A 288,358-nucleotide genomic window follows, 5' to 3' on the forward strand; every position below is an offset into this window, starting at 1 on the left:
GGGATCATACTTAAGGAGTCCCTGTTCCCACCTGCATTGTGGGATATTGTTTTTGTGTTAGTGTGTTGAGCACTACGACTTCACGTTCGTTGCATGTTTGTTGTTTTCTTAGTTTCACTGTATATTAAAGATGTGGAACTCAACTCACGCTGCGCCTTGGTCCGTCCTTTCCGACGAGCGTGACAGAATATCCCACCACAAATGGGCCAAGCAGCGTGCATTGGAGGAAAAATTGAGTTGGACCTGGGAGGAGATCCTGGGAGGACACGAGACCCTCCCTTGGCGGGAGTCGCCAATGAGCATAGGGGGACAGCGACGACGCCGGGGACCGCGGCCACAGAAACCCCAAGATTTTTTTGTGGGAGGGAACATGGGGCGGACGGCTGTGCAGCGTAGAGTGCCAGAGCCCGAATGTGAGTCTCTGGAGGAGTTCAATGAGGGATACCGGAGAGAGGTTTCGGCTAGGAGTATGCTGCAGCGCAGGCGTTTGGAAGAGCATGATACCAGTCCGGTGTGATCTGCGCCGGCTCCACGCACCAGGCCTCCAGTGAGCCTTCTCAGCCCGATACGTCCTGTGCCGGTTCCTCGCACTCGCCCTGAAGAGCAGGTCACCAGTCCGCTACCACAGAAACCCCAAGATAATTTTTTTTTGGGGGGGGGGGGGGGGGCACATGGAGCTGGCGGCTGAGCAGAGGGAAGAGCCAGAGACCGTCAGGGAGGCTGGGGGAGAGAGAGAGGAGAGAGATGTTGGTCAAGTGTGTTCTGCTCAACATTCGACCTGTAGAGCCTGTCAGCAGTCTGGCGAAGTCTGTGCCGGATTCACGCATCTGGCCTCCAGTGCGCCTCCCCAGTCCGGTACGTCCTGTGTGCCAGCTCCCCGCACTCGCCCTGAAGTGTGTGTCACCAGTCCGGTGCCACCTGTGCCGGCTACACGCATCAGGCCTCCAGTGCGCCCAGTCCAGGCACGGCGGTCAACCCAGCTCCATGGCCGGAGCCTTCCTCTGCGACGGTGCCCAGTCCAGGCACGGCGTCAAACCCAGCTCCATGACCGGAGCCCTCCTCTGCACCGGTGCCCAGTCCAGGCAAGGCGGCAAGCCAGCTCCATGGCCGGAGCCTTCCTCTGCGCCGGTGTCCAGTCCAGGCACGGCGTCCAACCCAGCTACATGGCCGGAGCCCTCCTCTGCGCCGGTGTCCAGTCCAGGCACGGCGTCCAACCCAGCTCCATGGCCGGAGCCCTCCTCTGCGCCGGTGCCCAGTCCAGGCACGGCGTCCAGTCCCACTCCAAGACAGGAGCCTTCCTCTGCGCCGGTGCCCAGTCCAGGCACACAAGACACACTCCTGTGTTCCAATGGCACGTTGTGTTAGCTAATCCATGTTAATAATTTTAAAAGGCTAATTAATATTAGAAAACCCTTTTGCAATTATGTTAGCACAGCTGAAAACTGTTGTCCTGATTAAAGAAGCAATACAACTGGCCTTCTTTAGGCTAGTTGAGAATCTGGAGCATCAGTATTTGTGGGTTCGATTACAGACTCAAAATGGCCAGAAACAAAGTACTTTCTTCTGAAACTCGTCAGTCTATTCTTGTCATGAGAAATGAAGGCTATTCCATGCGAGAAATTGCCAAGAAACTGTAGATCTCGTACAACGCTGAGTACTACTCCATTCACAGAACAGCGCAAACCAGAGGAATAGAAAGAGGAGTGTGAGGCCCCGGTGCACAACTGAGCAAGAGGAAAAGTACATTAGAGTGTCTAGTTTGAGAAACAGATGCCTCACAAGTCCTCAACTGGCAGCTTCATTAAATAGTACACGCAAAACACAGTCTCAACATCAACAGTGAAGAGGCGACTCCAGGATGCTGGCCTTCTAGGCCAGCACATGTCTTTTTTTCATTATAAAATCCCACCTTTACAATAAATGATTGCATGCATCTATCATCGCATTTGCAGAGTAATGTAAGATAGGCTAATATTCCTCATGTGATGAGTAGATTGCATAGTTATAATTTAAGCTAATAATATAACTCAAATCACTGTTAGCAAAACAAACAGCTCATAACAATGCATGCCTGAACGTGTAGTGACATTTGCCTTTTATAACCCCATTTCATGCAATTCTACTAGACTTTATATGACTGGAGACATAAATAATATATTTATTATTAGCCTACTCTCCTGACAGATCAATAAAAATGATTACAACCATCTAATCTAGGCCTACGAAAAGGTGAGACGCAAATTGTACAATATGACGTCCATCTAGCCTGGAGGAGAGAATTATTGTCTCCAAAAAAAATGTGTCTTGAAAACTTTCCAATGATTATGCCAGTGAATATCGGGATATACTCTCTGCTGGTGCAAATAAGATACCAGTAAGCTACCGTGTGCTCAATTGGGAGTTGATAATTTTTATAACTAAAGACAGATTAGAGTCTTTTCTTGGTCTTCTCTTTTCAGCAGTAGCCATTTGCTTTCTAAAATATGTTTTTACGATCAAATTAGCTAATTTTGCAATAGTCCTAGGCCTATTTAACTGATTTTCACTGACATTTGCAAGTTAACAATCAGCTATTTGGAAAGCTATTTGCGGGGTCTCTGCCCAAATTTCCTGCTTAAAACAATCCACAGCTCATTTTAAAACAAGCTAATGATCCTCTGTAGCCAAATCATGCTCTCTGGTGTAGTATTTTGAAATATTTTATTTATTTATGTATAGCTATGAGTAATTATAAAAGCTAATTTTGGCTAATTTAATTCAATTAACTTTTCTTCCCCTAGCCTATTGGACACACTGCCTATGCCGACATCAATGTGAAAATAACCGGTGAATAAAACAGCTGGCCACTAGGCTTACAATGCCGAGTTCAAATGCCGACATTAAATTAAAAGAAATCAGCGCACTGCCTAAATGGCTGACCGGCAAAGCAAACTGATTGGCACTGTCTCTGCTCTCTTCTGAGAGAAAGGCACACAGGTTGTCAGCTTCTCTCCGAGCGTCACGCCGCATGGTGCTAAAATCAGCCAATCAATTTGATTTTGATTGGGATTGGAATTATTATTATTTTTATTTATTTTTTGAGCTAGCCTGCCATACCCAAATGACGCCCCTGCAGTAGTGCCATATTATTGTTATTTTATTTTTTGGGGACACTATTGAAAAGAGATTTCAGACTGCAAAATTTCAAGAACATAAATATATAAAATAATGCATTACTTTTAACCAAAGCCCTCGTCAACATTAGTGCACAATAAAAGGGTTCCATTTGTGATGCATCCCAGGGGTGTCATGAATCTAATATAATTAAAGGGGCATTCATGGAAAAATTCGATATCTACAAATTCTTATTTTCTAGGTTTCCATCCAATTGGGAACAGATTTTCATGCAAATATAAAAAATCCAACCGGAGATGTGTTTCCGTCAAATTGACTTGTTGTGGATAAAAGGCTGTACGTGATGACATAATGCACATAAAAATAACTTCTGTGATTAAATTCCCATGTAACAAAAAGATAAATGGGTTTCCATCGCATTTTCAACTCTACTGATGGTTTTGTCACAAAAACATTTGCATTATATAGCCGAATGTGCCCAGGTCTTGGCACCTGCGCTCCTTCTAATAGCTCGCAGATACAGTGCAGGTAGGCTAGCATACATGATGAGATGATAATGTACTAAAGAGTGTGATTATTTTTATTTGTCAAACGGTAGCCATACTTCAATCATCATGTCACCAGAATAAGACCCTCAATATTTCATCACCGTGCACATTCAGCACCCTGTGAAGTTCATCATAACTTATTTCATCTGTAGCCTATATGCATGCTTTCTTGAGTCGTAGTGGGAGGACCACACAACATATCATCGCGTGATATGTTTACTTTGATCTAATAGTTATTAGATCAAAATTTGCACATAAAGGAGTTTTCACCACCATTTCTCGCATAATACATTTTACAGACACAAAAAGATCCCACCTTGTCTAGCGTATTTTGTTTTGTCGGCATTTGGAAAGTTTACCGACAAATTTCCTTTTCCATCAGGCCTGTCGTGATTATATATATATTTTTTTACATGTACTTTACTCGCATACAAAGGTTGGATGGAAACCAGGTTCATTTAAAAGAAAAAAAACCATGATATTTTCATCTTACAAATAGATCAAATTCAAATATAATGGACATGATGTCTCTGGAGAGTGGGTTGATGAATGGTGACCTATCCACATCTGGCACGTTTGCCCAAACAAGGCCTCTCTCTCCTGGGGTAAAGCCATCCGCAAGCACCCTGCCATAGAGTATAGAGCATCTGTGTCCTGTTTGGACCATCTCACTTTGTTTGGTGATGTTTTATGGGGTCCACTTGAACACTCTGGGTGCAATCCATATGGCACCCTATTCCCTATATAGTGCACCACTTTTGACCTACACACACCTTTACATAAACACACACCAGACAAACAGACACACACCTTAGAAATGGGGGCCACAGACTGTCGCATGCACAGAAACAGCGCATCTGTTTTAGGAATGAATAGATGTTGTGTCTGTTTACCATAATAAAGGGCTCCCTGTCGGCTCACAGAACCATGCATTATTCATACATTATTATTCATCAGTCTAATCAAATCGACGAGGCACAGGCAGACACCTGCAACTCAGAGACAGTCGTGCAAACACACACTTTAGAAGTAGGTGCCACGTGCTGTCGCACACACACCTTAGAAGTGGGGGTCACAAGTGGGGGCTGTCACATACACACCTTAGAAGTGGGGGCCGGGCCTCCCGGGTGGCGCAGTGGTCTAGGGCACTGCATCGCAGCGCTAGCTGCGCCACCAGAGTCCCTGGGTTTGCGCCCAGGCTCTGTCGCAGCCGGCCGCGACCGGGAGGTCCGTGGGGCGACGCACAATTGGCCTAGCGTCGTCCGGGTTAGGGAGGGTTTGGCCGGTAGGGATATCCTTGTCTCATCGCGCTCCAGCGACTCCTGTGGCGGGCTGGGCGCAGTGCACGCTAACCAAGGGGGCCAGGTGCACGGTGTTTCCTCCGACACATTGGTGCGGCTGGCTTCCGGGTTGGAGGCGCACTGTGTTAAGAAGCAGTGCGGCTTGGTTGGGTTGTGCTTCGGAGGACGCATGGCTTTCGACCTTCGTCTCTCCCGAGCCCGTACAGGAGTTGTAGCGATGAGACAAGATAGTAATTACTAGCGATTGGATACCACAAAAATTGGGGAGAAAAGGGGGGGGGGGGGAAGAGTTGGGGCCACAAGTGGGGGCTGTCGCACACACACCTTAGAAGTGGGTGTAACAAGTGGGGGCTGTCGCACACACACCTTAGAAGCGGGGGCCACAAGTGGGGGCTGTCGCACACACACACCCGAAGGCCCGTTCAGGGGTATGTAATATTACTGTACTTTCAGATACAAATGTATTAAGTAGATTGAACAGTGTGGAAAACAGTGTGATGGTCTCCCTTTGTGAACCTGCTGCTTCATCAAAGACACACTCACAGAAGTGTGAAGAGAGCCTTACACTGTAGCAGGGACCTACAAATGCACAGATGAGAGGAATATACACAGTAGTGAAAAGAGATGGTAGAGGAGAAAGAGACAGTAGTATAGAGTGGACAGACACACACAATAGTATAAAGAGACAATAGTCTACAGAGACACAGATAAAAGGGATACACACACAGTAGTGTACATATATATACACTGTGGTTGAGAAACAAATAGTACTGTAAATACACACACCAACGGAGAGAGAAGCAGAATACATTTTATGAGAAAGAGACACAGTTGTCTACATTGGAACATAGTATAGAGACACACATAGTATAAAGACAGAATAGTGAAGAGAAACACACTAGCATGAACAGGGAGACAGTACTCGAGACACACTGTAGCGTAGACACTTAACTGTCTGAAGTACTCCTCACTGCTACTAGATGGGAGTGTTGCATCAAGAATGAAACCAATGGCAACAGTGCTGAAGTCAATGGATGCAATACTTTTTCAAAGAAAATCTAGAGGGTATTTAGGGGATATTTGGAGAGTCAGAGGGGGGAATACAGCTAAACTACCACTAGATATCGCAATTTCCAAACATAATTCAGGGTCATTTATATATGTTGGGACAACTCTTTCAACACCAATGAGATATCAAGTATTTAGTATGTCCCGCCTTGTGGATTACAACTGCAACCTGACTTCCGCTGGGAGCCCTCTGGTACGCTCACCCTGAGGGCATCTGAGGATTGCCAGGCCCATCCAGAAGTAGGAGGGTACCAGTGTCATCAGGTTGCAGAAGAAAAGACTTGTGAGGACAAAGGCTGAGAAGGATGCAACTGCAGCCTGCAATTCAGGGCGTTCCTGCGTGTGGGCATTCATGCATCTGCAGGAACCCCTATTTATACTTCTATTGGTCAAGTTTTAAGCTAGGACAGGCGGGAGGCGGGGTCGCTCCAGTACAGTATGTGGTGTTAATGCACAATAAAGTTGGATGCCAGCTGCCGAAAAACCCCACTGAAGAAGAGGAGGGGGCAACAATGGTAACTAGCTAGCCGTACACCAGTAGACAATGTCCTTCAACCCTGTTTGTCGGTCACCGTTTTCACGCACGTACACACACAGACAGAAATCAGTACCATGGGCAGCCACATGCGATTTAGCAACATTAATTGGGCTAAATTGTTTTTGGTATCTTTAAGTTTTCAGTGTATTAAACAGAGCATATATAGCCTTGTTGAGTTGTTGATGTTTAAATGTTTAAGTTAAACTGGTGCTGGAATAGAGGAGGCAGTGCTCCTGTTGTCTTTGTGCTGACTCCGTTGTTCTAAATAAGTTGCTGTTTTGTAAACTGTTGCTTACATTAACTTGCTTGACCATCCTGCAGGTGATATAACTGTTGCTTACATGTAATATTTGCTTTGTGGACTTCACGGGACAGATGTTGCTCTACGGTTTTGTGATGAAATACACGTACAGTATATGTAGTTGAATTTATTCCTCCACTGTGTGACTGTTGTCTTTTTGTTGTCACTGCCTTATTGTATAATCACAGTGGCGTATGAACTAATGGGTTATTGAGAAAACATAGATTGTAATATGGCTTTTTTACTGCCTTGGCTTGCTCAGTGATTTTAACCCACGCACCGCTACTGTGTGCGAATTGTTTAGACTAGGAAGCATGTGACAGGCTTAAGCCACAATGTCGGCTATGCTGTGAGTCTTGGCTACTCACCAGAAGAAATAATATTTAGAGGATGATACTGCATGGTTTTCACTGATAACGTTAACAACTTTACTACTTGTTAAAAAGCATGTATGAGCCCTTGTTTTGTACATGAACTTACAACATGTTATGTTTTGTTATGTGGTAGATCTTCTACCAGCTCAAAATGGCTAAGGGCTCTATTCAATCTGGATAACGGAAATACACCTCTAAAGCCCAAATTACATTTAAAGTCAATGTTCATGGTAAAACATTGCATGTCTATCTTTACATATCTATCGAAAAATCTATAACGCTTCAGAGATGCGTATTGAATAGAGCCCAAATAAATCCCTCTTTTCATTGTAAGATGATACTTAAAGCTTCATAGCTTCATATCCAAGAAGACTTGAGGCTGTAATCGCTGCAAAAGGTTCTTCAACAACATACTGAGTAAAGGGTCTGAATACTTATGTAAATGTGATATTTCAGTTTTTTATTCATAATACATTTACAAAAATGTCTAAAAATCTTTTTTTGCACTGTCATTATGGGGTTTTGGGTGTAGATTGAGTGTAGATTATTGTGTGTAGATTATTTTAGAATAAGGCTGTAACATAACAAAATGTGGAAAAAGTGAAGGGATCTGAATACTACGAGCATCAAGGCTAGACAGTTTCTCAGTCCAGAAGGTGCATTATTGTCACACTCTGATCTGTTTCACCTGTCTTTGTGATTGTCTCTACCCCCCTCCAGGTGTTGCCCATTTTCCCCATTATCCCCTGTGTATTTATACCTGTGTTCTCCGTTTGTCTGTTGCCAGTTCATTTTGTTTGTAGAACCTACCAGCGTTTTGTTTCCCTGCTCCTGCTTGTTCCTTGCTCCTGTTTTCTAGTTTCCCGGTTCTGACCGTTCTGCCTGCCCTGACCCTGAGCCTGCTTGTCGTCCTGTACCTTTTCCCCACTACTCTGGATTACTGACCTCTGCCTGACCTGACCCTGAGCCCGCCTGCTGTCCTATACCTTACACCCTCTCTGGATTATTGGCCCCTGCCTCCCTTGACCTGTCGTTTGTCTGCCCCTGTTTGAGGAATAAACTTTTGTTTCTTCAACACTGTCTGCATCTGGGTCATACCTGAAACGTGATATATATGTATATATATATACACTGCTCAAAAAAATAAAGGGAACACTAAAATAACACATCCTAGATCTGAATGAATGAACTATTCTTATTAAATACTTTTTTCTTTACATAGTTGAATGTGCTGACAACAAAATCACACAAAAATTATCAATGGAAATCAAATTTATCAACCCATGGAGGACTGGATTTGGAGTCACACTCAAAATTAAAGTGGAAAACCACACTACAGGCTGATCCAACTTTGATGTAATGTCCTTAAAACAAGTCAAAATGAGGCTCAGTAGTGTGTGTGGCCTCCACGTGCCTGTATGACCTCCCTACAATGCCTGGGCATGCTCCTGATAAGGTGGCGGATGGTCTCCTGAGGGATCTCCTCCCAGACCTGGACTAAAGCATCCGCCAACTCCTGGACAGTCTGTGGTGCAACGTGGCGTTGGTGGATGGAGCGAGACATGATGTCCCAGATGTGCTCAATTGGATTCAGGTCTGGGGAACGGGCGGTCCATAGCATCAAAGCCTTCCTCTTGCAGGAACTGCTGACACCCTCCAGCCACATGAGGTCTAGCATTGTCTTGCATTAGGAGGAACCCAGGGCCAACCGCACCAGCATATGGTCTCACAAGGGGTCTGAGGATCTCATCTCGGTACCTAATTTGCAGTCAGGCTACCTCTGGCGAGCCCATGGAGGGCTGTGCGGTCCCCCAAAGAAATGCCACCCCACACCATGACTGACCCACCGCCAAACCGGTCATGCTGGAGGATGTTGCAGGCAGCAGAACGTTCTCCACAGCGTCTCCAGACTGTCACGTCTGTCACATGTGCTCAGTGTGAACCTGCTTTCATCTGTGAAGAGCACAAGGCGCCAGTGGCGAATTTGCCAATCTTGGTGTTCTCTGGCAAATGCCAAACGTCCTGCACGGTGTTGGGCTGTAAGCACAACCCCCACCTGTGGACGTCGGGCCCTCATACCACCCTCATGGAGTCTGTTTCTGACCGTTTGAGCAGACACATCCACATTTGTGGCCTGCTGGAGGTCATTTTGCAGGGCTCTGGCAGTGCTCCCCCTTGCACAAAGGCGGAGGTAGCGGTCCTGCTGCTGGGTTGTTGCCCTCCTACGGCCCCCTCCACGTCTCCTGGCGTACTGGCCTGTCTCCTGGTAGCGCCTCCATGCTCTGGACACTACGCTGACAGACACAGCAAATCTTCTTGCCACAGCTCGCATTGATGTGCCATTCTGGATGAGCTGCACCACCTGAGCCACTTGTGTGGGTTGTAGACTCCGTCTCATGCTACCACTAGAGTGAAAGCACCGCCAGCATTCAAAAGTGACCAAAACATCAGCCAGGAAGCATAGGAACTGAGAAGTGGTCTGTGGTCACCACCTGCAGAATCACTCCTTTATTGGGGGTGTCTTGCTAATTGCCTATAATTTCCACCTTTTGTCTAATCCATTTGCACAACAGTATGTGAAATTTATTGTCAATCAGTGTTGCTTCCTAAGTGGACAGTTTGATTTCACAGAAATGTGATTGACTTGGAGTTACATTGTGATGTTTAAGTGTTCCCTTTATTTTTTTGAGCAGTGTATATCTATCGATGAGTTGAATTTGGGTGATGGTAACTCTATAAACAACTTCTTCCATGATGCCCACAATTCCTAATGAGTTAATTGTTACATGATTAATTTAATCTGGTAACAATTAAACATAGTGTTTCGATAAATAAGTCATAACATTAATGAAGGTCACGTCACAACATATTGGAGCCCCTGTGCGAGGAATGTAAGACAGAATTTGGCCTTACTGTTGAATTTTTTTATTTTTTATTATTATAATTTTTTTTACTGTTGAATTCAGTCTATATAATTTGTGTAGCAGATTACATTATACACCATTAGAGCCGTAGCAAGATTGGTGTTGTTTATCTGACGAAGTCGGCGTGTAAGATGAATTACTGAATGTCTACGAGCCATGACATGGGGGCCGGTCGATTTAGGTATTCTGAGAAATTGACTAGTTGGCCATAACGTAGGACTATTTCTGTCTCTCGCATTTCATGAGTAGACTCGGTCATTGTTAATTTTTAGAGTCAGGACATATGGGCCGGCCGATTTATAGAAATTTGAGTAGATATATTCGCTTGATCGAGGTGCAGTTATCTTTCGCGTTTCAGTAGCGTGAGTAGGTCACTGTGTATTTCTTTGTTACCGCGTTTTCCGGTAAAACATTGCTAGCGAAGGAAAGGCTGATGGGGTTTGAACGTGAGACGTCATTAGTAAACCCGTTCCCGTATTATAGGGGACCATGTTGTGCTTGGAAGTGAGATTCCTGTACAAGTAAGGCTAGCTGTACATTAGATGCTAAGCTAACAAAGGGAGAGCAGCCATTTTTTTCCTTTGTTTAAAGTGGAATCCTGTTTTGATTTTAGCTTTCTGGGATCAATGACTCCTGGTTGTGAAGAATGCCAGTGTAAAAATAAAAAAATATTGGGAAGAACGTGTTCTTACATCTGTTACAACGAGTTACACTTGATAATATCCAGCCACTCTCAACTGATTGGATATCATTGTCTCATTCAATTTAACAAGGAAGTTAAATTGCCAAACAAACCTTTTCAGGTTGATCATTTGGATAAGGTCCAAATTGATTTGTTCCAATCCATGAGACGTTTTAAACTTTTCCACTTTAACCTAGATACAGCAACACTTTCAGGTTAATTCAAGTTGAATTCCCTGATAGGCTATACAGAGATTAATCAATTAAATTGCTTTTGCAAATTCATTCACGTCCAACTCCCACATTACTGATCCAGTATTGACGGTTCATTAACGTCTGTAAATAGATTAAAATCATTTTTGCAGCTTCCAATGCCTCAAAACACAAGCTATCAGAGGGGGTGGTCCCCAGTCCCCTGCTAATTAGTGAACCCTCACCCATAAAAGGATTGATTGTTGACCCCAGCAGTGATACAAACCCTAACTTTGCCATTAGCGTAAAAAACTGAAATTGCGACAAACGCGCTCCAAAATCAAGCAACGGGCGCAGGCCTTAATGTTCTCTCCAGTTTAGCCCTGATGTATGGCCATCAGAGATTGGCATCGGTCCAGTACCGCAGTGCACAGTAGAAGCATGAGCAAGAAACGGTTGATATGAAGGGACAGGTAGAGAGAACCAGGAAACGAATGACAAAAGCAGAAGAGGAAAACATTCTGCTAGTCGAGGAACTGTGTTTTGAAAACTGAACAATTAAATGACGATGAACGAGCACAAACTCTTCAAAAAAATAGTTTTCTACGGGAACAACTCGATTTAGCCAAAACTAAATACGATGAAGTCCATGCCAAACTAGATAAATCTGACGAGTTATCTACAAACAGGAGCTCACAACTTGATAACATGCATGCAGTTTTGATGAATGTTACTCAAAGCAATAATGTTCTAGTCCAAATGCTGCAGACCAAAGACGATCAGTCAATTAACACAATGACCAAGTTAGATGACAAAATCAGCGGAACTCATTGAAGTCGCTGACCAAAGGAATGATGAGAACTCAGGTGACGAAGATGGAAATTTTGATTTCTAAGCAAGGGGAGGAAATCTTATCTCTGAATCTCTCGTGCCGCACTCAAGACCTCTACCTGCAAACCATGACCTGGCGGCAGGTAGCCTAGTGGTTAGAGTGTTGGACTAGTAACCGAAAAGTTGCAAGATCGAATCCCCGAGCTGACAAGGTAAAAATATGTTGTTCTGCCCCTGAACAAGGCAGTTAACCCACGGTTCCTAGGCTGTTAATGAAAATTAGAATTTGTTCTTAACTGACTTGCCTAGTTAAAAAAAGGTCAAATTAAATAAAAAATGACAACTATGAGGCTGATCATAGCAAGTGCGACACTCACGTGTCTAAAATAAGTGCTCTACGCACCCAAGTGGTCTCTGCTATGCAGCAGAATACCATCTGGAGGAATTACAGAACAGATGCATGACTACCCAACCAAGCAACCTAGCTCACAACCGGAGCCCGGTACACAAAGGAGTGAAGACGATAGAAGGTTTCAGACTTTGCCCCTCTCAAGTGTCCCTTAGTCTTCTCCTCTTAGCCATTCGGCATAGAATAATATTGCGCCGCCAACGCTTGGCTTCTCCTCTTGGCCTTTTCGGCCCACAATTCCCCACAGGATGAAGAGCCAACCCTCTTACTTGGCACGGAATGCCTTGACAAACTCATCAAAAACTTCTGCACCTTTGACCCCGTTCCAGGTAAGCCAAACGACACTGAGACGTTCTTAGCTGACATAGAGGATGCCTTGGACGGCTACCCGAACGCTATGTGCCCTTATAGGCTTTACCTGTTGAAGCGAACGTCGAATAGACTTGACAAGGTCCATTAGTCTACAATAGCAACTCGTAAACACGACAGCTCGCTGGCTAACACTGTCAAACAAGCTCGGAATGAACACACAAGCTTCATAGGCTTCGTTCCGCTTACTTTGGCCTACTCACTGAAACAGGAATGGAAGAGCTATTACCATGTTTCTGTTGAACATCTATCCCAACTCCGTTACCTACTTGGGCCCTACAGCCCACGTTGGAGGCAGCAAAAGTGTGCAACGCTAAGAACCCTGAAATCTTGGGTTTGAAGATTGAACAGGAGCAATAACTGGAGCATTCACTCCAGTTAGAGGGTGCGTTATCAGGTATTGGAGCATTGAGAGATGACACACAACAACGGTTTCTACCACGATACCAATCCCCATCGCTGTCGAAATGCCTGTAAAGTGCATAGCCAGCGAAACGACTACCGCTACAATCAACCTGATCGCTACGTTCCTGCACCCAACCCACACAAAGTGTCAAGGCACAAGGCTAACAAAAGGTTCAATGACAATCAAAACGTAGACAGATGTTCTCTAGAAGTTCTACTACGTGAAGTACTAATGCGAGAAAAAATTGAGAAAGGGGAAAAAGACAAGTCACTATGACTAGACGTTGAATTGCTGGACAGGTTCGCCAGAATTAACACACTTAACAAGGATGTAAACAATCAAATTACTCCCATTCTCACTCGAGACCCTATCCAGGGCCTGCTCGATCAAGAAACAAGCCCACAGGCGTTGTCTACAGACTCTGATACAAATGTTGCGTAGAAAAAGGTCAAAAACATCGTAATAGCCAATTCCACTCAAACCCTGATGAGTCGATCTGAGTCAATCTGCAAGCACTGAGGCTGTTTCAGGAAGAAAAGCATCGATAAGCCGAGTGGACTGTTGCTTCCGATGATACATTTTCCGCTTTGAGGAGGACTGAAACCCCTTACAATGACACTACCGGCGTCAGTCCCGCAGCTGACCCGATGACTCCCATTGGTGAAACACTGTGCGATATCACAGAAAGATATCCTTGTGTCGGTTCGCAGGTACTGGAACGGTTGCCACACGGACGCTGTAATGACTGGCAGGCCACGACAACCACTGAGTGTTTTGAAGCACAATCCCCGGGATATTTGGTTGAAAGGTTACAGCCTAATAACATCTAATAACAACGTGGCTGCTGACAACTCGTACAAAGGGTCAAGCGACATTTTTGTCCCCGAGACACAAAGGGGGGAATACTAGCCCAGACCCATGAGGTGCCCTTCGAGGCCGGTGTGGGGGGGAGGGGGTCGAGACTATGTGCAACACTGTATGAGGCTGCCCGATCAGGAAACAAATCTAGTTGAAAACTTCCCCACGAGAATAGAGAGGAGTGGACAAGCCCCTCGATGGGGATAACCTTAGAATACATCTGAAATATCACTGAGGTGTACCACACTGGTCGTAAAAGAAGTCCAGTGGAATTTCCACCTCCAAAAACAAATAGTAACAATAATCATTCCTTGCCATGTGTAGTCTCAACTACAATGCAACTAGTAAAATGCTCTAATCATGTGTTTCGGTAAGATAACATTTCAGAATGAATTGGTAGGATAGCTGGTCCCCTTGGGTACCACTACCAATGCCAGCAACAGCCAGTCCAGCCACAATCAGTAAGGTTAGAGACCTAACAATTTGAATTGCCATTGATAACAGCGACAGCGGCGATAGTAGTCACTAAGATTGCAACACGTGGAAGGGAATCTCCAAAACACTCCTCATGGTTAACACACAAGGCACTAATACATAGAACCCTCCATTCAGGAGGAAAGTTATTAGAAGTCATGAACCATGATCACACCGCGTACGACTGGTTCAGTGCTTATAGAGCACTTCCGTCGTGAGGTTAGCTCCTCCATGGATGACATAGCTACATTGACTTGTAGTAAAACCACTACAGGTCCCCTTGGCATATGGCTTGAGGTCGACACGGATTCTTACTGACCTCCAGTCATTGACATGGAAATTATCTGATGACGTCAGACTCATTCTGGACAGGTTGCAGCCTACCAGGATACTTGGCTTTCTTTCCCTTGGTGTGTGCTCTTGTTTACGCATAAATGCACATGTACAACGGAACATTTAATGAGGATTTACGCTAGGATCACTTAAGGGTCCGAGCAAAATACCAGCCTTGGTAAAGTTGAACATTTACCCTGAAGCCTTTGACTCTACAGCTACAGTACTCACCAGTTTCTCCCCAGAGGTCCATAGGTCATCCCTGTAGACTGTCCGAAGCTAGTGCCTTACAGCTGTTGATGTATCATGTAGTCATCAACTTAGGTTAGTGCCCTAAGCTACACACCACTAAGTAGGAATGCCTTAGATTTGACATAAGACACAATGCCATGATAGGATCATTTAGCCAAAACTGTGGACATATATAGAATACAGTCCAATTAGATGGTTACGGTGTGGTTACTATATTTTGTATATCTTTTGTTTGTGTTTTTATTCATTTTTGTTTCATTTTATTTGACACTTAGGTAGCCACAAACAAGTTCCCCATACAGTTACCAGTTAGTGCCACGTCGCTCCTTTGGGGAAGAAATGTAATGATACATTTTGTGAGTGTTGTGCGTTGTTAACGTCTGCCTAAGTTACTGCCTAGATCTACCAACCTGGACAACAGGTCCAGAACAGCGATCCACAACCAGGACATCCCATGGCCATTCTTATGGTGGTCTGCAGCTTGCAGAAATCCTACCAGGGTAATCCACCAGAGGGGGACCGCAATGATGATCCACAACCAGGACATCCCGTGGTAATTTTTATCGTGGGTTGCAACTTGCAGAATTCTTCTACAGTCGAACCCACGAGAGGGGGACTGTCATGACTCTCCTGGTCGAGTATCCAAGGCCTCAAGCCTTGGCAAATGGCTGACAGATAGCCAGACCCCCTCTCTCCCACAGGAGAGGAGAGGGGGGGCCGTGACGGTTTTATGACACCTCACGCCAATCGTAAATCGCTTGCAGCAGAGAACCCTCTCTTGCTTTTTAGTATCAAGATTGGAATGACTCTGTTACAGAGACATTTTGCAGCCCAAAAACTCTTAACGTCCAAAGAGTGAATTTTGGAAGAATATTTCTAAGATAGGAATATAAAGAATAGTTAGTGGGGGATCTAAAGAATAATCATGTCATATTGTTTTTCATTTTGTGATGTCATTAACCCCTTCCCTCATCCCTGACTATGAAAACAGTAGAATTTAATAATTCAAGTACAGGAAAGAACATGACAGGTATGTTGTAAAAATTCTACAAAAAATACAAACTATTGAAAGAGTGTGTGTGTGCGTGCATGTATGTGCGTGTAAAAATACAACAATTTATGTATAGCCTGTAATCTGTAAGAGAACAACAAGAGCATGTCTTTTTGGCACAACTGCAGTCAGACAGAGGGACTACTCATAAAGCCTACATGTAGTAGGGGAACGTCAGACATGGCCATAAAGAGAGAGAGGGCAGGGCACTGGAGATCTAAGGTACAGATAGGAGTGGAGGAGAGGTGTGTGTGTCTGAAACAACTAAAAGTGAATGTGTAGCCACAATACAGGTAAACACACATTTCACCTTTAGTCTTGTAAAAGAGCAACAAGAGCATCTGAATTCTCTGGTGTGTCAGTTTCATTTCAGTTCATTTTCATGCAATCTATGTAAAACTAATAATGAATGCTATCCTAAGTATTGAGAAACTATTTACTTTATGAATTGCATGAATTTTATACTAAAAATGCCTACTAACAAGGACATAGTAACCAGAATAAGGACAGTTGGAAAATCTTAATTGAGGACAGTTGGAAAATCTGTTGCATGTCCTTGATTCCTTGCATCCTCTCTCCTCACCTCCTGCTCAAAACCCATTGGAGGAGAAGATCAAAACAACAACCAGACAACTCTCCTCTTCCTGTCCTTCCTGTAATCTGGTCGGCTACATTGACTCCATTTCTGGAAGGGAAGAGAAAAACAACACATACAAGCAATAAATAATATAGCACCATAAAAGGTGAGATTTATGTTAACTTAATTCTGCTTGTATAGTGCAGTTAATGGCATAAATATTGGTGCAGTGTGGTAAAGTTGATAATTCTTGCTGTTTATTTATGGAATTTGTATTTCAGATCAAAAGATGAATATGACAGGCAAATATTTAGACAGCAAACTGTTGTTTAGCATATTTTCTAACCTAGAAACCACAGATATACATTTGCCTCATTAATCCTTTGATCTGAAATACAAATTAGTCTACATGAGTATACTGTAAAAATGACCTACTTTACTTTACTGTCGCAATACTTATGACACTACCTATGTTTTGGAGGGAAAAAAACGTACCATTGAACTCGGCATCGAAAATCAGCTGATGAATTTTACCTTGACTGCTGCTTTTCTTTGCTGAGGCAGCCTCTTCAGGGTTGGAACCCGACTCATGGCAAATAGGGTCTCTTCATCCTCCTTCCTGTGAGCATCAGGTTGGGCTGCATCCTTCTCGACGACTTGGAGGAGCCTCTACTGAAATGAGTTGAATGGATCTGGGGGCTGGTACCTCCGATGGCGCCTTGTGTGACATTGTTCCTCTTCGTTTCTCTCCGAGTTTGTCTCCACGGCCATCATCCTGTTTAACAAGGTCCTCAGTGGTCACTTCCATGAGGGTCATAATAATCTCAGGTGGTCCTAGATCCAGAGGTGCTTCCTCCATTTCATGATCTTCCATGGCTGCACCGGTGGTGGTCATACTTGTGGATGATGTTGACGTTGTAGAGGGTCTCGCTGCACCGTGATGGTAGCACTAGTAGATGACATAGAGGGTCTCGCTGCACCGGTGGAGGCAGTGGTCTCACTTGTAAATGACGTTGAGGGTCTTGATGCACCGGCGGCACCCACACTTGTGGATGACGTAAAGGGTCTAGCTGTAAAATTGCCACTCATTGCCCTAGGCACAATAAATGGATCCAAAATGTTATGCAGCATTGATGCAATGACGCAGTCGGTGTGTTCGAAGCATTAGACTGCTGTGCCACTCGGGAGCCCTATTAAGTTATCTGACCCCAATCTCAAATTGAAAGTTTTTTTGAAACGTTTTCAGATGTCTTTTTTAGACGTAAATGTGACCTATGAAGCCAGAATCTGACCTGAATAAGACGTCTTATTTCTGACGTCCTCATAACTCATATCCAACCGAACTAGTTTCTGACCTCCCAATATTACTATTGTAATGCTGTGCTCATGCATCTCACAGCAGCAATGTTCACTGAAAATCCATCTATATATATATATATCTTACACTATATGACACTATATGTATATATGCAATATATGACAATGGTAATATGATCTACAAAGATGAAATTGCCTATTTAAATTAGCTCAAATATCCTAGGGTCCCATTCACAATAACTGTTGAACATTTATTTTGTACCACCATAAAAAAAGATCAGTAAGGATATACAATTTCTAGGTCAAATAACAGTGAATTCGGAAGGTTTTCAGACCCCTTGACTTTTTCCACATTTTGTTACATTACAGCCTTCTAAAATTGATTATTTTCCCTCATCAATCTACACACAATACTCCATAAGCATAAAGCAAAAACAGGTTTTTAGAAATGTTTGCAAATGTATGAAAACATATGTACTTAGTACTTTGTTGAAGCACCTTTGGCAGCGATTACAGCCTTGAATCTTCTTGGGTATAACACTACAAGCTTGGCACACCTGTATTTGGGGAGTTTCTCCCATTCTTCTCTGCAGATCCTCTCAACCTCTCAAGCTCTGTCAGGTTGTATGGGGAGCGTCGCTGCACAGCTATTTTCAGGTTTCTCCAAAGATGTTCGATCGGGTTCAAGTCTGGGCTCTGGCTGGGCCACTCAAGGACATTCAGAGACTTGTCCCGAAGCCACTCCTGCATTGTCTTGGCTGTGTGCTTTGGGTCATTGTCCTGTTGGAAAGTGAACCTTCGCCCTAGTCTGAGGTCCTGAGTGCTCTGGAGCAGGTTTTCATCAAGGATCTCTTTGTACTTTGCTTCGTTAATCTTTCCCTCGATCCTGACTAGCCTCCCAGTCCCTGCCGCTGAAAAACATCCCCACAGCATGATGCTGTCACCACCATGATTCACCGTAGGGATGGTGCCAGGTTTCCTCCAGATGTAACGCTTGGCATTCAGTCCAAAGAGTTCAATCTTGGTTTCATCAGACCAGAGAATCTTGTTTCTCATAGTTTGAGAGTCCTTTATGTGCCTTTTGGCAAACTGCAAGCTGGCTGTCGTGCCTTTTACTGAGGAGTGGCTTCCGTCAGGCCACTCTACCATAAATGCCTGATTGGTGGAGTGCTGCAGAGATGGTTGTCCTTCTGGAAGGTTCTCCCATCTCCACAGAGGAACTCTGGAGCTCTGTCAGAGTGACGATCGAGTTCTTGGTCACCTCCCTGACCAAAGCCCTTCTCCCCCGATTGCTCAGTTTGGCAGAGCCGGCCAACTCTATAAAGAGTCTTGATGAATCCAAACTTTTTCCATTTAAGAATTATGGAGGCCATTGTGTTCTAGGGGACCTTCAATGCTGCAGACATTTTTTGGTACCCTTCCCCAGATCTGTGCCTCGTCACAATCCTGTCTCAGAGCTCTATGGACAGTTCCTTCGACCTCCTGGCTTGGTTTTTGCTCTGACATGCACTGTCAACTGTGGGACCTTATATAGACAGGTGTGTGCATTTCCAAATCATGTCCAATAAATTGAATTTATCAAAGGTGGACTACAATCAAGTTGTAGAAACAAGGATGATCAATGGAAACAGGATGCACCTGAGCTCAATTTTGAGTCTAATAACAAAGGGTCTGAATACTTATGTAAATAAGGTATCTGTTTTTTAAATTTTTAATACATTTCATAACCTGTTTTTGCTTTGTCATTATGGGGTATTGTGTGTAGATTGATGAGACAAAAAAATTATATAATCAATTTTAGAATAAGGCTCTAACGTAATAAAATGTGGAAAAAGGAAAGTGGTCTGAATACTTTCCGAATGGACTGTTTTAACTGGGGGGGAGAGAAGGGGAGGAGATTATATCATTACAAGATTAACAACCAAACAAGAACAGCAACTCATTTTCATGGCCGTCCTCCACTCCCTCATCTGTCTGGTGCATACTTCAGCACCAGTCCGAGGTCCCTTTACAACTGCACCTCCAGAGGGGTCGGGTCTTTTTGCTGCCCGGCACAGGTATTCAGCCATGTTGGTTCCGACCTGTCTATTAGAGAATATGCTTATGAAAATGTTGAACCAATAACCATAAGACACATGGCAAGCTCACCCATGTGTGCAAGCGCGCGCACACAAAATGTGACCTTTCCTATTGCTCAGAATATGCTATACTCATAAGTCTATCGCTGTGTACAGGATGTTAATCTGCATGGTGTTGAGTCTCTGCCACTTTGTCTGTGGTTTACAGTTTAAGACATACTTAATATTTCACATCTATACTTACCGGCTGCAAGTCAATGAATTACTTTCTGTCCTTGAGGATAGCTGAGCAAACATTCTTTTTCCCAACTCTGTACATTGGTACATTGGTGGTAGGAGCAGCATTGGCAGCACCATCGGGCCATGTCACTTTTTTTTTTATCTGAGGGAGAACTTCATAACAAGGTTTGGTGGACAGTCAAAATTGATAAAAGTTGATGAATATTTGAGGTACTTGTATTTATTTCAATAAATTCCTGCACTAATGCTAATCATGTCTGCCTCCAGCTCTGACAGCAGATTCTCGGCATTAATATCCTTGCAGCCCAGACGCAGTATCTTTCCGGTGAAAACTGTTTTTGGTCAGCGTTGATGAACATCCAAAGTTGAGTGAATCAAAATCTGGAGCAATCCGGAGAACAGGTAGACACAAAAAAATCTATGAATTTGTTTATCATTTAGATAAGAAGGGTAGATTGAAAGATAGCACTTTCAATGGCAAAATCTAAGCTGTAATGCATATCATTTTGTACATCAATGAAACTGGCACAAGAACATATAATTAATCATACATTGAATTCTGACAGCAGGTAACCTAGTGGTTAGAGCATTGGGCCAGTAACCAAAAGGTTGGTGGATCGAATCCTTGAGCTGACAAGGTAAAAACCTGTCGTTCTGCCCCTGAGCAAGGCAGTTAACCCACTGTTTCCCGGGCGCCGAAGACGTGGATGTCGATTATGGCAGCCCCCCACACCTCTCTGATTCCAATTCCAGACAATTTAGGAAGCACACCGAAATTCAAATTATCTTAAATTCTTTTCAATGACATCACTTTAGAATTGGGTTTACTTTCTGAATTGACTAGAGTCAAACGGAATTGACCCAAAACCTGATGAGTATACTTTAGTGTATGGAAACGGATTCGACTTTAACCCTGTTGCTGGGGTGCTTACTATGACCCACCACACCTGGAGTGTCCAGCAACTATAATTAGAGATTTCCTCCATGGTCTTGGACCCGTTTTCACGTATCCTCTTTGCCTCTGGACACATCTGACTGTTATGGGCAAAAAAGTATTTAATGTCAAGTACATTTCACTTGGGAAATCCATCTTTCCCTAAATATAGTTAGTTGTGTATATCAACAAAGTTGCAGCTAATATCATTATAGACCACATAATAAGATATCCTCGCAATCTCTAAAATACAACAGCCACGGGACAACTTTGTTTGGACGTCGTAAAGGACCATTTGCCGATCTGTTCACCGTCTGCCCTGGCCTGTCTCCCCGTACAGGTACAGTATATCACAAAAGTGAGTACACCCCTCACATTTTTGTAAATATTTGAGTATATCTTTTCATGTGACAACACTGAAGAAATGACACTCTGCTACAATGTAAAGTAGTGAGTGTACAGCTTGTATAACAGTGTAAATTTGCTGTCCCCTCAAAATAACTCAATACACAGCCATTAATGTCTAAACCGCAGGCAACAAAAGTGAGTACACCCCTAAGTGAAAATGTCCAAATTGGGCCCAAAGTGTCAATATTTTGTGTGGCCACCATCATTTTCCAGCACTGCCCTTAACCCTCTTGGGCATGGAGTTCACCAGAGCTTCACAGGTTGCCACTGGAGTCCTCTTCCACTCCTCCATGACGACATCATGGAGCTGGTGGATGTTAGAGACCTTGCACTCCTCCACCTTCCGTTTGAGGATGCCCCACAGATGCTCAATAGGGTTTAGGTCTGGAGACATGCTTGGCCAGTCCATCACCTTTACCCTCAGCTTCTTTAGCAAGGCAGTGGTCGTCTTGGAGGTGTGTTTGGGGTCATTATCATGTTGGAACACTGCCCTGCGGCCCAGTCTCCGAAGGGAGGGGATCATGCTCTGCTTCTGTATGTCACAGTACATGTTGGCATTCATGGTTCCCTCAATGAACTGTAGCTCCCCAGTGCCGGCAGCGCTCATGCAGCCCCAGACCATGACACTCCCACCACCATGCTTGACTGTAGGCAAGACACACTTGTCTTTGTACTCCTCACCTGGTTGCCGCCACACACGCTTGACACCATCTGAACCAAATAAGTTTATCTTGGTCTCATCAGACCACAGGACATGGTTCCAGTAATCCATGTCCTTAGTCTGCTTATCTTCAGCAAACTGTTTGCGGGCTTTCTTGTGCATCATCTTTAGAAGAGGCTTCCTTCTGGGACGACAGCCATGCAGATCAATTTGATGCAGTGTACGGCGTATGGTCTGAGCACTGACAGGCTGACCCCCCACCCCTTCAACCTCTGCAGCAATGCTGGCAGCACTCATACGTCTATTTCCCAAAGACAACCTCTGGATATGACGCTGAGCACGTGCACTCAACTTCTTTGGTCGACCATGGCAAGGCCTGTTCTGAGTGGAACCTGTCCAGTTAAACCACTCTATGGTCTTGGCCACCGTACTGCAGCTCAGTTTCAGGGTCTTGGCAATCTTCTTATAGCCCAGGCCATCTTTATGTAGAGCAACAAAAAACATTTTCAGATCCTCAGAGAGTTCTTTGCCATGAGGTGCCATGTTGAACTTCCAGTGACCAGTCAGTATGAGGGAGTGTGAGAGCGATGACGCCAAATTTAATACACCTGCTCCCCATTCACACCTGAGACCTTGTAACACTAACGAGTCACATGACACCGGGGAGGGAAAATGGCTAATTGGGCCCAATTTGGACATTTTCACTTAGGGGTGTACTCACTTTTGTTGCCAGCGGTTTAGACATTAATGGCTGTGTGTTGAGTTATTTTGAGGGGACAGCAAATTTACACTGTTATACAAGCTGTACACTCACTACTTTACATTGTAGCAAAGTGTCATTTCTTCAGTGTTGTCACATGAAAAGATATACTCAAATATTTACAAAAATGTGAGGGGTGTACTCACTTTTGTGATATACTGTACCTGGTACAGGTACGCCCGCCACACTCCCCCCTCTCTCCCAAGCTTTCGCTCGCCTCCACCACACACGTACTGTTGGGACGATTGACTCTGAACTTACAACGGCTAGCCCGAAGACATTGTATTTTTTTTATTGTGCTTTATGCTATTTGCTTCATGACTTCTGCATGCTTTATTGACTATGAACTTGCTTGTTTACCCAACCATGGAACAGACTGTTTGTTCCCACACTCAGGACTCTGACTCTCTATTGGTTACAGACTGTTGGCCTCCCATCCTATTCTAACCACCTCTCGCCGGCTTTGTATTCATGTTACCTGATGAAATTGCTGTACAATACAATCTTGTTGCCATCGAATGCACATTCAAATGTCATAAATCAACACTGCAGGCTCTCCCTATCTTCTGCTGTGCCCTGATTGTACTACTGCTGATGATATCTGGATATGTGAATGTACACATTGGCCCAACTGCTGTTGCTAGCCCCAATTCTGATATCTGCTTCACTGATTTCTGCTCTTGTAAACGCCTGGATTTTCTTCACATTAACCTAGAAGCTAATTACCTAAAATTGATTGATTGAAAATGTGGGATCACAGCTCCAATCAAGATGTGTTGGTCATTACTGAGACATGGTTAAGAAAGTGTGTTTTGAACACTGATATTAACCTTTCTAGTTATAACCTTTTTCGGCAAGACATTCTTGTGGGCCGGCTCAGGAGTATTGGTGTCTCTGAGGGTCTTTGGCCTGGTTTGCTAACTACCTCTATCAAAGAGTGCAGTGTATAAAGTCAGAACATCTGCTGTCTCAGCCACTACCTGCCATCAAGGGAGTACCCCAAGGCTCAATCCTAGGCCCCACGCTTTTCTCAATTTACATCAACAACAAAGCTCAGGCAGTAAGAAGTTCTCTCAACCATTTACAATACCAGTAAAAGGTTTGGACACACCTTCTCATTCCAGGGTTTTTCTTTATTTCTACTATTTTCTACATTGTAGAATAATAGTGAAGACAGCAAAACTATGAAATAACACATATGGAATCATGTAGTAACCAAAAAAGTGTTAAACAGATTCAGATTCTTCAAAGCAGCCACCCTTTGCCTTGACAGCTTTGCACACTCTTGGCATTCTCTCAACTAACTTAATGAGGGAGTCAACTGGAATGCATTTCAATTAACAGTTGTGCCTTGTTAAAAGTGAATTTGTGGAATGTATTTCCTCTTTAATGTGTTTGAGACAATCAGTGATGTTGTGACAAGGTAGGGGTGGTATACAGTTGATTGCCCTATTTGGTAAAAAATACTAAATATTCAGTCCATAAGTCCATATTATGGCAAGACTGTCATTTGTTTTTGAACAGGACAATGACCCAAAACACACCTCCAGGCCGTGTAAGGGCTATTTGACCAAGGAAAGTGATGGAGTGCTGCATCAGATGACCTGGCCTCCACAATCACCCAACCTCTACCCAATTGAGATGGTTTGGGATGAGTTGGACCGCAGAGTGAAGGAAAAGCAGCCAACAAGTGCTCAGCATATGTGGGAACTCAAGCTTTTAAAAGACTCAATCATGAACACTCTTACTGACAGTTGTGGCTGCGTCGCGTGATGTATTGTTGTCTCTGCCTTCTTGCCCTTTGTGCTGCTGTCTGTGCCCAATAATGTTTGTACCATGTATTTGTGCTGCTACCATCTTGTGCTGCTACCATGTTGTTGTCATGTTGTCTTGATACCATGCAGTGCTGTCATGTGTTGCTGTCATGCTATATTGTCTTAGGTCTTTCTTTATGTAGTGGTGTGGTGTCTCTCGTCGTGATGTGTATTTTGTCCTATATTTTATTATTTATTTATTCTAATTCCAGCCCCCGTCCCCACAGGAGGTCTTTTTCTTTTTGGTAGGCCGTCATTGTAAATGAGTATTTGTTCTTAAACCTCTTTGGGCTAGGGGGCAGTATTTTGACATCCGGATGAAAAGCGTGCCCAAAGTAAACTGCTTGTTACTCATTTACAATATGCATATAATTGGTAGATTCGGATAGAAGACACTCTAAAGTTTCTAAAACTGTTAAAATAACGTCTGTGAGTACAGGAGAACTGAAATGGCAGGTGAAACCCAGAGGACCAACTACCCCCCCCCCAAAAAAAACTAATCGGCCTACCACTATTTCAATGACTGTCACTTTTATTATAAGACGAAATCCTCCCAGATTGCAGTTCCTAGGACTTCCAATAGATGTCAACAGTCTTTAGAAAGAGTTTCAGGCTGGTTTTTGTAAAAAATTAGGTAGAAGTTGTAGTTTTTCTAAGTGGCTCCCATTTTGGCTGTAGTGTTTCCATGCGCATGGACGAGAGCGTGTTCTTTTTGTTTATCTCTGGTAAAGACAATAACGATTCTCTGTCTTCAATTTGATCGTTTATTTACGTATTAGGGTACCTAAGGTTTGATTAGAAACATTGTTTGACTTGTTTAGATACGTTTATTAGTAACGTTTGGGATTCATTTTGTATGCATTTTGATGGAGGGAAACCAGTGGATTATTGACTGAAGCGCCCAGCTAAACTGAGTTTTTATGGATATAAAGAAGGACTTTATCGAACAAAAGGACCATTTGTATGTAACTGGGACCTTTTGGAGTGCCAACAGAAGAAGATCTTCAAAGGTAAGGCATTTATTATACCGCTATTTCTGACTTTCCTGTCGCAACTGCCTGGTTGGAAAATGATTTAAGCATTTGTATGCTGTCCTCAGATAATCGCATGTGCTTTCTCTGTAAAGCCTTTTTGAAATCTGACACTGCGGCTGGATTAACAAGAAGTTAAGCTTTATTTTGATGTATTGCACGTATATTTTCATGAATAATAAATATTTATAATACTGTAGTTTGAATTTCGCGCTCTGCAATTTCACCGGATGTTGTCGAGGTGTCCCGCTAGCGGCACGTCTAGCCGTAACATTAACTGACTTGCCTAGTTAAATAAAGGTTAAATAAATAAAACATTTATTAAAGCTCTCAGTAACAACAGAATAAATACAGACGATCTGGTCTGTCTTAATATCTGCCCCTCCCAGGAGGGAGTGTGTGTGTGTGTGTGTGGGTGTGTATATACAGTATATATATACTGAAACATTTTCCAGGCAAGACAGGACTCCTGCTTGGTCTGTCATCTTCGGTGGGTGCAGCAGTAGAGTTGAGCCGTCCTGGTGTCCGACGCCGCTTTCTCAGGATCCTGAGGTGTTCCTCAAGGAAACCAGTAGAAAGACGGTGGCGTCATCCTTGGGTGTACCAAGCGTCCTTGAAGATAAAACGGGGGGACCAGGGTTCAATTCCCACGCGGGGACCAGGATGAATATGTATGAACTTTCCAATTTGTAAGTCGCTCTGGATAAGAGCGTCTGCTAAATGACTTAAATGTAAATGTAAAAGTCTGTGTTTTTTTTTAAAAGACCCTTTCTGTTCAATATGGCTAGGATTTGGTCAAACCTATCAAAAAATATTACACCTTCAAGGGCTCCATATCAGTGGAAATAGTTGAGCTCCTCCATGATAGATAATGCAGTGAGTTTCCAAATTAAAACCTAACTTACAGCCTAACTTACAACTTATTTACGTATTAGGGTACCTAAGGTTTGATTAGAAACTGAATACTTGAGGCAAACAAACTGTTCCACTAATGAAGTAGACAGTTTTGTCTCAGATGTTGGGCTGAAGGAAAAGAGGGATAAACAGAAAAGACAACAATAATAAAAGGTACAATGTTTACTAAAGAATCACAAACTCACAATTCCCTTCACCAGGACCATTATTAATGATGTAACTACTGTAGAACACTCATGTCTCTCCAATCCTCTTGATGAGGTGTGAAATCAACACCTGGACCATGGGCTGTGTCTTCTTGATTGAGGTTCATGAGGGGCAGATAGCCTAGTGATTAAGAGCCTTGGGCCAGTAGTTACTTTGCCATCGTTCTTTTAGAAGTATTTTGTTTTCTGCAGTTTTGTTTCATAGAGGTTGCTGTTTGAATACCCGAGCCGACTAGATGTGCCCTTGAGTAAGGCACTTAAATCTAATTGCTCATTTAAGTCACACTAGATAAGAGTGTCTCCTAAATGACAAAAATGTAAATGTGATGAATAGCCCTGGCCGCAATGGCTTTGTCCTCCAGTGTTGTCTGGGTTCAAAACAGTTCCATTTGAGTCTTACATATGATCTGCAGCTAATAAGAGAACTTACAAATAATGCCACAACAGTCTGGTGTTGGTCCAACAGGTTCTGCTGGTATATGATGCAGTGCCTTAAAGAAGAATATAAAAAAGTAATCAGTCACTGTTTCATATAGTCATACTACATGATAGATACAACCTACAACAGCCATCCTGACAGCATAAGGAAGTCACTGGAAGCCACATTTTATTTATTTTTATTTAACCTTTATTTAACTAGGCAAGTCAGTTAAAGAACAAATTCTTATTTACAATGACGGCCTACTTGTAAAACCTCCCCGGCCAAACCCTCCCCTAACCCAGACGACGCTGGGCCAATTGTGCGCCACCCTATGGGACTCCCGACCACGGCCAGTTGTGAAATGGTCACACTTAGACCGCTGCGCCACTCGGGAGTCCCTTCTTTATGTGAGAAGAGATCTTTACAGTTATCTGCACCTTTTTTATTCTTAAATAACATACCGTATCCTTATCTACCATGCATTGATTGAGGTAACAGATCTTTGTGATGCAGGGCTTTACAGTGTGACCATTTTACTCGCATATGGGCCTAAAAATAGATGTGTGAACTGAAAAAGTAAAGAATGAGCACGTGCAAGTTGTGATTTATAGCAAAAACCTTACTGCCATAGTTATTTTGAAAGTATGCAACTACTTAGAGGAAGGGTACCAAAACATTTTGAAACAAAGATAGGTAAGACAACCACATATTACAGTCGCATATTGCATTACTTAAATAATTTCTAAACAAAAACAAAAGCCTACATATTTCTGCGCACAAAAATTAGTACGGGATGGGAGTGATTTTTATGAGAAGGGACAGGAAAGTTCAGGGGTTATAGAAGTGTTGAGGGATCAGGACAGTACAGGAAAATAATTGACAGGACAAGACGGTGTAGGAATGAATTTTCACTCCTCTGTGGATCCTAAGGGGCTAAAAAATTATTTCTATAACTATTACTATTCTATTACTGCAGCCGAAGCATCACCGGAGTGGGTGCTTCACTGTCGGCAATGGAGGATCAGCTACCTACGGAGGAGAGGCTACTATGGAGGAACTGGGAACGTCGGACAAAGAGATGGGCCTTGATGAAGACTTTCTCCCTGGCTGTACTGTACCATCGATACGCCATCCAATCAAGCCATACTGCCTTTTTCAAACTGCCTTAATTAACTAAATTAGTTTTCCATCTTTAATTTGTTGTTCATTGATGAAGTATGTATTTTGTTAACAAGAAGACCACAATGGAAATACGTTTCAAAACGTTTTTTGGTTATCCTCGATAGTTTGCAAATGCATTGTATGGCCTATTGATTAACGGAACACATTATTTATATTATGAGTATTATTTTGTGTTAGAATTGGCCATTTACCTTGAAACATTATCATTATAATGGTATTACATTGTTGTGTCTCAATTGGCCACTAGGCTATAAACAGGAGTTAAGCACAATGGTCAGCTTGATGTCGAAATGTCAGTGACCTGCTTGCATCCTGTACAATGGATTAATGATACAGACTTGTCTTGTGTGACTTAGTCATAAATCTGAGCGTACAGATTTATGAGCTGCTTGGGTGCGACCACAGTATGTGACCTCCTGTGTTTACGATCGGCAGGAATTTAGCTATGTGGGAAGTGCAGGGAGGAACAGAGAGTGGTGACGATATCAGCTATCTTGATCTACACAGACAAGCTAAATTACTTTTGCTAACTGTCACAAAGATAAAAGGATGTACTTTCTATAAAAGGCGAAAGACAGCTCTGTTCATTGTACTTTTCAACTCTGACTATTCTTAGTGATTGTTGATTGCTTCATTGTTGCAAATCTTATAATGAAGTTGTTTTGAAGAATAGTCTCTCTCCTTTTGGTTAGAGATTCCACAAAAATTTGCGACGGGGATGAGATGGCTTACTCCGCTTGCTGATTGATCCCGGGGAGACAGAGGTTAACTGTGCGCAGGGGCTGGGTTAGATGTGGCAGGGAGCCCCACACTCCGACTGAGTGGAGCAGGATGGGACCCGCCTCGGACCGGCAGGGAGCGTCATTGAGTGGGATACGCCATTCCGAACATACAGAGTTAAGGGTGAGACTGATTTTCTTAAACGCAACCTCCAATTGGGGAAAGTTCTAGGAACTTTTAAAATCCTGTTCTAAGAACTTTTTGAAAATCCTGTTATAGGAATAGGTCACGGTTTGGCAATACCCGGACAGAGTCCTGATGAAAGAGATTCCAGAATAAGATCCTGAGGTAGTGTAGAGATACCAGGGCAAAGTCCTGAAGAAATATGCCACGGGTTACGATCGTAAGTGTCACGACTTCCGCCGAAGTCGGTCCCTCTCCTGGTTCGGGCGGCATCCGGCGGTCGACGTCACCGGTCCTCTAGCCATCGCTGCTCCACCTTTCATTTTCCATTTGTTTTGTCTTGTTTTCCTGCACACCTGGTTTACGTCTCCTCATAATTACTATGTATATTTAGCCCTCTGTTCCCTCCATGTCTGTGTGGGGTATTGTTTATTGTCGAGCTTGGCACGCTTCCGGCTGGTTAGCACCAGGTTTTATGTATACCTGTGTTTTGTGGCAGCCGGTACTTTGTACTTTGTGGTACTGTGTGCTGCCTCACTTGTTTTAGGCATTTGGTATTGGTGACGCTATTGCGTTCTGGTCTTACTACTTGCCTCAGTAAAGTACTTTGTGTTCACTCATCTCTGCTCTCCTGCGCCTGACTTCAATGCACCAGCTACACCCACCATTGACAGTAAGATGTAAATGCATGAGCTACTGTACATTTTGTTAGTATTCACTATGCTACATCTCAGCAACCCAAAAGTCTTAATTACAAACAAAACAGGATAATGATAAGTCCACTGTCCTCCCTCCAATCATGAATTGTTTGTTTTAATCCACCACAATGTTTATGTGTCCTTTATTTAGCATGTACTACCCTTAGACACGACAACATTTATCTTGCCACCGAGTCTAACGATTTACTCCCATATATGACTGGTCTCTATGGAAAGGAGAAGGGCCACAGTACAATTCAAAAGGACAGCCGTGAGTTGGGGAGGAGTGAGGAATTTGGGCTGAGGTCAGGTCAGATGAAGTGAGAAAGAACAGGCATCACTCAAGTCCTGTCTAGTAACAGAGATGTATTGGCTGTCCAGATGTGTAAGGAGGAGACTCCTTACATTGTGTAAATGTCTTTGTCTTATGCAGCTGTGTGACCCAGTGGGTGAATAAACTTGGTTTAAGCTTTACTAGTCATTTGTGAGTTTTTACTCTGTTTATTTCAAACTTAACAATAATACTTATTTTATAGTTGAAGTGTACCTATGATGAAAATTACAGGCCTCTCTCATCTTTTTAAGTGGGAGAACTTGCACAATTGGTGGCTGACTAAATACTTTTTTGCCCTACTGTATACTTTCTCTTCCAGGAGAGGAGGGGGTGTCATTATCTCTCGCTTTGAAATGTTTCCAGAGACTGTGTCTCGGGAGAGCAGTTAGTGGAATTCTGCAGTTTTATAAGTATTAAGTTACCTGGATCCGGCCGTAAAAGGAGCGCCCAGATAAGTAAGGTCTTGCCATTTCTTTGTTTTTTGCCCTACGTTTTAACACACACATTGCTGTTGTTTTTGGAGAGAAAAAAATTACGTTCACTACGACCTTCTTTCACCACTCCTACCTGTGATCTGAGTCCAAGCCAGCAACCTGTGTACGAGCGGCAGGAGTGCGGCATGAGTCCTGAGACCGTGCATGTGGTGTGAGCATGGAGAGAGATCACATCCAAACTTCGCTCATGCTGCTGGTGTGCTGGTGGGAAAAAGGACCAGACAGAATTGACTGTATAGAATGACAGCTCAGGTGAGAGATTTGTGTGCTTGGGAAAATGTGATTATCCCCCAGATATTGTAATTGGGACATTATCAAGGGCCATCAATGGTGACAGGCATGCGTTACATATGTGCCGTTGAGAAGATGAACTGTAACGCTATCTGAAGAAGAAAATTAAAATACGTACAGACACCAGTGTTTCAGGTCAGGCAGTTTGTGCCCTCAAAAACACCTTTTAAGCCCAAGTCCCCCTTTTGTCCCATTGTCCAGAATGCCACACTAAATACATTTGCCAAGAAGATGAAATTTGATGTGGAGAATCTGTTTAAGGGTCAAATTGACTCTAACCAAACACAACGTAACCTTTCTAAGACAGAGAGAGATGCAGTTGAATCATTGTCCAAAAATGGACGGATTATGGTTAAAAAAGCAGGAGTAAAGAGAAATATGTGACAGAAGCCTACCGTCAATTAGACAATGATGAATTCTACCAATCTTTTACCTTCAACCCTACAGAGGACCTAAACACTGAATTGAAAGGGATCCTCACAGAAGCTAAGGAGAATGGCTACATTTCAGACAATGAGTTCAAATTTATTTTCAATGACAGTCCGCATATGGCTCCTTTAATTTTTAATCTTCTTCCAAAAGTCCACAAGAATCTTGAAAACCCCCCAGGCAGTAAAAATGGCAAAGGTAGTTTGCATTCATCAATCTTTAGGAAGCCTACAGATGGTTCCTCTCTAGGTTTCTTCCTAGGTTCTGGCCTTTCTAGAGAGTTTTTCCTAGCCACCGTGCTTATCCACCTGCATTGCTTGCTGTTTGGGGTTTTAGGCTGGGTTTCTGTACAGCACTTTGTGACATCAACTGATTTAACTTCTCTGGGATATGTGGGACGGTAGCGTCCCACTTGGCCAAAAGCCAGAAAAAATGTAACACGCCAAATTTAAATATATTACTATAAAAATAAATCTTTCATGAAATCACACATGAAAGACACCAAATTAAAGCTACACATGTTGTGAATCCAGCCAACGTGTCTGATTTCAAAAAAGGATTTACGGGGAAAGCACAACAAACAATTATGTTAGCTCTGTACATAGCCACAGAAAAACACAGCCACTTTCCCAGCAAAAGATAGTAGTTACAAAAAGCAGAAATAGAGATAAAATGAATCACTAACCTTTGATGATCTTGATCAGATGACACTCATAGGACATCATGTTACACAATACATTTATGTTTTGTTCGATAATGTGCATATTTATATGCACAAATATGGGTTTACATTGGCGCCATTTTCAGAAATGCCTCCAAAATATCCAGAGAAATTGCAGAGAGCCACGTCAAATAACAGAAATACTCATCATAAACTTTGATGAAAGATACATGTTTTACATAGAATTAAAGATACACTTGTTCTTAATGCAACCGCTGTGTCAGATTTCAAAAAAACTTTACGGAAAAAGCACACCATGCAATAATCTGAGACGGCGCTCAGATTTAACAACATTTCTCCGCCATGTTGGAGTCAACAGAAATACGAAATTACATCATAAATATTCCCTTACCTTTGATCATCTTCATCAGAATGCACTCCAAGGAATCCTAGTTCCACAATAAATCGTTATTTTGTTCGATAATGTCCATTACTTATGTCCAAGTAGCTACTTTTGCTAGCATGTGTAGTACACGTGTCCAAACGCTCGCACAGATGCAGGCAAACGTCGGACGAAAACTTCAAAAGGTTATATTACAAGTCGAGAATCAATCTTCAGGATGATGTTATCATAGATTTCCAATAACGTTCCAATCGGAGCATTCCTTCATGTCTGTAGAAGTTATGGAACGCAAGGCGATATCATGAGGAAAGCGCATGACCAGGAACTGGAAATCTGCCAGACCACTGACTCATTCCCCTCTCATCCGGCCCCACAACACAGTATAAACTTCATTCAACGTTCTACCGACTGTTGACATCTAGTGGAAGGCATAGGAAGTACAAACAGATCCATATATTACAGGGAATTGGCAGAAGGAAGGGAACAGCTTTCTGGAGTGAAATGCAACCCTGATCAGTCAGGTCTTTAGTTTCAATGTTTGTCCTCTCGTCAAAACCGGAAAGACAAAAAACAGCTGTTCATCAGGACCTTGATTAGCTGAGTCAGGTGTGTTAGAGCAGGGTTGGCGCAATAGTGTGCACATCCAATAGCTCTCCAGGAGGAGGGTGGAGGGTTGGCCACACCTGGTTTACTTTAGACCATCAACTTGTGGGCTATATCCCCTACATGCAGTCAGCCTGTTCTGGGCTAGTGAGGCGCTTCCCTCTATTCCTGCTATGCTGGCTAAGACTGTCCCCATGTTCATCAGGACAACCACTCCTCAGTAGGCCTACATCTCACCTTAAAATGTTACTGTACAGAAAGCTGCTTTGCTATCTGACATGAGACATTGCCATAGAACCTTCATTGACAGTGGGGGTGATCTTCTACTGTCTGTAAAAGCACTAATTCAGCTCTGTTCTACTACAGTTCAAATCTTGTGTGAAATTTTGTCTATACAGTTTACAAGCATGGCTTAAGAAAGCAGAAAACAAAATTCCAATATCAAGTGACAGGTTTTACCCTTTGTATTTTTTATTTGCTGAGTAACTTAAACTGCAGTAGGGATTCTCTGGCTTTGACCTAGGTGAGATATACTATTTGCTAGGTGACAATGCATACTGGTCAGGTAGGCAGTAAAACTGATGACAGTCTTCAGAGGTTGGCTCTGTAGGTCTACTGTCTGACAGAGATGGGTATAAAGTCTGCAGACTGTCTGATATTATTTTCTATGTCCATCTTATTTTAAACTAGCTAATAATTTAAATGTTGATTTACAATCATTTAGAAGTGCCTTATACATTTAAAGTTTCCTAGTATACTTCACCTCTGAGCTGCAGAATACCACGGTGATTACTTTTTGAAGGTGCACTTTATTAAATCAATCTATTGGAGATGGAGGCAGGGAGTAGGCTAAAGAATTGCACATGTTGGTTTACACACATACCTTGGTTTACACTGGCTTGGTTACAACACACTTCCAAGTGTAGAGTTCTACACCATGTGTGCGATTTAAACCAGAGATCAACTCACTAGAGAAGCTTGGATAGAGGACAGGACACAATATGGGCGAGTATACCAAACCGAGGCAGGTAAATATCACACCCACTTCAGTGTGACAGTCAGTTGCAATGAAGCTTGAGTGTTTTATTTTTAAAATTTTAACTAGGCAAGTCCGTTAAGAACAAATTCTTATTTACAATGACGGTCTACCGGGGAACAGTGGGTTAACTGTCTTGTTCAGGGGGCAGAACGACAGATTTTTACCTTGTCAGCTCGGGGATTTGATCCAGCAAAACTTTCGGTTACAGGGCCAACGCTCTAACCACTACGCTACCTGAGTGTAGCCCATAAGGGGAATTAGCAAGTGGAATAATTTACCTGCAGCGCAACCTGGCTATAGAATGGTTTGTCCTATTCGAGTCCCATAGTGTTGTCCTTGCTTGCAATTGGTCATCTCCCAACTGTTACAAGACATGAACATGATTTGTGTATGCAGCATTTACCGCATTTGTGTTGAGCACATTTTGCATTACAGTTTATGCCAAAAGGTACTAGTGTAAATTAAACTGACCTCTACATTTACACGGTGTAAATAATGAGTGGTACATCCTACATGCATTAAATTAATTATGGAAAATGTAGTACGACAAAGTACATGAAGTCGTCCTCGCAGTGTATTGCAAGTATAGCCTACACTACATATCCTAGCTTGCACTGCGTCGACAGCAGTCGTGTGTTGGTTCTCCAAGATGGCGTCGTTGGGAAGGAGGCGCGGTGTCCAAGTCAACAGGGAGAGGTCAGTTATACTCAATCATTGCCATATCACGACTATTTGTGTCCAAGGTCTATGTTATGATACGCCACGCATTCACTATTCCATCATATGGCTTTTAAAAGCTGAATACAGCTGTCACTTTCCCGAATTCCTTCCTCCATAACTGCTCATGTGATGTTTTGATTAGCATGTTTGCTAGCCTGTTCATCAAAGCTTCAAAATCAAGTTCTGGATAGGTTAGCCACCCAACTAAAATAGTGTGAAAACATGTCGTAACGTTACAAAGTAGATATACTAGCTCATATCAAATATAACGTTGTTATACGACCGATAACTCACCGCTTGCAATTTACGTATTAGCTAACGTTAGTTTTCAGAGCAGCAAGCTTCCAAACAGCGGTGGAGTTAACCAATGTAACGTTATGACCTGACGTTATGCCAAGCTGCATCCAATACAGCACAACAACTAATATAGCTGTTACTTGAATTGTTTACACAGTTGTGAATGATCAACATGTTCGCTAACCCAGAGTTTTGTTTACGTTAGCCAGCTAACAGTAGTTAGCTACTTGACGGGTGCTTTCAGAATTCGCTCTGGCGTGTTAGACTGACTCAGTGTGCTCAGCCAGGGTGAATTTACGAACGCAGGCTTATTTAGCTAACCGTGTGAACCTTGTTAGGAGCTAGTTAGCACTCTTGCGCGGGGCATAATGTTTGCAAAGTGAAGGATTCGAGTTTTACACGTGTGTTATTTCCACTTGTTATAGCTGCATTTGTTTTCTCCCGCATATTGTTTATTGCCCATAGCTACGTTAGCATTAATACCATAGCTTATTACTAACAGGCAACTTGACAGTGACTGATGCCTAGTGAGTGAACTGAGAATTTTAAACGCGAGAAAATACCCTACTTTCCCTTTGATTCAACAACTCTTATTTATGTCAAACATGCACAAGTAACACACAAGTGTTTTGTTCTTACCATACATTGTGCTGAAAAAAGTTGTTGTGCAGTAATCTGATATCAAGGTCATGGACTGTCAATTTTAAAAAGTAGTTCCCCTTATTTCTTCACAAGTGGTATTCATCTTTTATATATTTTTTATTTCACCTTTATTTAACCAGGTAGGCTAGTTGAGAACAAGTTCTCATTTGCAACTGCAACCTGGCCAAGATAAAGCAAAGCAGTTCGAGACATACAACAACACAGACTTACACATGGAATAAACAAACATACAATCAATAATACAGTAGAAAAATCTATATACAGCATGTGCAAATGAGGTAGGATAAGGGAGCTAGGCAATATATAGATCTCTATATCGTTTAAAAAATGGTGCAACCACTTGCCTTGCCTAATGATCTTTTCCATCTACTTACTATTTATAATCTCCTCTCTCTGTGCACAGGGGAGTGATGGCGGCAACGGACTGCTACATCGTTCATGAGATCTACAACGGGGAAAACGCGCAGGACCAGTTTGAGTACGAGCTGGAGCAGGCACTGGAGGCACAGTACAAGTACATTGTGATCGAGCCCACGCGCATTGGCGATGAGACGGCCCGCTGGATCGCCGTGGGCAACTGCCTGCACAAGATGGCCGTGCTGTCAGGTACCGCCTGCCTCCTGACGCCGCTCTCGCTACCGCCCGAGTACTCGCGCTACGTAGCACTGCCCACTGGTGCCCTCAGCGTGGCATGCTCCACCCTCTATGGAATCTCCTGGCAGTTCGATCCCTGCTGCAAGTACCAGGTGGAGTACAACAGCCAAAAACTCTCGCGGCTGCCCCTGCACACACTCACCTCCTCCACGCCAGTGGTGCTGGTGCGCAGGGACGACATCCACAGAAAGAGACTCCACAACACGATAGCGCTGGCCGCCCTGGCCTACTGCGCCAAGAAGATCTACGAACTCTACGCGGTATGAGCACACTCGGAAGAGGTTTTAAGAATATATATAACGGGAAAAGAATCCACCAAGTGGAAGCCATGAGCACAGTTGAGGATTTGCCCCTAACCCCCCCCACCCCACTTGAGCGGGCGCTTAATTTTGGGCTGTTTGATGGATCAGAGGGATATAGTTAAATCTAGAAGGAATTATTTTTACCTTCTCATTTTCTTTACTTGTAAGTGACATCACCAGTGCACTTATCCATATGGAACCCTTGTGCCTCTTCCCTGTCCCTGTATCCCACAATACACTAAGTTAGTGCACAATGGTAGCTAAGTAAAAATAAATAGACTGAATCGTGTTGCAGTTGAAATGGACAGACTTAAGTATTACCAACATTTGTCTATTCCTTGTAGTTTTACTGTACCCCTTTCTTGCTGATCAGTACGTCACCCTTTCATTAAACATTAGGATATTTCAAACTCTCCTTTCTGTATTTTCTTTTTCATTAAACAAATTCTACACCATGTCTTGAATCACAAAGGCGACTATCTTTGTTTTCAGATTTTTGTCTTTCTAGGTTTAGTCACTCTTTGGAACAAAGACAAAGTCAAGACCTTTAAACATACTTGTTTGGTCATCCCTCACCAGTCAAAGTTGTCAAGAACAAGACAGACCAACACAAATGCAGCCATGCGCAGCAAGTCCTATTGACTTTATTCATTTCTCAACTATTCTACATGTTGAATCGCTACCATCGTGTTGTTCTGTCTTGTCCTTTACACACATCCAGTCATGGGTAAAAAGCCTGTCCAAATGGAGCTCTTTGTGGGATTGTTACACTTAATGGGGACTTGCTGTGAGTGTAGGAGTGGGTTGTGTATGTAAGGAACATATAAAATCAAAAGTTTGAGATCACTCAGAAATGTCCTTGTTTTGAAAGAAAAGCAAAGCAATTTTGTTCTTTAAAATAACATCAAATTGATCAGAAATACAGTGTAGCTGTAAACAGCAGATTTCTTTTCTGGAATATCTACATAGTTGTACAGAGGCCCATTATCAGCAACCATCACTCCTGTGTTTCCCGACGGCACGTGTTAAACTTGAATTAGCTATCATTTTAAAAGGCTAATTGATCATTAGGAAACCCTTTTGCAATTATGTTAGCACAGCTGAAAACTGTTCTGATTAAAGGAGCAATAAAACTGGCCTTTCGACTAGTTGGAGTATCGGCATTTGTGGGTTTGATAACAGGCTCAAAATGGCCAGAAACAAAGGACTGTCTTCTGAAACTCATCAGTCTATTCTTGTTTTGAAGGCTATTCCATGCGAGAAATTGCCAAGAAACTGAAGATCTCGTACAACGCTGTGTACCTTCACAGAACAGCGCAAACTGTCTCTCGCCTCTTCACTGTTGACGTTGAGAGTGGTGTTTTGCGGGTACTATTTAATGAAGCTGCCATTTGAGGATGCTCGGTGTATATGGATCTGATTCCCAAATGATGCCAGTAGTCTTGTGGTGTTTTTTAATCTTAAAATCAGGTCGTTTGCGATGTAAAATACATGTAACTCGACTTGGCCGGGTTACAAGAAAATGGTAATTCGTAGTTTAAATTATTATTTTTTTTTCTAAATGTCTCACTAGTAAATTAATAAGCTGTTGTAGGCCTTTGGAAATTTCAATGAGAGAGCAATATTCATTTGTGTTTCTAACCAATTGTATTTATTATTTGAAATGGTCAGGTTTTGCAGCTTGATGGGGGCCTGATTGTCATTCTTTGCAACGCTTGAAATGGTTTGCAAGTGTTGATTATGACTGCATTGTAAATGTAACCAGCCAACCAAGTATTTGGCTATCATCAGTACAGGGCAACATACCCCGTTTGCCTGTGTTTTCTTTCACATTTCTGCTTTGCAAAATATTATACAAACTAAACAATGCCCATCCATGAACAATGTCTTTGTTGGGCCTGCAGTTAAAATACTTACAAAATGTACAGTAATTGTGCTATATTATTACCTCCAGCTTTGGATCATCTTGATATGAATTTGAGAGTCGATATCAGTTGAGAATCGTGTGATACCAGAGAAAAGAGAGGCCCATGTCGGTGGAAAATCTGTCTCCCTCCAGCAGGTGGCATATTTTTGTTTCGCACACCAAGCAATGGGTTTTTGAATGGAGGTCAATGAGTGTCAAATTGGTCAACAGAAATATGAATGGCTTATTTGATCAAATAGAAGTTTCTTAATGCTTAAGTTGTTACTAGTGTACTGATATAAGTAGTAAACGTGACTTCCCGGCAACTTAGATATAAAGTGTTTTTTTTCTCAGAGTTGTCTTGATATGGCTACGCATATTCATGACATGAGCCTAGTAGTAGCATACAGGCGGTTGACGTCAATAACCCTCATTGAATATTCAAAACAGGATTACAATAATGAGATGTATAATGAGAAAGGACAGCCTGATGTTCCGCTTCGTGGATAACGACTACCATTGTTAAGGCGGAGAGATCTGTATCTTGTCAGTATATCCATCATCTTTGGTGATGCTTTGGTGTGACTGTGACAGATATAAAATGTGTAGAGTTTAAACTATTGTAAACTAAAGGAATACAACCTGTTTCCACCTGTTAAAAAATGGGATAACCCGGGTTAGAAATAATGCTCACCCACTGTTGGACAGCCTATACGTGATTGGCAGAAACCCTTTTAACGTCACAACTGATTGGCTGGAATTAAACTTTCTTAGCTGTTTCCGGGTTACTTTCTACAGTCGGTGTTTGGATCTCAAAGATTACTATCAAATATTATCATAATAAACCTTTGTATGTTGACGACGATTCAGATGGACAGGTGTCAGGTTCAGGTGTGTCAAGTCATTCGGCATAGCAACATATATTTGCGGCACTTTGGTTAGTCATGTTGAGCTTATTATTAGCCATCTGTCATTAGCTGCAGTACTAGCTAGGCTCATAATTTTAGTATGGTGGCTTGGTTGTGAAATATTAAAAATAATTTAGCAACTGATGTAGCTAGTGACTGATTCTTCTGTATTTAACGTGAGGGTTCTGCCTTGTTGCAAAGTAAACTAGCTAGAAGACCAAACTGTGTCATTGTATACGGTCGGGAGCATAACAGCAGCTGTCACTTGTTAATGTGTGCTTGTTTCTATTTAGCCAGCAGATCCGCTTGCTTACAGCTGCACTAGTGTCGATTCGCGCTATAAAGCATGTGTGAAACGCAAACGAACTCAGGCTGAAACGAATCCTGGACCTGCATGAGTAGCGGGTTCAAGATTCAGGACCAGAGTACCAGGTATTGTAACACGGCAGCGCGAGTCGCGTGGAACTTTTTTGCATGTGTTAACAAGCTAGCTCCCTAACATGATGTAGAATGTGTGTTTTGCTAATCGCAATCAAACTGTTTTCAGGTCTTGTGAAAGCAAAAGTTATCGTGTAGAATTCTCACAAATGCTCCAGGTAATCGAAACAGGGTACACATTTAATGTGAAAATGCCCTAAGACATTGAGGAGCCGGCGGAAAACGTACCTCAAACCTGGGATGAGAAATGCGTTGTACGCCGAATCAGTGGAGGACCATCCTCACTGAATTTCATAAAAATAGGGAAACATTAAAGTTATCCTTTTTAGATAAAACTATACTAAATATATTTCACCAAATAACTGATTAAAACGCACTGTTTTGCAATTAAGTTCTACAATAGCCTCAGCAGCACTTTGTAGGATATGGTGTAGCCGGAGGGCAGCTAGTTTCTGTTGACTTAAAACCTCTAACGAGTCACAAACCCGGATCCGGGATCCCCCCCATCAAAAAAGCTGACTAGCATAGCCTAGCCTAAAGCCACAGGGATATCATATAATAAAATGTTCCTGAAATCACAAGTCCAAGACACCAAATGAAAGATACACATCTTGTGAATCCAGCCATCATTTCTGATTTTTAAAATGTTTTACAGGGAAGACACAATATGTATTTCTATTAGTTAACCACCATAGCAAAAGACACAACTTTTTTTTCCCACCATTTTTTTCCTGCATAGGTAGCTATCACAAATTAGACCAAATAAAGATATAAATAGTCACTAACCAAGAAACAACTTCATCAGATGACTGTCTGATAACATATTTATTGTATAGCATATGTTTTGTTCGAAAAATGTGCATATTTCAGGTATAAATCATAGTTTTACATTGCAGCCACCATCACAACTCTCACCAAAGCAACTAGAATAACTACAGAGAGCAACGTGAATTACCTAAATACTCATCATAAAACATTTATGAAAAATACACAGCGTACAGCAAATGAAAGACAAAGATCTTGTGAATCCAGCCAATATTTCAGATTCTTTAAGTGTTTTACAGCAAAAACACAATTTAGCATTATATTAGCTTACTACAATAGCCAACCACACAGCAGCATTGATTCATGCACGTTAGCGATAGCGAATAAACCAGCAAAAGATATAAAAAATTTCACTAACCTTCTCAAAACTTCATCAGACGACAGTCCTATAACATCATATTACACAATATATACACTGCTCAAAAAAATAAAGGGAACACTTAAACAACACAATGTAACTCCAAGTCAATCACACTTCTGTGAAATCAAACTGTCCACTTAGGAAGCAACACTGATTGACAATACATTTCACATGCTGTTGTGCAAATGGAATAGACAAAAGGTGGAAATTATAGGCAATTAGCAAGACACCCCCAAAAAAGGAGTGATTCTGCAGGTGGTGACCACAGACCACTTCTCAGTTCCTATGCTTCCTGGCTGATGTTTTGGTCACTTTTGAATGCTGGCGGTGCTCTCACTCTAGTGGTAGCATGAGACGGAGTCTACAACCCACACAAGTGGCTCAGGTAGTGCAGTTCATCCAGGATGGCACATCAATGCGAGCTGTGGCAAAAAGGTTTGCTGTGTCTGTCAGCGTAGTGTCCAGAGCATGGAGGCGCTACCAGGAGACAGGCCAGTACATCAGGAGACGTGGAGGAGGCTGTAGGAGGGCAACAACCCAGCAGCAGGACCGCTACCTCCGCCTTTGTGCAAGGAGGTGCACTGCCAGAGCCCTGCAATATGACCTCCAGCAGGCCACTTACTTTTTGATGAGCTTCCATCAGAATCTTGTGCAAGTGGTCCTTTGTCCAGAATCATCGTTGCTCGGTTGTAGATTGACGTCTTCAACTTAGGAATTGGCAGCAAACATTAGCTATGTGGCCCAGACGTGCCCAACTCTTCATAACGCAGCACAAAGAAATATCCGAAAATCGCAATATACTGATATAAACGGATATAACTCGGTTTAAAATAACTACATTATGATGTCTTTAACACCTATATCGAAAAAAATCAGAGCCGGATATATCTAAGGCCTATAACGAGAGCTTTTCAGAATGCCATCCTGAGGTCTGTCTTGCGCCATGACGAACGTTGAAAAGAGCGCACCCCCGGTTCCAAGAGCCTTTAATATGGCCTCCGATCTGCCTAGCAACACCATTCCAATTCTCACTGCTTACTGACATCTAGGGGAAACCGTATGCAGTGCATGTCGACTCATAGATTACGTGCAATTGAATTAACTGACCCTGGAACAGAGCACCCATTTCAGATTTCTCACTTCCTGACAGGAAGTTAGCTGCAACTTGAGTTCTGTTTTACTCACAGATATAATTCAAACGGTTTTAGAAACTAGAGAGTGTTTTCTATCCAATAGTAATAATAATATGCATATTGTACGAGCAAGAATTGAGTACGAGGCAGTTTAATTTGGGAACGAATTTTTACAAAGTCGAAATGGCGCCCCCCTATTAAGTACAAAACCTAGGAGGCTAATTGGTTCTCACCCCCTTCCATGGACGTACACAGTCATCATGACAACTTCTGGACAACTACAGTGCATACAATGTGGTGAGTAGTTGACTCAAAGAGAGTGAAAGACAATATTTGAACAGTTTTGAACAAATACATTTCTTCAAAAATGAAGCGAGAGAGAGAGCTAGCTATTGTTGTATTTTTTGCACTTTCACCTAGTTTAGCTTACTCAGAGAGGGATGCTATGTTAGCTAGCTGCTATGGCTATCCAACACTGGAAGTCGTCAAGGTAATCTTTTGGTTTTATTAATCTATTGCCACCCGGGCCCACCGGTGTAACTGCTAAACTGCTTGCTGACAGTACACTGTACTGCATGATTTGTAGTGTTAGTTCTAGTAACTATGTTGACTATGACGTTTGCTAATATGGTGACAACGCTGTAGGCTGTGTGTAGCGCTTATGAAATGGTTTGGCTTGGCAAGTTTACTTTTGCCTGGTCACAGACAGCTGATATGTTGTGCACTGAAGTCCACAATCAAAGGGAAAAGGTGTTATGAGAGCGCGTAGATGTGATCATGCTGTTTGTACGTGGCTGCTATGAAAGTGAACTAACTGCTTTTGCATGTGATCACGGGGGTAATCATGACCCCAATTCTGTTGGAAAAATGTTTCTTAATAAACGGAAGCAAACAGAAGGAAACGGGGATAAACAAACTTTCATTTGCAACTGTTGGACTAATGATTGCACCCTAGATCATCTAGATGCAGGCAAGAGTGTGCAAGGCGGCATTGAATATGTCACTGTCTGTCACCTTGATTACTTACATTTCTCACAACCTATGTTATAAACTTTCATTCATAGGCTAGGTTTAGCAACTTAATGATGGCTATAGGGAAAATGCAAGTATTTATTTATTTTATTTAACTAGGCAAGTTAGTTAACAAATTGTTAGTTACATTGACGGCCTATGAACAGTGGGTTAAGTGCCTTGTTCAGGGGCAGAATGACAGATTTTTACCTCGTCAGCTCGGGGATTCGATCTAGCAACCTTTCGATTACTGGCCCCATGCTCTAACCATGTAGTAGACTAAACCTATCGATGTTACATTGAACTGGGTGAATGGAGTAAGAATGACAGTCATCCAATATGCTGTAATAATAGAAGTAAGACCATGCAACAACAACAACAAAAAAGTGTCCTCCCTCATCTTAAACTGCACCGACCGCCATTGCTCCAAATTGTCCCATTATCCCATCTGCACAGAATGGACCCCATTTTTACTGCAAAACCATTTACAGAAAATTGTGTATGTCCAAACTATTGGATTTAAGCTGATTGGCCCCTCTTGAATCCACTTTACAACCTGTGTAGAGCTTAATTGGCATACATAGGTGGCACGTGATAAGGGAATTTATATGTTTAAAGTAATGACTAAAGAATTCCACCCTGAAACGTAATTATTAGATTAGGTAACATGTATTAGAGTGATTAGTCTAAAATCCAATAAGGTTTGGTTGAGGCAAGTTAAAGGTGAGAAAACACAGGACAATTGAACTATACATGACCTGACCTGGTTGAAACTCTGAAAAACTTACGACAGGAAAGAGACCCTGTCAAGGTCCCTCTAATCTAGGGAGGGAGGGAACGGCATGGAACTGCCAGCTTGGTAGAGATAAACGAGGAATGTGGACTGTGGGGAAAGATACATCCCACCTACTGTTTGTGTGTCTGTGTGTGCGTGTAAGTAGGTGGGGGGGTGGGAGTTATAAAATGACATGTCTTTGCATTCTTGACTTTAGAACGTTCTCTGAATAAACCTTACGGTCCTTTTGCAGAAGCAGAGTCTTTGCCTTATTATTATTAAACCCAGGGTCTTACAAACCTCGGGGATTGGTCAAAGCTTAAATAATTGTTTAGTTATGATCATTGGGATTGAAAATTCTTGTGACACACGTGAGTTTAAAGTTTGGGGAAGATAAAAACACCTTTTATAATAAAGCATTACATGAATAATCAAATTTGCGGTCAGTGTTTTCCTGCTAATTGATTGCATTTTAGAACATTCGCTCCTAAAGCCTACTGCTGTGTGCGCATTTCTGCGCTTATAATGTAAAGAAATAGCCTAATAGTTTATCAACATTTTAAGCTAAACGTTCTTAACTGTTGCATCAGCCTCATTGCTTTAAAAATGTTTTTTTTTATGTGAGTGGTATTGATTTGGGATCTATCGCATCCCGTAAAGTATGTTTGGAATATTGGTCAACTATTGTACTATGGGGGATAGTAGATTGACATAGGATAGTGCTTTTGATGTTCGTTAGGCCTACTCATCATGTTGGCTGACAAGAATTTAATGTGGACAGTTCTTCTAACATCTTCAATATGCGCCTCGGAATTCGATAAGGGACGCATGCAGTTGCATCCCCATTGTGTGTGTATTCACTTGTAGCCTATTTCAGAGTTGAGATGCCTGTGAGAAGGACCCGATCACATGAAGTGCATTGGCTAATAAGAATTTAGATATCTGAGAGAGCCATGTGAGTGAGAGGTGCTTCGGCGCAAGGCTGCTGGGAAAAGGGAATTATAATTATTATATTTAGCCCATGGGCACAACGGCCACTTTTGCTGCAAAAGGCATTGATTTTTAATGGGGCATTACGGCCACACAAGGGGGATGCCGCCGGGAAATTCGAGGCCTGGTGAGAATATTAGCAAGTGCTTGTCAAATTGTGAATGAGAGACTGATGAAGTGTGTGCAGCCTGCACAAGAAACAATGCAGAGCTCATGCCTTTCATGCATCTTTTTTTCAAAATCATCAGTAGAGTTCCATCAAGCAGCCTTAAAATGTATAAAAAATCAAAGCATATAGCCAAACGTTTGTATTACAACTAAAGTTGCATAATTAACTTTAAATTAAGCATATAGAAGAACTTCTTAGGGATAGGCGTCCCGTCAGCAGGACACCTGTCAACAACTGCGGGTGAAATTGGAGGGCGCGCAATTCAAATAAATAATCATAAAAATTATGGATATTAAACATCTAGGTACATACAAGTGTCTTATATCGGTTAAAAGCTTAAATTCTTGTTAATCTAACTGCATTGCCCGATTTACAATAGGCTTTACAGCGAAAGCATGCCATGCGGTTGTTTGAGGACAGCGCCCCACATCAAAATATTTTTCAACCAGCACAGGCTTCGTAAAATCCCAAATAGCGATTACATTTTTTGAAAATTTCCCTCTGATTTGCAATCCCAAGGGTCCCAGCTACAACATGCATGGTTGTTTTGTTAGATAAAATCCTTCTTTCTATCCCAAAAAAGTCTGTTTAGTTGGCGCCATCGATTTGAGTAATCCACTCATTCAACATGCAGAGAAATGAATCCAAAAAACTACCGCTAAACTTTGTTAAAACAAGTCAAAATACGTTTCTATTTAATCGTCAGGTACCCTTATATGTAATTAAACTATAATATTTCAAAACGGAAAGAAGTATGTTCAATAGAAAAGCTAAATTAGCAAGTGCGCGTCCTCTTCATCGCGCACACAGACTGATTTCCAACTCGGACTCCCGGTACCAAAACTCAAAATTCTTCCTTGTTTGGGAAGAAACAAGCCTGACACCTTGAACAAAGACTCTTGACCTCTAGTGGAAACCATAGGACTTGCAATCTGGGAGCTGGAATTGCATAGGACCCATAGCTTTCCATTGAAAGAGCATGGGCTCTCAAAACATTTTTTTTCCTGTTGGTTCTTCTTTGGATTTTCTCCTACCATATCAATTGTTTTATAGTCTCATACATTATTTTAACATTTCTACGAACTTCAAAGTGTTTTCTATCCAATGGTACCAATTATATGCATATCCTGAGTAACAAGCAGTAACTGGGCCTGAGTTACAGGCAGTTTACTTTGTGGAGAAAAATAGACCCTACACAGAATAGCCACGTGTGCGCACTCCTTCGGAAATTATTTGGAGAAAATATACTTTCTATTTTATTCCGCCAGGTTCAATTGTATTCTTCATATTATAAAATAATGCCACGGAATTCTAAGCAAATCTTGTCTGTGCGGGATGTTCACCAATGCTGCAAGAGGGTCCACGAGTAAAAACATTTGGGAACCCCTGCTCTAAGGGTTAGAAATTAAATACTCACCAAGAGGAAGGCCTTGTCATCAACGTTTTCATCATCATTCATCTCCATTACAAAAGAGATATCGAAGAGGATATTTGTAACGTATACGCAGGGAGTCAGGAAGCAGGTGCAGAAGGTGAGTTTAATAATAAGAAAAATTAAGATAATCAAACTGGAGTAGTGTACTGAATGAAAACAAAACTAATACTGCCTGAAGACTGAGGCTACTGAGGGCTAAATAAAGGGAGACTGGGGCCTCCCGAGTGGCGCAGCGGTCTAAGGCACTGCATCGCAGTGCTAGTGGTGTCACTACAGACCTGGGCGCATGCATGCTAACATGGTCGCCCGTTCTATGGTGTTTCCTCCTACACAAACCAGGGGCTCAGCTTCCTAAAGGGCGGGCAGAGTGGGAGGTTCCTGGTGGAGAGCCAGATGCGATCACCAGGATGGAAAACCGGAACCTGACTGGGGTGGCGGTCCGCCTGCGCCTTCAGACTGCGGACGGTGCACTGGAGCCTCACATGGGCATCGTTCCAAACCTCCTCTGTGCACCTTAATATCCATCCTAGGACACACTGGAAGGGAGTCAGCCCAGTGGAGGAGTGACGCAGTGAATTCTGGTTGTACTACACCCAGGGAAGGAACCAGGCCACCTCCCCCTTCAGGTCCTGAAAGGGACTGCTAAGGAACCTCCCCGGCTCCTGGTTCATTCTCTCCACCTGCCCGTTGGACTGATGCCGGTACCCGGTAGTAAGGCTGACTGTGACCCCCAGCTTCTCTATGAAGGCTTTTCATACTCCTGATGTGAATTAAGGGCCACGGTCGGAGACAATGTTCTCCGGAAGGTCATAGTGCCTCAGCGACCTGGAGAGTGATAGGAAGACCAGAGAGAGAGATAAAACGCCATGATTTAGAGAATGTCCAAAACAACCATAATAGTAGTGAAACCATCAGAAGAGTGGAGATCAGTGACAAAGAATGGACAGATGAGACCAAGGCCACTGAGGCACGGAAAGGAGTTTCCCTGCTGGAGCATGCCAGGGAGATTTAGTTTGGGCTTTTTAGTTTGGGCACACGGAGCAGGAGTTGACATAGTGAGTGACGTCCTGCGCCAAGATGGGCCACCAGTAGTTTCTGGAGATAGATTGAACAGTGCAGGTGATACCTGGGTGTCCAGCGACGAGAGATGTGTGCGCCCAGGTCAACAGCCAATCCCGTCAGACAGTCTCCACTCCATTAATGCCAACTTCACCGCCAAGAGGTCCTGGTTGCCGATGTCGTAGTCCCTCTGCAGGGGACAGTTTTTCTGAGTAGTGTGATGGAAAATGTTATGTTGGTGCTTTTCTATTAATACATTTCTGTTACTGATTGCAGATACTGATAGTGAGGATCAATTTGGCAGTACACCCAGAACCTTGTTTAGAGAAAGGGATATCTCAGTTTAGAGAGCAGAAGCCTAGTGAGGTATTGGTCTGTCAAATGCATGACCCAGTATTGGTCATCACATGAATGAAGCAAACATTAATATTGAGTGATGAATAAGCTAAATCATGCAAATAGAACTTGTCAGTATATAAGGGAACTAATGGGACTGCCCCGTTAGAGCTCCTGATTGACATGTGGTGCATTGAGTTGGTTGGAACCTCTCTAGCGCACTGACAATAAACAATGATTCATACAAGATTGACTTCGAGGGTCCCTGTGTAAGAATTTCCACGATAGTAGTATGCACATGGATACAATTTCAGTGGGTTATGGGAATTTTTACCCACGTTCATTACACCTGTTCAGTCTGCATTTACAGGTGATTAGAACGCGTGTTATGGTCATTTTTACATGCGTTCATTACACCTGTTCAGTGAGTATTTACAGGTGATTTAGAACGTTTGTTATGGTCATTTTTACACGCGTTCATTACAACTGTCCAGTGTGCATTTACAGGTGATGTTAACGCTCTAACCCAGAGACTCTGTCTAGCGTCTCGCTCCAGAGACTGAGTGGGCTGACCCCTAGGCACGGGGGCCATTCCAGCCAGCAGGGATAGGGGGGAGGGGCCGGAGAGGGCTGTGGCTGACCTAGGAAGGGGGGCCCGACCCCCGGAGAGGGGTGCCTACCTCCGCCCATGGGCACCAGTACATCCAGCCAGCTCTCTGAGGTCGACCAAGTGAGAGGGGGTGTCCCCCAGAGAAGGGAGCCGACCCCTTCCCTCGGCAACCTGAGGGCGCTAATACATCCACCCAGCTCCCTTCCCCAGGGATATGGGGGTGCCACTAAATTCCCCCAGAGAGGACTGGGGCCGACCCAGGGACCCGGAGCCGACCCCCGACTGTAGCCACATCCAGCCTACTCCCTGCCCCAAGGAGAAGGGGGGAGAGGGCCCAGTGAGAGCCACCAGGGGGTGCCACTACATTCAGCCAGCTCCCTGCACAGGCTGGGGCAACCCAGGGGGTGCCACTTCATCCAGCCAGCTCCCTGTTCCAGCTATAGAGAGATAGTAATGGCGTATTTTTGTAGGCACTAACTTCGCCATGGGATAATGAATGGCATTGGGGTAATTCATGGCGTTTTTGTGAAAACAAACAACAGAAAATTACTTATTTGGTAAATACAGTCTTAAGAAATGTTATATGTTTTGTTCTTGTGACATTGTGATTTTTTAAAGCATTTTTGCACATAAAGGCTTCATAATTGATAAAGGTCATGTTAAGACTGATATTATCTCATAGAAGAAAACATAAAATCACTTAAGCCCTTTATTAGTCTTATTACGCCAATTATTTATTGATGCCCTGAAAAATCTATTCAGTTCCTCCACATTGAAATGAATGGCAGCCAACTTAGAATAGGCTGTTGTGACATTAAATCTAAGAAACTTTTCCAAAGGATCTCCTTGTTCTTAAAACCTGTTGAGGCTAGGGGGTGCTGTTGTCACTATTTCTGGAAATCGTGTAATTTTTAAACGGCTTCCTACTAAATTCTTGATCGTACAATATGCATATTATTATTATTATTGGATAGAAAACGGTCTCTAGTTTCTATAGCCGTTGAAATTTTGTCTCTGAGTGGAACAGAACTCATTCTACAGCAATTTCCCTGACATGGAGTCAGATTTCACACATTTTGGCCCCTGATCTGGAGTCAGTTTAAAGGCCACTGTGAACGCTATGAGGATACAGACACTGCTTACGTCTTCCCCTGGATGCCTTTACGTGATGACGCTTTGAATGGTGTCGATTGCGCAATCACAGCCACTATAAAACAAAAAAAAGTGTAGGTAGGAACTCTTTTCCAGATGCGCCGGACGCGCGGTGGACACCGACCTGCTCTTTTTCCAAGCATTAGTGTAGCCAGTGATATTTCTCCGGTCATGTTTGTACTCGTTATAGGAGTTAAAAACATCATAAGGTAGTTAATTTAAACCGTTTTATAGCAATTTATATCCGTTTAGTGCGATTTTGGGACATTTATTTCTGAGACACTGTGAATCTCTGGGCACGGTTCCAGTTCATGCCGAACGCAATGGGCATTTCCACATGGCAAGAGGACAGCTTTCGACCAAAAGACGATTAGACCCAAGAAAGGATTATTTGCCCAAGATTCTGATGGAAGAACAGCTCAAAGTAGGAACAATTTATTATGATAAATCGTGTTTCTGTCAAAAAATGTTAATCGCTTATGACGCCATTTTGTTAGACGTAGCTTCGCTTGGCGCAAACTGTATTGAAAAGTAAGGATAATTTAAAAAATGTAAATCAGCGATTGTATTAAGAATTAAATTGTCTATCAATCGCTGTCCACCCTATATTTTTTAGTCACGTTTATGAGTATTTATGTATACGACTAGATCACTGTCTAATATGGCGCACGACATTGTCTGACCAGCTGGGCAACTTTTGTCATTGTCTAACCATGATTTTGGTGGCTAAATATGCACATTTTCGAACAAACTGTATATGTATGTTGTAATATGATGTTACAGGAGTGTCATCTGAAGAATTCTGAGAAGGTTAGTGAAAAAATTAATATATTTTGGCGATGTTTACGTTATCGCTCTCTTTGGCTAGAATCAATGCTCTGGTAACGTTTGCATATATGGTATGCTAATATAACGATTTATTGTGTTTTCGCTGTAAGACACTTAGAAAATCTGAAAATATTGTCTGTATTCACAGGATCTGTGTCTTTCGATTAGTGTATGCTGTGTATTTTTACGAAATGTTTGATGATTAGTAATTAGGTAAACACGTTGCTCTATGTATTTATTCTAGTCCATTTGTGACGGTGGGTGCAATTGTAAACTATGATATCTACCTGAAATATGCACATTTTTCTAACAAAACCTATCCTATACCATAAATATGTTATCAGACTGTCATCTGATGAGGTTTTTTCTTGGTTAGTGGCTATCAATATCTTAGTTTAGCCGAATTGGTGATAGCTACTGGTGTTGGTGGACAAAGAAAAGATGGTGTCTTATGCTAATGTGTTTAGCTAATAGATTTACATATTTACATATTGTGTCTTCCCTGTAAAACATTTTAAAAATCGGACATGTTGGCTGGATTCACACGATCTGTGTCTTTCATTAGCTGTATTGGACTTGTTAATGTGTGAAAGTTAAATATTTAAAAAATATATTTTTTGGGAATTTCGTGCTCTGCCTTTTCAGTGGGATGTGGGAGGATTGCCGCTAGCGGTACCCCAGTCCTAGACAGGTTAAATATTGACTTTTATTTTACGAGGTAAGTTGACTGAGAACACATTCTCATTTACAGCAACGATCTGGGGAATAGTTACAGGGGGATGAATGAGCCAATTGTAAACTGGGGATGATTAAGTGACCGTGTGAGTGCCAGATTTAGAATTTAGCCAGGACACCAGGTTAACACCACTACTCTTTCGATAAGTGCCATGAGATCTTTAGTGACCACAGAGAGTCAGGACACCCGTTTAACATCCCATGAGAAAGATGGTACCCTACACAGGGCAATTTCCCCAATCACTGCCCTGGGGCATTGGGATATTTTTTTAGACCAGAGGAAATGGTGCCTCCTACTGGCCCTCCAACACCACTTCCATCAGCATCTGGTCTCCCAACTAGGGACTGTTGCCATGAAGGCTGGTCATGGCTCACATCAACACCATTATCTCAGAAACCCTAGACCCACTCCAATTTGCATACCGACCCAACAGATCTACAGATGATGCAATCTCTATTGCACTCCACACTGCCCTTTCACACCTAGACAAAAGGAACACCTATTGTGAGAATGCTATTCATAGACTACAGCTCAGCATTCAACACCATAGTGCCCTCAAAGTTCATCACTAAGCTAAGGAACCTGGGACTAAACACCTCCCTCTGCAACTGGATGCTGGACTTCCTGACGGACCCCCTCAGGTGGTAAGGGTAGGTAACAACACATCCGCCACACTGATCCTCAACATGGGAGGAACACCTCAGAGATGTGTGCTCAGTCCCCTCCTGTACTCCCTGTTCACTCATGACTACACTGCCAGGCATGACTCCAACATCATCAAGTTTGCCGATGACACAACAGTGGTAGGCCTGATCACCAACGACGACGAGACAGCGTATAGGGAGGAGGTCAGAGACCTGGCCGTGTGGTGCCAGGACAACAAACTCTCCCTCAACGTGCTCAAGACTAAGGAGATTGTGAACTACAGGAAAAGAAGGACCGAGCACTTCCCCATTCTCATCGACAGGGCTGTAGTGGAGCAGGTTGAGAGCTTCAAGTTCCTTGGTGTCCATATCGCCAACATACTAACATGGTTCAAGCACACCAAGACAGTCGTGAAGATTGCACGACAAAACCTATTCCCCCTCAGGAGACTGAAATATTTGCCATGGGTCCTCAGATCCTCAAAAGGTTCTACAGCTGCACCATCGAGAGCATCCTGACTGGTTGCAACTGGTATGGCAACTGCTCGGCCTCTGACCTCAAGGCACTACAGAGGGTAGTGCATGCCGGCCAGTAAGGTGTCAGAGGAAGGCCCTAAAAATTGTCAAAGACTCCAGCCACCCTAGTCATAGACTGTTCTCTCTGCCACCGCACGGCAGCGATACCGGAGCGCCAAGTCTAGGTCCAAGAGGCTTCTACCCCCAAGCCATAAGACTACTGAACATCTAATCAGACTATTTGCATTGCCCCCACCCCCCTCTTTTGATGTGCTAAACTGTGTACACAACCAATACACTTTTATTTGATTTCATCACTATTTGAAGTGTATTTTAATTTAGATCTGACATAAAACATATTTTTTAATTCAGCCAGCTTGCATACATCATTCACAAATGTAAAACAAAATCATAGCAATTTATAATTTCCCAATCCAAATAGTGTTGAACATATTAATATTGTTAGGTTCTTATTTTTCAGAGTAAATAACCCACGGACACTAGAGAAGCTTTAACCAAGTTTATTCTTCCCAAGGGTTCCGTACAGCTGAAATCAGACAGCAAAACATTTCAGACATCACAATTTATATACATCCCACTTAAGACACTCCTCTTTCTCTCCAATCCTTACATTTTATGGCTCTACAGGAAGCTAATAAAGGGGGTAACAGGATTCCAAACATTTATTACTCTCTTAAGAGAATCTGTCTTCACCTCCTGACCTCAACCCCTCTTTCATCTAATACACAGATGTCCATCTGTCTTCCCTATATCAACCCATCGCTCTCCTCTCCTCCATCAAACACATTCCAAAGCCTTCTGTCTTTCTTCAGAGAACCATTAACTTCTAACATAACACCCAGTCTCTTTCATATCCTATCATTAATTTAAAATCTCAATGTTCAAAGTTTAGCCAATTCCAACAATATCAAGAACACTAATGGCTAAGCAAAGGAAGCCAGGAAAGGTAGAGGAGCTAGAATAGAAAAGGAGGAAAGGAAAGAGAGATGGCAAAGGAAAGAAAGGGAGCTAGGATATGAGGAAAGTAAATTATGGAAGGAAACTGGGAAAGGAGAAAAGGAAAGGCAACAAGGGAAGGAAGCTAGGAAAATGAGAAGTAGAGGTAAGGGAGTTAAGAACAAAACGGAACTGAACAGCATTTGTGTACTGAATACACCCCTGATTGGAACCCTCTATTTCCTGGGGCACTTTCAGTAGGCAAACATTGTGGAACGTTGCATATAGAATTGTCATGAATAAAGCTGTCATGATTTGTGATTCTATAGTCAACGAGGCATGCTTGTTCCATTCAATACATTTCTATCTAAAGGTTCCACAACATTGTGCCCTGCTGAATACAGCCCTGGCCCCATGCACCCCGGTCTCTGATGCTACAACTGAACACTTTGGGTGGAGAATCAGGATGTGCATCCAGACAGCAAAGGATGTGCTCCCAGATGGCAAATGTACAGAGAGACGGGGGCAGGACAAAGTAGCATAAAAGACAAAACATCTGAAAAGCAAACAAAAAGTGTCAGGATAAGATAAGGAAAATGGATTTCAAGACAAATCTATTCATAATGACAGAATATTGCTGATTCTTATACAGAACATGACCGTGACTGGATACCGCATTATCACTCTAAAAATGTTGGTTTGTGTGAGGCTGCTTCCGAACTTCAGACAAACCCCAGGTCAGGACATACTGTATGATGAGTATTCGTGCGTCTCTCTGTAAAAAAGCAACACAGAAAACACAAGGTTTAGAATAATTCCTGTTTTTCAATAGTAGTAGTGTATGTTTATTATGTAATGTAAAATAGTAAGAGAAATCATTCTTCAAACTACATTCATACTTGAATGTCCCTGCAGATTATTCTAAACACTGTACCGTGGCCCGTATTCATCTTCATCTTATAATACTAAATGGCATGCTAGTGGGAAGACAAAAGCCATATTGAACAACAGTGTGTGTGGCAGCACTGGACAGGCCTGAGGCTGCAGGGGAAACTCACTGCTGGACTATGCTGACCACTGTCTCCTATCCCATTTACCAGAATTTTGCTATTGTCAAGGACATTCACACCTTTCTGGTAATGTGGGACCTCTAGTAAAAAACAACAACAATGTAGCACTATGGTGTACTGCAAACCATGACCCATTCTGTTTCTTACACACTGTCAAATGTAAGTGTGTTATGGAATGAGTAAAATGGTTGTTGTTCATACAAGGACATGTATATAGCTAGACATGACCGCCTTAATGACCAGATAGACATTGAGGTGAGAAATGTAGCCTCACCAACAGCCTCACCAATGTAGCCTTTCCACACCTCCATAAGCGGAAGCTGGATTGATGATGATGATGATGATGATGGGTTTCCTCTGTATGAAATACAACATATATTGTTATTGGGGGGATACCATAACCTTGTATCACGCTCGGACAGCCTTGGATATAAGTGCAAGTTGATGGCACTGATATTTTACCGTCTCGGCCACATACATAGGCTTACGGTATGTTTTTATCCAAGACCTTTGAAATGATTTAATCATTGTTAATGTCATTTGTGGATTCAAATACAGTACCTGTATGTAATGTAATCTGAAATTAAATGTTTGCATACACGTGTGGCTTAAGTGAGGGATCAACATCGTGGCCACTTTTGTTGGGTTGTACTATAATTGCAGAAATCTCATAATGAAGCAGTGTGTGTTCCCTCCGATACAGTATGTCAGAGGTTTGCAACCCTGGTCCTGGAGTGCTGCATGTTTTTGATTAACCGACCTGGAAGACCAGGTGTGTTGAATTAAGGCAATAAATGAACTGATCAATTAGCTCAGTAGCTCAGGGTTTGGGGTAGAAAAATAGGAATAGGGGAAAGAGAAACAAGGGTTAGGGGAAAGAGAAACAAGGGTTAGGGGAAAGACCCTGGGTCTCGACCCCGCCCTGTGCAACTGGGTCCTGGACTTTCTGACGGGCCGCGCCCAGGTGGTGAAGGTAGGAAACAACATCTCCACCCCGCTGATCCTCAACACTGGGGCCCCACAAGGGTGTGTTCTCAGCCCTCTCCTGTACACCCATAACTGCGTGGCAATGCACGCTTCCAACTCAATCAAGTTTGCAGACGACACTACAGTGGTAGTCCTGATTAACAACAACGACGAGACAGCCTACAGGGAGGAGGTGAGGGCCCTCGGAGTGTGGTGTCAGGAAAATAACCTCTCACTCAACGTCAACAAAACAAAGGACATGATCGTGGACTAAAGGAAACAGCAGAGGGAGCACCCCCCCATCCACATCGACGGGACAGTAGTGTAGAAGGTGGAAAGTTCCTCGGCATACACATCATGGACAAACTGAAATGGTCCACCCACACAGACAGCATGGTGAAGAAGGCGCAGTAGCTCCTCTTCAACCTCAGGAGGCTGAAGAAATTTGTCTTGTCATCTAAAACACTCACAAACTTTTACAGATGCACAATCGAGAGCATCCTGTCGGGCTGTATCACCGCCTGGTACGGCAATTGCACCACCCTCAACCGCAAGGCTCTCCAGAGGGTAGTGCAGTCTGCACAACGCATTACCAGGAGAAAATGACCTGCCCTCCAGGACACCTACAGCACCCGATGTCACAGGAAGGCCAAAAAGATCATCAAGGACAACAACCACCCGAGCCACTGCCTGTTCACCCTGCTATCATCCAGAAAGCGAGGTCAGTACATGTGCATCAAAGCTGGGACCGAGAGACTGAAAAACAGCTTCTATCTCAAGGCCATCAGACTGTTGAACAGCCATCACTAACATAGAGAGACTGCTGCCAACATCGACTCAAATCTCTGGCCACAGCCAAACAGACTTAATAAAAGTGTCACTTTAAATCATGTTTACATAGAGGTATCACTAGTCACTTTAAATAACGGCACTTTTAATAATGTTTACATATCCTACATTACTCATCTCATGCATATACTGTATTCTGCACCATCTACTGCATCTGCCTATGCCATCGCTAATCCATATATTTATATGTATATATTCTTATTCATCCCTTTACATTTGTGTGTATAAGGTAGTTGTTGTGAAATTGTGAGATTACTTGTTAGATTTTACTGCATAGTCGGAACTAGAAGCACAAGCATTTCGCTTTACTCGCATTATCTGCTACATGTGACCAATCAAATTTAATTTGACTGGTGAGCAGAGGAAAGTAGGCCAAACCTGTGATTCAAAGAGATGTGGCAAAATAATGAATGGCAAGCTGTGATGCCTTGAGGAAGCTGCTGTCTTCCTTTTACACTTAACAAAGTCTATGTGTTTATGCATATACATGAAAGGCTTGTATTCATATAATTACCTGGTACATGTCTGTCCACCAAAATCCCACACCTGGAACTTCAGGTGTACAAATGCTTAACTAGGGGGCAGAATTTTTATGTTTGGAAAAATAACGTTCCCATTGTAAGCTGCCTATTTCTCAGGTCCAGATGCTAGAATATGCATATAATTGACAGAGTAGGATAGAAAACACTCTAAAGTTTCCAAAACTGTCAAAATATTGTCTGTGAGTATAACAGAACTGATTTTGCAGGCGAAAATGTGAGGAAATCCAACCCGGAAGTGACTCTTATTTAGAAAAATCCCTGTTCCATTGCCTGTCTTTCCTCCATTTAAAGGGATATCAACCAGATTTATTTTCCTGTGGCTTCCTCAGGGTGTGAACAGTCTTTAGACATAGTTTCAAGCTTTTATTTTGAAAAATGAGCGAGATTTATCAAAACGCGTCAGTGGATACACGGATGTCCCTCCATTAGTTGATGCGCTCGACACTGGTTGCTCGACATTTTCTTTCTCTCCAGTAATGAATAGTTTACAGTCTGGTTGAAATATTATCGTTTATTGATAAAAACAACCTGAGGATTGATTATTTAAAACGTTTGACATGTTTCTACGAACTTTACGGATACTCTTTGGAATTTTCGTCAAGCCTTGATGACCTGTCTAAGGCTGTGGAATACTGAACATAACGCGTCAAACAAATGGAGATTTTTTTATATAAAAATAATCTTTATTGAACAAAAGGAACATTTATTGTGTAACTGGGAGTCTCGTGAGTGCAAACATCTGAAGATCATCAAAGGTAAGCGATTAATTTTATTGCTTTTCTGGCTTTCGTGACCAATCTACACTGCTACTAGGTGTTCTTAATGTTTTGTTTAGTGATCGATAAACTCACACAAACGCTTGGATTGCTTTCGCTGTAAAGCATATTTTCAAAATCTGACACGACGGGTGGATTAACAACAAGCTAAGCTGTGTTTTGCTATATTGCAGTTGTGATTTCATGAATATAAATATCTTTAGCAATTTTTTATTTTATTTGGCGCTCTGCAATTTATCGGTTGTTGATGAAAATGATCCCGCTAAAGGGATCCGTGTGTCAAGAAGTTAACTTGTGCTCACAATGTGTGAAATAAAGAAGACAGGCGCTAAAATTCACCTATTCGTATGGAACGCCGATAGGCTCTAAAAGCAAGTGGTCAAAACGCGATCTTTTTAATGGTACACGTGTAAAGTAAGCAGGTGCAGGCGCTAAATGAACGTGTTAACGCCTACACGCGTCAAATAAGCGAGTGCAGATGTGCTTGCAGGCGGTCCAACGTGCTAAAAGATTAACACCTACAGCTGCTAAATATACACATGCTAACTTAATGCATTCTTTAATATGCTAATTTTACCAGCCAATTTCCCTAGCTCCTCCTTTCAACCAGATTTCACAGTTTGAAGGAACTTCCTTTTCCACTGAAAGCAGAGAAAGCACTGAAACTTCCTTCACAAGGTAATGGTTTTGTCTTTGAAAATTGTTGTAACTGAATCATAAAGTTTATCAGCTAGTTTACAGTGGAAGGATCTGTTTCTCATCACTGGCTATAAAATTCAGCTAACATGAATCTAGCACCAGCATCAGCAGTGCTGAGCATAAGCTAAGTCAGATACTGGCTAGCTAATTTAGCTAACGTCAGTAGCCTTGAACCGCGGCCATATTATATCATACAGTTAGCCTCAAACTCTGCCCGGTCATACTGCTAGCCTCAGTGAATGGCGCCATCTAGTGTTTTATTAAAAGCCCTGCTGAAAAAACATGTCAACTATAACAGCCATGGAAACACATTGGACTATGTTAATACTATCAAGGTAAATTACATACTAGCAAGATTGTGGCTTGAATGCAGTGCCAGGCATACATAGATTAGACAACAGAGATACTCCAAAAACATGTTGTCTCTATTTTGCTTTATCATTGACTAAAGAAAGAAAAGCTACCTAAATGTGACTTATCGGCTAGTACTGAAGCAGGACATGTTTTTAGCCCAAAGCCTTGTATTTAAGCAAAACAACAGCTGAAGTTAGGCAACTTCTTCAGCCTGACTGGCTGTCATTTCAATGCTAGCTTGTGATTAGCATGAAGACACTGAAAAGCTCACATAAAGCAAATTTGGCCAGTGACAACCTTGTAAAACCTTTGCTAACATCTACAACATATCAGCTTTCGAACAGAGTAGACTTTAATGAGCAAGTTCACTTCATTTTAAGAATATTTACATTCCATCAAAGCCTATTAGGGTAAAATAACAACTTCAGGCATATACCCAGTACTATATACTACTGCTTCAAAAGAATAGGGTTCCCATTCCTTACGCTTTATTTTCAAGCAATTGTCTTGCAGAAGGGAACCATGAAGAGGAGCTTGGAGTGGGCAAGGGTGAGGCAGATAAAGCAGCAGATAAGTCCTGATTCATCAACTATCACAGTTAATTCTGATGATTCTTGAAAATGACTACAATTAGAAATTATTTTAAACCCACTGTGCCAGTAAAGATTTTCTTTTAAGTTATCTGCTCTTTTGGTTCTGTTAACAAATTTTCAGACACTTCAATTCGACACTTGTTAATGTTTGACGTCAGGCAATTTTTTTTCAGTCACAGTAGGATGGAGAGCCGCTGGTTGGCATTTTTGACTGCAGTGTCAGTGTGTGTGTACCAGGAATGGACGTTAGAAGTTAGGTCCCCATGATATCGAAACTTCTTACCATATCCACTGCAGCCCAGTCGATATCAATTTTAAAAACTGGAACAATAGATATCGTGTAGCACATGGTAGCAAAAATTCACTGGACCAACTCCAGTTTGCCTATTGTCCTAATGCATTTGTCAATTATGCATTTTACATACGTCGGAGTGCGTTTTCTTTCATAGCACTGCTTTCAACACCATCCTGACCCACAAACTGGTTTGCAGACTCAGGCCTCTGGGTGTAAACCCTGTAATAACAAATTCGATTTTTTACATTATCACAAGAATGTGTATCCCCAGAATGGACCCAACACCTAAACATGCTGACAACACTACCATGATACACCTGATCCCCAGTGATCATGAAGGAGCTGTGGGACCTGACACGATGGTGATAGGACAACAGCCTCAGCGTAAGCAAAACAAAGTAGATGGTGAGACTTAATGACCATTCTCCCATCTACTGTACATTGACATGGAGTTGATCAGCAGCTTCAAGTTCCTGGGCACCCTGACATCCTTTTCTGCCCTCAGTCACTTCACTCATAAAGTCCCACCAGTGCTTCTCCACTACCCTATCAACTTTCTGCACCATGACCTATGTGCCAACTAGTGTATGTTTTTATTGCCATAACACATGTAAATGAAATGTTGTCCATATTTCTGTAAGATGTATTTATGGTAACATTGCACATATTGTGACATAGATATAGTCCCTTGACATACATGACTTTACTTCTCTTTTTTTTTACAGTTTACCCACTCTACTAAGAAATCATACATTTATTAAAATATTAAAGCTGCATTATGTTTGATTCAATTGATTCTGGTCTGTTGTAATGTTTTGAAAACTTTCACTACACACCTTTTTTTTGCTGATGGCCGATCCTGTCGAAAACTTTCATAATATATCAATCCTTTTGGGACACATCACCAATTAACATTGGCTGCAGTATTCCAAACTTTAATGAATTTAGTCATGCAATAAACATTTTGGATAATTCCCCTTAAATGAATTCCCTTTAAATGATAGGCTGCGTAAGTTAGGTGTATTGGCAGCCTTAAAACAATGCTGGACGAAAAAGAGATTTGGCTCATTAATCTATATGGTCCAAATCAGGATGATCCATACTTCTTCGAAAACATTTATACCAATTTATTGAACTTACTTAACTTATTTACCAACTTACATAACTTACATAATGATCTAATCATTATGGTAGGAGACTATAACAGTGTTAAGTATCTCATTGGACCGTAAAGGAAATCACTCTACAAACTATCGTCACCGTGCCCTTAAGGAAATCACAAATATTATGGACACATTAGAAATAGTGGATATTTGGAGACTAAAAAACCCTGACCTAGTGAGTTAAACATGGAGGAGACTTAATCAAGCTAGGCGTCTTGACTACTTTCTTGTCTCTTTCTCTCTTGCATCAAAGGTTAAAGTTTTAATAGGAGACAGAATGCAATCGGATCATCATCTAATTGGCATTCACATAACTCTTATAGAATTTCCATGTGGACGGGGATATTGGAAATTTGATCAAAGTTTACTGGAGGACAACTTATTTTTAACTAAGACAAAATAATTGATATCTTCATTTTTCCAGTATAATATAGGTTCAGCAAATCTCCTTATTGTTTGGGATACCTTTAAATGTACCTTCAGGGGTCATTCAACTCAAAATTCATCAATAATAAAAATTTAAAAAAAGCAGTTTCTGGCAAAAGAGACAGGACTAAAAAGGGAAATCCATGAACTAATAGTACAGGTACATAGCAATAAAAACGATAGAAAATAAGTTAGAGGAAAAACAAAAATAAATTATTCAAGAACGATCTATTGTAATCTATTATAAAAATAATGCAAACTGGATGGAAAATGGAGAAAAATTCACAAAATTCTTCCTGAATCTCCAATACAGGAACGCTATCAAAAATAATTTGCAGAAACTCGTTACTGAAGACGGAGTCCTCTCTGATTCTCCGAATTATATTTTAAAAGATGAAGCTAATTATTTTAGGCAGATGTTCTCTTTTCCGTCTCATCCTCTCCCACTGAATGAAGATTATGGTAAGGAATTATTTCCAAATAAGATAACAAATGTACAGAAAGATCCGTACAAAGGCCAAATTACAGAGGAAGAACTTTTTGAGGCTATTCAATTCTTTCAGTCTGGAAAAACCCCAGGGCTTTATGGCATACCGGTAGAGGTATATCAAGTATTTTTTTATATACTAAAAGCTCCATTGTTAGATTATAAAGGGTATATAACAAAGTATTGAGATAAACTTTTGTTATTGACCAAATACTTATTTTCCACCATAATTTGCAAATAAATTCATTAAAAATCCTACAATGTGATTTTCTGGATTTTTTTTTCTCATTTTGTCTGTCATAGTTGAAGTGTACCTATGATGAAAATTACAGGCCTCTCTCATCTTTTTAAGTGGGAGAACTTGCACAATTGGTGGCTGGCTAAATTCTTTTTTTGCCCCACTGTATATACATTAATATTGTTCCACAGTACTTTTCTAGTATCTGTCTCATATAAGGAAACTGTCTGAGAAATGTGTGAGTTCAGGGTGTCTGTGATAAGAGCCTAAAAGATGAAAGAGATGCAGAGACACAGAACTCCCCAGGGAGTGTAAGAGATAAGAGACTAGTCAGACATTCCACTATAAATCAAATTGGGGAGTGGACATTTACTCACATACTTATGGCGCCCCCTACTCCTGATGATTCGTTTTTCAAATCATATGAGCAAAAAATATTTTGCTTTATCTGAGACGCTAAACCAGACAAAATAAAACGTGCCTATCTATATAATGAATATGAATTGGGTGGGTTGAGATTATTAAATATAAAAGCACTAAACCTCTCTCTAAAAGCTTCACTCATTCAAAAGTTTTATTTGAACCCTAAATGGTTCTCAAGTAGATTACTAAGAAAAGCTTTGTTTAGAAATGGCCTTTTTGCCTTTCTGCAGATTACCATGTCTCATTTTCAATTAATTGAAAATTATACTTTGTTCAAAGTATCTCTCTTTTTCAAACAAGCATTGCAGAGCTGACTACAATTTCAATTTCATCCCCCTGAAAAGATAGAACAAATATTATGGCTGAACTCAAATGTGCTGGTTGATAAAATACCTGTATTTATGGGAAAGATGTTTGAAAAGGGTATTTTGTTCTTAAATTATATTGTAAATTGGAAGGTAGAGTTACGTCCTTCATGGAGTTTTCGGAAATGTACGAGAAGGTCTGCTCAATCCAAGAGTACAACCAATTGACTACAGCATTACCCCAAAAATGGAGGAGGCCGGTGGCAGCGGGAGGAGGTAGGGAACTGGTCTGTCTGCCCAGTATAAAGGATCAAAACTGGAGGAGGAATAAACATAGCATATATAGGAAAGTATACCAGTTTCATTTGAGGACCAGGATGTTGACAACTGTGCCATACAGATAGCAAAATAGTTAGGAAGAGATTTTTGATGTACCGATTCAATGGTATGAGTTGATATATAAAACAACGCAAGATTCAAGACTTTGTGCTTTTCAGCTAAAAGTATTATATAGAATGCTTGCCACCAACAAAATGTTGAATATTTGGGGCATAAAGTTATCGAAGCTCGGCAGATTTTGTTGTGAGGATACAGAATCATTTATTTTGGTATTGCCTTCAGGTAGCCTGTTTCTGATCTCAGGTTCAGGAATGGCTGAAAATGCATAGCGTTGATCTAAAATTGGCCCTAGAAATAGTACTGTTAGGAGATCTGGAGAGACCGGGTCAGTCAATTACTAATACTCTTAGTAAAAGTATTTATCTACAACTCGCAATCTGTGGATTCTATTCGATTAGATAAATTGAAATTGTACGTTAAATATCACAGCATAGTTGAAAGATATGTGTTGCGTAGAAACCCGAAGTGGGTGGCCAGCAGAGATAGATGGGATGGGCTGAGGGAAGCTGAGGGTTGGGATGTGGAATTGGAGACAAGTGGGAGTGGAGTTGCTGTGTGGGAGATAGAATGATGGTCAAAGATAAAAGTTTTTAAAAAATAAGAAAAAAAGTCAAAAATAAAACTAAATAAAAAGTCAGTTTGAATGACACTGAGGGGCAATGTTTTTACAACTAATGCCAGTACGCCTGAGGCTGATTCCGTGCAGGTGTTTGTACACATGCATATACTCTCATTCAAATAAACACATACAAGAACATAACATACATGTAATAGTGCCAGACATGCATACAAACATATACAGTTGGCATTGCTGTTATGATTTTAGTTGTCCTTGATGTCCTTTGTTTTAAATGTATTATTTTCTTTTATATTTTCTTTTTGCATTGTTGTTTGCTGTTTTCTTCTGTCTTTTCCTTTTTTCTCTTTAGTTCATTCTCTTGGTTGTTGGTGCATTGGGGGGGTTCTTGGGGGTGGAGAATGGAATTAATTGTATTTTTTTTTATTCTTGGGGGGGACTGTGGGAAGGGTCTCGAATGGTTGAGGGACAGCTATTGGGGAACTGTGGGGGGATCTTGGAGGGTTCGGGTTCACGTTTTTTGGCCTGGTGGTAGATTTGTCAATGTGCCCTTGAGCAGGGCATTGACCCTGGATGCTTCTGTGTTGCTCTGAACGGGAATCTGTTGGATGACTGGTATGATATAGTTGTTGAGCGGCTTCACTGCAAGTACATTGTATGTTTCGGATATTCAATTTAAAATATATATATATATATTTTTTTTTTTAAATGCTGGATGTATTTGCCTCCGGGAAGATCCTGGCAGCCTCATTCTCTTGTGTGTGTAAGAACTGTAGCTGTGGCTCCACTGGGAATCCCAGCCTAGGAATGGCCAAAGACCCTGAAGTGAAAATGAGAACCTTCTCCAGGGTTAAAGGGTATGCGTTCCCCTCTGAAAAAAAGAAGGGACGTTAAAGTCCATAAGTAACACTTATTGGAGAACATGATACTCTAAGTGAAAGTAGTTTGAGATTTAATTTATCTATTACGTTCTTAGGGGGCCCATGAAAGAATAAGGCTATAAAATGCTGTTCCACAGATGTGAGAGTGATTAGCTGACATATTTTACTGACGTGGGCTTTGTTACTTCAATGATCATGGTTTTTCATCTAACCTTCCACATCCAGCAGCCAGTACTTCCAGAAACATATGACTCTGCTCTCTATTGCTCTTTGTTTGGTACCAGGTGGGGAGCGCTCTGCTTTGAAGAGAGAAGCCATATCTTTAGCCAAAAGAGGCTTCTCAGCGTAGATGAAAACCTCTCTGAAGAGGCTTGAGTGTCTATTCTTGTAAGTCAGGAGACCTAGACACTCCAGACCCTCTTTGGATCTATAAAGTTAAAAAAGTCACATAATGAATTTTCCCTGAAGAATTTAACTCAGCTTATGAGATTCCTGGGATACAGTTGAAGTCGGAAGTTTACATACACCTTAGCCAAATACATTTCAACTCAGTTTTTCACAATTCCTGACATTTAATCCTAGTAAAAATTCCATGTCTTAGGTCAGTTAGGATTACCACTTTATTTTAAAAATGTGAAATGTCAGAATAATAGTAGAGAGAATGATCTATTTCAGCTTTTATTTGTTTCATCACGTTCCCAGTGGGTCAGAAGTTTGCATACACTCAATTAATATTTGGTAGCATTGCCTTTAAATTCTTTAACTTGGGTCAAACGTTTTGGGTAGCCTTCCACAAGCTTTCCACAATAAGTTGGTATTTTGGACCATTCCTCCTGACAGAGTTGGTGTAACTGAGTCAGGTTTGTAGGCCTCCTTGCTCACACATGCTTTTTCAGTTCTGCCCACAAAAGCTTCTATAGGATTGAGGTCAGGGCTTTGTGATGGCCACTCCAATACCTTGACTTTGATGTCCTTAAGCCATTTTGCCACAACTTTGGAAGTATGCTTGGGGTCATTGTCCATTTGGAAGACCCATTTGCGACCAAGCTTTAACTTCCTGACTGATGTCTTAAGATTTTGCTTCAATATATCCACATCATTTTCCTCCCTCGTGATGCCATCTATTTTGTGAATTGCACCAGTCCCTCCTGCAGCAAAGCACCCCCACAACATGATGCTGCCACCCCCGTGCTTCACGGTTGGGATGGTGTTCTTCGGCTTGCAAGCCTCCCCCTTTTTCCTCCAAACATAACAATGGTCATTATGGCCAAACAGTTCTATTTCATCAGACCAGAGGACATTTCTCCAAAAAGTACGATATTTGTCCCCATGTGCATTTGTAAACTACAGTCTGGCTTTTTTAATGGCAGTTTTGGAGCAGTGGCTTCTTCCTTGCTGAGCAGCCTTTCAGGTTATATTGATTTGGACTCGTTTTACTGTGGATTTAGATACTTTTGTACCTGTTTCCTCCAGCATCTTCACAAGGTCCTTTGCTGTTGTTCTGGGATTGATTTGCATCTTTTGAACCAAAGTACGTTCATCTCTAGGTGACAGAACGCGTCTCCTTCCTGAGCGGTATAACGGCTGCGTGGTCCCATGGTGTTTATACTTGCGTACTATTGTTTGTACAAATGAACGTGGTACCTTCAGGCATTTGGAAATTGCTCCTAAGGATGAACCAGTCTTGTGGAGGTCTACAATTGTTTTTTGAGGTCTTGGCTGATTTCTTTTGACTTTCCCATGATGTCAAGGAAAGAGGCACTGAGTTTGAAAATAGGCCTTGAAATACATCCACAGGTACACCTCCAATTGACTCAAATGATGTCAATTAGCCTATAAGAAGCTTCTACAGCCATGACATAATTTTCTGGAATTTTCCAAGCTGTTTAAAGGCACAGTCAACATAGTGTATGTAAACTTCTGACCCACTGGAATGGTGATACAGTGAATTATAAGTGAAATAATCTGTCTGGAAACAATTATTGGACAAAATACTTGTGTCATTTACAAAGTAGATGTCCTAACCGACTTGCCAAAACTATAGTTTGTTAACACGAAATTTGTGGAGTGGTTGAAAAACAAGTTTTAATGACTCCAACCTAAGTCTAACTTCAACTGTATCTTGCTGCACAATTGGTATGGAATTAACCCAAAAGTGAGGCCTAGTTCTCTTAGACTACTCACACGGGGCATCACATATGTCGTGACGTATTGATTGTGACGACTGCTGTTCATCGAATAATTAATTAATTAATGATTAAATTAATCAGGTAATCATTAACTCAGTAATCTGGGGCACCTTGGGAAAGTTTGTTTTTATTAAGTTTCCATTTCCCAAATTAACTCAAAGAACATCAGAATATAAACAGTCGCTAATTAATTAATTTCCTCTACAGTCTCATCCTGAACGTCGCATAATCCTGGAATCTGCACAAACTCAAGTCCCACTAAATGAGTCCGTACCAAACCAATTGAGTTGATTATTTATTTACTAACAAGCTAAAATTATAAGATATACATACACAAACACACAGTCTAGGCTATTGATTAGAACTTAGTACAATGAAACAGGTCCCTAGCGGGCCAACACAATACACGTGTTACACAAAATGGGGATTTAAAAAGAGAGAAAGAGAGTGCACCATTGAAAAGTACACTTGGATACATTGGTAAACTATGCTTAGTTTAGCCCTAACAGCTTGTCCCGGACTGCCGCTCTTATGGGTCAGAATATGATGATGTAATTACTTGCCGAAGGACTCTGATGGGGTGTATCTTCGTGGACCGGGGTTCGCCTTCTCCTCTGATGATGGTACTTCTTTGGTTACCGGGTGTAACTCTCTGATTGTCCCCACGATGTCAGTGTCCTTTCTCTTAGTGGTCTGTTTCCTCGCCCTTGTTCTGATAGGGGGTCTGAGTGCGATCAGCCGTGTAGGTCAGGGCTCCAGCGTAATGAAAGCAATGTAGACACACGATTCCTTGGAGAGTGGTAACTGGGTGGTCTTGCTTGAATTCACCCTCTTAGACACAGCTACTCATCCGTAGCATAGATTGTTAAAAGGTTCCTTTGTCTTCTTCAACCTCGTGCTGCGTATTGGGGTTGCGACTAACTAGGACCTTGGCTGCAGCGCGGTCACCTGGTCTGATATGTAAATCCTTAACTCACATGTTTCATACCCTCGGGTCAGAAAGGGGCGTTTACGTCTTTATGGCAAGTTCTCTGGGCATCACTTGTTACAAGGCAAGCTCTGGATTTTACTCAGATTCAATTTAGACAACTAACTTCACATTTCATCATTACAAAAACATTCTCTTTGATCTGGACATTTTCCACACAACGTACAGTGTGCAAACATCAGTTACATATTATGAAAACTCTTCAAGTTACAATGTTTTTGTTATAACGTCATCATTTAACTTTTAATGACATAACAAAAATGGCGTTCATTTTCATATTCCATCTATCGTCATTACCACCATTTTGTCTGACAAAACATATCCATTTATTGCATGTTACTGTTAGTCCATTTATTGCATGTTACTGTTACTGAGGTAGGTTCTCCATAGGCCCATCATACATTCCATTCCTCCTCACAGGGAGGACAACTGGATTTTGTCTGCTGCCTTAATAGGGGGTGCTGTTGTCACTATTTATGGAAATCGTGTAATTTTTGAAACGGCTTCCTACAAAATTCTTGATCGTACAATATGCATATTATTATTATTATTGGATAGAAAACAGTCTATAGTTTCTATAGCCGTTGAAATTTTGTCTCTAAGTGGAACAGAACTCATTCTACAGCAATTTCCCTGACATGGAGTCAGATTTCACACATTTTGGCCCCTGTTCTGGAGTCAGTTTTAAGGCCACTGTTATTCCTATGAGTATACGGACACTGCTTACGTCTTCCCCTGGATGCCTTTACGTGATGACGCTTTGAATGGTATCGATTGCCCAATCACAGCCACTATAAATGAAAAAATCCTGTAGGTAGGAACTCTTTTCTAGGTGCGTCAGGCGCGTGGAGGACACCGACCTACTGTTTTTCCAAGCATTAGTGTAGCCAGTTATATTTCTCCGGTCATATTTTTACTCATTATAGGAGTTAAAAACATCATAAGGTAGTTAATTTAAAGCGTTTTATAGCAATTTATATCCGTTTAGTGCGATTTTGGGACATTTATTTCTGAGCCACTGTGAATCTCTGGGCACCGTTCCAGTTCATGCCGAACGCAATGTGCATTTCTGCATGGCAAGAGGACAGCTTTCGACCAAAAGACGATTAGACCCAAGAAAGGATTCTTTGACCAAGATTCTGATGGAAGAACAGCTCAAAGTAGGAACAATTTATTATGATAAATCGTGTTTCTGTCGAAAAATGTTAGTGGCTTAGGACGCCATCTTTTTTGACGTAGCTTCGCTTGGCACAAACTGTATTGAAAAGTAAGGATAATTTAAAAAATGTAATTCCGCGATTGTATTAAGAATTAAATTGTCTATCAATCGCTGTCCAACCTATATTTTTTAGTCACCTTTATGAGTATTTATGTATACGACTAGATCACTGTCTAATATGGCGCACGACATTTTCTGACCAGCTGGGCTACTTTTCTCATTGTCTAACCATGATTTTGGTGGCTAAATATGCACATTTTCGAACAAACTGTATATGTATGTTGTAATGTGATGTTACAGGAGTGTCATCTGAAGAATTCTGAGAAGGTTAGTGAAAAAATTAATATATTTTGGCGATGTTTACGTTATCGCTCTCTTTGGCTAGAATCAATGCTGGGGTAATGTTTGCACATGTGCTATGCTAATATAACGATTTATTGTGTTTTCGCTGTAAGACACTTAGAAAATCTGAAATATTGTCTGTATTCACAGGATCTGTGTCTTTCGATTAGTGTATGCTGTGTATTTTTACGAAATGTTTGATGATTAGTAGTTAGGTAAACACGTTGCTCATTGTAATTATTCTAGTCCATTTGTGACGTTGGGTGCAATTGTAAACTATGACATCTACCTGAAATATGCACATTTTTCTAACAAAACCTATCCTATACCATAAATATGTTATCAGACTGTCATCTGAGGAGGTTTTTTCTTGGTTGGTGGCTATCAATATCTTAGTTTAGCCGAATTGGTGATAGCTACTGGTGTTGGTGGACAAAGAAAAGATGGTGGATTATGCTAATGTGTTTAGCTAATAGATTTACATCTTTACATATTGTGTCTTCCCTGTAAAACATTTTAAAAATCGGACATGTTGGCTGGATTCACAAGATCTGTGTCTTTCATTAGCTGTATTAGATTTTAATGTGTGAAAGTTAAATATTTAAAAAAAACATTTTTTTTGAATTTCGCGGCTCTGCCTTTTCAGTGGGGGTGTGGGGGTGTGCCGCTAGCGGCACCCCGGGGCTAGACAGGTTAAGATTTACAATGGGCGTGAGGTGTCATAAAAGCCCCCACCTCCATACCTCTCAATCTCTCCCCCTCTGGTGGATGTGAGAGATGTCTCTGTAAGATTGTGGTCCACGGTAACCTGACCCAAACAGGCCAGCCATGACATGTGCATGTGCCTAAGAATATTTTATATTTTAATATTTGTTTTAAATAATTACTGCCATGAGACCTGTAATGACATCTGGTTTGAGTCAGTTGGGAAGACTTCAGGCGAAATAAGTATTTTCTGGTAATATTTTGGTCATTATTAAGACATCGTGACCAGAATATAACCACCATATGATGTCGTGACCAGAATATACCCCAGAATAAGACATCAAAATGACGTTGTGTGCCCGTTGGGAGATAACCACTGATAAATAGCCAAACAATTGTGCTCAGAGAAATGTTGCATTTCGAAATGCCCCTAATTAACCCTAATTAACCCTTTAACCCATGGGGAATATACAACGCCGTACCATGAAAAACAACGGAACAACCAGAAAAAGCTAAAAAATATATATATACATTTCAGAGACTGAAATAGAGGTGCTAGTATCAGAGATTGAGTACAACCAAAACATTTTATTTGGCTCGCTCAGTTGTGAAAATTAAAATAAACATCGCTACTAAGAGAGGACAATTAAGACACTTCAAGTTGCATTAGCAATGTAAAATATACTACAAATGAGTAGGCAACACTCACCAATAAGCCATTCATCCTCAACAGCTCCGTCCTGTATAGGCCAACATTGCTGTTCTGCAGAATGAAGTCGTGCGTTTCACCTGGCCACCTTGAAACCACATTCAGCGTCTTTTGCGCATCACATAACCTACCTGCACATTTTTTTATTTTATTTAACTAGGCAAGTCAGTTAAGAACAAATTCATATTTACAATGACAGCCTAACAAAAGGAAAAAGACCTCCCACTGGGATTAAAAATAAATTTTTATAAAATAAAATATAGGACAAAACACACGTCAAGAGAGACAACACAACACTACATAAAGAGAGACCAAAGACAACAACATAGCATGGCAGCAACACAACATGACAACAACATGGTAGCAGCAACATGGCAGCAGCACAAAACAGGGCACAAACATTATTGGGCACAGACAACAGTACAAAGGGCAAGAAAGGTAGAGACAACAATCCATCACGCAAAGCAGCCACAATTGTCAGTAAGAGTGTCCATGATTGAGTCTTTGTTTGTTGCAGCTCGTTCCAGTCGCAAGCTGCAGCGAACTGAAAAGACGAGCGACCCAAGTATGTGTGCGCTTTGGGGACCTTTAACAGAATGTGACTGGCAAAACGGGTGTAGTATGTGAAGGATGACGGCTGCAGTAGATATGTCAGATAGGGGGGAGTGAGGCCTAAGAGGGTTTTATAAATAAGCATCAAACAGTGGGTCTTGCGTCAGGTATACAGAGATGACCAGTTTACAGAAGCGTATAGAGTGCAGTGATGTGTCCTATAAAGAGCATTGGTGGCAAATCTGATGGCCGAATGGTAAAGAACATCTAGTCGCTCGAAAGCACCCTCACCTGCCGATCTATAAATGATGTCTCCGTAATCTAGCATGGGTAGGATGGTCATCTGAATCAGAGTTAGTTTGGCAACTGGGGTGAAAGAGGAGCGATTACAATAGAGGAAACCAAGTCTAGATGTAACTTTAGCCTGCAGCTTTGATATGTGCAGAGAGAAGGACAGTGAACCGTCTAGCTATACTCCCAGGTACTTGTATGAGGTGACTACCTCAAGCTCTAAACCCTCAGAAGTAGTAATCACACCTGGGGGAGAGGGGCATTCGTCTTACCAAACCACATGACCTTTGTTTTGGAGGGGTTTAGAACAAGGTTAAAGGCAGAGAAAGCTTGATGGACACTAAGAAAGCTTTGTTGTAGACCGTTTAACACAACATCCGGAGAGGGGCCAGGTGAGTATAAGACTATCATCTGCATATAAATGGATGAGGGAGCTTCCTACATCCAGAGCTATGTTGTTGATGTAAATTGAGAAGAGCGTGGGGCCTAGAATCGAGCCTTGGGGTACTTCCTTGGTGACAGGCAGTGGCTGAGACAGCAGATGTTCTGACATTAGACACTGCACTCTTTGAGAGAGGTAGTTAGCAAACTAGGCCAAAGACCCCTCAGAGACACCAATACTCCACAATAATGTAATGGTATACCGTATCAAAAGCTTTGTCCAAGTCAATAAAAATATCAGCACAACATTGCTTAGAATCAAGGGCAATGATATCATTGAGGAACTTTAAGGTTGCAGTGACACATCCTTAACCTTGGTAGAAACCAGATTGTATACCTGAGAGAATACTATAGACATCAAGAAAGCCAGTCATTTGATTATTGACAAGTTTTTCTAACACACTTGATAAACAGGGCAAAATAGAAATAGGCCTATAACAGTTAGGATCAGCTTGACCTCTCCCTTTAAATAAAGGACAAACCGTGGCTGCCTTCCAAGCAATGAGAACCTCCCCAGAGAGCAGAGACCGGTTAAAAAGGTCAGAGATAGGCTTGTAGATGATACGGGCAGCAATCTTATAGAAGAAAGGGTCTAAACTATCTGACCCAGATTGTTTTTGGGGGTCAAGTTTAAGCCAGCAGCATACCACCCTGCATACCACTGCTGGCTTGCTTCTGAAGCTAAGCAGGGTTGGTCCTGGTCAGTCCCTGGATGGGAGACCAGATGCTGCTGGAAGTGGTGTTGGAGGGCCAGTAGGAGGCACTCTTTCCTCTGGTCTAAAAAATATCCCAATGCCCCAGGGCAGTGATTAGGGACACTGCCCTGTGTAGGGTGCCGTCTTTCGGATGGGACGTTAAACGGGTGTCCTGACTCTCTGAGGTCATTAAAGATCCCATGGCACTTATCGTAAGAGTAGGGGTGTTAACCCCGGTGTCCTGGCTAAATTCCCAATCTGGCCCTCAAACCATCATGGTCACCTAATAATCCCCAGTTTACAATTGGCTCATTCATCCCCCTCCTCTCCCCTGTAACTATTCCCCAGGTTGTTGCTGCAAATGAGAACGTGTTCTCAGTCAACTTACCTGGTAAAATAACGGTAAAATAAAATAAAAAAATAAAAAATAAGGAGCTCCTTTAGGACCTCGGACTCAGTGACTGTCTGCAGTGAAAATCTTTGTAGCAGGGCAGTGGAAAAACAGGGAGGAGCATTTGGGCTAGTTGCATTAGAAGCAGTGGGAGATGAGGAAATGTTGAACGGCAAGGAGTCATAGCTGAGTTAAATAGGAATCCTGACTTAATGAAGTGGTGATTAAAGAGCTCAGCCATGTGCTTCTTGTCAATAACAACCACATCATCAACTTTAAGGGAGATGGGCAGCTGTGAGGAGAGTTTTTTGAGAGCTATTTGAAAGTTTAATGCTTAAAACCAGCAAATCAAATTGTTTGGGGACAGACTTGGTGGAGCCAACCAGGCACTGAAGGTGATTCTTGGTAAAGATTGCCACTCCCCACCATTGGAAGATCTGTCTTGCCGAAAAAGGTTATAACCAGAAAGGTTAACATCAGTATTCAAAAAACGTCTCAGTAATTACCAGCACATGAGCTGTGAACCCACACTTTCAATTGATCCATTTTAGATAATAAGCTTCTCGTGTTAACGTGCAGAAAACCCAGGCTTTAACGAGAGCAGAAATCAATGAAGCAGATAGAGCACAAGTCAGAATTCGGGCTAGCAGTAGATGGGCCAGGGTGTACATGCACATTTCCAGATATCATCAACAGTAATACAATCAAGGCACAGCATAGGACCGGGAGAGCTCTGCAGTGTTGATTTATGACATTTGAATGTGCATTAGATGGAAACAAGATCATATTGTAAAGCAATTTCATCAGGTAACATGAATATAAAGCCGGCGAGAGGTGGTTAGAATAGAATGGGAGGCCAAGATTCTGTAACCAATAGAGAGTCAGAGTCCCGAGTGTGGGAACAAACATAGTCTGTCCCACGGTTGGGTAAATAAGAAAGTTCATAGTCAACAAAGCATGCAGGAGTCATGAGGCAAATAGTAAAATATCAAAATGCACAAGAAAGAATATATAATGACTTGGGGCTAGCCATTGTAAGTTCAGAGTCACTGTGTGCTGAATGCGAGCGAAAGCTCGGGAGAGAGGGCGAGTGTGGTGGGGGTACCTGTACCATACAGGGGGAGACAAGCCAGGGCAGACGGTGAACAGATCGCCAGGTGGAATCCAAGTAGCAGTGCAGCAGGCAACGGGAGAAGGTGTCAACCAACTTGGGAGAAGGTTTCATTTCTAGAGGCAGAGTGGAAGCCTTTTCTGTTCACATAATTGAAATCGTTTTGGGATGGTGATTTTATAGCGATGTGGTGGGTGCTGTCTATTGCGCTATTCGTGTTCGGGAACCAATTGATGGTATCATGGCAAAGAAACCCCTAGAGTTCAACCTGTGTGATGGTGTATGGAAATTGTGTTACTGTTCGTTTTGCTGATGATTGCATCCAAAATATTGGCTCATCAAGTGCTGTGAGATGCCGATCGGCAAGCTCCCGCTGAAAAGTGCCCGTTGACAAAAAACGGAGGATGGATAGCACTAAGATATGCACTGGAATGGCATGCATTTGCCTTTTTTAAACTCGGTCTTAAATCCCCGCAAAAAAAATATGACTGAACCCCATCATCCAAATGCATTAGCTTCCTACTCCAGTGCTCCCTCTATTTTGTGCACCAGATGGGATTCTCCATCACCGAGAGGTACAGGGTTATTTCTCTGTTGACTGGGCGGGCGTTGGAGTGGGCTACGGCCGTCAGAGAGGAGGAGCTGGCTTTGTATGTGGGGTTCATGCCTCTGTTCAGAGGTATCTTTGATCATCCACCGGAGGGCAGAGAGGGTGGTAACCACCTACTCCAACTCCGGAAACGTGACCAGACCACTGCCGAGTATGCACTCACCTTCCGGACAGTAGCAGCATCCAGCGGATGGAATGAGCCGGCACTCCGTACGCTATTCAGAAGAAGACTGCACGAGGAGGTCCAGATGGAACTGGCATGTCGAGATGACAACCTCTCCCTGGACGCCACTCATCATGATGGCCATCCGTCTGGATAACCTACTTCGGGAGAGTCGGAACCCTTATCGCTTTTCTCCCTCCGTCAGTGAACACTGTATCAGAGCCTGAACCCATGGAGGTAGGGGTCACATGCCTCCCGCGTCGGAGTGACGGAAACAGCTGGATCTCTATTGTGGTCAAGGAGGTCACCCGCTTCAGCAGTGTCCAATATGTGCCAACTCGGGATCCATGAGAGCAGAGGGACGGTCACGTGATCTTCCATCTCCTTGGGCAGAAGTGAGTATCCCATCTTCATCACTTTCTGCCAAACCCTTTTCAGTGTCGATCACTCTGTCCCTCAAGTACCGTTTTTACAGCGCTAATGGATTTTGGTGCTCCGGGGAACTTTATTGACCAGACCCTTGCCTCCTCTTAACATCACCTCATCGCCCGGTTCCTCATCACCTCATAAAATGGCCACTAGGATCCATGACCGACCGACCGACCGACCGACCAACCGACCGACCGACAATCACACACACACACACACACACACACACACACACACACACACACACACACACACACACACACACACACACAGACACACACAACTCACTCTCACCGTGGAGTCCATCCATCGGGAGAACATTCTCTTCTTCATCATTAGTGCACCAGCTCACAAAATCAAACTCGGCCTCCCATGGATCCAACGCCATAACCCCACCATCTCATGGTTGAGGATGAAAATCACAGTCTGGCCACCGGAATGCTGGAGGACCTGCTTTCCCGTCCCCTGTGGTTCCACGTCAGTTCAGAGTCCTGTGGTTGCCCTTCAGCCCAACTTCCCGGAGGTATACCAGGACTCTCTGTCGGTGGCTTAAACCAAGGCCACGGGGAAGTGCATCCATGAGGCGCTCCAACAAGGTTTCATCCGCATGTCCACCTCTCCTGCGTCTGCAGGCTTCTTCTTTGTGGCGAAGAAGGATGGAGGATTATTTCCATGTATTGATTACAGAGGACTGAATGAGATCACCAAGTACCGTTACCCTCTCCCGTTGGTGCCGGCAGCCATCGAACAGCTCCGTGGGGCCCGGTTCTTTACCAAATTGGACCTGCGGAGTACATACAATCTCATACGCATCCGGGAGGGTGATGAGTTCCGGAGTTCCAAATTAAGCAGCAGCAGCTGAAAAGATGAGCTCCTTACAAATATTGAAATTTAAATGTTTTTTTTTAGAGTAAAGTACATCGAAAAAAATCAAAAGAAAACTGCAAACTGAATAGGAGACCAAACAAGCAGCAAACAAAGAAGAAAGGCTTTTGAAAAAGTAACAATTTTTTCATAAAATTATATCGTTTTCTTAGCTAGCTAAGTTGTTTACCTGTTGCTAGGCAGTTGCTAGGGACATTCCTGGAAGAAGCTAGCTAGCTAACAAGGAGTGTCTAGTTGGCAGAAGAGAAGAAGGGACAAAGAAGGGACAAAGTGGGACAAAATAAGGACAGAAGAAAAGGGAAAGGGGGGAAAAGGGACATTAAGGTGAAGCAGTCCTCTAAAGACACAAAAGACAATAATACAAGAAACAACACTTCTATTGCCTCTCCCTCTACGATACGCACTTCCGGGTTGGAGCGAGTAGTTGCATTCCGCTTTGCTCCACAGGTAGTATAACATTTCATTTCATTACAGTACAACAGTTTGATTTGTTTGATCTTAGCTGGCTACATAGCCGTCTTTGTATCCAAGATAATTGTGTAGTCTAGAGTAATTGTCGAGGTTACCTAGCCAGTTAGAGGTTACCTAGCCAGCTACACTTTCAAACAAAGTCAACAACGCAGCCACTGCTAGCTAGCCTATTTCACCAGCCAGCAGTACTATATCATTTTAGTCAATAAGATTTTTGCAACGTAAGCTTAACTTTCTGAACATTCGAGACGTGTAGTCCACTTGTCATTCCAATCTCCTTTGCATTAGCGTAGCCTCTTCTGTAGCCTGTCAACTATGTGTCTGTCTATCCCTGTTCTCTCCTCTCTGCACAGACCATACAAACGCTTCACACCGCGTGGCCACTGCTACTCTAACCTGGTGGTCCCAGCGCGCACGACCCACGTGGAGTTCCAGGTCTCAGGCAGCCTCTGGAACTGCCGATCTGCGGCCAACAAGGCAGAGTTCATCTCAGCCTATGCTTCCCTCCAGTCCCTCCACTTCTTGGCACTGACGGAAACATGGATTACCACTGATAACACTGCTACTCCTACTGCTTTCTCCTCGTCTGCCCACATGTTCTCGCACACCCCGAGAGCTTCTGGTCAGCGGGGTGGTGGCACTGGGATCCTCATCTCTCCCAAGTGGACATTCTCTCTTTCTCCCCTGACCCATCTGTCTATCGCCTCCTTTGAATTCCATGCTGTCACAGTTACCAGCCCTTTCAAGCTTAACATCCTTATCATTTATCGCCCTCCAGGTTCCCTTGGAGAGTTCATCAATGAGCTTGACGCCCTGATAAGTTCCTTTCCTGAGGATGGCTCACCTCTCACAGTTCTGGGTGACTTTAACCTCCCCATGTCTACCTTTGACTCATTCCTCTCTGCCTCCTTCTTTCCACTCCTCTCCTCTTTTGACCTCACCCTCTCACCTTCCCCCCCTACTCACAAGGCAGGCAATACGCTTGACCTCATCTTTACTAGATGCTGTTCTTCCACTAATCTCATTGCAACTCCCCTCCAAGTCTCCGACCACTACCTTGTATCCTTTTCCCTCTCGCTCTCATCCAACACTTCCCACACTGCCCCTACTCGGATGGTATCGCGCCGTCCCAACCTTCGCTCTCTCTCCCCCGCTACTCTCTCCTCTTCCATCCTATCATCTCTTCCCTCTGCTCAAACCTTCTCCAACCTATCTCCTGATTCTGCCTCCTCAACCCTCCTCTCCTCCCTTTCTGCATCCTTTGACTCTCTATGTCCCCTATCCTCCAGGCCGGCTCGGTCCTCCCCTCCTGCTCCGTGGCTCGACGACTCATTGCGAGCTCACAGAACAGGGCTCCGGGCGGCCGAGCGGAAATGGAGGAAAACTCGCCTCCCTGCGGACCTGGCATCTTTTCACTCCCTCCTCTCTACATTCTCCTCTTCTGTCTCTGCTGCTAAAGCCAATTTCTACCACTCTAAATTCCAAGCATCTGCCTCTAACCCTAGGAAGCTCTTTGCCACCTTCTCCTCCCTCCTGAATCCTCCTCCCCCTCCTCCCCCCTCCTCCCTCTCTGCTGATGACTTCGTCAACCATTTTGAAAAGAAGGTCGACGACATCCGATCCTCGTTTGCTAAGTCAAACGACACCGCTGGTTCTGCTCACACTGCCCTACCCTGTGCTTTGACCTCTTTCTCCCCTCTCTCTCCAGATGAAATCTCGCGTCTTGTGACGGCCGGCCGCCCAACAACCTGCCCGCTTGACCCTATCCCCTCCTCTCTTCTCCAGACCATTTCCGGAGACCTTCTCCCTTACCTCACCTCGCTCATCAACTCATCCTTGACCGCTGGCTACGTCCCTTCCGTCTTCAAGAGAGTGAGAGTTGCACCCCTTCTGAAAAAACCTACACTCGATCCCTCCGATGTCAACAACTACAGACCAGTATCCCTTCTTTCTTTTCTCTCCAAAACTCTTGAACGTGCCGTCCTTGGCCAGCTCTCCTGCTATCTCTCTCAGAATGACCTTCTTGATCCAAATCAGTCAGGTTTCAAGACTAGTCATTCAACTGAGACTGCTCTTCTCTGTGTCACGGAGGCGCTCCGCACTGCTAAAGCTAACTCTCTCTCCTCTGCTCTCATCCTTCTAGACCTATCGGCTGCCTTTGATACTGTGAACCATCAGATCCTCCTCTCCACCCTCTCCGAGCTGGGCATCTCCGGCGCGGCCCACGCTTGGATTGCGTCCTACCTGACAGGTCGCTCCTACCAGGTGGCGTGGCGAGAATCTGTCTCCGCACCACGTGCTCTCACCACTGGTGTCCCCCAGGGCTCTGTTCTAGGCCCTCTCCTATTCTCGCTATACACCAAGTCACTTGGCTCTGTCATATCCTCACATGGTCTCTCCTATCATTGCTATGCAGACGACACACAATTAATCTTCTCCTTTCCCCCCTCTGATAACCAGGTGGTGAATCGCATCTCTGCATGTCTGGCAGACATATCAGTGTGGATGACGGATCACCACTTCAAGCTGAACCTCGGCAAGACGGAGCTGCTCTTCCTCCCGGGGAAGGACTGCCCGTTCCATGATCTCGCCATCACGGTTGACAACTCCATTGTGTCCTCCTCCCAGAGTGCTAAGAACCTTGGCGTGATCCTGGACAACACCCTGTCGTTCTCAACTAACATCAAGGCGGTGACCCGTTTCTGTAGGTTCATGCTCTACAACATTCGCAGAGTACGACCCTGCCTCACGCAGGAAGCGGCGCAGGTCCTAATCCAGGCACTTGTCATCTCCCGTCTGGATTACTGCAACTCGCTGTTGGCTGGGCTCCCTGCCTGTGCCATTAAACCCCTACAACTCATCCAGAACGCCGCAGCCCGTCTGGTGTTCAACTTTCCCAAGTTCTCTCACGTCACCCCGCTCCTCCGCTCTCTCCACTGGCTTCCAGTTGAAGCTCGCATCCGCTACAAGACCATGGTGCTTGCCTACGGAGCTGTGAGGGGAACGGCACCTCCGTACCTTCAGGCTCTGATCAGGCCCTACACCCAAACAAGGGCACTGCGTTCATCCACCTCTGGCCTGCTCGCCTCCCTACCTCTGAGGAAGTACAGTTCCCGCTCAGCCCAGTCAAAACTGTTCGCTGCTCTGGCACCCCAATGGTGGAACAAACTCCCTCACGACGTCAGGTCAGCGGAGTCAATCACCACCTTCCGGAGACACCTGAAACCCCACCTCTTTAAGGAATACCTAGGATAGGATAAAGTAATCCTTCTAACCCCCCCCCCCCCCTTAAAAGAGTTAGATGCACTATTGTAAAGTGGTTGTTCCACTGGATATCATAAGGTGAATGCACCAATTTATAAGTCGCTCTGGATAAGAGCGTCTGCTAAATGACTTAAATGTAAATGTAAATGTAATGTCTGGTCACTACAAGTACTTGGTGATGCATTTTGGCCAGACAATGCTCCGTCAGTGTTCCAGACATTTGTCAACGGGATGACGAGGCCTTCCGCCTACTGAAGGGACGTTTCACCTCTGCCCCATTGCTCAAACACTACGTTACCCTTTGTGGTGGAGATCGACGCTTCAGAGGTGGGCGTGGGGCTGTCCTGTTTCAACGACAAGGTAATCCACAAAAATGTTATCCTTGTGCGTATTACTCTAAGAAACTGTCTCCTGCAGAGAGGAATTGTGACGTCGACGATCAAGAGCTCCTGGCGGTGAAGTTGGCATTAGAGGAGTGGAGACACTGGCTGGAGGGCGCCAAGAACCCATTCGTCATCCTCACCAACCATCAGAACCTGGAGTACATACGGACAGCTGAACCCACGCCAAGCAAGGTGGGCCCTTTTCTGTACTAGATTTGACTTCACGCTGACCTATCGCCTAGGTTCAACGAACACCAAAGCCGATGCCCTGTTCCGTTAATACGATTCGTGAGAGGGTCCGTAATGCACCCATAATTCCTCCCTCTCGAGTCATAGCCCCTGTGGTCTGGGACGTAGCTTTGGACTTACGCCAGGCTCTGGAGATGGAACCCGCACCCACTACCTGTCCTCCTGAGTGCATTTATGTTCCCACAGGGATAAGGGATTGGCTGCTGATCTGGGCGCACACAGCTGTCATCGCTGGACATCCAGGTATTACTCAAACTACTCAATCCATCTCAGAGAATAATTTGTGGTCCACCTTTGCGCAGGACGTTATTCGCTAAGTCAACTCCTGTTCCGTATGTGCTCAAACTAAACTCCCCCCCGGCATGCTCCAGCAGGGAAACTCCTTCGCCTTCCCGTGCCTCAGTGTCCCTGGTCTCATCTATCCATTGATTTTGTCACTGATCTCCCCTCTGACGGTTTCATCACCCTTTTGATGGTCGTGGATAGATTCTCCAAATCCTGTCGTTTTACCCCTATCTCTGGTCTCCAGGTCGCTGAGGCACTGTTCCAGCAGGTCTTCTGGCATTTTGGCCTTCCAGAGGACATTATCTCTGACCGTGGGCCCCAATTCACATCATGGGTATGGAGAGCCTTCATGGAGAAGTTCAGGGTCACGGTCAGCCTCACTTCCGGGTACAGGCCTCAGTCTAACAGGCAGGTGGAGAGGATGAACCAGGAGCTGGGGAGGTTCCTGAGGAGCCACTTCCAGGACCGGCAGGGAGAGTGGGCCCAACTCTTCCTATGGAAGGAATAAGCCCATAAATCGTTATGTCACTCCTCCACCGAGCTGACTCACTTCCAGTGTGTTGTGAGTTATCAGCCGGTCCTGGCTCCGTGGATCCCGAGCCACACCGAAGCTCCTGCGGTAGATGAGTGGTTCAGGTAAGCAGAAAAAGTGTGGAGCGATGCCCACATGAGAGTCCAGCACATCGTCCACTGTCAGAAGGAGCAGGTGAACCGCCACCGCAGTGAGACTCCCGTGTTCCATCATAGATGTCGAGGGCGGTCCAGCCTATGCTGTCAGACCCCTACTGGACTCCCAACATCATGGGGGTCGGCTCCAGTACCTGCTGCATTGGGAGGGGTATGGTCCAGAGGAGCGGTATTGGGTTCCGGTGGAGGACATTCTGGATCCCAACATCATCCGTGATTTCCACCTTCGCCCTCAGGGCTGAACTGGGAGGGGTACGGTCCAGAGGAGCGGTGTTGGGTTCCGGTGGAGGACATTCTGGATCCCAACATCATCTGTGATTTCCACCTTCGCCCTCAGGGCTGGCCTGCTCCTCGCCCTCTGGGCCGTCTCCCTGGCTAGCGTCGTCCTGCGGTCAGGGGGTGGAATGCCACGTCTACTCCCACTCCTTGGCACCTCGACGTTGCCGGTTTACTAATCACTGGCTCTGACAACCATCATTATGCACACCTGGCACCATTGTTACATTCAACTGCGCCTCATTGTGAGACTCGCCTGGACTCCATCAATTTACTGATTATCTCCCCTATATCTGTCACTCCCTTAGGTTCATTCCCCAGGCAGATTTGATTATGTGTTTCATGTCCAGACGCTACTCTTGTTTTGTATTGTTCCATGTTCATTGTATTATTATACTTACCACCTGCTTCTCGACTAACAGAAGCATGTTAATTCAGGGATTTCTAGTGGCGCACATATGAATTATGATAATGTGCAAGAGCAGAGGAAATTGTATCCTTAGTTTCCGCATTTGGCTTCCGTGTTTAAAAACGTTCGAAGATCAAGCAGGTTCACCAGCATGTAGTCCTAAAACCCTTTAAATAAGTTACTTTTGGTTCTTTCAGCCATTCCTGTGGCGAAAATGAATTTGAGAAAGAATAAGGTTTTTGGATAAACGCCAAAAATAAAGTCTGATGTTAACACGAGCTCAGGAGATCTTATACGTTTTGTTCTATGGGATAATATCAGTCAGTTAAGCATGACATTTATGAATTATGAAGCCTTTGTGAATTGTGAAGCATTTATGTAATTTCAAAAAAGCACAAAGTGACGTTAGCTAATGAAGATTATTTCATCGAACAAAACATATGATCTCATAAGCCTGTGTTTACCACAGACCTTATTTTCAGCGTTTATACAAAAATACCCTTCATTTCCACATAGGCTTTGTCCAACGAACCATGGCATTGTTAGTGCCTACAAAAAGACGCCATTACTATTTCTCTGAGGTGGATAGGGCACCAACGAGCAGTTCCAGGAAGTGAATTCTCAATGCAATCCCCCATTGTGATAATAAATATTAGCAATAGCGTTACTACTGTGCAACGTAGACATTCTATTTTCGACCGAGATTGCAAGACAACTCATATGTTGATGAAGTGCCCATTGGTTATAAACGTTTCAACCTCTGTGGTGAGAAAGCGTGTTTTTACCGTCAGTTTCTAGTGCAAAGAGCACCAAAAACAACACTAACCATTAGCCTTGCGGTCCTTAGGGTCCAATCACAGAGCAGATCCAAGTCACGTGATCTGCAAGCGAACACAATCACGTCAGTTGTATCTGCTCTGTGACTGGACGACACAGACCTCAATGCTGTATGGGATTAGTAGTTCATTTGCCTCATAACTCCGGTATGTACCTAGTCTTCTCCCCTTGATTATTTTTTCCTAGATCAGTTTTTTTTAAACAATTTCTAATCTTTGAATGAATGCTTCACCCCAGATATTTCTGTACCTATTTAACGTTTGGAACCACGATAACTAGAATGCTTTTGAAATGTGTATGCAAAAAATGTGTGCCCATGTCAATTCTGAGCCCTAATGCTTGCAGTAGCAGAGCTAGGGAGTTGCCCCCACTCTGGTTCTGAAAGTAGTGCTCAATGGTGCTCAAAAGTGCTCAAAGGCTCACAATAGCCTCCCTAGTTTCTTTGTTTAGTTCAGGCTATACTCAAACACTACACCCCAGCCCGAGCACTCCGTTCTGCCTTCTCTGGTCTCTTGGCCCTCGCACCCCTACCTGAGGACAGCTCCCACTCAGCCCAGTCCAAGCCAATCTTGAAACCCTACCTCTTCAAAGAGTATCTGAAATAATCCTACAGGAGCCCCCCTTCAAATTGCCATCGATAAAATGCCATTGTGTTTGTTGTCCGTAGCTTATGTCTGCCCATGCCATAACCCCACCGCCACAATGGGGCATCTGTTCACAACGTTGGCATCAGCAAACCACTCGCCCACACAGCGCCATACTTTATGCCCGGTACAGTTGAAACCGGGATTTATCCAAGAAGAGCACACTTCTCCAGCGTGCCAGTGGCCATCGAAGGTGAACATTTAACCACTGAAGTCGGCTACGACGCCGAACTGCAGTCAGGTAAAGACCCTGGTGAGGATGACGAGCACACAGATGAGCTTCCCTAAGGCGGTTTCCGTTTGTGCAGAAATTCCTGGGTTGTGTAAACCTAGTTTCATCAGAAGTCCAGGTGGCTGGTCTCAGACTATCCCACAGGTGAAGAACCTGGATGTGGAGGTCCTGGGCTGGTGTGGTTACACGTGGTCTGCGTTTGTGAGGACGGTTGAACATACTGCCAAATTCTCTAAAACGAGGTTGGAGGTGGGCTTATGGTAGAAAAATGCACATAAAATTCTCTGGCAACAGCTCTGGTGGACATTCCTGCAGTCAGCATGACAATTGCACGTTCTGGCTGCTCCCAATTCTCCAGGTCTGACGAAGTTGATGAGGTGGCCTTTGTTGGTGGAAGTCCTCTTTTCCTCCGATCCTTCTCGGGGATGTTGGCCAGTTCCCTAAAAACTTGAGACATCTGTGGCATTGTGTAGTGTGACAAGACTGCACATTTTTGAGTGGCCTTTTATTGTACCCAGCACAAGGTGCACCTGTGTAATGATTGTGCTGTTTAATCAGCTTCCTGATATGCCATACCTGTCAGGTGGATGGATTATCTTGGCAAAATATAAACATGTTGTGTTTATATTTTTGTTCAGTTTAAATAATACACCTAAGTCAGTGTGTCAAGTCAATGGGTGTGTCCGAAATATTTGCCTATTACTCAAACTGCATACTAGTCGTACTATATACACTATTTAGAACATTATGTTTAGTAAAAACAAAAGCAGTAAGCAACAAATATCAGCATACTAAGCTCATCTTTTTGGTACAGTGCATCCCCTCAGCTGATTATCAGCTGTTGTCAAACACACATGCGTCTCGAAAGACAGTTATCGTCCTCAATAGTGTGCAGCAATTCTACTAGATGAAAAGCTGACATTAGCGAGACATCCTGGCATTTAAAACAAACTGTTAGGTTCTAAATTAACCTAGTTAAACTCACGGATGATTAGTAAAGCTTAAACCAAGTCAATTCACCCATTGGGTCATTCAGCTGCATAAGACAAAGAACATATTCACACAAGCACTGGTATTTAACCCTTTCTCCTATGCTGAGCCCCTGCTTACACATCCGAACAGCCAATACACCTCTGCTGCTAACCAGAAGATTAGTGATATATGTTCTTCCTCACTTCATCTAACCTGACCTCTGCCCCAAAGTGGTCACTCCTCCCCAACTCACGGCTGTCATGTTGACTCGTACAAGACTGTGTCTCTCCTCCTCCCATATGATCCCTGATGGCTGACAATAACATATCCTGATAGAATGTAAACATCATATCTCCTTCGGTGACATGAATAAGGATATTTCCCAACAACCCGTTTTAGAAATTTCACATACTCAGTTGTCCTACTTAGTTGTCCTGAGTCTGCACAGAACTGCCAGGACCTTGGACCAATGAAGACACTCAAGTTTTTTAAATCCTGCATCTCTCAATAGTCACAAAAATAGTCCTGGCCTCTAAACCTTCCAGCTGTCTACTGGACACTATTTCAACTAAACTACTTCCTCTTGGCCCATAATTAACCTTTCCCTATCCTCCGGATGTGTACCAAATTCACTAAAAGTGGCAGTAATAAAGCATCTCCTGAAAAGCCAAATCTTGACCGAAAAAATTCCCAAAACTATCGGCCTATATCGAATCTCCTATTCCTCCCAAATTATTTTTGAAAAAGATGTTGCTCGGTAACTCACTACCTTCCTGAAGACAAATAATGTATACGAAATGCTCCAGTCTGGTTTTATATGCCATCATTGTACTGAGACCGCACTCGTGAAGGTGTTAAATTACATTTTAAAAACAACCTGAGGATTGATTATTAAAAACGTTTGACATGTTTCTACGAACTTTACGGATACTTTTTGGAATTTTTGTCAAGCCTTGATGACCTGCCTAAGGCTGTGGAATACTGAACATAACGCGCCAAACAAATGGAGGTTTTTTGATATAAAAATAATCTTTATCGAACAAAAGGAACATTTATTGTGTAACTGGGAGTCTCGTGAGTGCAAACATCCGAAGATCATCAAAGGTAAGCGATTAATTTTATTGCTTTTCTGGCTTTCGTGACCAATATACATTGCTGCTAGGTGTTCTTAATGTTTTGTCTAGTGATCGATAAACTCACACAAACGCTTGGATTGCTTTCGCTGTAAAGCATATTTTCAGAATCTGACACGACAGGTGGATTAACAACAAGCTAAGCTGTGTTTTGCACTTGTGATTTCACGAATATAATTTTGTAAAGATTTTTTTAGGGAATTTGGCACTCTGCAATTCAGCGGTTGTTTACGAAAATGATCCCGCTAAAGGGATCCGTGCGTCAAGAAGTTAATGACGTCAGACAAAGGCTCTGCGTCTGTCCTCGTGCTCCGCGTCTGTCCTCATGCTCCGAGACCTTAGTGCTGCTTGACACCATCAATCACCACATTCTTTTGGAGAGATTGCAAACCCTAAATTGGTCTATGCGGACAAGTTCTTGCTGGTTTAGATCTGTTGGAAGATATGTTAATCTCTGTGGATTCTATTTATTTTATTTAACCTTTTTTTAACAAGGAAAGTCAGTTATAAACAAAATTCATATTTACAATCACGGCCTACCAAAAGTACTCCTGCGGTGACGGGGGATTAAGAATAAAAATACATTTAATAAAAATATAGGACAAAACACACATCGCGACAAGAGAGACAAGACAACACTACATAAAAAGAGACCTAAGACAACAACATAGCATGGCAGCAACACACAACAACATGGTAGCAACACAACAATATATCACGCAAAGGAGCCACAACTGTCAGTAAGAGTGTCCATGATTGAGTCTTTGAATGAAGAGATTGAGATAAACCTCTCCAGTTTGAGTGTTGGTTGCAGCTCGTTCCAGTCGCAAGCTGGATGGTTGATCCTCTGACAAATCAATTGTAAGTTTTGATGTTTCGTTCTAGGACCACTATTGTTTTCAATATACAGTATATGCTTCCTCTTGGTTATGTCATTCGGAAACACAATGTCAACTTTCACTGCTATCCAGAAAACATACAGCTGTACATTTCTATGAAACCTGGTGAAGCCCCAAAATGTCCTATTCTGGAAGCCTATGTTTCAGACAAGGAAGGGGATGGCTGCAAAGGTTTTTCTTTCAAACTCGGACGAAACAGAGATGCTAGGTCCCAAGAAACAAAGAGATCTGCTGTTGGATCTGACAATTAATCTCGATGGTAATACAATTGTCTCAAATAAAACTGAAGGACCTCGGCGTTACTCTGGACCCTGGTCTCTCTTTTGATGAACATATCAAAAATATTTAAAGAGCAGCTTTTTTCCATCTTCGTAACATTGAAAAAAATCAGAAACTGTTTGTACAAAAACTGCACAGAAAAGCTTGTCACTTCAAGATTAGATTACTGCAATGCTCTACTCTTCGGTTACCCAGATAAGGCACAACAAAAACTTCAACTAGTGCTAAATACAGCTGCTAGAATCTTGACTAAAACCTATGAATTTGATCATATTACTCCAGTGCTAGGCTTCCTGTTGAGGGAAGGGCTGATTTCAAGGTTTTACTGCTAACCTACAAAGGGTTACATGGCCCCTACCTCCAGTATATCTCCGATTGGATCCTGCCATACATACCTACACCTACAGTCACAAGATGCAGGCCTCCTTATTGTTCCTAGAATGTCTAAGCAAACAGCTGGAGGCAAGACTTTCTCCTATAGAGCTCAATTTTTATGGAATGGTCTGCCAATCCATATGAGAGACGCAGACTTGGTCTCAACCTTTAAGTCATTACTGAAGACTCATCTCTTCAGTAGGTCCTATGGTTGAGTGTAGTCTGACCCAGGGGTGCGAAAGTGAACAGCAAGGCACTGGAGTGACGAACCACCCTTGCGGTCTCTGCCTGGCCGGTTCCCCTCTCTCCACTGGGATTCTCTGCCTCTGACCCTATTATGGAGGCTGAGTCACTGGCTTGCTCGTGCTTTCCCATGCCATCCTTAGAAGGGGTGCATCACATCAGTTATATCCTGCCTGGTTGGCCCGGTCCGGGGGAAACTTCAGACTGGGCCACAGTGTTCCCCGACCCCTTGTCTCAGTCTACAGTATCTATGCTGCAATATTCTATGTGACGGGGGGCTAGAGTCAGTCTGTCTTATCTGGTGTCCTGTGTGGTCTTAGGTATAATATTCGCTCTCTCTCCTCCCCCCCGAAGATCTGAGCCCTAGGACCATGCTTCTGGACTATCTGGCCTGATGACTCCTGGCTGTCCCCATCCCCAGTCCACCTGGTTGTGCTGCTGATCCAGTTTCTGCTGTTCTGTCTATGGAACCCTGACCTGTTCACCAGACGTGATACCTTGTCCCGGACCTGCTGTTTCGACTCTCTCATTCTCCCACGTTAACATTCTACACTGTCACCCTCTCCCAAGGTCGCTACAGATGGAGGCACGCCCTGGCTTGTTCGCTCTACCTCTGAATGCTCGGCTATGAAAGGCCAACTGACATTTACTCCTGAGGTGCTGGCCTGTTGCACCCTCTGTAACCACTGTGATTATTATTTGACCATGCTGGTCATCTATGAACATCTTGAAAAAAAATCTGGGCTTAATGGCCATGTACTCTTATAAACTCCAACCGGCGCAGCCAGAAGAGGACTGGCCACCCCTCAGAGCGTGGTTCCTCTCTAGGTTTCTTCCTAGATTTCATCTTTTCTAGGGAGTTTTTCCTAGGCACCGTGCTTCTACTTCTGCCTTGCTTGCTCTTTGGGTTTTAGGCTGGTTTTCTGTATAAGCACTTGGTAACAACTACTGATGTGAAAAGGGCTTTATAAATACATTTGATTTAGACTGAAAATATAAAAAGGGTTTAATAGTATTATTATTATTTTTTTACATACCCAAAATGCCTACTATTTAGAAAGCAAGTACGGGTATTCGGACACAGCAGCAGCCGACTTCAACTGGGTAAACCCAGACACTCCATCCCCTATCTTGCACCTCATTTGCCAGGAGTGCATAATTTTCCATCTTGCGCTGGTATACCTCTTTGCACCTCTCCTCACAGCTTTTTCGCCTTCTCTGCCGATATAACGATGTCTGGACGAAGAGTAGTGACAACAATGTCAGAGGGAAGCTTAGCTGTCTGTCCAGGTCAGCACGCATCTCCCACGCCCTGGCTTGTTCTAGGATTCCATCTTTCTTGGCTCTGGCTGCTCCCGCTTCTCCAAGCCTGACTAAGTTGATGTGGTGGCCTTTGTTGATGGGAGTCATCCTTTTCCTCCTCTCCTTCGAGAATATTGGCCAGTTCCCTCATAACTTGGTCATGCCTCCATCTGTAGCGGCCTTGGGAGAGGGTGACAGTGTAGGATGTTAATGTGCTATGGTGCCAGGTTTGTTACAGAGAGACCTCACTGAAAACCCTATGTATGTTAGTGGAGGATGGGAGCACTTCATAGACCTTAACAGGAACTGGATTCTGGCAGGCTCCATCCTTCACAGCTCACCCTAAGAAAGACTCCTCTCTGTTGTCTCCTACATTGTCCAAGCTCCCTGTGCACCCAACCCTACTGCTTTAGCCCTTCTCTGTTCCTCCCCCATTTTTCTGACTTCCTGCTGCACCAGGCCTTCTGCTCAGGATTCACAAACCTGTCACCTATTTTTTTTCTTAAAACCTGGACCAAGACTTCTTTGGGATAGGGGGCAGTATTTTGACGTCCGGATGAAAAGCGTGCCCAAAGTAAACTGCCTGCTACTCAGGCTCAGAAGCTAGAATATGCATATAATTGGTAGATTTGGATAGAAAACACTCTAAAGTTTTTAAAACTGTTAAAATAATGTCTGTGAGTATAACAGAACTTATTCGACAGGCGAAACCCCGAGGACAAACCATCCAGGATTTTTTGGTTGTTGAGTTCACTGTGTTTTCAATTTGTTTTCTATGGGAATCTAGATTTCTGAGGCATCTGGTTGCAGTTCCTATGGCTTCCACTAGATGTCAACAGTCTTTTGAAATTGGTTGATGTTTTTCTTTTGACTAATGAAGAAGTAGCCCTTTCCTTTCTGAGTGTCGAGTCTAGTGTACTGTTTTGTTTGGGGGGCGCGCGACCTGAAGCTCGCTCCACTTTCATTTTATCCGCTATTGAACGCAGTATATTCCGTCTTAAATTTTATTGATTATTTACGTTTTAAAATACCTAAAGTTGTATTAGGAAAGTTGTTTGAAATGTTTGGACCAAGCTTACAGGTAACTTATTAGATCATTTGTAGTCATGTTGGGCGAGTTGGAATCGGTGTTTTTCTGAATCAAACGTGCCAAATAAATTGACATTTTGGGGATATAACGACAGAATTTATCGAACAAAATGACCATTCGTGATGAATATGGGACATTTTGGAGTGCCAACAGAAGATCTTCGAAGGTAAGGCATGAATTATATCGTTATTTCTGAGTTTGGTGTCGCGCCTGGCAGGTTGAAATATGATTGTCATGTGTTTGTATGATGGGGTGCTGTCCTCAGATAATCGCATGTTTTGATTAACAAGAAGTTAAGCTGTATTTTGGTGTATTGCACTTGGGATTTTATGAAAGTAAAATATTTCTAATAATTTAATTTGAATTTGGCGCTCTGCCATTTCACCGGATGTTGTCAAATCGATGCCGCTAACGGGATTTGATCCATAAGAAGTTAGAACAAATTCTTATTTACAATGATGGCCTACCCCGGCCAAACCCTGACGAAGATGGGCCAATTGTGCGCTGGCCTATGGGACTCCCAATCATGGCCGGATGTGATGCAGCCTGGATTCGAACCAGGAACTGCAGTGACACCTCTTGCACTGAGAAGTAGTGCCTTAGACCGCTGCACCACTGGGGAGCCCTGCCTGGGTGTCGTTTGCAGCTCTCTCTAGTGCTGTTGATAAGGTGAACTCGTACAGGGTTAACGGACAGGTTATTCGGGGGAGAACAGAGTGCTGGTACATCGAGGCTTTGGATTTACCAGGGAGCGAGTCCTGTCTTGTGGAGGCTTTCTTTCAGCTGGCTCTGTAGGCACTTGATGTTATGGCTGTCCTTTGGGGTCTCGGGCGTACCACTTTTCCAGGAACTTGATAGGGTTATTGATATATGATGGAATTACCTTTTTCTGAATTGTCATGGTGAACCTGTCACCATGCCTTTTCTTAGTCAAACCTTGCAAAACAAGAAGCCTGGTAATGTCATCCTGGCCCATCCCTGCAGTTTCCTCCAGAGCTGACAGGACCCATCATGCCTGCACGTGGGTGGTGGTAGTGATGGTGTGGTCATCAATAAACCCTCTTCTGTGCTTGTCGGATTCTTCCCGGGCCTCGTGAATTTGTCAGCAGATTTGATGATCAGGTTAATTCCGATCACAAATAATATCACTGAGATGGTACATCCTGTGACTATTCCCCTTTCCAGGGCTTGCCATGATGTGGTGATGTTGTTGGTTGAGAACCTGAGCTTGATGTTGCTGTCGTAGCTGCTTTTGGGTGTTATCGGTAATGTGGTAAAGCTTCAGCTCTTCGAAGATCAGGGAGTGGGGTCACTGCCGTTGATCTTGGCCTCCCCTCTCAAATGGCTGATGGCGCTAGTGTGATCAATACACCCATGGAATCCTGGTATGTCTCCCTTCTGGACAGATGAGTCAGTGTAGTTGTTTCTCATTTAGGTGGTGAGTCTTCTTGCAAGGATGGAAAAGATTATCCTTCCACGCTGAGTAGGGATATGGTGTGGAACTGGTTGATGTTGGAAGAGTTATTTCCTTCTGCCCTCTGCCAGCATGTTGGTATCTCTCCCTTCCTCCAAATCGTTCTGATCAGCTTCCATAGCCTGCATAGGAGTTTAGAGCACATTTTGTAGAACTTGTATGGAAATCCATTTGGACCAGGTGCCGATCTTGCTCTGGCCTTTTTCACCACCTCCACGACTTCCCTCCATGTTGGCATTCAGGTTGGTCGATTGGTGAAATTCTCAGGCACTGCCCAAATGGCTCATTCCTTCCCTGGTCGGAGTACCTCTCCACCTTAGTTGCCTGAAGGTTGCCAGATCTCTCCACTTCCAGTGTAAATTAAATTAAGTGGAAGGGGTTGGCTCTCTGCTTTGCTGTCTTTGTCTCCTTGTTCTTGCACTTTCCGCATTCTGGAGTGACTTCAGGTTACTCTGTGTCCTGCAGTTCCTGTAGCGCTTTGTGTTGTGTGGCATCTGCCTCCCTGAAGCGCTTGATGAGTGACTGCAGTTCTTTGCGAAGACTTAAAGCATCCATTTTCTGTCTGTTAGGTTGATTGTTGCCTGTTTCTCTCTTCATTGTCAAATCTTTCACTGTTCACCGCGGGAACAAGCTTGGACAGAGAAGTGAGTGTCTTTTCCCCACCAGTGTTGTTTCTAGGTTGTTGTCCAGGTCGTCATCCAGCTGTTGCCAGGCTGCGTTGTTGTTGTGGCTACTTGACATTCCTTGCTCTGGGTTCCACATCCTCTGGAGTCTCTGATTTTCTCCTCCTTTGAAGGTGTGGCAGCCTCAAGTCGTTCAGCTGCTGAGAGGTCTTCAACACTATGGTGCTGGCTAGAAACCTCCTACGTCTCACCAGGAAGCAAATCTGTGCGCTGCTGCTTTGTTGGCTCAGGCAGGCACTTTGCCTTTGTTTGGTGGATTCGTAGTCTTAGTATGTACAGTTTTACACAGTGGCATCTTGTTCCACTTTCTACTCCTCCAGTCAGAATCCTTTATACAACCTTGTCGTTAGTGTTATCCATCCATGGAAACGTTTCATTCTTCCCCCCTCTCGGAAGGCTCTGGGGCTATGGTTCCTTCTTGTTCCCTGTAGTTGCTCACCCCGCACTAGACTTTCCAAGTAGTCATCGGTCTCTCCAGTGTCATCATTCTCCTCTTGGTTGTCGCTCAGTCTTTCCTGGGAGTCACGGGTTGCCTAGTTTGTAACAGTAACTGACACAGTATTTGATTGCTGATCCGCTGGTGTCATCAGCCAAGGTGACCTCTCACTGGATGTTTCATAACTTGGAACGTCCTAAAGATGGCGAGTTGACTGTCTCCAATTGAGATCAATGCATGACTAAGTGGTAGTTGGGATTCGCCCCTTCATGTTCACACACACACGGCAGTATTTTTTTTTAAACTATGTATGTTTATACAGGTGAGAGTAAAAATGCACCTTACAAACTGAAAAATCTCAATACAGCAGGATGTGTTTTTTAGATACCAACAACTTATATCAAGTTAAACGTGCTACAGTGCATTTGGAAAGTATTCAGACCCCTTGATTTTTCCCACATTTTGTTAGGTCACAGCCTAAAACTAAAATGGATTGAATTGTTTTTTCTCTCTTATCAATCTACACACAATACCTCATAAGGACAAGGCAAAAACAAATATCACATTTACATAAGTATTCAGACCCTTCACTCAGTACTTTGTTCATGCACCTTTGGCAGCCTCGAATCAAATCAAATCAAATTTTATTTGTCACATACACATGGTTAGCAGATGTTAATGCGAGTGTAGCGAAATGCTTGTGCTTCTAGTTCCGACAATGCAGTAATAACCAACAAGTAATCTAACCTAACAATTCCACAACTACTACCTTATACACACAAGTGTAAAGGGATAAAGAATATATAGGGGTTGTGGGTTCAATTCCCACGGGGGGACCAGGATGAATATGTATGAACTTTCCAATTTGTAAGTCTCTCTGGATAAGAGCGTCTGCTAAATGACTTAAATGTAAATGTAAAATGTACATAAAGATATATGAATGAGTGATGGTACAGAACGGCATAGGCAAGATGCAGTAGATGGTATAGAGTACAGTATATACATATGAGATGAGTAATGTAGGGTATGTAAACATAAAGTGGCATAGTTTAAAGTGGCTAGTGATACATGTATTACGTAAAGATGGCAAGATGCAGTGGATGATATACAGTACAGTATATACATATACATATGAGATGAGTAATGTAGGGTATGTAAACATTATATTAAGTGGCATTGTTTAAAGTGGCTAGTGGTACATTTTTACATAATTTCCATCAATTCCCATTATTAAAGTGGCTGGAGTTGAGTCAGTATGTTGGCAGCGGCCGATAAATGTTAGTGGTGGCTGTTTAACAGTCTGATGGCCTTGAGATAGAAGCTGTTTTTCAGTCTCTCGGTCCCCGCTTTGATGCACCTGTACTGACCTCGCATTCTGGATGATAGCGGGGTGAACAGGCAGTGGCTTGGGTGGTTGTTGTCCTTGATGATCTTTATGGCCTTCCTGTGACATCGGGTGGTGTAGGTGTCCTGGAGGGCAGGTAGTTTGCCCCCGGTGATGCGTTGTGCAGACCTCACTACCCTCTGAAGAGCCTTACGGTTGTGGGCGGAGCAGTTGCTGTACCAGGCGGTGATAAAGCCCGACAGGATGCTCTCGATTGTGCATCTGTAGAAGTTTGTGAGTGCTTTTGGTGACAAGCCGAATTTCTTCAGCCTCCTGAGGTTGAAGAGGCGCTGCTGCGCCTTCTTCACAACGCTGTCTGTGTGGGTGGACCAATTCAGTTTGTCCGTGATGTGTACACCGAGGAACTTAAAACTTTCCACCTTCTCCACTACTGTCCCGTCGATGTGGATAGGGGGGTGCTCCCTCTGCTGTTTCCTGAAGTCCACAATCATCTCCTTTGTTTTGTTGACGTTGAGTGTGAGGTTATTTTCCTGACACCACACTCCGAGGGCCCTCACCTCCTCCCTGTAGGCCGTCTCGTCGTTGTTGGTAATCAAGCCTACCACTGTAGTGTCATCCGCAAACTTGATGATTGAGTTGGAGGCGTGCATGGCCACGCAGTCGTGGGTGAACAGGGAGTACAGGAGAGGGCTCAGAACGCACCCTTGTGGGGCCCCAGTGTTGAGGATCAGCGGGGTGGAGATGTTGTTACCTACCCTCACCACCTGGGGTCGGCCCGCCAGGAAGTCCAGGACCCAGTTGCACAGGGTGGGGTCGAGACCCAGGGTCTCGAGCTTGATGACGAGTTTGGAGGGTACTATGGTGTTAAATGCTGAGCTGTAGTCGATGAACAGCATTCTCACATAGGTATTCCTCTTGTCCAGGTGGGTTAGGGCAGTGTGCAGTGTGGTTGCGATTGCGTCGTCTGTGGACCTATTGGGTCGGTAAGCAAATTGGAGTGGGTCTAGGGTGTCCGGTAGGGTGGAGGTGATATGGTCCTTGACTAGTCTCTCAAAGCACTTCATGATGACGGAAGTGAGTGCTACGTGGCGGTAGTCGTTTAGCTCAGTTACCTTAGCTTTCTTGGGAACAGGAACAATGGTGGCCCTCTTGAAGCATGTGGGAACAGCAGACTGGGATAAGGATTGATTGAATATGTCCGTAAACACACCAGCCAGCTGGTCTGCGCATGCTCTGAGGACGCGGCTGGGAATGCCGTCTGGGCCTGCAGCCTTGCGAGGGTTAACACGTTTAAATCTTTTACTCACCTCGGCTGCAGTGAAGGAGAGCCCGCAGGTTTTGGTAGAGGGCCGTGTCAGTGGCACTGTATTGTCCTCAAAGCGAGCAAAAAAGTTATTTAGCCTGTCTGGGAGCAAGACATCCTGGTCCGCGACGGGGCTGGTTTTCTTTTTGTAATCCGTGATTGACTGTAGACCCTGCCACATACCTCTTGTGTCTGAGCTGTTGAATTGCGACTCTATTTTGTTCTCTGTACTGGGACTTAGCTTGTTTGATTGCCTTGCGGAGAGAATAGCTACACTGTTTGTATTCGGTCATGTTTCCGGTCACCTTGCCCTGGTTAAAAGCAGTGGTTCGCGCTTTCAGTTTCACGCGAATGCTGCCGTCAATCCACGGTTTCTGGTTTGGGAATGTTTTAATCGTTGCTGTGGGTACGACATCGTCAATGCACTTTCTAATGAACTCGCTCACCGAATCAGCGTATTCGTCAATATTGTTGTTGGACGCAATGCGGAACATATTACAATCCGCGTGATCAAAGCAGTCTTGAAGCGTGGAATCAGATTGGTCGGACCAGCGTTGAACAGACCTGAGCGAGGGAGCTTGTTGTTTTAGTTTCTGTTTGTAGGCTGGAAGCAACAAAATGGAGTCGTGGTCAGCTTTTCCGGAAGGAGGGCGGGGGAGGGCCTTATATGCGTTGCGGAAGTTAGTATAACAATGATCCAAGGTTTTACCAGCCCTGGTAGCTCAATCGATATGCTGATAGAATTTAGGGAGTTTTGTTTTCAGATTAGCCTTGTTAAAATCCCCAGCTACGATGAATGCAGCCTCAGGGTGTGTGGTTTCCAGTTTACAAAGAGTCAGATAAAGTTCGTTCAGGGCCATCGATGTGTCTGCTTGGGGGGGGAATATATACGGCTGTGATTATAATCGAAGAGAATTCCCTTGGTAGATAATGCGGTCGACATTTGATGTGAGGAATTCTAGATCAGGTGAACAGAATGACTTGAGTTCCTGTATGTTGTTATGATCACACCACGTCTCGTTAATCATAAGGCATACACTCCCGCCCCTCTTCTTACCAGAAAGATGTATGTTTCTGTCGGCGCGATGCGTGAAGAAACCAGCTGGCTGCACCGACTCCGTTAGAGTTTTCTTGGGTATGATGCTACAAGCTTGGCACACCTGTATTTGGGGGGTTTTCCCATTCTTCTCTGCAGATCCTCTCAAACTCTGTCAAGTTGGATGGGGAGCGTCGCTGCACAGCTATTTTAAGGTCTCTCCAGAGATGTTCGATCGGGTTCAAGTCCGGGCTCTGGCTGGGTCACTCAAGGACATTGACACTTGTCCTGTTGGAACGTGAACCTTCACACCAGTCTGAGCGCTCTGCAGCAGGTTTTCATCAAGCATCTTGCTCCGTTCATCTTTCCCTCAATCCTGACTAGTCTCCCAGTCCCTACTGCTGAAAAACATCCCCACAGCATAATGCTGCTGCTACCACCATGCTCCACCGTAGGGATGTTGCCAGGTTTCCTCCTGAATGTGACGCTTGGCATTCAGGCCAAAAAGTTCAATCTTAGTTTCATCAGACCAGAGCATTTTGTTTCTCATGGTCCGAGAGTCCTTTAGGTGCCTTTTGGCAAACTCAAAGTGGGCTGTCGTGCCTTTTGTCTGGACACTCTACCATAAAGGCCTGATTGGTTGAGTGCGGCAAAGATGGTTGTCTTTCTGGAAGGTTCTCCCATCTCCACAGAGGAACTCTGGAGCTGTGTCAGAGTGACCATCGGGTCCTTGGACACCTCTCTGTGCCTCGACACAATCCTGTCTCGGAGCTCTACCGACAATTCCTTCAACCTCATGGCTTGAATTTTGCTCTGACATGCACTGTCAACTGTGGGACCTTATATAGACAGGTGTGTGCCTTTCCAAATCACGTCTAATCAATTTAATTTATCACAGCTGGACTCCAATCAAGGATGATCAATTGAAACAGGATGCAACCGAGCTCAATTTCGAGTCTCATAGCAAAGGGTGTGAATACTTACATGAAGGTATGTTTTTTATTTGTAATACATAAGCAAAAATGTAAAAAAACATGATTTTGCTTTGTCATTATGGGGTATTGTGTGTAGATTGAGGAGGATAAAAAAACAATTGAATCAATTTTAGAATAAGACTAACGTAACAAAAAGTGGAAAAAAGGGTCAATACTTTCCTTATAGAATGCAGAATGTCTCACCCATGTGGAAGCTAGGTGAATTGCAATACTTAGGCTGAATATAAACTACTTTTAGCAACTAGGTAATGGCAGGACGAATTCTGCCATTGATGATTCTGCTTGTGAAATAACCACACCGCTGAGTGACACTGATGGAAGAAAAAAGAGCCGGTCCAGCTTTTGTTGACCAATAGGAGGGCTGAACAATTTTGTGGGTTGTCACAATAAATTGAAGATGGGACTGACGGACTTTAAACATAGTGTCCTGACTGTGGTCACCACAGATCCTATGGCACTTATTGCAAGAGTATGTCATGACATCAAACTGTATTCCTATCATGTAATACTGTGTATAAAAAATAAAAAAGTACCATTTACATGTTATTTAGCACACACTTATCTTGAGCGACTTACAGTAGTGAGTGTATACGTTTCATTGTATGCAGTACTGTGTGAACAAGTTATATGTCACCAAATATCTGTGAAACCTAAATGTATACAAATTAATTTTTGTCCTCTGAAGAGGTTGGATGGGCTAATAAAAATAAGAGTATGTAATGGCTCATTTCCATACAGCATTTACCCTAGTGTTTCACCCAAAAGGCTCAGATTTTTCTGTTTCCAACTATGCGGACCAGCATCTGTCTTACTTGGGGCCAAAGCCAAGCCACTTGTACTTTTCAGATTTACATAACAATAGCTAACTGAACTAACACCTTCTCACAAAGCAACTGTTTATGCAGAGGTTGTTGATTCTGCTTTTCTCAAGTCCCTACTGTGGGCCCTAGCTATGTAAACACAACTTCCCTAGTTTAACATAAGGTTGTACACACTAGTGAGGACTTGAGTTTCGCCTTACCCTGTAAAGAGCTTTGGGTGTCTACTCTAAATTTGACTCACATGGCACTTTTCTAACTGTTTTGCCATATTCCATGCCGTTGTACAGACGGAAACTGGTACAAGACACAAAAATAAGTGGACTGCAAGGCTACGTTACGTTAAATAAATGACTATAGTAAGTGCCTAAGTTCAAAATAAAAAGTAACAGGATTGAAGTTAATCTTAAAATCAGCCAATTAAAAAAATGTAAATGTCTGAACATTGGTGAAATTGTACATTTTACTTGTGGCTAAAATAAATCTAATATCAATGTGTCAATTCATTTGTCTACATGCCATTTAAAAAAAATAAATACAGATATTGGAATAAACCTATTTTGGGTTAAGACAAGTAACTATGAGTAAGGTAAAACATAAGCTTGCAAGCTGACTTTGAATAAGACATCCGATTATCCCTTTGCATTTAGAATGGTCGGATTTATTATTGCTAATAAAACATTTAAAAAAATGGATGGAACACTAGATAAATTAAATGCATGTCTCACGTCTCTCCTGCAAGCCGGTCTGCATACACACACCCCCTCATCTGGTTGGTCATTGCCAGCGAATCGTAAGCCGGCATAGGAGTCATATCACACACACTTATCCAAATTGGTCGAGTAGGCAGGCCTTATGACTTTGTGGCTAAAGTAACTAGTGACGACCAATTTTGTGTGGGCTCAATTTTTTTATTAAACATTGTTAAAACACTCTCCACTATTACAGCTGATAAGGTATTTTTCTGAAATTACAATGCAAAAATATTACATATAGCTCCTTTTAAAAACACTTTTTCTCAACCTGCTAACAATAAATAGTCCAAATAAGAATAATTTACAGGATTATGTTACAAAAGCACAGAGAATACTGGAATTGTTATAGATGAAAGTTACAAAGAGAACGGACTCCATGTCCCAATTTAAAGACAACCGCTATATAAAACTCTTTAGACATAATCCACATTTGTAGCTTGAAAATTTCTTTTAGTGTTTAAAAAAAATAAAAAAAAATCTGACATTTAGTATTTGAACATTGCGTCAATGTGATTTCTCATAACAAAATCCTTAGCTGACATCTAGGCATTGGGTGTGTCCGAATTGGCAACCTATTCCCTACATAGCGTACTCCTTTTGACCTGGGCCCTATAGGCCTCTGGTCAAAAGCAGTGCACTATATAGGAAATAGGGTGCCATTTTGGACACGGTTTGTCCTGGATACACGCTTCATTTGTGGCATTTGCTGCAATGTAGTCAGGCATTACTACTCAACCGTAGTAATCCGATGCCAGACTGGAGTCGATGATGTGGCACACAAACATTGGTTGATACAATGCAACATCTCCAACAAGGTCATCCTGGAACGTGACCATATTTCTGTGTCTAAAACCCCACATAATATGATTGGTTCTTTCGTCAGCTGAGGACCTCTAAAACGCACAGCTTGACTGACAACCAACCAGGCATCATAGGAGGGAGCGCCTGGTGTGGTGTTACACAAAGGCACACAAGGGGCTCAAAGTTACTAAACGTTTTGCTACAGAAAACTGAAATTAGCTTTCAGGTCGATTCAAAGCATTGGTTGAGAAGAAAAAAACAGACTAACACAGATGTAGCTGGGTTAGTTGGAGGAGTTGGAGTAGATGTTCCAGTGGAGTGTCAAACCTTTTTGCATTGATATGGAGGGAGGGACACAGACACACTCAGTCAGACACGTATGTTTGGCCTGGGACACAAATTCACATCAGTTCCACTCATTTGTCTTATTCAGTTTAAACAGATTAAATGATTAAGTGATGTGTTAGTTTAATTTGTACGAGTGAACTGACAAGATGAAGAAGGACACGCTACCAGGAGTTCATTAGTAGTTACTTTCAAGTTAGTCTGACATTTACATTTTGCATGCAAATGTCTTCAGGTTGATTTTTCTCAGAGGGAAGAAGAGGGAGACAAAAGGACAGAAATGGAGACCCAGTCTTTTGTTCATATATGGCATTGTGTTATACTTTACATGAGGTTGTGTTTTGTAAATGGGATTAATGTTAAGTGTTAAAAAAAAAAAAAAAAATTAAAGGCCTGCTCGCTAGGCAGAACAGACAGAATGGTCCAAACAAGCCAGCTGGAACCCATTAGAACAAGTTGACGCTGGTCAGAACCCATAAGAACCAGTTGAAACCAGTCAGAACTATCTTAAACCATTCCAAACACATCAAAACCAGTTGAAACTGGTCCACAGGCCATCAAACCAGTTGAAACTAGTCCACGTTCCTTCAGAAGCAGTTAAAACCAGACCACAGACCTTCAGAACCAGAGGTAACCATTTCAGAACCAGTTGAAACCATCAGAACGAGTTTAAACCTGTTCCAGTTGGACTGTGCCAAGGCTTTTTCTGTTCAGGCCATGACCATTGCACTTTCTTTCACAAACTATATAGGGGAAGGAGTGTTTCTCCACCCCCTTTGTCCTTGCAATTTTGAAGGTGTGGGAGGGGCAACTGACAGACATTTCTTAAACCCGCCTTCAGTCTATTCAAACTCAAGGTGGCAGGAGGTGCGGCTCTGTGACAGCCAGCTCCTGTGCCAAATCGTTGAAGCGGGCGATGTAATCCACGCTGCTCTCACTCATCATGCAGGCCAGCTGGGTGTCAACCTGCAAGTACGAAGATAACCACATATTAGATTGTCACGGAATGACTGAAGAACACGCTTCCAGAGTATTGACAAGGGGGTGACTAACATTTGAATCTTGTTTTTGCCACATTTGCCCCAAAATAATGAATTTGATGTTGCTTTAAAAAAAAAAACATGACATTATAATGGATTCAAACTATAAATTAGCTGCCCAGTGACACAAGCCTACCAGAGGAGCTACATTACTTCTATGTGTGCTTCCAGGCAAGCAACACTGAAGCATGCATGAGAGCACCAGCTGTTCCAGACAACTGTGCGATCACGCTCGCCGTAGCCGATGTGAGCAAGACCTTTAAACAGGTCAAAATTCACAAGATCGCAGGACAGAGGGCTTACCAGGCTGTGTACTCCGAGCATGCGCTGACCAACTGGCAAGTGTCAACGACATTTTCAACCTGTCCCTGGCTGAGTCTAATCAATGTGCCCTAGAACTAGAGGTCAACCGATTATGATTTTTCAACGCCGATAACGATTATTGGAGGACAAAAAAAGCCGATACCGATTAAAATCGGCCGATTAAAAAAATATATCATCCACACACACACATTTTTGTAATCAGCCAATCAGTTGTGCTGTGACATGGTACAGGTGGCATACAGAAGATAGCCCTATTTGGTAAAAGACCAAGTTCATTTTATGGCAAGAACAGCTAAAACAAGCAAAGAGAAACGACAGTCCATCATTACATTAAGGCATGAAGGTCAGGCAATCCGGAAAATGTCAAGAACTTTGGAAGTTTCTTCAAGTGCAGATGCAAAAACTATCAAGCGCTATGATGAAACTGGCTCTCATGAGGACCTCCACAAGAAAGGAAGAACCAGTTACCTCTGCTGCAGAGGATAAGTTAACCTGTCTAGGATGAGGGTGCCGCTAGCGGCACTCCCCCCCCCACCCCCACTGAAAAACCAGTGCCGCGAAATTCAAAAATTTTTTTTTTTTTTTAAATATTTAACTTTCACACATTAAAGTCCAATACAGCTAATGAAAGACACAGATCTTGTGAATCCAGCCAACATGTCCGATTTGTAAAATGTTTTACAGGGAAGACACAATATGTAAAGATGTACATCTATTACCTAAAAACACATTAGCATAATCCACCATCTTTTATTTGTCCACCAACACCAGTAGCTATCACCAATTCGGCTAAACTAAGATATTTATAGCCCCTAACCAAGAAAAAAACTCATCAGATGACAGTCTGATAACATATTTATGGTATGGGATAGGTTTTGTTAGAAAAAAGTGCATATTTCAGGTAGATGGCATAGGTTACAATTGCACCCACCGTCACAAATGGAATAGAAAAACTACATAGAGCAACGTGTTTACCTAACTACTAATCATCAAACATTTCGTAAAAATACACAGCATACACTAATCGAAAGACACAGATCCTGTGAATACAGACAATATTTCAGATTTTCTAAGTGTCTTACAGCGAAAATACAATAAATCGTTATATTAGCATAGCACATAGCACATAGCAGCCCAGCATTGATTCTAGCCAAAGTGAGCGATAATGTCAACATCGCCAAAATATATTAATTTTTTCACTAACCTTCTCAGAATTCTTCAGATGACACTCCTGTAACATCATATTACACAATCCATATAGAGTTTGATCGAAAATGTTTATATTTAGCCACCAAAATCATGGTTAGACAATGTGAAATGTAGCCCAGCTGGTGAGAAAATGTCCGTGCGCCATATTAGACAGTGATCTACTCTTATACATAAATACTCATAAACGTGACTAAAAAATATAGGGTGGACAGGGATTGATAGACAATTTAATTCTTAATACAATCGCGGAATTACATTTTTTAAATTATCCTTACTTTTCAATACAGTTTGCGCCAAGCGAAGCTACGTCAAAAAACATGGCGTCCTAAGCCACTAACATTTTTCGACAGAAACACGATTTATCATAATAAAAATGTCCTACTTTGAGCTGTTCTTCCATCAGTATCTTGGGCAAAGGATCCTTTCTTGGGTCTAATCGTCTTTTGGTGGAAAGCTGTCCTCTTGCCATGTGGAAATGCCAACTGCGTTCGGGATGAACTGGAAGCGTGCCCAGCAATTCACAGCGTTTCAGAAATAAATGTCCCAAAATCGCACTAAACGGATATAAATTGCTATAAAACGCTTTAAATTAACTACCTTATGATGTTTTTAACTCCCATAACGAGTAGAAACATGACCAGAGTAATATTACTCCCTCCACTAATGCTTGGAACAAGTGCGGGTCGATGTCCTCCACGCGCATTACGCAGCAAGAAAAGAGTTCCTAGCTACAGGGTTTTTTAATTTGTAGTGCCTGTGAACGCGCAATCGACCCCATTCAAATCGTCATCACGTAAAGGCATCCAGGGGAAGACGTAAGCAGTGTCCGTATACTCATAGCAATAACTGCGGCCTTTTAACTGACTCCAGATCAGGGGCCAAAATTTCTGAAATCTGACTCCATGTCAGGGAAATTGCTGTAGAATGACTTCTGTTCCACTTAGAGACAACATTTCAACTCCTATAGAAACTATAGACTGTTTTCTATCCAATAATAATAATAATAATAATATGCATATTGTACGATCAAGAATTTTGTGGGAAGCCGTTTAAAAAATTACACGATTAGCATAAATAGTGACAACAGCGCCCCCATCCTCAACAGGTTAAGAGTTAACAGCCTCAGAAATTGGAGCCCAAATAAATGCATCCGAGTTCAACAGATATCTCAACATCAACTGTTCAGAGGAGACTGTGTGAATCAGGCCTTCAGGGCCAAATTGCTGCAAAGAAACCACTACTGAAGGACAACAATAAGACGGGCACATCGCACACCGCTCCCGAGCATACTACTCGCCAATGTCCAGTCTCTTGACAACAAGGTTGATGAAATCAGAGCACGGGTAGCATTCCAGAGAGACAAAAGAGACTAACGTTCTTTGCTTCACGGAAACATGGCTCACTCGAGACACGCTATCGGAGTCGGTACAGCCACCTGGTTTCTTCACGCATCTCGCCGACAGAAACAGGCATCTTTCTGGTAAGAAGAGGGGCGATGGGGTATGCCTTATGATTAACGAGACGTGGTGTGATCATAACAACATACAGGAACTCAAGTCCTTCTGTTCACCCGACTAAGAATTCCTCAATCAAATGTCGACCGCATTATCTACGAAGATAATTATCTTCGATTATAATCACAGCCGCATATATTCCCCCCCAAGCAGACACATCGTTGGCCCTTAACGAACTTTATTTGACTCTATGTAAACTGGAAACCATATATCCCGAGGCTGCATTCATTGTAGCTGGGGATTTTAACAAGGCTAATCTGAAAACAAGACTCCCTAAATTCTATCAGCATATCGATTGTGCTACCAGGGCTGGTAAAACCCTAGATCAGTGTTAGTCTAACTTCCGCGACGCATATAAGGCCCTCCCCCGCCCTCCTTTCAGAAAAGCTGACCACGACTCCATTTTGTTTCTCCCTGCCTATAGACAGAGACTAAAACAGGAAGCTCTCGCGCTCAGGTCTGTTCAACGCTGGTCCGACCAATCTGATTCCACGCTTCAAGATTGCTTCGATCAAGTGAGTTGGGATATGTTCCGCATTGCGTCAAACAACAACATTGACGAATACGCTGATTCGGTGAGCGAGTTTATTAGCAATTGCATCAGCGATGTTGTATCCACAGCAACTATTAAAACATTCCCAAACCAGAAACCATGGATTGATGGCAGCATTCGCGCAAAACTGAAAGCGCGAACCACTGCTTTTAACCAGGGCAAGGTGACCGAAAACATGACCGAATACAAACAGTGTAGCTATTCCCTCCGCAAGGCAATCAAACAAGCTAAGTGTCAGTATAGAGACAAAGTAGAGTTGCAATTCAACGGCTCAGACACAAGAGGTATGTGGCAGGGTCTATAGTCAATCACGGATTACAAAAAGAAAACCAGCCCCGTCGCGGACCAGGATGTCTTGCTCCCAGACAGACTAAACAACTTCTTTGCTCGCTTTGAGGACAATACAGTGCCACTGACACGGCCCGCTACCAAAACCTGCAGACTCTCCTTCACTGTAAACGACGCGAGTAAAACATTTAAACGCGTTGACCCTCGCAAGGCTGCAGGCCCAGACGGCATCCCCAGCCGCGTCCTCAGACCAGCTGGCTGGTGTGTTTATGGAAATATTTAATCAATCCTTATCTCAGTCTGCTGTTCCCACATGCTTCAAGAGGGCCACCATTGTTCCTGTTCCCAAGAAAGCTAAGGTAACTGAGCTAAACGACTACCGCCCCGTAGCACTCACTTCCGTCATCATGAAGTGCTTTGAGAGACTAGTCAAGGACCATATCACCTCCATCCTACCTAACACCCTAGACCCACTCCAATTTGCTTACTGCCCCAATAGGTCCACAGACAACGCAATCGCAACCACACTGCACTAACCCATCTGGACAAAAGGAATACCTATGTGAGAATGCTGTTCATCGACTACAGCTCAGCATTTAACATCATAGTACCCTCCAAACTCGTCTTCTAGCTTGAGACCCTGGGTCTCGACCCCACCCTGTGCAACTGGGTATTGGACTTCCTGACGGGCCGCCCCCAAGTGGTGAGGGTAGGTAACAACATCTCCACCCCGCTGATCCTCAACACTGGGGCCCCACAAGGGTGCGTTCTGAGCCCTCTCCTGTACTCCCTGTTCACCCACGACTGCGTGGCCATGCACGCCAACTCAATCATCAAGTTTGCAGACGACACTACAGTGGTAGGCTTGATTACCAACAACGACGAGACAGCCTACAGGGAGGAGGGTGAGGGCCCTCGGAGTGTGGTGTCAGGAAAATAACCTCACACTCAACGTCAACAAAACAAAGGAGATGATCGTAGACTTCAGGAAACAGCAGAGGGAGCACCCCACCTATCCACATCGACAGGAGAGTAGTGGAGAGGGTAGTAAGTTTTAAAGTTCCTCAGCGTACACTTCACAGACAAACTGAATTGGTCCACCCACACAGACAGCGTGGTGAAGGCGGCGCAGTAGCGCCTCTTCAACCCAGGAGGCTGACGAAATTCGTCTTGTCACCTAAAGCACTCACAAACTTTTACAGATGCAATCGAGAGCATCCTGTCGGGCTTTATCACCGCCTGGTACGGCAACAGCTCCGCCCACAACCGTAAGGCTCTCCAGAGGGTAGTGAGGTCTGCACAACGTATCACCGGGGGCAAACTACCTGCCCTCCAGGACACCAACACAGGAAGGCCATAAAGATTATCAAGGACAACCACCACCCGAGACACTGCCTGTTCACCCCGCTATCATCCAGAAGGCGAGGTCAGTACAAGTGCATCAAAGCAAGGACCGAGAGACTGAAAAACAGCTTCTATCTCAAGGCCATCAGACTGTTAAACAGCCACCACTAACATTGAGTGGCTGATGCCAACATACTGACTCAACTCCAGCCACTTTAATAATGGAAAAATTGATGTAAAAAAATGTATCACTAGCCACTTTAAACAATTCCACTTAATATAATGTTTACATACCCTACATTACTCATCTCATATGTATATACTATACTCTATACCATCTACTGCATCTTTATGTAATACATGTCACTAGCCACTTTAAACAATGTGTCAGGATTCACCTAGCGGTCATGATTTGGGGCTGTACAAATGTTTTATGTATTAGAATAATTGATTATGCTTATGTTATATTAATAGAAGGGGAGGGGTTATAAGACCTAGACTATAGATTAACAATGTATATATATATTATATATTCATTATATAGTTTTAGAATGGTTCCACGGTTGTTTTCTTTCTGTCTCTGTCAGACAGAACTCTGCAGTGGAGTGTGGGAGAGGAGACAAATTAGACATTCCACAATAAATCTGCTTTGGGGAGTGGACGTTTACTGCTAAGTTTAAGATACCACTAAAAGTATGTTTCATTGTTTGTTTGGTTGTGGATTATGGCCGGAACTAAAATATTACCTGGATAAAACATGGGAGAAATACATAAACTGGTCTCAGGAGTAAAAAGGTAATGACGTAGTCAGTGACATCACTAAGGCAGAACTTCAGTTTAATAAAACAACCTGAGACCTTTTGTTTGATGCAGAACTTACTCAGAAACATGCGTGCTATGTTCCTGTTTGTCAACTTCTGTCTGTAATTGCATTAAAAAAGGTTTTTGAATGATTTAATTAAAGATAGTCATAATGCTAATTTCACCAATGATTGACAAAGGACGTAAGGAACGAACCCTAACATTTGGCGAACTTGCCAGGAGAGAGTGTCACCCGGTTGGCGGAGATGCCACACCACGTTGCCAGAGCTCAAAATTAAATAAGGTAAGCAGACACCCGTTTAATCTAAGTCTGTAATTAAATGGCATTTACTGCCTCTAACAAGTAGGTGGCACCTCACTCAAACTTATAGACATACACTTTGAATATGACAGTCGGATTTAGTTTGGAGAAAGTACGTAACAGGCTATTGGTGAAATGCATGATGTCCATATAGGATGAATGACATGAAAACTTGATGATTTTATTTGTTTGCATAATAAAAAAACTAGTAGAGGTGGTTTGACGAGGCTGAGGCATGCTCTATCTACGGAGGGGTGGCCGGTTGAGTTAAATACTAGTTCGTTTTGCAGAGGTGATTCAGCGGTATTCACCTAATTTTATTTGTTAAAAGGTAGTTACCAAAATACTAGTTATTTTTATTTTGTAGAGGTACCCAGCGAATGAGTTGTTGGTTATGAATGGTGCGTTGTATGTTTCATTGTTTGTTTGGTTGTGGATTATGGCAGGAGTTAGTGTAATTGCCCAATAGTGGAATACAAAGTTAGGAATAAGTTATTCTAATAAAAGGTTGAACGTATTTGTTAGTGACAATTTTCTACCATAGAACAGTATTTGAAAAGTACAACCCTTTAGTATATCAGTAAGAGAATTATACAGGCGTTCTGTAGGATAAATAAATATTAATAATTAATTGTGATCTTATCACCACCAGGGGGCACTGGTGTATAATATAATTATTAAATCAAATCAAATTTTATTTGTCACATACACATGGTTAGCAGATGTTAACCTGTTAAGGCTAGGGGGTGCTGTTGTCACTATTTATGGAAATCGTGTAATTTTTGAAACGGCTTCCTACAAAATTCTTGATCGTACAATATGCATATTATTATTATTATTGGATAGAAAACAGTCTATAGTTTCTATAGGAGTTGAAATTTTGTCTTTAAGTGGAACAGAACCCATTCTACAGCAATTTCCCTGACATGGAGTCAGATTTCAGAAATTTTGGCCACTGTTCTGGAGTCAGTTTTAAAGCCAATGTTATTCCTATGAGTATACGGACACTGCTTACGTCTTCCCCTGGATGCCTTTACGTGATGACGATTTGAATGGGGTCGATTGCGCAATCACAGGCACTATAAATTAAAAAACCCTGTAGCTAGTCACTCTTTTGCAGCTGCGTCATGCGCGTGGAGGACACCGACCCGCACCTGTTCCAAGCATTAGTGTTGGGAGTAATCTTTCTCCGGTCATGTTAAGACTCGTTATAGGAGTTAAAAACATCATAAGGTAGTTAATTTAAAGCGTTTTATAGCAATTTATATCCGTTTAGTGCGATTTTGGGACATTTATTTCTGAGACGCTGTGAATCTCTGGGCACGCTTCCAGTTCATCCCGAACGCAGTTGGCATTTCCACATGGCAAGAGGACAGCTTTCCAACAAAAGACGATTAGACCCAAGAAAGGATCCTTTGCCCAAGATACTGATGGAAGAACAGCTCAAAGTAGGAAATTTTTATTATGATAAATCGTGTTTCTGTCGAAAAATGTTAGTGGCTTAGGACGCCATGTTTTTTGACGTAGCTTCGCTTGGCGCAAACTGTATTGAAAAGTAAGGATAATTTAAAAAATGTAATTCCGCGATTGTATTAAGAATTAAATTGTCTATCAATCGCTGTCCACCCTATATTTTTTAGTCACGTTTATGAGTATTTATGTATACGAGTATTTATGTATACTGTCTAATATGGCGCACGGACATTTTCTCACCAGCTGGGCTACATTTCTCATTGTCTAACCATGATTTTGGTGGCTAAATATGCACATTTTCGAACAAACTGTATATGTATGTTGTAATGTGATGTTACAGGGGTGTCATCTGAAGAATTCTGAGAAGGTTAGTGAAAAAAATAATATATTTTGGCGATGTTTACGTTATCGCTCTCTTTGGCTAGAATCAATGCTGGGGTAATGTTTGCACATGTGCTATGCAAATATAACGATTTATTGTGTTTTCGCTGTAAGACACTTAGAAAATCTGAAATATTGTCTGTATTCACAGGATCTGTGTCTTTCGATTAGTGTATGCTGTGTATTTTTACGAAATGTTTGATGATTAGTAGTTAGGTAAACACGTTGCTCATTGTATTTATTCTAGTCCATTTGTGACGGTGGGTGCAATTGTAAACTATGACATCTACCTGAAATATGCACATTTTTCTAACAAAACCTATCCTATACCATAAATATGTTATCAGACTGTCATCTGAGGAGGTTTTTTCTTGGTTGGTGGCTATCAATATCTTAGTTTAGCCGAATTGGTGATAGCTACTGGTGTTGGTGGACAAAGAAAAGATGGTGGATTATGCTAATGTGTTTAGCTAATAGATTTACATCTTTACATATTGTGTCTTCCCTGTAAAACATTTTAAAAATCGGACATGTTGGCTGGATTCACAAGATCTGTGTCTTTCATTAGCTGTATTGGACTTTAATGTGTGAAAGTTAAATATTTAAAAAATATATATTTTTTGAATTTCGCGGCTCTGCCTTTTCAGTGGGGGTGGGGGGGGTGTGCCGCTAGCGGCACCCCGGGGCTAGACAGGTTAATGCAAGTGTAGCGAAATGCTTGTGCTTCTAGTTCCGACAATGCAGTAATAACCAACGAGTAATCTAACCTAACAATTCCACAACTACTGCCTTATACACACAAGTGTAAAGGGATAAAGATGTACATAAAGATATATGAATGAGTGATGGTACAGAACGGCATAGGCAAGATGTAGTAGATGGTATAAAGTACAGTATATACATATGAGATAAGTAATGTAGGGTATATAAACATAGTGTCATAGTTTAAAGTGGCTAACTTCTTGGCGCTAGGGGTCAGATTATTATTTATTTTTTTACTTTCCCAAGGTAAACGGACATTTTCTCTGGCCCAGATCGTAGAATATGCATATAATTTACAGATTAGAATAGGAAACACTCCAAAGTTTCCAAAACTGTCAAAATATTATCTGTGAGTATAACAAAACATATTCTGCAGACGAAAACCTGAGAAAATATAACCCGAAAGTGATATTTTAAAAAATGTAATGTTTCCTTGACCGTCTTTCTTCCATTTAAAAGGGGTATCAACCAGATTCCTTTTCCAATGGCTTCCTCAGGCTGTGACCAGGCTTTAGACATAGTTTCAGGCTTTTATTTTGAAAAATGAGCGAGATGTTTCATAAGTAGTCAGGTGTCCTCAATGTTTCCTGCGTGCGAGAGAGGGGCTCCCCATTTTCCTTTCGTCTGTGAATGAATAGGTTATGGTCCGGTTGTAATATTATCGATTATGTTTGTTAACCTGTTGAGGACAGAGGGCGCTGTTTTCACTTTGGGGGAAAATCGTGCCCAATTTAAACGGCCTCGTACTAAATTCTTGCTCGTACAATATGCATATTATTATTACTATTGGATAGAAAACACTCTAGTTTCTAAAACCGTTTGAATTATATCTGTGAAAAAAACAGAACTCCTTTTGCAGCAAACTTCCTGACAGGAAGTGGAAGATCTGAAATCGATCCACTGTTCTAGGGGCTGCCTATTAACCTGTCTGGCTCTGGCATTCCGCCAGCGGAACTCCTCCCACATTCCACTGAAAAGGCAGAGCGCGAAATTCAAAAGATATTTTTTAGAAATATTTAACTTTCACACATTAACAAGTCCAATACAGCAAATGAAAGATACACATCTTGTGAATCCAGTCAACATGTCCGATTTTTTAAATGTTTTACAGCGAAAACTACAATAGCCTACCACACTACCGCATTCATTCATCAAGGCACGTTAGCGATAGCAATAGGCACGTTAGCAATAGCGAATAAACCAGCAAGATATATAATTTTTGACTAACCTTGATAAGCTTAACCTGTTAAAGCTGGGGGCGCTGTTGTCACTATTTATGGTAATCGTGTAATTTTTGAAACGGCTTCCTACAAAATTCTTGATCGTACAATATGCATATTATTATTATTATTATTGGATAGAAAACAGTCTATAGTTTCTATAGGAGTTGAAATTTTGTCTTTAAGTGGAACAGAACCCATTCTACAGCAATTTCCCTGACATGGAGTCAGATTTCAGAAATTTTGGCCACTGTTCTGGAGTCAGTTTTAAAGCCAATGTTATTCCTATGAGTTTACGGACACTGCTTACGTCTTCCCCTGGATGCCTTTACGTGATGACGATTTGAATGGGGTCGATTGCGCAATCACAGGCACTATAAATTAAAAAACCCTGTAGCTAGTCACTCTTTTGCAGCTGCGTCATGCGCGTGGAGGACACCGACCCGCACCTGTTCCAAGCATTAGTGTTGGGAGTAATCTTTCTCCGGTCATGTTAAGACTCGTTATAGGAGTTAAAAACATCATAAGGTAGTTAATTTAAAGCGTTTTATAGCAATTTATATCCGTTTAGTGCGATTTTGGGACATTTATTTCTGAGACGCTGTGAATCTCTGGGCACGCTTCCAGTTCATCCCGAACGCAGTTGGCATTTCCACATGGCAAGAGGACAGCTTTCCAACAAAAGACGATTAGACCCAAGAAAGGATCCTTTGCCCAAGATACTGATGGAAGAACAGCTCAAAGTACGAAATTTTTATTATGATAAATCGTGTTTCTGTCGAAAAATGTTAGTGGCTTAGGACGCCATGTTTTTTGACGTAGCTTCGCTTGGCGCAAACTGTATTGAAAAGTAAGGATAATTTAAAAAATGTAATTCCGCGATTGTATTAAGAATTAAATTGTCTATCAATCGCTGTCCACCCTATATTTTTTAGTCACGTTTATGAGTATTTATGTATACGAGTAGATCACTGTGTAATATGGAGCACGGACATTTTCTCACCAGCTGGGCTACATTTCTCATTGTCTAACCATGATTTTGGTGGCTAAATATGCACATTTTCGAACAAACTGTATATGTATGTTGTAATGTGATGTTACAGGGGTCTCATCTGAAGAATTCTGAGAAGGTTAGTGAAAAAAATAATATATTTTGGCGATGTTTACGTTATCGCTCTCTTTGGCTAGAATCAATGCTGGGGTAATGTTTGCACATGTGCTATGCAAATATAATGATTTATTGTGTTTTCGCTGTAAGACACTTAGAAAATCTGAAATATTGTCTGTATTCACAGGATCTGTGTCTTTCGATTAGTGTATGCTGTGTATTTTTACGGAATGTTTGATGATTAGTAGTTAGGTAAACACGTTGCTCATTGTAATTATTCTAGTCCATTTGTGACGGTGGGTGCAATTGTAAACTATGCCAGCTACCTGAAATATGCACATTTTTTCTAACAAAACCTATCCCATACCATAAATATGTTATCAGACTGTCATCTGATGAGGTTTTTTCTTGGTTAGGGGCTATAAATATCTTAGTTTAGCCGAATTGGTGATAGCTACTGGTGTTGGTGGACAAATAAAAGATGGTGGATTATGCTAATGTGTTTTTAGGTAATAGATTTACATCTTTACATATTGTGTCTTCCCTGTAAAACATTTTACAAATCGGACATGTTGGCTGGATTCACAAGATCTGTGTCTTTCATTAGCTGTATTGGACTTTAATGTGTGAAAGTTAAATATTTAAAAAAAAAATCTTTTTGAATTTCGCGCTCTGCCTTTTCAGTGGAATGTGGGGGGGGTGTGCCGCTAGCGGCACCCTCATCCTAGACAGGTTAATCAGATGACAGTCCTATAACGTCAGGTTATACATACAGTTATGTTTTGTTCGAAAATGTGCATATTTAGAGCTGAAATCAGTGGTTATACATTGTGCTAACGTAGCATCTTTTTCCCACAACGTCCGGATATTTTTCTGACACTTTTTCTGACACACATATTCTGACCAAATAGCTATTCATAAACATAACTAAAAAATACATGTTGTATAGGAAATGATAGATCCACTAGTTCTTAATGCAATCGCCGTGTTAGAATTCTAAAAATAACTTCATTACGACATCCAGCTATGGTATAGCGAGAGAGTACCCAAAAGCTGGGCGCAAACGACTAGCACAACATGTTTGACAGATATATGAAATAGCATCATAAAATGGGTCCTACTTTTGCTGATCTTTCATCACAATGTTGTACAAGGAGTCCTTTGTCGGGAACAATCGTTGTTTGGATTGAGAACGGCCTTTTTCCCTCTCGATTTAGCAAGCACACTTGCCAAATGGCGCGAATCTCTCCATCGTCAACAAATTCAGAGAACGGAACACGGCAAAACTCCCGAAAAACTTTCAATAATCTGATTAAACTATATTGAAAAAACATACTTTACGATGATATTGTCACATGTATCAAATAAAATCAAAGCCGGAGATATTAGTCGTCCATAACGACAGCTTATCACAAGGCAAAACCAGGTCCCTGCTTGCGCTCTCCAGAAAACAGGAAACTGGTGACACGTCATGCCAAGAGCTATAATTCGAGCCCAGATCAAGTTACACACTCAATTTCTTCTCTCACTGCTTGTCGACATCTAGTGGAAGACGTATGAAGTGCATCTAAACTAATAAATATCAAGGACTTAAATATCAAGGACCTCCAGGTTGTGTAAGGGCTATTTGACCAATAAGGAGAGTGCTGGAGTGTTGCATTAGATGACCTGGCCTCCACAATCGACTGACCTCAACCCAATTGAGATGGTTTGGGATGAGTTCGACTGCAGAGTGAAGGAAAAGCAGCCAACAAGTGCTCAGCATATATGGGAACTCCTTCAAGAATGTTGGAAAAGCATTCCAGGGTGAAGTTGATTGAGAGAATGCCAAGAGTGTGCAAAGCTGTCAAGGCAAAGGGTGGCTACTTTGAAGACAATATATACTTTTTTGGTTACGAAATGATTCCATTTGTTTTATTTCATAGTTTTGATGTCACTATTATTCTACAATGTAGAAAATAGTAAAAATAAAGAAAAACCCTGGAATGAGTAGGTGTCCAAACTTTTGATTGGTACTGAACATATTACCTCGACTAATCGGTACCCCCTGTATATAGCCTAATGTTTTATTGCTGCCCTTTTATTTTTTTTTACTTTCGTTTATTTAGTAAGTATTTTTCTTAACTGCATTGTTGGTTAAGGGCTTGTAAGTAAGCATTTCAAAGTAAAGTCTACACCTGTTGTATTCAGCGCATGTGACAAATAAAATTTGATTTAAACTAAGGAAACAAAAGGCGAAAATTGTGCAAGGGAGGGGTGTAGCAATATGCTTCCTACTGGGGTGGTCTTACCTCTGCTACGTCTGGCAGGCCGCGGGACTGAAAGGAATCATGGGAGTTGCAGTCCAGAAACCTGGGTCCGAGGAGGGCTGTTCCACTGGAGGGGGTCAGGGAGCTTCGTCTACCCTTATCAGGGGACACCAGGCTCGCTGTGTGTGTGTGTGTTGGGGGGGGGGGGGGATGGGGGTTGAAATTGAGATGACACAAAATAAAAACTAAATCTCAGTTGAGCTTATGCTTCTGGGCTCAGAGTAATCATGCTTCAACTGGCTTCATCAGGTTCAGTTCAATTGAAAATCATTGCCAGAGACTGATGATAGTGGCTGCGTGTGCGTTTATACTGTGTGTGTGTGTGTGTGTCTTACATAGCAGGCAGCCAAATGAAGAGTCAGTAGAGTCGTTGGGGTACCACTGGGGGTCATGGCTGGGGGAAGGGATCCAGCCTCTGGAGGGGCTGACTGAGGTACAGGGTAGGAGCTTAGAGCACTCACTACCATTCAGCTTGGCAGGAGAGAGGGATGCCTCATCACCTGAGAGAGCAAAAGAGACAGCACATGAGATAGATGTAAACAGATACAGGCTACACTACAAAATCCTATTTTTAGAAGCACACGCACCTAATAACGCCCCCTTCACTTACCGTAGTGTGCCGAGTTGATGGCCAGCTCAATGATTGAGTCACTGATGTGCGTTTGTGGCCCTCCAGGAGCCATGGCTTCCTCCAGGGGTCCCGGGAGAGAGATGTCCAGCAGAGAGGCCACGCTGGGCGGGGAGAGGAGAGAGTCACCTGCCACTCCTGGAGACAGAGGGGTGAGGCCGTTCTGCAGCGAATCCTGGTGGAGGGTTAGTGAAAAAATGATACAGGGTTAGAATTAATGTATAGAAAATATTAAAATCTGTGCTCTTATTGGATAAGTTCCTGTGGCACCTCCCTCTTTCAAAACAGCTTGAACACAACCCAGGTTGATCTCTCTCCATCATCGTTTCTCTTTCCTTTCATAATAGTGATGGTCCTCCCTTCATAGTGTTCAACTCACCTCAGAGGCCTGCTGAAGGAGCTGTGTCTGGGGAGGACCATGACTAGCATGCGCCACTCCAGGGTGAAAGGTCGAGAGGGGCCTTCCGTCTGGACTGGGGGCCTCCAACTCCCGACAGGGGCTGCCTGGGATGATGCCTGCTGACTTGGCTGCCAGGTCAATGGCACCTGGATGGAAAAATACACTCATCACACATTGAATTGTCAAGAGTCTGATTACAGATGAATTGCACCATCATGTTTTAGCTTGCGCCAATTTCCAGCATCAGTGGGCCTGGCCTAGGTGGGCTTTAAAATAAGAAAATTGTTTAAAAATGTTAAAGAAGAGAAAAACATGACCAAGTCCAAAAACGAACACCCGCCACCTGCCAACAGAGTAGATTTTGGCATTGGTGGGTAAGAGGTCTACTTCACCAGCCACGTTGGTGGGTGGACAGGGCTCCACAGTGCGAGTATTTCACTTGCATTAGTGAATACAAATAACCAAGTATGATCACATTTATAGCAATATACACTACATGACCAAAGGTATGTGGACATCTGTTCGTCAAACATATCATTCCAAAATCATGGGCATAAATATGGAGTTGGTCCCCCCTTTGCTGCTATAATAGCCTCCACTCTTCTGGGAAGGCTTTTCACTAGATGTTGGAACATTGCTGGGGGGACTTGCTTCCATTCAGCCACAAGAGCAATAGCGAGGTTGGGAACTGATGTTGGAGGATTAGATTAGGCCTGGCTCGCAGTCTGCGTTTCAATTCATCCCAAAAGTGTTCGATGGAGGTCAGGGCTCTGTGCAGGCCAGTCAAGTTCTTCCACACCGATCGACAAACTATTTCTCTATGGACCTCGCTTTGTGCACGGGGCATTGTCATGCTGAAACAGGAAAGGGCCTTCCCCAAACTGTTGCTACAAAGTTGGAATCACAGAATTGTCTAGAATGTAATTTTATTATGTAGCGTTAATATTTCCCTTCACTGGAACTAAAGGAGCCTAGCCAGAACCATGAAAAACAGCCCCAGACCCTTATGCAGGTAGTGTTCTCCTGGCATCCGCCAAAACCATAAGTGTGATTCATCACTCCAGAGAACACGTCTCCACTGCTCCAGAGTTCAATGGCGGCAAGCTTTAAGCCACTCCAGCCGACGCTTGGCATTGCACATGGGGATCTTAGGCTCATTTTATGAAGCTCCCGACAAACAGTTCTTGTGCGGATGTTGCTTCCAGAGGTAGTTTGGAATTCGGTGCTGAGTGTTGCAGCCGAGGACAACACTCGGCAGTCCCGAGCACTACGAGCTTCAGCACCCGGCAGTCCCGTTCTGTATGCTTGTGTGGCCTACCACTTTGTGGCTGAGCCGCTGTTGCCATTAGACATTCCCACTTCACAGTAACAGCACTTACAGTTAACCGGGGCAGCTCTAGCAGGGCAGAAATTTGACGAACTGTCTAGTTGGAAAAGGTGGCATCCTATGATGGTGCCACGTTGAAAGTCACTGAGCTCTTCAGTAAGGCCATTCTACTGCCAATGTTTGTCTATGGAGATTGCATGGCGGTGTGCTTGATTTTATACACCTGGTCAGCAACGTGTGTGGCTGAAATAGCCAAATACACCCATTTTAAGTGTTATCCACATACTTTTGTATATATAGTGTAAATGCTGCAGTAGCTGTTTTCAAAAGTATTTCTGCCATTTTGTTTCTTAGCTGGTAAATTAAATCGCACAAAGTCAAGGAACCACAAATCCTGAAATGCGCAGCATCACTGTGCTGCGCACAGGCATAAAGGTTTTTCTTACGTCTACTCAAGTGAGACTTTGTCTTTGTGTTTCTTTGCTATTTACATTGTTTCGTTCACAAGCTAAGTTGTTTTTCAATGTTTGAGTTTTAACTGGTATGGAAGAGAAGACGACGTGGTAGAGAGCTGCGGGTACCGACAGATCATTGCGCAGCAGTTTACATTTTTCAAGGTCCCTTTTTAAAAAATGATTAATGAAAATTCACCACAAAGCTGTTTTCAGGGAGCAGGCAGTCAGAAGACTTTGGGATCTGGAAACAGTCGTCTTTCTGCTTTGTATGCGTTAGCCTACCATTTGTATTAAAAGCTCATCTCTGTCGCATTATTCACACGCTGCTTCAACTTCAGTAGCCTACCTCTCCGAGTTGGGTGTGCGAGATCAAGTGTGCCTAGTATGTGTGGTCTCATTGAAATAGAGTAGTTAATTTTCCAAGGAAATTAACTTAAATATGATTAGTTTACTACAGTATCAAAATAAATATTGATAATGGAAAGTGGAGGGTGCTCAACCCACAAATTGAGATGCAAAAAAAAAAAAAAGTAATCATTGAAAACAGAAAGGCGCAACACGTGTACAAGCTACCATAGTGAGCAAGCATTCATTTTCAATAAATATTGGTAACTCTTTTGTCTCTGCTTGCAAATCGTCCTCCTAAAAAAAGGTACGCTATAGCCAATATGCAAAACATAGCTCAAGAGAAAGTGTCTGCTGTCATCATTCTTGCTGCTTCAAGTTCAGTAGCCATGTGTGTGAGATCAGTTGTGAGTGTGGTCTCAATTAAATCGCATACTCTATAGCCTATGCATGGGCGGAGAAGCACGGGGCAGTTATCGTTCCAAGGAAATGTACTTCCTAAATATGATTAGGATATAGTTTACTGCATTGCCTAGAATTATGTATTGATCACCAATATTTGTATCAGTCTGAAAATTGCCCCACTCCTAAAACGTAGCTCAAGAGAAAATGGAAGTCTCGCCAACTCCGCGCTCTTCAAACGATGCTTAGCATATTGGCTGATATATTAGGGTATCTGTATTACTGGGCCACAAGAGAATCTCAGGTCATTTAACCTATTTCTTAGGTTGTTTTTGCACATTTTGATATTGCCTATAGGGCACAAAATTACTGGGACCATTGCTGGCAAATGAGCGTGTCACATATGCCTAAAATATCATTACAGGACTGCGGTTGGGTTTGGGACCAGTTCTTCTGGTAGCATGTGGGAGTCAGACAGAAAGCCAGGGGGTGCTGTATGAACTACAAGACTACTAGTCACAACTCTCTTAATCTCACAGGCACAAACATGAGTCACGTTCCCACGGTAACCTCCACCTCTTAAAGGGGCAGGTGACATTTTTTGGTCTCATCTGATATTTTGGTTAAGACTCCGGTAACAAACAATGAAACAAAATAAAGCAATATACCACATTACTTCTTACTAGTAATTCATGTTTTAGAAACATCAAAACACGCTCATCTGGTTTATTATTTTTGGTGTCCGATTTTTGTAGGACTGGCAAAAAAAATCTGAGTGGCTGGTGGACCAAAAAGTTAGTTTCAGGACCTGAACAGGTAGAGAGAAGAGGTACGTACTGGAGAGCTGACTGGCCATCCTAGGGCCAGAGGTGATGGGCGGAGTTCTGGGGAGGAGGGGGCGGGTGGAGGGAGAGAGACGGGGCTGGATTGGCCGGAAAGAGCCTGTTCCTGAAGGGGAGACGGTAAGAAGAAAAAGCCAGTCAAGTCCAAACTATGGAGGTGAGTGTGGTTGAGTATTTCTAGCCCTGTTCAGATAGTTGGATAAAAAAAAATTGGGCCCGAAAACAGAATATTACTATATTATATATACTATATAGAATATTACTGCTCTCCGGTGCTTTTTATTTCTGCAGCACAATTACAAAAAAAGATGTTACGATACTTCAAACATACCTACTTCCTTCATGTGATTAGATAAGTAAAAGCACACTTTCAAATTAATTTATATAGGTGTATGGGTTAGTTGACATACCAGTGGCAGATGAGTTGGAGAGGATGGAGAAGGAGCAGACGTGTTGAGGAGTGTCTCCAGTGGTGCGGGGGAGCAGGGTTCTCTGAGGAGGAACAAACAACAATTTCACATTAAAACAATCTGTTCAGATTTCAAGATGTACTAAGAACAACTCAGTAGGTACACCAAACAACGGAAGAAGATGAGACTTACCTGGACCACGAGGGGCTTTCGAAGTGGCCGGCTCCTGTTTTTCCTTTGTTTCGGCAGGAAAATGTCTGACTGCATCTGTAAGAGGCAGAGATGCAAACTGGTGAGGACCCAAAAAGGTGAAGAAAAAGATTTATCTGTGAACTGCGAGAAAATGTGCCTTTTTTAAGAATGAGGTTGTCACAACACCAACTTTTACTCAAGACATAATACCAGGCCAAGTATCACGATACCGAGTAGAATCCTGATACCACAAGGTTTTGCCAGGTACCCTGTTCACATTTTCTATACATTCTGCACGGTGCTGCACAAAAACCTGTCCCTTAAATTCACACCTCTACTCAAAACAACACAATGGATTAAACTTCATACTTTTGACTGTACAATAGAAAAGGCTACTGCAAAAAACATCTGATTTGCTCATATCCAAAGGCAAACCTGTGATTGGGCAAGACTCGAGGAATGTTGTAAGGAATACAAATGTATAATGAAATACATTTTCATTGTGGCAGTAAGGGTTACACTCAGATTAGGCCTATATGAAATCATCTTTATCCTACTGTTCAGACAACTTACCACACATAGCCTACACTCTCCCTCACACACAGCTCCCAAAAGTTTGGTACCTAACAGAATTTAAGGAACACCCTTAAATATATATTTTTGATTCAGAATTACATTGATTAGGCATATGTATCCTACCTTTGAAGCATCTCTTTCAGTAGGCTATCTATCCCTTTTCTGTTTTTCATGCACCATTCAAATGTGTGCAGAGCCAGGTAACATTACTAAACAAGGTAATTTGTTATCAAACCACAAGTAAACTCAGCAAAGAAAGATACATCCCTTTTTCAGGACCCTGGCTTTCAAAGATAATTAGTAAAAATCCAAATATCTACACAGATCTTCATTGTAAAGGGTTTAAACACCGTTTACCATGCTTGTTCAATGAACCAAAAACAATTCATGAACAGGCACCTGTGGAACAGTCATTAAGACACTAACAGCTTACAGACGGTAGGCAATTAAGGTCACAGTTATGAAAACTTACGACACTAAAGAGGCCTTTTTACTGACTCTGAAAAACACCAAAAGAAATATGCCCAGGGCCCCTGCTCATCTGCGTGAACGTGCAAGGAGGCATGAGTACTGCAGATGTGGCCAGGGCAATAAATTGCAATCTCCGTACTGTGTGATGCCTAAGACAGCGCTACAGGACGGACAGCTGATCGTCCTCGCAGTGGCAGACCACTTGTAACACCTGCACAGGATCAGTACATCCGAACATCACACCTGCGGGACAGGTACAGGATGGCAACAACTGCCCGAGTTACACCAGGAACGCACCATCCCTCCATCAGTGCTCAGACCGTCCGCAATAGGCTGAGAGGCTGGACTGAGGGCTTTGTAGGCCTGTTGTAAGGCAGGTACTCACCAGACGTCACCGGCAACGACGTCGCCTATGGGCACAAACCCACCGACGCTGGACCAGACAGGACTGGCAAAAAGTGCTCTTCACTGACGAGTCGCAGTTTGGTCTCACCAGGGGTGATGGTCGGATTCGCGTTTATCGTCAAAGGAATGAGCGTTACACCGAGGCCTGTACTCTGGAGCGGGATCGATTTGGAGGTGGAGGGATGGTCTGTGGCAGTGTGCATAGCATCATCGGACTGAGTTTGTTGTCATTGCAGGCAATCTCAACGCTGTGCGTTACAGGGAAGACATCCTCCTCCCTCATGTGGTACCCTTCCTGCAGGCTCATCCTGACATGACCCTCCAGCATGACAATGCCACCAGCCATACTGCTCGTTCTGTGCGTGATTTCCTGCAAGACAGGAATGTCAGTGTTCTGCCATGGCCAGCGAAGAGCCCGGAACTCAATCCAATTGAGCGCGTCTGAGACCTGTTGGATCAGAGGGTGAGGGCTAGGGCCATTCCCCCCAGAAATGTCCAGGAACTGGCAGGTGCCTTGGTGGAAGTGGGGTAACATCATAACACAGCAAGAACTGGCAAATCTGGTGCAGTCCATGAGGAGGAGATGCATTGCAGTACTTAATGCAGCTGGTGGTCACACCAGATACTGACTAACTTTTGACCCCCCCTTTGTTCAGGGACACATTATACCATTTCTGTTAGTCACATGTCTGTAGAACTTGTTCAGTTTATGTCTCAGTTGTTTAATCTTGTTATGTTCATACAACTATTTACACATGTTAAGTTTGCTGAAAATAAACGCAGTTGACAGTGAGAGGACGTTTCTTTTTTTGCTGAGTTTAGTTTAAAACGTCCCGCGACATAATTTTATTAACTATGTAACGTGCACCAATTCATGATAGAAAGGGGTTTGGGCTAGAAACTTGATGTTTTAACTGTTGTAAAGACAAGTGTGACTGTCACTGTACTCAGTTTTTCCTCTACGGCAGTGGCACTCAGAGGCTGCGTGACAGCAAAGTCAGACTGGCCTGCTTTTTCTTACAGGCAAAATAAAAAAGATGGTCAATGTCCAAATATTTATGGTCCTGACTAAGTTATTATTATTGTAGCTGTCTACCACAGCATATTGCAGTTGAAATAAAATAATGAATATGAGCTGAAAGTGCACACTTTGTTTTAATTTGAGGGTATTTACACCCAAATCGGGTGAACAGTATGAATTACAGCACTTTTAAATAAATATATATATATATATATATATATATATATATATATATATATATATATATATATATATATATATATATATATATATATATATATATATATATTATATATATATTTTATTTTATTTTTATAAATGTGGTCACCCCCTTTTTAAGGGACCAAAAGTAATTGGACAATTGGATGCTCAGCTGTTCCATGGCTAGGTGTGTGTTACTCCCTCACTAGTTCATTTACAAGTAAAGCAGATAAAAGGCATTTGCATTTAAAATCAGTTGCCGTTAACACTCAATATGAAGCCCAAAGAGTCCACTGCCAGTGAAGCAAGCCGTCATTAGGCTGAAAAAATCTGAAACCCATCAGAGAGATAGAAAAAAACATTAGGTGTGGCCAAATCAACTATTTGGTACATTCTTAAAAAGAAAGAACGCACTGGTGAGCTCAGGAACACCAAAAGGCACAGAAGACCAAGAAAAACAACTGTGGTGGATTACAGAAAAATTATTTCCTTGGTGAAGAAAAACCCCTTCACAACAGTTGGCAAGATCAAGAACACCCTCCAGGAGGTAGGCGTATCGGTGTCAAAGTCAACAATCAAGACTTCACCAGAGTACACAGAGGATTTACCACAGATGTAAGCCTCAAAAACAGGAAGACCAGAATAGAGTTAGCCAAAAAACATCTAAAAGAGCCTGTACAGTTCTGGAACAACAGATGGACAGATGAGACAAAGATCAACTTGTACCAGAATGATGGGAAGAGAAGGGACGGAACAGCTCATGATCCGAAGCATTCCACCTCATCTATGAAGCATGGTGGAGGTAGTGTTATGGCATGTCTGGCTGCCAATGGAACTAGTTCCCTTGTATTTATTTATATGACTGCTGACAAAAGCAGCCGGATGAATTCTTAAGTGTTAAGGGCTACATTATCAGCTCAGATTCAGCCAAATGCTTCAAAACTCATTGGACGGCGGTTCACAGTGCAGATGGACAATGACCCGAAGCACACTGCGAAAGCAAACTGATACTTTAAGGAAAAGAAATGTAATGTTCTGCAATGGCTAAGTCAACCACCTGACATGAATCCAATTGAGCATGCATTAAACATGCTGAAGGCAAAATTCCCCAAGAGCAAGCAGGAACTGAAGACCGCTGCAGTAAAAGGCCTGGCAGAGCATCACCAGGGAAGAAACCCACCAGCTGGTGATGTCTACGGGTTCCAGAATTCAGGCAGTCATTGACTGCAAAGGATTTGCAACCAAGTATTAAAACTCACAATTTAATTTATGATTGTTAGTTTGTCCAATTACTTTTGAACCCATAAAATTGGGGGACTATGTATGAAAATGGTTGTAATTCCTACACGGTCCATACAATAATTGACAAAACCCTTAAATTAAAGATGAAAGTCCACACTTAAAGCACATCTTGATTATTTCCTTTCAAATCCATTGTGTTGGTGTACAGAGCCAAAATGATGAAAAATCCCATCACTGTTTGCAAACCATAGCTCACCATCACAGTAAATAACATTTGAAAACTGAAAGAACCGGATAGAGACAAACAGCTGAGTAGGCTAATGGCTGGTTAGGGGATGCGGCTGGCTGCTCACAGGTGTCACACGTGATATTGGATGAACAAGTGGGAGAATCTCAGTTGCACACTCCATGCGTCCTCTCTCCTTCTCAAAACCCATTCAATGAGAAAGCCAGATGTCTCTCCTTGGACTGGGCGGTATTTTACTATATTCCGGTATTGACGCACGAACCAGTTTGGGTTTTTACTTTACCTTCTATAACTGTATTTGAATGTTTGGTTTGTTAAATGTGATATGCCGTGTGTAACATCCATTTTTACAGTTTACACCTCTACTTGAGTCATCCCTCTCCGCTCTCCATGCTGCTTTCCAAACAGACCTAGACCTGTCCCGTCACTTAACTTCTCTAGGGTAGGGGGCAGCATTTTCACATTTGGATGAAAAGCATACCCAAATTCAACTGCCAGTTACTCATCCCCAGGAGATAAGATATGCATATTATTAGCAGATTTGGATAGAAAACACTCTGAAGTTTCTAAAACTGTTTGAATCATGTCTGAGTATAACATAACTTATTTAGCAGGCAAAACCCAGAGGACAAACCATTCAGATTTTCTTTTTGAGGTCACTGTCTTTTCAATGAGTTTTCATTGGGAAACCAGATTTCTAAGCTAATTGCTTGCAGTTCCTACAGCTTCCACTAGATGTCAACAGTCCTGGGAAATAGGTTGAGGTTATTCCTTTGTGTAATGAAGAAATACAGCCATCTTGAAGTCCTGGACATGCGCTTCAATCAAACAGAAGGCATGCAACATTTCATTTTAATCCTGTATTGAAAACATATCATCCCGTCTTAAATTTTATCGATTATTAACGTAAAAAAAAATATCTAAAGTTGTATTACAAAAGTAGTTTGACATTTTTTGGTAACCTTTGAGATATTTTGTCATCGCGTTTGAGCAAGTTGGAACCTGTGTTTTTCTGGATCAAACGCGCCAAATAAATGGACATTTTGGATATATATCGACGGAATTAAATCGAAACAAAAGGACCATTTGTGATGTTTATGGGACATATTGGAGTGCCAACAACAGAAGCTCGTCAAAGGCTTGAATTATATTTTTATTTCTGCGTTTTGTGTCGTCCTGCAGGGTTGAAATGTTCTCTCTCTTTTGTTTACTATGGTGCTATGCTCAGATAATAGCATCGTATGCTTTCGCTGAAAAGCCTATTTGAATTCTGACATGTTGGCTGGATTCACAACCAGTGTAGCTTTAATTTGGTATATTTCATGTGTGATTTAATGAAAGTTTGATTTTTAAAGTAATTTGGCGCTCTGCATTTTCTCAGGCTTTTTGCCAAGTGATACAGTAGCGTCTTGCCTAAACTCAGATTTTTGGATATAAATATGAACTTTACCGAACAAAAAATACATGTATTGTGTAACATGAAGTCCTATGAGTGTCATCTGATGAAGATTATCAAAGGTTAGTGATTCATTTTATCTCCATTTCTGCTTTTTGTTACTGGTCTCTTTAGCTGGAAAAATGGCTGTCTTTCTGTGACTTGGCTCATACCTAACAACCGTTTGGTGTGCTTTCGTCGTAAAACCTTTTTGAAATCGGAGACTTTGACACTTTACAACAAGTGTAGCTTTAAAATGGTGTAAAATACTTGTATGCTTGAGGAATTTAAATTATGGGATTTCTGTTGTTTTGAATTTGGCGCCCTGCAGTTTCACTGGCTGTTGACGAGGTGGGACGCTATCGTCCCACATACCCTCTTTTTTTTTTTTCACCTTTATTTAACCAGGTAGGCAAATTGAGAACACGTTCTCATTTACAATTGCGACCTGGCCAAGATAAAGCAAAGCAGTTCGACACATACAACAACACATAGTTACACATGGAGTAAAACAAACATACAGTCAATAATACAGTGAAAATAAGTCTATATACAATATGAGCAAGTGAGGTGAGATAAGGGAGGTGAAGGCAAACAAAATATATATATATAAATAAATAAAAATAATATAAAAAGGCCATGGTGGCGAAGTAAATACAATATAGCAAGTAAAAAAAATAACACTGGAATGGTTGGTTTGCAGTGGAAGAAGGTGCAAAGTAGAGATAGAAATAATGGGGTGCAAAGGAGCAAAATAAATAAATACAGTAGGTAAAGAGGTAGTTGTTTGGGCTAAATTATAGATGGGCTATGTACAGGTGCAGTAATCTATGAGCTGCTCTGACAGAGAGGTTAACCTACCCTAGAGAGGTTAAGGAGCGCATTTGTTGTTGCTTGACCACGAGACACTTGCGTTTAGTCTGCATGGTTAATGCAGCACATGCAACAGATGTTGATAAATGTTGTTTCCACTTTGCTTTTTAATATAAATCCACAAGGATTCTATAATTACAGTGCATTCGGAAAGTATTCAGACCCCTTGACTTTCTCCACATTTTGGTACACACAATATCCTATAATGACAACGCAAAAAAAAGATTAAAAATAATCTGAAATATCACATTAACATAAATATTCAGACCGTTTATTCAGTACATTGTTGAAGCACTTTTGGCAGCGATTAGTCTCGAGTCTTCTTGGGTATGACACTACAAGCTTGGCACACCTGTATTGGGGGGTTTCTCCCATTCTTCTCTGCAGATGCTTTCAAGCTCTATCAGGTTGGATGGGGAGCGTCGCTGCACAGGTATTTTTAGGTCTCTCCAGAGAAGCTCGATCGTGTTCAAGTCCGGGCTCTGGCAGGGCCACTCAAGGACATTCAGAGACTTGTCCCGAAGCCACTCCTACATGGTCTTGGCTGTGAGCTTCGTGTCATTGTCCTGTTGGAAAGTAAACCTTCGCGCCAGTCTGTCCTGAGCGCTCTGGAGCAGGTTTTCATCAAGGACCTCTGTACTATGCTCCGTTCATCTCTGCCTCGATCCTGACTAGTTCCCCAGTCCCTGCTGCTGAAAAACATCCCACAGCATGATGCTGCCACAACCATGCTTCACCGTAGGGATGGTGCCATGTTTCCTCCAGACGTGACAAATGGAATTTAGGCCAAAGAGTTCAATCTTGGTTTCATCTGACCAGAGAATCTTGTTTCTCATGGTCTGAGTGTCCTTTAGGTCCCTTTTTGGCAAACTCCAAGCTGGCTGTCATGTGCCTTTTACTGAGGAGTGTCTTTCGTCTGGCCACAACTATAAAAAAGGCCTGATTGGTGGAGTGCTGCAGAGATGAGAAGCTTCCAGAAGGACAACCAGCTCCACAGAGGAACTCTGGAGCTCTGTTAGTGAGACCATCGGGTTCTTGGGGACCTCCCTGACCAAGGCCCTTTAACGATTGCTCAGTTTGGCTGGGCGGCCAGCTCTAGGAAGAGTCTTGGTGGTTCCAAACTTCTTCCATTTAATAATTATGAAGGCCACTGTGTTCTTGGGGACCTTCAATGCTGCAGACATTTTTGGTACCCTTCCCCAGATCTGTGCCTCTACACAATCCTGTCTCAGAGCTCTATGGATAATTCCTTCCACCTCATGGCTTGGTTTTTGCTCTGACATGCACTGTTCAATGTGGGACCGTATATAGACAGGCGTGTGCCTTTCCAAATCATGTCCAATCAATTTAATTTACCACAGACTACTCCAATCAAGTTGTAGAAACATCAAGGACGATCAATGGAAAAAGGATGCACCTGAGCTCAAATTCCAGTCTCATAGCAAAGGGTCTGAATAAGGAATTTGTTTTTTATACATTCGCAAAATTTTCCAAAAGCTTGTTTTTGCTTTGTCATTGTGGGGTATTGTGTGTCAATTGAGGGAGAAAAAATATATATAATTTAATCAATTTTAGAATAAGGCTGTAACGTAACAAAATGTGGAAAAAATCTAGGGGTCTGAATACTTTCCGAATGCACTGTATATTGGAAATCACTGATAAGAGATGAGTTTGCATCCCTGAAGTGGGAAAATAAAATTATAAGAAGGGATGAAGAGTCCAGCTAACTTATTTTTCTGAGAAAGACAATATGGAGAAAATACGCAAAATGTCCTTACGCTGATGGAGTCGAGCTGTTGTCGGAAGGCGAGCTCGGCCTCCTTGTTGGGGGAGAACATGCGGGAGTGTCGGGAGCTGTTGGGGGGCAGGGTGGTGGGAACGGCAAAAACCCCACCATCTGAGTCCCCCCCGGACACCAGCAGAGAGCGCGGGAGGTTACGACCTGAGGAGGGATTCAAAGCCAAGATTACAGTTAATTAGTATTGGTGTACATGAGATGTCTTACAAAGATACAAGTAAAAGACAAACACTACTTCAAGAATTGGTCCTCTGACCTAAAACTTTGGAGTTACTGGAGAAGTTTCGATAAGTGTAGGTTGTGTGTTTATGTGCATTTTCTCGTGAGAGGAGTTTGGTTAGCTACCGGACAATCCAGTGTTTGTTAACATCAGCTTTGCCGCTCGGACCCCCAGGGGCGGCAGTCGTCCACAGTTGGGGCTCCGTAACCCCACAGCCGGGGCCTTGCCTGGGGGGGTGAGGGACTGTTCCTCCTGGGATGGCTTTACCGGAGACGCGGCTGTGGAGCACAGCTCTGGAGCCTGGAGGAGAGGAAAGAAGATGGGAGAGAACATTCAAAGAAAAAAGGACTTAATGCTATATATCGCATAATCTGTTTACAAAGTCTCCAACAGTGTCTTCATCCCAATTCTCTACCCTTCTCCAGAAGTGTGCACTCATTCCCTCCCCTTCATGCATTTAAAATGTTTGGTGTAAGCATGGCTAGAGGGAGTTACCATACTCCTCACATCAGTCAATTACTTTTAAATCCATGAGGGAGAGTGCAGGAGTGACCACATCGGGTGAAGTGTAGAGAACTTGAAAGTGGCTATGAAGAATTTGCCCCACTAGGCGGTGTTGACTCACAGGTTTGGGGTTGACCTCTGATGACACCAGCCGGAGCAGACAGCGCAGGACACGGTGGGTGGAGGGTGGGGGCAGAGGGCGTGGTGACTGTAGCTGTGGGCATGTCTGCCCTGGTCCCTGTAGCCCCTCCTCCCCCAGCTCCGGGGCTGCAATAGCAGCCGGCTGCCACTCGTACAGAAGCTGCAGTTTCCCAGGTTTCCCCAGCATCAGGTACAGCTCTGCCAGAGTCACGTTGCTGTCTGACCCCCGCGAGCTCCAGCCCTCATCACAGATCCGCTGGGCCGACCGACCACCAGACACCGGGGTTGGGGTGCTGCCTCCATCACACTCCTCTTTTCCTGGGGCTGCTGTCCACCCATGCCCCTGGTCTGGAGGGACATCCTCCACCTGTTGCGGCACCGTTGCCAGTGGAGGTGTGGTGGGAACCAGGGGGTCCAACAGGGGGAGGGAGTTCCTCTCTGGAGAGGCACTGTCACTGCCGTTAAGCCCTGGGGTCCACTCATGCCTGCACGGCTCAGTAGCAGAGCAAGAACCTTCCCCCTGGCCCTGAGAATTGGAGTCCCCATCTCCTTCCTTGGCCCCCAAGGCCTTCCCTACCCCTGGTCCTCCCCCCAGCCCTTTCTCCCCTTCCACCTGCCCCGCGGCTGCACCACCCTCCTGTTTCTGAGCCATAGACAACAGCAGCAAAGACGAAGGAGAAGGAAGAGGACGTACAGGAGAAGGAGATGTTATCTGGTTCAGATTCTTGTGCTCTGGCCCTACTCCTCCTTCCGACGTTCCTCCTTCAGGCATGGATACAGGGGTCTCGCCCCCTACCCGTCGAGCATCCCCACCACCACCGCCCCACCCAGGTTTGGCCACACCCCCCCGAGGGAGGAGGAGGAGCGGGGCCCCCTGGATGCCCAGAATCTGGGCGGTGGGGATCAGCTCCTTGGGGCCGGGCCGGGGCTTGCCGCTCTCCTGCCAGTGGACGGTGCAGGAGGCCTTGGAGTGTACCACACGGGCTACGCTGGGCAGGGCGGTCAGGGTGCTGGTCTCAGCTGGGTACAGGAACAGGTCCTCGTCTGCTCTGCAGGGAAGAGCAGGGCTGCCGCTACAGCCACCACTGTGCTGTTGGGTTCCCTCTAACGCCTCGCGCTCCTGCAGGCTCTTCAGCTGAACACAGTATGGTCAAGGGAGGGTCAGCAGAGAAGCGGTAGATTCAAAGTAAAATAAACAAAAACAAGAATTGAGCATCAACTAGGCTAAATATATCTGTCGATCTCTTGAAGTACTATGGATCAGCTCAATTGAGACTTTTTAACCAGCTGGTTGTCTGGTGCTAATTTCATGCGATTCTATACTTGACCAGATAAAAAATAAAATAAAATGTACCAGTTAGGTTGTGGTCTAAGTGCTATAAGATGGGCATGACATGACTGCTATGATGTGAAAGGATACGATGAGCTGATCCTGGACATCCCACTTCTGTTTCAGGAACTCGATCAGGCTGGACACCTTCCTATGCAGCTCCACCACCATCCTACATCACCGCACAGAAGAACGGACAATGTTAGAAAATATTTACATTTCTCAGCAAAGCTCCTGTAGACAACAAAGCTCAAACACTGACAGGGGCATGTTCAGCAGGATACAACCTAGCAAAACCCATCTTTAAACCAAAATATGATAATGACAATACACTTCATGTAATGACCACCATGTATGGGGATACAAACAGGTTGGGTGTCCCAGAAGCATAAAGATTGCAAAGCCCATCTTATTTTCAAACACGCCTAATGTTCTATTATTGAAAAAATAAAATAATAATCTATTATTTATTAAAGGAAAACTCATTGAGACTAGGCTCATTCTCAGGGTGCCCTGATCACAGTAATACAGCAATCAATAATGTTATATTTTTATTTAACACAAAATTTGGAAAAACAGTTACAATTAGCGCTGTTACGGTGACCGTATTACCTCCACACCGGCGGTCACAAGTCACGACCGCAGTCAAATTCCACATGACCGTTTAGTTTAGTCACGGTAATTAGGCTTCTCCAAGCTCTGATGGGGCATTAGTAGCCTACCAAACTTGCTAACTGCCTGGTATTCAGCACTCTATTGTCCCTCTATATTTTGCAATGTCAGAGTGATTAATCAAAAAATTTAATCAAAACACTTCATGAGAGACCACACTCGTGTTATGCAATATTTCTATAGGCTATGCAATTGCATGAGATAGTTTTGATATCCTCTTTTTAATAGAGGCTACTATCAGCTTTCAATAGGCTTTCAATTCTTAATATTAAGCATATTGCTTCTCTTCACAACAGGAGTATAGCATACCTGGCTGGCATGAAAATGAACCACAGGAAAAGCGTCCTCCATTCACTATTTAAGTGCATAGAGTACATGTATTTTTTCAACCTGCCCCTGTTGAGACAGGTGCATAGTCCATTTTAAATAAAAATTGACACATGATTTAGCATATATGTAAAGACAATATTAAATTAAGAATAGTCTGAAGGGTGACAATATTAGCCTATCACTTGTGAATGATGCCCAGCTTGTGTGCAGTAAGGCAAGAAACAGCACATCTAAAAATAAAAAATAACCTACACTTTTTCAAAATCATAGTCGTACATAGACCTATATGTTTTGATAAGGTTTGTATCACAATTTAAGTGACCACATACCTTCTTAAAATGAAGCATACTAATCTGCTTTACAATGGTTGTCTATCCTAACTGGCATACATACGCAGCGCGTGAGTTTCACGTTTGGGGAAGATCATTGTCACCATAAAAATGCACATTTATAATAAAAGCATTACATGCAAAATCGCATTTGTCATCACTTTTGATAATGGTATTTTCCGGCAAATTGATTGCATTTTGGAACAGTCACTGCCGTGTGCATATTGCTGCGCTTATAATGTGAAGAAATAGCCATTTCTTCACATTATAAGCACAGCAATGTGCACACAACATTTTAAGCTAAATGGTTTGATCTGTTGCGTCAGCCTCATTGCTTTTAAAAGTTTTGAAGTTAGTGGTTGTATTAGTTTGGGATCTATCGCATCTCACAACTGTCCCAGACAATGTTTGAAATATTTATTTAAAACGTACAGAATAGGTAAACTTTTGTACTGTGGGGGATAGTAGATTGACATAGGCTAGTGCTTTTGCTGTTTGTTAGGCCTACTCATCTTGTTTGCTGACGAAAAGTAAATGTGGACCCGATCACGTGATGGGTATTGGCTACTAAGAATTTAGATATGAGAGGTACGGCGACATTAAGGGGATGCAGCCGGGAAAGTCAAGGCCTGGTGAGAATATTATCCATGTCAAATTGTGAATGAGAGACTGTGTAGTGTGCAGCCTGCGCAAAAAAACAAAGCAGAGCTCATGCCTTCCATGATATTTTTTTTCCAAATCATTAGAGTTGCATCATGCAGCCTTAGAATGTATTAAAAATCTAAACATATAGCTCAACGTTTGTATCACAACTAAAGTTCCAGAATTAACTCTAAATTAATCTTTGTTAACTTCTTATGAATAGGTGGCAGCATTTTCACATTTGGATGAAAAGCGTGCAAAGAGTAAACTGCCTCCTGCATATTATTATTATGTAGAAAACACTCTGAAGTTTCTAAAACTGTTTGAATGATGTCTGTGAGTATAACATAACTCATATGGCAGGCAAAAACCTGAGAAAAAAATCCAAACAGGAAGTGGGAAATCTGAGGTTTGTAGTTTTTAAACTCAGCCCCATTGAATATAGAGTGGGATATTGGTTATGTTGTACTTCCTAAGGCTTCCACTAGATGTCAACCGTTTTTAGAACGTTGTTTGATGCTTCTACTATGAAGGGGGGCTAAATGAGAGGGGAATGAGTCAGAGGTCTGCCAGCAGCCTCGAGTTCAGTCATGCGCGTTCACATGAGAGGTAGCTCTCGTTCCATTGCTTTTCGACAGACAATGGAATTCTCCGGTTGGGACATTATTCAACATTTATGATAAAAAAAAACATCCTAAAGATTGATTCTATATATCGTTTGATTTGTTTCTACGACCACTAATATAACTTTTTGGAATTTCCGCTAGACTTGCCCGCGCCTCGTGAGTTTTGATTTGTTTACTAAACTCCCTAACAAAAGGAGGAATTTGGACATAAATGGACTTCATGGAACAAATCAAACATTTGTGTTACTGTGATTCCTGGGAGTGCCTTCTGACGAAGATCAAAGGTAAATTAATATTTTGTAATGATATTTCTGACTTATGTTGACTCCAACATGGCGGATATTTATTTTGGCTGGTTTGGGCTCCGAGCGCTGTACTCAGATTATTGCAGTATGCTTTTTCCGTAAAGTTTAAAAAAAATCTGACGCAGCGGTTGCATTAAAGAGAAGTGGATCTAAAATTCCATGCATAACACTTGTATCATTTAGCAATGTTTATTATGAGTATTTCTGTAAATTGATGTGGTTCTGCAAAATCACCGGATGTTTTGGAACTACTGAACATAACTCAGATTTTGGGATATAAATATTAACTTTATCAAACAAAACATACATGTATTGTGTAACATGAAGTCCTATGAGTGTCATCTGATGAAGATCATCAAAGGTTAGTGATTAATTTGATCTCTATTTGTGCTTTTTGTGACTCCTCTCTTTGGCTGGAAAAATGGCTGTGTTTTTCTGTGACTAGGTACTGACCTAACAATCGTTTGGTGTGCTTTTGTCGTAAAGCCTTTTTGAAATCGGACACTGTGGCTGGATTTACAACAACTTAATTTTAAAAATGGTATAAATTACTTGTATGTTTGAGGAATTTTAATTACAGGATTTCTGTTTTGAATTTGGCGACCTGCAAATTCACTGGCTGTTGAGGTGGGTCGCTTGCGTCCCGAATATCCCAGAGAGGTAAACTAGCTCATCAGTACGTTTTTTAAACATTTGTCAAGACTGGAAAAACAGCTTCTATCTCAAGGCCATCAGACTGCTAAACAACGATCACTAACTGCAATCACTAAAGTGACCCAATCACTGGCCACTAATAAATGGATCACTAGTCACTTTAAACAATGCCACTTTAAATAATGTTTACATATCTTACATTACTCATGGCCATCGCTCATCCATATATTTATATGTACATATTCTCATTCACCCCTTTAGATGTGTGTATTAGGTAGTTGTTGGGAAATTGTTAGATTACTTGTTAGATATTACTGTATTGCCGGAACTAAAAGCACAAGCATTTCACTACACTCGCATTAACATCTGCTAACCATGTGTATGTGACCAAGAAACTTTTATTTGAATCCAAATGCCCAGACATTTATAGGCGGGAACCCGATCTATGGGACAAACACTCAATAAATATGTAGTCCATCAAAGATTTTTGCGCGAATTCAAGAACATGTATTTAGTCTTGCCCACATTACATAGAGGTTTTAAACCAACCAGTGCTTGTTGTAAGGCAACAAAGTCAGAATGCAGCGCAACACAACACCTCGTCTACAGTTGGGGCAATGTAATGCATAACAGTTTTGTCTGCATACAGATTAATATTACAAGATTTAACACAGATTTATTTATTTAAATAGTATAGAGAACAGGTCCCTAATACTGACCCTGCGGTACACCTTTCGTAATATCCAGGAAGCTAGACTAAACACCATCAGAAAACAGTGTTTTGTCTGACATAATGCTAAAACCCCTTGCAATTAGCCTGATCCAGGCCTACCTTTGAATGAGAATGTGATTGTCAACAGTGTCGAAGGCATTGGAAAGGACATTGTCTTTAGTCAGTTGACACTGACCTGAGGCGAGGATTATGGGCCAGACTCTGGACACGGGCCCAGGAGTGGTTGCTACGCGGCTGCAGCTCCACAGCAACTTTCAGAGGTAGACGCACAGGCTTCTGGTCCTCTTCATCACTCACTCCTAGAGAGGAAGTGAGCAAGCGAGATAGAAAGGGAGGTGTAAAAGGAAAGGAGGATAAGATTTGTTCTCTCCGGTCCTGAGATGATCAGCATCATAATCACCACTTACTCTCCCTTACTCACACCGCCCCTTTCCTGAGTACTACCATGGAAATCCATCCCCTCCTGCCCACTTGCATGACTCCGCAACATCCCCATTCATACCCTTCTTGCCGCTGTGCGAGTGTGTGTCTGTTTGTGTGTACACTCACCATCTGGGTCACACAGCCTCTTGAGCGCACGGCACATGGGAGCTTTGATGCGTAGATTCCTGCCTTTAGAACGCACTGTGGTCGCCCTGGGAGAATACAGCAGAACCATGAGAGAACCGCAAAACACACAAACTACATCCAAATAACAATTGCACAACTATCTACTCTGGACAAAAATATAAAAAGTCTACATGTAAAGTGTTGATTCCATGTTTCATGAGCTGAGATTTTAAAAAATCCCGAAATGTTCCATATGCACAAAGAGCTTACTTTTCAATTTTTTGGGAATACGGAATATCAAGAAGCTGATTAAACAAGTGCACCTTGTGCTGGGGACAATAAAAGTCTCAAGTTGAGAGGGAGCGTGCAATTGTCATGCTGACTGCAGGTATGTCCACCAGAGCGGTTGCCAGAAACGTTAATTTCTTTACCATAAGCTGCCCACCCACTGGGGAGCCAGGCCCAGCCAATCAGAATGAGTTTCTTTCCACAAAATGGCTTTATTACAGACAGATATACTACTCAGTTTCCTCAGCTGCCCGGTTGGCTGGTCTCAGACAATCACGCAAATGAAGGAGGATGTGGAGGCTCTGGTCTGTCCTGATTACAAGTAGTCTGCGGTTGTGAGGCCGGTTGGATGTACTGCCAAATTCTCTAAAACAAAGTTGGAGGCAGCTTGTGGTAGAGAAATTAAAATTAAATTCTCTGCTAACTGCTCTGTTGGACATTCCTGCTGTCAGCATGCCAATTGTAAGCTCCCTCAACTTGAGACATCTGTGGCATTGTGTTGTGTGACAAATCTGCACATTTTAGAGTGGCCTTTTATTGACCCCAGAACAAGGTGCACCTGTGCAATGATCATGCCATTTAATGAGCTTCTTGATATGCCACACCTGTAAGGTGGATGGATTATCATGGCAAAAGAAAAACGCTCACCAACAGGGATGTAAACAACTTTGTGCACACATTTGAGAGAAACTGGGTTTTTATTGTCTGGGATCTTATTTCAGCTCATGAAAGATGGGACCAACACATTACGCTTATATTTTTGATCAGTATATAACCACACACTCCAGCCAGTTTATTAGGTACACCCCCCTATTCACGAAAACGGCTCTCTCCTACAGACAGTGTGTCACGTGGCCGTAGCTTGCAATATAAAGCAGGCAGAAAGGCATCGAGGCATTCAGTTACTGTTTGATTGAACATTAGAAGAATGGGCAAAGCGAGTCACATAAGCGACTTGGAGCATGGTATTATCGTCTGTGCCAGGCTTGCCGGATCCAGTAACTCAGAAATTGCAGCCTTCATGGGATTTTCATGCACAACAGTTTAGGGTTTCCCCGAGAATGGTGCGACAAAAAAAACATTGGCAGTGGCAGTCCTGTGGGCGAAAACAGCTTGTTGATGAGAGAGGTCAAAAGGAGAATGGCAAGAATTGTGCAAGCTAACAGGTGGGCCACAGACAAAAAATGGCGCAATACAACAGTGGTGTGCAGAACGGCATCTCGGAACACACAACTCATCGATCCTTGTCCCGGATGGGCTATTGCAGCAGTTGACCACACCTGGGTTCCACTCAAATCAGCTAAAAACAAGGAGAAGCGGCTCCAGTGGGCACGTGATCACCAACACTGGACAATTGAAGAGTGGAAAAACATTGCCTGATCCGACGAATCCCGATTCTTGTCGCGTCATACTGATGGCACAGTAAGGAATAGGCGTAAGCAGGATGAGTCTATGGACACATCCTGCCTGGTGTCAACGATACAGGCTGGTGGCGGCAATGTACTGCCGTCCAATTGGCAGCAACTGTGTGATGCCATCGCGTCAGCATGGACCAACATCCCTGTGGAACGTTTCTGACTGTTCTAGAGGCAAAAGGGGGTACCGACCAGGTACTAAATTGGTGTACATAATAAACTGGTGAATATAACGTTTATTTCAAATGTATAAACTATTTTTATACAAATCAACCACTTATAACCCTAAAGTCTTGGAAAAAGAGGTATATTTCAAAAAGCTATGGTTACATTGGTATGATTTTTTTGTCTCAGTCTTACCCCTGTTGGATGAGCTCGTTAAGCTTGGCCACGTTCTTATCGTCCATCACTATGAACAACAACAGAGTTAGAAAAGCTGTGTGTGTACCTCTTTGCTCTTGCTTTGTGAAGACAGACATTAACATTACATCTGTAATGACCTCCAGAGGTAGAAAAGCTAGCCATCTTTGGACACAAGACTAACACAGACATAGGACATGAATAACATCCTTTAAAATCAGCTCCAATGCGGCCAACCAGCCCCAGCAGCAGAAACAGAGCCAGACTGAGGCATGTCAAACACACCGCGCCCCCCACACAGACCCTGCTTGACTTACATCCTCCAACCTTCTTCCTTAGCTCAGCGTAGCAGATGAGACCGTACAGCTCCTGAGAGGACTTCTTCAGCACACGGGAGTACACTGTGGGACAGGAGGAACTGGGCATGTTATGGGATAAAAACTAAAAGAAAATCTACAGCACACCAGTGATCTTGGGTGCCCCACAAACATAAAAATGGGTCACACACTGATGGTAAGATCGAAAGACAGTTTAACTCTTGCACATTTAATGAGTCGCTTACGAAAGTGTGTGTGTGTTAAACATAATAGGATTCAAAAGAAGAAATGAATGCAGATTGCAGGCAGTTTCACTTGCGAATGCCAACTGGTCTTCATAAAAAGCTGGTTGCTTGCAAAGTTTCACACTGATTTTGAAGGTCGATGTTTTAGTCAACAAACTGAATCACGACATAAAAAGAGAGACTAAACAAGCAAGAGGTGAGTGGAGATTTCTATTTGAGAAATAACGAGAGCGAAGAGAGCGAGACAGAGAGAGATAAGCTAGCTTACCGTTGGCGAAGTCGATGTGCTTGGAGATCTTGTGCCAGGTGCGGTAGTAGAAGTGTCGGACTTGCTCTTTGTTCTTCACCATGCTGGCTGGCTTCCCCTTCTTATGCTTCAACGCTATGTTTGTCTGGATCGCCTCAAAGTCCTTCCCATGCTACAGAGAGCGAGACACACCACTAGAGATATGGAAGTTGTTGGAGTAGGGGGCACACAATTGCTAATAAGCGTTATTGCCACGACTGGAAGTCTATGGGTATCCGAATTTGCTTGTGAAACTACCTCTAACTTCCTTAATACTGGACACAGACAAAAAGTATCCACGAGTTCATCTGACTCTGGGGAAGTAGATAAAGTGATACTAAGGGATTTTGGCCCTTTTAAGTAACCGCATCATACTCTAACATTTTGTAAACTAATTTTGACCACTTACCCAGCACTTTAGACAAAAACTTAAAAAGGGTATGACATCTTGGTCTACTACTCTGCTATTTAAATCTGGAATCAGAACAGAATTATCTACTACCAATCAAGAGGTACAGGTGTTTTAGTAACCGTATCACCTAAATTAGCTAACTTCCCACTGTTGAGTTAACTCTTCAGACCTCAATAGAATTCTAGAATGCTTACGTAGATTACTGAGAATTTTCTAGATAAGCTAATTGTCACATTTCAAAGAGTTTTAAAGAGCACAACCTCCTCTTTAATATGACACCACATTAAAGTAAATGGGAATAAGACTCACCTTACCTTCCATTGTATAAACACTCAACACATCAAAAAAGCCTAGAGTATTTAAATTGTAGTAAATTTGACTAAATTACACACAAAATGAACAAAGTATAATATATATTATACTTAAACATTTACATATAAATTATCCAAAAATGCGACTAGACGATAATATTCCGAAAGCATTTCAAAACCCACACGAAGTAGGCAATTTGATTGTTACAGAAGTAAGAACCATTGTCAATGTAAAAATGCAAACAACTATTCGGAGACCATTTCAAAATGTAGGTAACCCCCTCTCAATAAGACTTAGTACATACCAGGCCAGACACAAAATGTAGAAATAGCTTGCTTTGACAACAATTCAGTGAATGCTACGAGTACAAGAGACAGATGGAGAGAAGATGTCTGTTGTATGAGAAATTCTTATTTCACACCGTCACTTTAGTGTTCGCCTTTAGCCTACATGTCATGGAACTCCTGGAAGTGCAGCCTCATCCTGCAAAGTGGCACGAGCACGTAGAACACCGAAAGGTGGTTTCTACACATCTCCCACTCTTTTCCCTGCATCCACTCCGGATGCACACCCTCTCCTGTGGCCTTAACTTCACCCGCTTTCAAATGAGTTACAACTCAGTCCACACGCCCTGGTACAACACTCTTAGCTCCCCTCTTCCTGCCACTGAAGCCACAAAGTGATAGCAGAAGCTGCATTTCGAATGCCTTCAAGGACCAGCGCCTGCAGATTAGCATAGCAAATATTCCCTACAAAATTCTGTCAGTTTAAGGTAGACATCAGTTTTTTTTTTGCATTGATGTCTCAATCCTCCGCATCTGTCGATGTCACACTTCCGCATCTGTGGTGAAAGGTGAGAGCGATGTTTTTCAGACCATGAGGCATCCCAAAAACCAGTCTTCACAAAATCGTCTGTAGCGTCCAAAAGGTTATGACCCCTATATGGAAAGACAAGACTCTTACAAACACTTACATTCTGCTCTAGGAAGCCCACAGGCCTCACAAGTCAATCACCACCTTCCGGAGACACCTGAAACCCCACCTCTTTAAGGAATACCTAGGATAGGATAAAGTAATCCTTCTGACCCCCCCCCCCCCTAAAAGATTTAGATGCACTGTTGTAAAGTGGCTGTTCCACTGGATGTCATAAGGTGAATGCACCAATTTGTAAGTCGCTGCTAAATGACTTACATGTAATGTAAATGTAAGACTCGTCTGAAGGTCCCCCGGTATGAGTTGAAAAAAATTATTGGAAGTACAGTACCAGTCAAAAGTTCAGACACACCTACTCATTCAAAGGTTTAGCAATTTTTTAAATATATATAATATATATATTTTTAAACAATTTTCTACATTGTAGAATAATAGTGACAACATCAAAACTATGAAATAATACATATGGAATCATGTCGTAACCAAACACTAAAATCTAAATCTATTTTATATTTGACATTCTTCAAAGTAGTCACCCTTTGCCTCGATGACAGCCTTGCAAACCTGACATTCTCTCAACCAGTCACCTGGAAAGCATTTCAATTAACAGGTATGCCTTGTTAACCTCTCTTGGGTACGTGAGACGTTAGCGTCCCACCTCTTCAACAGCCAGGCAAACTGCTGGGCGCCAAATTGAAATACTCATAAAAATTCAGACAACAAAACATTTTACATAGGTTTAAAGATGAACTTCTTGTGAATCCAACCACGGTGTCAGATTTAAAAAATGCTTAGAAAACTCTGCAGTTTCTAAAACTGTTTGAATGATGTCTGTGAGTATAACAGAAATTATATGGCAGGCAAAAACCTGAGAAAAAATCCAAACAGGAAGTGGGAATTCTGAGAAGGGTCGATGATCAAGTCATCGCCTATTCAATTTCCTGTAATATGTGGATCTGTTTGCACTTCCTACACCTTCCACTAGATGTCAACAGTCTGTAGAACACTGAATGAAGCCTCTAGTGTGATGGGAGGCGTTTCAGTCACTGGTCTGGCAGATTGCCAGTTCTTGCTCACGCGCTTTCCTCATGATATCGCCTTGTGTTCCATTACTTATACAGACATGAAGAAATGCTCCGGTTGGAACGTTATTGGATATTTATGATAACAACATCCTGAAGATTGATTCTCTACTTAGTTTGACAAGTTTATTCGACCTGTAATAACTAAGTTTTCGTCCGACGTTTGCCTGGATCTGCGCGAGCGTTTGGACATGTGTACTAAACATACTAGCAAAAGTAGCTACTTGGACACAAGTAATGGACATTATCAAACAAAATAATGATTTATTGTGGAACTAGGATTCCTGGGAGTGCATTCTGATGAAGATCAAAGGTAAGGGAATATTTATGATGTAATATCGTATTTCTGTTGACTCCAACATGGCGGAGAAATGTTGTTATATCTGAGCACCGTTCAGATTATTGCATGGTGTGCTTTTTCCGTAAAGTTTTTTTGAAATCTGACACAGCGATTGCATTAAGAACAAGTGTATCTTTAATTCTATGTAAAACATGTATCTTTCATCAAAGTGTATGATGAGTGTTTCTGTTATTAGATGTGGCTCTGCAATTTCTCCGGATATTTGAGGCATTTCTGAACATGGCGCCAATGTAAAACTAAGAATTTTGGATATAAATAATCACATTATCAAACAAAACATACATGTATTGTGTAACATGATGTCCTATGAGTGTCATCTGATGAAGATCATCAACGGTTAGTGATTAATTTTATCTCTATTTCTACTTTTTGTGACTCCTATCTTTGGCTGGGAAAATGGCTGTGTTTTTCTGTGACTAGGTGCTGACCTAACATAATCGCATGGTGTGCTTTCGCAGTAAAGCCTTTTTGAAATCGGACACTGTGGAAAATCGGACACAAGGGACTTGTATGTTTCACGAGTTTTAATTATGGGATTTCTGTTGTTTTGAATTTGGCGCCCTGCAATTTCACTGGCTGTTGTCGAGGAGAGGTTACCTAGGCAAGTCAGTTAAGAACAAATTCTTATTTACAATGATGGCCTACCCTGGCCAATTGTGCGCCGCCCTATGGGACTCCCAATCACGGTCGGATGTGATTCATCCTGGATTCGAACCAGGGACTGTAGTTCTTGCAATGAGATGCAGTGCCTTAGACCGCTGCGCCACTCAGGAGCCAGTTAATACTATAGCGAATTGGTTAGGTTACTAACGTAAGCTAGCTAATGTTACAACATCCAATGAGCTAATGTTAGCTGTCTGACTATTGGCCAGCAAATTTCCACACACCAAAAATCTATTATTTGATCAGTTAAGTTCGCTAATGTTGTTCAACATTTCTCTGGCTAGCTAACAGAGAATTCGATCCAGCTTCCAAGATACTTAATGCTAACGTCACTTGTTCCACTACACTCCCCCCCCCCATCTCAAACTCTCCAAATGACCGTTGTTTTTCAGTTACAGCTCATGAAGTACGCTTCATCACCCGTCTCCATGGTCAGGCTTCTCATCTACCTCTTCGTTATCGTTCAGGGGACGCACTGCTGTAACTGCCTTTCCACCCCCCGCTCTTTCCAGAGCACGCGCTGATGCTGTAACAAGCAAATTAGTTGTCTCTTCAGTCACGTGCTGCATTCTGTTATGTGAACAATTGCCTGAGCCTTGGATACAGCCACTATTGGTCCAAAACACATAGCACTTGTTTGCATACAGTCCATAGTCATCCCAAAAAACGTTCAAATTTTTTTTTTTGAAAAGGAATATTATTTTATAACAAATGCGCTTTATCCCGAGTTGTGGTCGCTGTCCGCAGTTATGAAAACAATCTTCAGTGAGCCGTAGAATTGGTGCCTTTCCCTATGTTGTTATGTGCATAATAGCTAAATTAAACAGCATATTGGGATTTAGAACAATGGTGTCAGAGGCAGCAGCAACAAGGAAACAGCCCTTGCCTTAAGCCCAACAGTGGTTCTTCCTGTAAAAAGATTCTATGGCACGTTATTTAAATTGTCAGCCAGTTGCCATTTTTTTTTATTTTATTTTACCAGGTAAGTTGACTGAGAACACGTTCTCATTTGCAGCAACGACCTGGGGAATAGTTACAGGGGAGAGGAGGGGGATGAATGAGCCAATTGTAAACTGGGAATTATTAGGTGACCATGATGGTTTGAGGGCCAGATTTGGAATTTAGCCAGGACACCGGGGTTAACACCCCTACTCTTACGATAAGTGCCATGGGATCTTTAATGACCCCAGAGAGTCAGGACACCCGTTTAACGTCCCATACGAAAGACGGCACCCTACACAGGGCAGTGTCCCCAATCACTGCCCTGGGGCATTGGGATATTTTTTTTTTTTTTGACCAGAGGAAAGAGTGCCTCCTACTGGCCCTCCAACACCACTTCCAGCAGCATCTGGTCTCCCATCCAGGGACTGACCAGGACCAACCCTGCTTAGCTTCAGAAGCAAGCCAGCAGTGGTATGCAGGGTGGTATGCTGCTGGCAGATTAACGCTAGTTAGTGCTAGTTTGACCACCAGAGGCCATTTTCGACAAGCATTTGACTGTCTTCAATATTGACTGTACTAGAGAATAAAACCTTTTTGTAAGAACATAGTATATGGGATTGATTTTAAGAAAATGTAGCTAAATTAATATTAGTCTTTCTATTCAAAGAAAAACCTCTGGGTTTTCATTAGGAAAATTTGGCGCTGTACAACGTAACCGGTCGGGAGTAGGCTACAGTACTATGAGCATAACATTTCCACACCCTAATTGTAGTCTAACCAATACCCAAAAGGAGATTCTGTGAAAATAAAAATAAAATTGATTTATCAAAACCAGTCCACATGCTTGTCTCAGAGCAGCGAGAAACACACACCTTAAAACTCATGTTTTATTATTTAAATAATTTCCGTCCTCCGAATTCATATTCATTATATGAATAAGCCCATGTGCACCTTGATATTGGGGGTGTGCCATGCGGCCGTGCCTAAAGGCCTATAGTATATCTACAAATATTTTTTTCAATGACTTGACTCTCCACCAATAATTAAATTTGGAGTATTCTAAGGGGCATTATTCATTTGGGCAAATCTGATCTGTGAGAATATCTAAGGTGCTTTTATATAATTATAACAAATGGTTATTAATAAATCGCTTTGTGTAAAAAAAAAATATATATTTTGGAGATGATTTCGTTTTCAAATAACCGAAAGTGTGCGATTGTAATCTGAAAAGGCCAAAATAATTATTTTTGTTTTTAGAGGGAGAGAAACCAAAAGCCCACCGTACCCATTTCTTGGACAAGGACATCCCCTCACGCCGCTGGGCCAATTGTGCGTCGCCTCATGGGTCTACCGCTCACAGCCAGCACGGGTTTGCACTGCGATGTACCGTCTTAGACCGCTGCGCCACTCGGGAGACCCCATCCAAAGTTTTTAATGCTGCTCAATTGTCTTGCACAAGGTATCAAAATACAGAGAGGTGTTTTTGGGACCACATTGTGTCTATTGGCTGCTAACAGCCAATGTGAAAAACAAGTGTTTGAAAACATTAACAATATTTAAGATCATTTTGTTTTCAAATAACTAAACATTATTGGCTGTACTAGAGAATTAGAAAGAAAAAAAGTTATAACATAGCATTTAGGATTGATAAGAAATGTAGCTTAATTAATATTATGGTGTTTCTATTCCAAGAAAAACAAAAGCCTCATGTCACACCTGTTATTGAAATGCACTCCAGTTGACAAGCTCATGAAGCTGGTTGAGAGAATGCCAAGAGTGCGCAAAGCTATCATCAAGGCAAAGGATGACTACTTTGAAGAATCTCAAATAAAATACATTGATTTGTTTAACACTTTTTTGGTTACTACATGATTCCATGAGTTATGTCATAGTTGATGTCTTCACTAATTGTTCGACAATGTAGAAAATAGTAAAAAGAAAAACCATTCTCCCCCCATTACAACAGACTCTCTGGTACACATACAGTGGGGAGAACAAGTATTTGATACACTGACGATGTTGCAATTTTTCCTACTTACAAAGCATGTAGAGGTCTGTAATTATCATAGGTACACTTCAACTGTGAGAGACGGAATCTAAAACAAAAATCCAGAAAATCACATTGTATGATTTTTAAGTAATAAATGTGTATTTTATACATCAGAAAAGCAGAACTTAATATTTGGTACAGTAACCTTTGTTTGCAATTACAGAGATCATACGTTTCCTGTAGTTCTTGACCAGGTTTGCACACACTGGAGCAGGGAATTTGCAAATAAATGCATTACAAATCCTACAATGTGATTTTCTGGATTTTTCTTCTCATTTTGTCTGTCATTGTTGAAGTGTACCTATGATGAAATGTACAGGCCTCTCATCTTTTTAAGTGGGAGAACTTGCACAATTGGTGGCTGACTAAATACTTTTTTCCCCCACTGTACATCACCCGATGTCACAGGAAGGCCATAAAGATCATCAAGGACAACAACCACCCAAGCCACTGCCTGTTCACCCCGCTATCATCCAGAAGGCGAGGTCAGTACAGGTACATCAAAGCAGGGACCGAGAGACTGAAAAACAGCTTCTATCTCAAGGCCATCAGACTGTTAAACAGCCACCACTAACATTTATCGGCCGCTGCCAACATACTGGCTCAACTACAGCCACTTTAATAATGGGAATTGATGGAAATTATGTAAAAATGTACCACTAGCCACTTTAAACAATGCCACTTAATATAATGTTTACATACCCTACATCTCATATACTGTACTCTATACCATCTACTGCATCTTGCCTATGCCGTTCTGTACCATCACTCATTCATATATCTTTATGTACATATTCTTTATCCCTTTACACTTGTGTGTATAAGGTAGTAGTTGTGGAATTGTTAGGTTAGATTACTCGTTGGTTATTACTGCATTGTCGGAACTAGAAGCACAAGCATTTCGCTACACTCGCATTAACATCTGCTAACCATGTGTATGTGACAAATAAAATTTGATTTGAAATAAACAATAATATAACAAGGCTATATATAAGGGGTACCGGTACAGAGTCCATGTGTGGGGGTACAGGCTAGTCGAGGTAGGGGTGAAGTGAAAGGTGATGCTAACATGTATTGACTCAGGGACAAATACTTAAAAGATACAGTTGTATTTTTCATACATTTTCATAAAAAAATGGCACTCCAAATTTGCTCCATCCATTAAAAATCACAATTGAACCAAAACCCATCTATTTGTGACTACCTGGTTTTGAAGTATTGAAACTAAACCAGACAATTTAAATGACAAGTATTACATATAAAAATAACATTAAAAAGGTGACTAAGAAGCTCTCATCATTTCAAAATAGGCTACATGTATTAAAACAGCATATACACACTAAACAGGTCAGGAGCAAGACAAGTAGCCTAAGAAAATGATTTAGTCTTATTTCAAGGCTATAGCCAACAAATAATTAACTTGTGTAGAATTTGGGAGTGCGACACCAGTCTAGCAGGAACATTAAGCACTCAACTTTTAAACAACATTTTGTTGTATTAAATCATCAGTCTATAAATTGTGCATATACAGTCGTTGCCAAAAGTTGAGAATGACACAAATATTAATTATCAAAGTTTGCTGCTTCAGTGTCTTTAGATATTTTTGTCAGATGTTACTATGGAATACTGAAGTATAATTACAAGCATTTCATAAGTGTCAAAGGCTTTTATTGACAATGACATGATGTTGATGCAAAGAGTCAATATTTGCAGTGTTGACCCTTCTTTTTCAAGACCTCTGCAATCCGCCCTGGCATGCTGTCAATTAACTTCTGGGCCACATCCTGACTGATGGCAGCCCATTCTTGCATAATCAATGCTTGGAGTTTGTCAGAATTTGTGGGTTTTTGTTTGTCCACCCGCCTCTTGAGGATTGACCACAAGTTCTCAATGGGATTAAGGTCTGGGGAGTTTCCTGGTCATGGACCCAAAATATCAATGTTTTGTTTCCCGAGCCACTTAGTTATCACTTTTGCCTTATGGCAAGGTGCTCCATCATGCAGGAAACAGCATTGTTCATCACCAAACTATTCCTGGATGGTTGGGAGAAGTTGCTCTCGGAGGATGTGTTGGTACCATTCTTTATTCATGGCTGTGTTCTTAGGCAAAATTGTGAGTGAGCCCACTCCCTTGGCTGAGAAGCAACCCGACACATGGTCTCAGGATGCTTTACTGTTGGCATGACACAGGACTGATGGTAGCGCTCAACTTGTCTTCTCCGGAAAAGCTTTTTTCCGGATTCCTCAAACAATCGGAAAGGGGATTCAGAGAAAATGACTTTACCCCAGTCCTCAGCAGTCCAATCCCTGTACCTTTTGCAGAATATCAGTCTGTCCCTGATGTTTTTCCTGGAGAGAAGTGGCTTCTTTGCTGCCCTTCTTGACACCAGGCCATCCTCCAAAAGTCTTCGCCTCACTGTGTGTGCAGATGCACTCACACCTGCCTGCTGCCATTCCTGAGCAAGCTCTGTACTGGTGGTGCCCCGATCCCGCAGCTGAATCAACTTTAGGAGATGGTCCTGGAGCTTGCTGGACTTTCTTGGGCGCCCTGAAGCCTTCTTCACAACAATTGAACCGCTCTCCTTGAAGTTTTTGATGATCTGATAAATGGTTAATTTACAGTATATCACAAAAGTGAGTACACCCCTCACATTTTTGTAAATATTTGAGTATATCTTTTCATGTGACAACACTGAAGAAATGACACTTTGCTACAATGTAAAGTAGTGAGTGTACAGCTTGTATAACAGTGTACATTTGCTGTCCCCTCAAAAAACTCACACAGCCATTAATGTCTAAACCGCTGGCAACAAAAGTGAGTACACCCCTAAGTGAAAATGTCCAAATTGGGCCCAATTAGCCATTTTCCCTCCCCGGTGTCATGTGACTCGTTAGTGTTACAAGGTCTCAGGTGTGAATGGGGAGCAGGTGTGTTAAATTTGGTGTCATCGCTCTCACACTCCCTCATACTGACTTGTCACTGGAAGTTCAACATGGCACCTCATGGCAAAGAACTCTGAGGATCTGAAAAAAATTATTGTTGCTCTACATAAAGATGGCCTGGGCTATAAGAAGATTGCCAAGACCCTGAAACTGAGCTGCAGCACGGTGGCCAAGACCATACAGAGGTTTAACTGGACAGGTTCCACTCTGAACAGGCCTCGCCATGGTCGACCAAAGAAGTTGAGTGCACGTGTTCAGCGTCATAGCAAGAGGTTGTCTTTGGGAAATAGACGTATGAGTGCTGCCAGCATTGCTGCAGAGGTTGAAGGGGTCAGCCTGTCAGTGCTCAGACCATACGCCATACACTGCATCAAATTGGTCTGCATGGCTGTCGTCCCAGAAGGAAGCCTCTTCTAAAGATGATGCACAAGAAAGCCCGCAAACAGTTTGCTGAAGATAAGCAGACTAAGGACATGGATTACTGGAACCATGTCCTGTGGTCTGATGAGACCAAGATAAACGTATTTGGTTCAGATGGTGTCAAGCGTGTGTGGCGGCAACCAGGTGAGGAGTACAAAGACAAGTGTGTCTTGCCTACAGTCAAGCATGGTGGTGGGAGTGTCATGGTCTGGGGCTGCATGAGTGCTGCCGGCACTGGGGAGCTACAGTTCATTGAGGGAACCATGAATGCCAACATGTACTGTGACATACTAAAGCAGAGTATGATACCTTCCCTTCGGAGACTGGGCCGCAGGGCAGTATTCCAACATGATAACGACCCCAAACACACCTCCAAGACAACCACTGCCTTGCTAAAGAAGCTGAGGGTAAAGGTGATGGACTGGCCAAGCATGTCTCCAGACCTAAACCCTATTGAGCATCTGTGGGGCATCCTCAAACGGAAGGTGGAGGAGTGCAAGCTCTCTAACATCCACCAGCTCTGTGATGTCGTCATGGAGTGGAAGAGGACTCCAGTGGCAACCTGTGAAGCTCTGGTGAACTCCATGCCCAAGAGGGATAAGGCAGTGCTGGAAAATGATGGTGGCCACACAAAATCTTGACACTTTGGGCCCAATTTGGACATTTTCACTTAGGGGTGTACTCACTTTTGTTGCCAGCGGTTTAGACAATGGCTGTGTGTTGAGTTATTTTTAGGGGACAGCAAATTTACACTGTTATACAAGCTGTACACTCACTACTTTACATTGTAGCAAAGTGTCATTTCTTCAGTGTTGTCACATGAAAAGATATACCCAAATATTTACAAAAATGTGAGGGGTATACTCACTTTTGTGATATACTGTAGGTGCAATCTTACTGGCAGCAATATCCTTGCCTGTGAAGCCCTTTTTGTGCAAAGCAATGATGACGGCACGTGTTTCCTTGCAGGTAACCATGTTTGACAGAGGAAGAACAATGATTCCAAGCACCACCCTCCTTTTGAAGCTTCCAGTCTGTTATTCGAACTCAATCAGCATGACGGAGTGATCTCCAGCCTTGTCCTTCGTCAACACTCACACCTGTGTTAACGAAAGAATCACTAACATGTCAGCTGGTCCTTTTGTGGCAGGGCTGAAATGCAGTGGAAATGTTTTTGGGGAATTCAGTTTATTTGCAATGCAAAGAGGGACTTTGCAATTAATTGCAATTCATCTGGTCACTCTTCATAACATTCTGGAGTATATGCAAATTGCCATCATACAAACTAAGGCAGGAGACTTTGTGAAAATTAATATTTGTGTCATTCTCAACTTTTGGCCACGACTGTAGGCGGTGACTTTAAATTTAATGTAAAATGCCTTATTATGCTCAGTGCCTTTGAATTCACTTTTAGAAACACGAGTTTGGCCAGAGTCTGTAGCCTCTTAACTTGCAGAGCCACTGGGGATGCTAAACACCCTTCGGTCCACTGGGCAGGGATGAGGAGTTTTTTTCCCCTATAAGTAGACCTAAAGGCTTTTAGGCAAAATAACCCTATCAAAACAAAAAGCTTCTTGAAAAGAGGTGTTAAGCCTTGGGGACCAAAAACAATGATAGCCCATTGTACAGATAATAGAATAGATGTGTTGTTTATAAATACTTTACTTCAATGACACAGTTAGCTACCCACCTCGCTCAAGTCAAATTGGGCATGCTCCGCTCCTCGTGCCGCTCACATTGTCGGATGTCAGCAAACAGCTCTCATGTCTCATCCTTGAGCAGCCCAAACGGGCCAATTTCTATTTATACTCACACAGGCCGAGTAATGAAGATGAAGAATTGTAAACACCAAGAAAGCAGCCATGGCAACAGCAGGACGTCCTCAGGATCGTGCCCCGTGCTCTAATTAACGCAACTGGCTAGTTTGCCTGTCTGTGAAGATCCTGCTGCTAGTATTTGATAGAGTGAAGTGTTCTCTGTTCCCTCGCTTTATATTTTCCCCAATCACATCTCATGTTTCGGTCTAATAATTTAGATTGCTGCTGCCTCCTGTGGCCTGCTGCTAATATAATAAATCAATAGGTCGAGGACGTTTGCTAGCAAGCGATCAATGTGCATAATATAAGAAGCAAAGCAAGAGGAGGTTAAAAAAGACACACATTCTGACAGTGACAGCAAGCTTGTCTGCCCGCTGCAAGTTGAGGAAAGGACACAGACACTAATACACCTCCAGGGACTGCTCCTAATCGGCAACATTATATATATATATATATTTATTTTTTTACTATAACCCTGCAAGAATAGAGGCATTTTGCAAACATCTACTTAGGCATAATAAAACACTTCAGTTTTTCCCGATCACGAGTATCAACAGTCAATTTACGTATAGGATTTACGAGTATAGGCAGGTTGTCACACCCCTAATAACACAGTACATTAATCTGATACATAGGCTAAAACGGAAAAACATTCTTGTTCCGTGTGAAAACTTTTCAGTTCACACGCAACAACTTTAGTTTAAACATTTTAATTCAAATGAGTTGTGTAGCCTATTCAGTACAGTCAGCATCAGTGATACGTATTGTCCTGCAACTTTCTAAAACAGCACAGGAATACACGTCAGTGTGTGCACGTATGTCTACACGTTGTGTAGCTGTTAGCAATGATGATAATGATAACCTTCTGGAAGAGATGGAAAGACTTTCCCCAAAATTTTTCAATGAAGAAATCGCTCTTCCATTTCCTGGTTGCTAAAATCAAAATAGTTTGCCTAATTTCAGTTTGTGACAAAACAAGCACGCATAGTATATATAATCATTGGGCTCCCGAGTGGCGCAGCAGTCTAAGGCACTGCATCTCAGTGCAAGAGGCGTCACTACAGTCCCTTGGTACGAATCCAGGCTGTATCACATCCGGCCGTGATTGGGAGTCTCATAGGGCAGCACACAATTGGCCCAGCGTCGTGCGGGTTTGGCCAGGGTAGGTCGTCATTGTAAATAAGAATATGTTCTTAAATGACTTGCCTAGTTAAATAAACATTTTACAATCAAAAACTGTTATGAAATATAATTTTCCATTTCCAGAAATATTTCATTTTCAGCTGGTGTACACAACCGAAAGTAAAATTCGCACAAACTAAACTTAAGAACGGGAAGCATAGAAATAGCGCACAGAACAGATATCCTACTTAGACTTTCTTTCAATGAGAATTACAGCTCACATATCTGTGAATTTTGTGAAGTCGCTCAAAAAGTTACATATATTGCAGCATTAACTACAAAGTAGCCCATGTCTACCCAGAGGACATCATGAACATCCCACTGTCGTCCAAATACGTTGTGAAAAAAATAAGTTGTAATTTATTTAAAACCTCAATGCCTGTCTTCTGTACTCTATTATTAGTGTTTGTATTCAAGTGGGAGAGTGCATAAAAGTGAAGAAGTCCAAGTGTAGTTATTTCTGATGAAATGTGTTCTAACATTTCAAAGCCCCACATTCCAAAGTAAGGTTGATAAACGCAGCAACAACAAAAAAACATCCTCACTGTCTACTGCGTTTATTTTCAGCAAACTTAACATGTGTAAATATTTGTATGAACATAACAAGATTCATCAACTGAGACAAACTGAACAAGTTCCACAGACATGTGACTAACAGAAATTGAATAATGTGTCCCTGAACAGGGGGGGGGGGGGGGGGGGGGGGGTCGAAATCAAAAGTCAGTCAGTATCTGGTGTGGCCACCAGCTGCATTAAAGTACTGCAGTGCATCTCCTCCTCATGGACTGCACCAGATTTGCCAGTTCTTGCTGTGAGATGTTACCCCACTCTTCCCACCAAGGCACCTGCCAGTTCCCGGACATTTCTGGGGGGGATTTGGCCCTAGCCCTCACCCTCTGATCCAACAGGTCCCAGTTGTGCTCAATGGGATTGAGATCCGGGCTCTTCGCTGGCCATGGCAGAACACAGACATTCTCTGTCTTGCAGGAAATCAGCCATACTGCTCGTTCTGTGCGTGGTGGCATTGTCATACTGGAGGGTAATGTCAGGATGAGCCTGCAGGAAGGGTACCACATGAGGGAGGAGGATGTCTTCCATTTAATGCACAGCGTTGAGATTGCCTGCAATGCCAACAAACTCAGTTCGATGCTGTGACACACCGCCCCAGACCATGACGAACCCTCCACCTCGATCCCGCTCCAGAGTACAGGCCTCGGTGTAACGCTCATTCCTTTGACGATAAACGCGAATCCGAGCATCACCCCTGGTTAGACAAAACTTTGACTCGTCAGTGAAGAGCACGTTTTGCCAGTCCTGTCTGGTCCAGCGACGGTGGGTTTGTGCCCATAGGTGACGTTGGTGCCGGTGATGTCTGGTGAGGACCTGCCTTACAACAGGCCTACGAGCCCTCAGTCCTGCCTCTCAGCCTATTGAGGACAGTCTGAGCACTGATAGAGGGACTGTCCATTCCTGGTGTAACTCAGGCAGTTATTGCCATCCTGTACCTGTCCCGCAGGTGTGATGTTCAGATGTACCGACATCTGCAGTACTCATGCCTCCTTGCAGCATGCCTAAGGCACGTTCACGCAGATGAGCAGGGACCCTGGGCATCTTTCTTTTGGTGTTTTTCAGAGTCAGTAAAAAGGCCTCTTTAGTGTCGTAAGTTCTCATAACTGTGACCTTAATTGCCTACCGCCTGTAAGCTGTTAGTGTGTTAACGACCGTTCCACAGGTGAATGTTCATTAATTGTTTATGGTTCATTGAACAAGCATGGGAAACAGTGTTTAAACCCTTTACAATGAAGATCTGTGAAGTTATTTGGATTTTTATGAATTATCTGTGAAAGACAGGGTCCTGAAAAAGAGACCTATCTTTTTTTGCTGAGTTCACTTGTGGTTTGGTTTGATAACAATTACCTCGTTTAGTAATGTTACCTGGCTAGTTAGATAACATGGTACCTTGGTTATGCTCACATTTGGATGGTGCAGGAAAAACGGAAAAGGGATAGATAGCCTACTCAAAGAGATGCTTCAAAAGGTAGGATGCATATGCCTAATCAATGTAATTCTGAATCAGTTCAGTAGTATATCAAAGTAATCAGACCAAGTATTTTACTCAATGTAACGGCTGCAGTCCCGGTAACGGGACCGATATGACAACAGCCAGTCCAAGTGCAGGGCGCCAAATTCAAAACAGAAATCTCATAATTAAAATTCCTCAGACATTCATGTGTCTTATATAATTTTAAAGGTAATCTTGTTGTTAATCCCACCAAAGTGTCCGATTTCAAATAGGCTTTTCAGCGAAAGCACTACAAACGATTATGTTAGGTCACCACAAAACCACAATAATCACAGCCATTTTTTTCCATTTTTTAGAGATAAAATGAATCACTAACCTTCAATTATTTTCATCAGACACTCATAGGACTTCATGTTACACAATACATGCATTTTTGTTTGATTAAATTCATATTTATATAAAAAAATCTGAGTTTACATTGAGGCGACAAGATTCACTAAAAGCAAAAACATCAAGTGACTTTGCATAGCCCATCGTTTCAACAGAAATACTTGTATAGATGATAATACAAATTATACACATTGGATTATAGATATACCTCTCCTTAATGCAACCGCTATGTCAGATTTCAAAAAAACTTTACGGAAAAAGAAATGCACGCTATAATCTGAGACGGCGCTCAAAATTAGCACAGCTGCAAAGATGGCGTCACCATAAACATAAAAATACATGATAAATATTCCATTACCTTTGATGATCTACATCAGAAAGCACACCAGGAATCCCAGGTCCCCAATAAATGTTTGTTTTGTTAGAAAAAATCTGTTATTTATGTCCAAATACCTTCTTTTGTTAGCGCGTCTGATTTACATATCCAAACGCTAATTCTGGTCAGCGTTATATCGGACAAAAACGTCAAAATGTGATATTACCGGTCGAAGAAACATTTCAAACCAAGTACTGCATCAATCATTAGGATGTTTTTAACATATAGCTTCAATAAAATTCCAACTGGAGTATTTGTTCTTGTCTGCTTGAGCAATGGAACGTCAGTGTCTTGCATGAAGAAAAGGCATGATCAGGAAATGGCTTCTTGATGGACACCAGACTGATTCTGCACTCATTCTCTCCCACAACATCATAGAAGTCTCATTGGAATTTCTATTGATGGTTGACATCTAGTGGAACCCCTAGGCAGTGCAACATCATTCATAACTCAAGTGGATTTCTTAAGGGACTCTGGTGAATACAGACAAGCTCAGATTTCTGACTTCCTGTTTTGATTTCAACTCAGGATTTTGCCTGCCAATATGAGTTATGTTAATCTCACAGACATAATTCAAACAGTTTAAGAAACTTTAGAGTGTTTTCTATCCAATACTAATATGCAAATATTAGGAACTATGACTGAGGAGCAGGCCGTTTGATATGGGCACCTTTCATCCAAGCTACTCAATACTGCCCCTTCAGCCATAACAAGTTAAGACCATGTAGATGCTTTGCTTCAAATAGTAAAGTAAAACTGTTTTAACTTCTTACACAAAAAATATTAAAGCAAGCCCCACATTACTTAACTTCTCTAGGGTAGGGGGCAGCATTTTCACATTTGGATGAAAAGCATACCCAAATTCAACTGCCAGCTACTCATCCCCAGAAGATAAGATATGCATATTATTAGTAGATTTGGATAGAAAACACTCTGAAGTTTCTAAAATTGTTTGAATCATGTCTGAGTATAACAGAACTTATTTAGCAGGCAAAACCCAGAGGACAAACCATTCAGATTTTTTTTTTTTGAGGTCACTCTTTTCAATGACTTTTCATTGGGAAACCAGATTTCTAAGCGAATTGCTTGCAGTTCCTACAGCTTCCACTGGATGTCAACAGTCTAGATAAATTGGTTGAGGTTATTCCTTTGTGTAATGAATAAATACGGCCATCTTGAAGTCGAGTCACTCTTGGTGTCCTGTGAGATAGAAGTGCATGACCAGAAGGCATGCTACGGTTGGTTTTAATCCTGTATTGAACACAGATCATCCCGTCTTCAATTTTATCAATTATTAACGTTAAAAAATACCTAAAGTTGTATTACAAAAGTAGTTTGACCTTTTTTTGCAAAGTTTACAGGTAACCTTTGAGATATTTTGTCGTCACGTTTGAGCAAGTTGGAACCTGTGTTTTTCTGGATCAAACGCGCCAAATAAATGGACATTTTGGATATATATCGATGGAATTAATCGAACAAAAGGACAATTTGTGATGTTTATGGGACATATTGGAGTGCCAACAACAGAAGCTCGTCAAAGGTAAGGCTTGAATTATATTTTTATTTCTGCGTTTTGTGTCGTGCCTGCAGGGTTGGAATATGCTTATCTCTCTTGGTTTACAATGGTGCTATCCTCAGAAAATAGCATTGTATGCTTTCGCCGAAAAGCCTATTTGAATTCTGACATGTTGGCTGGATTCACAACCAGTGTAGCTTTAATTTGGTATCATTCGTGTGATTTAATGAAAGTTTGATTTTTAAAGTAATTTTCATAGTAATTAATTTGAATTATGGCGCTCTGCATTTTCTCAGGCTTTTTGCCAAGTGATACAGTAGCGTCTTGCCTAAACTCAGATTTTTGGATATAAATATGAACTTTCCCGAACAAAACATACATGTATTGTGTAACATGAAGTCCTATGAGTGTCATCTGATGATCATCAAAAGGTTAGTGATTAATTTTATCTCCATTTCTGCTTTTTGTTACTGCTCTCTTTGGCTGGAAAAATGGCTGTCTTTTTCTATGACTTGGCTCATACCTATCAATCGTTTGGTGTGCTTTCGTCGTAAAACCTTTTTGAAATCGGACACTTTGACACTTTACAAGTGTAGCTTTAAAATGGTGTAAAACACTTGTATATTTGAGGAATTTAAATGATGGTATGTTTGAGGAATTTAAATTATGGGATTTCTGTTGTTTTGAATTTAGCGCCCTGCAGTTTCACTGGCTGTTGACGAGGTGGGACGCTACCGTCCCACATACCCTAGAGAGTGTTAACGTAAAGTTACTATCTAACTATTATTATACACTATCTTCGAATGAGTCCATGAAAAGCGCTATATATAAAATAAGTGTATTCTTTTTATTATGAAGTAGCTCATAAAATGCTAATTGGAAAGAAAACATTAGCTGTATTTTTCAGACATTGTCTTCAGATGCACAGGCGCTTCCACTGCACCTATATTTATATTGCGTATTACTCAACAAGTTGACTTACCTCGTAGAGCCCTTCGAAGAAGCTGTTCTTGTCCTCTGCACTCCAGGACTCCCACTGTCTCCTGGGTCTCTTCTGGCTGCCCACTGGCTCCTCCTTGTCCCCGGGTCCTTGGCCTCTAGGGGCAGCCTTGCCTGACGGTCCTGTAGAGCCTGACGTGGAGCCGGACTGACCAGCCGACACCTGGTGAGAGGGACCATTCTCTGAACCTGTGTGAGAGAGAGAGGGTGAGGAAAAGTACACTGAACAAAAATATAAACCGCAACAAATCAAATTTGATTTGTCACAAGCACCAAATAAACTCAGCAAAAAAGATACGTCCCTTTTTCAGGACCCTGTCTTTCAAAGATAATTCGTAAAAATCCAAATAACTTCACAGATCTTCATTGTAAAGGGTTTAAACACTGTTTCCCATGCTTGTTCAATGAACCATAAAACGATTAATGAACATGCACCTGTGAAGCTGTTGTTAAGACACTAACAGCTTACAGACGGTAGGCAATTAAGGTCACAGTTATGAGAACTTAGGACACTAAATAGGCCTTTCTACTGACTCTGAAAAACACCAAAAGAAAGATGCCTAGGGTCCCTGCTCATCTGCGTGAACGTGCTTTAGGCATGCTGCAAGGAGGCATGAGGACTGCAGATGAGGCCAGGGCAATAAATTGCAATGTCCGTACTGTGAGACGCCTAAGACAGCGCTACAGAGAGACAGGACGGACAGCTGGTCGTCCTCGCAATGGCAGACCACGTGTAACAACACCTCCGTTCACATCAGCAAACCGCTCGCCCACATGGCGCCTTCTGCCCAGTACAGTTGAAACCGGGATTAATCCGTGAAGGGCACTTCTCCAGCATGCCAGTGGCCATCGAAGGGAGCATTTGCCCACTGAAGTCGGTTACGACGCTGAACTGCAGTCAGGTCAAGACCCTGGTGAGGACGACGTGCACGCAAGATAAGCTTCCCGGAGATGGTTTGTGACAGTTTGTGCAGAAAATATTCAGTTGTGCAAACCCATAGTTTCATCAGCTGTCCTGGTGGCCTTTGATTATCCCCAGCACAAGATGCACCTGTATAATCAGCTTCTTGATATGCCACACCTGTAAGGTGGATGGATTATCTTGGCAAAGGAGAAATGCTCAGTAACAGGGATGTAAACAACTTTATGCACAACATTTGAGAAATAAGATTTTTGTGCAAATGGAACATTTGTGGAATTTTATTTCAGCTCATGTAACCAACACATGTTGCTTTTATATTTTTGTTCAGTGTATGAGTGTTTTAGAGACAGTGAGTAAGTGATTGAATGTACATGCGAGTGTGAGTTGTGAGAGAAAATAGGAGAATGAACAAGAGAGAAAAGCAAGTGTCACAACCTAAATATCATACCAAATGCTCACGTTGAGTAGAAGGGCAGAAGAAGCAGATGGCGGGAGGGGGGGGTTTGTTTACTTTGCTTAAGTAACTTGTCCCTACTAGAGTTCGACGGATTATGATTTTTCAACGCCGATGACGATTTATTTACATATATATTTGTAATAATGACAATTACAACAATACTGAATTAACACTTTTATTTTAACTTAATATAATACATAAATAAAAATCTATTTAGTCTCAAATAAATAATGAAACGTGTTCAATTTAGTTTAAATGATGCAAAAACAGTGTTGGAGAAGACAGTAAAAGTGCAATATGTGCCATGTAAAAAAGCTAACGTTTAAGTTCCTTGCTTGAGAACATGAGAACATATGAAAGCTGCTTTTAGCATGAGTCTTCAATATTCCCAGTTAAGAAGTTTTAGGTTGTAGTTATTATAGGATTATTTCTCTCTATACCATTTGTGTTTCATATACCTTCGACTATTAGATGTTCTTATCGGCACTATAGTATTGCCAGCCTAATCTCAGGAGTTGATAGGCTTGAATTCATAAACAGCGCTGTGCTTCAAGCATTGCGAAGAGCTGCTGGCAAACGCAGGAAAGCGCCGTTTGAATGAATGCTTACGAGCCTGCTGCTGCCTAACACCGCTCAGTCAGACTGCTCTATCAAATAATAGACAATTAAAATATAAACACACAGAAATAGGGTCATTAATATGGTCAAATCCAGAAACTGTCATTTCAAAAACAAAACGTTCATTCTTTCAGCGAAATACGGAACCGTTCCGTATTTTATCGAATGGGTGGCAACCCTTTGTCTAAATATTGCTGTTATATTGCACAACCTTCAACATTATGTCATGATTATGTAAAATTCTGGCAAATTAATTACAGTCTTTGTTTGGAAGAAATGGTCTTCACACAGTTCGCAACAAGTTCGCAACAAGCCAGGCGGCCCAAACTGCTGCATATACCGACTCTGCTTGCACTGAACGCAAGAGAAGTGATGATTTCCCTCATTAATATTGCCCACTAACATGAATTTCTTTTAACTAAATATGCAGGGTTAAAAAAATATATACTTCTGTGTATTGATTTTAAGAAAGACATTGATCCTTATCGTTAGGTACATTTGTGCAACGACAGTGCTTTTTTCGCCAATGCGCTTTTGTTAAATCACCCGTTTTGGCGAAGTTGAAGTAGGCTATGATTCGATGATAAATTAACAGGCACCCCATTGATTATTTGCAATGCAGAACAAGCTAGTTAAACTAGTAATATCATCGGCAGTGTTCAAAACTACACAGTTTCTGGCAGGGGTTATGCGATACCATATCCTCAATTCATGGGGTTGCATTCCCTTTAGACCCGGAGGTCTGTCTACTGGGCAACTTTACTAACACCAATCTTAGGCAAAGCCATACTATAAAGCTAACAGAAATATTGCTAGCGATTGCCAAGAAATGTATCGCCTTGAAATGGAAATTTGATTCCCCCCTGCCAGTTGCAATGTGGCTATCAGAAGTTAATAGTTGTATCCCACTGGAGAAAATTACTTACCGCTTGAGGAATAAGTTAAATTCATTTTACAGAATTTGGCAACCTTTTATTGACTATATGGAGAATCTCCCCCCACATCACATTGAATGAACCTCTATATTATCCTTATATAATGTTTCACACGTAACGTATAATATGTAGCCTACGGCAGATGACCTTATGATCCAATGTCTCATTATTTAAAAAAAATTTTTTTATTGTATGTCTGTATATATAATTATAATTTTTTTCTTTTTTTTTCTTTGTTACGCTCATCTGTTATTGTCACTTGTCCTATTGTTGTCTAATATCTTGTCATGTTTGTCTTGAATGTTGTTAATTGGAAAATACAAAAATAAAAAAATAAAACATTTAAAAAAAACTAGTAATATCATCAACCATGTGTAGTTAACTAGTGATTATGTTAAGATAGATCGTTTTTTTAATAAGTTAAATGCTAGCTAGCAACTTGCTGCACTCACGTAACAGGTGGTCAGCCAGCCACGCAGTCTCCTCGTGGAGTGCAATGTAATCGTCATAATCGGCGTCCAAAAATGCCGATTACCGATTGTTATGAAAACTGCCATGCCGATTAAATCGTCCGACCTCTAGTCCCTACGCCTATAGCGACAGAGGAGATAGAGACCAATAGCTGTTAAAAAAGAACTGGTTAGAATGACCGTTTTTGCACAAACAGTCAGACTGAGGCCAGCGTGTCACTTACAACATCATTGTCCTCCAAAACACAACACAGACTACAGAGACCCTCCCCTCCTGTGGCTGACGTGCTGGCAAAGTGAGGCAGCAGGAAAGGAAGTCTGTTCCATTTGCCAGGCTTGCAATGAGGAGTGGAGCGAAGTTCCAAAAACAACATGTGAGACTGGCTTGGAGCAACACTGGCCGCCACCTCACAATGTGCAAGTCAGGAGAGACAGACACACAACCCAATCCTCAACAACAGAGTGAGCACTGCTTCAAAAAATATTATTTTAAGTACTATTCCAATACCCAAAATGGGCATTCAATAAAATATGAATTAAAATGCTGACAACTCATAAAGAGTTGTCCCACATCGGTCTCCCTCTCATAAGCAATCATATGGGACAGCCTCGCAACTTGAATGCAATTAATAGTGGTTTCCAGGCTCCTGCCTCTAAACAATTAAAGTGCCCATTTTGTATAGATAGGGGCAGCATAAACGCAATATCCTGCATTCAAAACACTGACCATATTCAACCATCATCAATAGATTGGCAAAAGTAGGTAGGTCCACTACCAACGGGGAGTAGAGGGACTGGGTACTCCTTTAACACATAAAACAGGTGGTCACCTGGCAGCACCATGCACAAACACTATCACAGCATACCTTTCAATTTCGCCCCGTTGTGACCATTGATAGTTGGGGCGATGGAATCCTTCCGGATTCGTTTGCTCGGGGGTCGAACGCTGGATCTCAGAAAATGATGCTGGTCGTGACTCGGTGCTGTCGAGGACCGGGGCTGTTGGCTCGAGCAAGGTCCAGACGGGTTCGATACGGAGGTGGTAATAACCGGTGCTGAACTGGTGCAGCCCGTAGTTGATAGAGTATGAATTTCCAATCCGTCTCTCTTTGTACTACGCTCCTCGCTCCCCTGATCTCCGCTCTCCTCCTCGTCACAACCGTCAAGCTTTCTGCCCGAATTATTCGGGTCATCGAAACCGATGCCGTCTCTCAGCCCAACTGTCATCCTGGCAAAACACAGTCAATACAAATGTTTAACATTTAAAAGACATCACAACGCAAATCAACTTAAAAAAGACGACGTTCTCTTTCTCTCAACATGGCCGCCGCTGCTTGTTTCAAATCCCCTCACAGTCCCATCGAAACACGAAGATTCTGTCTATGTTTTCATTTAGATTTTGAAAGCCAAAATATTACTATTACCTTGTTCGTGTGTTTTTGTTAGACATCTTAAACTTCTAACAGTTTACATGGTTTTATTTTTATCCGAAATTCAAATACGAGCGCCCCTGAGTTTAGCGCCCGCTGAAACGACAACGTAAAACCTTTCGATACATTCGACCTCTATTTAAAGTGCTTCTTTATCAGACAAGGTTACCCATTTTCATGCTCTTCGACAGCAGATGCTATCTTCTTTCTTTTCACCATCGACCCGACGGTTTTGGTATGTAACAGTATATAAAATTGGGCATTTTCAAAGCATGAACAGGGTCTAGCCGCGAATATCTTCACCTCGCTCAAGCTTTGACTGAATTGAACTCTGCGCAGCTCAACTGTTCACTATCCGAGTACCACACTCTTACTCTCAATTTATTGCCTTAGACAAGCTGAAATGTTTGGTCAAACATTTAACATGCTTCAAACGCTCAAAATAAATAATCTGAATAAACTAGCTGGTTTTAGTTTTTACTACAGCCACAAGAGCACAGAACGTTCGCAGTCTCAATTTTGCTTATCACCACGTCATCTCCAGAATTGTTGTTTTAAACATTAAGATGTTTGACGACATTATGTTAACTGCATAAAAAAAGTTGCTTCTGATATTAACTCTCAGCTTCAGAAAGCTGAGAGTTAAAACAGCGGATTTAACTCTCAAAAAAAACCAGCGGATACCACAAGCACTGAAACCAATAGAATATTATGAGTGTTCAACTACAACAATATCTAATCCATATATACATAGAGCAGACACTGCATTTAACTTAAGTTGCAAGATACATATTACTTCTAACATGCACTGATACAGGTGTTTCATCTCTTTAGACTGCTCCAAATATTTTGAGGAAAGAAACATTACTACTGTAGCTACAACTTTAAACAACTGTCACGTCTCAAACATACACCCTTAATTCTTTGAAATTAATTCCCATGCAGGGAAACAAGATACGACATTGTTTGTATTACTGTGTCAGATGTATGTGTTCTCTAAATCATGATTTCCAACCTAATGAGAGCAAACTCTTTTCAAACTCAAACAAATTTACAAAAATAAGATTTTTTTTCTTGCAGAAATATAAGACTAGCTAATTGAATGATCTATCGTTTGTTTGACTGATTGCTTTATTCTGTGGTTGCTATCCTCACCTCCTCAGCTGATAGATCAGTAGATAGTCAGCTGTTATCCATCTCGTAACCCCTGTCATTTCTATAGGTACATTTTAGGAGGAACGGGATACACACACTCCAAAAAGCAACTAACGTTACACGGGTGCTAGCTACTAGCTAACGTTACTAGCTAAATTCACTTTGGTAATGTTTGCTAGCGATGTGCGGCCAAAACCCAGTCAACTAATGATACTTGATAGCAAACGAATAGTCTCAAGCACAAATTCACACGAAATTATGCACAGTATTGCATTCAGTTGCAGTGAGACAAAGATTAAGCAATTCATAAAATTACCTTGTCTTGACTTTTGTGTTCACGACTTCATGAGAAAACGTGCAAACTAAACTAACTCCGATTGACAACTCTCTCGTGCACAAGTACGCCCACTCCAACTCAAAAACAAATCTCCTGATTAGTCAGTTGAGGAGAAAAACATATGATTGACATTCAAGAGCTCCAATTGTTGATGATTTAGAGGATGCAAATGAACCAATTGGATACCTCAATCAACATACGTTATTGAGTGCGCGGGGAGTCATTTTACATTGGCCGGGCCAAAACCTGTCACGTCATCGGGCGAAAGCGTGGAGGAGTGCCCTCACAAATCGAACATTTTGACAACAATGCAGCATGGTGCATCGTCGAAATACAAAAATTCCTAAAATAAACGTTTGAATTTTCTAGCTCGTTTTCATTGGGAAGGCAGATTAAATGTTTTTTTTTTTAAATCAATCACTTTCGCATTGGAAAACCTAGAATCCGTGGTTGCCTTGGAGGTCGCCCAGGCAGAAAGCTCCAAGTATTATACATATTTGAATAGTTTTAGGTGTTTTTTTAACAGACTCTTTTTAAATCAACTTTTATTTTGTTAGCTAATTAAATTTTAATTTTATATATATTGATCCACAGCAGTGCAACACTGTCAAGTCAGTTATTTTACTAACTGAACTGAGAAGCTAGCTGTTTAGCTAGTTAGCTAACTGTACTGTAGCTGTTTGTGTTTTTATTTGAAACAACGAGATGGCAGAGGCCTGTAGACTGTTGAATAGGGCAGAGGATCACTACATTTCCCCCCCACAATGGTTTATTTCAAGGCCTATTCCAGCTGACTAGTGAGCTTCAAGCGCCCTAAACTAGTGGCTGTATGGCTTCATCCAGGTGGGTTTTTCAGAAGATTTACCAAGGAGTCTCCGACTGGGGATGGCAAGAGATGTCCTGGCTTGTGACTTGTTTCCCCCCTGATCAACCCTTTATCTGGGCCTCAGTCAGAAGAGGTGGACCTAGTGGGTGAGGATGGTGCGCATGGAGAGTGGATTGGACACACGATGTGGACTTCCACCTGCGTCTGCTCTGTGGATGACCATGGAAGGTCTTCCAGACAGAAATGTCATGGGCTCACTGAAATGTTTTGTTTTAAAGAGCTACTTTGAGACGTGTGTTTAATTGTCATTTTTGTTTTGAGCCAACTCGCCGTCCAGAGCCCGGAACTTGCTGGCTCAAGCCCTGGAGGCAGCCCGGTTCCAAATCGAAATGCAATTAACTTTTAGCCAGTACCTATAGCACGCTGACACGGGCGCCCGGATGAGATTAAACGAACCCCTTCATCTGCAAATTTGGGTATAGCAATGGGACATATAATTATAGTTTAGATAGATTTCTACGGTATGTTCCCCGCCTAGAACCAACATCACACGCGCCACCAGTGTATTATCAATTCAAAACAAGGGGCGTTATTGGCATGGGAAACGCATGTTTACATTGCCTTAGCAAATGGAAGAGATAAAAACAAAAGTGAAATAAACAAAAAATGAACAGTAAACATTACATTCACAAAAGTTCCCACTATTTTAACTTTACTACCATGAAATACTGCTACATTACCTGGAACAGTTTCAAGTTAAAATGTTCATTTTCCAGTTATGGAAATGCCGCTCAAAGCTGGGCGAGTAAACCGCGTGCACCCAATATGACAGACAGGCGGAAAGCCAAATCACAATGGAAAGAGGGCGTTATCTTTAGTAATTTAACCAATGAAATTAGTTACATCTTTCGACTGATAACCCTTGTGACCATTGAGGCTCTTCCCATTGCTGGCTCGTCCTATCGAGTGGGCGGGACTTTGCCCGGTTTCGGAAGGGCAACACGCAACCAACAAAACTTTTTTTTTAATTGAGCTAGCTACGACATTAATTCCCCCCCACACGAAGACAGTCATCATAATGACTTCGACGAACATGTTTTCAGGACTCGATAATGGCGCAAAGCCAAGTTCAAGGTAACACGAAATTGCATCCACGAGTTTTATTTGCAGCAGGCAAAATTCAAGCAACTAGCTAGCTATGTTCCTGAAAGCTACCCCTTATGCTCATTGGCCGCGAGCCTGTAAGCAGTATAACGTTAGCTAGCTAGATGGCACTTTGGTGATACTAACGTTAACTAGTTATAAGACAATTTAGTGATAAAATGTTTATTCCGTTTTGTCAGTAGTAAACTTTTCGTTTGGTAACAACTAGGTAACTTCTATGGGCTTTGGGCCCGAAGTACCAGTGTGGGTTTTTTGGGGGGAGGGGGGCTGCGGAAATGGAAGCTCGTGGAATTCTATTTTTTTTACGGTGTAGCCAGCGATATGACGCTCATTGTTCTCTTGTTGCTTGCATTTTCAAAACAGGCACAGTTACCCACACCCGTTTACACAACCTATTTCTAAAAATTAAGGGTAATTGGTCATTGTATTTTTTTGCGCGGTCAACTTTTTTTGCGCGGTCTAACCCCCCTGCGAACATTCCAAGAACAGCCAGCTAACGTTAACTGTTTAAATATGTGTTCTGTGTTGATTTGTGATCAGCTAACGTTACACAACTAAATGTGACTTTTAAACAGTTTATTTAGGTCAGCAGGCCTATGTAGCCTGCAGTCATACTGTAGTACAATTAGCAGATAACTAGATTTTTTTATGTCTTTAGCCACAGCTAATGTGGCCACAGCCACCATTTGTGGCCTGTCTTATATTAGAAGTTGTGCATGCCGAATATTCTATTCCTAGATTTTGCTATATGCACGTTTTCATTATGGAACATTGTCTAATCATGTTATCCCAGGCACTGCCTGCCTTTGTGTATGATGAATGCTGACAGTAGAGTTTGGCCTACAGGCTATATACTTTACATCAGTGGTTCCCAACCAGGGGTACAAGGAAGCCACAGTGTGGTTTGCCTATCCACGGGGGATACTTGAGAAGACTCATGAGACCATAGGCCTGCTGGTTAAGCACATGAGGGGGTACTCCAGGAAAACTCCAGACAGAACAAAATTCATTTGGTGGTACAGTAACCAAAAAAGGTTGTGAACCAACATGATTCTGATGTTTCTTTTTCAGAGTTCTGCGTCCCCCCGGAGGTGTCTCCAGCGACCTGTTTGGTGGCTACGAGGGAGAAGCAGCTGCGTCGAGACGGCCCCACAAGATGGCCTCCAACCTTTTCGCCCCACCAGAGCCCCAGGGTGTCATCAGGCGAACCAACCCCCCAGGTGAGAGAGAGAAGGCCCCTTTACTCGGCATACATTCCCTTTTCACACTACTGGGCTGAATTGATCAAAGCGGTTTTGCTCTGGCCTGATTATGCATTCAAACATTGGGTGGCAGTCTGTTCTTTTAGTCCTTAATACAGGATAGTGGTTACGCATCCACCATAGATGCTGGAACCATGAAAGGATGTTGGTACTATGATAGAAAGGACTATGTGAAAGGAAAATATCAGAGCCAGGAAAGTTCAGGTCAGTGTGGAAAGGGAAGAAGCTTTCTATGTCTTCCTACAAGGTGAGATGGCCCCTGACTGTGCAATCAGACAGGCAGCGACTGCCCTCCCTGGTTCTGGAGCTGTCAGAGCCTTTTCAGGTTTATGTGGTGTGAAAACTGCCACTAAGGTGCTACGTTAGCTTTTTTAAGGTTAGAAAAGGAGCCATTGATGAGTGTGAACTTACTCACCATCTCTTCCCCAAATCATGTTTGGATTTTGTTGACATGCTGCAGTGTGTGTGTGTATTAAAATTATGATTTGACACACACATTTGATAAGGGCAACAGGTCACTTATTTTATCTGGTGACTTCAGTGTCACAAGACTCAACCAGCCAAATCAAATGTATTTTGTCACATACACATGTTTAGCAGATGTTATTGCTGGTGTAGCGAAATGCTTGTGTTTCTAGCTCCAACAGTGCAGTAATATCTAACAAAACACAATACACACAACCTAAAAGTAAATAATGAAGTTAAGGAATATATCAATATTAGGACGCGCAATGTCAGTAGCATAGACTAAAATACATTAGAATAGAATAGAGTATATACATATGATATGAGTAAAGCAAAAATATGTAAACATTATTAAAGTGCCTAGTGATTTCAAGTCTTTGTAGATAGGGCAGTAACCTCTAATGTGCTAGTGATGGCTTTTTAACAGTCTGGTAGCCTTGAGATGGAAGCTGTTTATCAGGTTCTCGGTCCCAGCGTTGCACCTAGACTGACCTCGCCTTCTGGATGATAGCGGGGTGAACAGACAGTGGCTCGGCTGGTTGTTGTCCTTGATGATCTTTTTGGCCTTCCTGTGACATCTGGTCCTGTAGGTGTCCTGAAGGGCGGGTAGTTTGCCACCTGCCCGACGGTAAAGCGTCGGGCAGACCGCACCACCCTCTGGAGAGCCTTACGGTTGTGGCGTTGCAGTTGCTGTACCAGGTGGTGATACAGCCCGACAGGATGCTCTCAATTGTGCATCTGTTAAAGTTTGTCAGGGTTTTGGGTGACAAGCCAAATTTCTTCGGCCTCCTGAGGTTGAAGAGGCGCTATTGTGCCTTTTTCACCACACTCTGTCTGGGTTGACCATTTCAGATCATCAGTGATGTGTATGTAGAGGAACTTGAAGCTTCTATTCTAGCCTAGTAACAATCAGTAGTAGGCCATTGTCATTCCATGCAGTGAAATAACTGAAGAGCCACAGACCAGCTCAAGAGCCACAGCCCAGCCTCTTCATTGTTGAGTCCAGTGTTGGATTACACCCAGGCCAGGGTTTCCGTTAGCCCGGTAAATGCCGTCTTTTGGCACACAAAAAAATACGTGAAAGCCGATAAATAAAATGGTTGCCGGCCAAATTGCATGAAATTTTTAAAAATCCTTTGGAAACCATGTTGATAATCCCTGTTTCCAGTGTTACCACCGAGAGGGGATTCTTTCTCCAAAACAGAGTATAGACGAATTCAAGATCACACCTTCTTGAGGACAAAGTAACGAGGCTGATGCACATCGCAAGCTCCTCCAAGGAGTTCAACAATTTTGACTTCCCACGGCAACGGCTAACTTTGAGCAGACCAAGGTCTGCCGAAACGCTAGTAAATTAGAGGCAAATTGTGTTTTTCAGGCCCAGCCTATCAGTTCTGCTGCCGCACTATACGACACACTGCCCCTGTGTCATATAGTGTAAAGATTTGAAATTGATTGACTAGAGTAATGATGTGTATCATGCGCAATTGGTGCAGTTCAATTTAGCAGCACTTGGAAATCAAACATCGTTTCCAACTAGTCACATCAGTTGCAATCACTAGGCAGTCAATTGCCTATAGTGGAAACAGACTTAGCCACGTACAGTGCTTTCAGAAAGTATTCAGACCCCTTGACTTTTTCCACATTTTGTTACGTTACATCTTTATTCTAAAATTGAGTCAATTCTATTTTTGCCCCTCAATCTACACACAATACCCCATAGTGACAAAGCAAAAAAAATCAGTTTAAGAAATGTTTGTTAAAAATAAGAGGAAATACCACATTTATATAAGTATTCAGAACCTTTACTCGGTACTTTGTTAAAGCGCCTCTGGCAGTGATTACAGCAACGAGTCTTCTTCGGGTATGACGCACGCACACCTGTATTTGGGGGGGGGTTTCTCCCATTCTCTGCCGATCCTCTCAAGCTCTGTTAGGTTGGATGGGGAGCGTTGCTGGACAGCTATTTTCAGCTCTCTCCAGAGATGTTCGATCAGGTTCAAGTCCAGGCTCTGGCTGGGCCACTCAAGGATATTCAGAAAATTGTCACAAAGCCACTCCTGCATTGCCTTTGCAATGTGCTTAGGGTTGTTGTCCTGTTGGAACGTGAATCTTGACACCAGTCTGAGGTCCTGAGCGATCTGGAGCAGGTTTTCATCAAGGATCTCTGTACTTTGCTCTGTTCATCTTTCCCTCGATCCTGACTAGTCTCCCAGTCACTGCTGCTGAAAAACATCCCCACAGCATGATGCTGCTACCGCCATGCTTCACAGAAGGGATGGTTCCAGGTTTCCTCCAGACGTGACGCTTGGCATTCAGGCCAAATAGTTCAATCTTGGTTTTAACAGACCAGAGAATATTGTTTCTCATGGTCTGAGAGATCTTTAGGTGCCTTTTGTCAAACTCCAAGTGGGTTGTTGTGCTTTTTTTCTTCTTCTGAGGAGTGGCTTCTGTTTGGCCACTACCATAAAGGCCTGATCAGGTTCTTTGTCACCTCCCTGACCAAGGCCCTTCTCCCCTGATTGCTCAGTTTGGCTGGGCTGCCAGCTCTAGGAAGAGTCAGCTCTCTACACACTGGCTTCCTGTTAAGGCTAGGGCTCATTTCAAGGTTTTACTGCTAACCTACAAAGCATTGCATGGGCTTGCTCCTATCTTTCCGATTTGGTTCTGCCGTACATACCCACACGTACGCTACGGTCACAAGATGCAGGCCTCATTACTGTCCCTAGAATTTCTAAGCAAACAGCTGGAGGCAGGGCTTTCTCCTACATTTTTATGGAATGGTCTGCCTATCTGCGTGAGACATGCACATTCGGTCTCTACCTATAAGTCCTTATTGAAGACTCATCTCTTCAGTTGGTCCCATGATTGAGTGTTGTCTGGCCCAGGGGTGTGAAGGTGAACAGAAAGTCACTGGAGTGACGAACCACCCTTGCTTGTCTCTGCCAGGCCGGTTCCCCTCTCTCCACAGACATTATCTGCCTCTAACCCTATTATGGGGGCTGAGTCACTGGCTTACTGGTGCTCTTCCATTCTGTCCCTAGGAAGGGTGCGTCACTTGAGTGGGTTGAGTCTCTGATGTGATCTTCCTGTCCGGGTTGGCGCCCCCTCGGGTTCGTGCCGTGGGGGAGATCTTTGTGGGCTATACTCGGCCTTGTCTCAAGGTAGTACGTTGGTGGTTGAAGATATCCCTCTAGTGGTGTGGGGGCTGTGCTTTGGCAAAGTGGGCGGGGTTATATCCTGCCTGGTTGGCCCTGTCCAGGGGTATAGTTGTACAGAGCCACAGTGTCTCCTGACCCCTCATGTCTCAGCCTCCAGTAATTATGCTGCAATAGTTTGTGTTGGGGGGCTAGGGTCAGTCTGTTATATCTGGAGTATTTATCCTGTCTTATCCGGTGTCCTGTGTGAATTTAAGTATGCTCCCTCTTCTCTCTCTCGTTCTCTTCTTTTGGAGGACCTGAGCCCTAGGACCATGCCTCAGTACTACCTGGCCTGATAACTCCTTGCTGTCCCCAGTCCACCTGGTCGTGCTGCTGCTCCAGTTTCAACTGTTCTGCCTGCGGCTATGAAACCCTGACCTGTTCACCGGATGTGCTAACCTGCTGTTTTCGACTCTCTCTTTCTACCTACCGCACCTGCTGTCTCTAACTCTGAATGATCTGCTTTGAAAGCCAACTGACATTTACTCCTGAGGTGCTGACCTGTTGCACCCTCTACAACCGCTGTGGTTATTATTATTTGACCCTGCTGGTCATCTGTGAACGTTTGAGCATCTTGGCCATGTACTGTTATAATCTCCACCCAGAAGAGGACTGGCCACCCCTCAGAGCCTGATTCCTCTACGTTTCTTCCTAGGTTCCTGCCTTGGGAGGTTTTCCTAGCCATCGTGCTTCTACATCTGCATTACTTGCTGTTTTGGGTTGAGTTTCTGTATAGCACTTTGTGACATCAGCTGATGTAAAAAAGGTATTTTATAAATAAATGTGAACCGATATCTGTATTTCCAGTCACGTGAAATCCATAGATTGGGCCTCCACCTCCAAATCGATCCCGCTCCAGAGTACAGGCCTCGGTGTAACGCTCATTCCTTCGACGATTAAAGCGAATCCGACCATCACCCCTGGTGAGACTTAAACGCAACTCGTCAGTGAAGAGCACTTTTTGCCAGTCCTGTCTGGTCCAGCGACGGTGGGTTTGTGCCCATAGGCGACGTTGTTGCCGGTGATGTCTGGTGAGGACCTGGCTTTACAACAGGCCTACTAGCCCTCAGTCCAGCCTCTCTCAGCCTATTGCGGACAGTCTGAGCACTGATGGAGGGATTGTGCGTTCCTGGTGTAACTCGGGCAGTTGTTGTTGCCATCCTGTACCTGTCCCGCAGGTGTGATGTTCAGATGTACCGATCCTGTGCAGGTGTTGTTACTGCAAGGACGATCAGCTGTCCGTCCTGTCTCCCTGTAGCGCTGTCTTAGGCGTCTCACAGTACAAACATGGCAATTTATTGCCCTGGCCTCATCTGCAATCCTCATGCCTAATGCAGCATGCCTAAAGCACGTTCACGCAGATGAGCAGGGACCCTAGGCACCTCTTTTTTTTTGTGTGTGTTTTTCAGAGTCAGTAGAAAGGCCTATTTAGTGTCCTAAGTTCTCATAACTGTGACCTTAATTGCCTACCGTCTCTAAGTTGTTAGTGTGTTAATGACCGTTCCACAGGTGCATGTTCATTAATTGTTTATGGTTCATTGAACAAGCAAGGAAACAGTGTTTAAACCCTTTACAATGAATATCTGTGAAGTTTTTGGGGATTTTTACGAGTTATCTTTGAAAGACAGGGTCCTGAAAAGGGGCCTTTCTTTTTTTGCTGAGTTAATGAACTTTAACTCAGTCAAAGCTTTAAACTTGTTGCGTTTTATATTTTTCTTCAGTGTATATTATATTTTGAAGTTTTATTACTATGGAGGTGACTTGTTCTTCTAGACTAAATGTTTTATTTTATCAACTGTTTCATTTATGGTTATAGCAGGGATGAAGACGCAACGGGCAATGTTTTGCTTTTCAGTAAAAGCTGTCATGTTGGTATAAGCATGTCATAATTTTTTTATTACAAATGTACAGGCTAATTTCTATTCTGTTAAGATTAATTAAAATAATCTAAATGTGATTTTGAGTACCGTAGGTGGACACCCTAATGCGGTACACACACGATGCATATGGATGTCCGGTAAATTAAAATCTCTGCCGCCAAATTTTCCTAGTTGTGACCGAGATTTTCATTAGTTAAATGAAGTTTGGGCCACATGTAATCTAGTGACATCACATGACTGGATCAATATGTCTATATTGAGGCCAAGGGTCAGAAATGGTTAAAATAAAATATGTTATCATGAGTTTCTATTGTCTCTCTGCACATTGAGCTGGTTTGTCTTCCAGTTTTCAGCCCTTCTGCTGGTAGAATGTTCTAGAAAGAATTATGACTGCACATGCCAGATATTGAAATGTTATCTTACTGTGAAATGTAATGCCTCATGTCAGTCCAGGCTGTGCAACAAGCTCTTCACCATAACTATAGCATAATGAGGGTAGGACTGGGCTTTGTGTGTGTGTGGGGACTGGTTCAATTTGGTTGGAGTGGGTACAGTCGTCATGTTGCCAGTAATTGGTCAGATAAGAAGTTTGAGTAGTGAACATTCTATAGAAATGTTAATCACAAAAAAAGTGGTTGGTGTGGAGATTTGACTTGTCTGTCTTTTCCTCAATGCCTTCAATAATGTTCACCTTTTAATGCCTTGTGTAAATTATTTTGTTCTTTCTGTATTCTATTCTAAGCCGTTGACAGTGCCATTTTACCAGGTCAAATTCCTGGTGCATGTAAAAAATATTTGACTCGCTGTCCTTCTTCGCTGCAGGGGGTAAAAGCAGTGGGATATTTGGTTCTCCAGATGCCCCAGCCGAGCAACGGAGACCCGTACCCCCAGGCGGCAACACCGGCAACATCATCTGGGGGCTAGAGAGCGCCCCTCCCTCCGACAAAGCCCATTCCAACAAGCCAAAGGTAATCCAGACCATCCTTGTCCCCCAGTCTCTCCCATTCCAAATCACTAATGGTTATGGATTTTTAATTTGCATGATGTATAGGCTATATTGACATGTTCTTCCTATTATTCCTAGGACAACATTTCTGTGGGTGAAAGTCCCATGCCCATACCCGAGCCCCCAGGTGAGTTTGACACGGATAATGGATTCTGGCTACCACTTTACAGCTGTCTGCCAGGCAGTTACTAGAAATGACTTGTTGACCAAGCTAATAATAATGACTTAATAATTGCATAATTATTAATTACTAATCGGTTTCTTTAAGATGTTGACACCGAGTCTTATGTACCATTTGGTACCAGGTAAATCTAACTCGGTTTCTCATCTTTTTCTCTCTTATCCCTCTCTCCCTTTCGCTCTCAGCTCCTCTGCCGAAGGGGAGCCCGGCCAAGGAGGTGAAGGAAGAGAACGTCGCCTCCCCTCCCCCCACTCCCACCAAAGCAGCGGTGGAGACTGCGCCTGCTCCCTCTATCAAGAAGCCAGAGACCTCCCTTAGTGAACTCTCACTGAAGGACCACGAGCCCCACCTCGGCCCCCGCCCCCGCTCCCACAACAAGGTCCTTAACCCCCCAGGAGGGAAGTCTAGTGTGGTGTTCTACTGATCCAGCTCCTCCATCCCATCTATTCATGTATGCATCCCAAATGGCACCTTATTCCCTATATAAGTAAGTAACCCTTGTCCGAGCCAGAACGGCACGTAGGGCAGGAGCCCATCTCTTGTTTCTGTAGCGTGAGGCTGCTTGATGTACAAGTACACCCCCTGGACAGGACAAGTTTATGGTCCCTGGTCAAAATTAGTGGACTGTATAGGAAACAGGGAGCCATTTGGGATACAACCCATGCACACCACTATTCTCTGTTCTGTTCATTTTCCCTTTTCACTCTGTCCTTCCATGTCTTGCACTTTTTAATCTAACCCATTCTTGACCTAACCTCCCCCTGTTCATTTTAGTTTCTTTAGATTATTATCTTCCTGCTTGATAGCAACATGATCTCAATCATTTTTACAGGCTAAATTCCTGTCCAATCATTCAAAATGGTTAAATTCCCGATTCATTGCAAGGGTTCTATTTCTTGCTGTAAATGTTATTTTTTGTATTACATGGTTTTAAATGTTGTGTTTATTACAAAGGTTAATTTAGTCAATCACTGGCATCTATTTGTAATTCCGATTATGACTCAGCAGTGTATCTGTGTCGGCATTGAGATCTGTTTGTTGCCCATGCAAACGGTTGTCATAGTAAGCCCTTAAGTGATCAAAATCCCTCTTTACTGTCAGTTTGTTAAGAGTAACAGGTATCCCTATATCATGCTCATTCAGTTTTCCATTTCATCACACTCCTTTTCTCTCTCCACTAATGATCAAACCTATCTTGTTTCTGTCTGCAGCCAGAAACAAACTCCTGTTCAGGGAAAAAAAAGCAAAAAATCGACTAACTAATGAATGCAAAGCAAAGAGCTATGGGCAGCACCCATGATGCATTGCCCACCCCCAAAGTTCTTGTTCTGTGGAAGAAATTCCACTATGGTTTTATATATCTCCCGTGCAAATGGCTGAATGTGTTGTGGTTGTTCCCTGCTCTGTTACCATTGCTTGCTGTTATCAGAGGATTGTATCCACTCGGGGAGGCCTCTGTTTTAAATTAAAACGTCTGCTGTACACAAGTGAACTCTGGAATAGTAAATGACTGGTCAAAATACGGATGGGGACTTGGGAGACGCTAAGGAACCCCTAGCCACCCATACACCGCACCACGTTCCAGGCTGCCTACGTAGCAGTCGTGCACCATTTCTTACAACGCCCGGATAAGCGTTTTAACATGTCAGTAGTTTCAAGTCAACGTATAAACCTTTTAAGACTTTGGTGGAAGTCTGAGTTCAGCATTATATTAAAGGCTGTGCGTGATGACTTAGTGCAAATCAACATTTATTTTGCCATTAAATTACCATATACTAAATAAAAAGTACAAGTTAAATGGGACCTTCTTTACTCAAAAAAATGTTGGATGGAAGCCTGGTTAATAACTGCATCAACTGACTAGATGGCGTGGTATTAAATCATTCAGTGATTTGTGCACTGTGGTCGGTTTGTAGGCAGTCTGGAACGCGCCCCTGTTCAAGGTCTCCTGGTGCCATCTTAACCCCTGCGTGTTGGAGTGCCTGGCAGGCAAAGTTCACAGCAGAGGAAAAGCAAAAATAACCTGTGTATTGCAATAAAACTTATTTTCAGACTATCATCTTTCTCTATTTTGCTGTGTTCAGGACTTCGGTATTGGTGGTGTCAATATATTGATTAAATAATGGAATCATCACAATTTGCAATTTCAGCCTAAGGGTTGTATATATTAGTGCATACTGTAGCAAAGGTTTTGTGGTGAAAAACAAGTTATTTTTAGTTCAGGTAGTCCCTCCATTTTGGCCCTTTTTTTTTTTTTTTTTAGTGAATACAAACCAGATGAATACATTGGGAGGGTTCATCCTCTGTTAGCGTTTTGAAATGGGATATCTGGCACACCCCTTATATTGTAGGTGTTGTCAATTCCCAATGCAATAAATGTCATGATGGAGATTCCATTCATTGATTCTTTAGTTTATGTTCAATCAACCTTGAACAACTATAAAATGGAAGTACTTTGAGTTTACATGTGATTGTTTTTATTGCTGTGTTTATGGCTGCTGTATGTTAATTTCCCCCTTTGGGGGTTGCTGAAGTCAAATTTACCCTTGTGTAATGTCAAGGCATGCTTGAATATTCTAAACACAAACTAGGCCTTTATCACTATAATATAATCACATGTATTTTTGCCCTACCCTTAGTGATGCCTTTGTGTGGCTCTGCTCATGGCCTTTAACTTCTGTTGGAGTAAGATGGTTCCTCTCACATGACACATGTCTCATGGAGTTACGCCGGCCACCCTCACATGTCTGCTTGGCCTTGGGAATTTGGGCTGCTTTTGAGATCAATTGAGAGAGTTTACAACTTATTTCCATTCACTGTCAGTACCATTGTACATGTTTGGCATTATGACATGACAAGGAGTTGCATGATGGCACAAACATACTGGTATCTAGACTAGCCACAAGGCGGATATAGTTCCAACTTGGACCACCAGAGGGTGCTGCTTTACAATACCAGGACCTGACAAATAATGCTGAACCAGTGGAGGAGGAAGGGAAGGACCATCCTCAGTGAATTTAATAAAAAATTGTGTCGTGATTTTGATTAATGTGATGACGTATTTATCGAATCTTCTATGTTTAATGGTTATCAAATGTATCATGTAACAGCTCATTAGGAATTTGGGGCACCATGGAAGAAGTTGTTTAATGAGTTACCATCTCCCAAATTAAACTCAAGATTACATATGTTATATATCAATAAGTCACATCAACCATTACCTTATCAGTCTCATTCTGAACATCGCAGACTTCTTGCAGGAATGCAAACTAGGACCTTTCGGCGAAATTCGCCTTTTTGAATCCAAAATAGGTGACCTACATGAGGGGGGGTTTTGGTTGACTACGGGCTGTATGTGAACGAGTGATGCATGTTTTGGACCAATACTGGCTGTATCCAAGGCTCAGCCAATCGTTCACATAACAGAATGCAGCACGCCACTGACGAGACAAATTTGCTAGTTACAGCATCAGCGTGCACTCTGGAAAGAGCGGAGTGGAAAGGCAGTTTGCCAGTTAACAGCAGCGTGTCCCTTGAATGATAACGAAGAGGTAGGTGAGAAGCCTGACCACGGAGACTGGGGTAATGAAGCGTACTTCATGAGCTGTAACTGGAAAAACAGCTGGCATTTGGACAGTTTGAGGTGAGGGAGAAACTGGTGGAACAAGTGTTAGCATTGTCAAGTATCTTGCTAGCTGGATCGAATTCTCCGTTAGCTAGCCAGAGAAATGTTGAGGAACATTAGCCAACTTAACTGATCAAATAATTGAGTTTGGTGTGTGAAGATTAGCAGGCTAATGAAGTCAGACCGCTAAAGTTAGAACATCAGATGAGCTAACATTAGTAACCTAACCAATTCGCTATAGTATTAACTGGTATACGACTCCTTGCCATTCTTCAAGTTATAACGCGTTAGTTGCTTACTGGACCCTGGCAATCTGAAATGTTAACTAGCTAACGAACTTACTGTTTCCCTCTACAGTGTGTGGTTAATTTTCAGAATGAGAGAATTAGGTGAAAATGAGGCGTTGCTTGTTAAGCAAGTGGATTTGGGGATCAAGTGGAGCTGGACCTGGCTTTGGCCTAAACCGGAAGCCACTATAGAGTTGAAAGGAACACTACACACTTTACCTTTTTCATACTTTTTCAATACAGTGGATAAAAGGGGGTATGCCAGGTATCATGCTGTGCTGGCACATTGTACACTTTCTGCCTGTGGACATCTGTTCTACAATGTAATAATGTGCAGTGTAGCCCAAATATATAGTTTTTGTTGTGTTGAACTTGACAGTAACACGTGTGTGTATGAGAGAGGGAGGATTATTTAAAAAAAATACTCAGTGAATGTTATTTATGCACACATGTAGCACTTGATCGATGTCGTCTACTATAGTGGCCACTATAATAGAGCAAAAATAGAATGCTTGCTTGTTTCATTCTATTTCTACTTTAAGCTGTTTTTCCCCAAGTGCAATATTTAGATTGTGTGTGGTCACAAGTGTTCTATTATAAAGGTTGTCATGGCTAACTGCAATATTAGTGTATTGTTTTTTGTCTCAAGACTTGTGTCATTTACAGTAAAGTCTAGGCAACAAATAACATGTGGATTGCTTTCTTTACATTTTTTTTAGCTGTGAGTTAGGTTCACATTAACCACTTTTTATTTTACACACACAGACCGATCATGTAGATCATATTATGTGTTTAATTAGTTAAAACCTGCATTTCCCCCTAGCAGGGATTTTTTTTGTATGTTTCAGTGCAAAAAAAAAAAAACTTTTTGGGCCCTCACCAGTTTGCATCCCTTTTCTTGAATCTACAAGAACCCCAGCCTTTTCTGATCATTCAGTTCTACACACATGTATTTAATGATTTATTTACTAACTAAATAACACAGAATACACATACTTACATGAGACAAAAGTCCCTAGTGGACTGACAAGATATGATGGCTTGTTACACAATGAAGAGGGGGTGGGGAAAGAGTGATAGAAAGGGACATTTATCGTGGATACATTCTATAACTATTCTCACATTAATCATATACCTTGCACATGAACCACCGCCTGTCTAGGTAAGAAATGTAATTACTACAATTACGTGTAGATGTCTTTTGTTTGGTTTCAACAGAGAGATGACCATCGATCCTTCTATGGGGAATGGCTCTGATTGTCCACCAGAGGTCACATGGTCCTTAGTTGTCCTGGCTTGGAGTGGTTTCTTCAGAACAGATCTTCAGATGTACCCATGATTGTCTGAGATGGGATCTTCCCCTTCCTTTCTCGGGTAGATAGTCAACGTTCTAATCCCTTTACATGCACAGCTGCAGACTGTCAATGTTTTGGTCTAGTGAGTTCATCTTCAACTCATTGAGTTTGAGTTTCCAACCATTTGTAACATTTAGCTCATGCTTCACGTTAGCGAGTTATTTTCAGCACTCTGGTTGAAAAGGGCGGTTCCATCACACTGACACACTCTTCTGACCTCATTCGGGGCGTGGCTTAGTTAATGTGCAAGGGACACAAACTATGATCTCATTAGGAATGTGCTTTTAGTTTTCTATCTTAACAAAAATAGTATTAACAATTGTATTAACATCATATTGGATGGAAACTTAACAGCTGGAGGGGGTTTCCTTCCTAACTTACAGCAGTTGGTTCATACAGCAGTTGTTATTAAAAACTGTATGAACCATCACAAAATGAAAAGCAATACGACATTATTATTCATTAGATCCCCACTGACCATTCCAAACATTCGGATGTTAGAAATAATGTTCCGATGTTCACTTTTTGGACAAAAGGTTTTGGCAGCAGAAGTCTTCTGGAGACAAAGCACTTTTCTTTCCCAATACTGAGGAGCAAAGGGAAAGATTCCCCTCCTGCCTAATTTACGACCGAGTGTTAAGGTATCAAAACCAGGTCTGGTTGATGTCAGCTATTTACCAAGGTGATTGATTTATCAAGGCCTTTGATCCTCACCCAGGAGAGGCATGACAAGTGAAACATTAAAAGTTATCCTTTTTAAATAAAACTATTCTAAATATATTCACGTCACCAAATAATTGATTAAAACACACTGTTTTGCAATAGTCTAGATTAGCAATCTGTAGGGGGTAGCACCATGGTGTAGCTGGAGGACAGCTAGCTTCTGTCTTCCTCTGGGTACATTGACTTCAATATTTCACCCCATTCCACAGACTTAGTAAGTATGACAACTTCCGGAGGACGTCCTCTAACCTATCAGAGCTCTTGCAGTATGAACTGACATGTTGTGGACCCAATCAAAACATCAGAGAATGAATCTAGTACTGAAAGCATAATCTACAGCTAGCCATCTCTGCAGTGCTTAACATGTGGTGAATAGTTGACTCAGAGAGAAAGACAATAGTTGAACGGTGTAATTTCTTCCAAACTGATATCTTTTTTTATTTCACCTTTATTTAACCAGGTAGGCCAGTTGAGAACAAGTTCTCATTTACAACTGCGACCTGGCCAAGATAAAGCAAAGCAGTGCAACACAAACAACAACACAGAGTTACACACGGAATAAACAAGCGTACAGTCAATAACACAATAGAAAAAAAGAAAGTCTGTATACAGTGTGTGCAAATGGCATGAGGAGGTAAGGCAATAAATAGGCCATAGTAGCGAAGTAATTACAATTTAGCAAATTAACAAGAGTGATAGATGTGCAGATGATGATGTGCAAGTAGAAATACTGGTATGCAAAAGAGCAGAAAAGTCAATAAAAACAATGTGGTGATGAGGTAGGTAGATTTGATGGGCTATATACAGATGGGCTATGTACAGATGCAGCAATCGGTTAGCTGCTCAGATAGCTGATGTTTAAAGTTAGTGAGGGAAATATAAGTCTCCAGCTTCAGCGATTTTTGCAATTCGTTCCAGTCATTGGCAGCAGAGAACTGGAAGGAAAGGCGGCCAAAGGAGGTGTTGGCTTTAAGAAATGCGAGCGAGAGAAATAGCTATATATATATATATATTATTTTTTACGTTTACTTTCCCTTAGCTAGCTGAATGCAGCTAGCTAGTGTAGCCTACTCAAACACCTGTCTCAAACAGAGAGGGATGTTATTTTAGCTAGCTGACTATGGCTATCAAATACTGGAACTCCAAGTCAAGGTAAGCTTTTGGTTTTATTAATTTGTTGCCACCGGGGTCCACCAGTGTAACTGCTAAACTGCTTGCTGACTGTACACTGTACTGCATGATTGTAGCATCTTTACTAACGTTAGTTCTAGTAGCTATGTTGACTATGAGGTGACAATGCACTGAAGTCCACAAGTGACGGGAAAAGGTGAGAGGAGGAGAGTGCATAGATAGTTGCAAGAAGGAATTGTGTGTGTGTGTATATATATATATATATCTCACACACACACACACACAAAAGGAGCAAAGTAATCATGATCATGCTGTTTTTATATGGCTGCTATGAAAGTGAACTGCTTGCGTGTGATCAGGGGTGTATTCACTCTGCCAATTCTGTTGGAAAAACATGTTGGATTGTAATTTGAAACACTTGCTACACCAGAAGTTCATGTTTATATATTGGAGGAATGTATATGGTGGGGTCAATTAAGGGTGGATATGAGCCTTGGGCTTGGAGAGTTACTAAGTTAGGGAAAAGGTGGTTGAGGTTGAGGTCACTGATAAGGGTGGATTAGTGAGCAGTGAGGGCCGAGGTTAGGTCACATGAAGGGAGAAGGAACAGTTTATTACCCACATCCCTTAACGTCCTGCCTAGCAACAAAGATGTAATGTTTAGAGAAAAGGAGGAGACTCCACCTAAACGGGGGTATAAATACTTGTGCTGGTGGGAACTATTCTTTGTCTTATGCAGCTCTGTGACCCAGTGGGTGGATAAACTTGGTTTGCAGGCTCATCTTGTCCAGGTGACTGACAAGTATGATGCAACTACTAGATGGGCGGGCTCATGAGTTACATGCTGACCAGACCGGACACGTCGCGTGTGCGTGCGTCGCAAAATATATTCCGAAATCCATGTTATTCAATTATTGCACCCACACTGCGCACGCCAAGGGCTAAAATAGAAGTCGTTCCTATTTCTGACGCAGATCGCGCTGAAAGTCATCCCCTCATTGGTTTATAGAAGCAGGTACCCATATGCCATCTCCTCATTGGTTATACCCACGGGGGTGATTGAAAGACGAACTTTGTTGCCGGTTGTCGTGGTAATACAATGAAAGTTTAGATGCGATCACCATATAAATTCAAAGATGAAAAAGCCTGGAAGGAGGAGAGATGACTAGAAACGATTCGGTTGGCCGTTTTATGTGTGGATTAATTGTCGGAGTAGAGGTCCTTGTGCATTTCAGGTAAAATAACTCAATGTTTATATCCCAGGACAAATTAGCTAACAACAGCACGCTAGCTAAATAGGACAAATTAACGTTAGCTAGCAAGTGCAAGCTAGCTAGCTAAATTGCCATACATGTTTAATGCTTTTCGACTTGTCCCCAAATTAATGTCATTGGTTCAGAGTTTGTTTTGATATTTTAACCTGCGTTTGGTGTGGGGGGGGGGGGAGGGGAATAAATGTATGCATGATAGCGCACGCGCGCAGCCGGTTTGAGTTCCGTAGATGAAAAGCACCAAGACCTCACGAGGGCTGTGGAATAATAATCTAAATAAACTCCAACAATTTACGGCTGTCCGTATCAGAACACCATTGAGGGGTATGTAGTCTCGCCACTTCCCCACCGTTCCCCCCGGGATATCATGTATCCCAGGCTAAACAGGTCATATCTCCGCTATATCCCTCTCATATAGAGGAAAAGGAGTGTTATGGGTTGAGAGAAGCAGCAGAGGGACGTATCACCAATCCAGACATAGTTGTCCCGGACTGGATCATAGATCCGAGTGATTCTGGAAACCATGTGTGCCCGGTTCGTACTCATGCAGTTGCGATAACTTATGATCCTGGGCAGAGACTCCCAGAGGGAGGGAACCCCATTCTGCCAGATGGCCAATTCATAACATGACTCCAAATTCAACACCACCACAAGCTGCTGAGTATTGGTGAAATGCGTAGCATAATAAAAGAAGCACCTGACCTGGATGAAGGGGGTCAGGAGTTTATCCGTGTCCTGAGGAAATGGGGCCGAATTTTGGGATTCTACGCTGGTGATTATGATAATTGTAGTAACTTGACAAGGAATGCCCACACGCAATTCAATATTACTTTCCTTTACTGTCAACCTAATAAAAGGTGTACGGCCATGTACAAACGGTATAAATACAGCAACCGATAAAGCCCACTCAACCTGTGGTAGAGTCGCATTGAACAGGTACAACTCTGGGTGATGACATCAACAAAGGGGAAAAGTCACGGTCAAGGCCAATGCCAATAATAACCATGAACACATGAATAGTAATCATACTATACTGCAGGTAAGTACAATAACATTTTCAATGTAATTATTTATATAGTGTCCACACTAACACTTCTCCCCCCTTAATTTCAATCTGTGAGGAAAGAACATAAGATCAACAAGTAAACCACATCATTGTTTTCTTTTCAACACTTTAGAACTTCTGCTAGTGTTACTGTAAATGTAAACAAACAAAAAATGGCAGTCCTTATTTATTTTCAACTAAGTCTGCTGTTCCAAACAAACACTAACAACACAAGTCTCTCGGTCTCAGAGTTAGTCTTTCAGGAGGCTTGACACTACACTGTGATCTGCGCAGTACTCGGTGTGCCACAAGACACAGACACAGATAAGGCGTCTCCCAGTGGAGCTGGGTGTGAGGGCACCGGAGCGGGTGTTTGTGAGAGAAAATCCATCACCCTCTGCAGGAACCACTGAATGCCCCTGTTCCTCAGATATTGTTTCCTGTGGGGTTTCAACTTGTATACTACCACCCGCCGCGGTTCCGTCTGCAAACATGGTATTTTATTTGTCATAGCGCAGGCGGATGTGGTCCTGGTGTCTGCGCATGACTCGACCATCAGTCAGTTTGACCACTCTGACTCAGAATGATACCGGGCAACCAACGTTGGCTTCTTGTGAAGTTGCGAATGTAGACATTGTCATTGGGTTTTAACTGTCTCTCCCTCGCGTGGGGGTCATGTGTCTCCTGCTTCCGTTCCACTCGTGGTTTGATATCCGGACACAGTAGATCCAGGTGAGGTTTTGGCTTTCTGCCCATCAACATCTCAGCTGGAGCCTGTCCTGTTGTTTGTGGCGTGATGCGGTAATGGAACAAGAACCGAGAGAGCTTAGTTGTGATGGTTCCCCCAGTCATCTTTTTGAGCCTCTCTTTTAGTGTCTGCACAGCCCGATCCGCCAAGTCACAGGTAAAGGTTGTTGCGTTGTCGAACATGAGAGTCAGGCAGACCATGTGTTGCAAACACCTGCCAAAGCATTTTGATGGTTGTTGCTTATGATGTAAGACTCCAGCCACTTGGAGTGAGCGTCCACCATGACAAGGGACATGTGGCCCACGAAAGGGCCTGCGAAGTCTATGTGCAGCCTGGACCATGGGTGGTTCCACAGATGTAGCGGCGTGGGCGGCGCCATCTTCTGGTTGATCTGGCACTCAGAACATGATTTCACTTTGTTTTCTACATCCTGATCCATGTTAGGCCACCAGATGTAAGATCTGGCTAAACTTTTCATCCGGGAGGCACCCAGGTAAGCCTCATGGACCTCATCCATGACTTGTGCACGGCCAGGGGGCGGAACAACCACTCTGGACCATCAGAGTATGCAGCCATCATGCACACTCAGCACAGTTTTGCGCTTTGCATAAGGTCTCAGTCCCTTATCCTCTATGACAGGAGGCCAACCCTGCATAAGGAATCTTTTCACTTGGGCCAGGATAGGATCCCGGTCTGTCCACTGTTTGATCTGTTTGGCATTCAAAGGTGAGTTTGACAATTGTCTCGGGAGGCACCACAGTTGTGGCGGGCATCTCTGGTAGCGGGAGACGGCTGAGCGCGTTTGCATTGTCCTTCCTCGCTCTGTACACTATAGTGTACTGGTAAGCTGACAGTGTGAGGGCCCAGAAAATCATATTTAAATGTATATCAAACCATTTTGAAATGTTGACCCTGATGTCACACATTGGCCCCCTTTTTTTAATAGAAACACCCATATGTTTACTTTTACTCAAGTATGACAATTGAGTACTTTTTCCACCACTCACCCAGCCTGAATTTAAAATGGATTCAATTTAGATATTCTGTCACTGGCCTAAACACTACCCCATAACACTACCCCATAATGTTTTTAGTAATTCAACCCCTTCGTTATGGCAAGCCTAAATAAGTTCAGGAGTAAAATGTGCTTAACAAGTCACATAAGTTGCATGGACTCACACTGTGCAATAATAGTGTTTAACATTATTATTTTTTATGACTACGTCATCTCTGTACCCCACACACAAATATCTGTAAGGTCCCTCAGTTGAGCAGTGAGTTTCAAACACAGAAATTCACAAAAAGCAGACATTAAATATCCTTTTGAGCATGGCGAAGTTATTAATTACACTTTGGATGGTATATCAATACAACCAGTCACTACAAAGTATTTCCTAACTCAGTTGCCAGAAAGGAAGGAAATCGCTCAGGGATTTCACCATGAGGCCAATGGTAACTTTAAATCAGTTGGTTTAATCGCTCTGATAGGAGAAAACTGAGGATGGATCAACAAAATTGTAGTTACTCCATAATACTAAGCTAAATGACAGAGTGAAAAGTAAGCCCTTACAGAATAAAAATATGCATCCTGTTTGCAATAGAGTACCACAGTATGAGTCATAATACTCATAAAACCTAGCGGTCAAACAGGGAAATGGTTCCAATCGTTATTCCACCATTTTTCCCATAGGGTATTTTAGAAACACAAATAAGGGCTGTGTTTCGTGTAGGCTTGCCCTGGTGTGACGTTTTGATAACCCTGTAAATCTCTAGGACAAGGTGACTTATATTTGCCTGTATTTACCCCCCCCCCCCCCCCCCCCCCCAAAAAAAAATAATCCCTGGATTAATTATCTATTGTTATGTAGTAAATAACATTAAATGTAGTAATGAATAAATTGGCTACATTTCTTTCAATGTGGTGGGGTGAAAGCAGCGCCTCTTCAACCTCAGGAGGCTGAAAAAATGTGGCTTATCACCGAAACTCTCACTAACTTTTACAGGTGCACAATTGAGAGCATCCTGTCAGGCTGTATCACCTCCTGGTATGGCAACTGCACCACCCACAACCGCAAGGCTCTCCAGAGGGTGGTGCGGTCTGCACAACGCATCACCTGGGGCAAACTACCTGCCCTCCAAGATACCTACAACAGCCGATGTCACAGGAAGGCAAAAAATATAGAAGCTGTTTTTCAATCTCAAGGCCATCAGATTGTTAAACAGCCACCACTAGCACAAAGAGGCGGCTGCCTACCTACAGACTTGATATCATTGGCCACTTTAATAAATGGAACACTAGCCACTTTAAGAGTGTGTACATATCTCGCATAACTCATCTCATATGTATACTGTATCCTTCACTATCTATTCTTTACTATCTATTGCATCTTAGCCGCTCTGTCACTGCTCATCCATATATTTTATACTTATATATTCTTATCCCATTCCTTTACTAGATTGTGTGTATTAGGTTTTGTTGTGGAATTTGTTAGATATTAGGTTTTGTTGTGGAATTGTTAGATATTACCTGTTAGATACTGCTGCACTGTCTGATCTAGAAGCGCAAGCACTTCGCTACACTCGCAATAACATCTGCTAACCATGTGTATGTGACCACAACATTTGATTTGATAAATTTGCAATTCTGTGAACTGTCTTGTGCAAGTTTAAAATTGTCACAATACATGTAAATAAAGGTGTCAGCTAGAGATGACATGCAGGAGCTTTCAGGGATTTGTAGTTTTGCATGATGTCTACTTTGATACTATTTAGCATTTTCAAAACTAAGAGTAAATAGAGCCGAGTATATTGATAAAAGTCTCCTTGTCCGAGAGATTTACATGGTTATCCAAACGTCACGCCAAGGTAAGCCGACACGAAACACAGCCCTTATTTGAAGTGTTTCTAAAATCCCGTATGGGAAAACGATTGGAACCATTTCCGCTAGATTTGACCGCTAGATTTTATGGGTATCATGACACCTCCACTGTGGGGCTCTATAAAAGGCACTAAAATAAAACTGCAAATAAATTAACTTTGCCCTGAATACAAAGCTTTATCACTGAGTACCACTCTTCATATTTTCAAGCATGGTGGTGGCTGCAACCTGTTATGGGTATGCTTGTCATCAGCAAGGACTAGGGAGTTTTTTTAGGATAAAAAGAAACGGAATTAAGCTAAGCACAGGCAAAATCCTAGAGAAAAACCTGGTTCAATCTGCTTTCCAACAGACACTGGTAGACAAATTAACCTTTAACCCTGGGATCACGGTGTGTGACTTTTTATAACCTATAGCACAAGGCCAAATATACAGTGGAGTTGCTTACCATAATGACATTGAATGCTTGTGAGTGGCCTAAATGGGCTTAAATCTATGGCAAGCCTTGAAAATGTCTGTCTATCAATGATCAACAACCACCTTGACGGAGCTTGAAGGATTTTACAAATAATAATGTGTAAATATTGTATAATCCAGGTGTGCAAAGCTCTTAGACTTACCCAGAAAGACCCACAGCTGTAATCGCTGCCAAAGGTGCTTCTAACATGTATTGACTCATCGGTGTGAATACTTACAGTACCAGTCAAAAGTATGGACACACCTACTCATTCAAGGGTTTTTCTTTATTTGTACTATTATCTACATTGTAGAATAGTGGTGAAGACATAAAAACTATGAAATAACACATATGGTATCATGTAGTAATCAAAAAAGTATTTTATATTTTACATTCTTCAAAGTAGCCACCCTTGATGACAGTTTTGCATTATCTCAACCAGCTTCATGAGGTAGTCACCTGGAATACATTTCAATTAACAGTGCCTTGTTAAAAGTTAATTTGTGGAATTTCTTTCCTTCTTAATGCATTTGAGCCAATCAGTTGTGTTGTATATTTTTTATATCCTTTGCTATGAAACTCGAAATTGAGCTCCGGTGAATTCCGTTTCCGTTGATCATCCTTGAGATGTTTCTACAATTTGATTGGAGTACATCTGTGGTACATTAAGTTGATTGGACATGATTTGGAAAGGCAGGTAAGCTAGTTCTTTACATGCATGATGGACAGACAAGTGTAACCTATGGTACAACATTTTACGGGTGGAGAGAGAGCTAGTGCGAGTTGAGGAGCAGGCTTGAAGAGCTACTGATCTTGTTATGACATGCATTATCTGAATTAGGTCCACAGAATTATACCTAGGACGATTGGTTTTATGAAGGAACTTTGAGCTATCTAGCAAGCTTGAGCTAGCAAGCTAACAAGCTTGTGTGTGCAGAGCGGCACCAGAATTAAAAATATGCCTTACCTTTGTAGTTAATAAATCCAATGTGAAACGTGATAACTAGGCCTTAACTATTATTGAAAAAGTTAATCCATTCTTCTCTAGCTAATAAAAAAATCTCGCTATACAGTTGAAGTCGGAAATTTATATACACCTAGGTTGGAGTCATTAAAACTTGTTTTTCAACCACTCCACAAATTTCTTGTTCACAAACTATAGTTTTGGCATGTCGGTTAGGACATCTACTTTGTGCATGACACAAGTCATTTTTCCAACAATTGTTTACAGACAGATTATTTCACTTATAATTCACTGTATCACAATTCCAGTGGGTCAGAAGTTTACATGCACTTCGTTGACTGTGCTTTATAATAGCTTGGAAAATTCCAGAAAATTATGTCATGGCTTTAGAAGCTTCTGATAGGCTAATTGACATAATTTGAGTCAATTGGAGGTGTACATGTGGATGTATTTCAAGGCCTACCTTCAAACTCAGTGCCTCTTTGCTTGACATCATGGGGAAATCAAAAGAAATAAGCCAAGAATTGTAGACCTCCACAAGTCTGGTTCATCCTTGGGAGCAATTTCCAAACGCCTGACGTTCATCTGTACAAACAATAGTACGCAAGTATAAACACCATGGGACCACGCAGCCGTCATACCGCTCAGGAAAGAGACACGTTCTATCTCCTAGAGATGAACGTACTTTGGTGCGAAAAGTGCAAATCAATCCCAGAACAACAACAAAGGACCTTGTGAAGATGCTGGAGGAAATAGGTATAAAAGTATCTATATCCACAGTAAAATGAGTCCTATATCGACATAACCTGAAAGGCCGCTTAGCATGGAAGAAGCCACTGCTCCAAAACCGCCATAAAAAAGCCAGACTACGGTTTGCAACTGCGCATGGGGATAAAGATCATAATTTTTTGAGAAATGTCCTCTGGTCTGATGAAAAAAAAATAGAACTGTTTAGCCATAATATCCATCGTTATGTTCGGAGGAAAAAGGGGGAGGCTTGCAAGCCGAAGAACACCATCTCAACCGTGAAGCACAGGGGTGGCAGCATCATGTTGTGGGTGTGATTTGCTGCAGGAGGGACTGGTGCACTTCACAAAATAGATGGCTTCGTGAGGAAGGAAAATTATGTGGATATATTGAAGCAACATCTCAAGACATCAGTCAGGAAGTTAAAGCTTGGTCGCAAATGGGTCTTCCAAATGGACAATGACCCCAAGCACACTTGCAAAGTTGTGGCAAAATGGCTTAAGAACAAGAAAGTCAAGTTATTGGAGTGGCCATCACAAAGCCCTGACTTCAACCCTATATAACATTTGTGGGCAGAACTGAAAAAGCGTTTGCGAGCAAGGAGGAGTACAAACCTGACTCAGTTACACCAGCTCTGTCAGGAGGAATGGGCCAAAATTCACCCAAGTTATTGTGGGAAGCTTGTGGAAGGCTACCCAAAACGTTTGACCCAAGTTAAACAATTTAAAGGCAATGCTACCAAATACTAATTGAGTGTATGTAAACTTCTGACCCACTGGCAATGTGATGAAAGAAATAAAAGTTGAAATAAATCACTCTACTATTATTCTGAAATTTCACATTCTTTAAATAAAGTGGTGATCCTAACTGACCTAAGACGGAATTTTTACTAGGATTAAATGTCAGGAATTGTGAAAAACTGAGTTTAAATGTATTTGGCTAAGGTGTATGTAAATGTCTGACTTCAACTGTATATCTTCTCACACTTCTAATATCAGTATAGTAGCCTATGCTTTCACCTTGCAGGCAGATGCTGGAAAAAGTTTCTGAGTGAAAAAGTGAGGGCTTTGCATAGGTGCTTTGTTTAGTTTTTTTGTGGTTCTAGAAAAAAATGCCTGGAGAGTAAAATAAAGTTATTAAAATAACGGTTCTATTCTAGAACAGTGTTGATCACTTTTGTTCCATGTTCAGCTTGTTTCTTGAAAAGTGTAATTTTCTGGTTTCGGTTCTGTTCACTGAACCGGTTCCAACCCCTGGTCCTCCTTGTTGGCTAGCAGGAGCGACACCAGTAGACAGTGGCCTGCCGAACACCTGCCCTCACGCCGTTGTTAACAAAACTGTGGGAAAACAGTGCCCGACAGGCGCTGGGCGAAGGACCGGTCACCCCCGCCACCCACTAGCACAGCAGGCAGAGGCTGCGGCGCCGTGTGCTACATTGCTAGTTAGCGACACTGCGTGCTAGCTTGCTAGTTAGCTACTTAGCACACAGTGTCCCCCCCGCCTCCCACCTGCTGTGTAAGGTGTGGGCGAAGGACACTGTCTACCGGTTGTCCCCACCTCCCGCTAGCACAGCAGTGCCAGTTCGCGAACACACGTTGTCGCCCCGCCTCCCGCCTGCTGTGTACCGGAGTCCTCCTTAGGACTAGCTGGCTAAGCTAGCACACAGTGTCCTTCGTTGTTAACAGAACTGCGGGAAAACAGTGTCCAACGGGTGGGGTCTAAGGACACCGTCTACCGGTGTATGGCTAGCTTGCTACCATTGTCACCCCCGGCCCTTCTTCTGTGGGGTTTATCGGTGGCTGGCATCCAACGTTATTGAGCATTGACACCACCTACTGTACTGGAGCGCCCCCGCCTCCTGCTTGTCTTAACTTAAAAATGTACCAATAGAACAGTGGCGATTTTAGCATGAAAATCTTGGTGGGGCAAAAAAAAACTATGTTTTAGATGCATGCCAGCAAATCACAACACAACACTAAACAATACATGAATTGCACTATAACAATGACAAACGGTGCCCACACACTGTTAGGGCCTACATAAAGCTGTCCCAACACCAGAGTCCCAACAGCAGTCCCAACACCAGAGTCCCAACAGCAGTCCCAACACCTTACCACTGCTACACCTGGCTATCAGTGGAGCCTTGCCTGGCAGCAAAACAGTTCATTCAGCCTCCATTTACTGCCTTTAAAAAAAACATAGCTGATATGGCTGACTTGCTTAAACAAATGTGGTTTCTGCTGACAATTGAGATGTACAAACTATGGCATAAGGGGATGACAATCGGATAAGAGGCAATCAGTAATTTTAATGAAGACATTAATGAGCGAGCTAAGACGAACATGGTCAATATAACTATTTGTTCAGCACTTTTGAAATGTACAGCGACAGAATTAATAAAATGGGCCGTTCTTACAGTATTCTCCCTGTACACCAAGTCAGACCGTGGGAAACATAAAGCAGACAATATTCGATGATTACATTTCTCTAAAACAGGCTATAGGCTACATGTGTACCACCAAGTCAGAACAGTAGGTGAAATTAGGAGGGGAAACGGGACCAAATTATTAGGGTGAGCCACATGTGCTACTAACAGTTTACTTAGCTTACACAACATATACTTAGTATTACTTTCTTAGCCACACTATACATATCTCCCTGGCATATTACATAATTTATGCAGCAGCATACAAGCCATTTTTGGACTCACCTTGTGGTGCTGTGCTCACTTGAACAGGAAGGTGGCGTGGCTTTCCTTCATGGGCAAATTTTGTCATCAAACATTGTCATCAAAGTGGTCATCACGCCCCTACCGAGTAGCGCAGCGGTCTATGGCACTACATCTCAGTGCTAGAGGCGTCACTACAGACCCCGTTTCAATTCCAGGCTGTATCGCAACCAGCTGTGATTGGGAGTCCCATAGGGCAGCGCACAATTGGCCCAGCGTCATCCTGGTTAGGGTTTAGCCGGGGTAGGCCGTCATTGTAAATAATAATTTGTTCTTAACTGACTTGCCTAGTTAAATAAATCAAATCAAAGTCTGGCATTCTCTGGATTTATGATGCTTTCAAGACAACTGGGAACAAGGTTGAAACATTATGACATCAGTGATCTTCAGGTTGGAGCTCTAGAAAGAGGCCAGAGTTCCAGACTTGCAATTCCGAGTTGGATGGCAGTTGAAAACGTATTTTTTCAGTCAGAGTTCCCAGTTTGCTTGAACTCACTGAAATCAAATTTCCCAGTTCTGAGATTCCAGTTGTTTTGAGCGCTGCAGAAGTCATGCTGGATTGACACCATGGTCAATGTTGAATGTTTATCCTTTTAAACTTGGAAAATAGCCCCTTAAATCCAGACTTTGGACCACACAGCCAATCCACTGAATAGCAGGCTAGTGATTGCTTTGCAATGCTTGTAGTTTGACACTGTTTCTTACAAACCACTCATTGTTGAATTTGCGATTTCCAACTTGTTGTGTAATGTTTATGTCCAATGGCAGATGAGCACTGAGACGTTTTATCAACATTATATTTTTTCATTTTTGGTCAAAATGTGTATGTTTTAACCATATTTTTTGTTTTTATAAATTACTTTTTGCATGTTCTTGTTGGCACAATACAAGTGTCCATTGATTAAAATTGAATATCATTTGAATGAGTTATCCACATTGAAATGTTTTATATTGCGGGCCTTTATTTAGAAGGTCTTAACATTACCATACAACATGACGTCATCGTTTGTGCTGCTGTCAGAATACTAGTCCAGAGCCGACAGCGCCACCGACACCGAACAGCATCGTCCAGAGCCGAGAACAACAACAGTAGCAAAAAACGGATCAAATATGATTTAAGGAGCGGCTTGGGTGTTGGCGGCAAAAGGGAACGCCGTTATCCTCTTTATTTTTACCGATTTCGAATCCTCCCAGTAATGGCTGGGGTCCATGGCTCCGGCTGCTGAGCGGCAGGTGTAATGTGGAGGACATATTTCTCAACCGTTATGTATTCAACTACGGTCGATACACTGGTAGGTAAGGACGGAACCGACTGCTACCGGAATTGGATGTTGCTGTCGCGAGGAAGGCTGTAGCTGGGTGCGTCGTTCCGTCCCCGAGGCTGCGGTGCAGCAGTGGTTGTCGGCTCGAGAAGGGCGGTGTCTCTAACCCCCTGTAAATAGCCTATATATATTTTTTTGTGAATTAAAATGTCTCAGTATAATTTAGTAGTTCAAGGTTAGAAATCCTAACTGCCAAACATGGATACCACCCAAATGATAACAATCTTTGAAATCTTTCGGGATATGCAATGACACAGGAGAAGTTTTATTGATGATTAATCCGAACAGATTATAATTTCAATGATTAGTATTTTCTCTCGTTTTGGTAAGCGTGTTTTATAACTGTAGGCCTATCTAAGCAACATCATCTCACATCTGGTATCGGACCCAGGCCTCATTTTGCCAAGATGATGGAAATCGATGAGGTTGTCTATCAGGACGACTATGGCTCGGTGTCTGTTATGTCGGAGCGGGTGTCGGCCCTGGCCAACAGCATCTACCGCGAGTTTGAGCGCCTCATCAGCAGCTACGACGAGGAAGTGGTCAAGGAGCTCATGCCGCTGGTGGTGAACGTTCTGGAGAATCTGGATTCGGTTTTAACGGAGAACCAGGAGCACGAGGTGGAGCTCGAGCTACTGAAAGAGGACAACGAGCAGCTCATCACCCAGTACGAGCGTGAGAAGGCGCTGCGCAAGCAGGCAGAGGAGGTGAGGGTGCATTTACTCCATCCATGGCTGTTCTGTTTATAAATACTCGACCAGTGTCTTTATCACTAGCCATATCAATTACTAATAATCATAATCATACATTCACCTTCAATAGCAGTTCAGTTTTCATTGCCACTGTATGCCAATTTTACCAAAAAATAAACCCCAAAACTAACCATTTATAAGCTATACCCACATCCCATTCACATTCCTTCTGTAGGCCATTTATTTTTAGGCCTAATTGAACAGGCCTATATAACAAGGGCTACGTCTCAAATGGCACCCTATACCCTATATAGTGCACTACTTTTGACCAGAGCTCATAGGGCCTAATGTAATATACACTGAGTATACCAAACATCAGGAACACCTTCCTAATATTGAGTTGCAGCCCCACTCCCCTTTTACCCTCAGAACAGCCTCAATTTGTCGGGGCTTCGACTCTACAAGGTGTCGGAAACGTTCCACAGGAATGCTGGCCCATGTTGACTTTAAATGCTTTCCACAGTTGTGTCAAGTTGACTGGGTGGTGGACCATTGGTGGACCATTCTTGATACACACGGGAAACTGAGTGTGAAAAACCCAGCAGCATTGCAGTTCATGACACAAACCGGTCTGCCTGGCACCTACTACCATACCCCGTTCAAAGGAACTTAAATATTTGGTCTTGCCCATGCTCTGAATGGCACATATACACATACACAATCCATGTCCACACAATCCATGCTTCTACACCTGCATTGCTTGCTGTTTGGGGTTTTAGGCTGGGTTTCTGTACAGCACTTTGAGGTATCAGTTGATGTAAGAAGGGCTTTATAAATAAATTTGATGTGATGTCTCAATTGTCTTAGGTTTAAATAAGGATTTTTTTTTAGCATTGTCTCCTCCCCTTCATCTATACTGATTGAAGTGGATTTAACAACTCACATCAGTAAGGGATTATAGCTTTCACCTGTATTCGCCTGGTCAGTCTGTCACCTTCGATTGCGTGCAGTGAGTACTCATATCTGGCCTAATGGCCCATCCATATCAACACAGCAGATCAGAGATAGTGGAAAGGCCTATCTATGAAGCATCATCAGTGGTGGTTCAATGAGGATAGGGGCCTGTGTATAGTGCCTGTCTGGATTGTGCCTGGGCCAGGTTGGTGATCAGTTCAGTGTGCTTGTGTGTTTGCAGAAGGATTCTGCCAAAGTTGTGATTCTGATGTGAATGTACTGTATTTCATTACATTTTATTCAATACAATAATTGTATTTGACACAGACTTTTATGTACAAAAATATGCCTACAATGAAACCAGCCTTTTCACAATTACAAGTTGTCTTGTAAACTATTACGGACTACAAAGGGAAATCCCGCGAGCTGCCCAGTGATGCGAGTCTGCCAGATGGGCTAAAAGCCTTTTTTGCTGGCTTTGAGGCAAGCAACACTGAAGCATGCATGAGAGCACCAGCTGTTCCAGACAACTGTGAGATCATACTCTCCGTAGCCGATATGAGCAAGACCTTTAAACAGGTCAACATTCACCAGGCCGCTGGGCCAGACAGATTACCAGGATTTGTACTCAGAGCATGCGCGGACCAACTGGCAAGAGTCTTAACTTACATTTTCAACTTCTCCCTGACCGAGTCTGTAATACCTACATGTTTCAAGCAGACCACCATAGTCCATGTGCCCAAGAAAGCGAAGGTAACCTGCCAAAATGACTTACGCCTCATAGCACTCATGTCGGTAGCCATGAAGTGCTTTGAAAGGCTGGTCATGTCTCACATCAACACCATCATCCTGAAAAAACTAGATCCACTCCAATTCTTATACAGCCCCAACAGATCCACAGATGACGCAATCTCACTTGCACTCCACACTGCCCTTTCCCACCTGGACCAGGGGAACACCTATGTGAGAATGCTGTTCATTAACTACAGCTCACCATAGTGCCCACAAAGCTCATCACTAAGTTAAGGACCCTGGGACTGAACACCTCCCTCTGCAACTGGATCTTGGACTTCCTGACGGGCCGTCTCCAGGTGGTAAGGGTAGGCAACAACACATCTGCCATGCTGATCCTCAACACATGGGCCCCTAAGGGGTGCTTGCTTAGCCCCCTGTTCACTCATGACTGTGTGGCCAAGCACGACTCCAACACCATCATTAAGTTTGCTGATGACACAACAGTGGTAGGCCTGATGACCGACAACGATGAGACAGCCTATAGGGAGGTGGTCAGAGACCTGGCAGTGTGGTGCCAGGACAACAACCTCTCCCTCAATGTGAGTAAGACAAAGGAGCTGATCGTGGACTACAGGAAAAGGAGGACCGAACACGTCCCCATTCACATCGACAGGGCTGTTATGGAGTGGGTCGAGAGTTTCAAGTTCCTTGGTGTCCACATCACCAACAAACTATCATGGTCCAAACACACCAAGCTAGTCATGAAGAGGGCACAACAACGCATTTTCTCCCTCAGGAGAATAAAAAGATTTGGCATGGGTCCCCATATCCTCAAAACGTTTTACAGCTGCACCATCGAGAGCATCCTGGCCGGTTGCATCACCGCCTGGTATGGCAACTGCTCGGCATCCGACTGTAAGGCGCTAGAGAGGGTAGTGCGTACAGCCCAGTACATCACTGGGGTCAAGCTTCCTGCTATCCAGGACCTACAGTTGAAGTCGGAAGTTTACATACACCTTAGCCAAATTCATTTAAACTCAGTTTTTCACAATTCCTGGCATTTAATCCAAGTAAAAAATCCCTGTTTTAGGTCAGTTAGGATCACCACTTTATTTTAAGAATGTGAAATGTCAGAATAATAGTAGAGAGAATGAGGACAACCTTGACCTTGTTGTCCTTAAGCCATTTTGCCACAACTTTGGAAGTATGCTTGGGGTCATTCTCCATTTGGAAGAGTCATTTGCGACCAAGCTTTTACTTCCTGACTGTTGTCTCGAGATGTAAAAAAACAGGTTTTTAGATACTTTTCAAATTCTTTATAAATAAAAAATTGAAACATCACATTTACTTAAGTATTCAGACCGTTTACTCAGCACTTTGTTGAAACACTTTTGACAGCGATTACAGCCTCGAGTCTTATTGGGTATAACGCTACAAGCTTGGCACATTTGTATTTGGGGAGTTTCTCCCATTCTTCTCTGCAGATCCTCTCAAGTTCTGTCAGGTTGGATGGGGAGCGTTGCTGCGCAGCTATTTCCAGGTCTCTCCAGAGATGCTCGATCGGGTTCAAGTCCGGGCTCTGGCTGGCCTACTCCAGGACATTCAGAGACTTGTCCTGAAGCCACTCCTGCATTGTCTTGGCTGTATGCTCAAATCAAATATCAAATAATTTTATTCGTCACATACACATAGCAGATGTTATTGCGAGTGTAGCGAAATGCTTATGCTTCTAGATCCGACAGTGGAGCAGCATCTAACAAGTAATATCTAACAATTCCTTAACAACCTAATACACACAATTTAGTAAAGGAATGTGATAAGAATGTATAAGTATAAAATATATGGATGAGCAGTGACAGAGTGGCTAAAATGCAATATAAAGAATAGATTGTGAAGGATACAGTATACATTATATACATATGAGATGAGTAATGCGAGATATGTAAACATTCTTAAAGTGGCATTATTAAAGTGACTAGTGTTCCATTTATTAAAGTGACCAATGATATCAAGTCTGTAGGTAGGCAGACGCCTCTCTGTGCTATTGGTAGCCGTTTAACAATATGACGGCCTTGAGATTGAAAACAGCTTCTATCTCTCTCTGTCCCAGCTTTGATGCACCTGTACTCACCTTCTGGATGGAAGCGGGGTGAACAGGCAGTGGCTTGGGTGGTTATTGTCCTTGATGATATTTTTTGCCTTCCTGTGACATCGGGTGTTGTTGGTGTCCGGGAGGGCAGGTAGTTTGCCCCCTGTGATGCGTTGTGCAGACCGCACCACCCTCTGGAGAGCCTTGTGGTTGTGGGTGGTGCAGTTACCGTACCAGGCGGTGATACAGCCTGACAGGATGCTCTCAATTGTGCACCTGTAAAAGTTAGTGAGGGTTTTCGGTGACAAGCCAAATTTCTTTCAGCCTCCTGAGGTTGAAAAGGCGTTGTGCCAGCTTCACCACACTGTCTGTGTGCGTGGACCATTTCAGTTTGTCAGTGATATGTACACCAAGGAACTTAAAACGTTCCAACTTCCTCTCTGCTGTCCTGTCGATATGGATAGGGGGGTGCTCCCTTTGCTGTTTCCTGAAGTCCACGATAGTTTCTTTTGTTTTGCTGATACCACACGCCAAGGGCCCTCACCTCATGTTGGTAATCAAGCCTACCACTTGTGTCGTCTGCAAATTGATGATTGAGTTGGAAGCGTGCATGTCCACGCAGTTTTGGGTGAACAAGGAGTACAGGAGGGGGCTTGAGTACATACCCTTGTGGGGACCCAGTGTTGAGGATCAGCGGAGTGGAGATGTTGTTTCCTACATTCACCACCTGGGTGCGGCCCATCAGGAAGTCCAGGACCCAGTTGCACAGGGTGGGGTCGAGACACAAGCTTAATGATGAGTTTGCAGGGTACTATGGTGTTAAATGTTGAGCTGTAGTCAATGAACAGCATTCTTACATGGGTATTAGAGGTCGACCGATTAATCGGAATGGCCGATTTAATTTGGGCCAAATTGTCATAACAATCGGTAATCGGCATTTTTGGACACCGATCATGGCCGATTACATTTCACTTCACGAGGAGACTGCGTGGCAGGCTGACTACCTGTTTTGCGAGTGCAGCAAGGAGCCAAGGTAAGGTGCTAGCTAGAATTAAACATATCTTATAAAATACAATCAATCTTAACATATTCACTAGTTAACTACACCCCGTTGTTGATATTACTAGTTTATCTAGCTTGTCCTGCGTTGCATATAATCGATGCGGTGCCTGTTAATTTATCATTGAATCATAGCCTACTTTGCCAAACGGATGATTTAACAAGCGCATTTGTGAAAAAAGCACTGTCGTTGCACCAATGTGTACCTAACCATAAACATCAACGCCTTTCTTAAAATCAATACACAAGTATATATTTTTAAACCTGCATATTTATTTAATATTGGTTGCTAACGTGAATTTCTTTTAACTAGGGAAATTGTGTCACTTCTTTGCATTCTCTGCAACAGAGTTAGGGGATATGCAGCAGTTTGGGCTGCCTGGCTCGTTGCGAACTGTGAAGACTATTTCTTCCTAACAAATACAGCCAACTTCGCCAAACGGGGGATGATTTAACAAAAGCGCATTTCTGAAAAAAACATAATCGTTGCACGAATGTACCTAACCATAAACATCAAGGCCTTTCTTAAAATCAATACACAGAAGTACATATTTTTAAACCTGCATATTTAGTTAAAAGAAATTCATGTTAGCAGGCAATATTAAACTAGGGAAATTGTGTCACTTCTCTTGCGTTCATTGCACGCAGAGTCAGGGTATATGCAACAGTTTGGGCCTCCTGGCTCATTGCGAACTAATTTGCCCAAATTTTACGTAATTATGACATAACATTGAAGGTTGTGCAATGTAACAGGAATTATTTAGACTTATGGACTTATGAGGCTAAATTGATTTTATTGATGTATTATATTAAGTTAAAATAAAAGTGTTCATTCAGTATTGTTGTAATTGTCATTATTATGAATAAATAACAAATTTGGTTGATTAATCGGTATCGGCTTTTTTTGGTCCTCCAATAATCGGTATTGGCGTTGAAAAATCATAATCGGTCGACCTGTAATAGGTATTCCTCTTGTCGAGTTGGGATAGGGCAGTGTGATGGCGATTGCATCGTCTGTGGACCTATTGGTGCAGTAAGCAAATTGAAGTGGGACTAGGGTGACAGGTAAGGTAGAGGTGATATGATCCTTGACTAGTCTCTCAAAGCACTTCATGATGAATGAAGTGAGTATTACTTCGTTTAGTCGTTCGATATTCGTTTAGTTCCGTTACCTTAGCTTTCTTGGGAACAGGAACAATGGTGGCCATCTTGAAGCATGTGGGGACAGCAAATTGGGACAGGGATTGATTGAATATGTCCGTAAACAAACCAGCCAGCTGGCCTGCGCATGCTCTGAGGATGCGGCTAGGGATGCCGTCTGGGCCGGCAGCCTTGCGAGGGTTAACACGTTTAAATGTTTTACTCACGTCGGCCACGAAGAAGGAGAGCCCACTGTCTTTGGTAGCCTAAAGAAGTTGTTTAATTTGTCTGGAAGCAAGACATCGATGTCCACGACGGGGCTGATTTTGTTTTTGTAATCTGTGATTGTCTGTAGACCCTGCCACATACGTCTCATGTTTGAGCCGTTGAATTGCGACTCCACTTTGTCTCTATACTGACACTTTGCTTGTTTGATTGCCTTACGGAGGGAATAACTACACTGTTTGTATTCAGACATATTTCCAGTCGCCTTGCCATGATTAAATGCGTTGGTACGTGCTTTCAGTTTTGCGCGAATGCTGCCATCAATCCACGTTTTCTTGTTAGGGAAGGTTTTAATAGTCACAGCGGGTACAACATTTCCTATACACTTCCTTATAAACTCGCTCACTGAGTCAGCGTATTTGTCAATGTTATTATCTGAGGCTACCCAGAACATATCCCAGTCCACGTGATCGAAACAATCTTGAAGCGTGGAATCAGATTGGTCAGACCAGCATTGGATAGACCTAAGCACGGGCGCTTCCTGATTTGGTTTCTGCCTATAGGAGACCAGCAACAAGATGGAGTCATGGTCAGATTTGCCAAAAGGAGGGCGGGGGAGGGCCTTGTATGCATCGCGGAAGTTGGAGTAGCAATGATCGAACGTGTTACTCGCTCGTGTACAGCAATTGATATGCTGATAGAATTTAGGTAGCCTTGTTCTCAAATTAGCTTTGTTAAAATCCCCAGCTACAATAAATGCAGCCTCAGGATATATGGTTTACAGTTTGCATAAAGTCCAGTGAAGTTCCTTGATGGCCGTCTTGGTATCCGCTTGCGGGGGGATATACACGGCTGTGACGATAACCGAGGGGAGTTCTCTTGGGAGATAATCCGGTTGGCATTTGATTGTGAGGTATTCTAGGTCAGGTGAACAAAAGGACTTGAGTTCCTGAATGTTGTTAAAATTACACTATGAGTTGTTAATCATGAAACATACAACCCCGCTCTTCTTCTTACCGGAGAGAGGTTTATTCCTGTCGGCGCGATGCAATGAAAATCTCGTTGGCTGTATGGACTCCGACAGCATATCCCCAGCTAGCCATGTTTCCGTGAAACAGAGAACGTTACAATCCCGGATATCTCTTTGGAAAGCAACTCTTGCCCTGATTTTGTCAACTTTGTTAACTAGGGACTGAACATTAGCGAGTAATATACTCGGAAGCGGTGGGTGGTGTGCGCACATCCGAAGCCTCACTTGAAGACCGCTCTGGCACTCTCTCCTCTGGCGGCGTCGTTTTGGGTCAGCCTTTGGAATCAATTCAAACACCCTGGGAGGTGCAGACAAAGGATCCACTTTGGGAAAGTCGTATTCCTGGTCGTGGTGCTGGTAAGTTGATGTCTCTCTGATATCCAATAGTTCTTCCCGGTTGTATGTAATAACGCATAAGGTTTTCTGGGCAACAATGAAAGAAATAATACATAAAAAAACAAACTACTGCACAGTTTCCTAAGGACTAGAAGCGATGCTGCCATCTCTATCAGTGTCATCTTGCTTAATGTCGTTGTCCTGTTGGAAGGTGAACCTTCGCCCCCAGTCTGAGGTCCTGAGCACTCTGGAGCAGGTTATCAAGGATCTCTCTGTACTTTTCTCCATTCATCTTTGCCTCGATCCTGACGAGTCTCCCAGTCCCTGAAAACCTCCCCACAGCATGATGCTGCCATCACCATGCTTCACTGTAGGTATGGTATTGGCCAGCTGATGAGCGGTGCCTGGTTTCCTCCAGATGTGACGCTTGGCATTCAGGCCAAAGAGTTCAATTTTGGCTTCATCAGACCAGAGAATCTTGTTTCTCGTGGTCTGAGAGTCTTTAGGTGCCTTTTGGCAAACTCCAAATGGGCTGTCATGTGCCTTTTACTGACGAGTGGCTTACGTCTGGTCATTCTACCATAAAGGCCTGATTGGTGGAGTGCTGCAGAGATGGTTGTCCTTCTGGAAGGTTCTCCCATCTCCACAGAGGAACTCTGGAGCTCTGTCAGAGTGACCGTCGGGTTCTCCAATCAAGTTGTAGAAACATCTCAAGGATTATCAATGGAAACAGGATGCACATGAGCTCAATTTCGAGTCTCATAGCAAAAGGTCTGAATACTTATGTAAATCAGGTATTTCTGTTTTTTATATTTAATACATTTGCAAACATTTATAAAAACCTGTTTACAATTTGTCATTATGGAGTATTGGGTATGGATTGCTGAGGATTTTGTTTTACAGTTTAGAATAAGGCTGTAACGTAACAAAATGTGGAAAAAGTCAAGCGGTCTGAATACTTTCCAAAGGCACTGTATGAAAATGAGGCACATAATTTTCTTTATTTTAACACAAAATAAAATAAATACCTGATACCATTAGAACATTTATATATAAGTGGATTCTAAGAAACAAAGTGACATTTGACAATAAATTGAAAATCTCAATTCCCACCAAAATCCCGGAACTCCATTATGTTTACATTCCAGTAAAATGTTTTATGTGCTATACATTCAAAACGTTTGGGGTATCTTCATCCATTGTCCAACTGTTTGAATTTATTAGAATTGTTTTTAAAACATTTTAACAATTTGAATGACTGTTGCTAATGTTATGCTAGACACATTCTAGTATAGTATAAGCAGACAGCTGTGCAGGGTTTTACCCCAAATAAAGGTCCAATGCCACATGATGCTTAGTCACATGTGTGTGTACAGTTATATACCACGTCACATATCTGCGTCCCAAATAGTACCCTATTCCTGGCCTAGTGCACTACTTTTTAATAGGGCCTGTGGGGCTATATAGGGAATATGGTGCCATTTAGGACACAATGGTTTTCTCTGTCTCATTGTTTGCTAAATTTGAGGGAAGAGAACATGATTAAATGCATACATTTGAAATAGATTATCATGAAAGTGTAAAGAGGATATGTTTATATGCTTTTTGAAGCAAGTGACAAAAAAAATGCATGTGCAAGAATTAGTTGTAATGTCTGCTTCCAACTCAATCTCTCAGGCACGAAGCTCCCCTGAACGCAGAACACTTTCCAGCACACTTTCTAGCTCACACTCTCAAACACAGATCCCCTGAACACAGCTCACTCTCCAGATCCCAATAAACTGAATTCTGATCACCTGTTCACACACCTGTATGTCATTTACACACACTATTTAGTTCAGTTCTTGGCACACAATCATTGTGAGGTATTGTTTGTTTTGGTACACTTCTATTTGGAACTCTGTTTTTTCCCGTATTAGTCCTCCTATGCACCGTAGTTTTGGCCATCCTCACTAACGATGCCTTTTTGCCTATTCCTTGCCTGTACTTTTGCCTATCGAATTTCCTGTTATCAACCTCTTGCCTGATCTCCCGGACTATGTCATTAGCCTTCTCCCCGCCTGTACTGTTGCCTTTCTGGACCCCTGTGTATGACCTTCTGCCTGCCCCTGGACCCAGCTGCGTGCCTCCTCCTGTGGTCCTTTACAAATAAACACCTGCTGCGCCCTGCGCTTGAAACCAGCTCTCTGTCTCCCATCGTATTCATTACATTAGTAAGTGTGCTGGTCAGAAAATGTGCTAAGTGTTTGGATGAAATAGTGCTTACTCCAACAAACATCAATAATGATAATGACAACCTGTAAAGATATAGTGAAAGTTCTTTGGAGTAACTCAGGTAGTACTGTTTTATAACTGTATTATATGAATTAGATACTTCATGATGAACTGCAGAATAGTGTACTATACATTAAAGTAACCGTAATTATCACATTATAACATTGTGCAGGTAATGTAAAGGTAAGAGTTGGGGTCACAGTTATAACCTTTACAACAGAGCTCAATTTTCAATGAGACCATAATGCACTATATTTGCTGTGGTAGTTTCGAACTTTGAATGCTGCAGTGAACATACAAGTGCACAGATGCTATTTCAAACATAAATGTTTTAGATGCGACCCAGGGATTGGTTTAAGGCACTGCCTGAGACAGTGACGTTGTGGGGGGATGGGGCAGGGTGCATTATGGGAAATCAATTGTACACCGAGGGAGGCTGGCGCTGTAACCTGATTTTGTGCTTATGACAGAAAGAGAGATGGAGAGGGAGCGGGCAATATAGAGGAGGGGGGAGAGCGGATGAGCGAGAGTTTAGAAAGGAGAGAGCGAGAGGGAATGGAGAGAGAGCGATACAGAGGAAAAGAGAGACAGATGGAACATGAGCAGGAATACACGCCATAAAACGGGGATATAGAGGAGAATTTATTTATTTAACTAGACAAGTCAGTTAACAACAAATTCTTATTTACAATGACGGCCTACCAAAAGACCTCCTGCGGGGACGGTGGCTGGGATTAAAAATACAAATAAATTAAATACAAATATAGGACAAAACAAACATCACGACAAGAGAGACAACACTACATAAAGAGAGACCTAAGACGACAACATGTCGTGTTGCTGCCATGCTAACACAGCATGGTAGCAACACAACATGACAACAACATGGTAGCAGCATAAAATGGTAGTAGCACAAAACAGGGTACGAACATTATTGGGCACAGACAACAGCACAAAGGGCAAGAAGGTAGAGACAACAATGCATCACGCAAAGCAGCCACAACTGTCAGTAAAAGTGTCCTTGATTGAGTCTTTGAATGAAGAGATGGAGATAAAACAGTCCAGTTTGAGTGTTTGTTGCAGGTCGTTCCAGTTGTTAGCTGCAGTGAACTGAAAAGGTGAGCGACCCAGGGATGTGTGTGCTTTGGGGACCTTTAACAGAATGTGACTGGCAGAACGGGTGATGTATGTGGAGGATGAGGGCTGCAGTACATATCTCAGATAGGGGGGAGTGGGGGTTAGTTAATCAGGGTTAGTTTGGCAGCTGGGGTGAAAGAGGAGTGATTGCGATAGAGTAAACCAAGTCTAGATGGAACTTTAGCCTGCAGCTTTTATATGTGCTGAGAGAATGACAGTGTACCATCTAGCTATACTCCCAAGTACTTGCATGTGGTTAAATACCTCAAGCTCTAAACCCTCAGAGGTAGTAATCACACCTGTGGGGAGTGGGGCATTCTTCTTACCAAACCACATGACCTTTGTTTTTGGAGGTGTTCAGAACAAGGTTAAGGGCAGAGAAAGCTTGTTGGACACTAAGACAGCTTTGTTGTAGAGCGTAACATTGCTTAGATAGCAGCACAACATTGCTTAGAATCAAGGGCAATGGTGACATCATTGAGGACCTTTAAGGTTGCAGTGACACATCCATAACCTGAGTGGAAACCAGATTGTATACCTGAGAGAATACTATAGACATCAAGAAAGCCAGTCAGTTGATTGTTGACAAGCTTTTCCAACACTTTTGATAAACAGGGCAAATAGAAATAGGCCTATCACAGTTAGGATCAGCTTGATCTCCCCCTTTAAATAAAGGACGAACCGTGGCTGCCTTTCAAGCAATGGGAACCTCCCCAGAGAGGAGAGACAGGTTAAAAAGGTCAGAGATAGGCTTGCGATTATAGGGGCAGCAACCTTATAGAAGAAAGGGTCTAAACCATCTGACCCAGATGGTTTTTGGGGGTCAAGTTTAAGGAGCTCCTTTAGTACCTCGGACTCAGTGACCGCCTGCAGGGAGAAACTTTGTAGCGGGGCAGGGGAACAAAGAGGGAGGAGCATTCTGGCTAATCACATTAGAAGCGGTGGGAGATGAGGAAATGTTGGACGGGCAAGGAGGCATGGCTGAGTCAAATAGGAATCCTGACTTAATGAAGTGGTGATTAAAAAGCTCAGCCATGTGCTTCTTGTCAGTAACAACCACATCATCATCTTTAAGGGACATGGGCAGCTGTGAGAAGGGTTTATTCTCCAGGTCTTTAACTGTTTTCCAGAACTTCTTGGGGTTCGACCCACAGAGAGAGAGCTGCTCCTTAAAGTAACTAACTTTGGTCTCCCAGATATTCTGAGTGCACTTTTTTCTCATTTGCCTGAGTGAGAGCCAGTCAGCCTAAGTATGAAACACAGAGGGAGTTAGAGAAAGGTAGACAAAGAACAAAAGAACAAGACCGAGATGGAGAGAGATACAGAGGGAACATCTTCCCAAGTCCAGAGAGAAGACCTCCCACACCCTGGCTGGAATCTCCTCCCTGTGCCATGTGCTTCTTTTGGGAGTAATTGTCAAGGCTCAGATTACAAGGCTTTTAGACAGACCCAATTGCGCCCTATTCCTTTTATAGTGCACTAGTTTTGACCAGGGCCCATAGGTAGTCAAAGGTAGTGCACTATATAGAAGATAGGGTACCATTTTGGACTCAGATTTAGATAGACCCACTGGTAAATAAATGCAACAACATGTTCTATGATTCCTCCCTGAGTCTCTATTGTATCCACAAAATAGTGTAATTGACAACCACAGTCACGCTAAGGCTGAAATGTAGATACATTTGTTCAAAGGACCATTAATGATTATTGTTTGATTTCTGAAGGTTTGAGACATCAACATGTTGATCCCTACATGCTGTAAAGCACTTTGTGACAAATTATGTTTTGAAATAGCAATATGCAATCTGATTTATTGATTGAAATACAGTATGTACTATCAGAATAGAAATGCAACATCCCACTGTGTGGTGCTTCAATTCATTTGCTTTGATTAAAAAGAGGGCCTGTTATTGTTTTGGCTGCATCCAGCGCTAGGCTATCTGCTCACCAGACCACCCCCTACTGTGGATGCTTCTGGGAGCTGGCTGGGTTCCTGGGTCTGGCTGGGGAGGAGGGTGGCACAGGGGCATGCAGTGTCCTGGGGAGGGGATTTGAAGGGCAGGGGGGTCAGAAGGACAGTTGCCCGGGGTGTAATAGTATATTGTGGCAGACAGAGGGGGGTTCCCTATAGTTCCCTATGGTTCCCTATAGTGCACCATGGGCCCCGGTCAAAAGTAGCGCAATGTGTAGGGAATAGGGAGATGGGGTGGGGTTGTCTATTCGTTGAGGTCAGGGTGCAACACCGGGCATTTGTAGGAAAATGGCAATTCACAGGCTCCATTAATAGGGGTGCCATGGACTTTTAACAGGAGCATTTTTAGGGGCGTACTGGGTGAGGAAATGGACATATGTCCCTGTCCCTAACTTTGGCAGGTTTGCCTCCCTATGTTCCCGGTTCCTGTTATTTGAGGTCAGCCAAGCGATGGTAGAGCATATCTCTAGCAGCAAGCAGGGCCTCGCTGCAGTCGGGGGATTACAGTCGTAAGACTGCAGCCCGGGCCGGCCCATTGTGCAAGGCTTTATAAAACTCTGCAGACTGCAGAGAGAGCCCTTGAAAGGAAGGCAGGCAGGCCAGACAGCTGTGTTCGTTTCTGTTCGTTTTCTGCTTCCTGTACAGAGAGAGAGGAGAGCAGGGTCTGGTTCAGTTAGCACGACATGGGACAAAACACTTTGAAATGGAGGAGATGTGCTGATACATGAACGTGTAACAAAAAGAATGCTCATTTTCATTTTCAGGTTTCTAAATCACATTTATTCACATTTAATTATCAAGCCCTTTTTACATCAGCAGATGTCACAAAGTGCTTATACAGAAACCCAGCCTAAAACCCCAAAGAGCAAGCAATGCGGATGTAGAAGCACAGTGGCTAGGAACACTATAGAAAGGCAGGAACCTAGGAAGAAACCTAGAGAGGAACTAGGCTCTGAGTGGTGGCCAGTCCTCTTCTGGCTGTGCCGGGTGGAGATTATAAGAGTGATGGCCATTAAGGCCAGATCGTTCTTCAAGATGTTCAAACATTCATAGATGACCAGCAGGGTCAAATAATAATCACAGTGGGTGAAACAGGTCAGCACCTCAGGAGTAAATGTCAGTTGTCTTTGAGAGAGAGAGAGAGCGAGAGGGAGAGAGAGAGGCACATCCGGTGTACAGATCAGGGTTCCATAGCCACAGGCAAAACAGCAGCACAAATGTTTTTACGTTTTGCGCCCTACTGAACATGACCCTGGTTTTTGTGATTGGAGATGACAGGGTAGATGTTCTTGACGCATCTTTCTCTGTGACTCACCCCGTCCCAAACAATACTGGCAGTTAATTTTACCTATTATCCTCTAGCTGTCCATGAAAGAAGCAGAAAGCATAATTGAAAATGAATATCTCTGAGTCCTTGTTGCTGGCATTGTTATTTTATGAGAGACATTTCATACTGTGCAATATGCTATATTATACACTCTTAAAAAGAAAGGTTTTTATCAAGATTATAATCTAAAAGGGTTATTCTACTGCTGTCCCCATGGGAGAACCCTTTTGGGTTCCATGTAGAGTTTTCATACAGGGTTCTATCTGGAACCCAAAACGTTTTTTCAAATGGTTCTCACATGGGGACAGCAGTAGAATAACCTTTTTAGATTCTAATCTAGATTTTAAAAAACTTTTGGAACCCCTGTTTCTTAGAGTGTATCAATATAATATATTTTACAATGTGAGCCGTTTACCACACACCATGCATTCATGTAATTGATAAATTGTTATGCTGCATACAATAGGGTTGAAAATAATTTACTTTTTCCTATGTACAGTGCATTCAGAAAGTATTCAGACCCCTTGACTTTTTCCACATTTTGTTACGTTACAGCCTTATTCTAAAATTGATTAAAAATAAAATAAATAAGTCATCAATATACACATAATACCCCATAATGACAAAGCAAAAACAGGTTTTTGGATATTTTTGCAAATTTATTGCAAATTAATTAGTATGTGAACCTTTTGGAATTACCTGGATTTCTGCATGTATTGGTCATACAATTTGATCTAATCTTCATCTAAGTAAAAACAATAGACAAACACAGTCTGCTTAAACTAATAACACACAAACAATTAGACTTTTCATGTCTTTATTGAACACACCGTGTAAACATTCACAGTGCAGGGTGGGAAAAGTATGTAAACCCTTGGATTTATAACTGGTTGACCCTCCTTTGGCAGCAATAACCTCAACCAAATGTTTTGTGTAGTTGCGGATCAGAGCTGCACAACAGTCAGAAGGAATTTGGGACAATTCCTCTTTACAAAACGGTTTCTATTCATCAATATTCTAGGGATGTCTGGTGTGAACCTCTCTCAAGGTCATGCCACAGCATCTCATATCGGGTTTAGGTCAGGACTCTGACTGGGCCATTCCAGAAGGCGTATTTTCTTCTGTTGAAGCCATTCTTTGGTTGATTTGCTTCTGTGTTTTGGGTCGTTGTCCTGTTGCATCACCTTCTGTTGAGCTTCAATTGGCGGACAGAGAGCCTTACATTCTCCTGCAAAATGTCTTGATGAACTTGGGAATTCATTTTTCCGTCGATGATAGCAAGCTGTCCAGGCCCTGAGGCAGCAAAGCAGCCCCAAACCATGATGCTCCCTCCACCATACTTTACAGTTAGGATGAGGTTTTGATGTTGGTGTTCTGTGCCATTTTTTCTCCACACATAGTGTTGTGTGTTCTTTCCAAACAACTCAGAATATTTTGCCAGTACCGCTGTGTTAACATCCAGGTGCTCTTTCGCGAACTTCAGACGTGCAGCAATGTTATTTTTGGACAGCACTGGCTTCTTACGTGATGTCCTCCCATGAACACCATTCTTGTTTAGTGTTTTATGTATCGTAGACTCGTCAACAGAGATGTTAGCGTGTTCCAGAGATTTCTGTAAGTCTTTAGCTGACACACTAGGATTCTTCGTAACCTCATTGAGCATTCTGCGCTGTGCTCTTGCAGTCATCTTTGCAGGACAGCCACTCCTAGGGAGAGTAGGAACAGTGCTGAACTCCATTTATAGGCAATTTGTCTTACCGTGGACTGATGAACATCAAGGCTTTTAGAAATACTTTTGTAACCCTTTCCAGCTTTATGCAAGTCAACAGTTCTTCTGAGATCTCTTTTGTTCGAGGCATGGTTCACATCAGGCAATGCTTCTTGTGAATAGCAAACTCTTTGTGAGTGTTTTTTTATGGGGCAAGGCAGCTCTAACCAACATCTCAGATCTCGTCTCATTGATTGGACTCCATAACTCCTGACCCCAATTAACTTTTGGAGTCATTAGCCTAGGGGTTCATGTACTTTTTCCAACCTACACTGTGAATGTTTAAATGATGTATTCAATATAGATAAGAAAAATACAATAATTTGTGTGTTATTAGTTTAAGCACACTAAGTTTGTCTATTGTTGTGATTTAGATGAAGATCAGATCAAATTTGATGACCCAATACTTTTTCTTGCCACTGTAGGTATTCAGACCCTTTACTCAGTACTTTGTTGAAGCACCTTTGGCAGCGATTACAGCCTCAAGTCTTCTTGGGTATGACGCTACAAGCTTGGCACACCTGTATTTGAAGAGTTTCTCCCATTCTTCTCTGCAGATCCTCTCAAGTTCTGTCAAATTGGATCGGGAGCTTCGCTGCACAGCTATTTTCAGGTCTCTCCAGAGATGTTCGATCGGGTCCAAGTCCGGGCTCTGGCTGGGCCATTCAATGACATTCAGAGACTTGTCTTGAAGTTGTCTTGACTATGTGTTTTGACTGTTGGAAGGTGAACCTTTGCCCCAGTCTAAGGTCCTGAGTGCTCTGGAGCAGGTTTTCATCAAGGATATCTCTGTACTTTGCTCCGTTCATCTTTCCCTCGATCCTGATTAGTCTCCCAGTCCCTGGCACTGAAAAACATCTCCACAGCATGATGCTGCCACCACCATGCTTCACCGTAGGGATGATGCTAGGTTTCCTCCAGATGTGACGCTTGGCATTCAGGCCAAAGAGTTCAATCTTGGTTTCATCAAACCAGAGAATCTGGTTTCTCATGGTCTGAGGGTCCTTTAGGTGCCTTTTGGCAAAGTCCAAGCGGGCTGTCATATGCCTTTTACTGAGGAGTGGCGTCCGTCTAATCACTCTACCATCTACCTGTGGACTGCTACAGAGATGGTTGTCCGTCTGGAAGGTTCTCAGATATCCACAGAGGAACTCCGGGGATCTGTCAGAGTGAACATCGGGTTCTTGGTCACCTCCCTGACCAAGGCCCTTTTCCCCCGATTGCTCAGTTTGGCCAGGCGGCCAACTCTAGGAAGAGTCTTGGTGGTTCCAAACTTCTTCCATTTAAGAATGATGGAGGCCACTGTGTTCTTGGGGACCTTCAATGCTGCAGAGATGTTTTGGTACCCTTCCCCAGATCTGTGCCGCGACACAATCCTGTCTCGGAGCTTTAAGAACAATTCCTTCGACCTCATGGGTTGGTTTTTGCTCTGACATGCACTGTCAACTGTGGGACCTTATATAGACAGGTGTGTGCCTTTCCAAATCATGTCTAATCAATTGAATTTATCACAGGTGGACTCCAATCAAGTTGTAGAAACATCTGAAGGATTATCATTGGAAACAGGATGCACTTGAGCTCAATTCGAGTCTCATAGCAAAGGGTCTGAATACTTATGTATTTAAGATATTTCTGTTTTTATTTTTAATACATTTGCTAACATTTCTAAAAACCTGTTTTCGCTTTGTCATTATTGTGTGTACATTGATGATGATTTAAAAAAAAAATGTAATCCATTTTTAGAACAATGCTGTAGCGTAACAAATTGTGGAAAAAGTCAAGGGGTCTGAATACTTTCCGAGTGCGCTGTATTTCCTATCTATTACATTTTTGATGAAGATTTTTCCATTCTTGATTTGCAATTTCAATTCACTTCCAAATTCCTAGAGTTTGAGGAGACATTAAACTGTGTGGATGTTCTCTCCCATAAAAATGTTTAGGGCCGGTTTCCCGGACATAGAGTAAATCTAGTCTTGGGCTAAAAAACACTTTCAATGGAGATTCTCCCTTGAGTCCGCGTTTTAGTCCAGGACTAGGCTTAATCTGTTTCCGGGAAACCAGCCCATAGCGTTTTGACTGACTGTGTATGGTTGTTCTCTCCCACAGAAATTCATAGAGTTTGAGGATGCATTGGAGGGGGAGAAGAAGGACTTGCAGACTCATGTGGAGAGCTTGGAACTGCAGGGGAAACAGCTGGAGCTCAAGACCAAGAACTACTCTGACCAGAGTGAGTATATACTACTGTTACTGCTCAGAACTAGAACTACTCTGACCAGAGTGAGTATATACTACTGTTACTGCTCAGAACTAGAACTACTCTGACCAGAGTGAGTATATACTACTGTTACTGCTCAGAACTAGAACTACTCTGACCAGAGTGAGTATATACTACTGTTACTGCTCAGAACTAGAACTACTCTGACCAGAGTGAGTATATACTACTGTTACTGCTCAGAACTAGAACTACTCTGACCAGAGTGAGTATATACTACTGTTACTGCTCAGAACTAGAACTACTCTGACCAGAGTGAGTATATACTACTGTTACTGCTCAGAACTAGAACTACTCTGACCAGAGTGAGTATTAGTTTGTTTTCACACTTGGTTCCTTTCTGACAATTTTTGTGAACTCAGTGTGGTTTGCTTAATTTTTTGTTCAGTGTGAACACTCCAAAGGAACTCAGACTCCTCAAAAGGGACCCCGAAGCGAACCGAACTCGAGAGGTGGTCAGTTCGGTTCGCTTGAATTCCTCGGTCCGGTTCACTTTTTTTAGGGCAATGTGAACACAAAGCTACCCAGGCCCGCTTGTTATTATTTCCGCACCACATAACATACTAGAATACTGCAACACTGTTTCCCCTGCCATAACCCCTCACATTGGTGCCACAAAAGAGAGAACGGTTTCTGCCGGTTCGCAGAAAAATATTATTTGTTTTCAATATGTGATCTATAAAGAGATATTTTAACCTGTTTATTTGCATGTGGGGTTTGAATAGTGTGTGATGACAACAATATCCTTGGTGAGAATCACGACATATGGTACAAAATCAATTTTAGCTCTTAAAGGGGCAATAGACTACATTGGGTGTAAACTTTTCAATTACAGCATTATTTATCTGCAGTTATTCTTCTGCTATTTATTCTGTTACCAACAATATTTACATGTTCATAGAAATTATAATTATTATGTCTCATCTTTTAACTAAATGCAATATATTATCTTCCAAAATATAAGTATAAGTATCTGTATGATAACAAGTTCTGATGGAATGGCTGATCCTGCACTTTGTAAAAACCCAGAGTGCATTGAGTAAATGTTGTAAAAAGACCTTGGTTCCTTTTAAAACATAGCAATGTGAAACCAAAGAAGACTCTGACCACAAAATAGGTGAAGTGAACTGGCAAAAGAGTTGAGTCCTCATTCGAAGTCAAGGGCAGTGTAAGGACCGACGCTGGGAGACGAGAAGCAAGTACAGGGAGTGTACATTTAATGGATAATATACAAGAAACAAACAAGGACAGCGTCTGGACAGGGGAAAACGTAACAACATCAATGATGACACAGGGAATCAACAAAGTAGCAGACAGATATAGAGGGGCAATCAACAAAGTAAAGGAGACCAGGTGAATCCAATGAGCGCTGATGCGTGTAATGATGGTGACAGGTGTGGGGTAATGCAGGACAGCCTAGCACCCTCGAGCGCCAGAGAAGGGAAGCGGGAGCAGGTGTGACAGGCAGTGTGAATACAAAGGGAACTGAGTTCTTTAGCTTTTTTTTTACCCCAGAGTTCACTAAAGAGGACTGAGATTGGTTATTTTAAGGAGGACTATTTGTGAAAACACCCTTAGACTTAATAACTAGAACTACTCCGAATAGAGTGAGTATAAAATTAGAACAACCGGAACTACTTTGATCAGAGTGAGTATAGAACTAGAATAACTAGAATGATGCCGACCAGAGTGAGTATAGAACTATAATAACTAGAACTTCTCTGACCAGAGGGAGTATAGACTATTAATAACTAGAATTACTTCATCAAGAGTGAGTATAAACTTAATAACTAGAAGTACTCTGACAATTTGATTTCGACAATGCCATTTGCACACTACATGGGATAAACAGCTGCAGGTGATTGCACTGTATCTCATGGCATTTACAGTGAGACAGATATGCCCAGCAGTGCGATGGATCAGACTTTGTTTACATAAGACAACACATCGATTCTGTATGTGTTTTTCTGTTGCTCATCAATGTTTAAAAACTATAACTACTCTGACCAGAGTGAGTATAGAACTATAATAATGTGAACTACTCCAACCAGAGTGAGTAGTACCTCAGTACTAAAACACTGTGTAATATTACTCAGAGCTAGAACTGCTTCGACCAGAGTGAGTGTGTACTTCTCAAAACTAGCACACTGCAAGTGTGCACTACTCAGAACTACCACACACACCGTGAGTCTGCATTACTCATAACTAGCACAATGTGACGGTGCACTATTGACAGCCAAGCACAAAGTGTATAGCCTAGCACATAGTGATTGTCTACCTACGATGTGGAGGACTACACATAGCCTACTAGCACACATTGGTTTTGCACCATGAAGAGCTTTGCATGTAGTATTCAAGGACACAATATAGCCTGTTTTACACTAACCCACCATGTCCGGATGAGCCAGTGCATGTTCTGTGGTTAATATGGCTTAATAGGGTTTTAGTGCCTCTGACAGCAAACAGACTCACATATTCAATCAATGAGAAAACGGGCCTGCTACCATTTAGTGTTTCAAAGCAGAACAGCTTTAAATGGAGAGCACCATCATGTTCAATATGGAGCCATGTCCAGAAAGCTGGACTAATAGGCACTTTCGATGGAGAATCTCACCAGCCCGAAGTGTATAACCCACAGTGCTGTTACAATGGGAGGCTGGTTGACTTTGATTCTGTTTATCTGAGTTTCAGTCACTCGTCTGGAGGAGCATGAGTCAGACATGAAGAAGGAGTACAATACTTTGTACCAGCGACACACAGAGGTAGGAACAGCCGTGTGTGTGTGCATGAGAGAGTTTAGTATCTGACTCCATACAAGCTGCTAGGTTTGTATCATGTTGTTTGCCTGGTGCACTAGAACCAAGTCAGTGGAATTACGTCCATCTTCCTCACTCTTCCTGTCAGATGATTCAAACATACATGGAGCATATTGAGAGGTCCAAGCTGCAACAGGCAGGGAACAACAGCCAGTCAGAAGGGCCAGGCAGTGGACGAACGTGAGTGGCTGACCTTTTTTACATTTTCATCATAAAATGTTATTATCCCCAAGTGAGGAAATCCGTTGAGCAGCATGCAGACAAAGCAATACAATTCATATAACAACATAGACATAAAATAATATACACTGCTCAAAAAAATAAAGGGAACACTTAAACAACACAATGTAACTCCAAGTCAATCACACTTCTGTGAAATCAAACTGTCCACTTAGGAAGCAACACTGATTGACAATAAATTTCACATGCTGTTGTGCAAATGGAATAGACAAAAGGTGGAAATTATAGGCAATTAGTAAGACACCCCCAAAAAAGGAATAGTTCTGCAGGTGGTGACCACACACCACTTCTCAGTTCCTATGCTTCCTGGCTGATGTTTTGGTCACTTTCGAATGCTGGCGGTGCTTTCACTCTAGTGGTAGCATGAGACGGCGTCTACAACCCACACAAGTGGCTCAGGTAGTGCAGTTCATCCAGGATGGCACATCAATGCGAGCTGTGGCAAAAAGGTTTGTTGTGTCTGTCAGCGTAGTGTCCAGAGCATGGAGGCGCTACCAGGAGACAGGCCAGTACATCAGGAGACGTGGAGGAGGCCGTAGGAGGGCAACAACCCAGCAGCAGGACCGCTACCTCCGCCTTTGTGCCAGGAGGTGCACTGCCAGAGCCCTGCAAAATGACCTCCAGCAGGCCACAAATGTGCATGTGTCGGCTCAAACGGTCAGAAACAGACTCCATGAGGGTGGTATGAGGGCCCGACGTCCACAGGTGGGGGTTGTGCTTACAGCCCAACACCGTGCAGGACGTTTGGCATTTGCCAGAGAACACCAAGATTGGCAAATTCGCCACTGGTGCCCTGTGCTCTTCACAGATGAAAGCAGGTTCACACTGAGCACATGAGCACATGTGACAGACGTGACAGAGTCTGGAGATGCCGTGGAGAACGTTCTGCTGCCTGCAACATCCTCCAGCATGACCGGTTTGGCGGTGGGTCTTTCATGGTGTGGGGTGGCATTTCTTTGTGGGGCCGCACAGCCCTCCATGTGCTCGCCAGAGGTAGCCTGACTGCCATTAGGTACCGAGATGAGATCCTCAGACCCCTTGTGAGACCATATGCTGACACATGCACATTTGTGGCCTGCTGGAGGTCATTTTGCAGGGCTCTGGCAGTGCACCTCCTTGCACAAAGGCGGAGGTAGCGGTCCTGCAGCTGGGTTGTTGCCCTCCTACGGCCTCCTCCACGTTTCCTGATGTACTGGCCTGTCTCCTGGTAGCGTCTCCATGCTCTGGACACTACGCTGACAGACACAACAAACCTTTTTGCCACAGCTCGCATTGATGTGCCATCCTGGATGAACTGCACTACCTGAGCCACTTGTGTGGGTTGTAGACTCCGTCTCATGCTACCACTAGAGTGAGAGCACCGCCAGCATTCAAAAGTGACCAAAACATCAGCCAGGAAGCATAGGAACTGAGAAGTGGTCTGTGGTCACCACCTGCAGAACCATTCCTTTTTTGGGGGTGTCTTACTAATTGCCTATAATTTCCACCTTTTGTCTATTCCATTTGCACAACAGCATGTGAAATTTATTGTCAATCAGTGTTGCTTCCTAAGTGGACAGTTTGATTTCACAGAAGTGTGATTGACTTGGAGTTACATTGTGTTGTTTAAGTGTTCCCTTTATTTTTTTGAGCAGTGTAGTTAGTTGTGACCTTTCTGGAAAGTGTGGGTAGGTGGGTATGTTGGTGTGTGTGCAGGGGGAAGAGTATAGAAATGGATCCTGGCATAGCTTAGTAGTAGCAACTATGCTGAGGTAATGGTCTGTGCTTTGTTGTGCTTGGAATAAGTGTGCTAGGGTTTAGTGTTCTGTGTTTAGTGTGCTGTAGTTGTGTTGTGTGTAATGCCTTCTGTTGTGCTGCTGTGTGTTAGCCTGTAGTAGCTTGTCTTGTGACCAGTGATGTAGTGGTTAAAATACATGTGGGTAAAAGCTGATCGCTGTTTGTGGTGAGTAAAGTAATGCTCCCTATACTTTCAATGCCTTTTTTCCACAAAAGATGGGTAAACGCTTGTGCAAAATAAAATATGTCAGTAAACAACATGTATGTGTGTTTACCCTCCACTACACCACTTGTGACCTGTTGTACCATGGTTTGGCTTCACTCTAATCACTATATGTCTGTCTCGTTGTCTCACTCTGTGCTCGTGCTGCTGTGTTGCACAGTCAACGCCACATGTGGAGGAAAAGGTAAATCACTACCCCTCTTCCCCTCCATCCCTGTCCCCTCAATCCACAATCTCATTCAGTGTTTGTCAGTCTTGGTCCTGAGTATAGGACCCGGGTTCAAATACTTGGAAAATAATTTTAAATACTCAGAGCTTTTGCTTGAGTCTTTTTGGGACTTTTCTATTGGTTTATTAAGCCAGGCAAGCTGAACCAGGCTCAGATACAGTATTTATTTCAGTATTGCTGAGAGATTAGTGATTTTTGAGGTCGTTTCAGTTCGATTATTTATTTTTTACATGAAATGCCTTGTGAAATAATGACATTAAAATGATTCGAGCTTTTTCAAAAATAGCGAACATTCAATTGCCAAAACTTTGGAAATATTCCATTGTCTCTGTCAGGTCCACATAGAAAAATAGAGAATTGCTATTAAATATTTCAGTTGTGCATATTACTTAGTTTTATTTGACGACTTCATAAGTATTAATTCCTTAAAATCTGCATCTCAACTCTGCTCAGGCAGTAGCAGCCAGCCAGACAACCATCTAACGTTATCTCTGTTCTCCCCATACTGTACTGTCTTTAGTCATCCTATTTAGCTAGGCTAGCATGCCTAAGTATGCTACAGAGCTGTCTGACGAAATCTTTTTACTAGTTCTTTAAAGTAGATAAGGCATACTTTCACGAACTCTATCCCTCTTTCTCGTTATTGTGTTGTCTACAATCTTCTCTCATGCTGTGGCGTATGCGGTCTGTGTGTATCTAACCTAGCATAGCAGGCGTAAAAATGGATCCAAACCAGAAAAGAACAGTCGCAATGGATTATGGCCATTGTAGTTAATTACCACGTTTCTGAGCTGAACTTGAATATTTGCTAAATGAAAACTACAACTCCCGTCAGCTCAGCATCCCATATAGCTCTGGACTTAATTTCTCTCGTGCATGATTTGATTTCTCTCTCGAGAAACGGCGTGTTGGGTTACCCCAAAAAAATTACAACTAAGTGGAATTCAAGTAATTGAAGCAGGTCAATTAGTTGTTTATAATAAAACAACAACAAAAAACTAAACTTTAGTTAATCGCTCAGCACAATTTTTCAGATATTTAAAAACCCAGGTCTGCTGAGTATACAGGCTTTTGCTCCAGCCCAGCACTAACACACCTGATTCAACTAACGGGGGGCTTGTTGACTAGTTGAATCAGGCCTGCAGACCCTGTGGTTCCCAGGACTAGGACTGACAATCACTGCCCTGGCTCCATTGACCAACCATCCTCTCCTTGGACTAGAAGTTCCCCTGCCCCCAGTATGGCCCATTCCATATTGGGACCAGAGTTTGCGCCTTTGTCCTTTACCTTCTCCTATATCACCCACTGTTTATGGTCTGTCTGTGTTTCTGTCGCACAGCTGAGTCGAGTGGAGACGAATGGATTCGGTTCAGTTAGTTGATGCAGTCGTCCTGATGAGCCCTTCCGAGCTAGCTAGTTTATGCTTGTGGCTAGAAACTCCAGCGAGGATTTGAAGTCTGCCGAAGTCAGGACTTGGTGGAGTATTCAGAATAATTACGTTTTTATCTGAGTATTTTATGTGAAATTTACTACAATAAATGTGCTTTCGCTGTCACCCAGGCTTGATATTGGCTATACTAGCTAGCTACTTCCCACTCCTTACTGCGGGACAGCAGTGCTCGGCAAGCGGAAGCAAAAGACACTGTGCCCCATGTTCAAGTCATTTATATTTAGTAGGTTTTGTTATCTGTTTTAACAAACATTTTTTTTATATACTTATGTATTGCATATTGTATTTTTTTGTGGTGTGGTTTTCATATAAGCCCTTAAGCTTCCAACTACACCTGCACACCGTTTTTGTTTTGTTTTTATCTGTATTGTTGTCTATCACTTTTTTAATTTTTAATTTTTAAAAACTTATTTCACCTTTATTTAACCAGGTAGGCTTGTTGAGAACAAGTTCTCATTCACAACTGCGACCTGGCCAATATAAAGCAAAGCAGTTCGATACATACAACATCACAGAGTTACACATGGATTAAACAAACATACAGTAGGAAAAAAAGTATATGTACAATGTGTGCAAATGAGGTAAGATAAGGGAGGTAAGGCAATAAATAGGCCATAGTGGCGAGGTAATTACGATATAGCAATTAAACACTGGATTGATAGATGTGCAAAAGATGAATGCGAATGGGGTGCGAAGGAGCAAAATAAATAAATAAATACAGTATGGGGATGAGGTAGTTGGATGGGCTATTTACAGGTATAATGATCTGTGAGCTGCTCTGACAGCTGGTGCTTGAAGTTAGTGAGGGAGATATGAGTCTCCAGCTTCAGTGATTTTTGCAGTTCGTTCCAGTCATTGGCAGCAGAGAACTGGAAGGAAAGGCGTCCAAAGGAGGAATTGGCTTTGGGGGTGACCAGTGAAATATACCTGCTGGAGCGGGTGGGTGCTGCTATGGAGACCAGTAAACTGAGATAAGGCGGTGCTTTACCTAGCAAAGACTTGTAGATGACCTGGAACCAGTGGGTTTGGCGACGAGTATGAAGCAAGGGCCAGCCAACGAGAGCGTACAGGTCGGAGTGGTGGGTAGTATATGGGGCATTGGTGACAAAATGGATGGCACTGTGATAGACTGCATCCAATTTGTTGAGTAGAGTGTTGGAGGCTATTTTGTAAATGACATCGCAGAAGTCGAGGATCGGTAGGATAGTCAGTTTTACGAGAGTATGTTTGGCAGCATGAGTGAAGGATGCTTTTTTGCCAAATAGGAAGCCAATTCTAGATTTAATTTTGGATTGGAGATGCATTATGTGGGTATGGAAGGAGAGTTTACAGTCTAACCAGACACCTAGGTATTTGTAGTTGTCCACATATTCTAGGGATGCTGGACGGGCGGGCAGGTGCGGGCAGTGATCGGTTGAAGAGCATGCATTTAGTTTTACTTGCATTTAAGAGCAGTTGGAGGCCACGGAAGGAGAGTTGTATAGCCATGAAGCTCGTCTGGAGGTTAGTTAGCACAGTGTCCAAAGAAAGTCCAGAAGTATACAGAATGGTGTCGTCTGCGTAGAGGTGGATCAGAGAATCACCAGCAGCAAGAGCGACATCATTGATGTATACACAGTTTTCTAATAAAATAAATTGGGATGGAAGAAATTGACCATGTAATACAGCTGCGCAGTGGGAAGCAGTTCCTGTCGGCAAGCCTCGATTACAACACAGTTGCACTGGTCATTCGCACCAGCTTGACTGAACCCAACCAATCCGCTCGTCTCCACTTTACTCTCATGCGCGACATACAGTACGTCATCAATTTGGGCAACAGGGGTGTCCTTATAGCCTCTCCCGTTTCTCCATAATATGGATATATCGTGCCATATTATGTCGGTCTGGTTTAGTGTCAGTCTGTCCAGTAGCTGGCTTTGTGTGTTGTACTTAAATCAGAGGATTTTCAGTTTTATGTTATGCAACCCCAAAGTTAGCTTTCACCTCTCTCCAGATACCTAATGTACAGTACATTATCTCCTGCTCTCCCCCTCTCTCTGCCCCTCCCTCTCTCTCTCTCCCCTCTCTCCCCCTCTCTCTGCCCCTCCCCTCTCCTTTCCCCCTCACCTCTCTCTCTGCCCCTCCCTCTATCTCTCCGTCTCTCTGCCCTATTCTCTTCCCCCTCACCTCTCTCTCTCTCTTTCATTCTCATTTCCTTTTTCTTCTCTCAAACCTTTACTCTTCCCTCCTTTGTTTTGTGCTCCCCCCTCCTGTCCTCCTCTCTCCTCCTGCCCCCTCTCTTTTCCCCCAGCAGCAAAGTGGAGCGTCCCCCGTCGTTGAGCCTGTACCCCAGTGGAGAGGGCATGGGGATGGTACGTGGGGGTCTTGGGGGGGGGGGGGGGGGGGGGCGGCTAGGATAATAATGCCTGGGTCTGGGACCGGCTTCTGGCAGGTCAACGAGCTCAGCCAATCCCGCTACACCTCTGGCTACCAGGTGTGATAGCGGTTCCATCCAAAATGGCACCCTATTCTTTTTATAGTGCACTACTTTTGACCAGAGCACTATGGGCACCGGTTAAAAGTAGTGCACTATAAGGGGGAATAGGATGTCATTTGGGACGCACCCATACACTCTCCCTGGACCTCACGTCTGCAGAACACGTCATGCCACACCCACCACTACCACCGTCATTCAGAATCATCCAGACACATTCCTCACGCCTGCTTGTGTCCCTTATCTTCCAAGGGCTTTCCTTTGTGGTGTTTGTCGATAGTTTTTAATGGCGGTGAGTGTAATGAAGACATGACAGTGTATGAACAGATATGATGAATACATTAATATTATTAAATTGGTGTAATTTCTTTTCACTTAAGTTCTTTTTTCTACAATAATAGAACATAACTTAGATTCTATCGTCTCGTTTGCACCTGTCTTTACATCCCGTTTCACATGTAAGTGTGATGCCTTGTTACTATGTGTGCGTGCAAGATTGTAAGTATAAGCAAGCTTGTGAAGATTCCAACGAGCCTTGCAAGAGAAGAACCCTGGCTTCCCTATTCGCCACCCTTCAGCTTAAATGTGCATTGCACACTCTCCGTCATTAATTTAAAAGCATTGGCTTGGTGCAAACATTGTCTGGAGAGAGTTTCCACCATTGTTAAATCCATGAAGGGAAGTGTACACTTTGGGAGAAGGATGGAGAATCGGGATGCAGCCCCTCTTTAACAATGCAGCCACTTAACCTCTTTAACCACTGACCTCTGATGCTCCAGGAGGATGGTTCCGAGTCGGACTCAGTGGCGGCCACGCCCAGTAGCACAGGAAGTAAGTCCAACACGCCCACTTCCTCCGTCCCTTCCGCCATCGTCACGCCCCTCAACGAGGGCTTCCTCCCACCTGGCGAGTTTGACCCAATGCATGCTGTAAACCGCGGCATGAAGAGTGCTAAACACCTCAGCAAAAACATGGAGGTGCATGTCTCCCAGAAAGCCAGGAATGTCAGCATCGGTGAGTGTAACGTGCTGTTACACACACACCCATGCACACACACACACACGTTAACATGAGTCGATCATTGTGTGATTAGGGCATGTATTCATAAAGTCCCTCAGAGAAGGAGTACTGATCTAGGATCAGGTCCCCCCCTGTCCATGTAATCTTATTCATTATGATCTAAAAGGCTAAACTGATCCTAGTTCATCACTCCTATTCTGAGATGCTTTGTGAATACGGTATTGAGTGTGTATGATATTCTATCTGTACTCAGGTATGGGTAGCAGTGACGAGTGGTCAGAATTCCAAGAGATCATCGATTCCACACCAGAGCTGGATATGTGTGTGGACCCCCGTCTCTATGGTGGAGGAAACAGGTAACACACACACACACACACACACACACACACACACACACACACACACACACACACACACACACACACACACACACACACACACACACACACAGCGATGATTAAATATCAGTGTGTGTGTGTCAGTCCTTCCCAGGGCATCGTGAACGAGGCATTCGGTATCAACACAGACTCTCTCTACCATGAGATCAAGGATGCCAAGTCTGACATCATCGGGGATGTTGACGCCGGGGCTGAGCTTTTAGGTAAGCCAATCAGAGGGGCATTGGGTGGGGTATATGCAATATTGGAAGGCAGCCTAGGCCAGTCTCTGGTCGTGTTCCAGGCTGTCTACATTGCAAACGTTGCATTGCATTATCCAATGGTTGTGTGTCATGTCATCGACTGCACAGTCGGGTGTCAGATTGCTATTTCAAATAATGTGTTTAGCTGATATGTTAAACACCTATCGAGCATTGTGAGGTCTGGCATGCGTCTGAAATGTAGTCACCCTGGAACCTGACCTCTGTCTGCACTAAGCAAAGAGTCATTGGGAATGTAAGCTGCGGTGCTTAGTGCACCAGCTGTGTCACCATTGCCATAGCACTGGCTAGCTCTGAACTTTGACCCTGCACACAGCGGAATGTTCATCACCACCACTTCACATTCCCGGCAGCTCCCCCATCCTCCACTGCACCGCAAAGCACCCTAGGATATCACTTGCGCCATGGCTGCAGTTCCCATTTATTTGATATATTTGAGTGGTTGATTTTACAGGGCAAGCTAAATTATTCTTGATTTAGTCTTGGTTTACTTTCTTTTACCAGGTTTAGTTGACAGAGCTTTATGAGTGGTTTATTTAATTGCGATCATATTAGTTTATTGACCCATGACCCTTCTCTGTGCTTCCTCTCTCCCTTCCTGTGTATGCTGGATACACCTCTAGGGGAGTTCTCAGGTGTGTATCTGAACCCTCTCTTTCTCACACACGCACACACGCACACACACACACCTTCCAAGACACAAATTACCACTGTGTGCCTGTATGCTTTACCCAATGGCATGATGCTGGCATTACATGCTACAACAGTTTTTTTAAATGTTGATATTGTCCAGATAATGCTCTCTTTGATTGGTTGGTCATAACGTTACAAAGCTCAACTGAACCCTGTGGTCAATGAAGGTGAATCACTGAGTCTAAACTGACAGTGTTCTCTGGTCTTGGACAGATCCAAGCTCTCTTTTTACTCTCTCAAGCTTTTGTATATAACAAGTGTTTATCAGCATTCTCTCTCTTTTTTGTCTCACCCCATCCCTATTTCTCTCTTTCTCTGGTCTGTGCCCCCCTCCCTCTTCCTTCTCTCTCCCCGTTTCTCTTCCTCTCTCCCAGTCCGTGATGATTTCTTCGGTAAGGCTTCCTCTAGCCTTATTCGGCATCTCTGGCTGTTGTTCATCCTCCCATGTTGTTGTGTCTGTCTGTGACGTCTTGTCTTTTCTGCGTTCCATGTTGTGATGCCATTTCCTACCTGTTCCTCTGCTGTGATGTCACTTCCACCCGTTTCCTGTTGGCTGTTATTTGAGTCTGGCAAGCCTTTTCTTTTTGTATTTGTTTTTCACCTTTTATTTTGATTTTTAATCCATTGCTTCATCCTCATATTTGACACTGCGAAAGCTCTAGCGGTTTTGACATGAGGTTATTGTTTGTAGGGTTGCCAGGTAGGTTGTGCCTACCGGAGAAAATAGTGATTTCTCCTTTTTGGTTGAGAGGGAATGAGTCCCGTCCTGTCCGTCAAGTCGACAAAGGACTCATGTAAAAGTCAGTGTGGACATACACTTTTCATAAACCCTTAAAACTTTGGAAATAACTTCAAAACAATGGTGTTCTTTTGTGTTGGTTGTATTACCAAAATAAATGATTACACACATAATAAACATAACAAACAATGAGCTCTGGTACCTCAAGAAAAGTCCTGTACTTCGGGCCTAAAGGAGTCCAGCCCGGTAAAGGAGTTCAGTGAACCCAAGTGACCTCAGTCATGCAATTTTCCTTTCATAAAGTGATTCTAAACCCTGTCTCATTAATACAATCAGATTGCAAGAAACAGTTTTACCACACAACTATAAAGTGTCACATCTCTGTAGTCTTCACTACAACTGAATCAGGGCCGGTCCTGGACGTTCTGCTGCCCTAGGCAAGACAAAAATCAGAGGAACAGAACATGATAGCAGCCCAATTAATAGGCCTATGCTGCAAATTAAACACAATTTTTAACACATCTGGTTAGTAGGCTATATAATCAGTTCAATGTCAATAGCATAGCCTAATATTTTCAATCTGATTACATTGATAAAATCACCAATGCCCTGGACATTCTGCTGTCCTAGGTGAGACAAAAATAATTACATCTTAGTCATGAATCTAAGCATGGCACTTTCAAAAGTTACCTTTCCACCCAGACAGAGGCTCTACTGACACAGAAAACTGTAAGCTTCAACTGCTGGCTAATAGTCCGTTGTATAACCCAACAACAGAAGTGCTTCCCTAAAAGCTGCCTGGGTTTAAACAAACATCTTCTCTTTTCAGAAAGAGAAAAGCTCAATTAATAGGGACAGAATAGCAAAGTCATTTTTTCATCTACTCGAATATTATAGGCTGCAGTTTAGCTTCAGATTGTCATAGACAGGAATTAATATATCCCCATATGCATCGGAGTCACGTCTTTCGCGGGTATTTTAGAGCTTGTTTCTACCATAAGGCGTCACGGAGTTAAGCATTGTTATAGAACTCTTGATATAATCTGGATACGTTTTATGTATTTATTTCAAAATATAAAGCAAACAATAGATATAATTTTTGCCCTTTTCTTTAACAAATGGTATGTGATACCATCACTCAATTCGAGCACTTGTTTTAGTCAAACACACCAAGCCCTTCTCAGACATGGAGGTATTTAATCAGTGCATGCGACAGTGTTGGAGTATTTGGCTATACCGTCATCAATGGATAGGATAATTGTGTCTGTCAAACAGGTAGGCTCACCACTTATTTTTTGGAAGATGAAGAAATAAGCTCCAATTATATTTAACCCCTGCATTGGAGAGTTACAATGTTGCTATCACTATGCAACCTACTACCTATAGTAGGAAAACAAGTTACTTATTAATAATATCCCACCTGTTATCACACATGGCACGGACCCCATAATTGTTACAATTACAAAAAAAAGAACACTAACATATTTAACATATATTTTAATATTTATGTAGAACTGTAAAACAGAGTAAGATCATTTGAGCTTTGGAAACAACTGCTGTCATAAATGCATGGTGGGCCTCGTTTCGCTGGCGCAGTGTAAAATAAGCTTTATGTCAATGACCCAGCCTAAACGAATTTCGTTTATTTACTTACCGAATTTGATTGTCTAACATCAGTTTAAACAATTTATTGATTTTGCCTCCACCTAGAGTGGCCTCTTTCCTCTGCTGTGGTGCTGCATTGCAGTCAGGGATGTCTTCTCTCGAAGCTGTCCATGGTCCTGAAATCAAATCATCTTGAGTTTGCTTGGACACCAGTCTGATCTCCAGCTCCTTCCACCTTTGGGAACTATCTAGGTGGTCATGTGACTTCTTATGCGAGCTAAGGAGGTGGCACAGATTCTTCCAGTCCCTAGTTCCATCCCTGACCAGCGCAGATTTGCACTCGTGTGAAAAAAAGTTTGCAGCAAAAACCTTGGGCTCTTCACTCTCTCCCCGTGGGCCACCGAAATGTTTCGTTGCCCCTCATCTCTTGGGAAATTCCCCTCCTTATCATGATGTGGCCCAGGCTGCACTAACATATCTCGTAAAGATCCATTCCTATATTTTGGCCACTCACCGGGATATTTTATGTTTTTTGTGTGGGAGTCGGATTTATCAGCAGCACCACTGTCATCCGGGACGGGGAGCGACGAATCTGAGTCTGGGTCCAAGATAGTAGGGTCTTCACTGGCATTGTATGGAGGTGTGGCTAGGCCTGGTGCGACCACATGTTCGTGACCAGCCAGAGAGCTTTCATCTTCGGTGGAATTGCATGGCTCGGACTCCTCCGGTTTGCTCTCTAAGCTCAGCGAACGGGGGCTCGTCGTTGTCGGCGAATGAGTGACCTGTCCAAGTAGGCTTGTCATTCTCCACACCAGCTGATGGACAGTGCTGCACGCTGATACATTTCACCAGAGAATTACTTTGGTTTAAAGATTGTGCCTCTTTTCTCATTGTTTAAAAAAAATATTCGCTTCCTGATAGTTGTTCACTAATCACTTTAATCATTAATCGTCTTCGTCACACACAAACATAAAAAAATAATAAAAAAAATACAATCATTTAATTGGCAGATACATTTTTATTAATGTTTCACAATTGGAAAATCGCATATAAACACACACATCACCATAGCTACCAATGATAGTTTTAGTGAACTTCGGGAGACGCGGGAATGGATTGCAGCAACGCTATGAGTTGGTGGCTGGGGTGCCGCGGGCGGTGTAGAAGCCGATCAGGGGTGCTGGAGGGCGGCAGCCAATTGTCAAAATGCTGCCATAGGCGGTGGCCTAATCTTGCCTAATGGGAGGGCCGACCCTGAACTGAACACATAAATCATCACCTTATACATCACACCAATACAAATGAAATACCGTATGCAAAAAGTTGTAGTCAATCGGTCAGTCAGACAATCCAATCCAATCCGCCAACAGATCTCCGGCGGGGAAAGGCCACGAAGAAACAGAGGAGACCAACGTAGATCGGTAGTCGAACAATAGACCTAAGTAGAGCCAATACTGATTGATCCTGCCACACGGTTACAGTACACACTTTTTACTACAAACAAAACAAACTGGGTCTCAACGAGCTTCCAAGCTGAGGGTAGAACAATTCGTCTCACTGTCACAACCTACTTTTGCGCAGCTAATCCTGGCTATTTAATAGGGAATTAAAGGGGAATCACCCTATTGGCAGGAGAATCACGGATACGGTTCAGACAATTTCAGGGCCGTCACAAAGCGGATGAAAAAACCTTCAGTTGAATGACTTAATTTCAGAGATCCATTCCCCTTTTATTTGAGCATGTCACAGCAAACACATCATTAGTGTATCTGTTTTTATTTTGGGAAATCTTTTGGTCTTTTCTTGGTTTCATTTCAGCTTGCGGGAGTTGGTTTAAACACCATGATGCTCCCAAAACCTCCAAACGTTCATGCATTACTGAAGTAGAATTAACCCATGAATAGCCCCAGAATTCACATTCAAAGACGATTCATCTGTTAATGAAAAAAAGTCAACTAAATGTATAGTTAATGAACAGTTGGAGAGTTCATGAAGTGTTTATAGAGCTATAGAATGAGTGTAGCCTGGTCCCAGGTCTGTTTGTGCTCTCAGACAGATCTGGGACCAGGCTAGAAAGAGTGTTGTTAGTGCTAATCAATGCTAACACTAATGTTAATATGTCACAGGGATGGGCAAGGAGGTGGAGAATCTGCTGACAGAGAACAAACATCTTCTGGAGACCAAGTAAGTAAGAGTGTGTGTGTGTGTGTGTGTGTGTGTGTGTGTGTGTGTGTGTGTGTGTGTGTGTGTGTGTGTGTGTGTGTGTGTGTGTGTGTGTGTGTGTGTGTGTGTGTGTGTGTGTGTGTGTGTTAAACTTACACTTGTTTGTTGTGCTGCTCCACATTAAAGATGGTTTGGTGCAAGATAGATTTACTAGCGGGGCTGTTCTTTTGTAAGGGTTGAGTAAAAATGTTTTTTTTTAATGAATAGAGAGAGCACGCAAACGCGTGTGTGTGTTGAGAGTGATAGTATGACACGGAGAGAAAGTGTTTTTTTTTATTGTGTTTTTATTTAGTTTTGTCAGTTTTCTTTTGAGGCCAGGTAACAGGTACAAAAAAACAATCAAAGAAATTAATCTAAGATAACCGCAACCCATTACCCCCATCAGTCCCCATTCACCTGCCCGTGTCCTCCCTCCTCACCCGGAAACAACAGGTTTTCCCCTCACCCCCACAACAGGTTTTCCTTTTCCAGTTGAAATGCCTTTCGGTTGGCACCCGAAGACTTTTGTTGAAGGATTATTGAGTAAAGCAGTACAATTATTGATTCCCATTTCTCCCCATGCAGAAATGCTCTGAACATTGTGAAGAATGACCTGATAGCCAAAGTGGACGAGCTCTCAGGGGACCATGAGGCGCTGAGAGAGGAACTGGAGGCCCTTAGGACCGCCAAGAACAAAGTAGACACAAAGGTTAAAGAACTGGAAGAAGAGCTGAAGAGGTGAGGGGTTGTGGGAGGGTGTGCGTGCGTGCGTGCGTGCGTGCGTGCGTGCGGACATAGTGTGTGTGACTTGTGACTCTTATGACTCTTTGCCTCCTCAGGTTGAGAGCAGAGGCTCTGACTCTGGGAGCATCTCAGGACTCCAAGGATGAAGGAGGAGAAGATGTGAGTCAAACAACCAAAATAATAAACATTTTACATTTACATTTAATCATATAGCAGACACGCTTATCCAGAGCGACTTACAGTTAGTGCATTAGTAACTAGACAACAACCATATATCACAGTCATAGAGTCATAAGCTAGGTTTCTATCCAATTGACAACAGATTTTCATGCAAATATTCTAAAATGTATTTCCATCGGAGATTTGTTTCCATCAAATTGACTTGTTGCTGATAAAAGGCTGTGCTTGGTGACTTAGTGCACATTAAAAAAAAAATGCGGTTAAATTTCTATTTCCCGAATAAAAATACAATATAAATGGGTTTCCATTGCATTTTCAACTCTACTGATAGTTTTGTCACAATTTTCTTTTTGTTATATAGCGAATGTGCCCACTCTGGTCTTGGCATATGCGCTCAAGCCAATACCTCACAGATACAGTTCGGGAATAGCCTACTATACTACATGATGAGATTATTATGGACAAAAGAGTGAGATTATTTTTACTTGTCAAACAGCAGCCAAGCATCGATCATCATGTCACCAGAATAAGACTCTAGATATTTATTGGAAAGGAGCATTAAGCTCATCACTGTGGACTTTCACCACTCTAAAGTTCATAACTTATTTCATTTGTATCCTAATAAACTGCATGCTTTCCCGAGTCGTGGTGGGAGGACCACACAACACATCCCCGCTTGACTCCAAGTTTACTTTGATATGATGGTTAATATACTGAACAAATATAAACGCAACATGCCACAATTTCAAAGATTTTACTGAGGTACAGTTCATATAAGGAAATCAGTCAATTTAAATAAATTCATTAGGCCCTAATCTATGGATTTCACATGACTGGGAATACAGATATGCATATGTTGGTCACAGATACCTTTAAAAAAAAAAGTCGGGGTGTGGATCAGAAAACCAGTCAGAGTCTGGTGTGACCATCATTTGCCTCATGCAGCGTGACACATCTTTTTCGCATAGAGTTGATCAGGCTGTTGATTGTGGCTTGTGGAATGTTCTTCCACTCCTCTTTAATGGCTGTGCGAAGTGGCTGGATATTGACAGGAATTGGAACACGCTGTCCCAAACATGCAAAATGAGTGACACGTCTGGTGAGTATGCAGGCCATGGAAGAACTGGGACATTTTCAGCTTCCAGAAATTGTGTACAGATCCTTGCGACATGCATTGTCATGCTGAAACATGAGGTGATGTCGGCGGATTAATGGCATGACAATGGGACTCAGGATCTCGGAACGGTATCTCTGCATTCAAATTGCCATCGATAAAATGCAATTGTGTTCATAGTCCGTAGCTTATGCCTGCCCATACCATAACCCCACCGCCACCATGGGGCACTCTGTTCACAACATTGACATCAGCAAACAACTTTGGAGGCAGTTTATGATAGAGAAATGAACATTCAATCCTCTGGCAACAGCTCTAGTGGACATTCCTGCAGTCAGCATGCCAATTGCACGCTCCCTCAAAACTTGAGACATCTGTGGCATTGTGTTGTGTGACAAAACTGCACATTTTAGATTGGCCTTTTATTGCCCCCAGTCCTCAGTACAAGGTGCACCTGTGTAATGATCATGCTGTTTAATCAGCTTCTTGATATGACACACCTGTCAGTTGGATGGATTCTTTTGGCAAAGGAGAAATGCTCACTAACAGGGATATAACCACATTTTTGAATAGAACTTGAGAGAAAAAAGCTTTACATGTTGCGTTTATATTTCTGTTCACTATATATCAATATTTTTGTTCTTAAAGGCACCTTTTATTGCATAACAAGAAAGGCAAGTACAAAAGTGTTTTTTAGTTTTTTTCAAATGTCGAATTACTGTAGTTGGTAGATTTGTTGTATATGGGTTAATCCTGGGAGAATGCCACCTGCCAAATTACTATTGAGATTCTTGTGCCAGCTTTCTCCGTAGAGCTGACCTTGCTAGTTTGACAGAAATGCCTTTGCAGGAGCCCTCAATCCTAATTGAGCTCGTATGCAATTCACAACCGCATTTCACATACCTACTCAACTAAAATTGGCTAAGGCAGGAGTTCCCAAACCTTTTTGGCCCACGACCTCATTTTGATATAAAAAATGTTTTGCAACCCCACCATGTAAACAAAGTGATGTAATTAACAGTCAGTTTACTTTTTTAATTGGGGTTATGACAGTCTATTACAAATCAGTCTGATTATACATTTGACAGTATTTTAATCTGAAGGAAGTATGGTTAGAAGTGACTGAAATGCATCAGAAAGGTATTGGGAAGTTCAGAAGATCATCAGGCTATAATTTTGTATGATCTTAATTGTTCTTTTTCCCCCAGTCTGATTTAGTGCCTGGTCTTATCCACTCTGTTCTGATGGGTCCTATGTGGCTTTCGAGCATTGTAGAGAGAAACAGAAGACACATACAGTGCATTCGGAAAGTATTCAGACCCCTTCACTTTTTCCACATTTTGTTACGTTTAGGGGTGTGGCGGTCATGACATTTTGTCAGCCAGTGATTGTCAGGCAAATAACTGCCGGTTTCACGTTAATTGATTGTTAATCAACATAAACACATTTAGCATCTCATTTTTCCACGCATAGCCTACTGACGCAGACCTTTGGAACATGTAATATACACCATCACAATAAATCCATTATTTATTTTAGACGGGTCTAAGGAAACATGATATTAAGAAAATGTAGTCAGTTTCAGAAGAACAGAGTAGCATACTCTGCATTTTCCTTATGTTAGGCCTTGATCTGGCTATGCCGTATGGCTGTGGGCTACACTAGTTCATTTTTAACAGACAAGATTTGCATAGAATTCCATAGCATTATTTACATTATTTTATAGTATGAAGAATACAATTGAACATAGCTGAATAAAATAGACAGAATATTTTCTCCAAGTGATTTGAGGGAGTGCGCACATGCTGCTATTCTGTGTGAGCGGTTAACAAAGAAAAAGGTACTCCTATATGCTTAATTTAGAGTTATTTATGTAACTTTAGTTGTGATAGAAATGTTGGGCTATAGGGTTTGATTTTTAATACATCCTAAGGCTGCATGATGCAACTCTGATGATGATTTGAAAAAAGTTGCAGGAAAGGTCTGAGCTCTGCTTAGTTTTTGCGCAGGCTGTACACACTTCATCAGTCTCTCATTCACAATTTCACAAACACTTGATAATGCCTCGAACTACCCGGCTGCATCCCCTTTGTCTGGCCATAATCCCCTTTAAAGAATCCATGCCTTTTGTGGCTGTTATGCCCTTGGGCTGAAAATTATAACTCCCTTCTCCACCCTGCATGCCGAAGCACCTCTCACTCACATGGCTCTCAGTCACATGATTGGGTCTTTCTCACAGGCTATAAGTGAGAACAGACACATCGGGGACGCAACTGCGTCCCCAATTCCGAGGCGCATATTGAAGATATTGGAAGAACTGTCCACATTTACTTTTCGTCAGCCAACATTATGAGTAGGCATAATGAACAGCAAAAACACTAGCCTATGTCAATTCACCTATTCTGTGTGAGAAATAAATATTCCAAACGTAGTCCGGGACAGTTGTGGGATGCAATAGATCCCAAATGAATACAACCACAGATGAGAACATTTAGCTTAAAATGTTGATAAACTATTAGGCTATTTCTTCACATTATAAGCGCAGCAATGTGCACACGGCAGTAGGCTATAAGCGCGAATGTTCCATTTGCAGGAAAACACCATTCTCAAAAGTGACCACAAATGCGATTATGCATGTAATGCTTTTATTATGAAGGTGCATTTTTATGGTGAAAATTATCCTTCGCAAACTTGAAACTCACGTGCTGCGTATGTATGCCAGTTATGCTCCACACCTATTGTAAAGCAGATTAATCTGCTTCATTTTAAGAAGTTATTTGGCCACTTTAGTTGTGATACAAACCTTATCAAAACAGATAGGCCTATGGGCTAGGCTACATGAGGTGTGCGAAAATTATTTGAAAAAGTCGCAAAAAAAAGCATGCGCTGTTTGCCTTCAGCTGGGCATCATTCAAAAGTGATAATATATCATTCACAAATGATAGGGTAATATTGTCACCCATCACACTATTCTTGATTTAATCTTGTCTTTATATATACCAAGTAATAAATGTGTGAAATTTGTTTTGATTTAGAATGAACCATTATCATGCACCTGTCTCGAAACGGGCAGCGGGAAAAAAAATACATGTCATCTATGCACTTAAATAGCAAATGGAGGACGCTTTTTCTGTGGTTCATTTTCATGCCAGCCAGGTAGACTATATTCCTGTTTTAAAGTGAAGCAATGTGCGTAATATTAGGAAGGTTGAGACATAAATATAGTAGGCCTAGCCTATAGAAAGCTGTTAGGAACCTCCTCTTTTTAATAGAAGCCATCACTCTGGTTTCTCACGCAATTGCATAGCCTATAGAAATGTTGTGAGCTCATGGGCTCTCATGAAGTGTTTTGATTCGATTTTCGAACACATTTGCGTTGATGTCAGCGTAATTAGAAAGACAATGAAGTGCAGAGTACCAGGCAGTTAGCAAGTTTGGTAGTGTACAAATGACCATCAGCAGCATTAGAGCTTGGAGAAGCCTAATTACCGTGACTAAACTGTCACATGGAATTTGACTGCCATCATAACTCGTGACCGCCAGTGTGGCGGAAATACGGTCATCGTAACAGCCCTACTTATGTTACAGGCTTATTCTAAAATTGATTCAACAGTTTTTTCCCCTCATCAATCTACACACAATACCCCATAATGACAAAGTAAAAACAGGTTTTTAGAATATTTTGCAAATACATAAAAAAATATAAATAATTATATCACATTTACATAAGTATTCAGATCCTTTACTCAGTACTTTGTTGAAGCATCTTTGGCAGCGATTAAAGCCTTCTTGGATATGATGCTATAAGCTTAGCAGACCTGTATTTGGGGAGTTTCTCCCATTCTTCTCTGCAGAACTTCTCAAGCTCTGTCATGATGGATGGGGAGCGTCACTGCACAGCTATTTTTAGGTCTCTCCAGAAATGTTCAATCGAGTTCAAGTCCGGGCTCTGGCTGGGCCACTCAAGGACATTCAGAGACTTGTCCCAATGCCACTCCTTCGTTGTCTTGACTGTGTGTTTAGGGTCATTGTCCTGTTGGAAAGTGAACCTTCGCCCCAGTCTGAGGTCCTTTTTATATATATTTTTTTTATTAGTCAGTTAAGAACAAATTCCTATTTACAAGACGGCCTAGGAACGATGGGTTAACTGCCTTGTTCAGGGGCAAAATTGCAGATTTTTACCTTGTCAGCTCGGGGATTCAATCTAGCAACCTTTCGGTTACTGGCCCAACGCTCTAACCACTAGGCTACCTACCTGAGCGCTCTGGAGCAGGTTTTCATCAAGGATCTCTCTGTACTTTTCTCTCCCAGTCCCTGCCGTTGAAAAATCTCCCCACAGCATGATGCTGCCACCACCATGCTTCACCGTAGGGAGGGTATTGGCCAGGTGATGGGCGGTGCATGGTTTCCTCGAGACTTGACTCTTGGCATTCAGGACAAATAGTTCAATCTTGGTTTCATCAGACCAGAGAATCTTGTTTGTCATGATCTGAGAGTCCTTTAGGTACATTTTTGGCAAACTCCAAGCTGGCTGTCATGTGCCTTTTACTGAGGATTGGCTTCCATCTGGCCACAATACCATTAAGGCCTGATTGGCGGAGTGCTGCAGAGATAGTTGTCCTTTTGGAAGGTTCTCTCATCACCACAGAGGAACTCTGGAGCTTTGTCAGAGTGACCACCGGGTTCTTGGTCATCCTCCCTGACCAAGGCCTTTCTCCTGCGATTTCTCAGTTTGGCCGGGCGGCGAGCTCTAGGTAGAGTCTTGGTGGTTCCAAACTGCTTCCATTTAAGAATGATGTAGGCCACTGTTTTCTTGGGGACCTTCAATACTGCAGAAATGTTTTGGTACCCTTCCCCAGATCTGTGCCTCAATCCTGTCTTGGAGCTCTATGGAAATTTCCTTCAACCTCATGGCTTAGTTTTTGCTCTGACATGCACTGTCAACTTTGGGACCTTATATAGACAGATGTGTGCCTTTCCAAATCATGTCCAATCAATTGAATGTACCACAGGTGGACTCCAATCGAGTTGAAGAAACATATCAAGGATTATCAATGGAAATAGGATGTACCTAAGCTCAATTTCGAGTTTCATAGCAAAAGGTCTGAATACTTATGTGAATAGTTATTTCTGTTTTTTATTTGTAATAAATTTGCAAAAAAAATGAAAAATCCTGTTTTCACTTTGTCATTATGGGGTATTGTGTGTTGGTCGATGAGCGGAAAAATAACTTCATGAAATTTAGAATAAGGCTATAACATAACAGCCTTTTGAGAAAGGGAAGAGGTCTGAATACTTTCCGAATGCACTGTATGTGTTCCTTAGAGTCTTATCTTTAAGTGATGGGGTCAAAATATTTTGTAGTTTAAATCGTTCAAAAGACATCTGTAGGAAGAAAACAGAAACCGCTCTGTTTATTACAACCACATCTAGCGGCTACCGGAAATTCTCTCGTTACCCCATTTTCAAATCAGGTGACCCCTATTTTGGGAAACGCTGATCTAGGGGCATGTTGAGCTAACTATGCCTCTCGTTTTGGCAGTGAATAGTTTGCTAGAAGCCTTCTGAAAATGTTGTGAAAAATAAAATATCTGATAGCCAGCAAAGAACAGTTTGGGGTCGGCAGGCACGACAGTGTAAAAGGGTATGAATGCAACTTGTGCCCTCTCTCTTCCCCCCCCTCTCTCTTCTTCTCTTATCATCCCTCCCTTTCTCTTCCTCTCTTCCTCTCTTCTCTCCTCCTCCCCTCTCTCCTCCCTTCTCGCCTCTTCCCTTCTCGCCTCCTCCTTTTCTTTCTCAGTACTCGTCTCCGATGGTGGATGGGGATGTGACCATGACGCAGCGTCGGCGTTTCACACGGGTGGAGATGGCCAGGGTCCTGATGGAGAGGAACCAGTACAAGGAGAGACTAATGGAACTACAGGAGGCCGTCCGGTGGACAGAGATGATCAGGTGAGGGGGGGGGGAGTGAGGGTGGAGGGGGGAAGGTGTGAGGGGTGAGGAGAGAGAAACCAGTACAAGGAGAGGCTGATGGAGATGCTGTAGGCCGTCTGGTGGACAGAGATGATCAGGAGAGGCAGGCCTTATCTCCTATGTTTAGCATGACAATGACCATAGAAGTTGGCAAGACAAACAGATCTGCGACCAGGCTAGGTATATGCTGCTCCCATGCTTTATTCCTGCACAAACATGCCTCTCTCTATTTAAGTACTTTTGGAAGATTAGTCCAAATGTGGACTAAAAGAGATCCAAATAAATTCAAATCAAATTCAAATCAAAATCTCTGTCTCCTCAGGGCATCCAGGGAGAGTCCTCAGATGCAGGAGAAGAAGAAATCCACCATCTGGCAGTTGTGAGTTGTTATCAGTGCCATATATTATAACGGTGTCATCATGCTTCAGTTCTGCTAGCACCTAGTTCGGCTGGAACCGAATGATTGTGCTCGCTTACTCCCTTAAAAGATTTGCGCTTGAAAAACGAGGAAAAAGCGGCAATAGTACTGTTTGTCAATTTTGAGACGACTCAAAATAGTCCGAATTAATCTAAGATAACTCAAGAAATCTGTCATTTATTTTGACGTTTTTGCAGAGGATATCTTTGAAAAACCCTTACCCGAAGTCCAAAACAAACAAAAACGTCACCAAATGTTGTCAAAATATATGCACAAACTCTTCCGAACTGTTTCGGCTGGGAAGCATTCGGACACCTTAAGGCTGTGTACTGTATGCTTTGTAATGTACAGTTAATGAAATTGTTACTAAACTTTCTGACTGTTCATCCCTCTCTCTTCTTTCCTTCCAGTTTCGCCCGTCTGTTCAGTTCCTCGGCCAGTCCTCCGCCAGTCAAGCGTCCGTACTACAGCGTCAACATCCACTACAAGTCCCCGTCCCCTGCAGGCTTCCCCCAGAGACGCAGCCACACCATGTGTCAGATCTCCACCTCAAACCGAACCCTGGAGTTTTTCCCAGAAGAGTGAGAGAAAAACACACACCAACCTTTTAATTTACATTCTTCCCTCACTCTGTCTCCATCCCTTCCCATCCCTCTCCCTCCGTCCATCCCTCTTATCTCTCCGTCCCTCTATCCCTTCCTCCCTCCATCCCTCCCTTGTCCACCCTCTAACATTGTAGTTAGTTAGTTGTTTATGCATGTGTAGGGGAGAGGTTGGGGTTGCACTGTCGTAAGTGTAATCCTACAGTATGTGTATGTGTGATGTCATTTTACCCCTCATATTTTTGAGTGAAATGATAATAAGCAGAAAAACGAACATATTTTGAGTCAGTTAGTAGTGTTCCTGCACGTGCCTTCATGTTAAAGTGCAAAAGGATGTCAGTATGGTTGCTAGTTAATATCACTGCTTTGTGCATTGTTCGTAATGATTAGTGTTAAGTGCAGATCACATATTGTGATTGCTTCTTATTTTGCGCTCTACTCCTGTTCTTCTGTTTTCCATTCATTTTCTCGTGGCTTTTGAGCTGGCTGTAGCTTAACTGCTTAAAAACACACAATGCTGCTGTAGCTTCTCTCTTTGCAGCAGCCTGGCTGCGCTTGCTAACGCTTCGCTTCTCTCTCTCTGCCTCTCTCTCTCTCTCTGCACATTTCTTTCTTTCTCTCCACCCTCTGGTCTAGACTGGCCAGTAATGGTGTTGCGTCTCTCCTTAGCGACTCTGCGCTGTCGGCTCGTCGTGAGCAGCGCCGTGAACAGTACCGGCAGGTCCGAGAGCACATGCGCCGCGATGACGGCATCATGCAGGCCTGCGGCTGGAGCGTACCGCCACGCTTCAAACAGGTACCGTCTCTCATCCACCTGTCCGGCCGCTTGCCCACCAATCTGAGTGTTTATCAAGCATTCAGCGTCCATAATGCCATCCTAGCTCTGCAGATCTGTAGAAACTATGAGAATAGAAAGGTTCAGAACTTTTGTGAAACATCACAGCACAGTTGAAAAAAATATGGAAAATAGAAATAAAAAAATGGATGGTGTTAAGAGATAGATGGGAGGGGTTGAGTGGAGCTGAATGGTGGGACTAAAACAACAAGATAACTAATGTAAAATATATTGTGTCCGTAAAATGTATAATACTGTAGGTTCAGAACTTTTGTGAAACAGCACAGTTAAAAATATATGGTGAATAGAAATCAAACTGGATGGTCTTCAGAGATAGATGGGAGGGGTTGAGAGTAGCTGAAGGATGGGATTGAAAACAAATAAATAACTATTGGTAAAATACATTTTGTCTGTAAAATGTATATAGTATGTATACAGTGCATTCAGAAAGTATTCAGACACCTTCACTTTTTCCACATTTTATGTTACAGCCTTGTTCTAAAATGGATAAAATAATTTTTCCCCCTCAATCTACAGTTGAAGACGAAAATTTACATACACCTTAGCTGTAACGGCAGCCTTCCTCCTCTTCACGAGAAGAGAGGGTGTAACAGGGATCGGACCAACACGCAGCGTAGCCAGTGCTCAACATGTTTAATAAAACGATAAACAGTGAACACTTACAACGAATACAAAATAACAAATGTGGCAAACCGATACAGCCCTATCTGGTGCAGAGAAAACACAAAGACAGGAAACATCCACCCACAAACCCCAACACAAAACAAGCCACCTATATATGATTCCCAATCAGAGACAACACAAAACACCTGCCTCTGATTGAGAACCATATTAGGCCAAACATAGAAACAGACAAACTAGACACACAACATAGAATGCCCACCCAGCTCACGTCCTGACCAACACTAAAACAAGCAAAACACACAAGAGCTATGGTCAGAACGTGACATTAGCCAAATACATTTAAACACAGTTTTTCACAATTCCTGACATTTAATCCTAGTAAAAAATCCCTGTCTTAGGTCAGTTAGGATCACCACTTTATTTTAAGAATGTGAAATGTCAGAATAATAGTAGAGAGAATGATTTATTTCAGCTTTTATTTCTTTCATCACATTCCCACTGGGTCAGAAGTTTACATACACTCAATTAGTATTTGGTAGCATTGCCTTTAAATTGTTTAACTTGGGTCAAACATTTTGTGTAGCCTTCCACAAGCTTCCCACAATAAGTTGGGTGAATTGTGGCCCATTCCCACTGACAGAGCTGGTGTAACTGAGTCAGGTTTGTAGGCCTCCTTGTCGCACACACTTTTTCAGTTCTGCCCACATATTTTCTATAGGATTGAGGTCAGGGTTTTGTGATTGCCACTCCAATACCTTGACTTTGTTGTCCTTAAGCCATTTTGCCACAACTTTGGAAGTATGCTTGAGGTCATTCTCCATTTGGAAGACCCATTTGCGACCAAGCTTTAACTTCCTGACTGATGTCTTGAGATGTTACTTCAATATATCCACATCATTTTCCTTCCTCAGGTAGCCATCTATTTTGTGAATGCACCAGTCCCTCCTGCTGCACAGCATCCCCACAACATGATGCTGCCACCCCCGTGCTTCACGGTTGGGATGGTGTTCTTCGGCTTGCAAGCATCCCCCTTTTTCCTCCAAACATAACGATGGTCATTATGGCCAAACAGTTCTATTTTTGTTTCATCAGACCAGAGGACATTTCTCCAAAAAGTACGATCTTTGTCCCCATGTGCAGTTGCAAAACGTAGTTTGGCTTTTTTATGGCGGTTTTGGAGCAATGGCTTCTTCCTTGCTGAGCGGCCTTTCAGTTTATGTCAATATAGAACTCGTTTTACTGTGGATATAGATACCTTTGTACCTGTTTCCTCCAGCATCTTCACAAGGTCCTTTGCTGTTGTTCTGGGATTGATTTGCACTTTTTGCTCCAAAGTACATTAATCTCTAGGAGACAGAACGTGTCTCCTTCCTGAGCGGTATGACGGCTGCGTGGTCTCATGGTGGTTATACTTGCGTACTATTGTTTGTACAGATAAACATTGTACCTTCAGGCATTTGGAAATTGCTCCCAAGGATGAACCAGACTTGTGGAGGTCTACAATTCTTTTTCCAAGGTCTTGGCTGATTTCGTTTGGTTTTCCCATGATGTCAAACAAAGATGCACTGAGTTTGTCACGCCCTGACCGTAGAGATCCTTTTATTCTCTATGTTTGTTTGGTCAGGGTGTGACTCAGGTGGGAAAGTCTATGCTTTCTGGTTCTTTGTTTTTGGCCGGGTATGATTCTCAATCAGGGACAGCTGTCTATCGTTGTCTCTGATTGGGAATCAGACTTAGGCAGCCTTTTTTCCTTTTCTCATTTGAGGGTTGTTGTCTTTGTTAGTGGCATGTATAGCCTTACAGAGCTTCATGTTCGTTTTGTTGTTTATTGTTTTTGTTGGCGACATTTAAAATAAAAGAATGTACGCTTACCACGCTGCACCTTTGTCCGGTCATTTCCTTGACGACGATCGTGACAGAGTTTCAAGGTAGGTCTTGAAATCAGAAGCTTTGCCTATCAGAAGCTTCTAAAGCCATGGCATAATTTTCTGGAATTTTCCAAGCTGGTTAAAAGCACAGTCAACGTAGTGTGTGTAAACTTCTGACCCACTGGAATTATGATACAGTGGAGTAAGTGAAATAATCTGTCTGTAAACAATTGTTGGAAAAATTACTTGTGTCATGCACAAAGTAGATGTCCTAAACGACTTGCCAAAACTATAGTTTGTTAAGAAGAAATTTGTGGAGTGGTTGAAAAACGAGTTTTAATAACTCCAACCTAAGTGTATGTAAACTTCTGACTTCAACTGTACATAAGGATGCAGGCCCTTTGCTATGATACTCTAAATTGAGCTCAGATGCATCCTGTTTCCATTGATCAGGATTGTGTTGAGGTACAGATCTGTGGAAGGGTGCCAAATCGTTTCTGTAGCATTGAAGGTCCCCAAGAACACAGTGGCCTCCATCATTCATAAATGGAAGATGTTTGGAACCACCAAGACTCTTCCTAGAGCTGGCCGCCCGGCCAAACTGAGCAATCGGGGAAGGAAGGGCCTTGGTCAGGGAGGTGACCAAGAACCTGATGGTCACTAACAGAGCTCCAGAGTTCCTCTGTGGAGATGGGAGAACCTTTCAGAAGGACAACCATCTCTGCAGCACTCCACCAATCAGGCCTTAATGGTAAAGTGGCCAGACGGAAGCCACTCCTCAGTAAAAGGCACATGACAGCCAGCTTGGAGTTTTCCAAAAGGCACCTAAAGGACTCTCAGAATATGAAAAACAAGATTCTCTGGTCTGATGAACTGATTGAACTGGAGGAAACCATGCACCGCTCATCACCTGGCCAATACCATCCCTACGGTGATGCATGGTGGTGGCAGCATCATGCTGTGGGGATGTTTTTCAGCAGCAGGAACTGAGAGATTAGTCAGGATCGAGGCAAAGATGAACGGAGCAAAGTACAGAGAGATCCTTGATGAGAACCTGCTCCAGAGCGCTCAGGACCTCAGACTGGGGTGAAGGTTCACCTTCCAAAAGGACAACAACTCTAAGCATACAGCCAAGAGAAGCAGGAGTGGCTTAAGAACAAGTCTCTGAATGTCCTTGAGTGGCCCAGCCAGAGCTTGGACTTGAACCCAATAAAACATCTCTGGAGAAACCTAAAAAATAGCTGTGCATCCAACCTGATCCGCATAGAAGAATGGGAAAAACTCCCCAAATACAGGTGTGCCTATCTTGTTGCGTCATAACCAAGAAGACTCGAGGCTGTAATTGCTGCCAAAGGTGCTTCAGCAAAGTACTGGGTAAGGTGTCTGAATTCGTATTTTTATACATTTGCCAAAAATGATAAAAACGTGTTTTTGCTTTGTCATTATGGGGTATTCTGTGTAGATCAGTGGTTCTTAACCTTGTTGGAGGTACTGAACCCCACCAGTTTCATATGCGCATTCACCGAACCCTTCTTAATTGGAAAAATAAAATATGATTTTTTCAAATTCAAAACATAGGTATATATTTTACTGGTGCACAAAATGAACCGTGCATCAACATCAACACCGTGTGTTCAAAGAACAAAATCATCAAAACATGATTTTCACACAAAAACAAAAACATAATAATGAATATTTACTGCAAATCAGTGTGACTTCTGCTGTTGCCTTTCAGAGACCAGTTCAGAAATGCGCGGCTTCACCTTGGCAAGTGCCACTCTCATGTCATTTTCGCAACAAAGTCTGTTCCTTTTCTTCGTTTTTATGTCCAGCATCCTCGAAAAGGATTGCTCGCAAAGATATGTTGTAACAAACGGTATGAAAATCTCCAGAGCTTTCTTAGCAATAACAGGATACGTTACCATTTGTTGACACCAAAACGTTGAAAGCGTTGTTGTTCTGAAGAGTTGCTGTTGATCCTGGCTCTGCTGAATTTCAATGATTTCATCGAGGTATTCATCATTGACATCTGTTGTCTCAACACTAAACGTGAACGGCTGTCTCACCCATGCTGGATATGACTCTCTTGTAGGGAAGTATCCGTCGAGAGACTTTGCAAGCTCATCTAAGTGCGTGGCAATTGCTTGCTTCAGTTCCGCGGGTACAGAAATGTCTCCGATTCCAGATACATCTTCGATCTTACTTACACAGTCATCCAGCAGGGGAAAGTTTGCGAAGTTATCGTTCTCTGTTTGTCGTTTCCATAACGGTAGCTTTTTTTGAAAAGCCTTCAGGTTTTCCTCCGCTTCGATGATGTTGACTCCACCACCCTGCATCTTTTGATTGAGATGATTGAGATCTGCGAAGATATCAGCCATGTATGCTAAAATGAGAATGAACTCAGGATTTTTGAAGCAACCTGCATGACAATGTTGGTGCTCTTGCAAAAACAGGGCTAATTCCACACGCACGGCAAAAACACGATTCAGCACCTGTCCCCGGGATAACCACCGAACGTTAGAATGGTACAGAAGTACCTCGAATTCAGAGCCCATTTATTTACACAGCTCACTGAAGATGCGGTGCCTCAGAGCACTAGTTCGCACATAGTTCACGCATTCCACTACAATTTTTAATACTTCTGCCAGTTTTGGAGGCAAGGTTTTTGTTGCCAACGCATGCCTGTGCAGAATACAATGCGTAACAATGATGTGTGGTGCATCGGCTTTCACTAGCGCACCAAAACCAGACTTTCTTCCCAGCATGACTGGAGCTCCGTCCGAACAAACTGCAGAAACCATGTCCCACGAAAGATTGTTGTCTTTGAAGAAGTCATCCACAAGTTTCTTCACATCGGCTGCCTTAGTTGTTGTTGTAAGAGGCTTACAAAATAAAAAATCTTCCTTTATCACGTCGTCTTTCACATAGCGCACAAATACAGCAAGCTGGCTTAGATTGGAAACGTCTGTGGTCTCGTTGAGTTGAAGGCTGAATTTTGCCGGGCTTGAAATCAGATCTGCAACTACTTGAGCCAAGACGTCTTTGCTCATGTCCTCTATTCTGTCGCTGATGGTGTCATTTGAAAGAGGAATTTGGGATAACTTAACTTCAGCCTCTTTTCCCAGCATGATATTTTCCATCTTCAACACAGCTGGTTTTATGAGTGTTACACCAATGGTGTGGGGTTTGCCCTGCTTTGCAATCAGGTAAGCAACTTCGTACGATGCTGTGAGGATCGGTTTGTTGATGGGTACAAAGCAGAGAACAGGCAGAGTAGCCTTTTCATCGAATCTGGCTCTCTTCACCTTGAATTCAGCGAGCGTTGTGTTCTTGTATTTTCCATCTCCATGCAGCTTAAGGAAGTGTTCTCTTAGTTTTGCCGGTGCTAGACTAGAATTGTTCAACTTGGCATTGCAAATCATGCAGTTAGGACGCTGACTCCCATCACGTTCCGCTATACATGTGAATCCATATTGTACATATTCGTCCGACCACTTTCTTTTTTTGCTCGACATAGTAAGTATGAAGGGATTAAAATATTAAGAAAGAAATCACAAGACGTACCATCACGACAGTCACAAATCGACTACTGAGCGCACCAAATTCCCTGCAGCATAGATAGGCCAAGCGATGTAGCGTGATCACCTGCAGCCAATGATGGCCAAGCGGGGCGTGTCATCACGAATCATATGAGTCGGATGTGTGTCTTGACCTCCGCCAAACCCCTGAGACTGACTCACCGAACCCCTGGGGTTCGATCGAACCCAGGTTAAGAACCACTGGTGTAGATTAATGAAAAAACAAACAATTGGATCCATTTTAGAATAAGGCTGTAACATAACAAAATGTATAGAAGTGAAGGGGTCTGAATACTTTCCCGAATACACTGTAAGCTGGAAGTAGAAGCCTATGTCTTGTTGTCTATTAGTTTTCTCCAATTAGGGGAGGGGTGGTAGGTTTAGGGGAAATAATAAAGGATTATTTATTTTTTAAATATTATATTTACAAAAAATATATGTGGTATTGTAACGTGTACGCGAATAGTCGGGAAGCATGTACAGGGAGTGAATTCAATAAATAAACGTACATGGAACATAACAAGAAACACGAGTAGCGCTCAGACATGAAATGTATAAACGAAACAATAACGCCTGGGGTAAGAACCAAAGGGAGTGACAGATATAGGGGAGATAATCAGGAAGGTGATGTAGTCCAGGTGAGTCTCTTGAGGTACAGGTGCGCGTAACGATGGTGGCACGTGTGCGTAATAATGAATAAAATGGCGACAATGAGTGCCAGAGAGGAGGAGCGGGAGTAGACGTGACAAGGATTGGAAATGATGCCGACAATTACATTGATGGAAGCTACAATCTATCTGCAATATTAAACCTGATCTACCCCCAAATAAATAAAAATAAATATAAATAAAAATGCCATCCATGTAGCAGTGAAAATACAGCATATAGGGCGGTGTCTCTCTAACTATTTCTCCCATAGACTGGTGCTCAGCTGGACAGTGCACTGGAAGGCCCGCTGAAGAAACAACAGGTAAGTGACACCCACAGAGTCCCTCCCTAACCTAGCATGAGCCGCTCTTAGTTACCCCAAAGACATGTCACAAGACACATCAACAGACACCACAGTCTGACACAACACCTACAGTGCATTCGGAAAGTATTCAGACCCCTTCACTTTTTCCACATTTTGTTACGTTACAGCCTTATTCTAAAATGGATTAAACAAATATTTTTCCCCATCAATCTACACACAATCCCCCATATTGACACATTTTAGCAAATTTATAAAAAAAATAAAAACTAAGCCATGAGGTCGAAGGAATTGTCCATAGAGCTCCCAAGACAGGATTGTGTCGAGGCACAGGGGGCTTTCCTCTTTTGTTCTCTATTTTTATTTTACCTTTATTTTGTAGCAGGAGTCCCATTGAGATTTAGATCTCTCTTACAAGGGAGCCTTGTGTCGTAGAATTACAACATTATGTTAATCACATTACTGTAACGGCTGTCCTCCTCTTCTTCATCCGAAGAGGAGCAGGGATTGAACCAAGGCGCAGTGGAGTTTGAATACATAATGAATTTAATGACAAGACGAAAAAACACGAACTTGACTATACACTAACAAAACAAATAAACGGTGTAGAACAGATCTGAACGACGGACTCACATAACACACGAGAACGCACGAACAGGGAAAAAAGCCTACACATAAATGACACTTAACAAACAAACCGAAACCAGTCCCGTGTGGCGCAACGACATACACAAACACAGGAGACAATCACCCACAACGAACACTGTGACAACGCCTACCTAAATATGACTCTTAATTAGAGGAACGCCAAACACCTGCCTCTAATTAAGAGCCATACCAGGCAACCCAAAACCAACACAGAAACAGAAAACATAGAATGCCCACCCAACCTCACGTCCTGACCAACTAACACACATAACAACTAACATAAATAGGTCAGGAACGTGACAATTACTCTTAAATTAGAATGCAATCCTATATTAGTACTCACATTGTATGTTTTTCTTAGAGGCAACAGAATAGGATTGTTAGAACTTTCATGTGTCTGTGTGTGGAGAGATGCCTGAGATTTAACGCTGACAAGTAGATTTACAATGGCCTGGTGATAACCTAAAGACTGCTTTGCATTCCAATCCATGATTAGTGTCTGTGTGCCTGTCTGTCGGTAACAGGGAGAACCAACCACCAGTTTAGTATTCTAGGTTGCATTAGTATTTTTGTATAAGCAAGCAGTAAATGAACTAGAGACAGATATTTGCGCCATGTAAATCTTGATGTCTGTTGCTTGAGAGCAAAATGTACCTTTTGTATAATTTCAACATATCTGTTCATCGTCACAAGAACTCAGGAAGACTATAAAGAGTTGTAACCAAATCCTGTTTATTTGGGCTTTTAACTCTACACCATTGGGTGATTGTTAAATGTTCCATTACTAATAAAGTTCCATTACTAATGCAGTAATTACTAATAAAGTTTGATTGTTTTGAGGAAATCTAAGTCTCTCCTTTGATTAGAATAATTCCACGACACTTGCATACACACAATTTATAAATACAACATAATACAAAATTACAAAACATACTCAAGAGGAAGGATCACATTCCTCAGCATAGAGGTCCCCAATCAACAATTTCAACTGCCTGAGAGGCACCATTACATTTAGTTGCAGGGAGCTCTTTAGATTTGTTCCATACATGGGGTGCAAAGAAACTAAAAGCAGATTTACCCAACTCTGTGGAGACCGAAGGGATCTCCAGAGTTAGCCATCCCTGAGACAGGGTTTGGTCATTCGTACATTAAAAGTTAAATAATGACGTTAGGTATGGTGGAATTTCATTGTTCCCGCAAGCAAGGGGGAAGCCTATGACATCCGAGGGCACCATCAGACCAACTTCTCAAATGGTCTACTCCATGAAGTTTGCATTTGTATCTAGAAAACACTATTTTGCTCAAAACATATTTTTTTACCTTAAGTGTGTGTACATTACTGTATTAAGACCTGGGATATTGTTTTCCAACAGAAAAGTAAAAAAATATTCAGCCCCTAGGCCTTGTCCCCAAGACACACATCAACAGACACCACACGGTCTGACACAGCTAACTGACTCAATGACCCTGTCAATGACGCCACTCAGCCTACTGATACAACATCTACCTAAAACCAAAACGCTCTGCCCCCACAATACACACAACACTTACCTCTAACCCAATACACATCAACAAATGCCACACAATCTGACATAGTTATTGACACAATGCCCCTGTCCCTCAGTCACGTTAACAGACACCCCACAACCTGCTGACACTGTCACTGCTATATCAACTTTCCTCCAATCTCAAAGCTCCCCTTGACACATCAGATGTGTCGAAAGTGTGGTTATGCGGCTATATGCCACACGGTCCCGTGTGGCTCAGTTGGTAGAGCATGGCGCTTGCAACGCCAGGGTTGTGGGTTCAATTCCCACGGGGGACCAGGGTTCAATTCCCACGGGGGGACCAGGATGAATATGTATGAACTTTCCAATTTGTAAGTCGCTCTGGATAAGAGCGTTTGCTAAATGACTTAAATGTAAATGTAAATATGAATATAGCAATGATGGTTTGATTGAATGTAGTAGTATCTTCTATTGGAAGTCTTGGAGCAGTTTTGTGATTGGAGGGTTTGTCTGTCTGTCTTCTCCCAGGCCAATGAGAAGGAGGACAACCGCATGAAGAATGTCCCTGTTCCTGTCTACTGTCGTCCCCTAGTAGAGAAGGACCCCAACAGGAAGGTAAAAAAATATATATATATGTACTTGGTTAAAGCCACAATCTGCAATTTTTACCACTGTTCAATCAATCGTCATGTTAATTAATTATATATACTCATTGATTATTGAAGAATATTACTATAACTGCTTCAAGAACTTATCCCATCATAACCAAAAAGTTGTTTTACTCCAATGTTTTTATTTTATTTTTACCTTTATTAACTTTATTTAACTAGGCAAGTCAGTTAGAACACATTTGTATTTACAATGACGGCCTACCAAAAGGCAAAAGGCCGCCTGTGGGGACGGGGGCTGGGATTAAAAAAGAAAAATATAGGACAAAACACACATCACAACAAGAGAGACACCACAACACTACATAAAGAGTGACCCAAGACAGCAACACAGCATGGTAGCAACACAACTTGGCAGCAGCACAACATGGTAACAGCACAAAACATGGTACAAACATTATTGGGCACAGACAACAGCACAAAGGGCAAGAAGGTAGAGACAACAATACATCACACGAAGCAGCCACAACTGTCAGTAAGTGTGTCCATGATTGAGTCTTTGAATGAAGAGATAGAGATAAAACAGTCCAGTTTGAGTGTTTTTTGGAGCTCGTTCCAGTCGCTAGCTGCAGCGAACTGAAAAGACGAGCAACCCAGGGATGTGTGTGCTTTGGGGACCTTTAACAGAATGGGACTGGCAGACCGTGTGTTGTATGTGGAGGATGAGGGCTGCAGTAGGTATCTCAGATAGGGGGGAGTGAGGCCTAAGAGGGTTTTATAAATAAGTATCAACCAGTGGGTTTTGCAGCGGGTATTCAGACCAGTTTACAGAGTAGTATAGAGTGCAGTGATGTGTCCTATAAGGAACATTGGTTTCAAATCTGATGGCCGAATGGGAAAGAACATCTAGCCGCTCGAGAGTGGTGTTAACGATGTGTGTAACGATGTGTGTAGTTGTGGTGTGCGGCGGGCGTGGACCTGACGGGATGGAAGAGGTGCACTCAGGAAGTGATGACAGTTAAGGCTGGCCCCGGCAACAGCGTTACGAATCCTCTAGCCATTGAGGAGGGAGAGGGAGGAGACGGCAAGAGCAACCACAGCTCACCAGAGAAGAGAAAGGTACTTGATCTAGTTGGTTTGTTAGTTAATTATGCTATTTGTTTTAGTTTGAAAACATACTTATTGTCCCTTCTTCCTTTTCTCACCCCCCCCTCTCCCTCCTTTTCCGTCCCCTAGTCTAAGGAGCTCCATGAAACAGACACTATGAGTAGCAGAGTCTGGATCCTGACCAGTACCCACTCGGCCAGCAAGGTGTTAAATAGTACTTTTTTGTATCTAATCATTTCATTGTAAGTTGTACTTGTAATTCAGTGTTGCTGCCATTTGTACAATTTGTCAAATAATGAACAACCATTATCGTTATCATCATCAAGGTGGTCATCATTGATGCCAACCAGCCCGGCTCGTTGGTCGACCAGTTCAACGTCTGCAATGCCCACGTGCTCTGCATCTCCAGCGTGCCAGGTTAGTGGTCAAACCATAACACGACCACATAAATTAGCATTCCTCACCTGGATCAAATCTACCGCAACATGACCATTGTACTCAACTACCATAACACAATTACTGACCACCTAGACCCCATGTTCTCTGCATCTCCAGTGTGCCAGGTTAGCGGTCAAACCATAACACAAACACATAGTACTCACCTGTTAGACCAACTCTACCGCAACTTGACGACTTAGCACCCTACTACTAAATTAACACAACCATATCTACTACCACAACATGACCACATACAGTAGTACTCACCATCTGGACCAAATCTACTGCAACTTGACCACTAAGGAATCTACTGCCATAATAACATGACTACCGATCACCTATCCTACACCCTATCTATTAACGCAACACGACCATATAGCAGTCTCCACCTGAACCAAATCTACTCCCGTGTAGCTCAGTTGGTAGAGCATGGCGCTTGCAACGCCAGGATTGTGGGTTCGATTCCCACGGGGGGCCAGTACAAAAAAAGTATGAATGTATGTACTTGTAAGTCGCTCTGGATAAGAGCGTCTGCTAAATGACTTAAATGTAAATGTAAATGTACTACCATAACATGACCATAGTATTCAGATCAAAGCAACATTCGGAAAGTACGTTACAGCCTTATTCTAAAATTGATTCAATTTTTTCCCCCTCATCAATCTACACACAATACCCCATAATGACAAGCAGAAACAGGTTTTTAGAAAATTTTGCAAATGTATAAACCCCCCCTGGAAATATCACATTTACATAAGTATTCAGACCCTTGGTACTTTGTTGAATCACCTTTGGCAGCAATTACAGCTTCGAGTCTTCTTTGGTATAAGCTTGGCACACCTGCATTTGGGGAGTTTCTCCCATTCTTCTCTGCAGATACTTTCAAGCTTTGTCAGGTTAGATGGGGAGTGTCGCTGCACAGCTATTTTCAAGTCTCTCCAGAGATGTTCGATCGGGTTCAAGTCCGGGCTCTGACTGGGCCACTCAAGGACATTCAGATACTTGTTCCCAAGCCACTCCTGCGTTGTCTTGGCTGTGTGCTTAGGGTGGTTGTCCTGTTGGAAGGTGAACCTTCGCTCCACTCTGAAGTCCTGAGCGCTCTGGAGCAGGTTTTCATCAAGGATCTCTTTGTACTTTGCTCCGTTCATCTTTCCCTCGATTCTGACTAGTCTCCCTGTCCCTAGTGCTGAAAGACATCCCCACAGCATGATGCTGCCACCACCGTGCTTCACGGTCGGGATGGTATTGGCCAGGTGATGAGCGGTGCCTGGTTTCCTCCAGACGTGACGCTTGGCAGTCAGGCCAAAGAGCTCAATCTTGGTTTCATCAGACCAGAGAATCTTGTTTATCATGGTTGAAGAGTTCTTTAAGTGCCTTTTGGCAAACTCCAGAGGCGCTGTCATGTGCCTTTTACTGAGGAGTATTTGTTACTGAGGAGTAAGGCAGCAGCTACTCTTCCTGGGGTTCAGCAAAATTAAGGCAGTTACACAATTTTTAAAACGTTACAATACATTTATTACAGAATTCACAACACAGTAAGTGTGTGCACTCAGGCCCATTCTCCACTACCACATATCTACAACACTAAATCCATGTGTATGTGTGTGTATAGTGCATATGTTATCATGTGTGTGTATGCATGTGTCTCGGTACCTTCAGCTTGTCAACACCTCTCTTCCAATTTTGAGACATGAGAGATTGACATGCATGTCATTAATGTTAGCTCCCCATGTATTTTTAAGGGCCAGCTGTGCTGATCTGTTCTGAGCCAACTGCATTTCCCCAAGTCCCTCTTTGTGGCACCTGACCACACTACTGTACATTAGTCCAGGTGCGACAAAACCAGGGCCTGTAGGACCTGCCTTGTTGATAGTGTTGTTAAGAATGCAGAGCAGTGCTTTATTATGGACAGACTTCTCCCCATCTTAGCTACTGTTGTATCAATATGTTTCGACCATGGCAGTTTACAATCCAGGATTACTCCAAGCAGTTTAGTCACCTCAACTTGCTCAATTTCCACATTAATAATTATGAGATGTAGTTGAGGTTTAGGGTTTAGTAAATGATTTGTCCCAAATACAATGCTTTTAGTTTTGGAAATATTTAGGACAAACTTATTCCTTGCTACCCATTCCAAAACCAGCTGCAGCTATTTGTTAAGTGTTGCAGTCATTTCAGTCGCTGTAGTAGCTGATGTGTATAGTGTTGAGGCATCCGCATGCATAGACACACTGGCGTTACTCAAAGCCAGTGGCATGTCGTTAGTAAAGATTGAAAAAAGCAAGGGGCCAAAACAGCTACCCTGGGGAATTCCTGCTTCTACCTGGATTATGTTTGAGAGGCTTCCATTAAAGTACAAGTAACTGTTAGTTCTGTGTTCTGTTAGACAAGTAACTCTTTATCCACATTATAGCAGGGGGTGTAAAGCCATAGCACATCAGTTTTTCCAGCAGCAGACTATGATCGATAATGTCAAAAGCTGCACTGAAGTCTAACAAGACAGCCCCCCAATCATTTTATCATACATTTCTCTCAGCCAATCATCAGTCATTTGTTTAAGTGCTGTGCTTGTTGAGTGTCCTTCTCTATGTGCGTGCTGAAAGTCTGTTGTCAATTTGTTTACTGTGAAATAGCATTGTATCTGGTCGAACACAACTTTTTCCAGAGGTTTACTAAGGGTTGGTAACAGGCTGATTGGTCGGCTATTTGATCCAGTAAATGGGACTTTACTATTCTTGGGACTTTAACTTCCCTCCAGGCTTGAGGGCACACACTTTCTATTAGGCTTAAATTGAAGATGTGGCAATATCGTCCGCTATTATCCTCAGTAATTTTCCATCCAGATTGTCAGACACCAGTGGCTTGTCATTGTTGATCGACAACAATATTTTTTTCACCTCTTCCAAACGGACTTTACACAATTCAAAAGTACAATTCTTGTCTTTCATAATTTGGTCCGATAAGCTTGGATGTGTAGTGTCAGCATTTGTTGCTGGCATGTCATCCCTAAGTGCAAATCTTGCCAATGAAAAAGTAATTAAAGTAGTTGGCAATAGGAGTGTCTTCCATCTGGAAGGTTCTCCCATCTCCACAGAGGAACTCTGGAGCTCTGTCAGAGTGACCATCCGGTTCTTGGGCACCTTCCTGACCAAGGCCCTTCTCCTTCGATTGCTCAGTTTGGCCAGGCGGCCAGCTCTAGGTAGAGTCTTTCTTGGTGGTTCCAAATTTCTTCCAGTTAAGACTGATGGAGTTCACTGTGCTCTTGGGACGTTCAATGCTGCAGAAATGTTTTAGTACCCTTCCCCAGATCTGTGCCTCTACACAATCCTGTCTCGGAGCTCTACGGACAATTCCTTCGTCCTCATGGCTTGGTTTTTGCTCTGACATGCACTGTCAACTGTGGGACCTTATATAGACAGGTGTGTGCCTTTCCAAATTATGTCCAATCAATTGAATTTTCCACAGGTGGACTCCAATCAAGTTGTAAAAATGTCTCAAGGATGATCAATGGAAAAGGGATGCATCTGAGCTCAATTTTGTATCTCATAGCAAAGGAATACTTACTTAATAAGGTATTTCTGTTGTTGTTTCTTAAATAGAAATTTGCAATAATTTCTAAAAACCTTTTTTTGCTTTGTCATTATGGAGAATTTTGTGTATAGATTAATGGGGGGGAATAATTCCATACATTTTAGAATAAGGCTGTATCGTAACAGAATGTGGGGAAAGGGTCTGAATACTTTCCGAATGCACTGTACTTCCACATCTACTGAACTAGAATCACCTCTGTTTGTGATTTTTCTGTGTGTGCGTGTACATGTACATGTGTACATGTGTGTATGGGTGTGTATTTCTGTGTGTGCTTGCTTGTTTCTGTGTTTACATATGTGCGTGTCTGTGTGTGCGTTTCTGTGTGTCTGTCTGCAGCGGCCAGTGAGAGTGACTACCCGGCGGGTGAGATCGTGCTGGACCCTGGGGAGGGTGGTGGTGAGGAGACAGGCGGGGTGGAGGGCATGCTAGCAGGCATCACCCTGGTGGGCTGTGCCACCAACTGTAGCGTGGTCCGCAGCAACTGCTCCTCGCGCACCGACACACCCGTACTGGACCGGGGACAAGGTGAGAATCCGAGAGATTTATCTACAGTGCCTTCAGAAAGTATTCATACCCCGTGACTTTGTTGTTACATTCTAATTTCAAAATGGATTAAATATGATTTTTTTCTCACCCATCTACACACAATAACCCAGAATTTGAAAATGAAAACGTTGTTTTTAGAAATGTTAGCAATTTTACAAAAATATCTCCTTTACATAAGTATTCACACCCCTGGGTCAATACTTTGTAGAAGATCCTTTGGCAGCTATAACAGCTGTGAGTCTTTCTGGGTAAGTCTCTAAGAGCTTTCCACATCTGGATTGTGCAACATTTGCCCATTATTCTTTTCAAAATTCTTAAAGCTCTGTCAAATTAGTTGTTGATTGTTGCTAGACAACTATTTTCAGGTCTTGCCATAGATTTTCATTAGGATTTAAGTCAAAACTGTAACTCGGCCACTCAGAAACATTCACTGTCTTCTTGGTAAGGAACCAGTGTAAATTGTCCTTGTGTTTTAGGTTATTTTCCTGCTGAGAGATGAATTCATCTCCCAGTGTCTGGCGGAAAGCAAACTGAACCAGGTTTTCAACTAGGATTTTGCCTGTGCTTAGCTCCATTCTGTTTCCTTTTAACCTGAAAAACTTCCCAGTCCTTAAATATTACAAGCATATCCATAACATGATACAGCCACCACTATGCTTATGGAGAGTGGTAATCAGAATGGGTTGTATTGGATTTACCCCAAACATGTAACACTGTTTTCTGGACAAAAAGTTAATAACTTTGCCACTTTTTTTGCAGTATTACTTTAGTGCCTTGTTGCAAACAGGATGCAAGTTTTGGCATATTTTTATTCTGTACAGCAGGTTTCCCCAACTGGCAGCCCATGGGCTGATTTAGACCCGCGGGTGATTTTATTTGGACCCCCAAGTTTTCTGAGCATTTAATTTTTTGTCTTTTTTTTGTTGGACGTAAGACTTTTAAAACGCCAGCAAATCAGCTCCAAGCTATATATTTTTTTTTAGCACCAAACCCGACACAATCAGATGGGGTTGGCTTAGATTGTTGATAACATGTAAACTATATTTCGTCTCCAATGTTTATTGAAAAAATAAATACATTTGTAGAATGAGCACTTCTTGTCTCTCAAATACATCGTTACAGTTGTTGGTTAGCTAGCTAGCAATTTTTTTGCCATATAAGCATTTACATGAAATCAGTTAAAACACCTCAAAACAAGACATGGTATCAAGAACAAGATGAAACGAGCCACTTATGATTTCCCCCATGGCAGTTTCTTGTTATTCTTGCTAGCAATCTGGCCATCCAGTATCACAACAACACGCTCCATGTAAGTGTTCACATTGTTTTCGTGACGTTGTCAAATCAATCAAATCAGCTAACCCATCTATGTGATCATATACAGTGGCAAGAAAAAGTATGTGAACCCTTTGGAAATACCTGGATTTCTGCATAAATTGGTCATAAAATTTGGTCTGATCTTCATCTAGGTCACAACAATAGACAAACACAGTCTGCTTAAACTAATAACACACAAACAATTATACAACCCTTGGATTTATAACTGGTTGACCCTCCTTTGACAGCATTAACCTCAACCAAATGTTTTCTGTAGTTGCGGATAAGAGCTGCACAACGGTCAGGAGGAATTTTGGACAATTCCTCTTTACAAAACGGTTTCTGTTCAGCAATATTCTAGGACTGTCTGGTGTGAACCGCTCTCAAGGTCATGCCACAGCATCTCAAATTGGGTTGAGGTCAGGACTCTGACTGGGCCACTCCAGAAGACGTATTTTCTTCTGTTGAAGCCATTCTGCTGTTGATTTACTTCTGTGTTTTGGTTCGTTGTCCTGTTGCATCACCCAACTTCTGTTGAGCTTCAATTGGCGGACAGAGAGCCTAACATTCTCCTGCTCAATGTTTTGATAAACTTGGGAATTCATTTTTCCGTCGATGATAGCAAGCTGTCCAGGCCCTGAGGTAGCAAATCAGCCCCAAACCATGATGCTCCCTCCACCATACTTTACAGTTGGGATGAGGTTTTGATGTCGGTGTGCTGTGCCTTTTTTTTTTCTCCACACATAGTGTTGTGTGTTCCTTCCAAACAACTCAACTGTAGTTTCATCTGTACACAGAATATTTTGCCAGTAGCGCTGTGGAACATCCAGGTACGCTTTTGCAAACTTCAGACGTGCAGCAATGTTTTTTTTGGACAGCAGTGGCTTCTTCCATGGTGTTCTCCCATGAAACCATTCTTGTTTAGTGTTTTACGTATTGTAGACTCGTCAAAAGAGATGTTAGCATGTTCCAGAGATTTCTGTAAGTCTTTAGCTGACACACTAGGATTCTTCTTAACCTCATTGAGCATTCTGCGCTGTGCTCTTGCAGTCATCTTTGCAGGACAGCCACTCCTAGGGAGAGTAGCAACAGTGCTGAACTTTCTTCATTTATAGACAATTTGTCTTACCGTGGACTGATGAACATCAAGGCTTTTAGAGATACTTTTGTAACCCTTTCCAGCTTTATGCAAGTCAACAGTTCTTAATCTTAGGTCTTCTGAGATATCTTTTGTTCAAGGCATGGTTCACATCAGGCAATGCTTCTTGTGAATAGCAAACTCAAATTTTGTCAGTGTTTTTTATAGGGCAAGGCAACTCTATCCAACATCTCCAATCTCGTCTCATTGATTGGACTCCAGGTTAGGTGACTCCTGACTCCAATTAGTGTTTGCAGAAGTCACTAGCCTAGGGGTTCACATGTTTTTCCATGTTTAAATGATGTATTCAGTATAGACAAGAAAAATTCTATAATTTGTGTGTTGTTAGTTGAAGCACGTTATGTTTGTCTATTGTTGTGACTTAGATGAAGAGCAGATGAAATTTGATGACCAATTTATGCAGAAGTTCAGGTAATTCCAAAAGGTTCACATACTTTTTCTTGTCAAATGTAAGCAAGAATCAAATATTATACCTGTTTGGTCTTTTTGCGGTCAATTTGCGGTCTACAAATTATTCATAATTATGTACTGGCCCCTTGACCATCCACTCAAGAAAAAATCGGCCCGCGGCTAAATCTAGTTGATGATCCCTGCTGTACAGGCTTACATATTTTTCCTCAATTAGGTTAGTATTGTGGAGTAACGACAATGTTGTTGATCCATCCTCAGTTTTCTCCTATCATAGCCATTAAACTCTTTAACAATCCCTGAGCGATTTCCTTCGTCTCCAGCAACTGAGTTAGGAAGGAGGCCTTTGTAGTGACTGGGTGTGTTGTAATTAATAACTTCACCATGCTCAAAGGGATATTCAATGTCTGTTTTTTAAAAATGTTTTGTCTACCAATACGTGCCCTTCTTTGTGAGGCATGGGAAAACCTCCCTGGTCTTTGTGGTTGAATCTGTGTTTGAAATGCAATGCTCACCTGAGGGACCTCACATATTGTTATTGTATGTGTGGGGTACATAGATGAGGTAGTCATTCAAAAATCATGTTAAACTATTATTGCACACAGAGTGAATACTTTTTGAAGGCACTGTACATTACACTGTATATGTATCATCAGACTTGCAAAAATAATAGGCTTTAACTGCGGCACAATTCTTCTTCTTGTCCCTCATCCCTGTGTCGCTGACGTGGCTCCCCCTCTCTGTGGGAGGCTGATTTCAGCTGAATCTAATTGGGGACCTCTGCTATATATTTTGGTGTATATATCCCAGCAAACATACTACCACCACTAAACGTTGTTTCGAAGTTGACACGAAGTGCTGATATGTCTCTTCCTGTGTCCCTGTCCCCCCCCAGCCCCGGTATCTCCCCCTCTCATTGGGAAGCTGCACCCAGCCCAGTCAGTTGAAGAGTTATAAGTATAGTTAATAGGCCTTCACATGTTTTTAAAATTCCGATATGATATCGATAGCAAATAAAATACATTTCAACTGATATTGATAGGGACTTTTCATATTAGTGCCCATCTCTAGTTAATAGGTATAGTTGGTATAGTTATAGTAGTATATAGTGTATAATGTCTCTCCTTGTGTCCCTGTCGCCTCAGCCCCCATGGCTCCACCACTCAGTGGGAAGCTGCATCCGGCCCAGTCAGCAGAGGAGGCCACAGAGGCTACAGAGGTGGCTGAGCCGGCCGCCAGCGAGACAGACGGCACCTTGGGACCTCCAGGGCCCTTCATGGAGCACGTCTTCACAGACCCCCAGCCTCCGGTGGTTGATGCTGGCAAATACGACCGGTAAGACACAGGATTTGACCAGATTTGAATTGACAGTAGTTGTAAAGAGAGGAAGTATTGCCAGGACATTTTGAAAAGTTGTCATTGAAACTTTAAAAAATGTTCAGTTTTCAAATTTTTACTGAAAGTGTATTTACATACACTTTAGTTTGATTTGATTTAGTTTTAGTCTAAACATTTCTGCAGAGACAATAATGCTAACATGCTACAGTAGTTGGATTTTCCACCTTGTGGACTGTGGTCGTCTATAGTGGACTTCAAGACAACTCTCTGTTTGTGTCCCCTGTCAGGTGTGCAGGTCAGTTAAAAGAGGAGTCTAACTCCCCACCCCAGGAGACGGAGGATGGAAACGACGACCCCAAAGCTGGCACCAGCGTCGTCCCCACCATGTGGCTGGGAGCACAAAATGGCTGGTGGGTAACTAATCACTAAATGGCTAGCTAGTGGCGGGAATGTATCATAGTGATGTTGTTTTCTGGTTTTCTAAAAAGGTGAAAAAAATGTCATTGACCACGATGTCACAAAAAACGTCATTATTTTTTTGCCAACCAGTTTTGCCTGCATATGTCTCCCAACCCATAACCCTAACCCATAAAACCCTATATCTGTCTATGTCCTAACTAAGCTTTACCTCCTTTCTTCAGGCTTTACGTCCATTCGGCAGTGGCCAACTGGAAGAAGTGTCTCCACTCCATCAAACTGAAGGACTCTGTGCTCAGTCTAGTGTAAGTCCCCCACTACTGACCACTGTCTGCTTTTAGAATGGCCATTTTTACCAGTCCTTGATTTATGTTGTAGTAAATGGGTGCATGTTGCTTTGTGTAACGTTGGCTTGACTGTTTCTGCTTCAGGCATGTGAAGGGTCGTGTGCTGGTGGCTCTGGCAGACGGGACACTGGCTATCTTCCACAGATCTGAGGGTAACTTTAACTTAACCCTAACCTACCTAATTATTCTGAGCTCTCACCAATGAACCTTAACCATTAACTGTCTGTTGTGCTCAAAAAATGACATTCCATGAGAGCAACATTACTTTTTCATGTGCGTGCGTGCGTGCGTGCGTGCGTGCGTGCGTGCGTGCATGCGTGTGTGTGTGTGTGTGTGTGTGTGTGTCTCTCTCTTTATCTCCAGACGGGCAGTGGGACCTGTCAAACTACCACCTGATGGACCTGGGTAGACCGCACCACTCTATCCGCTGCATGGCCATGGTCCATGACAAGGTGTGGTGTGGCTACAAGAACAAGATCCACGTCATCCAGCCCAAGAGCATGCAGATAGAGGTTGGTCACAGCAGGGAAGGGACTGTTTGTATAGTAGAGGAAGTTGCAAAGTAACCTTTTCTGAGACCTGGAGACTCACGTTAGCTCCCAGACATAATGTCAAGACATTAGCTCAGTGGACTAGCAGTCTTGTGTCTATCCCCAGTTATGTCGCAGATTGAGACGGGTTGGGGAGAGGTCATGTAATGTCGCTCCACATTGATTTACTTTGATTTATTTCAGAATATTATCAATCAACCAATCCTCCCTTCTCCACCCATCACCCCCCCCTACCCCCTCTCCCACATCAGAAGTCCTTTGACGCCCACCCTCGCAGGGAGAGCCAGGTGAGGCAGCTGGCGTGGATCGGGGATGGGGTGTGGGTGTCAATCCGTCTGGACTCCACGCTGCGTCTCTACCATGCCCTCACACACCAGCACCTACAGGATGTCGATATTGAACCTTACGTCAGCAAGATGTTGGGTAGGGAAAACCTAAGCTAAACAGCAGGAATGGAGTCTATTTCCATTTCAATTCAGTCAATTTAGAAATTATACTGTCTTAGCATTATCCTCTAAGAGAAAGATGTGGAAATGGAATTGCACTTTACTTCCTGAATTGACTGAATTTAAATGGAATTGACCCCAACCATGCTATCCAGCTCTGGCTAGGCTGGTTGTCCAAGATCTGTTTGTGTTGTATAGACACTTTTTATGTTTCTTGTCATATCAAGACCATGACTGTAGGAGTTGGCAAGACAGATCTGGGACCAGCATGCTAAGCTTCGGCCGACTCATTGATAGGACACCATATTATTTGACCCCACTTTAGTCTACTGAGATGCATCCAATGTATGGATTGACCTGTGTTCTCTCTCTCTCTCTCCTCTCTCTCTCGCTCTGATTGACAGGTACTGGCAAGCTGGGCTTCTCCTTTGTGCGAATAACAGCCCTTCTTATTGGTGGAAACCGCCTGTGGGTGGGGACTGGGAATGGTGTGGTCATCTCCATACCACTGACAGAGAGTGAGTTTGAGTGGTGCGCACGCGCTTTAACCCTACCTCTTTGATTTCACTATTCTGTGCTTCTGTCGTTTACTTTCCCTTTCTATACTGAACAAAAATATTTTGCAACATGCAACAATTTCAACGTTTTTACTGAGTTACACATATTAGGAAATCAGTCATATTAGGAAATCAGTCAATTTAAATAAATTCATTAGGCCCTAATCTATGGATTTCACATGACTGGGAATACAGAAATGCATCTGTTGGTCACAGATACCTTAAAAAAAAGTTGGGGCGTGGGTCAGAAAACCAGTCAATATCTGGTGTGGCCAACATTTGCCTCATGCAGCGCGACACATCTCCTTCTCATAGAGTTGATCAGGCTGTTGATTGTGGCATGCCAATTGCACGCTCCCTCAAAACTTGTGGCATTATGTTGTATGACAAAACTGCTCATTTTAGAGTGGGCTTTTATTGTCCCCAGCACAAGATGCACCTGTGTAATGATCATGCTGTTTAATTAGTTTCTTGTTATGACACACCTGTCAGGTGGATGAATTATCTTGGCAAAGGAGAAATGCTCACTAACAGGGATATAAACACATTTGTGCACAAAATTTGAGAGAAATAAACTTTTTGTGTATATGGACATTTCTGGGATCTTTTTTTCAGCTCATGAAACATGGGACCAACACTTTACATGTTGCGTTTATATTTTTATTCAGTGTATATCAGTCTGTCTATTTTTCTGTCTTCTCTTATTCCTTAATGGTTTCTCTTTGTTTTTTCTCTTTCTCTCTATTTTATGGCTGGTATCCCTGTACTTGTCCTCCCTGTCCTGATATCACTCTTGTCCACTCTCTCCTCTCCTCCCTCCCTCTCTCCTCACTCTCTCCACTCCTCCTTCTCCTCTCCTCCCTCCTTCCCTTCCTTAGCGGTAGTCCTTCATCGGGGACAGCTCCTAGGTCTGAGGGGTAAGTTAGGACTCCCTCTGTCCCACAGGGATGATGTCACATACCTCTCTCTGCCTGTCTTACCTCCGTCTCCCCTTTATCGGTCTCCAACATAAGCCTGGTTCAGTTTCAGTCCTAAGCACCCTTATTACCCTAATGTTCACATATCTGATAGACTGGATAGGTGTGAGCAGTATAGTGATTGGACCGGAGTAAGTTACAGTATATAGCACTTGTTGAGATCTGAGAGGATTAGATAGCCCACCAACAGGATAAGCAACAGCACAAGTTCATAAAGCTGCCTGCCACCTATCCAGTCATTTCAGATGTATCAACCACAAAGGGGACGAGGGGCTAGGGATCGAAATGGAACAGAGACAGAAACAGTGGTCTGGATCTGATTCAGGGAAATCACTTTTGTTCATGTGTAACTCTGCATGCTATCTTCAGGTGTTGTAAAGTACTGTATATAATGCATTGGCACACATATATGTAGAGTATGGTGTTAATGTATATGTATGAGTCATATTTGTATGCTATTTGTATGATGAATATTGATCATTTCAGTGACGTAGTCAATATATTAGGTTTGGGGTTTTGGGAATGCCTTGTCTCTTCATTATTGCATGTTGATGGCATGTTTTAGTATTGCTCCTATTTCAGTATTCAGATTTTTTTATTTTTCACTATCTGCAAATTCATAAGTGAATGACCACAGGCTTATTCAATTGGTTGCCACGTACAGAGAATTTCACGTAGAAATATTATGTATAGAGCCAGCCGACACAGTTTCCTATTCTGCATGACTGAGAGGGGTCTGTTCTATTTTGCACATTTCTATTTTAAATGCTCTGTAACGATGTAGCATACCCAATTGATGGGTCTTACTGGCAAGCCTGCTCTGTGTGTACTATTGTGATTGGATGGTCTCATGCATCAATGTCCTTGTCCTATTCGCTGGTCTGTCAGATGTCAGCTGTTCTGATTGGCTATTGACTCCACTCCCATCCCGATAGCCAATAAGGTGTCTCCGACGTCGTCCGGCGGCGTGTCCGGGGGTGTTATTCATGTGTATGCGGACGACAACCCAGAGAAAAGCAGCGGCAGCTTCATTCCATACTGCTCCATGGCCCAGGCTCAGCTCTGTTTCCATGGACACCGAGATGCCGTCAAGTTCTTTGTCTCTGTGCCAGGTCAGTTAGTAATCATAATTTGATAAAGTTAATTATCCCCTTAAATGCATTAAATCAAATGTGTAGTTCTTGACTAACTAAAAAAGTATTATACCTACTGTCAATACTCTCAACTTGATGTATTTGAGGACTGTGAGGATTGACTAGGCTGCAACTGGGCACTAAAATGCAAAAGTGGTTCACAGTGTTTAATTTGTGGGTATCTATTGGTAAGGTCCTTTAGTACTATGTGACAACAGCTGATGTAAAAAGGGCATTATAAATACAATTGATTGACTGATCTGTTTCTCGTTACCTGTTTAACAAATATATATATATATACAGTACCAGTCAAAGGTTTGGACACACCTACACATTCAAGGGTTTTTCTTTGTTTTTTAGTATTTTCTAAATTGTAGAATAATAGTGAAGACAGCAAAACTATGAAATAACACATATGGATTAATGTAGTAACCAAAAAAGTGTAAGAGGAATGCTTTTCCAACAGTCTTGAAGGAGTTCCCACATATGTTGAGCAATTGTTGGCTGCTTTTCCTTCACTCTGCGGTCCAACTCATCCCAAACCATCTCAATTGGTTTGAGGTTGAGGGATTGTGGAGGCCAGGTCATTTGATGCAGCACTCCTTCACTCTCCTTGGTCAAATAGCCCGTACACAGCCTGGAGGTGTGTTTTGGGTCATTGTCCTGTTGAAAAACAAATGATAGTTCCACTAAGCGCAAACCAGATAGGGATGGCGTATTGCTGCAGAATGCTGTGGTAGCCATGCTGGTTAAATGTGCCTTGAATTCTAAATAAATCACTGACAGTGTCACCAGCAAAGCACCATCACACACGGCGGTTGGAACCAAAAATATATAATTTGGACTCATCAAACCAAAGGACAGATTTCCACCGATCTAATGTCCATTGCTCGTGTTTCTTGGCCCAAGCAAGTCTCTTATTCTTATTGGTGTCCTTTAGTAGTGGTGTCTTTGCATCAATTCGACCATGAAGGCTTGATTCCCGCAGTTTCCTCTGAACAGTTGCTTTTGAGATGTGTCTGTTACTTTAAATCTGTGAATCATTTATTTGGGCTGCAATCTGAGGTGCAGTTAACTCTAATGAACTTATCCTCTGGGTCTTCCTTTCCTGTGGTGGTCCTCATGAGAGCCAGTTTCATCATAGCGCTTGATGGTTTTTTGCGACTGCACTTCTAGAAACTTTCAAAGTTCTTGAAATATTCCGGATTGACTGACCTTCATGTCTTAATGTAATGATGGACTGTCATTTCTCTTTGCTTATTTGAGCTGTTCTTGCCATAATATGGACTTGGTCTTTTATTCAATAGGGCTATCTTCTGTATATCACCCCTACCTTGTCACAACGCAACTGATTGTCAAAAAACACATTAAGAAGGAAAGGAAGGGGCCTCCCGGGTGGCGCAGTGGTCTAGGGCACTGCATCGCAGTGCTAGCTGCGCCACCAGAGTCTCTGGGTTCGCATAGCGTCGTCCGGGTTAGGGAGGGTTTGGTCGGTAGGGATAGCCTTGTCTCATCGCGCTCCAGCGACTCCTGTGGCGGGCCGGGCGCAGTGCGCGCTAGCCAAGGGGGCCAGGTACACGGTGTTTCCTCCAACACATTGGTGCGGCTGGCTTCCGGGTTGGAGGCACGCTGTGTTAAAGAAGCAGTGCGGCTTGGTTGGGTTGTGCTTCGGAGGACGCATGGCTTTCGACCTTCGTCTCTCCCGAGCCCGTACGGGAGTTGTAGCGATGAGACAAGATAGTAATTACTAGCGATTGGGTACCACGAAAATTGGGGAGAAAATAGGATAAAAATTTAGGAAAAAAAAGAAGGAAAGGAAAGAAATTCCACAAATTAACTTTTAACAAGGCACACCTATTAATTGAAATGCATTCCAAGTGACTAGCTCATGAAGCTGGTTGAGAGAATGCCAAGAGTGTGCAAAGCTGTCATCAAGGCAAAGGGTGGCTACTTTGAAGAATCTCAAATATAAAACATATTTTGATTTTGTTAGCAGTTGATGTTATTCTAAAATAACACAAACCCCAAAGCAAATCAGAGGGAAAAAATTTGATTTTGTTTGAGAAGGACAAATCATTGATTTTATGCTGGGAGGTAGATGTTCAGTCTCCCCTGTCCTCAGCTTTTCTCCACAGAATAAAGAAACAGGATGTAATTTATAACCCCCCACCCTAGCCTGGGGTTGACCAATCAGAAGTCCTTGCAGTACAACTGGGACAATGGCCAAATAACAAGTATCCTGCTCCAGACTCAATGTACAGAACGTAGCACACATAGCACATGCAGATCTGAGTTCAGGACTGACATTCCACAGATTCTAAACAGCCGTTGAACTAAAAATCAACTCCTATTTACATTGATAATTCCCTATTGACCATTAGTACTCTATTTAGTTTTTAGTACTCTCGTCCTCTCATCCTCTGCATTGTGTATTTATCTTCAAAATATTCTTATAATTTGTTGAACACTTTTTTGGTTACTGCATGATTCCATATGTGCTATTTCATATATTTGATGTCTTCATTATTATTCTACATTTAGAAAATAGTTTTAAAAAATCATTGAATGAGTAGGTGTGTCCAAATGTTTGACTGGTACTGTGTACAGTCGTGGCCAAAAGTTTTGAGAATGACACAAATATTAATTTTCACAAAGTTTGCTGCTTCAGTGTCTTTAGATATTTTTGTCAAATGTTACTATGGGATACTGAAGTATAATTATAAGCATTTCATAAGTGTCAAAAGCTTTTAAGTTGATGCAAGAGTCAATATTTGCAGTGTTGACCCTTCTTTTTCAAGACCTCTGCAATCTGCCCTGGCATGCTGTCAATTAACTTCTGGGCCACATCCTGACTGATGGCAGCCCATTCTTGCATAATCAATGCTTGGAGTTTGTCAGAATTTGTGGGTTTTTGTTTGTCCACCCGCCTCTTGAGGATTGACTACAAGTTCTCAATGGGATTAAGGTCTGGGGAGTTTCCTGGTCATGGACCCAAAATATCAATGTTTTGTTCCCCGAGCCACTTAGTTATCACTTTTGCCTTATGGCAAGGTGCTCCATCATGCAGGAAACGGCATTGTTCATCACCAAACTATTCCTGGATGGTTGGGAGAAGTTGCTCTCGGAGGATGTGTTGGTACCATTCTTTATTCATGGCTGTGTTCTTAGGCAAAATTGTGAGTGAGCCCACTCCCTTGGCTGAGAAGCAACCCCACACATGAATGGTCTCAGGATGCTTTACTGTTGGCATGACACAGGACTGATAGTAGCGCTCAACTTGTCTTCTCCGGAAAAGCTTTTTCTGGATTCCTCAAACAATCGGAAAGGGGATTCAGAGAAAATGACTTTACCCCAGTCCTCAACAGTCCAATCCCTGTACCTTTTGCAGAATATCAGTCTGTCCCTGATGTTTTTCCTGGAGAGAAGTGGCTTCTTTGCTGCCCTTGACACCAGGCCATCCTCCAAAAGTCTTCGCCTCACTGTGTGTGCAGATGCACTCACACCTGCCTGCTGCCATTCCTGAGCAAGCTCTGTACTGGTGGTGCCCCGATCCCGCAGCTGAATAAACTTTAGGAGATGGTCCTGGAGCTTGCTGGACTTTCTCGGGTGCCCTGAAGCCTTCTTCACAACGATTGAACTTCTCCTTGAAGTTCTTGATGATCCGATAAATGGTTGATTTAGGTGCAATCTTACTGACAGCAATATCCTTGCCTGTGAAGCCCTTTTTGTGCAAAGCAATGATGGTGGCATGTGTTTCCTTGCAGGTAACCATGATTGACAGAGGAAGAACAATGATTCCAAGCACCACCCTCTTTCTGAAGCTTCCCGTCTGTTATTCGAACTCAATCAGCATGACGGAGTGATCTCCAGCCTTGTCCTCGTCAACACTCACACCTGTGTTAACAAGAGAATCACTGACATAATGTCAGCTGGTCCTTTTGTGGCAGGGCTGAAATGCAGTGGAAAGGTTTTTGGGGGATTCAGTTAATTTGCATGGCAAAGAGGGACTTTGCAATTAATTGCAATTCATCTGATCATTCTTCATAACATTCTGGAGTATATGCAAATTACCATCAGGCAGCAGACTTTGTGAAAATTAATATTTGTGTCATTCTCAACTTTTGGCCACAACTGTGTGTGGTTGAATATATATTTATATACACACACAGTTGTATATAATAATATAATAATAATATATAATATTACATTTTTCTGTTTTTCTGTCAGGCAATGTGTTGGCCACCCTAAATGGTAGTGTGCTGGACAGCCCGTCAGAGGGTCAGGGGTCCTCGGCACAGCCGGAGGCTGAGGCTCAGAGCATACAGAACGTTCTGGTGCTGAGTGGAGGGGAGGGCTACATCGACTTCCGCATCGGTGAGGAAAACCACACACTCACTCATGCACACACACACTGCCATACACCCAAGTTCATGTGGTGCTCTTTTGAATTCCTAATCAAATTCGTCTCCAGATTCTCTACAATTCTGCCCTAGTTGTGCACTTGTTCATTTCACTTCATGGATTAAAAATACCAATCCAATGCTTTTATATGTGTGGATGTGCAGAAACACTTCAGTACAAAGGTGACAGACACCGGGCATGTCTGTTCATGCTGACTGGCTCTCTCACTTCATCTTTGTGTCAGGTGATGGCGAGGACGACGAGACAGAGGAAGGGGAGGTGCCGGGGGGCGCCCCGCAGATGAAGCCTGCCGTGTGCAAAGCCGAGCGGAGCCATATTATTGTGTGGCAGGTGTCCTACATCCCCGTTTGACACTCCTACCCTGAAGGGTTACCTTGCATCCCCCTGTCCCCCCTTCTTGCGCCCAGATTATCACCCCCTTCCCCCATCCTAAAACTAACCCACCCTACCCACCCTACCCACCCCTCCCTGCCCCTGTATCTACCCCTGGTCATGATGTAACTATCCCTAGGCTTGGGAATGACCCCTCAGCCCCTGTATGTACTATTACACCCCTTTAAACTATCGATATCCCCCAAAAACCTTGTAACTACCTATTGCCTTGTAAGTATCACTCCCCCAGTCCAGTAACTTTCCAAATACCTTGACTATGACTACCCCCTTCCCCGCCCTGTTTTTTGCCGCTTCTACCAATGTAATTATTTTCCCCCACCATGAGCCTTGTAACTACCCCTGCCTCCTAACTACCTCTGCTACCCTGTATCTACTCCCTAAAGCCTGGAGTGTGTCTTAAATGGCACCCTAGTCCATATGGTGCATTACTTTTGATCAGGGCCCATATGGTGCTGGACAAAACTAATGCACTATATTAGGAATAGAGTGCTGTTTCAGACAAACCTGTATTTATTTCCCCTGGAAGTACATCTGTATCTCTCCTGTATTGACCTTTGACTTGTAACGGCCTGCATCTGCCCCCAAGCTACTCCCTGATACCTACAATCACCCCTAACTCCTCCCTTTCTCACCTTGCCCACCTGCATCTTACCAACAACACAAGTACAGGAACATTAAAGACTACTGCGTAATATAACGCCTCTCCAGAAATTACCCAAGATTTGCAGCAACAGCCAACCAGTAATCCCAAAACTATTTATGGTATGACTTACTAAAATCAACCACCTCCAATCAGCTTTCAGCTCACTGAACCACGCTGGAAACAGAGACAGATGATTGGTCAAGAGGGATTCAGAGACAGGCAGCTATTGGTCGGAGTGAGTGACACAGTCAACTAGCCGCTCATTGGTGAGTTAAATGTAGAGAGCGAGAGACTGACAGTTGATTGGTTGGTTCAGGGTGATTTTACCTCAGCCAGCTGTTAAGTGAGGAGACGTTGTTGAATGTACGTGGAAAAAAACAAGATCAGTCTTGAATGCATTGGCCTGTAAATACAGTGAAGTTTGATCAGGAGGTGTGCAGACTCAGGATGCATCCCAAATGGCACCCTACGCCCTCCCTTTATAATGCACTACTTTTGACTAGAGCCCTATGGTTCTTTGTCAAAAGTAGTGTACTATATAGGGAATAGGGTGCCATTTGGGGTACAGATGTAGTCAAATTCATGGGGGATGGCCAGTAAATCAGGTGTAGTGGAGTAAAGAGAAACTCTTGATTTGGCATCAGAGGATGAACAGGGATTGTAATTGTTCCACGTTAGAAGCAAGTTTCCAGACAGCCTTATGGACATAGATTGGCTGTGTTTGAGCGCATCAAATATGTGATGCATTGTGGGTAAGTTGGAACTGACTGATTGATCTACAAATAATAATGAGTAGTTATTTATGATGCAAGGTGATTTGTAGATCAGTCAGTCGGCTGCACTGTCGATCAAACCCAAACTCTCCTGTAGAGAAAATGGACAGGTAAAGAGTCTCAGTTCTATTTCAGCTTTTGTAAAAACCTATCTCCTCTCAGGTCTGTGAACACCAAATGGGTAAGGGCGTAGGGGAAAGTAACCGTGCCGAAATGTAACTGTGCCAAATAGTGGAAGGAGAGAGAGAGAGCCAGGCATATCCTCGAGCTGTGAGCTGATTGGTTCATAACTGATTCACCAACCACCCACTGCTCTAATTCGCTGTTCCCAGACTGACAGTTGGACAGTGAGGTTTGTGCTTGGTCGCCTGTTTTGAGTGACAGCTGTCATTGAGGATTCTGTAACTCTCCAGACATGCCCAAGGCCCCTTCCCCTCTTGTTCAGTATGTAACTCATATCTCTTTATCTGTGGGGATTAAATATTAAACCTAGTGTGCGCTGAAAACCAGAGGCCATGTTGTCTGTCGTTCTCTTCTCTGTTGGTTGACTTATTTTCAACCTTTTTTGTTTTTTTGTCGTTTAAAAAAAAACTTTTTGAATTAGGATCAGGATTCAATCTGATTTCAAGGCCAACCTATGCCGCATTTAAAGGTCATTTACGATTTGCGTTTCACGTGAATACGGTCTCCGCGAACATTACCTTTAAAAGATGCATAGCCGACAAAACGCGATCGGATTAAGGACTCGATTTAATCTGTATCACAGATTGTGTGATTGAAATTTAAAGGTAATTTCCGATTGAGCCATGAGCCTTTGCAGTCTCCACTAACGCGGGAACATTGCCTTTAAGTTTCAATTATGCTATAGCGCGGAACTTCCGCGATACGGATTGAATTGAAGGTATATAAAGAATGTATGAAATGGCATCCTGTAAGACCAAACTTTAAGTAACAAGGACAGTGGTTCAGATTCAGAAGAGTCAGCTCAAGTCGATTTGGATCATACCCTGTCAACTTTAGGCACCTCTAAAACTTTAGGTACTATAGACGTTCATGTTGCACAGCGGACATTACGTTACATTTTAGATCCTGGTTAAAGGTGCATTGAGTACAGTACAAAGTCTATCACACATACAACCACCCTTAATGCCTATGATATACCTGTAACAATAAAGGAATGAAATTCATTGAGAAAATAAATGCAAATTCATCCAAATTTATTTGAAGCTATACAGTTGGCTGTCCGACCACATTCAGTGTTTACAAACTGCAGCGCCTTCCTTCTTCACTGTTGGTTCTCCTCGGAAGTTGAAGAGTGTTTTTGGATTATGATCAGGTAAGAAAGCAGTACACAGCTTTAAGCATTTTTTAGACATGTTCTTCAAAAACCAAGAGGTGTTATGTTACAGACGACATCTTTAAAACTGCTAAAATGAATTAAATAACGACACTGACCGTACTGTGAATGTGTGCCTTCAGATTAAAACACAATAAATCACAATTCATTCATGAGATTAGAGAAATGTGCCCTATGTTCGCCTTTCTCTCTTTGTCAGGGGTTATTGCTAAGTTTCAGACAGAGCACAATTGCATTCTACATACATGACCGTCCAGTACATACAGAGAGCAGCAGCAGATATAATACTAAAGAACCTACAGTACAAGGATTCTCCATGCAGTGTGAGTTCAATCTTAAAGTTAACTCGCTGTGAATCTTGCACCTTGCAATTTAATCTCAATGTTATCTTCTGTAAGAAACTGTAGCAGAGAAGATGTGCGTTGTCATTCATTCATTCAATAAATATTTAATCAATGCAGCAACATCACTCCTATCACCTACAGTACAGCTGCCTGCTACAGAAAGCCGCAAAGAGATTTTATCAGTGTGTGTTTTAAGTGTCTGTGAAGAGGGTGAGTGGGTATGATCAGTGGCCATAAAAGTAGACCTACATTGATAGGTATGTATGAAGTATAGTGCCTTCAGAAAGTATTCACACCCCTTGACTTTTTCCACGTTTTGTGTTACAGCCTGAATTTAAATTGATTCTATTTAGAATTTGTGTCACCGGTCTACATACAATACCTGTGGTGGCATATTTCTGCTTCACCAAATGAGGAAAAACAAACTTCACACACCAGTCAGAGTTATACTTAAACTAAATTTTTAATAATAATAAGAGCTTTGCAATAGCATTTGACTTTCAATGATGCGCCATCTCTAATGAACCATTGAAAGTGACAACAGAAAAGTACAAAGATCTTTTATAGCCAAGATACACCCCTCTCAACCTACATGATGAACCACAGATCTTAGGAACAGTTCACAAAGGGACTTTATAATTGAGAAAGGAGTATCCCTTAGCCAGATAACATTCGCTATAAATTATCGTTCAGTTTGGTCCCTAAAAAAAAAGTTATAATCCTGTTCCTCGTACTTCATAGCACAAAAACACCATCTCATCCAATGGCATAAATCAATTGTAAACTCTAGATACTCCCCTCTCAAGTAAACCCCTTCTTGACCCCTCTCCTGGACAAACTCACTGAGGGGAGTGAGCTTCTATGTCATACACTATCCCAGGATATGTGCAACATCAGAGAGGACATACAATGGTTCCAGATACTGCCATACACCGCCCCCCCAATGCCAAGGGAGGGAGTGACTTGCGCACAGACATTGTGGAGACAAGTAATTGGTTCCCCCTTAATCACGTCATCCCTTCACGTGGTTAAACAGATACATTCACATATGAAGACAATGTTCCATCCTGTCCTCTTCCCTTTCTGATATTATGCATAGCACCAGAGACATGTAAAAGACAAGCCTGACCTCTCCCCTCTCTGGGCCCCAAGTGACTGAGCCCCAGCTGAGGGAAGAATTGCAACTGCCAACACTAGAGTCCAAAGGGATACATTCTAATAACAAGTATCTCACATAAGCATATTATGCAAATAAAACATCTTAATTATCTATGTTACCCAACTAATTCTGATTCATCCGCCACATTCCCCTCTCAAGGGACTCCGTCCCTTCTGGAGAATTAGAACAGTAACATTACACCTTACTAACAGTAGTTGCAGAGTATATGAATTATGAAAAAAAGACATAATCAATATTTAAAAGAAAATAAAGAATCAAATCCCTTCCATGTCGAGTACCTTAGCTTATATGTAAGCTTTCTCCCGTCGGAAACTGAGTTTACAACCTTTATACCACAAGACAGACTTGCACATGTTTAATCATACAGAATAATACATTGTTGAGTAAAAAAAAAACATAAATGCTCACTAAATTACAGGAGAATCAGTTTCTAAACACAGGCCTCATCACAACATATAGGACAGTCATCTCTCTGAGTCCTCATGCTCAGAATTGGGGTCCTCACCATCAGAGATGTAGTCAGGAATAGATAATAGGTCAGGGAAATCATTCATATTCCAAATCATAATTAAAACCCAACTAATTATCCAACCAAAATTTAGAATGACATTGCTCAATGATTCAAATTGGTCCTATCACTCAAAGTAAAAAACTAAATTTAACATACATCGACATTGGCAGAATGTACATTTATAATAACATCCAGTATAATTATCCCATAATTCTACTATTAACTTTTTTATCACGATTATAATACAGATCAGTATCTCAATGCATTCTTAATCTAAATTACTATAATTTTACGTGGTGTAGACCTGTACAATCAACCTGATACCCCAAAAGTCTAAAACAATTTTTTGGGCAAAGTTGACCAACCCCCTCCTTCAGGCAGTGATTCTTCTGGCGTCCTTTTCATACTTCTTCAGATAGCTTTACAGTTCAAAGTAGATGGCCCATGATAATGTTCCAATTTCAATGTTTCACCTTAGACGCCATCACCTTTACCACCCATTATGTCTTGTCCATTCATCAACCAGTATACCAGCAACATGAGAGAAGTTTAGAACAGATCTCTCTCCATGCTCACTCCACGTGGACTCCTCTCACACTCCTGAGAAAAACATGAGAGAAAAGTGGTTGATAGAGAACAGATCTGATGCTGTACACCGATTTCTGTCTCGGCTCCTTTCTCTCGGTAGAAGTGGTTCGGACAGGGCCTTATTCAACGTCTTTGTCACTCTTCTTCAGCCAGTTAGAGGGGGTTTTGAAGTACACACACTGTTCGGTCCAATTATCTCTTCCATGCATTAAGATACCGTCTGATGTCACTTTTCATGATAACCTCGAAAGAACAGATCAGAACAACAGTTTAGTTCAGTTCATTAACTACATGATAAATTATTACTTTTACCAATTATTCTTAATACAAATGTCTAAACATATGTTAAAGAGAATAACACATTCTATTGAAACTATTATTTCAAATTGGCTTATACTCCCCATCACACTGTCAACTCCATCACAGAGCCAAAGGATCAGGAAGTTAGACCTATAACCCATCGGGAATAGAACAAAACAAACAACACAACAATACACTCCTTCTCATATCACTCAAGGTGTGTAAACTTCAATCCAAAACCTCAAAGAACTGAATCCTCCACCATTTTTAACACATAACTCTCATGAGTTGACAGTGTGAGAGAGTAATGTACTCGCTCATGAGAGTAATGTATAAAACAACACTACTACTGGTCAAAAGATAAAACAAAAGTTCAAATAACATAATCAAATTAAAATCACTACTCTGAAAAACTCCACAAAGAAACAATATTGTACCCATATGGTCATAGGAAAATAGACTTAAAGAAGCCTACCCTTAGTTAAAGGCAATGCCCTCTCCTTCACATTGGTCCAAATTACAAATATGGCTAAGAACTATAAAAGAACTCAATAATTATAATAATTATCAATTACACAAATTACCTTGAAATCAGTATTACAAATGACCTGAAATTCATTATCCAAATGGGGGTGATCAAGCCACAATGAAAAGTCATGATACGGGTCATAGGTCATTCAAACCCTTCAAAGAAGTGTTTCTTACTATATTAGACAAATAAAATAAAAAAAAGTCAAACATTTCCTACATGTTGTATCCCAGGTTCCCAGAACATTCCTTTATCAAAAGAATTCACGTGTTTAATTAAAACTCAGAAAATAAAAACGTATAAAAATTCCATGTGTGCTTTAAGATTCTTAAAGATATCTTAAAGGGATATCAAATGTAAAACTCACCAAACCCAAAGGAAATAAAACACACAAATCAAACAGTATTTTAAAAACACCAACAAATAGTCATAACAAATGTGTGTGTGGGTATTTGCAAACCTTAAGATAAAAACAAACAAAACATTTCCAGGCCTTTTCAATTGGGTAGTTTACAGCCTCAATCTCACTCAATCTCCCCAAGTTTATAGTTCCAGGAAACATTTCAAAGAGAGACAATGAAACACCCATTTTCCCAGAAAAAAACACTTAGTTAGCATTCATTATACTACACCGATTCAGAAACCCAAAAGTTAACTACAAACAAAACCTAATAATAATAATATTTCCACTGTACTCCCTCAAATCATTAATCATTAGTTTTAAACTTCCTCAATATTTATATGTACTTAATTTAGCATGCGCTACCCTTAGACACAATTATCCTCTATCGCAAATGTAGTAAATTTCTCAGCATAAGGAATCAGCTATATTTAATCCCAGGCATTTAATAAAAATGTAGACGTGTTCTCCTATGTCTCCTTAAACATACATACTTTAGGTGACTTCCATCCATCCCGGAAGAAAGAATCCTACTCAAACACATCAGATAATACAGTGTTTAATTAAGTAAAATCAACACCTAAAATAACCAGTAAACAATAAACAAACCCATAACCTCTTTCCAGCAATCTAATCATTTCAACCTGTTGCATAAATTTAGTAAAAACAATCCTGATTTTTAACAAATCTAAAACCTTTCAAAAGTTGGTGCTGTCTCATCAGCGTAAAGAGTCAAAACTAACTTTTTTCCACTCATATCTACAATGTTTGCATTCCCCAAAGGTCAATACTTTTCAGATCGTACATTAATGATCTTCCTTCTGTCTGTACAGGGTCTGAAGTTCCAATGTATGCAGATGATACAGTGATAAATGCATGCAAATAGTAAACAACAAGCTACACAAGAACTCACTACTGTAATGGTTCAGATGACAAAGTTGCTCAGGGACTCATGTTTGCATCTCAATAAATAAATAATATAGAAAACAGTCTGCATGTTCTTCACAAAGAAAACAACTGATGCCCCTGAGACAGATGTCTATGTACAAGGGGAAAAGCTCCATAGACATCTAGAGGGTGCCAAATCCCATGTCAGGGTTCTGTTTGTTGACTTTTCTTCTGCCTTCAACACAATCCAGCCTTACATTCTGACACAGACTCATTCGGGACTTCTCCTTAGATGGGGGGCTGGTTTTGTGGCTGTTGGACTTCCTGAGCCAACGCTCACAGCGAGTCAAAATAGGTTCCCACGTGTCGGATATACGCAATACCAACACAGGCTCTCCTCAGGGATGTGTTTTGTCCTCACTCCTGTACATCTTGTACACTAATAGTTGTACTAGTTCCCATACTGACCGACACCTCGTTAAGTTCGCTGATGACACTGCCTTGATCAGCTTGTTGCACGATGACGAGGAACATCATGGCCCGGTCCTAGATGACTTTGTAGAGTGGTGTGAGGAATCACACTTGGTCCTCAATACCAACAAGACCAAAGAGATGTGCATAGACTTCAGGAAGCGTACAACACCTACCTCTGCAACATCTATCAGAGGTCAGAATATAGAAATTGTAGAGGAATACAAATATCTGGGTGTCCTTTTGGACAATAAGCTTCAGTGGAGTAAATGTACAGACCTGATCTACAAAAAGAGCCAACAGAGACTGTACTTTCTCAAAAAGCTGGGATCTTTTAATGTAGACTGTACTATATTGACTCTGTTTTACAAATCTTTTATTGAGAGTATTTTAACTTTTTGTATTGTTTGTTGGTTTGGCAATGCCACTGTCAGCCAGAGAAATATGTTGAGAAGGATTATTACCACAGCAAGCAAGGTACTTGGAGTCAAACAGTCAGGCCTGGATGAGATCTTTAAGGTCAGGGCCCTCCGTGAGGCTCACAAAATCATTTTAGACCCAAGCCACCCCCTGTACCTGGGCTTTGAACTACTCCCCTCTGGGCGCAGGTATAGGGTACCCCTCAGCAGGAAAAACAGAACTAGACAATAATTTGTGCCAGGTGTGATATCCATAAATAGCTTGGGCTAATGTTCCTATCGACGCCGTAAGGCCAGCAGGCTAGTCTAAAAAAAAAAAATGGACTTCTTTATTTATTATGATTATATATATATTTTTTTTTATTACTGGTATGTAACTGTTATGAAAGTTGTATTGTGATTTTTGTTTTGTATTTAAACTCCACTTTAAATGTGTACATGACACTGCAACAAAATTTCCCCATTGGCACAATAAAGTAAGTAAGTAAAGTGGCGCAGCGGTCTAAGGCACTGCATCACAGTGCTGGAGGCGTTACTAAAGACTCTGGTTCGATCCCGGGCTGTATCACAACCGGCCGTGATCGGGAGTCCCAGGCGGCGCACAATTGGCCCAGAGTCGTCCGGGTTAGGGAAGGGTTTTGCCGGGGTAGGACGTCATTGTAAATAAGACTATGTTCTTAACTGACTTGCCTAGTTAAATAAAGGTTAAAATACCAAAACATTGTTTTTTGGTGGAGTTTTCCTTTAAATTCAAGGTTAGAATAAGCAGAGAGAAAAGTGCGTAAAAAGTTAATTCCATTCCATTTAAGCTCGCCTAACTCGGATCGGATCCGGGCCCTACGCCCTTTGCATACCTGGATTGTACAATATTTGCACAATATTATTATTTTAAAAATTCTTCAAGCTCTGTCAAGTTGGTTGTTGATCATTGCTAGACAGACATTTTCAAATCTTGTTATAGATTTTCTGATTTAAGTCAAAACTGTAACTAGGCCACTCAGGAACATCCAACGTCGTCTTGGTAAGCAACTTCAGTGTATATTTGGCCTTGTGTTTTAGGTTATTGTCCTGCTGAAAGGTGACTTTGTTTCCCAGTGTCTGTTGGAAAGCAGACTGAACCAAGTTTTGCTCTAGGATTTTGCCTGTGCTTAGCTCTATTCCGTGTCTTTTTATCCTAAAAACTCCTTAGTCCTTGCCGATGACAAGCATAGCCATAACATGATGCAGCCACCACCATGCTTGAAAATATGAAGTGGTACTCAGTAATGCGTTGTGTTGGATTTGCCTCAAACATAACGCTTTGGATTAGTTAATTTCCACATTTTTTGCAGTTTTACTTTAGTCAAATGTATGTTTTGACATATTTTACTCTGCACAGGCTTCCTTCTTCTTACTCTTTCGTTCAGTATTGTGGAGTAATTAATATGTTGTTGCTCCATCTTCAGTTTTCTCCTATCATAGCCATTTAATACTGTAACTGGTTTAAAGTCAGAATTACATCCAAAATGTAATTCATAACTATACCATGCTCAAAGGCATACCAATAGGTTCCCTTCTTTGCGATGCTTTGAAAAACCTCCCTGGTCTTTGTGGTTAAATATGTTTGAAATTCACTGGTGGACTGATGGACCTTAGAGATATGTGTGGGGTACAACGATGAGGTAGTCATTAAAAAATAATGTTAAATACTATTATTGCACACAGCGTGTGTCCATGCAACTTGTGAGACTTGATTAGCAAATTTTTACTTCTGAACTTATTTAGGCTTGCCATAACAAAGGGGTTGAATACTTATTGACTCAAAACAATTTGGCTTTTAAATTATTAATGTGTAAAAACATATATATATATATATACACAATTCCACTTTGACATTATGGGGTATTGTGTGTAGGCCAGTGACACAATCTCAATTTAATCAATTTTAAATTCAGGCTGTAACAACAAAATGTGGAAAAAGGGGTGGGAATACTTTCTGAAGGCAATGGAGTTGCTTACCAAGACAACATTGAATGTTCCTGAGTGGCCTAGTTACAGTTTTCACTTAAATCTGCTTGAAAATCTATGGCAAGACTTGAAAATAGCTGTCTAGAAATGATCAACAACCAACCTGACAGCGCTTGAAGAGTTTTTTAAGAATACTGTGCAAATATTGTACAATCCAGGTGTGCAAAGCTCTTAGAGACTTACCCATAAAGACTCACTGCTATAGTCGCTGCCAAAGTTGATTCTGACATGTATTGACTCAGGTGAATGAATACTCTCTGCCTAGGATTCAAGTTAACACACAACATAGCACCACCACCTTTGAAGGTTTTCATCAACCTCTGCTCAGACTTAAATAGCAGGTTCAAGAACCTCCACCAGGGGTGACTGTAGCATCCACAAACAAACAAAAAGGAGACACAGGAGTCAGCCCGACACTAACTTTAGATACCAAGGAGCAGTGCTTGATTTGAGCCAGATCCTGCCGGAACAGGATCCGGCACCTCTCAGTTTTGGACTTGTTTCGTTGCGGAACCCATTTGCCAAGATCTGGTACCTCTCGTGGCATGAAAAATACTTTTCACTGTTTGCAATGTAAAAATCAAAGCAATTAGAGTTAGGCTAATTCAAGTTGACTGCTTTGTAATTCTCCTGGTTGCCCCCTAAAAAACGTAATGTGAATAATTGATTCGTGTTGGGCTGGACCGGTTTATGTTTTGCCCAACATTGTAGCCTGTATAGACCAATGCATGGCCATTGCTGTGTTGAGAAAGAAGTGCGCCTGTATCTTGCACAGAACTAGAATGATATTCACTTTCTATATCTCTCACTCTTTCTACTCTGATAGACATGAGCCTGCAACTCTCATCATTTATTTCCTAATAAAATCATAGCCACGCGAAGGGTTCTGGAGGTGCCGCAGCAGCACTCCTGATAAATTTAAATCAAATCAAATGTTTTTTGTCACATGCCGAATACAACAGGTGTAGACCCTACCATAACAAAAAGAATACATACATATAGAATTACTGCTGTCTGTTCAGAAACAACTGAAATACCTTAGAATAGTGCACCAGGAGTAGGCATATAACTTAGCCACAGATTATCAATGGGTTTTTTTTTTTTTAATTGCCTAGCTGTGGATTGTGTGTAGCCCAATCATGAGGCATGCCTAAAGTCGGGAACACGCGGCAAGTCTGTCAGTGAACAGCATGCTGCCAAAACAGGCTTTTACCAAGTAAAACAAGAGAGATAATGTCACACCCTGGCCTTTGTTATATTGATTTTCTTTATTAGTTTAGTTAGGTCAGGGTGTGACATGGGGGATGTTTGTGTGTTTTGTCTAGTGTGTGTATTGTTTAGGGGGTTTTGTAGAGTGTATGGGGTTGTGTTCAGTGTAGAGGTTTAGGAAAGTCTATGGTTGCCTGGTTTGGTTCTCAATCAGAGACAGCTGTTTATTGTTGTCTCTAATTGGGAGCCATATTTAAGGCAGTCATAGGCTTTAGGTGATTGTGGGTAATTGTCTATGTTGCATGTGTGCACTTAGTTCGTTTTAGCTTCACGTTTGTTTTTGTTCGTTTAGTAAGTGTTTGTTTTTCTTCATTAAAAGAAGATGTCTTTTTTCCACGCTGCGCCTTGGTCCACTCATTCGTCTCATAACGATCGTGACAGATAAGCTTTTGGCACGAGCACATTGGCCATCGCCGGTGAGTAAGCTGAGCATCAATGGGTATAATTTCCTCCTCATACTGTACAATATGTGTGTCTCCACACACCTACAGTAGGGCTAGGCTATGGATGGATTGAGGACAAGGTCGTTTTTATTGATCTCAGATTCTCAGTTTGTCAGTGTCAAAGTAGCTTTGTCATTTCGATCATTTGTGAGGTAGTAAAAGTCTCCAGTCATCTACAATTATATAAAATTGCATGAAATGCATTTATGAAGGTAACATTTTTTCCGAACCCTAGGCTACAAAAATGTGTGCAACTTCTGCAAGCAACTTCTACTGATCTATGTCAGTATGCAAAATAAATAATAATGCATGCAGTGTTTTATTATAACGTTTTTTTTGTTCTCATGTGTTCTGGTACCTCAGTGTACCACGGGTCACCCCCCTATCTGGCTCACTTTTTGTTCCAGCACCTCCCAATTTACAAATTAAGCACTGCCATATGCTATCACTCACATCACTATCTCCTTTGGGAACATCACACTCATGTCTTTTCTTGGAAACACACACACACACACACACACACACACACAGTCTTGTACAGCTAACCTTGTGGGGACATACAATTCAGTCCCATTCAAAATCCTATTTTCCCTAACCCCTAACCCTAATCCTAACCTGTACTCTTACCCTAACCCTAACCCAAAAACCTAAACTTTATCCTAACCCTAAACCTAACCCTAGCTCCTAACCTTAATATTTAACTTAATTCTAACCCTAACACTAATTCTAACCTTAACCCTAAACCCCCTAGAAATAGCATTTGACCTTGTGGGGACATAACAAAATGTCCCCAGCTGGTCAACTTTTTGTTTGTTTACTAGTCTTGTAGGGACTTCTGGTCCCCACAAGAATAGTTAAACACGTCCACACACACACACACACACACACACACACACACACACACACACACACACACACACACACACACACACACACACACACACACACACACACACACACACACACACACACACACACACACACACAGTAGCATCTTGTTACATTTCTCAAATTTAGGCATCCTCTGACTAGGGCACAGATGTATGTACAGTTATTTTCTGTGTGGTGGAAAATTAGTTGAAAGGGAGAAGAGGATGTGATTGCTTGTGGAGGGAGAGCGGTGGGGGTGGTGGGATGAACAGCTGCAGTGAAGCTGATTGGTTGCTCTGGCTATCACATCTTCTTGACTAAAAGAAATACAGATTTAGGAATTAGTTCAACATTGCCATAGTTCAACAGCTGAAAGCCTTCATTAACATGCTCCCAAAGACAGCAAGACATTCAATGACTCATGATTATTATTGTAGACTATAGGCTACTCCTGCATCTACCTTGTACAATACTGTAATCATTGAATGAAGTAGGGTATCATCCACATTTTAAATTAAATGTATCAATTAGATAAATAATGCTTTAGTAATAATATTGTAGCATAGGCTACTCCTGTATCCACACTATAATAGCATACCGTTATGATACTGGCATAATTTTAGGTCTTCAATCTAAGATGTATGTTGTACCTCGTTTTCGTCCTTCAGTGAAAAGTAGTTATGCATCCCCCATTCAATTCAGTGCAGGTGTGAATGTCCCATAGCTCCAGCATACAATGGCATGTTGCAACATATCATTTTTATATATCTATAGCACAAGTTTGTATATTTTCATTTACAATTTAATTAATCCATGAAATAAATAATATTATCACATCAAATTACGTTATTGTTGTACACAGGCCTTCTCCCCTATCAACACAGTAATTAATATTGCCTACGTGCCTTCGACAATACGTTATCAACTCAGCAAAAAGTAATTATTTTCAAATAAACCAATTTCCCTTATCAACACAGTAGACCTAAATATTTCCTAACAATATTATAACTTAAATATATTTACTCCTCAATCGGATCAAGGACATCTTGTGAATTATTTTCATATTTTCTAAGGAAACTATCTGGGCAGACACTCTAAAATTGTTGTGTGGTATACCATTTCTTTGCCATAGTTTTTTCTGTAAGAAAATCAAGCTTTCAAATACCTTGCCCGTCTCTCACTCTATGAACGGTCACTGCTATCCGGATTCCTTGGGACGTCCCTATCCTGAACCAAACCCTATAACTCAACTATAATCATAATCCTTACCTAACATTAAACTTAACCCTTACCTTAACCATTTTACATTTCTACTTGATTGAGGTAGGGACATATAAGGATCCCAGATAGCATGGACCCTCTGGGAAATCCTATCCAAAACTCCTCTACTCTACTGAAAGTCATGGACACAACTCCTACTGACATACTGGGACTTTGTAATAACACAGTCTGTGATTGGCTAACAATGTTTATGTCACGCCCTGGCCTTAGTATTATTTGTTTTCTTTATTATTTTAGTTAGGTCAGGGTGTGACATGGGGTATGTGTGTGTTTGGGGGTATTTATATGGTAGAGGTGGTGTTGGTGGTAGTGTATGGGTTTGTGTTGAGTGTATGTAACTAGCTGTGTCTATGGGTGTGTAGTTTTCTAGGAGAGTCTATGGTTGCCTGAATGGGTTCTCAATTAGAGACAGCTGGTTTTGGTTGTCTCTAATTGGGAACCATATTTAAGGCTGCCATAGGCTTTAGCTGTTTGTGGGTCATTGTATATGTATATGTCGACGTAAGTAGTTTGTGTGTGCACTTGCGTCTGAAGTTTCACGATCGTTTGTTGTTTTTGTTAGTGTTGTATAAGTGTTTCGTGATCATCTTCGTCGTTGTAAATAAAGAAGATGTATTCATATCATGTTGCGCCTTGGTCCTCTCATTCATGTCAACGCGATCGTGACAGAATGACCCACCAATCTACGACCAAGCAACATGACCAGCGGCAACAGGAGCAACGCAAGGATTCATGGACATGGGAGGAAATTTTAGACCGGGAGGTACCAGGAGAATATAACCGCCCCAAAGCTGAGCTGGAGGCAGCGAAAGCAGAGAGGCGGCGATATGAGGAGCTAGCTCGGAGGCAGGAAAAGGATCTGGGCTACACTACGTGGGAGGAGATCGACAGGTGGGCGATCAACCCAGGGAGAGTGCCGGAGCCCGCCTGGGATTCTCTGGCGCAGTGCGAGGAGGGATACCGGCGAATGGAGGCAGCACGACGAAGCAGTAGGAAGCCTGTGGGAAAACCCCAAAAATTTCTTGGGGGGGAGGCTTAAAGGGAGAGTGGCGAAGTCAGGTAGGAAACCTGCGCCTACTCCCTGTAATTACCGTGGAGAGCGAGAGTACGGGCAGACACCGTGTTACGCAGTAGAGCGCACGGTGTCTCCTGTACGTGTGCATAGCCCGGTGCGGGTTATTCCACCTCCCCACACTGGCAGGGCTAGATTGAGTATTGAGCCGGATGTCATGAAGCCGGCCCTACATATCTGGCCACCAGTGAGTCTCCTCGGGCCGGTTTACATGGGAACCAGCCTTACGCATGGTGTCCCCGGTTCGCCTACATAGCCCGGTGCGGGTTATTCCACCTCCCCGCACTGGTCGGGCAACGGGGAGCAGTCAACCAGGTAAGGTTGGTCAGGCTCAATGCTCAAGGGAGCCAATACGCCTGCACGGTCCGGTATTTCCGGCGCCACCTCCCCGCCCCAGTTCAGTTCCACCAGTGCCTACACCACGTAACAGGCTTCCAGTGTGTCTCCAGAGCCCTGTTCCTCCTCCACGCACTCGTCCTATGGTGCGTGTCTCCAGCCCGGTACCACCAATTCCGGCACCACGCACTAAGCCTCCTGTGCGTCTCCAGAGTCCTGTGCATCCTGTTGCTGCTCCCCGCACTAGCCCTGAGATGCGTGTCCCCAGTCCGGTACCACCAGTTCCGGCCCCACGCACTAGGCCTAATGTGCGTCCCCAGGGTCCAGTATGCCCTGTTCCTTCTCCCCGCACTAGCCTGAAAGTGCGTGCCTTTAGCCCGGTGCCTCCAGTTCCGGCACCACGCACCAGGCCTACAGTGCGCCTCATCCGGCCAGAGCCATCCGTCTCCCCAGCGCCGTCTGAGCCATCCGTCTCCCCAGCGCCGTCTGAGCCATCCGTCTCCCCAGCGCCGTCTGAGCCATCCGTCTCCCCAGCGCCGTCTGAGCCATCCGTCTCCCCAGCGCCGTCTGAGCCATCCGTCTCCCCAGCGCCGTCTGAGCCATCCGTCTCCCCAGCGCCGTCTGAGCCATCCGTCTCCCCAGCGCCGTCTGAGCCATCCGTCTCCCCAGCGCCGTCTGAGCCATCCGTCTCCCCAGCGCCGTCTGAGCCATCCGTCTCCCCAGCGCCGTCTGAGCCATCCGTCTCCCCAGCGCCGTCTGAGCCATCCGTCTCCCCAGCGCCGTCTGAGCCATCCGTCTCCCCAGCGCCGTCTGAGCCATCCGTCTCCCCAGCGCCGTCTGAGCCATCCGTCTCCCCAGCGCCGTCTGAGCCATCCGTCTCCCCAGCGCCGTCTGAGCCATCCGTCTCCCCAGCGCCGTCTGAGCCATCCGTCTCCCCAGCGCCGTCTGAGCCATCCGTCTCCCCAGCGCCGTCTGAGCCATCCGTCTCCCCAGCGCCGTCTGAGCCATCCGTCTCCCCAGCGCCATTAGAGCCGCCCGTCTGTCCCGAGCCGTCAGAGCCGATAGTCAGTCAGGAGCCGCTAGAGCCATTTGTCAGTCAGGAGCCGCTAGAGCCATTTGTCAGTCAGGAGCCGCTAGAGCCATTTGTCAGTCAGGAGCCGCTAGAGCCATTTGTCAGTCAGGAGCCGCTAGAGCCATTTGTCAGTCAGGAGCCGCTAGAGCCATTTGTCAGTCAGGAGCCGCTAGAGCCATTTGTCAGTCAGGAGCCGCTAGAGCCATTTGTCAGTCAGGAGCCGCTAGAGCCATTTGTCAGTCAGGAGCCGCTAGAGCCATTCGTCAGACAGGATCTGCCAGAGCCGCCAACCAGACAGGATCTGCCAGAGCCGCCAACCAGACAGGATCTGCCAGAGCCGCCAACCAGACAGGATCTGCCAGAGCCGCCAACCAGACAGGATCTGCCAGAGCCGCCAACCAGACAGGATCTGCCAGAGCCGCCAACCAGACAGGATCTGCCAGAGCCGCCAACCAGACAGGATCTGCCAGAGCCGCCAACCAGACAGGATCTGCCAGAGCCGTCAGCCAGCCATGAGCGTCCAAATCCGTCAGCCAGCCATGAGCGTCCAGATCCGGACAGCCAGCCATGAGCGTCCAGATCCGTCTGCCGGCCATGAGAAGCCGGATCCGTCAGCTAGCCATGAGCAGCCAGATCTGTCAGCCAGCCATGAGCCGTCCAACCAGGATCCGCCGGAGCCATCATCCAGCCAGGATCTGCCCCTTATCCTGGTGCTGCCCCTTATCCTGGTGCTGCCCCTTATCCTGGTGTTGCCCCTTATCCTGGTGCTGCCCCTTATCCTGGTGCTGCCCCTTATCCTGGTGCTGCCCCTTATCCTGGTGCTGCCCCTTATCCTGGTGCTGCCCCTTATCCTGGTGCTGCCCCTTAGTCCGGTGCTGCCCCTTGGTCCGGTGCTGCCCCTTAATCCAGTGGGGTTAATGTGGAGGGTGGTCATTTGGGGGAGGCTACGTAAGCGGGTAGTGACTAAGGTGGGGTGGGGACCACGACCAGTGCCGGAGCCGCCGCCGTGGAAGGACGCCCACCCAGACCCTCCCCTAGACTATGTGCTGGTGCGCCCGGAGTTCGCACCTTAAGGGGGGGGGTTATGTCACGCCCTGGCCTTAGTATTATTTGTTTTCTTTATTATTTTAGTTAGGTCAGGGTGTGACATGGGGTATGTGTGTGTTTGGGGGTATTTATATGGTAGAGGTGGTGTTGGTGGTAGTGTATGGGTTTGTGTTGAGTGTATGTATCTAGCTGTGTCTATGGGTGTGTAGTTTTCTAGGAGAGTCTATGGTTGCCTGAATGGGTTCTCAATTAGAGACAGCTGGTTTCGGTTGTCTCTAATTGGGAACCATATTTAAGGCTGCCATAGGCTTTAGCTGTTTGTGGGTCATTGTATATGTATATGTATATGTATATGTCGACGTAAGTAGTTCGTGTGTGCACTTGCGTCTGAAGTTTCACGATCGTTTGTTGTTTTTGTTAGTGTTGTATAAGTGTTTCGTGATCATCTTTGTCGTTGTAAATAAAGAAGATGTATTCATATCATGTTGCGCCTTGGTCCTCTCATTCATGTCAACGCGATCGTGACAGTTTAGGTCTGTATCCAGCGAGATAAGATAACATATACCATGAGGTGTTGAAGTAAAGCAAGATTACCTATAGATTTGATGTCATCTTTTGTAGGCCATAATAACCAGAAATGTGACCCGATTCAGGAAACTAGGTGTATGTCGCAAGTCACAACTTCACAGGAGAGCCGTTTGAACGTACATTTTTTGGGGGGCATGCCTTCTCGAACATGTGAACTTTCATGTGCCTTAATAACAAACTTGTATGCCATCTGTAAATTCAAATAAAAGTGTTAAATCACAAGCCTTGTTGGTTAACCTGTTTGGGCTGCAGGGGCAGTATTGAGGAGCCGGATAAAAGGTGCCCATTTCAAACAGCCTCGTACTCAATTCTTGTTCGTACAATATGCATATTATTATTACTATTGGATAGAAACCACTCTCTAGTTTCTAAAACCGTTTGAATTATATCTGTGAGTTAAACAGAACTCCTTTTGCAGCAAACTTCCTGACAGGAAGTGGAAAATCTGAAATCGATGCTCTCTTCTAGGGGCTGCCTATTAAAGTCCTTGATATTTATTTGTTTAGATGCACTTCATACGTCTTCCACTAGATGTCGACAAGGAGTGAGAGAAGAAATGGAGTGTGTAACTTGATCTGCGCTCGTATAATAGCTCTTTGTATGACGTGTCACTAGTTTCCTGTTTTCTGGAGAGCGCGTCAAGGGACCTGGATTTGCCTTCTGATAAACTGTCGTTATGTACGACTAATATCTCCGGCTTTGATTTTATTTGATACATGTGACAATATCATAAAGTATGTTTTTTTCAATATAGTTTAATCAGATTATTGAAATTTTTTCAGAGTTTTGCCGTGTTCCGTTCTCTTCCGTTTGTTGACATGGAGAGATTTGCGCCACTTGGCAAGTGTGCTTGCTAAATCGAGAGGGAAAAAGGCCGTTCTCAATCCAAACAACGATTGTTCCCAACAAAGGACCCCTTGTACAACATTCTGATGAAAGATCAGCAAAAGTAGGACCCATTTTATGATGCTATTTCATATATCTGTCGAACATGTTGTGCTAGTCGTTTGCGCCCAGCTTTTGGGTACTCTCTTGCTATACCTAAGCTGGATGTCGTAATGAAGTTATTTTTAGAATTCTAAAACGGCGATTGCATTAAGAACTAGTGTATCTATCATTTCCTATACAACATGTATTTTTTTGTTATGTTTATGAATAGCTATTTGGTCAGAATATGTGTGTCAGAAAAAGTGTCAGAAAAATATCCGGACGTTGTGGGAAAAAGATGCTACGTTAGCGCAATGTATAACCACTGATTTCAGCTCTAAATATGCACATTTTCGAACAAAACATAAGTGTATGTATAACCTGATGTTATAGGACTGTCATCTGATGAAGCTTATCAAGGTTAGTCAAAAATTATATATCTTTTGCTGGTTTGTTTGTTACTTTTGCTGGTTTGGCTTGTGTTTCTGGCTATTGTGGTAAGCTAATATAACGCTATATTGTGTTTTCGCTGTAAAACACTTAAGAAATCGGAAATATTGCCTGGAATCACAAGATGCCTGTCTTTCATTTGCTGTACACTATGTATTTTTTAGAAATGTTTTATGATGAGTATTTAGGTATTTGACATTGGTGTCTGTAATTATTCTGTCTGCTTTCGGTGCAATTTCTGATTGTAGCTGCAATGTAAACTATGATTTATACCTGAAATATGCACATTTTTCGAACAAAACATAGATTTATTGAATAACATGTTATAAGACTGTCATCTGATGAAGTTGTTTGTTGGTTAGTTTGGTTGGTTCTTGCTTAGTTAGGTTGGCTTTGTGCATGCTACCTGTGCTGTGAAAAATGTCTGTCCTTTTTTGTATTTGGTGGTGAGCTAACATAAATATACGTGCTGTTTTCGCTGTAAAACATTTAAAAAATCGGACATGGTGGCTGGATTCACAAGATGTGTACCTTTCATTTGCTGTATTGGACTTGTTAATGTGTGAAAGTTAAATATTTCAAAAAAAATTATTTTGAATTTCGCGCCCTGCACTTGAAGTGGCTGTTGTCATATTGTGGCCGGCCTCGGGCTTGCCGCCAGAAGAATTAAGCCACAGAAAAAGTTAGCAACCTTCCCAATAACCATGATTGGCTGAGATAATGAGTGGGCTGGACATGCCGAGAGAGGAGAGAGGATTGGTCTGCCATATTGAAGGCTGCTGTCTATTTGAGCTCGTCAGTCTGTGTTGGTAATCCCATTGAACACAGCTTTAAAAAAAAAAAATTGTGTAGTGGAGCTGCACTTCCTGCACTTTCTGGAGGATCAAGTTTTGAAATCAGTGGAAATAGAGTATGACAGCTAAAGAGATGGAGAAAACACCTGTCTCCGGATTACATCTCCACCTAAGGGCAACCGTTGTATGGCATTCCTGACAAGGAGACGCGTCCATCATGCATGATGATGTATACAGGTAAGATAGTCTAGCATTAGCTAGCTAATTTTTCAGATATCATACGTTTCTAATTTTGACAGAAAGTGGTTCATTTGAAGCTAAAGTGTACTGTTAGCTAGCTAGCTAATGTTAGTTGGCTGGCTCCCTAGCTGATGTTATTAATTGTTTCCCAGAGCCGTTTGCTTTTCTAGTTAGAGCCTAATGTTAGCTAGCTAACATTGGACCTGGTTGGTTAGCTCCCAGCACTGTGGCATTGTTGGCACTTTGTTCATTGTTGTTTAACTAGCTAACGTTAGCTGGCTGGTTCGTTAGCTAACGTTACGTGACGTGTGTACAACACCCGTTGAATATGTCCGCTGTCAGTAACCGTCTGCAAATATTCTTTATGAAATTGTTGCCAGCAGAGCTGGATAGGCTGTTTTCATGTTATCCAGAGGTAAACAAATCATCGGTTAGAGCATCAAGTGTGCGCTCCGAGGGCGAAACGAGATGGGTGGGGCTAAAGCTTAAGAGGGTGTGAACGATGCTGAATGGGAGTAGACAAAGAAGAGCTCTTCACTAGATACCAAAACATTGAAAAGCAATTTTCTCAAAAGTGAGTTTACAAGTTGATCAACTTTCAAAGCAGAATTACTTTCCCATTGTTCCTCAAATGCAGTGTATGATATACCATTTTGTAGCTCTGAGTCTCTACCTTTATCCAATGTAAAAAAAAAAATGTTTTAAACATTTTGCTATATAAGACCGAATCGAAGTGGTGAATCACAAATACACAAGCTGTTGGCAACACAGCTCAATGTGGCAAGTTATATCGGAATGTAAGGAAAAACTGTAAATTTCTAACATTTGTGGTTGATATTTAATTAATATAAATATAAACAATGCACCTTATGACTTTTATTAACATGCAGGCGTCCCACAGATGTTAGTAAGGCGTTGATATCACTTAATTTCAGTCAGATGTTCAAAGGTAGAGATAGCCGCACATTGGTGCTGTTGCCAAGGCTTAATTTTGGCACGAATCACTCCCTTAGCACACTACAGGTTTTGTATTTATTATGGATCCCCATTAGCTGCTGCCGAGGCAGCTACTGCTCTTTCCT

At 42.6% G+C, this 288,358-nt stretch overlaps 4 protein-coding genes and 1 long non-coding RNA gene across 21 annotated transcripts; 3 read left to right on the plus strand and 2 right to left on the minus strand.

Annotated features, from left to right (window-relative positions):
• Nucleotides 1–24,111: 24,111 nt before the first annotated feature.
• LOC129855720 (uncharacterized) lies at nucleotides 24,112–36,567 on the minus strand. Of its 3 annotated transcripts, XR_008759554.1 has the most exons (4): nucleotides 36,478–36,567; nucleotides 31,071–31,198; nucleotides 27,396–27,456; nucleotides 24,112–26,456 (listed from the first exon to the last, which is right to left on the minus strand). It is a non-coding gene; the product is annotated as an uncharacterized LOC129855720 (long non-coding RNA). The 3 variants fall into 3 exon arrangements; XR_008759552.1 differs by lacking the exon at nucleotides 24,112–26,456 and having other exon boundaries at nucleotides 26,907–27,456; XR_008759553.1 differs by lacking the exons at nucleotides 24,112–26,456; nucleotides 36,478–36,567 and adding an exon at nucleotides 35,438–35,525 and having other exon boundaries at nucleotides 26,907–27,456.
• LOC129855719 (transmembrane protein 11, mitochondrial-like) lies at nucleotides 34,521–37,516 on the plus strand. The gene is made up of 2 exons (XM_055923672.1): nucleotides 34,521–35,119; nucleotides 36,507–37,516. Exons 1-2 carry the CDS (start codon nucleotides 35,073–35,075, stop codon nucleotides 37,021–37,023), a joined length of 564 nt encoding a protein of 187 aa, XP_055779647.1. The 5' UTR covers nucleotides 34,521–35,072; the 3' UTR covers nucleotides 37,024–37,516.
• A 15,880-nt stretch (nucleotides 37,517–53,396) lies between these two features.
• On the minus strand, nucleotides 53,397–163,328 carry LOC129855721 (protein cramped-like). 4 transcript variants are annotated; one of them, XM_055923676.1, is made up of 20 exons: nucleotides 161,918–162,257; nucleotides 161,185–161,546; nucleotides 156,900–157,105; nucleotides 138,479–138,629; nucleotides 137,966–138,049; nucleotides 137,649–137,697; nucleotides 135,586–135,671; nucleotides 135,212–135,335; nucleotides 130,836–130,917; nucleotides 129,396–130,550; nucleotides 128,896–129,070; nucleotides 128,531–128,694; nucleotides 120,282–120,356; nucleotides 120,090–120,171; nucleotides 119,675–119,785; nucleotides 116,288–116,454; nucleotides 115,891–116,083; nucleotides 115,616–115,780; nucleotides 115,263–115,399; nucleotides 53,397–54,623 (listed from the first exon to the last, which is right to left on the minus strand). In XM_055923676.1, the coding sequence occupies exons 1-20, from the start codon at nucleotides 161,965–161,967 to the stop codon at nucleotides 54,534–54,536; spliced, it is 3,708 nt and encodes a 1,235-aa protein (XP_055779651.1). In that variant the 5' UTR covers nucleotides 161,968–162,257; the 3' UTR covers nucleotides 53,397–54,533. The 4 variants fall into 4 exon arrangements, with proteins under 4 accessions (XP_055779651.1, XP_055779652.1, XP_055779649.1 ...); XM_055923677.1 differs by lacking the exons at nucleotides 53,397–54,623; nucleotides 161,918–162,257 and adding exons at nucleotides 99,604–101,598; nucleotides 163,220–163,328; XM_055923674.1 differs by lacking the exon at nucleotides 53,397–54,623 and adding an exon at nucleotides 99,604–101,598 and having other exon boundaries at nucleotides 161,918–162,256.
• Nucleotides 163,329–165,025: 1,697 nt separating this feature from the next.
• LOC129855722 (jupiter microtubule associated homolog 2-like) lies at nucleotides 165,026–175,280 on the plus strand. The gene is made up of 5 exons (XM_055923678.1): nucleotides 165,026–165,200; nucleotides 166,302–166,450; nucleotides 172,860–173,005; nucleotides 173,122–173,170; nucleotides 173,410–175,280. Exons 1-5 carry the CDS (start codon nucleotides 165,145–165,147, stop codon nucleotides 173,646–173,648), a joined length of 639 nt encoding a protein of 212 aa, XP_055779653.1. The 5' UTR covers nucleotides 165,026–165,144; the 3' UTR covers nucleotides 173,649–175,280.
• Nucleotides 175,281–192,187: 16,907 nt separating this feature from the next.
• Nucleotides 192,188–268,404, plus strand: LOC129855723 (C-Jun-amino-terminal kinase-interacting protein 3-like). 12 transcript variants are annotated; one of them, XM_055923679.1, is made up of 35 exons: nucleotides 192,188–193,212; nucleotides 211,350–211,470; nucleotides 214,207–214,277; nucleotides 214,420–214,511; nucleotides 216,731–216,754; nucleotides 220,540–220,600; nucleotides 221,502–221,736; nucleotides 221,996–222,098; nucleotides 222,225–222,343; nucleotides 223,024–223,035; nucleotides 223,468–223,485; nucleotides 227,564–227,621; nucleotides 228,225–228,377; nucleotides 228,479–228,542; nucleotides 235,478–235,629; nucleotides 235,973–236,029; nucleotides 236,479–236,649; nucleotides 237,307–237,466; nucleotides 244,516–244,566; nucleotides 247,251–247,337; nucleotides 248,285–248,449; nucleotides 248,567–248,641; nucleotides 248,764–248,854; nucleotides 252,803–252,991; nucleotides 257,042–257,231; nucleotides 257,522–257,644; nucleotides 257,876–257,956; nucleotides 258,083–258,150; nucleotides 258,362–258,510; nucleotides 258,801–258,972; nucleotides 259,400–259,513; nucleotides 260,431–260,469; nucleotides 261,465–261,641; nucleotides 265,890–266,036; nucleotides 266,308–268,404. In XM_055923679.1, the coding sequence occupies exons 1-35, from the start codon at nucleotides 192,913–192,915 to the stop codon at nucleotides 266,433–266,435; spliced, it is 4,017 nt and encodes a 1,338-aa protein (XP_055779654.1). In that variant the 5' UTR covers nucleotides 192,188–192,912; the 3' UTR covers nucleotides 266,436–268,404. The 12 variants fall into 12 exon arrangements, with proteins under 12 accessions (XP_055779654.1, XP_055779659.1, XP_055779655.1 ...); XM_055923684.1 differs by having other exon boundaries at nucleotides 237,340–237,466; XM_055923680.1 differs by having other exon boundaries at nucleotides 220,543–220,600.
• Nucleotides 268,405–288,358: the final 19,954 nt, after the last annotated feature.

The sequence above is a fragment of the Salvelinus fontinalis genome, chromosome 5 (assembly GCF_029448725.1).
Source record: "Salvelinus fontinalis isolate EN_2023a chromosome 5, ASM2944872v1, whole genome shotgun sequence".
In the NCBI taxonomy this organism is placed as follows: domain Eukaryota; kingdom Metazoa; phylum Chordata; class Actinopteri; order Salmoniformes; family Salmonidae; genus Salvelinus; species Salvelinus fontinalis.

Coding starts and splice junctions, on each gene's coding strand:
- LOC129855722 (XM_055923678.1), top strand. CDS start 165,145: ATGACTTCGACGAACATGTTTTCAGGACTCGATAATGGCGCAAAGCCA. Junction 165,201..166,301: donor GGCGCAAAGCCAAGTTCAAG/GTAACACGAAAT, acceptor TTTCTTTTTCAG/AGTTCTGCGTCCCCCCGGAG. Junction 173,006..173,121: donor CCCATTCCAACAAGCCAAAG/GTAATCCAGACC, acceptor TATTATTCCTAG/GACAACATTTCTGTGGGTGA.
- LOC129855723 (XM_055923679.1), top strand. CDS start 192,913: ATGATGGAAATCGATGAGGTTGTCTATCAGGACGACTATGGCTCGGTG. Junction 193,213..211,349: donor TGCGCAAGCAGGCAGAGGAG/GTGAGGGTGCAT, acceptor TCTCTCCCACAG/AAATTCATAGAGTTTGAGGA. Junction 211,471..214,206: donor CAAGAACTACTCTGACCAGA/GTGAGTATATAC, acceptor TCTGAGTTTCAG/TCACTCGTCTGGAGGAGCAT.
- LOC129855721 (XM_055923674.1), bottom strand. CDS start 161,967: ATGGTGAAAAGAAAGAAGATAGCATCTGCTGTCGAAGAGCATGAAAAT. Junction 130,918..135,211: donor GCCCATAATCCTCGCCTCAG/GTCAGTGTCAAC, acceptor GCGGTGATGTAG/GATGGTGGTGGAGCTGCATA. Junction 101,599..115,262: donor GCCTGCCAGACGTAGCAGAG/GTAAGACCACCC, acceptor TCGTACTTGCAG/GTTGACACCCAGCTGGCCTG.
- LOC129855719 (XM_055923672.1), top strand. CDS start 35,073: ATGGCGTCGTTGGGAAGGAGGCGCGGTGTCCAAGTCAACAGGGAGAG. Junction 35,120..36,506: donor GTCCAAGTCAACAGGGAGAG/GTCAGTTATACT, acceptor CTCTGTGCACAG/GGGAGTGATGGCGGCAACGG.